The sequence below is a fragment of the Hyla sarda genome, chromosome 2 (genome assembly GCF_029499605.1).
Source record: "Hyla sarda isolate aHylSar1 chromosome 2, aHylSar1.hap1, whole genome shotgun sequence".
Classification (NCBI taxonomy): Eukaryota; Metazoa; Chordata; class Amphibia; order Anura; family Hylidae; genus Hyla; species Hyla sarda.
In genome coordinates, this window is record NC_079190.1 from 181,167,462 (window position 1) to 181,388,736 (window position 221,275).

At 49.3% G+C, this 221,275-nt stretch overlaps 87 non-coding genes across 87 annotated transcripts; all 87 read left to right on the forward strand.

The window, feature by feature from the left end:
- The first annotated feature begins 14,068 nt into the window (after window positions 1-14,068).
- TRNAC-GCA (transfer RNA cysteine (anticodon GCA)) lies at window positions 14,069-14,140 on the forward strand. Its single transcript has one exon. It is a non-coding gene; the product is annotated as a tRNA-Cys (tRNA).
- A 3,748-nt stretch (window positions 14,141-17,888) lies between these two features.
- TRNAC-GCA (transfer RNA cysteine (anticodon GCA)) lies at window positions 17,889-17,960 on the forward strand. Its single transcript has one exon. It is a non-coding gene; the product is annotated as a tRNA-Cys (tRNA).
- Window positions 17,961-21,387: 3,427 nt separating this feature from the next.
- On the forward strand, window positions 21,388-21,459 carry TRNAC-GCA (transfer RNA cysteine (anticodon GCA)). Its single transcript has one exon. It is a non-coding gene; the product is annotated as a tRNA-Cys (tRNA).
- A 6,532-nt stretch (window positions 21,460-27,991) lies between these two features.
- On the forward strand, window positions 27,992-28,063 carry TRNAC-GCA (transfer RNA cysteine (anticodon GCA)). Its single transcript has one exon. It is a non-coding gene; the product is annotated as a tRNA-Cys (tRNA).
- A 9,247-nt stretch (window positions 28,064-37,310) lies between these two features.
- On the forward strand, window positions 37,311-37,382 carry TRNAC-GCA (transfer RNA cysteine (anticodon GCA)). Its single transcript has one exon. It is a non-coding gene; the product is annotated as a tRNA-Cys (tRNA).
- A 6,546-nt stretch (window positions 37,383-43,928) lies between these two features.
- On the forward strand, window positions 43,929-44,000 carry TRNAC-GCA (transfer RNA cysteine (anticodon GCA)). Its single transcript has one exon. It is a non-coding gene; the product is annotated as a tRNA-Cys (tRNA).
- A 2,686-nt stretch (window positions 44,001-46,686) lies between these two features.
- Window positions 46,687-46,758, forward strand: TRNAC-GCA (transfer RNA cysteine (anticodon GCA)). The gene has a single exon. It is a non-coding gene; the product is annotated as a tRNA-Cys (tRNA).
- Window positions 46,759-49,418: 2,660 nt separating this feature from the next.
- Window positions 49,419-49,490, forward strand: TRNAC-GCA (transfer RNA cysteine (anticodon GCA)). The gene has a single exon. It is a non-coding gene; the product is annotated as a tRNA-Cys (tRNA).
- Window positions 49,491-52,172: 2,682 nt separating this feature from the next.
- TRNAC-GCA (transfer RNA cysteine (anticodon GCA)) lies at window positions 52,173-52,244 on the forward strand. The gene has a single exon. It is a non-coding gene; the product is annotated as a tRNA-Cys (tRNA).
- A 3,764-nt stretch (window positions 52,245-56,008) lies between these two features.
- On the forward strand, window positions 56,009-56,080 carry TRNAC-GCA (transfer RNA cysteine (anticodon GCA)). The gene has a single exon. It is a non-coding gene; the product is annotated as a tRNA-Cys (tRNA).
- Window positions 56,081-58,744: 2,664 nt separating this feature from the next.
- On the forward strand, window positions 58,745-58,816 carry TRNAC-GCA (transfer RNA cysteine (anticodon GCA)). Its single transcript has one exon. It is a non-coding gene; the product is annotated as a tRNA-Cys (tRNA).
- A 1,745-nt stretch (window positions 58,817-60,561) lies between these two features.
- On the forward strand, window positions 60,562-60,633 carry TRNAC-GCA (transfer RNA cysteine (anticodon GCA)). The gene has a single exon. It is a non-coding gene; the product is annotated as a tRNA-Cys (tRNA).
- Window positions 60,634-62,726: 2,093 nt separating this feature from the next.
- TRNAC-GCA (transfer RNA cysteine (anticodon GCA)) lies at window positions 62,727-62,798 on the forward strand. The gene has a single exon. It is a non-coding gene; the product is annotated as a tRNA-Cys (tRNA).
- A 2,159-nt stretch (window positions 62,799-64,957) lies between these two features.
- Window positions 64,958-65,029, forward strand: TRNAC-GCA (transfer RNA cysteine (anticodon GCA)). The gene has a single exon. It is a non-coding gene; the product is annotated as a tRNA-Cys (tRNA).
- Window positions 65,030-68,275: 3,246 nt separating this feature from the next.
- On the forward strand, window positions 68,276-68,347 carry TRNAC-GCA (transfer RNA cysteine (anticodon GCA)). The gene has a single exon. It is a non-coding gene; the product is annotated as a tRNA-Cys (tRNA).
- Window positions 68,348-70,497: 2,150 nt separating this feature from the next.
- On the forward strand, window positions 70,498-70,569 carry TRNAC-GCA (transfer RNA cysteine (anticodon GCA)). The gene has a single exon. It is a non-coding gene; the product is annotated as a tRNA-Cys (tRNA).
- Window positions 70,570-72,268: 1,699 nt separating this feature from the next.
- Window positions 72,269-72,340, forward strand: TRNAC-GCA (transfer RNA cysteine (anticodon GCA)). Its single transcript has one exon. It is a non-coding gene; the product is annotated as a tRNA-Cys (tRNA).
- Window positions 72,341-73,988: 1,648 nt separating this feature from the next.
- On the forward strand, window positions 73,989-74,060 carry TRNAC-GCA (transfer RNA cysteine (anticodon GCA)). The gene has a single exon. It is a non-coding gene; the product is annotated as a tRNA-Cys (tRNA).
- A 1,811-nt stretch (window positions 74,061-75,871) lies between these two features.
- On the forward strand, window positions 75,872-75,943 carry TRNAC-GCA (transfer RNA cysteine (anticodon GCA)). Its single transcript has one exon. It is a non-coding gene; the product is annotated as a tRNA-Cys (tRNA).
- Window positions 75,944-79,205: 3,262 nt separating this feature from the next.
- TRNAC-GCA (transfer RNA cysteine (anticodon GCA)) lies at window positions 79,206-79,277 on the forward strand. The gene has a single exon. It is a non-coding gene; the product is annotated as a tRNA-Cys (tRNA).
- A 3,209-nt stretch (window positions 79,278-82,486) lies between these two features.
- Window positions 82,487-82,558, forward strand: TRNAC-GCA (transfer RNA cysteine (anticodon GCA)). The gene has a single exon. It is a non-coding gene; the product is annotated as a tRNA-Cys (tRNA).
- A 3,203-nt stretch (window positions 82,559-85,761) lies between these two features.
- Window positions 85,762-85,833, forward strand: TRNAC-GCA (transfer RNA cysteine (anticodon GCA)). Its single transcript has one exon. It is a non-coding gene; the product is annotated as a tRNA-Cys (tRNA).
- Window positions 85,834-89,081: 3,248 nt separating this feature from the next.
- Window positions 89,082-89,153, forward strand: TRNAC-GCA (transfer RNA cysteine (anticodon GCA)). Its single transcript has one exon. It is a non-coding gene; the product is annotated as a tRNA-Cys (tRNA).
- Window positions 89,154-91,303: 2,150 nt separating this feature from the next.
- Window positions 91,304-91,375, forward strand: TRNAC-GCA (transfer RNA cysteine (anticodon GCA)). Its single transcript has one exon. It is a non-coding gene; the product is annotated as a tRNA-Cys (tRNA).
- Window positions 91,376-96,124: 4,749 nt separating this feature from the next.
- Window positions 96,125-96,196, forward strand: TRNAC-GCA (transfer RNA cysteine (anticodon GCA)). Its single transcript has one exon. It is a non-coding gene; the product is annotated as a tRNA-Cys (tRNA).
- A 1,706-nt stretch (window positions 96,197-97,902) lies between these two features.
- Window positions 97,903-97,974, forward strand: TRNAC-GCA (transfer RNA cysteine (anticodon GCA)). The gene has a single exon. It is a non-coding gene; the product is annotated as a tRNA-Cys (tRNA).
- A 1,675-nt stretch (window positions 97,975-99,649) lies between these two features.
- On the forward strand, window positions 99,650-99,721 carry TRNAC-GCA (transfer RNA cysteine (anticodon GCA)). Its single transcript has one exon. It is a non-coding gene; the product is annotated as a tRNA-Cys (tRNA).
- Window positions 99,722-100,077: 356 nt separating this feature from the next.
- On the forward strand, window positions 100,078-100,149 carry TRNAC-GCA (transfer RNA cysteine (anticodon GCA)). Its single transcript has one exon. It is a non-coding gene; the product is annotated as a tRNA-Cys (tRNA).
- A 1,390-nt stretch (window positions 100,150-101,539) lies between these two features.
- On the forward strand, window positions 101,540-101,611 carry TRNAC-GCA (transfer RNA cysteine (anticodon GCA)). The gene has a single exon. It is a non-coding gene; the product is annotated as a tRNA-Cys (tRNA).
- A 350-nt stretch (window positions 101,612-101,961) lies between these two features.
- On the forward strand, window positions 101,962-102,033 carry TRNAC-GCA (transfer RNA cysteine (anticodon GCA)). Its single transcript has one exon. It is a non-coding gene; the product is annotated as a tRNA-Cys (tRNA).
- Window positions 102,034-105,314: 3,281 nt separating this feature from the next.
- On the forward strand, window positions 105,315-105,386 carry TRNAC-GCA (transfer RNA cysteine (anticodon GCA)). Its single transcript has one exon. It is a non-coding gene; the product is annotated as a tRNA-Cys (tRNA).
- Window positions 105,387-105,742: 356 nt separating this feature from the next.
- Window positions 105,743-105,814, forward strand: TRNAC-GCA (transfer RNA cysteine (anticodon GCA)). The gene has a single exon. It is a non-coding gene; the product is annotated as a tRNA-Cys (tRNA).
- Window positions 105,815-107,229: 1,415 nt separating this feature from the next.
- TRNAC-GCA (transfer RNA cysteine (anticodon GCA)) lies at window positions 107,230-107,301 on the forward strand. The gene has a single exon. It is a non-coding gene; the product is annotated as a tRNA-Cys (tRNA).
- A 350-nt stretch (window positions 107,302-107,651) lies between these two features.
- On the forward strand, window positions 107,652-107,723 carry TRNAC-GCA (transfer RNA cysteine (anticodon GCA)). Its single transcript has one exon. It is a non-coding gene; the product is annotated as a tRNA-Cys (tRNA).
- Window positions 107,724-109,998: 2,275 nt separating this feature from the next.
- Window positions 109,999-110,070, forward strand: TRNAC-GCA (transfer RNA cysteine (anticodon GCA)). The gene has a single exon. It is a non-coding gene; the product is annotated as a tRNA-Cys (tRNA).
- A 356-nt stretch (window positions 110,071-110,426) lies between these two features.
- On the forward strand, window positions 110,427-110,498 carry TRNAC-GCA (transfer RNA cysteine (anticodon GCA)). The gene has a single exon. It is a non-coding gene; the product is annotated as a tRNA-Cys (tRNA).
- A 2,811-nt stretch (window positions 110,499-113,309) lies between these two features.
- Window positions 113,310-113,381, forward strand: TRNAC-GCA (transfer RNA cysteine (anticodon GCA)). The gene has a single exon. It is a non-coding gene; the product is annotated as a tRNA-Cys (tRNA).
- A 356-nt stretch (window positions 113,382-113,737) lies between these two features.
- On the forward strand, window positions 113,738-113,809 carry TRNAC-GCA (transfer RNA cysteine (anticodon GCA)). The gene has a single exon. It is a non-coding gene; the product is annotated as a tRNA-Cys (tRNA).
- A 2,802-nt stretch (window positions 113,810-116,611) lies between these two features.
- TRNAC-GCA (transfer RNA cysteine (anticodon GCA)) lies at window positions 116,612-116,683 on the forward strand. The gene has a single exon. It is a non-coding gene; the product is annotated as a tRNA-Cys (tRNA).
- Window positions 116,684-118,544: 1,861 nt separating this feature from the next.
- TRNAC-GCA (transfer RNA cysteine (anticodon GCA)) lies at window positions 118,545-118,616 on the forward strand. The gene has a single exon. It is a non-coding gene; the product is annotated as a tRNA-Cys (tRNA).
- Window positions 118,617-118,972: 356 nt separating this feature from the next.
- On the forward strand, window positions 118,973-119,044 carry TRNAC-GCA (transfer RNA cysteine (anticodon GCA)). The gene has a single exon. It is a non-coding gene; the product is annotated as a tRNA-Cys (tRNA).
- A 3,263-nt stretch (window positions 119,045-122,307) lies between these two features.
- On the forward strand, window positions 122,308-122,379 carry TRNAC-GCA (transfer RNA cysteine (anticodon GCA)). The gene has a single exon. It is a non-coding gene; the product is annotated as a tRNA-Cys (tRNA).
- Window positions 122,380-124,561: 2,182 nt separating this feature from the next.
- Window positions 124,562-124,633, forward strand: TRNAC-GCA (transfer RNA cysteine (anticodon GCA)). Its single transcript has one exon. It is a non-coding gene; the product is annotated as a tRNA-Cys (tRNA).
- Window positions 124,634-124,989: 356 nt separating this feature from the next.
- Window positions 124,990-125,061, forward strand: TRNAC-GCA (transfer RNA cysteine (anticodon GCA)). Its single transcript has one exon. It is a non-coding gene; the product is annotated as a tRNA-Cys (tRNA).
- A 2,280-nt stretch (window positions 125,062-127,341) lies between these two features.
- Window positions 127,342-127,413, forward strand: TRNAC-GCA (transfer RNA cysteine (anticodon GCA)). The gene has a single exon. It is a non-coding gene; the product is annotated as a tRNA-Cys (tRNA).
- Window positions 127,414-127,769: 356 nt separating this feature from the next.
- TRNAC-GCA (transfer RNA cysteine (anticodon GCA)) lies at window positions 127,770-127,841 on the forward strand. Its single transcript has one exon. It is a non-coding gene; the product is annotated as a tRNA-Cys (tRNA).
- A 3,080-nt stretch (window positions 127,842-130,921) lies between these two features.
- On the forward strand, window positions 130,922-130,993 carry TRNAC-GCA (transfer RNA cysteine (anticodon GCA)). The gene has a single exon. It is a non-coding gene; the product is annotated as a tRNA-Cys (tRNA).
- A 356-nt stretch (window positions 130,994-131,349) lies between these two features.
- Window positions 131,350-131,421, forward strand: TRNAC-GCA (transfer RNA cysteine (anticodon GCA)). The gene has a single exon. It is a non-coding gene; the product is annotated as a tRNA-Cys (tRNA).
- Window positions 131,422-132,074: 653 nt separating this feature from the next.
- On the forward strand, window positions 132,075-132,146 carry TRNAC-GCA (transfer RNA cysteine (anticodon GCA)). Its single transcript has one exon. It is a non-coding gene; the product is annotated as a tRNA-Cys (tRNA).
- Window positions 132,147-134,924: 2,778 nt separating this feature from the next.
- TRNAC-GCA (transfer RNA cysteine (anticodon GCA)) lies at window positions 134,925-134,996 on the forward strand. Its single transcript has one exon. It is a non-coding gene; the product is annotated as a tRNA-Cys (tRNA).
- Window positions 134,997-135,352: 356 nt separating this feature from the next.
- TRNAC-GCA (transfer RNA cysteine (anticodon GCA)) lies at window positions 135,353-135,424 on the forward strand. Its single transcript has one exon. It is a non-coding gene; the product is annotated as a tRNA-Cys (tRNA).
- Window positions 135,425-137,160: 1,736 nt separating this feature from the next.
- On the forward strand, window positions 137,161-137,232 carry TRNAC-GCA (transfer RNA cysteine (anticodon GCA)). Its single transcript has one exon. It is a non-coding gene; the product is annotated as a tRNA-Cys (tRNA).
- A 356-nt stretch (window positions 137,233-137,588) lies between these two features.
- TRNAC-GCA (transfer RNA cysteine (anticodon GCA)) lies at window positions 137,589-137,660 on the forward strand. The gene has a single exon. It is a non-coding gene; the product is annotated as a tRNA-Cys (tRNA).
- Window positions 137,661-140,457: 2,797 nt separating this feature from the next.
- TRNAC-GCA (transfer RNA cysteine (anticodon GCA)) lies at window positions 140,458-140,529 on the forward strand. Its single transcript has one exon. It is a non-coding gene; the product is annotated as a tRNA-Cys (tRNA).
- A 356-nt stretch (window positions 140,530-140,885) lies between these two features.
- On the forward strand, window positions 140,886-140,957 carry TRNAC-GCA (transfer RNA cysteine (anticodon GCA)). Its single transcript has one exon. It is a non-coding gene; the product is annotated as a tRNA-Cys (tRNA).
- A 1,439-nt stretch (window positions 140,958-142,396) lies between these two features.
- On the forward strand, window positions 142,397-142,468 carry TRNAC-GCA (transfer RNA cysteine (anticodon GCA)). Its single transcript has one exon. It is a non-coding gene; the product is annotated as a tRNA-Cys (tRNA).
- Window positions 142,469-142,824: 356 nt separating this feature from the next.
- On the forward strand, window positions 142,825-142,896 carry TRNAC-GCA (transfer RNA cysteine (anticodon GCA)). Its single transcript has one exon. It is a non-coding gene; the product is annotated as a tRNA-Cys (tRNA).
- A 2,260-nt stretch (window positions 142,897-145,156) lies between these two features.
- TRNAC-GCA (transfer RNA cysteine (anticodon GCA)) lies at window positions 145,157-145,228 on the forward strand. Its single transcript has one exon. It is a non-coding gene; the product is annotated as a tRNA-Cys (tRNA).
- A 356-nt stretch (window positions 145,229-145,584) lies between these two features.
- Window positions 145,585-145,656, forward strand: TRNAC-GCA (transfer RNA cysteine (anticodon GCA)). Its single transcript has one exon. It is a non-coding gene; the product is annotated as a tRNA-Cys (tRNA).
- A 2,560-nt stretch (window positions 145,657-148,216) lies between these two features.
- Window positions 148,217-148,288, forward strand: TRNAC-GCA (transfer RNA cysteine (anticodon GCA)). The gene has a single exon. It is a non-coding gene; the product is annotated as a tRNA-Cys (tRNA).
- A 356-nt stretch (window positions 148,289-148,644) lies between these two features.
- TRNAC-GCA (transfer RNA cysteine (anticodon GCA)) lies at window positions 148,645-148,716 on the forward strand. The gene has a single exon. It is a non-coding gene; the product is annotated as a tRNA-Cys (tRNA).
- Window positions 148,717-151,510: 2,794 nt separating this feature from the next.
- TRNAC-GCA (transfer RNA cysteine (anticodon GCA)) lies at window positions 151,511-151,582 on the forward strand. The gene has a single exon. It is a non-coding gene; the product is annotated as a tRNA-Cys (tRNA).
- A 1,874-nt stretch (window positions 151,583-153,456) lies between these two features.
- Window positions 153,457-153,528, forward strand: TRNAC-GCA (transfer RNA cysteine (anticodon GCA)). Its single transcript has one exon. It is a non-coding gene; the product is annotated as a tRNA-Cys (tRNA).
- Window positions 153,529-153,737: 209 nt separating this feature from the next.
- TRNAC-GCA (transfer RNA cysteine (anticodon GCA)) lies at window positions 153,738-153,809 on the forward strand. Its single transcript has one exon. It is a non-coding gene; the product is annotated as a tRNA-Cys (tRNA).
- Window positions 153,810-155,496: 1,687 nt separating this feature from the next.
- TRNAC-GCA (transfer RNA cysteine (anticodon GCA)) lies at window positions 155,497-155,568 on the forward strand. Its single transcript has one exon. It is a non-coding gene; the product is annotated as a tRNA-Cys (tRNA).
- A 356-nt stretch (window positions 155,569-155,924) lies between these two features.
- On the forward strand, window positions 155,925-155,996 carry TRNAC-GCA (transfer RNA cysteine (anticodon GCA)). The gene has a single exon. It is a non-coding gene; the product is annotated as a tRNA-Cys (tRNA).
- Window positions 155,997-158,776: 2,780 nt separating this feature from the next.
- On the forward strand, window positions 158,777-158,848 carry TRNAC-GCA (transfer RNA cysteine (anticodon GCA)). The gene has a single exon. It is a non-coding gene; the product is annotated as a tRNA-Cys (tRNA).
- Window positions 158,849-160,719: 1,871 nt separating this feature from the next.
- TRNAC-GCA (transfer RNA cysteine (anticodon GCA)) lies at window positions 160,720-160,791 on the forward strand. Its single transcript has one exon. It is a non-coding gene; the product is annotated as a tRNA-Cys (tRNA).
- Window positions 160,792-161,148: 357 nt separating this feature from the next.
- Window positions 161,149-161,220, forward strand: TRNAC-GCA (transfer RNA cysteine (anticodon GCA)). Its single transcript has one exon. It is a non-coding gene; the product is annotated as a tRNA-Cys (tRNA).
- Window positions 161,221-163,476: 2,256 nt separating this feature from the next.
- TRNAC-GCA (transfer RNA cysteine (anticodon GCA)) lies at window positions 163,477-163,548 on the forward strand. Its single transcript has one exon. It is a non-coding gene; the product is annotated as a tRNA-Cys (tRNA).
- A 356-nt stretch (window positions 163,549-163,904) lies between these two features.
- TRNAC-GCA (transfer RNA cysteine (anticodon GCA)) lies at window positions 163,905-163,976 on the forward strand. The gene has a single exon. It is a non-coding gene; the product is annotated as a tRNA-Cys (tRNA).
- Window positions 163,977-167,204: 3,228 nt separating this feature from the next.
- TRNAC-GCA (transfer RNA cysteine (anticodon GCA)) lies at window positions 167,205-167,276 on the forward strand. Its single transcript has one exon. It is a non-coding gene; the product is annotated as a tRNA-Cys (tRNA).
- Window positions 167,277-170,413: 3,137 nt separating this feature from the next.
- On the forward strand, window positions 170,414-170,485 carry TRNAC-GCA (transfer RNA cysteine (anticodon GCA)). The gene has a single exon. It is a non-coding gene; the product is annotated as a tRNA-Cys (tRNA).
- A 2,169-nt stretch (window positions 170,486-172,654) lies between these two features.
- On the forward strand, window positions 172,655-172,726 carry TRNAC-GCA (transfer RNA cysteine (anticodon GCA)). The gene has a single exon. It is a non-coding gene; the product is annotated as a tRNA-Cys (tRNA).
- Window positions 172,727-173,082: 356 nt separating this feature from the next.
- On the forward strand, window positions 173,083-173,154 carry TRNAC-GCA (transfer RNA cysteine (anticodon GCA)). Its single transcript has one exon. It is a non-coding gene; the product is annotated as a tRNA-Cys (tRNA).
- Window positions 173,155-173,791: 637 nt separating this feature from the next.
- TRNAC-GCA (transfer RNA cysteine (anticodon GCA)) lies at window positions 173,792-173,863 on the forward strand. The gene has a single exon. It is a non-coding gene; the product is annotated as a tRNA-Cys (tRNA).
- Window positions 173,864-176,657: 2,794 nt separating this feature from the next.
- On the forward strand, window positions 176,658-176,729 carry TRNAC-GCA (transfer RNA cysteine (anticodon GCA)). Its single transcript has one exon. It is a non-coding gene; the product is annotated as a tRNA-Cys (tRNA).
- Window positions 176,730-177,085: 356 nt separating this feature from the next.
- On the forward strand, window positions 177,086-177,157 carry TRNAC-GCA (transfer RNA cysteine (anticodon GCA)). Its single transcript has one exon. It is a non-coding gene; the product is annotated as a tRNA-Cys (tRNA).
- Window positions 177,158-179,983: 2,826 nt separating this feature from the next.
- On the forward strand, window positions 179,984-180,055 carry TRNAC-GCA (transfer RNA cysteine (anticodon GCA)). The gene has a single exon. It is a non-coding gene; the product is annotated as a tRNA-Cys (tRNA).
- A 356-nt stretch (window positions 180,056-180,411) lies between these two features.
- On the forward strand, window positions 180,412-180,483 carry TRNAC-GCA (transfer RNA cysteine (anticodon GCA)). The gene has a single exon. It is a non-coding gene; the product is annotated as a tRNA-Cys (tRNA).
- A 4,281-nt stretch (window positions 180,484-184,764) lies between these two features.
- On the forward strand, window positions 184,765-184,836 carry TRNAC-GCA (transfer RNA cysteine (anticodon GCA)). Its single transcript has one exon. It is a non-coding gene; the product is annotated as a tRNA-Cys (tRNA).
- Window positions 184,837-185,192: 356 nt separating this feature from the next.
- On the forward strand, window positions 185,193-185,264 carry TRNAC-GCA (transfer RNA cysteine (anticodon GCA)). Its single transcript has one exon. It is a non-coding gene; the product is annotated as a tRNA-Cys (tRNA).
- A 2,775-nt stretch (window positions 185,265-188,039) lies between these two features.
- On the forward strand, window positions 188,040-188,111 carry TRNAC-GCA (transfer RNA cysteine (anticodon GCA)). Its single transcript has one exon. It is a non-coding gene; the product is annotated as a tRNA-Cys (tRNA).
- Window positions 188,112-188,467: 356 nt separating this feature from the next.
- On the forward strand, window positions 188,468-188,539 carry TRNAC-GCA (transfer RNA cysteine (anticodon GCA)). Its single transcript has one exon. It is a non-coding gene; the product is annotated as a tRNA-Cys (tRNA).
- Window positions 188,540-193,969: 5,430 nt separating this feature from the next.
- TRNAC-GCA (transfer RNA cysteine (anticodon GCA)) lies at window positions 193,970-194,041 on the forward strand. The gene has a single exon. It is a non-coding gene; the product is annotated as a tRNA-Cys (tRNA).
- Window positions 194,042-195,531: 1,490 nt separating this feature from the next.
- TRNAC-GCA (transfer RNA cysteine (anticodon GCA)) lies at window positions 195,532-195,603 on the forward strand. Its single transcript has one exon. It is a non-coding gene; the product is annotated as a tRNA-Cys (tRNA).
- A 355-nt stretch (window positions 195,604-195,958) lies between these two features.
- On the forward strand, window positions 195,959-196,030 carry TRNAC-GCA (transfer RNA cysteine (anticodon GCA)). Its single transcript has one exon. It is a non-coding gene; the product is annotated as a tRNA-Cys (tRNA).
- Window positions 196,031-221,275: the final 25,245 nt, after the last annotated feature.

Below are 221,275 nucleotides of genomic sequence, written 5' to 3' on the forward strand. Positions count from 1 at the left end.
CGGTGCATGGATGGACTGAGGCGAGGTGGATGTCAGGAAGAGCGGAATGGAGAGCAATGTCCCTGAAGACCCTGGAGCATGTCGCTGGATGGACTGAGGCGAGGAGGATGTCAAGGAGAGCAGTTGTCGAGGTAAGTAAGTGGTTAGAGGGCGTTGCGGAGGAAGGTGTAGTTGTGGGGCATCGTGGAAGGTGGTCCACTGCCTGGAATGGAGGATTCTAGGTTGGGGATCTGCCAAAAGTGGTGTTGTGTCTGTCGAAGCATGTGGGATGTTGAAAATAAAAAGATGGGGGATTTTATTTGCCTTTTTTTTTTTTTTTTTTTTTTATATCAAGAAAACCTCCTCTGCAATCCACCATTGCCTCCAGCCCTTCACACCAACTACCACTACTGCCTCCACACCAACTACCACCACTGCCACCAGCCCTTCACACCAATTACCGGGACCACTCACTTCCACACCAACAACCTTCTTCCTATGGAACCTTCCCACCCACACCACCACCACTCATGGGATTGGAAGATATCGGTGCATGGATGGACTGAGGCGAGGTGGATGTCAGGAAGAGCGGAATGGAGAGCAATGTCCCTGAAGACCCTGGAGCATGTCGCTGGATGGACTGAGGCGAGGAGGATGTCAAGGAGAGCAGTTGTCGAGGTAAGTAAGTGGTTAGAGGGCGTTGCGGAGGAAGGTGTAGTTGTGGGGCATCGTGGAAGGTGGTCCACTGCCTGGAATGGAGGATTCTAGGTTGGGGATCTGCCAAAAGTGGTGTTGTGTCTGTCGAAGCATGTGGGATGTTGAAAATAAAAAGATGGGGGATTTTATTTGCCTTTTTTTTATATCACGAAAACCTCCTCTGCAATCCACCATTGCCTCCAGCCCTTCACACCAACTACCACCACTGCCTCCACACCAGCTACCACCATTGCCACCAGCCCTTCACACCAACTACCACCCAGGAACCGGGACCACTCACTTACACACCAACAACCTTCTTCCTATGGAATCTTCCCACCCACACTCACATACCAGCTACCACAGCCATCCACACCAGAGCTCCTTCTCCAACACCTTATGGGTGCCCGACCATCAACCACTTCACACACACACACACACACACACACTCCTCCGCTTCCACACTATGCTGCCACAATTTCTCCAAACGAGCTTCAGGGTGTTCACAGGACTTGAACTCACAACCTCTCTGCTCCAAGGCAGCAGCTCTAACCACTAGACCATGAGAGCTTCATGGAAACTAGCAAGGATGACTGTGGTCTTGGCCTGTTTTGACAAAATCATTTTTTTCCCCACCGGTTCATATACATTTGACTGGGATAGTACAGGCAAGCCGAGAGCTAGTTCGGACTTAGCTTCGAATCCCCCCTCTGTGCGGTTACCCTGGCAAGCCATGTGTTGCGGGGGTATAGCTCAGTGGTAGAGCATTTGACTGCAGATCAAGAGGTCCTTGGCTCAAATCCGAGTGCCCCCTAACACACATTTTTTTGCTTTACGACTTAACCATATCCTACATATGTAGTGGTGGTGGTGGGGGGGAGGCGCCATAGGAAGAAGGTTGTTGGTGTGGAAGTGAGTGGCCCTGGGTGGTGGGCTGAAGGGCTGGAGGCAGTGGTGGTAGTTGGTGTGAAGGGCTGGAGGCAACGTTGAGGTACAAACAAGCCACATGTTGTGGGGCTGAAGCTCAGTGGTAGAGCATTTGACTGCATGTAAAGAGGTCCGAGTGCCCGTAACACACATTTTTTTTCTTTACAAGCTTAACCGTATCCCACATATGTAGTTTATTGCAGAAAATTAAAAATGTTGAGGTACAGATGAGCTGCATGTTGCGGGGGTATAGCTCAGTGGTAGAGCATTTGACTGCAGATCAAGAGGTCCTTGGTACAAATCCGAGTGCCCCCTAACACATGCATGCTTTTTTTTCCTCTGTGCAGTTGCTCTGTGTGCCAAAACAGGCCAAGACCATGGTCGCCGCATATGCCTGACAAGCAGCTCCCACGGCATAGTGGTTAGAGCAGCCACCTTGGAGCGAAGAGGTTGTGAGTTCGAATCCTGTCAAGACCCTGAAGATGGCAGCTGTTAAAAGAGATGGATCGTGAGAACCTGGGATGTCTGGTGGATTGGAAGATATTGGTGCATGGATGGACTGAGGCGAGGTGGATGTCAAGGAGAGCAGTTGTCGAGGTAAGTGGTTGGAGGAAGGTGTAGTTGTGGGGCATTGTGGAAGGTGGACTGAGGCGAGGAGGATGTCAAGGAGAGCAGTTGTCGAGGTAAGTGGTTGGAGGAAGGTGTAGTTGTGGGGCATCGTGGAAGGTGGACTGAGGCGAGGAGGACGTCAAGGAGAGCAGTTGTCGAGGTGAGTGGTTAGAGGGCGTTGCGGAGGAAGGTGTAGTTGTGGGGCATCGTGGAAGGTGGTCCACTGCCTGGAATGGAGGATTCTAGGTTGGGGATCTGCCAAAAGTGGTGTTGTGTCTGTCGAAGCATGTGGGATGTTGAAAATAAAAAGATGGGGGATTTTATTTGCCTTTTTTTTGTTTTGTTTTTTTTTTTTATCAAGAAAACCTCCTCTGCAATCCACCATTGCCTCCAACCCTTCACACCAACTACCACTACTGCCTCCACACCAACTACCACCACTGCCACCAGCCCTTCACACCAATTACCGGGACCACTCACTTCCACACCAACAACCTTCTTCCTATGGAACCTTCCCACCCACACCACCACCACTCATGGGATTGGAAGATATCGGTGCATGGATGGACTGAGGCGAGGTGGATGTCAGGAAGAGCGGAATGGAGAGCAATGTCCCTGAAGACCCTGGAGCATGTCGCTGGATGGACTGAGGCGAGGAGGATGTCAAGGAGAGCAGTTGTCGAGGTAAGTAAGTGGTTAGAGGGCGTTGCGGAGGAAGGTGTAGTTGTGGGGCATCGTGGAAGGTGGTCCACTGCCTGGAATGGAGGATTCTAGGTTGGGGATCTGCCAAAAGTGGTGTTGTGTCTGTCGAAGCATGTGGGATGTTGAAAATAAAAAGATGGGGGATTTTATTTGCCTTTTTTTTTTTTTTTTTTTTTTATATCAAGAAAACCTCCTCTGCAATCCACCATTGCCTCCAGCCCTTCACACCAACTACCACTACTGCCTCCACACCAACTACCACCACTGCCACCAGCCCTTCACACCAATTACCGGGACCACTCACTTCCACACCAACAACCTTCTTCCTATGGAACCTTCCCACCCACACCACCACCACTCATGGGATTGGAAGATATCGGTGCATGGATGGACTGAGGCGAGGTGGATGTCAGGAAGAGCGGAATGGAGAGCAATGTCCCTGAAGACCCTGGAGCATGTCGCTGGATGGACTGAGGCGAGGAGGATGTCAAGGAGAGCAGTTGTCGAGGTAAGTAAGTGGTTAGAGGGCGTTGCGGAGGAAGGTGTAGTTGTGGGGCATCGTGGAAGGTGGTCCACTGCCTGGAATGGAGGATTCTAGGTTGGGGATCTGCCAAAAGTGGTGTTGTGTCTGTCGAAGCATGTGGGATGTTGAAAATAAAAAGATGGGGGATTTTATTTGCCTTTTTTTTATATCACGAAAACCTCCTCTGCAATCCACCATTGCCTCCAGCCCTTCACACCAACTACCACCACTGCCTCCACACCAGCTACCACCATTGCCACCAGCCCTTCACACCAACTACCACCCAGGAACCGGGACCACTCACTTCCACACCAACAACCTTCTTCCTATGGAATCTTCCCACCCACACTCACATACCAGCTACCACAGCCATCCACACCAGAGCTCCTTCTCCAACACCTTATGGGTGCCCGACCATCAACCACTTCACACACACACACACACACACACACACACACACACACACACACACACACACACTTCCACACTATGCTGCCACAATTTCTCCAAACGAGCTTCAGGGTGTTCACAGGACTTGAACTCACAACCTCTCTGCTCCAAGGCAGCAGCTCTAACCACTAGACCATGAGAGCTTCATGGAAACTAGCAAGGATGACTGTGGTCTTGGCCTGTTTTGACAAAATCATTTTTTTCCCCACCGGTTCATATACATTTGACTGGGATAGTACAGGCAAGCCGAGAGCTAGTTCGGACTTAGCTTCGAATCCCCCCTCTGTGCGGTTACCCTGGCAAGCCATGTGTTGCGGGGGTATAGCTCAGTGGTAGAGCATTTGACTGCAGATCAAGAGGTCCTTGGCTCAAATCCGAGTGCCCCCTAACACACATTTTTTTGCTTTACGACTTAACCATATCCTACATATGTAGTGGTGGTGGTGGGGGGGAGGCGCCATAGGAAGAAGGTTGTTGGTGTGGAAGTGAGTGGCCCTGGGTGGTGGGCTGAAGGGCTGGAGGCAGTGGTGGTAGTTGGTGTGAAGGGCTGGAGGCAACGTTGAGGTACAAACAAGCCACATGTTGTGGGGCTGAAGCTCAGTGGTAGAGCATTTGACTGCATGTAAAGAGGTCCGAGTGCCCGTAACACACATTTTTTTCTTTACAAGCTTAACCGTATCCCACATATGTAGTTTATTGCAGAAAATTAAAAATGTTGAGGTACAGATGAGCTGCATGTTGCGGGGGTATAGCTCAGTGGTAGAGCATTTGACTGCAGATCAAGAGGTCCTTGGTACAAATCCGAGTGCCCCCTAACACATGCATGCTTTTTTTTCCTCTGTGCAGTTGCTCTGTGTGCCAAAACAGGCCAAGACCATGGTCGCCGCATATGCCTGACAAGCAGCTCCCACGGCATAGTGGTTAGAGCAGCCACCTTGGAGCGAAGAGGTTGTGAGTTCGAATCCTGTCAAGACCCTGAAGATGGCAGCTGTTAAAAGAGATGGATCGTGAGAACCTGGGATGTCTGGTGGATTGGAAGATATTGGTGCATGGATGGACTGAGGCGAGGTGGATGTCAAGGAGAGCAGTTGTCGAGGTAAGTGGTTGGAGGAAGGTGTAGTTGTGGGGCATTGTGGAAGGTGGACTGAGGCGAGGAGGATGTCAAGGAGAGCAGTTGTCGAGGTAAGTGGTTGGAGGAAGGTGTAGTTGTGGGGCATCGTGGAAGGTGGACTGAGGCGAGGAGGACGTCAAGGAGAGCAGTTGTCGAGGTGAGTGGTTAGAGGGCGTTGCGGAGGAAGGTGTAGTTGTGGGGCATCGTGGAAGGTGGTCCACTGCCTGGAATGGAGGATTCTAGGTTGGGGATCTGCCAAAAGTGGTGTTGTGTCTGTCGAAGCATGTGGGATGTTGAAAATAAAAAGATGGGGGATTTTATTTGCCTTTTTTTTTTTTTTTTTTTTTTTTTTATCAAGAAAACCTCCTCTGCAATCCACCATTGCCTCCAACCCTTCACACCAACTACCACTACTGCCTCCACACCAACTACCACCACTGCCACCAGCCCTTCACACCAATTACCGGGACCACTCACTTCCACACCAACAACCTTCTTCCTATGGAACCTTCCCACCCACACCACCACCACTCATGGGATTGGAAGATATCGGTGCATGGATGGACTGAGGCGAGGTGGATGTCAGGAAGAGCGGAATGGAGAGCAATGTCCCTGAAGACCCTGGAGCATGTCGCTGGATGGACTGAGGCGAGGAGGATGTCAAGGAGAGCAGTTGTCGAGGTAAGTAAGTGGTTAGAGGGCGTTGCGGAGGAAGGTGTAGTTGTGGGGCATCGTGGAAGGTGGTCCACTGCCTGGAATGGAGGATTCTAGGTTGGGGATCTGCCAAAAGTGGTGTTGTGTCTGTCGAAGCATGTGGGATGTTGAAAATAAAAAGATGGGGGATTTTATTTGCCTTTTTTTTTTTTTTTTTTTTTTATATCAAGAAAACCTCCTCTGCAATCCACCATTGCCTCCAGCCCTTCACACCAACTACCACTACTGCCTCCACACCAACTACCACCACTGCCACCAGCCCTTCACACCAATTACCGGGACCACTCACTTCCACACCAACAACCTTCTTCCTATGGAACCTTCCCACCCACACCACCACCACTCATGGGATTGGAAGATATCGGTGCATGGATGGACTGAGGCGAGGTGGATGTCAGGAAGAGCGGAATGGAGAGCAATGTCCCTGAAGACCCTGGAGCATGTCGCTGGATGGACTGAGGCGAGGAGGATGTCAAGGAGAGCAGTTGTCGAGGTAAGTAAGTGGTTAGAGGGCGTTGCGGAGGAAGGTGTAGTTGTGGGGCATCGTGGAAGGTGGTCCACTGCCTGGAATGGAGGATTCTAGGTTGGGGATCTGCCAAAAGTGGTGTTGTGTCTGTCGAAGCATGTGGGATGTTGAAAATAAAAAGATGGGGGATTTTATTTGCCTTTTTTTTATATCACGAAAACCTCCTCTGCAATCCACCATTGCCTCCAGCCCTTCACACCAACTACCACCACTGCCTCCACACCAGCTACCACCATTGCCACCAGCCCTTCACACCAACTACCACCCAGGAACCGGGACCACTCACTTCCACACCAACAACCTTCTTCCTATGGAATCTTCCCAACCATAGCCAGGAAGCCAACGGGCTTCCCATAGCCAGTTGAGAGCTAGCTCCACCTTAGGTTGGAGTCCCCCCCCCCCCCTTTCCTCTGTGCAGTTGCTCTGTGTGCCAAAACAGGCCAAGACCTTGGTCGCCGCATATGCCTGACAAGCAGCTCCCACGGCATAGTGGTTAGAGCAGCCGCCTTGGAGCGAAGAGGTTGTGAGTTCGAATCCTGTCAAGACCCTGAAGATGGCAGCTGTTAAAAGAGATGGATCGTGAGAACCTGGGATGTCTGGTGGATTGGAAGATATCGGTGCATGGATGGACTGAGGCGAGGTCGATGTCAAGAAGCATGTGGGATGTTGAAAATAAAAAGATGGGGGATTTTATTTGCCTTTTTTTTTATATCAAGAAAACCTCCTCTGCAATCCACCATTGCCTCCAGCCCTTCACACCAACTACCACCACTGCCTCCACACCAGCTACCACCATTGCCACCAGCCCTTCACACCAACTACCACCCAGGAACCGGGACCACTCACTTCCACACCAACAACCTTCTTCCTATGGAATCTTCCCACCCACACTCACATACCAGCTACCACAGCCATCCACACCAGAGCTCCTTCTCCAACACCTTATGGGTGCCCGACCATCAACCACTTCACACACACACACACACACACACACACACACACACACTCCTCCGCTTCCACACTATGCTGCCACAATTTCTCCAAACGAGCTTCAGGGTGTTCACAGGACTTGAACTCACAACCTCTCTGCTCCAAGGCAGCAGCTCTAACCACTAGACCATGAGAGCTTCATGGAAACTAGCAAGGATGACTGTGGTCTTGGCCTGTTTTGACAAAATCATTTTTTTCCCCACCGGTTCATATACATTTGACTGGGATAGTACAGGCAAGCCGAGAGCTAGTTCGGACTTAGCTTCGAATCCCCCCTCTGTGCGGTTACCCTGGCAAGCCATGTGTTGCGGGGGTATAGCTCAGTGGTAGAGCATTTGACTGCAGATCAAGAGGTCCTTGGCTCAAATCCGAGTGCCCCCTAACACACATTTTTTTGCTTTACGACTTAACCATATCCTACATATGTAGTGGTGGTGGTGGGGGGGAGGCGCCATAGGAAGAAGGTTGTTGGTGTGGAAGTGAGTGGCCCTGGGTGGTGGGCTGAAGGGCTGGAGGCAGTGGTGGTAGTTGGTGTGAAGGGCTGGAGGCAACGTTGAGGTACAAACAAGCCACATGTTGTGGGGCTGAAGCTCAGTGGTAGAGCATTTGACTGCATGTAAAGAGGTCCGAGTGCCCGTAACACACATTTTTTTCTTTACAAGCTTAACCGTATCCCACATATGTAGTTTATTGCAGAAAATTAAAAATGTTGAGGTACAGATGAGCTGCATGTTGCGGGGGTATAGCTCAGTGGTAGAGCATTTGACTGCAGATCAAGAGGTCCTTGGTACAAATCCGAGTGCCCCCTAACACATGCATGCTTTTTTTTCCTCTGTGCAGTTGCTCTGTGTGCCAAAACAGGCCAAGACCATGGTCGCCGCATATGCCTGACAAGCAGCTCCCACGGCATAGTGGTTAGAGCAGCCACCTTGGAGCGAAGAGGTTGTGAGTTCGAATCCTGTCAAGACCCTGAAGATGGCAGCTGTTAAAAGAGATGGATCGTGAGAACCTGGGATGTCTGGTGGATTGGAAGATATTGGTGCATGGATGGACTGAGGCGAGGTGGATGTCAAGGAGAGCAGTTGTCGAGGTAAGTGGTTGGAGGAAGGTGTAGTTGTGGGGCATTGTGGAAGGTGGACTGAGGCGAGGAGGATGTCAAGGAGAGCAGTTGTCGAGGTAAGTGGTTGGAGGAAGGTGTAGTTGTGGGGCATCGTGGAAGGTGGACTGAGGCGAGGAGGACGTCAAGGAGAGCAGTTGTCGAGGTGAGTGGTTAGAGGGCGTTGCGGAGGAAGGTGTAGTTGTGGGGCATCGTGGAAGGTGGTCCACTGCCTGGAATGGAGGATTCTAGGTTGGGGATCTGCCAAAAGTGGTGTTGTGTCTGTCGAAGCATGTGGGATGTTGAAAATAAAAAGATGGGGGATTTTATTTGCCTTTTTTTTTTTTTTTTTTTTTTTTTTATCAAGAAAACCTCCTCTGCAATCCACCATTGCCTCCAACCCTTCACACCAACTACCACTACTGCCTCCACACCAACTACCACCACTGCCACCAGCCCTTCACACCAATTACCGGGACCACTCACTTCCACACCAACAACCTTCTTCCTATGGAACCTTCCCACCCACACCACCACCACTCATGGGATTGGAAGATATCGGTGCATGGATGGACTGAGGCGAGGTGGATGTCAGGAAGAGCGGAATGGAGAGCAATGTCCCTGAAGACCCTGGAGCATGTCGCTGGATGGACTGAGGCGAGGAGGATGTCAAGGAGAGCAGTTGTCGAGGTAAGTAAGTGGTTAGAGGGCGTTGCGGAGGAAGGTGTAGTTGTGGGGCATCGTGGAAGGTGGTCCACTGCCTGGAATGGAGGATTCTAGGTTGGGGATCTGCCAAAAGTGGTGTTGTGTCTGTCGAAGCATGTGGGATGTTGAAAATAAAAAGATGGGGGATTTTATTTGCCTTTTTTTTTTTTTTTTTTTTTTATATCAAGAAAACCTCCTCTGCAATCCACCATTGCCTCCAGCCCTTCACACCAACTACCACTACTGCCTCCACACCAACTACCACCACTGCCACCAGCCCTTCACACCAATTACCGGGACCACTCACTTCCACACCAACAACCTTCTTCCTATGGAACCTTCCCACCCACACCACCACCACTCATGGGATTGGAAGATATCGGTGCATGGATGGACTGAGGCGAGGTGGATGTCAGGAAGAGCGGAATGGAGAGCAATGTCCCTGAAGACCCTGGAGCATGTCGCTGGATGGACTGAGGCGAGGAGGATGTCAAGGAGAGCAGTTGTCGAGGTAAGTAAGTGGTTAGAGGGCGTTGCGGAGGAAGGTGTAGTTGTGGGGCATCGTGGAAGGTGGTCCACTGCCTGGAATGGAGGATTCTAGGTTGGGGATCTGCCAAAAGTGGTGTTGTGTCTGTCGAAGCATGTGGGATGTTGAAAATAAAAAGATGGGGGATTTTATTTGCCTTTTTTTTATATCACGAAAACCTCCTCTGCAATCCACCATTGCCTCCAGCCCTTCACACCAACTACCACCACTGCCTCCACACCAGCTACCACCATTGCCACCAGCCCTTCACACCAACTACCACCCAGGAACCGGGACCACTCACTTCCACACCAACAACCTTCTTCCTATGGAATCTTCCCAACCATAGCCAGGAAGCCAACGGGCTTCCCATAGCCAGTTGAGAGCTAGCTCCACCTTAGGTTGGAGTCCCCCCCCCCCCCCTTTCCTCTGTGCAGTTGCTCTGTGTGCCAAAACAGGCCAAGACCTTGGTCGCCGCATATGCCTGACAAGCAGCTCCCACGGCATAGTGGTTAGAGCAGCCGCCTTGGAGCGAAGAGGTTGTGAGTTCGAATCCTGTCAAGACCCTGAAGATGGCAGCTGTTAAAAGAGATGGATCGTGAGAACCTGGGATGTCTGGTGGATTGGAAGATATCGGTGCATGGATGGACTGAGGCGAGGTCGATGTCAAGAAGCATGTGGGATGTTGAAAATAAAAAGATGGGGGATTTTATTTGCCTTTTTTTTTATATCAAGAAAACCTCCTCTGCAATCCACCATTGCCTCCAGCCCTTCACACCAACTACCACCACTGCCTCCACACCAGCTACCACCATTGCCACCAGCCCTTCACACCAACTACCACCCAGGAACCGGGACCACTCACTTCCACACCAACAACCTTCTTCCTATGGAATCTTCCCACCCACACTCACATACCAGCTACCACAGCCATCCACACCAGAGCTCCTTCTCCAACACCTTATGGGTGCCCGACCATCAACCACTTCACACACACACACACACACACACACACACACACACACACACACACTCCTCCGCTTCCACACTATGCTGCCACAATTTCTCCAAACGAGCTTCAGGGTGTTCACAGGACTTGAACTCACAACCTCTCTGCTCCAAGGCAGCAGCTCTAACCACTAGACCATGAGAGCTTCATGGAAACTAGCAAGGATGACTGTGGTCTTGGCCTGTTTTGACAAAATCATTTTTTTCCCCACCGGTTCATATACATTTGACTGGGATAGTACAGGCAAGCCGAGAGCTAGTTCGGACTTAGCTTCGAATCCCCCCTCTGTGCGGTTACCCTGGCAAGCCATGTGTTGCGGGGGTATAGCTCAGTGGTAGAGCATTTGACTGCAGATCAAGAGGTCCTTGGCTCAAATCCGAGTGCCCCCTAACACACATTTTTTTGCTTTACGACTTAACCATATCCTACATATGTAGTGGTGGTGGTGGGGGGGAGGCGCCATAGGAAGAAGGTTGTTGGTGTGGAAGTGAGTGGCCCTGGGTGGTGGGCTGAAGGGCTGGAGGCAGTGGTGGTAGTTGGTGTGAAGGGCTGGAGGCAACGTTGAGGTACAAACAAGCCACATGTTGTGGGGCTGAAGCTCAGTGGTAGAGCATTTGACTGCATGTAAAGAGGTCCGAGTGCCCGTAACACACATTTTTTTTCTTTACAAGCTTAACCGTATCCCACATATGTAGTTTATTGCAGAAAATTAAAAATGTTGAGGTACAGATGAGCTGCATGTTGCGGGGGTATAGCTCAGTGGTAGAGCATTTGACTGCAGATCAAGAGGTCCTTGGTACAAATCCGAGTGCCCCCTAACACATGCATGCTTTTTTTTCCTCTGTGCAGTTGCTCTGTGTGCCAAAACAGGCCAAGACCATGGTCGCCGCATATGCCTGACAAGCAGCTCCCACGGCATAGTGGTTAGAGCAGCCACCTTGGAGCGAAGAGGTTGTGAGTTCGAATCCTGTCAAGACCCTGAAGATGGCAGCTGTTAAAAGAGATGGATCGTGAGAACCTGGGATGTCTGGTGGATTGGAAGATATTGGTGCATGGATGGACTGAGGCGAGGTGGATGTCAAGGAGAGCAGTTGTCGAGGTAAGTGGTTGGAGGAAGGTGTAGTTGTGGGGCATTGTGGAAGGTGGACTGAGGCGAGGAGGATGTCAAGGAGAGCAGTTGTCGAGGTAAGTGGTTGGAGGAAGGTGTAGTTGTGGGGCATCGTGGAAGGTGGACTGAGGCGAGGAGGACGTCAAGGAGAGCAGTTGTCGAGGTGAGTGGTTAGAGGGCGTTGCGGAGGAAGGTGTAGTTGTGGGGCATCGTGGAAGGTGGTCCACTGCCTGGAATGGAGGATTCTAGGTTGGGGATCTGCCAAAAGTGGTGTTGTGTCTGTCGAAGCATGTGGGATGTTGAAAATAAAAAGATGGGGGATTTTATTTGCCTTTTTTTTGTTTTGTTTTTTTTTTTTATCAAGAAAACCTCCTCTGCAATCCACCATTGCCTCCAACCCTTCACACCAACTACCACTACTGCCTCCACACCAACTACCACCACTGCCACCAGCCCTTCACACCAATTACCGGGACCACTCACTTCCACACCAACAACCTTCTTCCTATGGAACCTTCCCACCCACACCACCACCACTCATGGGATTGGAAGATATCGGTGCATGGATGGACTGAGGCGAGGTGGATGTCAGGAAGAGCGGAATGGAGAGCAATGTCCCTGAAGACCCTGGAGCATGTCGCTGGATGGACTGAGGCGAGGAGGATGTCAAGGAGAGCAGTTGTCGAGGTAAGTAAGTGGTTAGAGGGCGTTGCGGAGGAAGGTGTAGTTGTGGGGCATCGTGGAAGGTGGTCCACTGCCTGGAATGGAGGATTCTAGGTTGGGGATCTGCCAAAAGTGGTGTTGTGTCTGTCGAAGCATGTGGGATGTTGAAAATAAAAAGATGGGGGATTTTATTTGCCTTTTTTTTTTTTTTTTTTTTTTATATCACGAAAACCTCCTCTGCAATCCACCATTGCCTCCAGCCCTTCACACCAACTACCACTACTGCCTCCACACCAACTACCACCACTGCCACCAGCCCTTCACACCAATTACCGGGACCACTCACTTCCACACCAACAACCTTCTTCCTATGGAACCTTCCCACCCACACCACCACCACTCATGGGATTGGAAGATATCGGTGCATGGATGGACTGAGGCGAGGTGGATGTCAGGAAGAGCGGAATGGAGAGCAATGTCCCTGAAGACCCTGGAGCATGTCGCTGGATGGACTGAGGCGAGGAGGATGTCAAGGAGAGCAGTTGTCGAGGTAAGTAAGTGGTTAGAGGGCGTTGCGGAGGAAGGTGTAGTTGTGGGGCATCGTGGAAGGTGGTCCACTGCCTGGAATGGAGGATTCTAGGTTGGGGATCTGCCAAAAGTGGTGTTGTGTCTGTCGAAGCATGTGGGATGTTGAAAATAAAAAGATGGGGGATTTTATTTGCCTTTTTTTTATATCACGAAAACCTCCTCTGCAATCCACCATTGCCTCCAGCCCTTCACACCAACTACCACCACTGCCTCCACACCAGCTACCACCATTGCCACCAGCCCTTCACACCAACTACCACCCAGGAACCGGGACCACTCACTTCCACACCAACAACCTTCTTCCTATGGAATCTTCCCACCCACACTCACATACCAGCTACCACAGCCATCCACACCAGAGCTCCTTCTCCAACACCTTATGGGTGCCCGACCATCAACCACTTCACACACACACACACACACACTCCTCCGCTTCCACACTATGCTGCCACAATTTCTCCAAACGAGCTTCAGGGTGTTCACAGGACTTGAACTCACAACCTCTCTGCTCCAAGGCAGCAGCTCTAACCACTAGACCATGAGAGCTTCATGGAAACTAGCAAGGATGACTGTGGTCTTGGCCTGTTTTGACAAAATCATTTTTTTCCCCACCGGTTCATATACATTTGACTGGGATAGTACAGGCAAGCCGAGAGCTAGTTCGGACTTAGCTTCGAATCCCCCCTCTGTGCGGTTACCCTGGCAAGCCATGTGTTGCGGGGGTATAGCTCAGTGGTAGAGCATTTGACTGCAGATCAAGAGGTCCTTGGCTCAAATCCGAGTGCCCCCTAACACACATTTTTTTGCTTTACGACTTAACCATATCCTACATATGTAGTGGTGGTGGTGGGGGGGAGGCGCCATAGGAAGAAGGTTGTTGGTGTGGAAGTGAGTGGCCCTGGGTGGTGGGCTGAAGGGCTGGAGGCAGTGGTGGTAGTTGGTGTGAAGGGCTGGAGGCAACGTTGAGGTACAAACAAGCCACATGTTGTGGGGCTGAAGCTCAGTGGTAGAGCATTTGACTGCATGTAAAGAGGTCCGAGTGCCCGTAACACACATTTTTTTTCTTTACAAGCTTAACCGTATCCCACATATGTAGTTTATTGCAGAAAATTAAAAATGTTGAGGTACAGATGAGCTGCATGTTGCGGGGGTATAGCTCAGTGGTAGAGCATTTGACTGCAGATCAAGAGGTCCTTGGTTCAAATCCGAGTGCCCCCTAACACATGCATGCTTTTTTTTACAGCTTAACCACATCCTACATATGTTGTTTATAGCAGACCCCCACTAGCTTTGCACTGCAAGATTTTGGTCGCCTCATCCAGTTGATGAGCAGCCACCCTGGAGCGCAGAGGTTCAAGAGGTCCTTGGTTCAAATACAAATGCCCGCTAATGCACAATTTTTTCTTGGTGGGGCATTGTGGTCAGACAGAAAAGAACCATACAACTTCCTCTGTAGTATAAAGCAGCTGATAAGAGTAAAGAGCTTTAAATACAAGTCATTTACTAATCTGTCTAACTTTTTGGCACCAGTTAATTTAAAAAAAAAAAATTGACACACGAGTATCCCTTTAAGATCTACGAATGTAACTCTTTGATCTTTTTGTGGTTTGACAAAACTTACATCTAAGTTACATTTATAGATTGAACCCACCACCTTCACACTGTAAGGTGGCAAGGCTAACCACTTAGCATTCAGAGATCTTGACATAGCCAGTTGAGAGCTAGCTCCACCTTAGGTTGGAGTCCCCCCCCCCCCCTTTCCTCTGTGCAGTTGCTCTGTGTGCCAAAACAGGCCAAGACCTTGGTCGCCGCATATGCCAGACAAGCAGCTCCCACGGCATAGTGGTTAGAGCAGCCACCTTGGAGCGAAGAGGTTGTGAGTTCGAATCCTGTCAAGACCCTGAAGATGGCAGCTGTTAAAAGAGATGGATCGTGAGAACCTGGGATGTCTGGTGGATTGGAAGATATCGGTGCATGGATGGACTGAGGCGAGGTGGATGTCAAGGAGAGCAGTTGTCGAGGTAAGTGGTTGGAGGAAGGTGTAGTTGTGGGGCATTGTGGAAGGTGGACTGAGGCGAGGAGGATGTCAAGGAGAGCAGTTGTGGAGGAAGGTGTAGTTGTGGGGCATCGTGGAAGGTGGACTGAGGTGAGGAGGACGTCAAGGAGAGCAGTTGTCGAGGTGAGTGGTTAGAGGGCGTTGCGGAGGAAGGTGTAGTTGTGGGGCATCGTGGAAGGTGGTCCACTGCCTGGAATGGAGGAGTCTAGGTTGGGGATCTGCCAAAAGTGGTGTTGTGTCTGTCGAAGCATGTGGGATGTTGAAAATAAAAAGATGGGGGATTTTATTTGCCTTTTTTTTGTTTTGTTTTTTTTTTTTTTATCAAGAAAACCTCCTCTGCAATCCACCATTGCCTCCAACCCTTCACACCAACTACCACTACTGCCTCCACACCAACTACCACCACTGCCACCAGCCCTTCACACCAATTACCGGGACCACTCACTTCCACACCAACAACCTTCTTCCTATGGAACCTTCCCACCCACACCACCACCACTCATGGGATTGGAAGATATCGGTGCATGGATGGACTGAGGCGAGGTGGATGTCAGGAAGAGCGGAATGGAGAGCAATGTCCCTGAAGACCCTGGAGCATGTCGCTGGATGGACTGAGGCGAGGAGGATGTCAAGGAGAGCAGTTGTCGAGGTAAGTAAGTGGTTAGAGGGCGTTGCGGAGGAAGGTGTAGTTGTGGGGCATCGTGGAAGGTGGTCCACTGCCTGGAATGGAGGATTCTAGGTTGGGGATCTGCCAAAAGTGGTGTTGTGTCTGTCGAAGCATGTGGGATGTTGAAAATAAAAAGATGGGGGATTTTATTTGCCTTTTTTTTTTTTTATATCAAGAAAACCTCCTCTGCAATCCACCATTGCCTCCAGCCCTTCACACCAACTACCACTACTGCCTCCACACCAACTACCACCACTGCCACCAGCCCTTCACACCAATTACCGGGACCACTCACTTCCACACCAACAACCTTCTTCCTATGGAACCTTCCCACCCACACCACCACCACTCATGGGATTGGAAGATATCGGTGCATGGATGGACTGAGGCGAGGTGGATGTCAGGAAGAGCGGAATGGAGAGCAATGTCCCTGAAGACCCTGGAGCATGTCGCTGGATGGACTGAGGCGAGGAGGATGTCAAGGAGAGCAGTTGTCGAGGTAAGTAAGTGGTTAGAGGGCGTTGCGGAGGAAGGTGTAGTTGTGGGGCATCGTGGAAGGTGGTCCACTGCCTGGAATGGAGGATTCTAGGTTGGGGATCTGCCAAAAGTGGTGTTGTGTCTGTCGAAGCATGTGGGATGTTGAAAATAAAAAGATGGGGGATTTTATTTGCCTTTTTTTTATATCACGAAAACCTCCTCTGCAATCCACCATTGCCTCCAGCCCTTCACACCAACTACCACCACTGCCTCCACACCAGCTACCACCATTGCCACCAGCCCTTCACACCAACTACCACCCAGGAACCGGGACCACTCACTTCCACACCAACAACCTTCTTCCTATGGAATCTTCCCAACCATAGCCAGGAAGCCAACGGGCTTCCCATAGCCAGTTGAGAGCTAGCTCCACCTTAGGTTGGAGTCCCCCCCCCCCCCCTTTCCTCTGTGCAGTTGCTCTGTGTGCCAAAACAGGCCAAGACCTTGGTCGCCGCATATGCCTGACAAGCAGCTCCCACGGCATAGTGGTTAGAGCAGCCGCCTTGGAGCGAAGAGGTTGTGAGTTCGAATCCTGTCAAGACCCTGAAGATGGCAGCTGTTAAAAGAGATGGATCGTGAGAACCTGGGATGTCTGGTGGATTGGAAGATATCGGTGCATGGATGGACTGAGGCGAGGTCGATGTCAAGAAGCATGTGGGATGTTGAAAATAAAAAGATGGGGGATTTTATTTGCCTTTTTTTTTTTTTTTTTTTATATCAAGAAAACCTCCTCTGCAATCCACCATTGCCTCCAGCCCTTCACACCAACTACCACCACTGCCTCCACACCAGCTACCACCATTGCCACCAGCCCTTCACACCAACTACCACCCAGGAACCGGGACCACTCACTTCCACACCAACAACCTTCTTCCTATGGAATCTTCCCACCCACACTCACATACCAGCTACCACAGCCATCCACACCAGAGCTCCTTCTCCAACACCTTATGGGTGCCCGACCATCAACCACTTCACACACACACACACACACACACTCCTCCGCTTCCACAATTTCTCCAAACGAGCTTCAGGGTGTTCACAGGACTTGAACTCACAACCTCTCTGCTCCAAGGCAGCAGCTCTAACCACTAGACCATGAGAGCTTCATGGAAACTAGCAAGGATGACTGTGGTCTTGGCCTGTTTTGACAAAATCATTTTTTTCCCCACCGGTTCATATACATTTGACTGGGATAGTACAGGCAAGCCGAGAGCTAGTTCGGACTTAGCTTCGAATCCCCCCTCTGTGCGGTTACCCTGGCAAGCCATGTGTTGCGGGGGTATAGCTCAGTGGTAGAGCATTTGACTGCAGATCAAGAGGTCCTTGGCTCAAATCCGAGTGCCCCCTAACACACATTTTTTTGCTTTACGACTTAACCATATCCTACATATGTAGTGGTGGTGGTGGGGGGGAGGCGCCATAGGAAGAAGGTTGTTGGTGTGGAAGTGAGTGGCCCTGGGTGGTGGGCTGAAGGGCTGGAGGCAGTGGTGGTAGTTGGTGTGAAGGGCTGGAGGCAACGTTGAGGTACAAACAAGCCACATGTTGTGGGGCTGAAGCTCAGTGGTAGAGCATTTGACTGCATGTAAAGAGGTCCGAGTGCCCGTAACACACATTTTTTTTCTTTACAAGCTTAACCGTATCCCACATATGTAGTTTATTGCAGAAAATTAAAAATGTTGAGGTACAGATGAGTTGCATGTTGCGGGGGTATAGCTCAGTGGTAGAGCATTTGACTGCAGATCAAGAGGTCCTTGGTTCAAATCCGAGTGCCCCCTAACACATGCATGCTTTTTTTTACAGCTTAACCACATCCTACATATGTTGTTTATAGCAGACCCCCACTAGCTTTACACTGCAAGATTTTGGTCGCCTCATCCAGTTGATGAGCAGCCACCCTGGAGCGCAGAGGTTCAAGAGGTCCTTGGTTCAAATACAAATGCCCGCTAATGCACAATTTTTTCTTGGTGGGGCATTGTGGTCAGACAGAAAAGAACCATACAACTTCCTCTGTAGTATAAAGCAGCTGATAAGAGTAAAGAGCTTTAAATACAAGTCATTTACTAATCTGTCTAACTTTTTGGCACCAGTTAATTTAAAAAAAAAAAATTGACACACGAGTATCCCTTTAAGATCTACGAATGTAACTCTTTGATCTTTTTGTGGTTTGACAAAACTTACATCTAAGTTACATTTATAGATTGAACCCACCACCTTCACACTGTAAGGTGGCAAGGCTAACCACTTAGCATTCAGAGATCTTGACATAGCCAGTTGAGAGCTAGCTCCACCTTAGGTTGGAGTCCCCCCCCCCCCCCTTTCCTCTGTGCAGTTGCTCTGTGTGCCAAAACAGGCCAAGACCTTGGTCGCCGCATATGCCAGACAAGCAGCTCCCACGGCATAGTGGTTAGAGCAGCCACCTTGGAGCGAAGAGGTTGTGAGTTCGAATCCTGTCAAGACCCTGAAGATGGCAGCTGTTAAAAGAGATGGATCGTGAGAACCTGGGATGTCTGGTGGATTGGAAGATATCGGTGCATGGATGGACTGAGGCGAGGTGGATGTCAAGGAGAGCAGTTGTCGAGGTAAGTGGTTGGAGGAAGGTGTAGTTGTGGGGCATTGTGGAAGGTGGACTGAGGCGAGGAGGATGTCAAGGAGAGCAGTTGTGGAGGAAGGTGTAGTTGTGGGGCATCGTGGAAGGTGGACTGAGGCGAGGAGGACGTCAAGGAGAGCAGTTGTCGAGGTGAGTGGTTAGAGGGCGTTGCGGAGGAAGGTGTAGTTGTGGGGCATCGTGGAAGGTGGTCCACTGCCTGGAATGGAGGAGTCTAGGTTGGGGATCTGCCAAAAGTGGTGTTGTGTCTGTCGAAGCATGTGGGATGTTGAAAATAAAAAGATGGGGGATTTTATTTGCCTTTTTTTTTTTTTTTTTTTTTTTTTTTTATCAAGAAAACCTCCTCTGCAATCCACCATTGCCTCCAACCCTTCACACCAACTACCACTACTGCCTCCACACCAACTACCACCACTGCCACCAGCCCTTCACACCAATTACCGGGACCACTCACTTCCACACCAACAACCTTCTTCCTATGGAACCTTCCCACCCACACCACCACCACTCATGGGATTGGAAGATATCGGTGCATGGATGGACTGAGGCGAGGTGGATGTCAGGAAGAGCGGAATGGAGAGCAATGTCCCTGAAGACCCTGGAGCATGTCGCTGGATGGACTGAGGCGAGGAGGATGTCAAGGAGAGCAGTTGTCGAGGTAAGTAAGTGGTTAGAGGGCGTTGCGGAGGAAGGTGTAGTTGTGGGGCATCGTGGAAGGTGGTCCACTGCCTGGAATGGAGGATTCTAGGTTGGGGATCTGCCAAAAGTGGTGTTGTGTCTGTCGAAGCATGTGGGATGTTGAAAATAAAAAGATGGGGGATTTTATTTGCCTTTTTTTTATATCACGAAAACCTCCTCTGCAATCCACCATTGCCTCCAGCCCTTCACACCAACTACCACCACTGCCTCCACACCAGCTACCACCATTGCCACCAGCCCTTCACACCAACTACCACCCAGGAACCGGGACCACTCACTTCCACACCAACAACCTTCTTCCTATGGAATCTTCCCAACCATAGCCAGGAAGCCAACGGGCTTCCCATAGCCAGTTGAGAGCTAGCTCCACCTTAGGTTGGAGTCCCCCCCCCCCCTTTCCTCTGTGCAGTTGCTCTGTGTGCCAAAACAGGCCAAGACCTTGGTCGCCGCATATGCCTGACAAGCAGCTCCCACGGCATAGTGGTTAGAGCAGCCGCCTTGGAGCGAAGAGGTTGTGAGTTCGAATCCTGTCAAGACCCTGAAGATGGCAGCTGTTAAAAGAGATGGATCGTGAGAACCTGGGATGTCTGGTGGATTGGAAGATATCGGTGCATGGATGGACTGAGGCGAGGTCGATGTCAAGAAGCATGTGGGATGTTGAAAATAAAAAGATGGGGGATTTTATTTGCCTTTTTTTTTTTTTTTTTTATATCAAGAGCTCCACACCAGAGCTCCGTTGCGGAGGAAGGTGTAGTTGTGGGGCATCGTGGAAGGTGGTCCACTGCCTGGAATGGAGGATTCTAGGTTGGGGATCTGCCAAAAGTGGTGTTGTGTCTGTCGAAGCATGTGGGATGTTGAAAATAAAAAGATGGGGGATTTTATTTGCCTTTTTTTTATATCACGAAAACCTCCTCTGCAATCCACCATTGCCTCCAGCCCTTCACACCAACTACCACCACTGCCTCCACACCAGCTACCACCATTGCCACCAGCCCTTCACACCAACTACCACCCAGGAACCGGGACCACTCACTTCCACACCAACAACCTTCTTCCTATGGAATCTTCCCACCCACACTCACATACCAGCTACCACAGCCATCCACACCAGAGCTCCTTCTCCAACACCTTATGGGTGCCCGACCATCAACCACTTCACACACACACACACACACACTCCTCCGCTTCCACACTATGCTGCCACAATTTCTCCAAACGAGCTTCAGGGTGTTCACAGGACTTGAACTCACAACCTCTCTGCTCCAAGGCAGCAGCTCTAACCACTAGACCATGAGAGCTTCATGGAAACTAGCAAGGATGACTGTGGTCTTGGCCTGTTTTGACAAAATCATTTTTTTCCCCACCGGTTCATATACATTTGACTGGGATAGTACAGGCAAGCCGAGAGCTAGTTCGGACTTAGCTTCGAATCCCCCCTCTGTGCGGTTACCCTGGCAAGCCATGTGTTGCGGGGGTATAGCTCAGTGGTAGAGCATTTGACTGCAGATCAAGAGGTCCTTGGCTCAAATCCGAGTGCCCCCTAACACACATTTTTTTGCTTTACGACTTAACCATATCCTACATATGTAGTGGTGGTGGTGGGGGGGAGGCGCCATAGGAAGAAGGTTGTTGGTGTGGAAGTGAGTGGCCCTGGGTGGTGGGCTGAAGGGCTGGAGGCAGTGGTGGTAGTTGGTGTGAAGGGCTGGAGGCAACGTTGAGGTACAAACAAGCCACATGTTGTGGGGCTGAAGCTCAGTGGTAGAGCATTTGACTGCATGTAAAGAGGTCCGAGTGCCCGTAACACACATTTTTTTTCTTTACAAGCTTAACCGTATCCCACATATGTAGTTTATTGCAGAAAATTAAAAATGTTGAGGTACAGATGAGTTGCATGTTGCGGGGGTATAGCTCAGTGGTAGAGCATTTGACTGCAGATCAAGAGGTCCTTGGTTCAAATCCGAGTGCCCCCTAACACATGCATGCTTTTTTTTACAGCTTAACCACATCCTACATATGTTGTTTATAGCAGACCCCCACTAGCTTTACACTGCAAGATTTTGGTCGCCTCATCCAGTTGATGAGCAGCCACCCTGGAGCGCAGAGGTTCAAGAGGTCCTTGGTTCAAATACAAATGCCCGCTAATGCACAATTTTTTCTTGGTGGGGCATTGTGGTCAGACAGAAAAGAACCATACAACTTCCTCTGTAGTATAAAGCAGCTGATAAGAGTAAAGAGCTTTAAATACAAGTCATTTACTAATCTGTCTAACTTTTTGGCACCAGTTAATTTAAAAAAAAAAAATTGACACACGAGTATCCCTTTAAGATCTACGAATGTAACTCTTTGATCTTTTTGTGGTTTGACAAAACTTACATCTAAGTTACATTTATAGATTGAACCCACCACCTTCACACTGTAAGGTGGCAAGGCTAACCACTTAGCATTCAGAGATCTTGACATAGCCAGTTGAGAGCTAGCTCCACCTTAGGTTGGAGTCCCCCCCACCCCCCCCCCCCCTTTCCTCTGTGCAGTTGCTCTGTGTGCCAAAACAGGCCAAGACCTTGGTCGCCGCATATGCCAGACAAGCAGCTCCCACGGCATAGTGGTTAGAGCAGCCACCTTGGAGCGAAGAGGTTGTGAGTTCGAATCCTGTCAAGACCCTGAAGATGGCAGCTGTTAAAAGAGATGGATCGTGAGAACCTGGGATGTCTGGTGGATTGGAAGATATCGGTGCATGGATGGACTGAGGCGAGGTGGATGTCAAGGAGAGCAGTTGTCGAGGTAAGTGGTTGGAGGAAGGTGTAGTTGTGGGGCATTGTGGAAGGTGGACTGAGGCGAGGAGGATGTCAAGGAGAGCAGTTGTGGAGGAAGGTGTAGTTGTGGGGCATCGTGGAAGGTGGACTGAGGCGAGGAGGACGTCAAGGAGAGCAGTTGTCGAGGTGAGTGGTTAGAGGGCGTTGCGGAGGAAGGTGTAGTTGTGGGGCATCGTGGAAGGTGGTCCACTGCCTGGAATGGAGGAGTCTAGGTTGGGGATCTGCCAAAAGTGGTGTTGTGTCTGTCGAAGCATGTGGGATGTTGAAAATAAAAAGATGGGGGATTTTATTTGCCTTTTTTTTGTTTTTTTTTTTTTTTTTTTATCAAGAAAACCTCCTCTGCAATCCACCATTGCCTCCAACCCTTCACACCAACTACCACTACTGCCTCCACACCAACTACCACCACTGCCACCAGCCCTTCACACCAATTACCGGGACCACTCACTTCCACACCAACAACCTTCTTCCTATGGAACCTTCCCACCCACACCACCACCACTCATGGGATTGGAAGATATCGGTGCATGGATGGACTGAGGCGAGGTGGATGTCAGGAAGAGCGGAATGGAGAGCAATGTCCCTGAAGACCCTGGAGCATGTCGCTGGATGGACTGAGGCGAGGAGGATGTCAAGGAGAGCAGTTGTCGAGGTAAGTAAGTGGTTAGAGGGCGTTGCGGAGGAAGGTGTAGTTGTGGGGCATCGTGGAAGGTGGTCCACTGCCTGGAATGGAGGATTCTAGGTTGGGGATCTGCCAAAAGTGGTGTTGTGTCTGTCGAAGCATGTGGGATGTTGAAAATAAAAAGATGGGGGATTTTATTTGCCTTTTTTTTTTTTTATATCAAGAAAACCTCCTCTGCAATCCACCATTGCCTCCAGCCCTTCACACCAACTACCACTACTGCCTCCACACCAACTACCACCACTGCCACCAGCCCTTCACACCAATTACCGGGACCACTCACTTCCACACCAACAACCTTCTTCCTATGGAACCTTCCCACCCACACCACCACCACTCATGGGATTGGAAGATATCGGTGCATGGATGGACTGAGGCGAGGTGGATGTCAGGAAGAGCGGAATGGAGAGCAATGTCCCTGAAGACCCTGGAGCATGTCGCTGGATGGACTGAGGCGAGGAGGATGTCAAGGAGAGCAGTTGTCGAGGTAAGTAAGTGGTTAGAGGGCGTTGCGGAGGAAGGTGTAGTTGTGGGGCATCGTGGAAGGTGGTCCACTGCCTGGAATGGAGGATTCTAGGTTGGGGATCTGCCAAAAGTGGTGTTGTGTCTGTCGAAGCATGTGGGATGTTGAAAATAAAAAGATGGGGGATTTTATTTGCCTTTTTTTTATATCACGAAAACCTCCTCTGCAATCCACCATTGCCTCCAGCCCTTCACACCAACTACCACCACTGCCTCCACACCAGCTACCACCATTGCCACCAGCCCTTCACACCAACTACCACCCAGGAACCGGGACCACTCACTTCCACACCAACAACCTTCTTCCTATGGAATCTTCCCAACCATAGCCAGGAAGCCAACGGGCTTCCCATAGCCAGTTGAGAGCTAGCTCCACCTTAGGTTGGAGTCCCCCCCCCCCCCCCCTTTCCTCTGTGCAGTTGCTCTGTGTGCCAAAACAGGCCAAGACCTTGGTCGCCGCATATGCCTGACAAGCAGCTCCCACGGCATAGTGGTTAGAGCAGCCGCCTTGGAGCGAAGAGGTTGTGAGTTCGAATCCTGTCAAGACCCTGAAGATGGCAGCTGTTAAAAGAGATGGATCGTGAGAACCTGGGATGTCTGGTGGATTGGAAGATATCGGTGCATGGATGGACTGAGGCGAGGTCGATGTCAAGAAGCATGTGGGATGTTGAAAATAAAAAGATGGGGGATTTTATTTGCCTTTTTTTTTTTTTTTTTTATATCAAGAAAACCTCCTCTGCACTCCACCATTGCCTCCAGCCCTTCACACCAACTACCACCACTGCCTCCACACCAGCTACCACCATTGCCACCAGCCCTTCACACCAACTACCACCCAGGAACCGGGACCACTCACTTCCACACCAACAACCTTCTTCCTATGGAATCTTCCCACCCACACTCACATACCAGCTACCACAGCCATCCACACCAGAGCTCCTTCTCCAACACCTTATGGGTGCCCGACCATCAACCACTTCACACACACACACACACACACACACTCCTCCGCTTCCACACTATGCTGCCACAATTTCTCCAAACGAGCTTCAGGGTGTTCACAGGACTTGAACTCACAACCTCTCTGCTCCAAGGCAGCAGCTCTAACCACTAGACCATGAGAGCTTCATGGAAACTAGCAAGGATGACTGTGGTCTTGGCCTGTTTTGACAAAATCATTTTTTTCCCCACCGGTTCATATACATTTGACTGGGATAGTACAGGCAAGCCGAGAGCTAGTTCGGACTTAGCTTCGAATCCCCCCTCTGTGCGGTTACCCTGGCAAGCCATGTGTTGCGGGGGTATAGCTCAGTGGTAGAGCATTTGACTGCAGATCGAGAGGTCCTTGGCTCAAATCCGAGTGCCCCCTAACACACATTTTTTTGCTTTACGACTTAACCATATCCTACATATGTAGTGGTGGTGGTGGGGGGGAGGCGCCATAGGAAGAAGGTTGTTGGTGTGGAAGTGAGTGGCCCTGGGTGGTGGGCTGAAGGGCTGGAGGCAGTGGTGGTAGTTGGTGTGAAGGGCTGGAGGCAACGTTGAGGTACAAACAAGCCACATGTTGTGGGGCTGAAGCTCAGTGGTAGAGCATTTGACTGCATGTAAAGAGGTCCGAGTGCCCGTAACACACATTTTTTTTCTTTACAAGCTTAACCGTATCCCACATATGTAGTTTATTGCAGAAAATTAAAAATGTTGAGGTACAGATGAGCTGCATGTTGCGGGGGTATAGCTCAGTGGTAGAGCATTTGACTGCAGATCAAGAGGTCCTTGGTACAAATCCGAGTGCCCCCTAACACATGCATGCTTTTTTTTCCTCTGTGCAGTTGCTCTGTGTGCCAAAACAGGCCAAGACCATGGTCGCCGCATATGCCTGACAAGCAGCTCCCACGGCATAGTGGTTAGAGCAGCCACCTTGGAGCGAAGAGGTTGTGAGTTCGAATCCTGTCAAGACCCTGAAGATGGCAGCTGTTAAAAGAGATGGATCGTGAGAACCTGGGATGTCTGGTGGATTGGAAGATATTGGTGCATGGATGGACTGAGGCGAGGTGGATGTCAAGGAGAGCAGTTGTCGAGGTAAGTGGTTGGAGGAAGGTGTAGTTGTGGGGCATTGTGGAAGGTGGACTGAGGCGAGGAGGATGTCAAGGAGAGCAGTTGTCGAGGTAAGTGGTTGGAGGAAGGTGTAGTTGTGGGGCATCGTGGAAGGTGGACTGAGGCGAGGAGGACGTCAAGGAGAGCAGTTGTCGAGGTGAGTGGTTAGAGGGCGTTGCGGAGGAAGGTGTAGTTGTGGGGCATCGTGGAAGGTGGTCCACTGCCTGGAATGGAGGATTCTAGGTTGGGGATCTGCCAAAAGTGGTGTTGTGTCTGTCGAAGCATGTGGGATGTTGAAAATAAAAAGATGGGGGATTTTATTTGCCTTTTTTTTGTTTTGTTTTTTTTTTTTTATCAAGAAAACCTCCTCTGCAATCCACCATTGCCTCCAACCCTTCACACCAACTACCACTACTGCCTCCACACCAACTACCACCACTGCCACCAGCCCTTCACACCAATTACCGGGACCACTCACTTCCACACCAACAACCTTCTTCCTATGGAACCTTCCCACCCACACCACCACCACTCATGGGATTGGAAGATATCGGTGCATGGATGGACTGAGGCGAGGTGGATGTCAGGAAGAGCGGAATGGAGAGCAATGTCCCTGAAGACCCTGGAGCATGTCGCTGGATGGACTGAGGCGAGGAGGATGTCAAGGAGAGCAGTTGTCGAGGTAAGTAAGTGGTTAGAGGGCGTTGCGGAGGAAGGTGTAGTTGTGGGGCATCGTGGAAGGTGGTCCACTGCCTGGAATGGAGGATTCTAGGTTGGGGATCTGCCAAAAGTGGTGTTGTGTCTGTCGAAGCATGTGGGATGTTGAAAATAAAAAGATGGGGGATTTTATTTGCCTTTTTTTTTTTTTTTTTTTTTATATCAAGAAAACCTCCTCTGCAATCCACCATTGCCTCCAGCCCTTCACACCAACTACCACTACTGCCTCCACACCAACTACCACCACTGCCACCAGCCCTTCACACCAATTACCGGGACCACTCACTTCCACACCAACAACCTTCTTCCTATGGAACCTTCCCACCCACACCACCACCACTCATGGGATTGGAAGATATCGGTGCATGGATGGACTGAGGCGAGGTGGATGTCAGGAAGAGCGGAATGGAGAGCAATGTCCCTGAAGACCCTGGAGCATGTCGCTGGATGGACTGAGGCGAGGAGGATGTCAAGGAGAGCAGTTGTCGAGGTAAGTAAGTGGTTAGAGGGCGTTGCGGAGGAAGGTGTAGTTGTGGGGCATCGTGGAAGGTGGTCCACTGCCTGGAATGGAGGATTCTAGGTTGGGGATCTGCCAAAAGTGGTGTTGTGTCTGTCGAAGCATGTGGGATGTTGAAAATAAAAAGATGGGGGATTTTATTTGCCTTTTTTTTATATCACGAAAACCTCCTCTGCAATCCACCATTGCCTCCAGCCCTTCACACCAACTACCACCACTGCCTCCACACCAGCTACCACCATTGCCACCAGCCCTTCACACCAACTACCACCCAGGAACCGGGACCACTCACTTCCACACCAACAACCTTCTTCCTATGGAATCTTCCCACCCACACTCACATACCAGCTACCACAGCCATCCACACCAGAGCTCCTTCTCCAACACCTTATGGGTGCCCGACCATCAACCACTTCACACACACACACACACACACTCCTCCGCTTCCACACTATGCTGCCACAATTTCTCCAAACGAGCTTCAGGGTGTTCACAGGACTTGAACTCACAACCTCTCTGCTCCAAGGCAGCAGCTCTAACCACTAGACCATGAGAGCTTCATGGAAACTAGCAAGGATGACTGTGGTCTTGGCCTGTTTTGACAAAATCATTTTTTTCCCCACCGGTTCATATACATTTGACTGGGATAGTACAGGCAAGCCGAGAGCTAGTTCGGACTTAGCTTCGAATCCCCCCTCTGTGCGGTTACCCTGGCAAGCCATGTGTTGCGGGGGTATAGCTCAGTGGTAGAGCATTTGACTGCAGATCAAGAGGTCCTTGGCTCAAATCCGAGTGCCCCCTAACACACATTTTTTTGCTTTACGACTTAACCATATCCTACATATGTAGTGGTGGTGGTGGGGGGGAGGCGCCATAGGAAGAAGGTTGTTGGTGTGGAAGTGAGTGGCCCTGGGTGGTGGGCTGAAGGGCTGGAGGCAGTGGTGGTAGTTGGTGTGAAGGGCTGGAGGCAACGTTGAGGTACAAACAAGCCACGTGTTGTGGGGCTGAAGCTCAGTGGTAGAGCATTTGACTGCATGTAAAGAGGTCCGAGTGCCCGTAACACACATTTTTTTTCTTTACAAGCTTAACCGTATCCCACATATGTAGTTTATTGCAGAAAATTAAAAATGTTGAGGTACAGATGAGCTGCATGTTGCGGGGGTATAGCTCAGTGGTAGAGCATTTGACTGCAGATCAAGAGGTCCTTGGTTCAAATCCGAGTGCCCCCTAACACATGCATGCTTTTTTTTACAGCTTAACCACATCCTACATATGTTGTTTATAGCAGACCCCCACTAGCTTTACACTGCAAGATTTTGGTCGCCTCATCCAGTTGATGAGCAGCCACCCTGGAGCGCAGAGGTTCAAGAGGTCCTTGGTTCAAATACAAATGCCCGCTAATGCACAATTTTTTCTTGGTGGGGCATTGTGGTCAGACAGAAAAGAACCATACAACTTCCTCTGTAGTATAAAGCAGCTGATAAGAGTAAAGAGCTTTAAATACAAGTCATTTACTAATCTGTCTAACTTTTTGGCACCAGTTAATTTAAAAAAAAAAAATTGACACACGAGTATCCCTTTAAGATCTACGAATGTAACTCTTTGATCTTTTTGTGGTTTGACAAAACTTACATCTAAGTTACATTTATAGATTGAACCCACCACCTTCACACTGTAAGGTGGCAAGGCTAACCACTTAGCATTCAGAGATCTTGACATAGCCAGTTGAGAGCTAGCTCCACCTTAGGTTGGAGTCCCCCCCCCCCCCTTTCCTCTGTGCAGTTGCTCTGTGTGCCAAAACAGGCCAAGACCTTGGTCGCAGCATATGCCAGACAAGCAGCTCCCACGGCATAGTGGTTAGAGCAGCCACCTTGGAGCGAAGAGGTTGTGAGTTCGAATCCTGTCAAGACCCTGAAGATGGCAGCTGTTAAAAGAGATGGATCGTGAGAACCTGGGATGTCTGGTGGATTGGAAGATATCGGTGCATGGATGGACTGAGGCGAGGTGGATGTCAAGGAGAGCAGTTGTCGAGGTAAGTGGTTGGAGGAAGGTGTAGTTGTGGGGCATTGTGGAAGGTGGACTGAGGCGAGGAGGATGTCAAGGAGAGCAGTTGTGGAGGAAGGTGTAGTTGTGGGGCATCGTGGAAGGTGGACTGAGGCGAGGAGGACGTCAAGGAGAGCAGTTGTTGAGGTGAGTGGTTAGAGGGCGTTGCGGAGGAAGGTGTAGTTGTGGGGCATCGTGGAAGGTGGTCCACTGCCTGGAATGGAGGAGTCTAGGTTGGGGATCTGCCAAAAGTGGTGTTGTGTCTGTCGAAGCATGTGGGATGTTGAAAATAAAAAGATGGGGGATTTTATTTGCCTTTTTTTTGTTTTGTTTTTTTTTTTTTATCAAGAAAACCTCCTCTGCAATCCACCATTGCCTCCAACCCTTCACACCAACTACCACTACTGCCTCCACACCAACTACCACCACTGCCACCAGCCCTTCACACCAATTACCGGGACCACTCACTTCCACACCAACAACCTTCTTCCTATGGAACCTTCCCACCCACACCACCACCACTCATGGGATTGGAAGATATCGGTGCATGGATGGACTGAGGCGAGGTGGATGTCAGGAAGAGCGGAATGGAGAGCAATGTCCCTGAAGACCCTGGAGCATGTCGCTGGATGGACTGAGGCGAGGAGGATGTCAAGGAGAGCAGTTGTCGAGGTAAGTAAGTGGTTAGAGGGCGTTGCGGAGGAAGGTGTAGTTGTGGGGCATCGTGGAAGGTGGTCCACTGCCTGGAATGGAGGATTCTAGGTTGGGGATCTGCCAAAAGTGGTGTTGTGTCTGTCGAAGCATGTGGGATGTTGAAAATAAAAAGATGGGGGATTTTATTTGCCTTTTTTTTTTTTTATATCAAGAAAACCTCCTCTGCAATCCACCATTGCCTCCAGCCCTTCACACCAACTACCACTACTGCCTCCACACCAACTACCACCACTGCCACCAGCCCTTCACACCAATTACCGGGACCACTCACTTCCACACCAACAACCTTCTTCCTATGGAACCTTCCCACCCACACCACCACCACTCATGGGATTGGAAGATATCGGTGCATGGATGGACTGAGGCGAGGTGGATGTCAGGAAGAGCGGAATGGAGAGCAATGTCCCTGAAGACCCTGGAGCATGTCGCTGGATGGACTGAGGCGAGGAGGATGTCAAGGAGAGCAGTTGTCGAGGTAAGTAAGTGGTTAGAGGGCGTTGCGGAGGAAGGTGTAGTTGTGGGGCATCGTGGAAGGTGGTCCACTGCCTGGAATGGAGGATTCTAGGTTGGGGATCTGCCAAAAGTGGTGTTGTGTCTGTCGAAGCATGTGGGATGTTGAAAATAAAAAGATGGGGGATTTTATTTGCCTTTTTTTTATATCACGAAAACCTCCTCTGCAATCCACCATTGCCACCAGCCCTTCACACCAACTACCACCCAGGAACCGGGACCACTCACTTCCACACCAACAACCTTCTTCCTATGGAATCTTCCCAACCATAGCCAGGAAGCCAACGGGCTTCCCATAGCCAGTTGAGAGCTAGCTCCACCTTAGGTTGGAGTCCCCCCCCCCCCTTTCCTCTGTGCAGTTGCTCTGTGTGCCAAAACAGGCCAAGACCTTGGTCGCCGCATATGCCTGACAAGCAGCTCCCACGGCATAGTGGTTAGAGCAGCCGCCTTGGAGCGAAGAGGTTGTGAGTTCGAATCCTGTCAAGACCCTGAAGATGGCAGCTGTTAAAAGAGATGGATCGTGAGAACCTGGGATGTCTGGTGGATTGGAAGATATCGGTGCATGGATGGACTGAGGCGAGGTCGATGTCAAGAAGCATGTGGGATGTTGAAAATAAAAAGATGGGGGATTTTATTTGCCTTTTTTTTTTTTTTTTTTTATATCAAGAAAACCTCCTCTGCAATCCACCATTGCCTCCAGCCCTTCACACCAACTACCACCACTGCCTCCACACCAGCTACCACCATTGCCACCAGCCCTTCACACCAACTACCACCCAGGAACCGGGACCACTCACTTCCACACCAACAACCTTCTTCCTATGGAATCTTCCCACCCACACTCACATACCAGCTACCACAGCCATCCACACCAGAGCTCCTTCTCCAACACCTTATGGGTGCCCGACCATCAACCACTTCACACACACACACACACACACACACTCCTCCGCTTCCACACTATGCTGCCACAATTTCTCCAAACGAGCTTCAGGGTGTTCACAGGACTTGAACTCACAACCTCTCTGCTCCAAGGCAGCAGCTCTAACCACTAGACCATGAGAGCTTCATGGAAACTAGCAAGGATGACTGTGGTCTTGGCCTGTTTTGACAAAATCATTTTTTTCCCCACCGGTTCATATACATTTGACTGGGATAGTACAGGCAAGCCGAGAGCTAGTTCGGACTTAGCTTCGAATCCCCCCTCTGTGCGGTTACCCTGGCAAGCCATGTGTTGCGGGGGTATAGCTCAGTGGTAGAGCATTTGACTGCAGATCAAGAGGTCCTTGGCTCAAATCCGAGTGCCCCCTAACACACATTTTTTTGCTTTACGACTTAACCATATCCTACATATGTAGTGGTGGTGGTGGGGGGGAGGCGCCATAGGAAGAAGGTTGTTGGTGTGGAAGTGAGTGGCCCTGGGTGGTGGGCTGAAGGGCTGGAGGCAGTGGTGGTAGTTGGTGTGAAGGGCTGGAGGCAACGTTGAGGTACAAACAAGCCACATGTTGTGGGGCTGAAGCTCAGTGGTAGAGCATTTGACTGCATGTAAAGAGGTCCGAGTGCCCGTAACACACATTTTTTTTCTTTACAAGCTTAACCGTATCCCACATATGTAGTTTATTGCAGAAAATTAAAAATGTTGAGGTACAGATGAGCTGCATGTTGCGGGGGTATAGCTCAGTGGTAGAGCATTTGACTGCAGATCAAGAGGTCCTTGGTACAAATCCGAGTGCCCCCTAACACATGCATGCTTTTTTTTCCTCTGTGCAGTTGCTCTGTGTGCCAAAACAGGCCAAGACCATGGTCGCCGCATATGCCTGACAAGCAGCTCCCACGGCATAGTGGTTAGAGCAGCCACCTTGGAGCGAAGAGGTTGTGAGTTCGAATCCTGTCAAGACCCTGAAGATGGCAGCTGTTAAAAGAGATGGATCGTGAGAACCTGGGATGTCTGGTGGATTGGAAGATATTGGTGCATGGATGGACTGAGGCGAGGTGGATGTCAAGGAGAGCAGTTGTCGAGGTAAGTGGTTGGAGGAAGGTGTAGTTGTGGGGCATTGTGGAAGGTGGACTGAGGCGAGGAGGATGTCAAGGAGAGCAGTTGTCGAGGTAAGTGGTTGGAGGAAGGTGTAGTTGTGGGGCATCGTGGAAGGTGGACTGAGGCGAGGAGGACGTCAAGGAGAGCAGTTGTCGAGGTGAGTGGTTAGAGGGCGTTGCGGAGGAAGGTGTAGTTGTGGGGCATCGTGGAAGGTGGTCCACTGCCTGGAATGGAGGATTCTAGGTTGGGGATCTGCCAAAAGTGGTGTTGTGTCTGTCGAAGCATGTGGGATGTTGAAAATAAAAAGATGGGGGATTTTATTTGCCTTTTTTTTGTTTTGTTTTTTTTTTTTATCAAGAAAACCTCCTCTGCAATCCACCATTGCCTCCAACCCTTCACACCAACTACCACTACTGCCTCCACACCAACTACCACCACTGCCACCAGCCCTTCACACCAATTACCGGGACCACTCACTTCCACACCAACAACCTTCTTCCTATGGAACCTTCCCACCCACACCACCACCACTCATGGGATTGGAAGATATCGGTGCATGGATGGACTGAGGCGAGGTGGATGTCAGGAAGAGCGGAATGGAGAGCAATGTCCCTGAAGACCCTGGAGCATGTCGCTGGATGGACTGAGGCGAGGAGGATGTCAAGGAGAGCAGTTGTCGAGGTAAGTAAGTGGTTAGAGGGCGTTGCGGAGGAAGGTGTAGTTGTGGGGCATCGTGGAAGGTGGTCCACTGCCTGGAATGGAGGATTCTAGGTTGGGGATCTGCAAAAAGTGGTGTTGTGTCTGTCGAAGCATGTGGGATGTTGAAAATAAAAAGATGGGGGATTTTATTTGCCTTTTTTTTTTTTTTTTTTTTTTATATCAAGAAAACCTCCTCTGCAATCCACCATTGCCTCCAGCCCTTCACACCAACTACCACTACTGCCTCCACACCAACTACCACCACTGCCACCAGCCCTTCACACCAATTACCGGGACCACTCACTTCCACACCAACAACCTTCTTCCTATGGAACCTTCCCACCCACACCACCACCACTCATGGGATTGGAAGATATCGGTGCATGGATGGACTGAGGCGAGGTGGATGTCAGGAAGAGCAGAATGGAGAGCAATGTCCCTGAAGACCCTGGAGCATGTCGCTGGATGGACTGAGGCGAGGAGGATGTCAAGGAGAGCAGTTGTCGAGGTAAGTAAGTGGTTAGAGGGCGTTGCGGAGGAAGGTGTAGTTGTGGGGCATCGTGGAAGGTGGTCCACTGCCTGGAATGGAGGATTCTAGGTTGGGGATCTGCCAAAAGTGGTGTTGTGTCTGTCGAAGCATGTGGGATGTTGAAAATAAAAAGATGGGGGATTTTATTTGCCTTTTTTTTATATCACGAAAACCTCCTCTGCAATCCACCATTGCCTCCAGCCCTTCACACCAACTACCACCACTGCCTCCACACCAGCTACCACCATTGCCACCAGCCCTTCACACCAACTACCACCCAGGAACCGGGACCACTCACTTCCACACCAACAACCTTCTTCCTATGGAATCTTCCCACCCACACTCACATACCAGCTACCACAGCCATCCACACCAGAGCTCCTTCTCCAACACCTTATGGGTGCCCGACCATCAACCACTTCACACACACACACACACACACACACACACACACACACACACACACACTCCTCCGCTTCCACACTATGCTGCCACAATTTCTCCAAACGAGCTTCAGGGTGTTCACAGGACTTGAACTCACAACCTCTCTGCTCCAAGGCAGCAGCTCTAACCACTAGACCATGAGAGCTTCATGGAAACTAGCAAGGATGACTGTGGTCTTGGCCTGTTTTGACAAAATCATTTTTTTCCCCACCGGTTCATATACATTTGACTGGGATAGTACAGGCAAGCCGAGAGCTAGTTCGGACTTAGCTTCGAATCCCCCCTCTGTGCGGTTACCCTGGCAAGCCATGTGTTGCGGGGGTATAGCTCAGTGGTAGAGCATTTGACTGCAGATCAAGAGGTCCTTGGCTCAAATCCGAGTGCCCCCTAACACACATTTTTTTGCTTTACGACTTAACCATATCCTACATATGTAGTGGTGGTGGTGGGGGGGAGGCGCCATAGGAAGAAGGTTGTTGGTGTGGAAGTGAGTGGCCCTGGGTGGTGGGCTGAAGGGCTGGAGGCAGTGGTGGTAGTTGGTGTGAAGGGCTGGAGGCAACGTTGAGGTACAAACAAGCCACATGTTGTGGGGCTGAAGCTCAGTGGTAGAGCATTTGACTGCATGTAAAGAGGTCCGAGTGCCCGTAACACACATTTTTTTTCTTTACAAGCTTAACCGTATCCCACATATGTAGTTTATTGCAGAAAATTAAAAATGTTGAGGTACAGATGAGCTGCATGTTGCGGGGGTATAGCTCAGTGGTAGAGCATTTGACTGCAGATCAAGAGGTCCTTGGTACAAATCCGAGTGCCCCCTAACACATGCATGCTTTTTTTTCCTCTGTGCAGTTGCTCTGTGTGCCAAAACAGGCCAAGACCATGGTCGCCGCATATGCCTGACAAGCAGCTCCCACGGCATAGTGGTTAGAGCAGCCACCTTGGAGCGAAGAGGTTGTGAGTTCGAATCCTGTCAAGACCCTGAAGATGGCAGCTGTTAAAAGAGATGGATCGTGAGAACCTGGGATGTCTGGTGGATTGGAAGATATTGGTGCATGGATGGACTGAGGCGAGGTGGATGTCAAGGAGAGCAGTTGTCGAGGTAAGTGGTTGGAGGAAGGTGTAGTTGTGGGGCATTGTGGAAGGTGGACTGAGGCGAGGAGGATGTCAAGGAGAGCAGTTGTCGAGGTAAGTGGTTGGAGGAAGGTGTAGTTGTGGGGCATCGTGGAAGGTGGACTGAGGCGAGGAGGACGTCAAGGAGAGCAGTTGTCGAGGTGAGTGGTTAGAGGGCGTTGCGGAGGAAGGTGTAGTTGTGGGGCATCGTGGAAGGTGGTCCACTGCCTGGAATGGAGGATTCTAGGTTGGGGATCTGCCAAAAGTGGTGTTGTGTCTGTCGAAGCATGTGGGATGTTGAAAATAAAAAGATGGGGGATTTTATTTGCCTTTTTTTTGTTTTGTTTTTTTTTTTTATCAAGAAAACCTCCTCTGCAATCCACCATTGCCTCCAACCCTTCACACCAACTACCACTACTGCCTCCACACCAACTACCACCACTGCCACCAGCCCTTCACACCAATTACCGGGACCACTCACTTCCACACCAACAACCTTCTTCCTATGGAACCTTCCCACCCACACCACCACCACTCATGGGATTGGAAGATATCGGTGCATGGATGGACTGAGGCGAGGTGGATGTCAGGAAGAGCGGAATGGAGAGCAATGTCCCTGAAGACCCTGGAGCATGTCGCTGGATGGACTGAGGCGAGGAGGATGTCAAGGAGAGCAGTTGTCGAGGTAAGTAAGTGGTTAGAGGGCGTTGCGGAGGAAGGTGTAGTTGTGGGGCATCGTGGAAGGTGGTCCACTGCCTGGAATGGAGGATTCTAGGTTGGGGATCTGCCAAAAGTGGTGTTGTGTCTGTCGAAGCATGTGGGATGTTGAAAATAAAAAGATGGGGGATTTTATTTGCCTTTTTTTTTTTTTTTTTTTTTATATCAAGAAAACCTCCTCTGCAATCCACCATTGCCTCCAGCCCTTCACACCAACTACCACTACTGCCTCCACACCAACTACCACCACTGCCACCAGCCCTTCACACCAATTACCGGGACCACTCACTTCCACACCAACAACCTTCTTCCTATGGAACCTTCCCACCCACACCACCACCACTCATGGGATTGGAAGATATCGGTGCATGGATGGACTGAGGCGAGGTGGATGTCAGGAAGAGCGGAATGGAGAGCAATGTCCCTGAAGACCCTGGAGCATGTCGCTGGATGGACTGAGGCGAGGAGGATGTCAAGGAGAGCAGTTGTCGAGGTAAGTAAGTGGTTAGAGGGCGTTGCGGAGGAAGGTGTAGTTGTGGGGCATCGTGGAAGGTGGTCCACTGCCTGGAATGGAGGATTCTAGGTTGGGGATCTGCCAAAAGTGGTGTTGTGTCTGTCGAAGCATGTGGGATGTTGAAAATAAAAAGATGGGGGATTTTATTTGCCTTTTTTTTATATCACGAAAACCTCCTCTGCAATCCACCATTGCCTCCAGCCCTTCACACCAACTACCACCACTGCCTCCACACCAGCTACCACCATTGCCACCAGCCCTTCACACCAACTACCACCCAGGAACCGGGACCACTCACTTCCACACCAACAACCTTCTTCCTATGGAATCTTCCCACCCACACTCACATACCAGCTACCACAGCCATCCACACCAGAGCTCCTTCTCCAACACCTTATGGGTGCCCGACCATCAACCACTTCACACACACACACACACACTCCTCCGCTTCCACACTATGCTGCCACAATTTCTCCAAACGAGCTTCAGGGTGTTCACAGGACTTGAACTCACAACCTCTCTGCTCCAAGGCAGCAGCTCTAACCACTAGACCATGAGAGCTTCATGGAAACTAGCAAGGATGACTGTGGTCTTGGCCTGTTTTGACAAAATCATTTTTTTCCCCACCGGTTCATATACATTTGACTGGGATAGTACAGGCAAGCCGAGAGCTAGTTCGGACTTAGCTTCGAATCCCCCCTCTGTGCGGTTACCCTGGCAAGCCATGTGTTGCGGGGGTATAGCTCAGTGGTAGAGCATTTGACTGCAGATCAAGAGGTCCTTGGCTCAAATCCGAGTGCCCCCTAACACACATTTTTTTGCTTTACGACTTAACCATATCCTACATATGTAGTGGTGGTGGTGGGGGGGAGGCGCCATAGGAAGAAGGTTGTTGGTGTGGAAGTGAGTGGCCCTGGGTGGTGGGCTGAAGGGCTGGAGGCAGTGGTGGTAGTTGGTGTGAAGGGCTGGAGGCAACGTTGAGGTACAAACAAGCCACATGTTGTGGGGCTGAAGCTCAGTGGTAGAGCATTTGACTGCATGTAAAGAGGTCCGAGTGCCCGTAACACACATTTTTTTTCTTTACAAGCTTAACCGTATCCCACATATGTAGTTTATTGCAGAAAATTAAAAATGTTGAGGTACAGATGAGTTGCATGTTGCGGGGGTATAGCTCAGTGGTAGAGCATTTGACTGCAGATCAAGAGGTCCTTGGTTCAAATCCGAGTGCCCCCTAACACATGCATGCTTTTTTTTACAGCTTAACCACATCCTACATATGTTGTTTATAGCAGACCCCCACTAGCTTTACACTGCAAGATTTTGGTCGCCTCATCCAGTTGATGAGCAGCCACCCTGGAGCGCAGAGGTTCAAGAGGTCCTTGGTTCAAATACAAATGCCCGCTAATGCACAATTTTTTCTTGGTGGGGCATTGTGGTCAGACAGAAAAGAACCATACAACTTCCTCTGTAGTATAAAGCAGCTGATAAGAGTAAAGAGCTTTAAATACAAGTCATTTACTAATCTGTCTAACTTTTTGGCACCAGTTAATTTAAAAAAAAAAAATTGACACACGAGTATCCCTTTAAGATCTACGAATGTAACTCTTTGATCTTTTTGTGGTTTGACAAAACTTACATCTAAGTTACATTTATAGATTGAACCCACCACCTTCACACTGTAAGGTGGCAAGGCTAACCACTTAGCATTCAGAGATCTTGACATAGCCAGTTGAGAGCTAGCTCCACCTTAGGTTGGAGTCCCCCCCCCCCCCCTTTCCTCTGTGCAGTTGCTCTGTGTGCCAAAACAGGCCAAGACCTTGGTCGCCGCATATGCCAGACAAGCAGCTCCCACGGCATAGTGGTTAGAGCAGCCACCTTGGAGCGAAGAGGTTGTGAGTTCGAATCCTGTCAAGACCCTGAAGATGGCAGCTGTTAAAAGAGATGGATCGTGAGAACCTGGGATGTCTGGTGGATTGGAAGATATCGGTGCATGGATGGACTGAGGCGAGGTGGATGTCAAGGAGAGCAGTTGTCGAGGTAAGTGGTTGGAGGAAGGTGTAGTTGTGGGGCATTGTGGAAGGTGGACTGAGGCGAGGAGGATGTCAAGGAGAGCAGTTGTGGAGGAAGGTGTAGTTGCGGGGCATCGTGGAAGGTGGACTGAGGCGAGGAGGACGTCAAGGAGAGCAGTTGTCGAGGTGAGTGGTTAGAGGGCGTTGCGGAGGAAGGTGTAGTTGTGGGGCATCGTGGAAGGTGGTCCACTGCCTGGAATGGAGGAGTCTAGGTTGGGGATCTGCCAAAAGTGGTGTTGTGTCTGTCGAAGCATGTGGGATGTTGAAAATAAAAAGATGGGGGATTTTATTTGCCTTTTTTTTGTTTTTGTTTTTTTTTTATCAAGAAAACCTCCTCTGCAATCCACCATTGCCTCCAACCCTTCACACCAACTACCACTACTGCCTCCACACCAACTACCACCACTGCCACCAGCCCTTCACACCAATTACCGGGACCACTCACTTCCACACCAACAACCTTCTTCCTATGGAACCTTCCCACCCACACCACCACCACTCATGGGATTGGAAGATATCGGTGCATGGATGGACTGAGGCGAGGTGGATGTCAGGAAGAGCGGAATGGAGAGCAATGTCCCTGAAGACCCTGGAGCATGTCGCTGGATGGACTGAGGCGAGGAGGATGTCAAGGAGAGCAGTTGTCGAGGTAAGTAAGTGGTTAGAGGGCGTTGCGGAGGAAGGTGTAGTTGTGGGGCATCGTGGAAGGTGGTCCACTGCCTGGAATGGAGGATTCTAGGTTGGGGATCTGCCAAAAGTGGTGTTGTGTCTGTCGAAGCATGTGGGATGTTGAAAATAAAAAGATGGGGGATTTTATTTGCCTTTTTTTTTTTTTATATCAAGAAAACCTCCTCTGCAATCCACCATTGCCTCCAGCCCTTCACACCAACTACCACTACTGCCTCCACACCAACTACCACCACTGCCACCAGCCCTTCACACCAATTACCGGGACCACTCACTTCCACACCAACAACCTTCTTCCTATGGAACCTTCCCACCCACACCACCACCACTCATGGGATTGGAAGATATCGGTGCATGGATGGACTGAGGCGAGGTGGATGTCAGGAAGAGCGGAATGGAGAGCAATGTCCCTGAAGACCCTGGAGCATGTCGCTGGATGGACTGAGGCGAGGAGGATGTCAAGGAGAGCAGTTGTCGAGGTAAGTAAGTGGTTAGAGGGCGTTGCGGAGGAAGGTGTAGTTGTGGGGCATCGTGGAAGGTGGTCCACTGCCTGGAATGGAGGATTCTAGGTTGGGGATCTGCCAAAAGTGGTGTTGTGTCTGTCGAAGCATGTGGGATGTTGAAAATAAAAAGATGGGGGATTTTATTTGCCTTTTTTTTATATCACGAAAACCTCCTCTGCAATCCACCATTGCCTCCAGCCCTTCACACCAACTACCACCACTGCCTCCACACCAGCTACCACCATTGCCACCAGCCCTTCACACCAACTACCACCCAGGAACCGGGACCACTCACTTCCACACCAACAACCTTCTTCCTATGGAATCTTCCCAACCATAGCCAGGAAGCCAACGGGCTTCCCATAGCCAGTTGAGAGCTAGCTCCACCTTAGGTTGGAGTCCCCCCCCCCCCCTTTCCTCTGTGCAGTTGCTCTGTGTGCCAAAACAGGCCAAGACCTTGGTCGCCGCATATGCCTGACAAGCAGCTCCCACGGCATAGTGGTTAGAGCAGCCGCCTTGGAGCGAAGAGGTTGTGAGTTCGAATCCTGTCAAGACCCTGAAGATGGCAGCTGTTAAAAGAGATGGATCGTGAGAACCTGGGATGTCTGGTGGATTGGAAGATATCGGTGCATGGATGGACTGAGGCGAGGTCGATGTCAAGAAGCATGTGGGATGTTGAAAATAAAAAGATGGGGGATTTTATTTGCCTTTTTTTTTTTTTTTTTTATATCAAGAAAACCTCCTCTGCAATCCACCATTGCCTCCAGCCCTTCACACCAACTACCACCACTGCCTCCACACCAGCTACCACCATTGCCACCAGCCCTTCACACCAACTACCACCCAGGAACCGGGACCACTCACTTCCACACCAACAACCTTCTTCCTATGGAATCTTCCCACCCACACTCACATACCAGCTACCACAGCCATCCACACCAGAGCTCCTTCTCCAACACCTTATGGGTGCCCGACCATCAACCACTTCACACACACACACACACACACACACACACACACACACACACACACACACTCCTCCGCTTCCACACTATGCTGCCACAATTTCTCCAAACGAGCTTCAGGGTGTTCACAGGACTTGAACTCACAACCTCTCTGCTCCAAGGCAGCAGCTCTAACCACTAGACCATGAGAGCTTCATGGAAACTAGCAAGGATGACTGTGGTCTTGGCCTGTTTTGACAAAATCATTTTTTTCCCCACCGGTTCATATACATTTGACTGGGATAGTACAGGCAAGCCGAGAGCTAGTTCGGACTTAGCTTCGAATCCCCCCTCTGTGCGGTTACCCTGGCAAGCCATGTGTTGCGGGGGTATAGCTCAGTGGTAGAGCATTTGACTGCAGATCAAGAGGTCCTTGGCTCAAATCCGAGTGCCCCCTAACACACATTTTTTTGCTTTACGACTTAACCATATCCTACATATGTAGTGGTGGTGGTGGGGGGGAGGCGCCATAGGAAGAAGGTTGTTGGTGTGGAAGTGAGTGGCCCTGGGTGGTGGGCTGAAGGGCTGGAGGCAGTGGTGGTAGTTGGTGTGAAGGGCTGGAGGCAACGTTGAGGTACAAACAAGCCACATGTTGTGGGGCTGAAGCTCAGTGGTAGAGCATTTGACTGCATGTAAAGAGGTCCGAGTGCCCGTAACACACATTTTTTTTCTTTACAAGCTTAACCGTATCCCACATATGTAGTTTATTGCAGAAAATTAAAAATGTTGAGGTACAGATGAGCTGCATGTTGCGGGGGTATAGCTCAGTGGTAGAGCATTTGACTGCAGATCAAGAGGTCCTTGGTACAAATCCGAGTGCCCCCTAACACATGCATGCTTTTTTTTCCTCTGTGCAGTTGCTCTGTGTGCCAAAACAGGCCAAGACCATGGTCGCCGCATATGCCTGACAAGCAGCTCCCACGGCATAGTGGTTAGAGCAGCCACCTTGGAGCGAAGAGGTTGTGAGTTCGAATCCTGTCAAGACCCTGAAGATGGCAGCTGTTAAAAGAGATGGATCGTGAGAACCTGGGATGTCTGGTGGATTGGAAGATATTGGTGCATGGATGGACTGAGGCGAGGTGGATGTCAAGGAGAGCAGTTGTCGAGGTAAGTGGTTGGAGGAAGGTGTAGTTGTGGGGCATTGTGGAAGGTGGACTGAGGCGAGGAGGATGTCAAGGAGAGCAGTTGTCGAGGTAAGTGGTTGGAGGAAGGTGTAGTTGTGGGGCATCGTGGAAGGTGGACTGAGGCGAGGAGGACGTCAAGGAGAGCAGTTGTCGAGGTGAGTGGTTAGAGGGCGTTGCGGAGGAAGGTGTAGTTGTGGGGCATCGTGGAAGGTGGTCCACTGCCTGGAATGGAGGATTCTAGGTTGGGGATCTGCCAAAAGTGGTGTTGTGTCTGTCGAAGCATGTGGGATGTTGAAAATAAAAAGATGGGGGATTTTATTTGCCTTTTTTTTGTTTTGTTTTTTTTTTTATCAAGAAAACCTCCTCTGCAATCCACCATTGCCTCCAACCCTTCACACCAACTACCACTACTGCCTCCACACCAACTACCACCACTGCCACCAGCCCTTCACACCAATTACCGGGACCACTCACTTCCACACCAACAACCTTCTTCCTATGGAACCTTCCCACCCACACCACCACCACTCATGGGATTGGAAGATATCGGTGCATGGATGGACTGAGGCGAGGTGGATGTCAGGAAGAGCGGAATGGAGAGCAATGTCCCTGAAGACCCTGGAGCATGTCGCTGGATGGACTGAGGCGAGGAGGATGTCAAGGAGAGCAGTTGTCGAGGTAAGTAAGTGGTTAGAGGGCGTTGCGGAGGAAGGTGTAGTTGTGGGGCATCGTGGAAGGTGGTCCACTGCCTGGAATGGAGGATTCTAGGTTGGGGATCTGCCAAAAGTGGTGTTGTGTCTGTCGAAGCATGTGGGATGTTGAAAATAAAAAGATGGGGGATTTTATTTGCCTTTTTTTTTTTTTTTTTTTTTATATCAAGAAAACCTCCTCTGCAATCCACCATTGCCTCCAGCCCTTCACACCAACTACCACTACTGCCTCCACACCAACTACCACCACTGCCACCAGCCCTTCACACCAATTACCGGGACCACTCACTTCCACACCAACAACCTTCTTCCTATGGAACCTTCCCACCCACACCACCACCACTCATGGGATTGGAAGATATCGGTGCATGGATGGACTGAGGCGAGGTGGATGTCAGGAAGAGCGGAATGGAGAGCAATGTCCCTGAAGACCCTGGAGCATGTCGCTGGATGGACTGAGGCGAGGAGGATGTCAAGGAGAGCAGTTGTCGAGGTAAGTAAGTGGTTAGAGGGCGTTGCGGAGGAAGGTGTAGTTGTGGGGCATCGTGGAAGGTGGTCCACTGCCTGGAATGGAGGATTCTAGGTTGGGGATCTGCCAAAAGTGGTGTTGTGTCTGTCGAAGCATGTGGGATGTTGAAAATAAAAAGATGGGGGATTTTATTTGCCTTTTTTTTATATCACGAAAACCTCCTCTGCAATCCACCATTGCCTCCAGCCCTTCACACCAACTACCACCACTGCCTCCACACCAGCTACCACCATTGCCACCAGCCCTTCACACCAACTACCACCCAGGAACCGGGACCACTCACTTCCACACCAACAACCTTCTTCCTATGGAATCTTCCCACCCACACTCACATACCAGCTACCACAGCCATCCACACCAGAGCTCCTTCTCCAACACCTTACGGGTGCCCGACCATCAACCACTTCACACACACACACACACACACACACACTCCTCCGCTTCCACACTATGCTGCCACAATTTCTCCAAACGAGCTTCAGGGTGTTCACAGGACTTGAACTCACAACCTCTCTGCTCCAAGGCAGCAGCTCTAACCACTAGACCATGAGAGCTTCATGGACACTAGCAAGGATGACTGTGGTCTTGGCCTGTTTTGACAAAATCATTTTTTTCCCCACCGGTTCATATACATTTGACTGGGATAGTACAGGCAAGCCGAGAGCTAGTTCGGACTTAGCTTCGAATCCCCCCTCTGTGCGGTTACCCTGGCAAGCCATGTGTTGCGGGGGTATAGCTCAGTGGTAGAGCATTTGACTGCAGATCAAGAGGTCCTTGGCTCAAATCCGAGTGCCCCCTAACACACATTTTTTTGCTTTACGACTTAACCATATCCTACATATGTAGTGGTGGTGGGGGGGGGAGGCGCCATAGGAAGAAGGTTGTTGGTGTGGAAGTGAGTGGCCCTGGGTGGTGGGCTGAAGGGCTGGAGGCAGTGGTGGTAGTTGGTGTGAAGGGCTGGAGGCAACGTTGAGGTACAAACAAGCCACATGTTGTGGGGCTGAAGCTCAGTGGTAGAGCATTTGACTGCATGTAAAGAGGTCCGAGTGCCCGTAACACACATTTTTTTTCTTTACAAGCTTAACCGTATCCCACATATGTAGTTTATTGCAGAAAATTAAAAATGTTGAGGTACAGATGAGCTGCATGTTGCGGGGGTATAGCTCAGTGGTAGAGCATTTGACTGCAGATCAAGAGGTCCTTGGTTCAAATCCGAGTGCCCCCTAACACATGCATGCTTTTTTTTCCTCTGTGCAGTTGCTCTGTGTGCCAAAACAGGCCAAGACCATGGTCGCCGCATATGCCTGACAAGCAGCTCCCACGGCATAGTGGTTAGAGCAGCCACCTTGGAGCGAAGAGGTTGTGAGTTCGAATCCTGTCAAGACCCTGAAGATGGCAGCTGTTAAAAGAGATGGATCGTGAGAACCTGGGATGTCTGGTGGATTGGAAGATATTGGTGCATGGATGGACTGAGGCGAGGTGGATGTCAAGGAGAGCAGTTGTCGAGGTAAGTGGTTGGAGGAAGGTGGACTGAGGCGAGGAGGATGTCAAGGAGAGCAGTTGTCGAGGTAAGTGGTTGGAGGAAGGTGTAGTTGTGGGGCATCGTGGAAGGTGGACTGAGGCGAGGAGGACGTCAAGGAGAGCAGTTGTCGAGGTGAGTGGCTAGAGGGCGTTGCGGAGGAAGGTGTAGTTGTGGGGCATCGTGGAAGGTGGTCCACTGCCTGGAATGGAGGATTCTAGGTTGGGGATCTGCCAAAAGTGGTGTTGTGTCTGTCGAAGCATGTGGGATGTTGAAAATAAAAAGATGGGGGATTTTATTTGCCTTTTTTTTTTTTTTTTTTTTTTTATCAAGAAAACCTCCTCTGCAATCCACCATTGCCTCCAACCCTTCACACCAACTACCACTACTGCCTCCACACCAACTACCACCACTGCCACCAGCCCTTCACACCAATTACCGGGACCACTCACTTCCACACCAACAACCTTCTTCCTATGGAACCTTCCCACCCACACCACCACCACTCATGGGATTGGAAGATATCGGTGCATGGATGGACTGAGGCGAGGTGGATGTCAGGAAGAGCGGAATGGAGAGCAATGTCCCTGAAGACCCTGGAGCATGTCGCTGGATGGACTGAGGCGAGGAGGATGTCAAGGAGAGCAGTTGTCGAGGTAAGTAAGTGGTTAGAGGGCGTTGCGGAGGAAGGTGTAGTTGTGGGGCATCGTGGAAGGTGGTCCACTGCCTGGAATGGAGGATTCTAGGTTGGGGATCTGCCAAAAGTGGTGTTGTGTCTGTCGAAGCATGTGGGATGTTGAAAATAAAAAGATGGGGGATTTTATTTGCCTTTTTTTTTTTTTTTTTTTTTATATCAAGAAAACCTCCTCTGCAATCCACCATTGCCTCCAGCCCTTCACACCAACTACCACTACTGCCTCCACACCAACTACCACCACTGCCACCAGCCCTTCACACCAATTACCGGGACCACTCACTTCCACACCAACAACCTTCTTCCTATGGAACCTTCCCACCCACACCACCACCACTCATGGGATTGGAAGATATCGGTGCATGGATGGACTGAGGCGAGGTGGATGTCAGGAAGAGCGGAATGGAGAGCAATGTCCCTGAAGACCCTGGAGCATGTCGCTGGATGGACTGAGGCGAGGAGGATGTCAAGGAGAGCAGTTGTCGAGGTAAGTAAGTGGTTAGAGGGCGTTGCGGAGGAAGGTGTAGTTGTGGGGCATCGTGGAAGGTGGTCCACTGCCTGGAATGGAGGATTCTAGGTTGGGGATCTGCCAAAAGTGGTGTTGTGTCTGTCGAAGCATGTGGGATGTTGAAAATAAAAAGATGGGGGATTTTATTTGCCTTTTTTTTATATCACGAAAACCTCCTCTGCAATCCACCATTGCCTCCAGCCCTTCACACCAACTACCACCACTGCCTCCACACCAGCTACCACCATTGCCACCAGCCCTTCACACCAACTACCACCCAGGAACCGGGACCACTCACTTCCACACCAACAACCTTCTTCCTATGGAATCTTCCCACCCACACTCACATACCAGCTACCACAGCCATCCACACCAGAGCTCCTTCTCCAACACCTTACGGGTGCCCGACCATCAACCACTTCACACACACACACACACACACACACACACACACACACACACACACACACTCCTCCGCTTCCACACTATGCTGCCACAATTTCTCCAAACGAGCTTCAGGGTGTTCACAGGACTTGAACTCACAACCTCTCTGCTCCAAGGCAGCAGCTCTAACCACTAGACCATGAGAGCTTCATGGACACTAGCAAGGATGACTGTGGTCTTGGCCTGTTTTGACAAAATCATTTTTTTCCCCACCGGTTCATATACATTTGACTGGGATAGTACAGGCAAGCCGAGAGCTAGTTCGGACTTAGCTTCGAATCCCCCCTCTGTGCGGTTACCCTGGCAAGCCATGTGTTGCGGGGGTATAGCTCAGTGGTAGAGCATTTGACTGCAGATCAAGAGGTCCTTGGCTCAAATCCGAGTGCCCCCTAACACACATTTTTTTGCTTTACGACTTAACCATATCCTACATATGTAGTGGTGGTGGGGGGGGGAGGCGCCATAGGAAGAAGGTTGTTGGTGTGGAAGTGAGTGGCCCTGGGTGGTGGGCTGAAGGGCTGGAGGCAGTGGTGGTAGTTGGTGTGAAGGGCTGGAGGCAACGTTGAGGTACAAACAAGCCACATGTTGTGGGGCTGAAGCTCAGTGGTAGAGCATTTGACTGCATGTAAAGAGGTCCGAGTGCCCGTAACACACATTTTTTTTCTTTACAAGCTTAACCGTATCCCACATATGTAGTTTATTGCAGAAAATTAAAAATGTTGAGGTACAGATGAGCTGCATGTTGCGGGGGTATAGCTCAGTGGTAGAGCATTTGACTGCAGATCAAGAGGTCCTTGGTTCAAATCCGAGTGCCCCCTAACACATGCATGCTTTTTTTTCCTCTGTGCAGTTGCTCTGTGTGCCAAAACAGGCCAAGACCATGGTCGCCGCATATGCCTGACAAGCAGCTCCCACGGCATAGTGGTTAGAGCAGCCACCTTGGAGCGAAGAGGTTGTGAGTTCGAATCCTGTCAAGACCCTGAAGATGGCAGCTGTTAAAAGAGATGGATCGTGAGAACCTGGGATGTCTGGTGGATTGGAAGATATTGGTGCATGGATGGACTGAGGCGAGGTGGATGTCAAGGAGAGCAGTTGTCGAGGTAAGTGGTTGGAGGAAGGTGGACTGAGGCGAGGAGGATGTCAAGGAGAGCAGTTGTCGAGGTAAGTGGTTGGAGGAAGGTGTAGTTGTGGGGCATCGTGGAAGGTGGACTGAGGCGAGGAGGACGTCAAGGAGAGCAGTTGTCGAGGTGAGTGGCTAGAGGGCGTTGCGGAGGAAGGTGTAGTTGTGGGGCATCGTGGAAGGTGGTCCACTGCCTGGAATGGAGGATTCTAGGTTGGGGATCTGCCAAAAGTGGTGTTGTGTCTGTCGAAGCATGTGGGATGTTGAAAATAAAAAGATGGGGGATTTTATTTGCCTTTTTTTTTTTTTTTTTTTTTTTTATCAAGAAAACCTCCTCTGCAATCCACCATTGCCTCCAACCCTTCACACCAACTACCACTACTGCCTCCACACCAACTACCACCACTGCCACCAGCCCTTCACACCAATTACCGGGACCACTCACTTCCACACCAACAACCTTCTTCCTATGGAACCTTCCCACCCACACCACCACCACTCATGGGATTGGAAGATATCGGTGCATGGATGGACTGAGGCGAGGTGGATGTCAGGAAGAGCGGAATGGAGAGCAATGTCCCTGAAGACCCTGGAGCATGTCGCTGGATGGACTGAGGCGAGGAGGATGTCAAGGAGAGCAGTTGTCGAGGTAAGTAAGTGGTTAGAGGGCGTTGCGGAGGAAGGTGTAGTTGTGGGGCATCGTGGAAGGTGGTCCACTGCCTGGAATGGAGGATTCTAGGTTGGGGATCTGCCAAAAGTGGTGTTGTGTCTGTCGAAGCATGTGGGATGTTGAAAATAAAAAGATGGGGGATTTTATTTGCCTTTTTTTTTTTTTTTTTTTTTATATCAAGAAAACCTCCTCTGCAATCCACCATTGCCTCCAGCCCTTCACACCAACTACCACTACTGCCTCCACACCAACTACCACCACTGCCACCAGCCCTTCACACCAATTACCGGGACCACTCACTTCCACACCAACAACCTTCTTCCTATGGAACCTTCCCACCCACACCACCACCACTCATGGGATTGGAAGATATCGGTGCATGGATGGACTGAGGCGAGGTGGATGTCAGGAAGAGCGGAATGGAGAGCAATGTCCCTGAAGACCCTGGAGCATGTCGCTGGATGGACTGAGGCGAGGAGGATGTCAAGGAGAGCAGTTGTCGAGGTAAGTAAGTGGTTAGAGGGCGTTGCGGAGAAAGGTGTAGTTGTGGGGCATCGTGGAAGGTGGTCCACTGCCTGGAATGGAGGATTCTAGGTTGGGGATCTGCCAAAAGTGGTGTTGTGTCTGTCGAAGCATGTGGGATGTTGAAAATAAAAAGATGGGGGATTTTATTTGCCTTTTTTTTATATCACGAAAACCTCCTCTGCAATCCACCATTGCCTCCAGCCCTTCACACCAACTACCACCACTGCCTCCACACCAGCTACCACCATTGCCACCAGCCCTTCACACCAACTACCACCCAGGAACCGGGACCACTCACTTCCACACCAACAACCTTCTTCCTATGGAATCTTCCCACCCACACTCACATACCAGCTACCACAGCCATCCACACCAGAGCTCCTTCTCCAACACCTTATGGGTGCCCGACCATCAACCACTTCACACACACACACACACACACTCCTCCGCTTCCACACTATGCTGCCACAATTTCTCCAAACGAGCTTCAGGGTGTTCACAGGACTTGAACTCACAACCTCTCTGCTCCAAGGCAGCAGCTCTAACCACTAGACCATGAGAGCTTCATGGAAACTAGCAAGGATGACTGTGGTCTTGGCCTGTTTTGACAAAATCATTTTTTTCCCCACCGGTTCATATACATTTGACTGGGATAGTACAGGCAAGCCGAGAGCTAGTTCGGACTTAGCTTCGAATCCCCCCTCTGTGCGGTTACCCTGGCAAGCCATGTGTTGCGGGGGTATAGCTCAGTGGTAGAGCATTTGACTGCAGATCAAGAGGTCCTTGGCTCAAATCCGAGTGCCCCCTAACACACATTTTTTTGCTTTACGACTTAACCATATCCTACATATGTAGTGGTGGTGGTGGGGGGGAGGCGCCATAGGAAGAAGGTTGTTGGTGTGGAAGTGAGTGGCCCTGGGTGGTGGGCTGAAGGGCTGGAGGCAGTGGTGGTAGTTGGTGTGAAGGGCTGGAGGCAACGTTGAGGTACAAACAAGCCACATGTTGTGGGGCTGAAGCTCAGTGGTAGAGCATTTGACTGCATGTAAAGAGGTCCGAGTGCCCGTAACACACATTTTTTTTCTTTACAAGCTTAACCGTATCCCACATATGTAGTTTATTGCAGAAAATTAAAAATGTTGAGGTACAGATGAGCTGCATGTTGCGGGGGTATAGCTCAGTGGTAGAGCATTTGACTGCAGATCAAGAGGTCCTTGGTTCAAATCCGAGTGCCCCCTAACACATGCATGCTTTTTTTTCCTCTGTGCAGTTGCTCTGTGTGCCAAAACAGGCCAAGACCATGGTCGCCGCATATGCCTGACAAGCAGCTCCCACGGCATAGTGGTTAGAGCAGCCACCTTGGAGCGAAGAGGTTGTGAGTTCGAATCCTGTCAAGACCCTGAAGATGGCAGCTGTTAAAAGAGATGGATCGTGAGAACCTGGGATGTCTGGTGGATTGGAAGATATTGGTGCATGGATGGACTGAGGCGAGGTGTATGTCAAGGAGAGCAGTTGTCGAGGTAAGTGGTTGGAGGAAGGTGTAGTTGTGGGGCATTGTGGAAGGTGGACTGAGGCGAGGAGGATGTCAAGGAGAGCAGTTGTCGAGGTAAGTGGTTGGAGGAAGGTGTAGTTGTGGGGCATCGTGGAAGGTGGACTGAGGCGAGGAGGACGTCAAGGAGAGCAGTTGTCGAGGTGAGTGGTTAGAGGGCGTTGCGGAGGAAGGTGTAGTTGTGGGGCATCGTGGAAGGTGGTCCACTGCCTGGAATGGAGGATTCTAGGTTGGGGATCTGCCAAAAGTGGTGTTGTGTCTGTCGAAGCATGTGGGATGTTGAAAATAAAAAGATGGGGGATTTTATTTGCCTTTTTTTTTTTTTTTTTTTTTTTTTATCAAGAAAACCTCCTCTGCAATCCACCATTGCCTCCAACCCTTCACACCAACTACCACTACTGCCTCCACACCAACTACCACCACTGCCACCAGCCCTTCACACCAATTACCGGGACCACTCACTTCCACACCAACAACCTTCTTCCTATGGAACCTTCCCACCCACACCACCACCACTCATGGGATTGGAAGATATCGGTGCATGGATGGACTGAGGCGAGGTGGATGTCAGGAAGAGCGGAATGGAGAGCAATGTCCCTGAAGACCCTGGAGCATGTCGCTGGATGGACTGAGGCGAGGAGGATGTCAAGGAGAGCAGTTGTCGAGGTAAGTAAGTGGTTAGAGGGCGTTGCGGAGGAAGGTGTAGTTGTGGGGCATCGTGGAAGGTGGTCCACTGCCTGGAATGGAGGATTCTAGGTTGGGGATCTGCCAAAAGTGGTGTTGTGTCTGTCGAAGCATGTGGGATGTTGAAAATAAAAAGATGGGGGATTTTATTTGCCTTTTTTTTTTTTTTTTTTTTTATATCAAGAAAACCTCCTCTGCAATCCACCATTGCCTCCAGCCCTTCACACCAACTACCACTACTGCCTCCACACCAACTACCACCACTGCCACCAGCCCTTCACACCAATTACCGGGACCACTCACTTCCACACCAACAACCTTCTTCCTATGGAACCTTCCCACCCACACCACCACCACTCATGGGATTGGAAGATATCGGTGCATGGATGGACTGAGGCGAGGTGGATGTCAGGAAGAGCGGAATGGAGAGCAATGTCCCTGAAGACCCTGGAGCATGTCGCTGGATGGACTGAGGCGAGGAGGATGTCAAGGAGAGCAGTTGTCGAGGTAAGTAAGTGGTTAGAGGGCGTTGCGGAGGAAGGTGTAGTTGTGGGGCATCGTGGAAGGTGGTCCACTGCCTGGAATGGAGGATTCTAGGTTGGGGATCTGCCAAAAGTGGTGTTGTGTCTGTCGAAGCATGTGGGATGTTGAAAATAAAAAGATGGGGGATTTTATTTGCCTTTTTTTTATATCACGAAAACCTCCTCTGCAATCCACCATTGCCTCCAGCCCTTCACACCAACTACCACCACTGCCTCCACACCAGCTACCACCATTGCCACCAGCCCTTCACACCAACTACCACCCAGGAACCGGGACCACTCACTTCCACACCAACAACCTTCTTCCTATGGAATCTTCCCACCCACACTCACATACCAGCTACCACAGCCATCCACACCAGAGCTCCTTCTCCAACACCTTATGGGTGCCCAACCATCAACCACTTCACACACACACACACACTCCTCCGCTTCCACACTATGCTGCCACAATTTCTCCAAACGAGCTTCAGGGTGTTCACAGGACTTGAACTCACAACCTCTCTGCTCCAAGGCAGCAGCTCTAACCACTAGACCATGAGAGCTTCATGGAAACTAGCAAGGATGACTGTGGTCTTGGCCTGTTTTGACAAAATCATTTTTTTCCCCACCGGTTCATATACATTTGACTGGGATAGTACAGGCAAGCCGAGAGCTAGTTCGGACTTAGCTTCGAATCCCCCCTCTGTGCGGTTACCCTGGCAAGCCATGTGTTGCGGGGGTATAGCTCAGTGGTAGAGCATTTGACTGCAGATCAAGAGGTCCTTGGCTCAAATCCGAGTGCCCCCTAACACACATTTTTTTGCTTTACGACTTAACCATATCCTACATATGTAGTGGTGGTGGTGGGGGGGAGGCGCCATAGGAAGAAGGTTGTTGGTGTGGAAGTGAGTGGCCCTGGGTGGTGGGCTGAAGGGCTGGAGGCAGTGGTGGTAGTTGGTGTGAAGGGCTGGAGGCAACGTTGAGGTACAAACAAGCCACATGTTGTGGGGCTGAAGCTCAGTGGTAGAGCATTTGACTGCATGTAAAGAGGTCCGAGTGCCCGTAACACACATTTTTTTTCTTTACAAGCTTAACCGTATCCCACATATGTAGTTTATTGCAGAAAATTAAAAATGTTGAGGTACAGATGAGCTGCATGTTGCGGGGGTATAGCTCAGTGGTAGAGCATTTGACTGCAGATCAAGAGGTCCTTGGTTCAAATCCGAGTGCCCCCTAACACATGCATGCTTTTTTTTACAGCTTAACCACATCCTACATATGTTGTTTATAGCAGACCCCCACTAGCTTTACACTGCAAGATTTTGGTCGCCTCATCCAGTTGATGAGCAGCCACCCTGGAGCGCAGAGGTTCAAGAGGTCCTTGGTTCAAATACAAATGCCCGCTAATGCACAATTTTTTCTTGGTGGGGCATTGTGGTCAGACAGAAAAGAACCATACAACTTCCTCTGTAGTATAAAGCAGCTGATAAGAGTAAAGAGCTTTAAATACAAGTCATTTACTAATCTGTCTAACTTTTTGGCACCAGTTAATTTAAAAAAAAAAAATTGACACACGAGTATCCCTTTAAGATCTACGAATGTAACTCTTTGATCTTTTTGTGGTTTGACAAAACTTACATCTAAGTTACATTTATAGATTGAACCCACCACCTTCACACTGTAAGGTGGCAAGGCTAACCACTTAGCATTCAGAGATCTTGACATAGCCAGTTGAGAGCTAGCTCCACCTTAGGTTGGAGTCCCCCCCCCCCCCTTTCCTCTGTGCAGTTGCTCTGTGTGCCAAAACAGGCCAATACCTTGGTCGCCGCATATGCCAGACAAGCAGCTCCCACGGCATAGTGGTTAGAGCAGCCACCTTGGAGCGAAGAGGTTGTGAGTTCGAATCCTGTCAAGACCCTGAAGATGGCAGCTGTTAAAAGAGATGGATCGTGAGAACCTGGGATGTCTGGTGGATTGGAAGATATCGGTGCATGGATGGACTGAGGCGAGGTGGATGTCAAGGAGAGCAGTTGTCGAGGTAAGTGGTTGGAGGAAGGTGTAGTTGTGGGGCATTGTGGAAGGTGGACTGAGGCGAGGAGGATGTCAAGGAGAGCAGTTGTCGAGGTAAGTGGTTGGAGGAAGGTGTAGTTGTGGGGCATCGTGGAAGGTGGACTGAGGCGAGGAGGACGTCAAGGAGAGCAGTTGTCGAGGTGAGTGGTTAGAGGGCGTTGCGGAGGAAGGTGTAGTTGTGGGGCATCGTGGAAGGTGGTCCACTGCCTGGAATGGAGGAGTCTAGGTTGGGGATCTGCCAAAAGTGGTGTTGTGTCTGTCGAAGCATGTGGGATGTTGAAAATAAAAAGATGGGGGATTTTATTTGCCTTTTTTTTGTTTTGTTTTGTTTTTTTTATCAAGAAAACCTCCTCTGCAATCCACCATTGCCTCCAACCCTTCACACCAACTACCACTACTGCCTCCACACCAACTACCACCACTGCCACCAGCCCTTCACACCAATTACCGGGACCACTCACTTCCACACCAACAACCTTCTTCCTATGGAACCTTCCCACCCACACCACCACCACTCATGGGATTGGAAGATATCGGTGCATGGATGGACTGAGGCGAGGTGGATGTCAGGAAGAGCGGAATGGAGAGCAATGTCCCTGAAGACCCTGGAGCATGTCGCTGGATGGACTGAGGCGAGGAGGATGTCAAGGAGAGCAGCTGTCGAGGTAAGTAAGTGGTTAGAGGGCGTTGCGGAGGAAGGTGTAGTTGTGGGGCATCGTGGAAGGTGGTCCACTGCCTGGAATGGAGGATTCTAGGTTGGGGATCTGCCAAAAGTGGTGTTGTGTCTGTCGAAGCATGTGGGATGTTGAAAATAAAAAGATGGGGGATTTTATTTGCCTTTTTTTTTTTTATATCAAGAAAACCTCCTCTGCAATCCACCATTGCCTCCAGCCCTTCACACCAACTACCACTACTGCCTCCACACCAACTACCACCACTGCCACCAGCCCTTCACACCAATTACCGGGACCACTCACTTCCACACCAACAACCTTCTTCCTATGGAACCTTCCCACCCACACCACCACCACTCATGGGATTGGAAGATATCGGTGCATGGATGGACTGAGGCGAGGTGGATGTCAGGAAGAGCGGAATGGAGAGCAATGTCCCTGAAGACCCTGGAGCATGTCGCTGGATGGACTGAGGCGAGGAGGATGTCAAGGAGAGCAGTTGTCGAGGTAAGTAAGTGGTTAGAGGGCGTTGCGGAGGAAGGTGTAGTTGTGGGGCATCGTGGAAGGTGGTCCACTGCCTGGAATGGAGGATTCTAGGTTGGGGATCTGCCAAAAGTGGTGTTGTGTCTGTCGAAGCATGTGGGATGTTGAAAATAAAAAGATGGGGGATTTTATTTGCCTTTTTTTTATATCACGAAAACCTCCTCTGCAATCCACCATTGCCTCCAGCCCTTCACACCAACTACCACCACTGCCTCCACACCAGCTACCACCATTGCCACCAGCCCTTCACACCAACTACCACCCAGGAACCGGGACCACTCACTTCCACACCAACAACCTTCTTCCTATGGAATCTTCCCAACCATAGCCAGGAAGCCAACGGGCTTCCCATAGCCAGTTGAGAGCTAGCTCCACCTTAGGTTGGAGTCCCCCCCCCCCCTTTCCTCTGTGCAGTTGCTCTGTGTGCCAAAACAGGCCAAGACCTTGGTCGCCGCATATGCCTGACAAACAGCTCCCACGGCATAGTGGTTAGAGCAGCCGCCTTGGAGCGAAGAGGTTGTGAGTTCGAATCCTGTCAAGACCCTGAAGATGGCAGCTGTTAAAAGAGATGGATCGTGAGAACCTGGGATGTCTGGTGGATTGGAAGATATCGGTGCATGGATGGACTGAGGCGAGGTCGATGTCAAGAAGCATGTGGGATGTTGAAAATAAAAAGATGGGGGATTTTATTTGCCTTTTTTTTTTTTTTATATCAAGAAAACCTCCTCTGCAATCCACCATTGCCTCCAGCCCTTCACACCAACTACCACCACTGCCTCCACACCAGCTACCACCATTGCCACCAGCCCTTCACACCAACTACCACCCAGGAACCGGGACCACTCACTTCCACACCAACAACCTTCTTCCTATGGAATCTTCCCACCCACACTCACATACCAGCTACCACAGCCATCCACACCAGAGCTCCTTCTCCAACACCTTATGGGTGCCCGACCATCAACCACTTCACACACACACACACACACACTCCTCCGCTTCCACACTATGCTGCCACAATTTCTCCAAACGAGCTTCAGGGTGTTCACAGGACTTGAACTCACAACCTCTCTGCTCCAAGGCAGCAGCTCTAACCACTAGACCATGAGAGCTTCATGGAAACTAGCAAGGATGACTGTGGTCTTGGCCTGTTTTGACAAAATCATTTTTTTCCCCACCGGTTCATATACATTTGACTGGGATAGTACAGGCAAGCCGAGAGCTAGTTCGGACTTAGCTTCGAATCCCCCCTCTGTGCGGTTACCCTGGCAAGCCATGTGTTGCGGGGGTATAGCTCAGTGGTAGAGCATTTGACTGCAGATCAAGAGGTCCTTGGCTCAAATCCGAGTGCCCCCTAACACACATTTTTTTGCTTTACGACTTAACCATATCCTACATATGTAGTGGTGGTGGTGGGGGGGAGGCGCCATAGGAAGAAGGTTGTTGGTGTGGAAGTGAGTGGCCCTGGGTGGTGGGCTGAAGGGCTGGAGGCAGTGGTGGTAGTTGGTGTGAAGGGCTGGAGGCAACGTTGAGGTACAAACAAGCCACATGTTGTGGGGCTGAAGCTCAGTGGTAGAGCATTTGACTGCATGTAAAGAGGTCCGAGTGCCCGTAACACACATTTTTTTTCTTTACAAGCTTAACCGTATCCCACATATGTAGTTTATTGCAGAAAATTAAAAATGTTGAGGTACAGATGAGCTGCATGTTGCGGGGGTATAGCTCAGTGGTAGAGCATTTGACTGCAGATCAAGAGGTCCTTGGTTCAAATCCGAGTGCCCCCTAACACATGCATGCTTTTTTTTCCTCTGTGCAGTTGCTCTGTGTGCCAAAACAGGCCAAGACCATGGTCGCCGCATATGCCTGACAAGCAGCTCCCACGGCATAGTGGTTAGAGCAGCCACCTTGGAGCGAAGAGGTTGTGAGTTCGAATCCTGTCAAGACCCTGAAGATGGCAGCTGTTAAAAGAGATGGATCGTGAGAACCTGGGATGTCTGGTGGATTGGAAGATATTGGTGCATGGATGGACTGAGGCGAGGTGGATGTCAAGGAGAGCAGTTGTCGAGGTAAGTGGTTGGAGGAAGGTGTAGTTGTGGGGCATTGTGGAAGGTGGACTGAGGCGAGGAGGATGTCAAGGAGAGCAGTTGTCGAGGTAAGTGGTTGGAGGAAGGTGTAGTTGTGGGGCATCGTGGAAGGTGGACTGAGGCGAGGAGGACGTCAAGGAGAGCAGTTGTCGAGGTGAGTGGTTAGAGGGTGTTGCGGAGGAAGGTGTAGTTGTGGGGCATCGTGGAAGGTGGTCCACTGCCTGGAATGGAGGATTCTAGGTTGGGGATCTGCCAAAAGTGGTGTTGTGTCTGTCGAAGCATGTGGGATGTTGAAAATAAAAAGATGGGGGATTTTATTTGCCTTTTTTTTTTTTTTTTTATCAAGAAAACCTCCTCTGCAATCCACCATTGCCTCCAACCCTTCACACCAACTACCACTACTGCCTCCACACCAACTACCACCACTGCCACCAGCCCTTCACACCAATTACCGGGACCACTCACTTCCACACCAACAACCTTCTTCCTATGGAACCTTCCCACCCACACCACCACCACTCATGGGATTGGAAGATATCGGTGCATGGATGGACTGAGGCGAGGTGGATGTCAGGAAGAGCGGAATGGAGAGCAATGTCCCTGAAGTCCCTGGAGCATGTCGCTGGATGGACTGAGGCGAGGAGGATGTCAAGGAGAGCAGTTGTCGAGGTAAGTAAGTGGTTAGAGGGCGTTGCGGAGGAAGGTGTAGTTGTGGGGCATCGTGGAAGGTGGTCCACTGCCTGGAATGGAGGATTCTAGGTTGGGGATCTGCCAAAAGTGGTGTTGTGTCTGTCGAAGCATGTGGGATGTTGAAAATAAAAAGATGGGGGATTTTATTTGCCTTTTTTTTTTTTTTTTTTTTTATATCAAGAAAACCTCCTCTGCAATCCACCATTGCCTCCAGCCCTTCACACCAACTACCACTACTGCCTCCACACCAACTACCACCACTGCCACCAGCCCTTCACACCAATTACCGGGACCACTCACTTCCACACCAACAACCTTCTTCCTATGGAACCTTCCCACCCACACCACCACCACTCATGGGATTGGAAGATATCGGTGCATGGATGGACTGAGGCGAGGTGGATGTCAGGAAGAGCGGAATGGAGAGCAATGTCCCTGAAGACCCTGGAGCATGTCGCTGGATGGACTGAGGCGAGGAGGATGTCAAGGAGAGCAGTTGTCGAGGTAAGTAAGTGGTTAGAGGGCGTTGCGGAGGAAGGTGTAGTTGTGGGGCATCGTGGAAGGTGGTCCACTGCCTGGAATGGAGGATTCTAGGTTGGGGATCTGCCAAAAGTGGTGTTGTGTCTGTCGAAGCATGTGGGATGTTGAAAATAAAAAGATGGGGGATTTTATTTGCCTTTTTTTTATATCACGAAAACCTCCTCTGCAATCCACCATTGCCTCCAGCCCTTCACACCAACTACCACCACTGCCTCCACACCAGCTACCACCATTGCCACCAGCCCTTCACACCAACTACCACCCAGGAACCGGGACCACTCACTTCCACACCAACAACCTTCTTCCTATGGAATCTTCCCACCCACACTCACATACCAGCTACCACAGCCATCCACACCAGAGCTCCTTCTCCAACACCTTATGGGTGCCCGACCATCAACCACTTCACACACTCCTCCGCTTCCACACTATGCTGCCATAATTTCTCCAAACGAGCTTCAGGGTGTTCACAGGACTTGAACTCACAACCTCTCTGCTCCAAGGCAGCAGCTCTAACCACTAGACCATGAGAGCTTCATGGAAACTAGCAAGGATGACTGTGGTCTTGGCCTGTTTTGACAAAATCATTTTTTTCCCCACCGGTTCATATACATTTGACTGGGATAGTACAGGCAAGCCGAGAGCTAGTTCGGACTTAGCTTCGAATCCCCCCTCTGTGCGGTTACCCTGGCAAGCCATGTGTTGCGGGGGTATAGCTCAGTGGTAGAGCATTTGACTGCAGATCAAGAGGTCCTTGGCTCAAATCCGAGTGCCCCCTAACACACATTTTTTTGCTTTACGACTTAACCATATCCTACATATGTAGTGGTGGTGGTGGGGGGGAGGCGCCATAGGAAGAAGGTTGTTGGTGTGGAAGTGAGTGGCCCTGGGTGGTGGGCTGAAGGGCTGGAGGCAGTGGTGGTAGTTGGTGTGAAGGGCTGGAGGCAACGTTGAGGTACAAACAAGCCACATGTTGTGGGGCTGAAGCTCAGTGGTAGAGCATTTGACTGCATGTAAAGAGGTCCGAGTGCCCGTAACACACATTTTTTTTCTTTACAAGCTTAACCGTATCCCACATATGTAGTTTATTGCAGAAAATTAAAAATGTTGAGGTACAGATGAGCTGCATGTTGCGGGGGTATAGCTCAGTGGTAGAGCATTTGACTGCAGATCAAGAGGTCCTTGGTTCAAATCCGAGTGCCCCCTAACACATGCATGCTTTTTTTTACAGCTTAACCACATCCTACATATGTTGTTTATAGCAGACCCCCACTAGCTTTGCACTGCAAGATTTTGGTCGCCTCATCCAGTTGATGAGCAGCCACCCTGGAGCGCAGAGGTTCAAGAGGTCCTTGGTTCAAATACAAATGCCCGCTAATGCACAATTTTTTCTTGGTGGGGCATTGTGGTCAGACAGAAAAGAACCATACAACTTCCTCTGTAGTATAAAGCAGCTGATAAGAGTAAAGAGCTTTAAATACAAGCCATTTACTAATCTGTCTAACTTTTTGGCACCAGTTAATTTAAAAAAAAAAAATTGACACACGAGTATCCCTTTAAGATCTACGAATGTAACTCTTTGATCTTTTTGTGGTTTGACAAAACTTACATCTAAGTTACATTTATAGATTGAACCCACCACCTTCACACTGTAAGGTGGCAAGGCTAACCACTTAGCATTCAGAGATCTTGACATAGCCAGTTGAGAGCTAGCTCCACCTTAGGTTGGAGTCCCCCCCCCCCTTTCCTCTGTGCAGTTGCTCTGTGTGCCAAAACAGGCCAAGACCTTGGTCGCCGCATATGCCTGACAAGCAGCTCCCACGGCATAGTGGTTAGAGCAGCCACCTTGGAGCGAAGAGGTTGTGAGTTCGAATCCTGTCAAGACCCTGAAGATGGCAGCTGTTAAAAGAGATGGATCGTGAGAACCTGGGATGTCTGGTGGATTGGAAGATATCGGTGCATGGATGGACTGAGGCGAGGTCGATGTCAAGAAGCATGTGGGATGTTGAAAATAAAAAGATGGGGGATTTTATTTGCCTTTTTTTTTTTTTTTTTATATCAAGAAAACCTCCTCTGCAATCCACCATTGCCTCCAGCCCTTCACACCAACTACCACCACTGCCTCCACACCAGCTACCACACCAGCTACCACCATTGCCACCAGCCCTTCACACCAACTACCACCCAGGAACCGGGACCACTCACTTCCACACCAACAACCTTCTTCCTATGGAATCTTCCCACCCACACTCACATACCAGCTACCACAGCCATCCACACCAGAGCTCCTTCTACAACACCTTATGGGTGCCCGACCATCAACCACTTCACACACACACACACACACACACACACACACACACACACACACACACACACACACACACACACACTATGCTGCCACAATTTCTCCAAACAAGCTTCAGGGTGTTCACAGGACTTGAACTCACAACCTCTCTGCTCCAAGGCAGCAGCTCTAACCACTAGACCATGAGAGCTTCATGGAAACTAGCAAGGATGACTGTGGTCTTGGCCTGTTTTGACAAAATCATTTTTTTCCCCACCGGTTCATATACATTTGACTGGGATAGTACAGGCAAGCCGATAGCTAGTTCGGACTTAGCTTCGAATCCCCCCTCTGTGCGGTTACCCTGGCAAGCCATGTGTTGCGGGGGTATAGCTCAGTGGTAGAGCATTTGACTGCAGATCAAGAGGTCCTTGGCTCAAATCCGAGTGCCCCCTAACACACATTTTTTTGCTTTACGACTTAACCATATCCTACATATGTAGTAGTGGGGCTGAAGCTCAGTGGTAGAGCATTTGACTGCATGTAAAGAGGTCCGAGTGCCCCTAACACACATTTTTTTTCTTTACAAGCTTAACCGTATCCCACATATGTAGTTTATTGCAGAAAATTAAAAATGTTGAGGTACAGATGAGCTGCATGTTGCGGGGGTATAGCTCAGTGGTAGAGCATTTGACTGCAGATCAAGAGGTCCTTGGTTCAAATCCGCGTGCCCCCTAACACATGCATGCTTTTTTTTACAGCTTAACCACATCCTACATATGTTGTTTATAGCAGACCCCCACTAGCTTTGCACTGCAAGATTTTGGTCGCCTCATCCAGTTGATGAGCAGCCACCCTGGAGCGCAGAGGTTCAAGAGGTCCTTGGTTCAAATACAAATGCCCGCTAATGCACAATTTTTTCTTGGTGGGGCATTGTGGTCAGACAGAAAAGAACCATACAACTTCCTCTGTAGTATAAAGCAGCTGATAAGAGTAAAGAGCTTTAAATACAAGTCATTGTATGACCTGGGATGTCTGGTGGATTGGAAGATATCGGTGCATGGATGGACTGAGGCGAGGTGGATGTCAAGGAGAGCAGTTGTCGAGGTAAGTGGTTGGAGGAAGGTGTAGTTGTGGGGCATTGTGGAAGGTGGACTGAGGCATTCAGAGATCTTGACATAGCCAGTTGAGAGCTAGCTCCACCTTAGGTTGGAGTCCCCCCCCCCCTTTCCTCTGTGCAGTTGCTCTGTGTGCCAAAACAGGCCAAGACCTTGGTCGCCGCATATGCCTGACAAGCAGCTCCCACGGCATAGTGGTTAGAGCAGCCGCCTTGGAGCGAAGAGGTTTTGAGTTCGAATCCTGTCAAGACCCTGAAGATGGCAGCTGTTAAAAGAGATGGATCGTGAGAACCTGGGATGTCTGGTGGATTGGAAGATATCGGTCCATGGATGGACTGAGGCGAGGTGGATGTCAAGGAGAGCAGTTGTCGAGGTAAGTGGTTGGAGGAAGGTGTAGTTGTGGGGCATTGTGGAAGGTGGACTGAGGCGAGGAGGATGTCAAGGAGAGCAGTTGTCGAGGTAAGTGGTTGGAGGAAGGTGTAGTTGTGGGGCATCGTGGAAGGTGGACTGAGGCGAGGAGGACGTCAAGGAGAGCAGTTGTCGAGGTGAGTGGTTAGAGGGCGTTGCGGAGGAAGGTGTAGTTGTGGGGCATCGTGGAAGGTGGTCCACTGCCTGGAATGGAGGATTCTAGGTTGGGGATCTGCCAAAAGTGGTGTTGTGTCTGTCGAAGCATGTGGGATGTTGAAAATAAAAAGATGGGGGATTTTATTTGCCTTTTTTTTATATCACGAAAACCTCCTCTGCAATCCACCATTGCCTCCAGCCCTTCACACCAACTACCACCACTGCCTCCACACCAGCTACCACCATTGCCACCAGCCCTTCACACCAACTACCACCCAGGAACCGGGACCACTCACTTCCACACCAACAACCTTCTTCCTATGGAATCTTCCCACCCACACTCACATACCAGCTACCACAGCCATCCACACCAGAGCTCCTTCTCCAACACCTTATGGGTGCCCGACCATCAACCACTTCACACACTCCTCCGCTTCCACACTATGCTGCCATAATTTCTCCAAACGAGCTTCAGGGTGTTCACAGGACTTGAACTCACAACCTCTCTGCTCCAAGGCAGCAGCTCTAACCACTAGACCATGAGAGCTTCATGGAAACTAGCAAGGATGACTGTGGTCTTGGCCTGTTTTGACAAAATCATTTTTTTCCCCACCGGTTCATATACATTTGACTGGGATAGTACAGGCAAGCCGAGAGCTAGTTCGGACTTAGCTTCGAATCCCCCCTCTGTGCGGTTACCCTGGCAAGCCATGTGTTGCGGGGGTATAGCTCAGTGGTAGAGCATTTGACTGCAGATCAAGAGGTCCTTGGCTCAAATCCGAGTGCCCCCTAACACACATTTTTTTGCTTTACGACTTAACCATATCCTACATATGTAGTGGTGGTGGTGGGGGGGAGGCGCCATAGGAAGAAGGTTGTTGGTGTGGAAGTGAGTGGCCCTGGGTGGTGGGCTGAAGGGCTGGAGGCAGTGGTGGTAGTTGGTGTGAAGGGCTGGAGGCAACGTTGAGGTACAAACAAGCCACATGTTGTGGGGCTGAAGCTCAGTGGTAGAGCATTTGACTGCATGTAAAGAGGTCCGAGTGCCCGTAACACACATTTTTTTTCTTTACAAGCTTAACCGTATCCCACATATGTAGTTTATTGCAGAAAATTAAAAATGTTGAGGTACAGATGAGCTGCATGTTGCGGGGGTATAGCTCAGTGGTAGAGCATTTGACTGCAGATCAAGAGGTCCTTGGTTCAAATCCGAGTGCCCCCTAACACATGCATGCTTTTTTTTCCTCTGTGCAGTTGCTCTGTGTGCCAAAACAGGCCAAGACCATGGTCGCCGCATATGCCTGACAAGCAGCTCCCACGGCATAGTGGTTAGAGCAGCCACCTTGGAGCGAAGAGGTTGTGAGTTCGAATCCTGTCAAGACCCTGAAGATGGCAGCTGTTAAAAGAGATGGATCGTGAGAACCTGGGATGTCTGGTGGATTGGAAGATATTGGTGCATGGATGGACTGAGGCGAGGTGGATGTAAAGGAGAGCAGTTGTCGAGGTAAGTGGTTGGAGGAAGGTGTAGTTGTGGGGCATTGTGGAAGGTGGACTGAGGCGAGGAGGATGTCAAGGAGAGCAGTTGTCGAGGTAAGTGGTTGGAGGAAGGTGTAGTTGTGGGGCATCGTGGAAGGTGGACTGAGGCGAGGAGGACGTCAAGGAGAGCAGTTGTCGAGGTGAGTGGTTAGAGGGCGTTGCGGAGGAAGGTGTAGTTGTGGGGCATTGTGGAAGGTGGTCCACTGCCTGGAATGGAGGATTCTAGGTTGGGGATCTGCCAAAAGTGGTGTTGTGTCTGTCGAAGCATGTGGGATGTTGAAAATAAAAAGATGGGGGATTTTATTTGCCTTTTTTTTTTTTTTTTTTTTTTTTTTAATCAAGAAAACCTCCTCTGCAATCCACCATTGCCTCCAACCCTTCACACCAACTACCACTACTGCCTCCACACCAACTACCACCACTGCCACCAGCCCTTCACACCAATTACCGGGACCACTCACTTCCACACCAACAACCTTCTTCCTATGGAACCTTCCCACCCACACCACCACCACTCATGGGATTGGAAGATATCGGTGCATGGATGGACTGAGGCGAGGTGGATGTCAGGAAGAGCGGAATGGAGAGCAATGTCCCTGAAGACCCTGGAGCATGTCGCTGGATGGACTGAGGCGAGGAGGATGTCAAGGAGAGCAGTTGTTGAGGTAAGTAAGTGGTTAGAGGGCGTTGCGGAGGAAGGTGTAGTTGTGGGGCATCGTGGAAGGTGGTCCACTGCCTGGAATGGAGGATTCTAGGTTGGGGATCTGCCAAAAGTGGTGTTGTGTCTGTCGAAGCATGTGGGATGTTGAAAATAAAAAGATGGGGGATTTTATTTGCCTTTTTTTTATATCACGAAAACCTCCTCTGCAATCCACCATTGCCTCCAGCCCTTCACACCAACTACCACCACTGCCTCCACACCAGCTACCACCATTGCCACCAGCCCTTCACACCAACTACCACCCAGGAACCGGGACCACTCACTTCCACACCAACAACCTTCTTCCTATGGAATCTTCCCACCCACACTCACATACCAGCTACCACAGCCATCCACACCAGAGCTCCTTCTCCAACACCTTATGGGTGCCCGACCATCAACCACTTCACACACACACACACACTCCTCCGCTTCCACACTATGCTGCCACAATTTCTCCAAACGAGCTTCAGGGTGTTCACAGGACTTGAACTCACAACCTCTCTGCTCCAAGGCAGCAGCTCTAACCACTAGACCATGAGAGCTTCATGGAAACTAGCAAGGATGACTGTGGTCTTGGCCTGTTTTGACAAAATCATTTTTTTCCCCACCGGTTCATATACATTTGACTGGGATAGTACAGGCAAGCCGAGAGCTAGTTCGGACTTAGCTTCGAATCCCCCCTCTGTGCGGTTACCCTGGCAAGCCATGTGTTGCGGGGGTATAGCTCAGTGGTAGAGCATTTGACTGCAGATCAAGAGGTCCTTGGCTCAAATCCGAGTGCCCCCTAACACACATTTTTTTGCTTTACGACTTAACCATATCCTACATATGTAGTGGTGGTGGTGGGGGGGAGGCGCCATAGGAAGAAGGTTGTTGGTGTGGAAGTGAGTGGCCCTGGGTGGTGGGCTGAAGGGCTGGAGGCAGTGGTGGTAGTTGGTGTGAAGGGCTGGAGGCAACGTTGAGGTACAAACAAGCCACATGTTGTGGGGCTGAAGCTCAGTGGTAGAGCATTTGACTGCATGTAAAGAGGTCCGAGTGCCCGTAACACACATTTTTTTTCTTTACAAGCTTAACCGTATCCCACATATGTAGTTTATTGCAGAAAATTAAAAATGTTGAGGTACAGATGAGCTGCATGTTGCGGGGGTATAGCTCAGTGGTAGAGCATTTGACTGCAGATCAAGAGGTCCTTGGTTCAAATCCGAGTGCCCCCTAACACATGCATGCTTTTTTTTACAGCTTAACCACATCCTACATATGTTGTTTATAGCAGACCCCCACTAGCTTTACACTGCAAGATTTTGGTCGCCTCATCCAGTTGATGAGCAGCCACCCTGGAGCGCAGAGGTTCAAGAGGTCCTTGGTTCAAATACAAATGCCCGCTAATGCACAATTTTTTCTTGGTGGGGCATTGTGGTCAGACAGAAAAGAACCATACAACTTCCTCTGTAGTATAAAGCAGCTGATAAGAGTAAAGAGCTTTAAATACAAGTCATTTACTAATCTGTCTAACTTTTTGGCACCAGTTAATTTAAAAAAAAAAAATTGACACACGAGTATCCCTTTAAGATCTACGAATGTAACTCTTTGATCTTTTTGTGGTTTGACAAAACTTACATCTAAGTTACATTTATAGATTGAACCCACCACCTTCACACTGTAAGGTGGCAAGGCTAACCACTTAGCATTCAGAGATCTTGACATAGCCAATTGAGAGCTAGCTCCACCTTAGGTTGGAGTCCCCCCCCCCCCCTTTCCTCTGTGCAGTTGCTCTGTGTGCCAAAACAGGCCAAGACCTTGGTCGCCGCATATGCCAGACAAGCAGCTCCCACGGCATAGTGGTTAGAGCAGCCACCTTGGAGCGAAGAGGTTGTGAGTTCGAATCCTGTCAAGACCCTGAAGATGGCAGCTGTTAAAAGAGATGGATCGTGAGAACCTGGGATGTCTGGTGGATTGGAAGATATCGGTGCATGGATGGACTGAGGCGAGGTGGATGTCAAGGAGAGCAGTTGTCGAGGTAAGTGGTTGGAGGAAGGTGTAGTTGTGGGGCATTGTGGAAGGTGGACTGAGGCGAGGAGGATGTCAAGGAGAGCAGTTGTCGAGGTAAGTGGTTGGAGGAAGGTGTAGTTGTGGGGCATCGTGGAAGGTGGACTGAGGCGAGGAGGACGTCAAGGAGAGCAGTTGTCGAGGTGAGTGGTTAGAGGGCGTTGCGGAGGAAGGTGTAGTTGTGGGGCATCGTGGAAGGTGGTCCACTGCCTGGAATGGAGGAGTCTAGGTTGGGGATCTGCCAAAAGTGGTGTTGTGTCTGTCGAAGCATGTGGGATGTTGAAAATAAAAAGATGGGGGATTTTATTTGCCTATTTTTTTTTTTTTTTTTTTTTTTTATCAAGAAAACCTCCTCTGCAATCCACCATTGCCTCCAACCCTTCACACCAACTACCACTACTGCCTCCACACCAACTACCACCACTGCCACCAGCCCTTCACACCAATTACCGGGACCACTCACTTCCACACCAACAACCTTCTTCCTATGGAACCTTCCCACCCACACCACCACCACTCATGGGATTGGAAGATATCGGTGCATGGATGGACTGAGGCGAGGTGGATGTCAGGAAGAGCGGAATGGAGAGCAATGTCCCTGAAGACCCTGGAGCATGTCGCTGGATGGACTGAGGTGAGGAGGATGTCAAGGAGAGCAGTTGTCGAGGTAAGTAAGTGGTTAGAGGGCGTTGCGGAGGAAGGTGTAGTTGTGGGGCATCGTGGAAGGTGGTCCACTGCCTGGAATGGAGGATTCTAGGTTGGGGATCTGCCAAAAGTGGTGTTGTGTCTGTCGAAGCATGTGGGATGTTGAAAATAAAAAGATGGGGGATTTTATTTGCCTTTTTTTTTTTTTTTTTTTTTATATCAAGAAAACCTCCTCTGCAATCCACCATTGCCTCCAGCCCTTCACACCAACTACCACTACTGCCTCCACACCAACTACCACCACTGCCACCAGCCCTTCACACCAATTACCGGGACCACTCACTTCCACACCAACAACCTTCTTCCTATGGAACCTTCCCACCCACACCACCACCACTCATGGGATTGGAAGATATCGGTGCATGGATGGACTGAGGCGAGGTGGATGTCAGGAAGAGCGGAATGGAGAGCAATGTCCCTGAAGACCCTGGAGCATGTCGCTGGATGGACTGAGGCGAGGAGGATGTCAAGGAGAGCAGTTGTCGAGGTAAGTAAGTGGTTAGAGGGTGTTGCGGAGGAAGGTGTAGTTGTGGGGCATCGTGGAAGGTGGTCCACTGCCTGGAATGGAGGATTCTAGGTTGGGGATCTGCCAAAAGTGGTGTTGTGTCTGTCGAAGCATGTGGGATGTTGAAAATAAAAAGATGGGGGATTTTATTTGCCTTTTTTTTTTTTTTTTTTTTTATATCACGAAAACCTCCTCTGCAATCCACCATTCACACCAACTACCACCACTGCCTCCACACCAGCTACCACCATTGCCACCAGCCCTTCACACCAACTACCACCCAGGAACCGGGACCACTCACTTACACACCAACAACCTTCTTCCTATGGAATCTTCCCACCCACACTCACATACCAGCTACCACAGCCATCCACACCAGAGCTCCTTCTCCAACACCTTATGGGTGCCCGACCATCAACCACACACACTTCACACACACACACACACACACACACACACACACACACACACACACACACACACTCCTCCGCTTCCACACTCTGCTGCCACAATTTCTCCAAACGAGCTTCAGGGTGTTCACAGGACTTGAACTCACAACCTCTCTGCTCCAAGGCAGCAGCTCTAACCACTAGACCATGAGAGCTTCATGGAAACTAGCAAGGATGACTGTGGTCTTGGCCTGTTTTGACAAAATCATTTTTTTCCCCACTGGTTCATATACATTTGACTGGGATAGTACAGGCAAGCCGAGAGCTAGTTCGGACTTAGCTTCGAATCCCCCCTCTGTGCGGTTACCCTGGCAAGCCATGTGTTGCGGGGGTATAGCTCAGTGGTAGAGCATTTGACTGCAGATCAAGAGGTCCTTGGCTCAAATCCGAGTGCCCCCTAACACACATTTTTTTGCTTTACGACTTAACCATATCCTACATATGTAGTGGTGGTGGTGGGGGGGAGGCGCCATAGGAAGAAGGTTGTTGGTGTGGAAGTGAGTGGCCCTGGGTGGTGGGCTGAAGGGCTGGAGGCAGTGGTGGTAGTTGGTGTGAAGGGCTGGAGGCAACGTTGAGGTACAAACAAGCCACATGTTGTGGGGCTGAAGCTCAGTGGTAGAGCATTTGACTGCATGTAAAGAGGTCCGAGTGCCCGTAACACACATTTTTTTTCTTTACAAGCTTAACCGTATCCCACATATGTAGTTTATTGCAGAAAATTAAAAATGTTGAGGTACAGATGAGCTGCATGTTGCGGGGGTATAGCTCAGTGGTAGAGCATTTGACTGCAGATCAAGAGGTCCTTGGTTCAAATCCGAGTGCCCCCTAACACATGCATGCTTTTTTTTACAGCTTAACCACATCCTACATATGTTGTTTATAGCAGACCCCCACTAGCTTTGCACTGCAAGATTTTGGTCGCCTCATCCAGTTGATGAGCAGCCACCCTGGAGCGCAGAGGTTCAAGAGGTCCTTGGTTCAAATACAAATGCCCGCTAATGCACAATTTTTTCTTGGTGGGGCATTGTGGTCAGACAGAAAAGAACCATACAACTTCCTCTGTAGTATAAAGCAGCTGATAAGAGTAAAGAGCTTTAAATACAAGTCATTTACTAATCTGTCTAACTTTTTGGCACCAGTTAATTTAAAAAAAAAAAATTGACACACGAGTATCCCTTTAAGATCTACGAATGTAACTCTTTGATCTTTTTGTGGTTTGACAAAACTTACATCTAAGTTACATTTATAGATTGAACCCACCACCTTCACACTGTAAGGTGGCAAGGCTAACCACTTAGCATTCAGAGATCTTGACATAGCCAGTTGAGAGCTAGCTCCACCTTAGGTTGGAGTCCCCCCCCCCCCTTTCCTCTGTGCAGTTGCTCTGTGTGCCAAAACAGGCCAAGACCTTGGTCGCCGCATATGCCTGACAAGCAGCTCCCACGGCATAGTGGTTAGAGCAGCCGCCTTGGAGCGAAGAGGTTGTGAGTTCGAATCCTGTCAAGACCCTGAAGATGGCAGCTGTTAAAAGAGATGGATCGTGAGAACCTGGGATGTCTGGTGGATTGGAAGATATCGGTGCATGGATGGACTGAGGCGAGGTGGATGTCAAGGAGAGCAGTTGTCGAGGTAAGTGGTTGGAGGAAGGTGTAGTTGTGGGGCATTGTGGAAGGTGGACTGAGGCGAGGAGGATGTCAAGGAGAGCAGTTGTCGAGGTAAGTGGTTGGAGGAAGGTGTAGTTGTGGGGCATCGTGGAAGGTGGACTGAGGCGAGGAGGACGTCAAGGAGAGCAGTTGTCGAGGTGAGTGGTTAGAGGGCGTTGCGGAGGAAGGTGTAGTTGTGGGGCATCGTGGAAGGTGGTCCACTGCCTGGAATGGAGGATTCTAGGTTGGCGATCTGCCAAAAGTGGTGTTGTGTCTGTCGAAGCATGTGGGATGTTGAAAATAAAAAGATGGGGGATTTTATTTGCCTTTTTTTTATATCACGAAAACCTCCTCTGCAATCCACCATTGCCTCCAGCCCTTCACACCAACTACCACCACTGCCTCCACACCAGCTACCACCATTGCCACCAGCCCTTCACACCAACTACCACCCAGGAACCGGGACCACTCACTTCCACACCAACAACCTTCTTCCTATGGAATCTTCCCACCCACACTCACATACCAGCTACCACAGCCATCCACACCAGAGCTCCTTCTCCAACACCTTATGGGTGCCCGACCATCAACCACTTCACACACACACACACACTCCTCCGCTTCCACACTATGCTGCCATAATTTCTCCAAACGAGCTTCAGGGTGTTCACAGGACTTGAACTCACAACCTCTCTGCTCCAAGGCAGCAGCTCTAACCACTAGACCATGAGAGCTTCATGGAAACTAGCAAGGATGACTGTGGTCTTGGCCTGTTTTGACAAAATCATTTTTTTCCCCACCGGTTCATATACATTTGACTGGGATAGTACAGGCAAGCCGAGAGCTAGTTCGGACTTAGCTTCGAATCCCCCCTCTGTGCGGTTACCCTGGCAAGCCATGTGTTGCGGGGGTATAGCTCAGTGGTAGAGCATTTGACTGCAGATCAAGAGGTCCTTGGCTCAAATCCGAGTGCCCCCTAACACACATTTTTTTGCTTTACGACTTAACCATATCCTACATATGTAGTGGTGGTGGTGGGGGGGAGGCGCCATAGGAAGAAGGTTGTTGGTGTGGAAGTGAGTGGCCCTGGGTGGTGGGCTGAAGGGCTGGAGGCAGTGGTGGTAGTTGGTGTGAAGGGCTGGAGGCAACGTTGAGGTACAAACAAGCCACATGTTGTGGGGCTGAAGCTCAGTGGTAGAGCATTTGACTGCATGTAAAGAGGTCCGAGTGCCCGTAACACACATTTTTTTTCTTTACAAGCTTAACCGTATCCCACATATGTAGTTTATTGCAGAAAATTAAAAATGTTGAGGTACAGATGAGCTGCATGTTGCGGGGGTATAGCTCAGTGGTAGAGCATTTGACTGCAGATCAAGAGGTCCTTGGTTCAAATCCGAGTGCCCCCTAACACATGCATGCTTTTTTTTACAGCTTAACCACATCCTACATATGTTGTTTATAGCAGACCCCCACTAGCTTTGCACTGCAAGATTTTGGTCGCCTCATCCAGTTGATGAGCAGCCACCCTGGAGCGCAGAGGTTCAAGAGGTCCTTGGTTCAAATACAAATGCCCGCTAATGCACAATTTTTTCTTGGTGGGGCATTGTGGTCAGACAGAAAAGAACCATACAACTTCCTCTGTAGTATAAAGCAGCTGATAAGAGTAAAGAGCTTTAAATACAAGTCATTTACTAATCTGTCTAACTTTTTGGCACCAGTTAATTTAAAAAAAAAAAATTGACACACGAGTATCCCTTTAAGATCTACGAATGTAACTCTTTGATCTTTTTGTGGTTTGACAAAACTTACATCTAAGTTACATTTATAGATTGAACCCACCACCTTCACACTGTAAGGTGGCAAGGCTAACCACTTAGCATTCAGAGATCTTGACATAGCCAGTTGAGAGCTAGCTCCACCTTAGGTTGGAGTCCCCCCCCCCCCCCCTTTCCTCTGTGCAGTTGCTCTGTGTGCCAAAACAGGCCAAGACCTTGGTCGCCGCATATGCCTGACAAGCAGCTCCCACGGCATAGTGGTTAGAGCAGACGCCTTGGAGCGAAGAGGTTGTGAGTTCGAATCCTGTCAAGACCCTGAAGATGGCAGCTGTTAAAAGAGATGGATCGTGAGAACCTGGGATGTCTGGTGGATTGGAAGATATCGGTGCATGGATGGACTGAGGCGAGGTCGATGTCAAGAAGCATGTGGGATGTTGAAAATAAAAAGATAGGGGATTTTATTTGCCTTTTTTTTTTTTTTTTTATATCAAGAAAACCTCCTCTGCAATCCACCATTGCCTCCAGCCCTTCACACCAACTACCACCACTGCCTCCACACCAGCTACCACCAGCCCTTCACACCAACTACCACCCAGGAACCGGGACCACTCACTTCCACACCAACAACCTTCTTCCTATGGAATCTTCCCACCCACACTCACATACCAGCTACCACAGCCATCCACACCAGAGCTCCTTCTCCAACACCTTATGGGTGCCCGACCATCAACCACTTCACACACACACACACACACTCCTCCGCTTCCACACTATGCTGCCACAATTTCTCCAAACGAGCTTCAGGGTGTTCACAGGACTTGAACTCACAACCTCTCTGCTCCAAGGCAGCAGCTCTAACCACTAGACCATGAGAGCTTCATGGAAACTAGCAAGGATGACTGTGGTCTTGGCCTGTTTTGACAAAATCATTTTTTTCCCCACCGGTTCATATACATTTGACTGGGATAGTACAGGCAAGCCGAGAGCTAGTTCGGACTTAGCTTCGAATCCCCCCTCTGTGCGGTTACCCTGGCAAGCCATGTGTTGCGGGGGTATAGCTCAGTGGTAGAGCATTTGACTGCAGATCAAGAGGTCCTTGGCTCAAATCCGAGTGCCCCCTAACACACATTTTTTTTGCTTTACGACTTAACCATATCCTACATATGTAGTAGTGGGGCTGAAGCTCAGTGGTAGAGCATTTGACTGCATGTAAAGAGGTCCGAGTGCCCGTAACACACATTTTTTTTCTTTACAAGCTTAACCGTATCCCACATATGTAGTTTATTGCAGAAAATTAAAAATGTTGAGGTACAGATGAGCTGCATGTTGCGGGGGTATAGCTCAGTGGTAGAGCATTTGACTGCAGATCAAGAGGTCCTTGGTTCAAATCCGAGTGCCCCCTAACACATGCATGCTTTTTTTTACAGCTTAACCACATCCTACATATGTTGTTTATAGCAGACCCCCACTAGCTTTGCACTGCAAGATTTTGGTCGCCTCATCCAGTTGATGAGCAGCCACCCTGGAGCGCAGAGGTTCAAGAGGTCCTTGGTTCAAATACAAATGCCCGCTAATGCACAATTTTTTCTTGGTGGGGCATTGTGGTCAGACAGAAAAGAACCATACAACTTCCTCTGTAGTATAAAGCAGCTGATAAGAGTAAAGAGCTTTAAATACAAGTCATTGTATGACCTGGGATGTCTGGTGGATTGGAAGATATCGGTGCATGGATGGACTGAGGCGAGGTGGATGTCAAGGAGAGCAGTTGTCGAGGTAAGTGGTTGGAGGAAGGTGTAGTTGTGGGGCATTGTGGAAGGTGGACTGAGGCATTCAGAGATCTTGACATAGCCAGTTGAGAGCTAGCTCCACCTTAGGTTGGAGTCCCCCCCCCCCTTTCCTCTGTGCAGTTGCTCTGTGTGCCAAAACAGGCCAAGACCTTGGTCGCCGCATATGCCTGACAAGCAGCTCCCACGGCATAGTGGTTAGAGCAGCCGCCTTGGAGCGAAGAGGTTGTGAGTTCGAATCCTGTCAAGACCCTGAAGATGGCAGCTGTTAAAAGAGATGGATCGTGAGAACCTGGGATGTCTGGTGGATTGGAAGATATCGGTGCATGGATGGACTGAGGCGAGGTCGATGTCAAGAAGCATGTGGGATGTTGAAAATAAAAAGATGGGGGATTTTATTTGCCTTTTTTTTTTTTTTTTTTATATCAAGAAAACCTCCTCTGCAATCCACCATTGCCTCCAGCCCTTCACACCAACTACCACCACTGCCTCCACACCAGCTACCACCAGCCCTTCACACCAACTACCACCCAGGAACCGGGACCACTCACTTCCACACCAACAACCTTCTTCCTATGGAATCTTCCCACCCACACTCACATACCAGCTACCACAGCCATCCACACCAGAGCTCCTTCTCCAACACCTTATGGGTGCCCGACCATCAACCACTTCACACACACACACACACTCCTCCGCTTCCACACTATGCTGCCACAATTTCTCCAAACGAGCTTCAGGGTGTTCACAGGACTTGAACTCACAACCTCTCTGCTCCAAGGCAGCAGCTCTAACCACTAGACCATGAGAGCTTCATGGAAACTAGCAAGGATGACTGTGGTCTTGGCCTGTTTTGACAAAATCATTTTTTTCCCCACCGGTTCATATACATTTGACTGGGATAGTACAGGCAAGCCGAGAGCTAGTTCGGACTTAGCTTCGAATCCCCCCTCTGTGCGGTTACCCTGGCAAGCCATGTGTTGCGGGGGTATAGCTCAGTGGTAGAGCATTTGACTGCAGATCAAGAGGTCCTTGGCTCAAATCCGAGTGCCCCCTAACACACATTTTTTTTGCTTTACGACTTAACCATATCCTACATATGTAGTAGTGGGGCTGAAGCTCAGTGGTAGAGCATTTGACTGCATGTAAAGAGGTCCGAGTGCCCGTAACACACATTTTTTTTCTTTACAAGCTTAACCGTATCCCACATATGTAGTTTATTGCAGAAAATTAAAAATGTTGAGGTACAGATGAGCTGCATGTTGCGGGGGTATAGCTCAGTGGTAGAGCATTTGACTGCAGATCAAGAGGTCCTTGGTTCAAATCCGAGTGCCCCCTAACACATGCATGCTTTTTTTTACAGCTTAACCACATCCTACATATGTTGTTTATAGCAGACCCCCACTAGCTTTGCACTGCAAGATTTTGGTCGCCTCATCCAGTTGATGAGCAGCCACCCTGGAGCGCAGAGGTTCAAGAGGTCCTTGGTTCAAATACAAATGCCCGCTAATGCACAATTTTTTCTTGGTGGGGCATTGTGGTCAGACAGAAAAGAACCATACAACTTCCTCTGTAGTATAAAGCAGCTGATAAGAGTAAAGAGCTTTAAATACAAGTCATTGTATGACCTGGGATGTCTGGTGGATTGGAAGATATCGGTGCATGGATGGACTGAGGCGAGGTGGATGTCAAGGAGAGCAGTTGTCGAGGTAAGTGGTTGGAGGAAGGTGTAGTTGTGGGGCATTGTGGAAGGTGGACTGAGGCATTCAGAGATCTTGACATAGCCAGTTGAGAGCTAGCTCCACCTTAGGTTGGAGTCCCCCCCCCCCTTTCCTCTGTGCAGTTGCTCTGTGTGCCAAAACAGGCCAAGACCTTGGTCGCCGCATATGCCTGACAAGCAGCTCCCACGGCATAGTGGTTAGAGCAGCCGCCTTGGAGCGAAGAGGTTGTGAGTTCGAATCCTGTCAAGACCCTGAAGATGGCAGCTGTTAAAAGAGATGGATCGTGAGAACCTGGGATGTCTGGTGGATTGGAAGATATCGGTGCATGGATGGACTGAGGCGAGGTCGATGTCAAGAAGCATGTGGGATGTTGAAAATAAAAAGATGGGGGATTTTATTTGCCTTTTTTTTTTTTTTTTTTATATCAAGAAAACCTCCTCTGCAATCCACCATTGCCTCCAGCCCTTCACACCAACTACCACCACTGCCTCCACACCAGCTACCACCATTGCCACCAGCCCTTCACACCAACTACCACCCAGGAACCGGGACCACTCACTTCCACACCAACAACCTTCTTCCTATGGAATCTTCCCACCCACACTCACATACCAGCTACCACAGCCATCCACACCAGAGCTCCTTCTCCAACACCTTATGGGTGCCCGACCATCAACCACTTCACACACACACACACACACACACACACACACTCCTCCGCTTCCACACTATGCTGCCACAATTTCTCCAAACGAGCTTCAGGGTGTTCACAGGACTTGAACTCACAACCTCTCTGCTCCAAGGCAGCAGCTCTAACCACTAGACCATGAGAGCTTCATGGAAACTAGCAAGGATGACTGTGGTCTTGGCCTGTTTTGACAAAATCATTTTTTTCCCCACCGGTTCATATACATTTGACTGGGATAGTACAGGCAAGCCGAGAGCTAGTTCGGACTTAGCTTCGAATCCCCCCTCTGTGCGGTTACCCTGGCAAGCCATGTGTTGCGGGGGTATAGCTCAGTGGTAGAGCATTTGACTGCAGATCAAGAGGTCCTTGGCTCAAATCCGAGTGCCCCCTAACACACATTTTTTTGCTTTACGACTTAACCATATCCTACATATGTAGTGGTGGTGGTGGGGGGGAGGCGCCATAGGAAGAAGGTTGTTGGTGTGGAAGTGAGTGGCCCTGGGTGGTGGGCTGAAGGGCTGGAGGCAGTGGTGGTAGTTGGTGTGAAGGGCTGGAGGCAACGTTGAGGTACAAACAAGCCACATGTTGTGGGGCTGAAGCTCAGTGGTAGAGCATTTGACTGCATGTAAAGAGGTCCGAGTGCCACACATTTTTTTTCTTTACAAGCTTAACCGTATCCCACATATGTAGTTTATTGCAGAAAATTAAAAATGTTGAGGTACAGATGAGCTGCATGTTGCGGGGGTATAGCTCAGTGGTAGAGCATTTGACTGCAGATCAAGAGGTCCTTGGTTCAAATCCGAGTGCCCCCTAACACATGCATGCTTTTTTTTCCTCTGTGCAGTTGCTCTGTGAGCCAAAACAGGCCAAGACCTTGGTCGCCGCATATGCCAGACAAGCAGCTCCCACGGCATAGTGGTTAGAGCAGCCACCTTGGAGCGAAGAGGTTGTGAGTTCGAATCCTGTCAAGACCCTGAAGATGGCAGCTGTTAAAAGAGATGGATCGTGAGAACCTGGGATGTCTGGTGGATTGGAAGATATCGGTGCATGGATGGACTGAGGCGAGGTGGATGTCAAGGAGAGCAGTTGTCGAGGTAAGTGGTTGGAGGAAGGTGTAGTTGTGGGGCATTGTGGAAGGTGGACTGAGGCGAGGAGGATGTCAAGGAGAGCAGTTGTCGAGGTAAGTGGTTGGAGGAAGGTGTAGTTGTGGGGCATCGTGGAAGGTGGACTGAGGCGAGGAGGACGTCAAGGAGAGCAGTTGTCGAGGTGAGTGGTTAGAGGGCGTTGCGGAGGAAGGTGTAGTTGTGGGGCATCGTGGAAGGTGGTCCACTGCCTGGAATGGAGGAGTCTAGGTTGGGGATCTGCCAAAAGTGGTGTTGTGTCTGTCGAAGCATGTGGGATGTTGAAAATAAAAAGATGGGGGATTTTATTTGCCTTTTTTTTGTTTTGTTTTTTTTTTTTTATCAAGAAAACCTCCTCTGCAATCCACCATTGCCTCCAACCCTTCACACCAACTACCACTACTGCCTCCACACCAACTACCACCACTGCCACCAGCCCTTCACACCAATTACCGGGACCACTCACTTCCACACCAACAACCTTCTTCCTATGGAACCTTCCCACCCACACCACCACCACTCATGGGATTGGAAGATATCGGTGCATGGATGGACTGAGGCGAGGTGGATGTCAGGAAGAGCGGAATGGAGAGCAATGTCCCTGAAGACCCTGGAGCATGTCGCTGGATGGACTGAGGCGAGGAGGATGTCAAGGAGAGCAGTTGTCGAGGTAAGTAAGTGGTTAGAGGGCGTTGCGGAGGAAGGTGTAGTTGTGGGGCATCGTGGAAGGTGGTCCACTGCCTGGAATGGAGGATTCTAGGTTGGGGATCTGCCAAAAGTGGTGTTGTGTCTGTCGAAGCATGTGGGATGTTGAAAATAAAAAGATGGGGGATTTTATTTGCCTTTTTTTTTTTTTATATCAAGAAAACCTCCTCTGCAATCCACCATTGCCTCCAGCCCTTCACACCAACTACCACTACTGCCTCCACACCAACTACCACCACTGCCACCAGCCCTTCACACCAATTACCGGGACCACTCACTTCCACACCAACAACCTTCTTCCTATGGAACCTTCCCACCCACACCACCACCACTCATGGGATTGGAAGATATCGGTGCATGGATGGACTGAGGCGAGGTGGATGTCAGGAAGAGCGGAATGGAGAGCAATGTCCCTGAAGACCCTGGAGCATGTCGCTGGATGGACTGAGGCGAGGAGGATGTCAAGGAGAGCAGTTGTCGAGGTAAGTAAGTGGTTAGAGGGCGTTGCGGAGGAAGGTGTAGTTGTGGGGCATCGTTGAAGGTGGTCCACTGCCTGGAATGGAGGATTCTAGGTTGGGGATCTGCCAAAAGTGGTGTTGTGTCTGTCGAAGCATGTGGGATGTTGAAAATAAAAAGATGGGGGATTTTATTTGGCTTTTTTTTATATCACGAAAACCTCCTCTGCAATCCACCATTGCCTCCAGCCCTTCACACCAACTACCACCACTGCCTCCACACCAGCTACCACCATTGCCACCAGCCCTTCACACCAACTACCACCCAGGAACCGGGACCACTCACTTCCACACCAACAACCTTCTTCCTATGGAATCTTCCCAACCATAGCCAGGAAGCCAACGGGCTTCCCATAGCCAGTTGAGAGCTAGCTCCACCTTAGGTTGGAGTCCCCCCCCCCCCTTTCCTCTGTGCAGTTGCTCTGTGTGCCAAAACAGGCCAAGACCTTGGTCGCCGCATATGCCTGACAAGCAGCTCCCACGGCATAGTGGTTAGAGCAGCCGCCTTGGAGCGAAGAGGTTGTGAGTTCGAATCCTGTCAAGACCCTGAAGATGGCAGCTGTTAAAAGAGATGGATCGTGAGAACCTGGGATGTCTGGTGGATTGGAAGATATCGGTGCATGGATGGACTGAGGCGAGGTCGATGTCAAGAAGCATGTGGGATGTTGAAAATAAAAAGATGGGGGATTTTATTTGCCTTTTTTTTTTTTTTTTTTATATCAAGAAAACCTCCTCTGCAATCCACCATTGCCTCCAGCCCTTCACACCAACTACCACCACTGCCTCCACACCAGCTACCACCATTGCCACCAGCCCTTCACACCAACTACCACCCAGGAACCGGGACCACTCACTTCCACACCAACAACCTTCTTCCTATGGAATCTTCCCACCCACACTCACATACCAGCTACCACAGCCATCCACACCAGAGCTCCTTCTCCAACACCTTATGGGTGCCCGACCATCAACCACTTCACACACACACACACACACACACACACACACACACTCCTCCGCTTCCACACTATGCTGCCACAATTTCTCCAAACGAGCTTCAGGGTGTTCACAGGACTTGAACTCACAACCTCTCTGCTCCAAGGCAGCAGCTCTAACCACTAGACCATGAGAGCTTCATGGAAACTAGCAAGGATGACTGTGGTCTTGGCCTGTTTTGACAAAATCATTTTTTTCCCCACCGGTTCATATACATTTGACTGGGATAGTACAGGCAAGCCGAGAGCTAGTTCGGACTTAGCTTCGAATCCCCCCTCTGTGCGGTTACCCTGGCAAGCCATGTGTTGCGGGGGTATAGCTCAGTGGTAGAGCATTTGACTGCAGATCAAGAGGTCCTTGGCTCAAATCCGAGTGCCCCCTAACACACATTTTTTTGCTTTACGACTTAACCATATCCTACATATGTAGTGGTGGTGGTGGGGGGGAGGCGCCATAGGAAGAAGGTTGTTGGTGTGGAAGTGAGTGGCCCTGGGTGGTGGGCTGAAGGGCTGGAGGCAGTGGTGGTAGTTGGTGTGAAGGGCTGGAGGCAACGTTGAGGTACAAACAAGCCACATGTTGTGGGGCTGAAGCTCAGTGGTAGAGCATTTGACTGCATGTAAAGAGGTCCGAGTGCCCGTAACACACATTTTTTTTCTTTACAAGCTTAACCGTATCCCACATATGTAGTTTATTGCAGAAAATTAAAAATGTTGAGGTACAGATGAGCTGCATGTTGCGGGGGTATAGCTCAGTGGTAGAGCATTTGACTGCAGATCAAGAGGTCCTTGGTTCAAATCCGAGTGCCCCCTAACACATGCATGCTTTTTTTTACAGCTTAACCACATCCTACATATGTTGTTTATAGCAGACCCCCACTAGCTTTACACTGCAAGATTTTGGTCGCCTCATCCAGTTGATGAGCAGCCACCCTGGAGCGCAGAGGTTCAAGAGGTCCTTGGTTCAAATACAAATGCCCGCTAATGCACAATTTTTTCTTGGTGGGGCATTGTGGTCAGACAGAAAAGAACCATACAACTTCCTCTGTAGTATAAAGCAGCTGATAAGAGTAAAGAGCTTTAAATACAAGTCATTTACTAATCTGTCTAACTTTTTGGCACCAGTTAATTTAAAAAAAAAAAATTGACACACGAGTATCCCTTTAAGATCTACGAATGTAACTCTTTGATCTTTTTGTGGTTTGACAAAACTTACATCTAAGTTACATTTATAGATTGAACCCACCACCTTCACACTGTAAGGTGGCAAGGCTAACCACTTAGCATTCAGAGATCTTGACATAGCCAGTTGAGAGCTAGCTCCACCTTAGGTTGGAGTCCCCCCCCCCCCTTTCCTCTGTGCAGTTGCTCTGTGTGCCAAAACAGGCCAAGACCTTGGTCGCCGCATATGCCAGACAAGCAGCTCCCACGGCATAGTGGTTAGAGCAGCCACCTTGGAGCGAAGAGGTTGTGAGTTCGAATCCTGTCAAGACCCTGAAGATGGCAGCTGTTAAAAGAGATGGATCGTGAGAACCTGGGATGTCTGGTGGATTGGAAGATATCGGTGCATGGATGGACTGAGGCGAGGTGGATGTCAAGGAGAGCAGTTGTCGAGGTAAGTGGTTGGAGGAAGGTGTAGTTGTGGGGCATTGTGGAAGGTGGACTGAGGCGAGGAGGATGTCAAGGAGAGCAGTTGTCGAGGTAAGTGGTTGGAGGAAGGTGTAGTTGTGGGGCATCGTGGAAGGTGGACTGAGGTGAGGAGGACGTCAAGGAGAGCAGTTGTCGAGGTGAGTGGTTAGAGGGCGTTGCGGAGGAAGGTGTAGTTGTGGGGCATCGTGGAAGGTGGTCCACTGCCTGGAATGGAGGAGTCTAGGTTGGGGATCTGCCAAAAGTGGTGTTGTGTCTGTCGAAGCATGTGGGATGTTGAAAATAAAAAGATGGGGGATTTTATTTGCCTTTTTTTTGTTTTGTTTTTTTTTTTTTATCAAGAAAACCTCCTCTGCAATCCACCATTGCCTCCAACCCTTCACACCAACTACCACTACTGCCTCCACACCAACTACCACCACTGCCACCAGCCCTTCACACCAATTACCGGGACCACTCACTTCCACACCAACAACCTTCTTCCTATGGAACCTTCCCACCCACACCACCACCACTCATGGGATTGGAAGATATCGGTGCATGGATGGACTGAGGCGAGGTGGATGTCAGGAAGAGCGGAATGGAGAGCAATGTCCCTGAAGACCCTGGAGCATGTCGCTGGATGGACTGAGGCGAGGAGGATGTCAAGGAGAGCAGTTGTCGAGGTAAGTAAGTGGTTAGAGGGCGTTGCGGAGGAAGGTGTAGTTGTGGGGCATCGTGGAAGGTGGTCCACTGCCTGGAATGGAGGATTCTAGGTTGGGGATCTGCCAAAAGTGGTGTTGTGTCTGTCGAAGCATGTGGGATGTTGAAAATAAAAAGATGGGGGATTTTATTTGCCTTTTTTTTTTTTTTTTTTTTATATCAAGAAAACCTCCTCTGCAATCCACCATTGCCTCCAGCCCTTCACACCAACTACCACTACTGCCTCCACACCAACTACCACCACTGCCACCAGCCCTTCACACCAATTACCGGGACCACTCACTTCCACACCAACAACCTTCTTCCTATGGAACCTTCCCACCCACACCACCACCACTCATGGGATTGGAAGATATCGGTGCATGGATGGACTGAGGCGAGGTGGATGTCAGGAAGAGCGGAATGGAGAGCAATGTCCCTGAAGACCCTGGAGCATGTCGCTGGATGGACTGAGGCGAGGAGGATGTCAAGGAGAGCAGTTGTCGAGGTAAGTAAGTGGTTAGAGGGCGTTGCGGAGGAAGGTGTAGTTGTGGGGCATCGTGGAAGGTGGTCCACTGCCTGGAATGGAGGATTCTAGGTTGGGGATCTGCCAAAAGTGGTGTTGTGTCTGTCGAAGCATGTGGGATGTTGAAAATAAAAAGATGGGGGATTTTATTTGCCTTTTTTTTATATCACGAAAAACTCCTCTGCAATCCACCATTGCCTCCAGCCCTTCACACCAACTACCACCACTGCCTCCACACCAGCTACCACCATTGCCACCAGCCCTTCACACCAACTACCACCCAGGAACCGGGACCACTCACTTCCACACCAACAACCTTCTTCCTATGGAATCTTCCCACCCACACTCACATACCAGCTACCACAGCCATCCACACCAGAGCTCCTTCTCCAACACCTTATGGGTGCCCGACCATCAACCACTTCACACACACACACACACACACACTCCTCCGCTTCCACACTATGCTGCCACAATTTCTCCAAACGAGCTTCAGGGTGTTCACAGGACTTGAACTCACAACCTCTCTGCTCCAAGGCAGCAGCTCTAACCACTAGACCATGAGAGCTTCATGGAAACTAGCAAGGATGACTGTGGTCTTGGCCTGTTTTGACAAAATCATTTTTTTCCCCACCGGTTCATATACATTTGACTGGGATAGTACAGGCAAGCCGAGAGCTAGTTCGGACTTAGCTTCGAATCCCCCCTCTGTGCGGTTACCCTGGCAAGCCATGTGTTGCGGGGGTATAGCTCAGTGGTAGAGCATTTGACTGCAGATCAAGAGGTCCTTGGCTCAAATCCGAGTGCCCCCTAACACACATTTTTTTGCTTTACGACTTAACCATATCCTACATATGTAGTGGTGGTGGTGGGGGGGAGGCGCCATAGGAAGAAGGTTGTTGGTGTGGAAGTGAGTGGCCCTGGGTGGTGGGCTGAAGGGCTGGAGGCAGTGGTGGTAGTTGGTGTGAAGGGCTGGAGGCAACGTTGAGGTACAAACAAGCCACATGTTGTGGGGCTGAAGCTCAGTGGTAGAGCATTTGACTGCATGTAAAGAGGTCCGAGTGCCCGTAACACACATTTTTTTTCTTTACAAGCTTAACCGTATCCCACATATGTAGTTTATTGCAGAAAATTAAAAATGTTGAGGTACAGATGAGCTGCATGTTGCGGGGGTATAGCTCAGTGGTAGAGCATTTGACTGCAGATCAAGAGGTCCTTGGTTCAAATCCGAGTGCCCCCTAACACATGCATGCTTTTTTTTACAGCTTAACCACATCCTACATATGTTGTTTATAGCAGACCCCCACTAGCTTTACACTGCAAGATTTTGGTCGCCTCATCCAGTTGATGAGCAGCCACCCTGGAGCGCAGAGGTTCAAGAGGTCCTTGGTTCAAATACAAATGCCCGCTAATGCACAATTTTTTCTTGGTGGGGCATTGTGGTCAGACAGAAAAGAACCATACAACTTCCTCTGTAGTATAAAGCAGCTGATAAGAGTAAAGAGCTTTAAATACAAGTCATTTACTAATCTGTCTAACTTTTTGGCACCAGTTAATTTAAAAAAAAAAAATTGACACACGAGTATCCCTTTAAGATCTACGAATGTAACTCTTTGATCTTTTTGTGGTTTGACAAAACTTACATCTAAGTTACATTTATAGATTGAACCCACCACCTTCACACTGTAAGGTGGCAAGGCTAACCACTTAGCATTCAGAGATCTTGACATAGCCAGTTGAGAGCTAGCTCCACCTTAGGTTGGAGTCCCCCCCCCCCCTTTCCTCTGTGCAGTTGCTCTGTGTGCCAAAACAGGCCAAGACCTTGGTCGCCGCATATGCCAGACAAGCAGCTCCCACGGCATAGTGGTTAGAGCAGCCACCTTGGAGCGAAGAGGTTGTGAGTTCGAATCCTGTCAAGACCCTGAAGATGGCAGCTGTTAAAAGAGATGGATCGTGAGAACCTGGGATGTCTGGTGGATTGGAAGATATCGGTGCATGGATGGACTGAGGCGAGGTGGATGTCAAGGAGAGCAGTTGTCGAGGTAAGTGGTTGGAGGAAGGTGTAGTTGTGGGGCATTGTGGAAGGTGGACTGAGGCGAGGAGGATGTCAAGGAGAGCAGTTGTCGAGGTAAGTGGTTGGAGGAAGGTGTAGTTGTGGGGCATCGTGGAAGGTGGACTGAGGTGAGGAGGACGTCAAGGAGAGCAGTTGTCGAGGTGAGTGGTTAGAGGGCGTTGCGGAGGAAGGTGTAGTTGTGGGGCATCGTGGAAGGTGGTCCACTGCCTGGAATGGAGGAGTCTAGGTTGGGGATCTGCCAAAAGTGGTGTTGTGTCTGTCGAAGCATGTGGGATGTTGAAAATAAAAAGATGGGGGATTTTATTTGCCTTTTTTTTGTTTTGTTTTTTTTTTTTTATCAAGAAAACCTCCTCTGCAATCCACCATTGCCTCCAACCCTTCACACCAACTACCACTACTGCCTCCACACCAACTACCACCACTGCCACCAGCCCTTCACACCAATTACCGGGACCACTCACTTCCACACCAACAACCTTCTTCCTATGGAACCTTCCCACCCACACCACCACCACTCATGGGATTGGAAGATATCGGTGCATGGATGGACTGAGGCGAGGTGGATGTCAGGAAGAGCGGAATGGAGAGCAATGTCCCTGAAGACCCTGGAGCATGTCGCTGGATGGACTGAGGCGAGGAGGATGTCAAGGAGAGCAGTTGTCGAGGTAAGTAAGTGGTTAGAGGGCGTTGCGGAGGAAGGTGTAGTTGTGGGGCATCGTGGAAGGTGGTCCACTGCCTGGAATGGAGGATTCTAGGTTGGGGATCTGCCAAAAGTGGTGTTGTGTCTGTCGAAGCATGTGGGATGTTGAAAATAAAAAGATGGGGGATTTTATTTGCCTTTTTTTTTTTTTTTTTTTTATATCAAGAAAACCTCCTCTGCAATCCACCATTGCCTCCAGCCCTTCACACCAACTACCACTACTGCCTCCACACCAACTACCACCACTGCCACCAGCCCTTCACACCAATTACCGGGACCACTCACTTCCACACCAACAACCTTCTTCCTATGGAACCTTCCCACCCACACCACCACCACTCATGGGATTGGAAGATATCGGTGCATGGATGGACTGAGGCGAGGTGGATGTCAGGAAGAGCGGAATGGAGAGCAATGTCCCTGAAGACCCTGGAGCATGTCGCTGGATGGACTGAGGCGAGGAGGATGTCAAGGAGAGCAGTTGTCGAGGTAAGTAAGTGGTTAGAGGGCGTTGCGGAGGAAGGTGTAGTTGTGGGGCATCGTGGAAGGTGGTCCACTGCCTGGAATGGAGGATTCTAGGTTGGGGATCTGCCAAAAGTGGTGTTGTGTCTGTCGAAGCATGTGGGATGTTGAAAATAAAAAGATGGGGGATTTTATTTGCCTTTTTTTTATATCACGAAAACCTCCTCTGCAATCCACCATTGCCTCCAGCCCTTCACACCAACTACCACCACTGCCTCCACACCAGCTACCACCATTGCCACCAGCCCTTCACACCAACTACCACCCAGGAACCGGGACCACTCACTTCCACACCAACAACCTTCTTCCTATGGAATCTTCCCACCCACACTCACATACCAGCTACCACAGCCATCCACACCAGAGCTCCTTCTCCAACACCTTATGGGTGCCCGACCATCAACCACTTCACACACACACACACACTCCTCCGCTTCCACACTATGCTGCCACAATTTCTCCAAACGAGCTTCAGGGTGTTCACAGGACTTGAACTCACAACCTCTCTGCTCCAAGGCAGCAGCTCTAACCACTAGACCATGAGAGCTTCATGGAAACTAGCAAGGATGACTGTGGTCTTGGCCTGTTTTGACAAAATCATTTTTTTCCCCACCGGTTCATATACATTTGACTGGGATAGTACAGGCAAGCCGAGAGCTAGTTCGGACTTAGCTTCGAATCCCCCCTCTGTGCGGTTACCCTGGCAAGCCATGTGTTGCGGGGGTATAGCTCAGTGGTAGAGCATTTGACTGCAGATCAAGAGGTCCTTGGCTCAAATCCGAGTGCCCCCTAACACACATTTTTTTGCTTTACGACTTAACCATATCCTACATATGTAGTGGTGGTGGTGGGGGGGAGGCGCCATAGGAAGAAGGTTGTTGGTGTGGAAGTGAGTGGCCCTGGGTGGTGGGCTGAAGGGCTGGAGGCAGTGGTGGTAGTTGGTGTGAAGGGCTGGAGGCAACGTTGAGGTACAAACAAGCCACATGTTGTGGGGCTGAAGCTCAGTGGTAGAGCATTTGACTGCATGTAAAGAGGTCCGAGTGCCCGTAACACACATTTTTTTTCTTTACAAGCTTAACCGTATCCCACATATGTAGTTTATTGCAGAAAATTAAAAATGTTGAGGTACAGATGAGCTGCATGTTGCGGGGGTATAGCTCAGTGGTAGAGCATTTGACTGCAGATCAAGAGGTCCTTGGTTCAAATCCGAGTGCCCCCTAACACATGCATGCTTTTTTTTACAGCTTAACCACATCCTACATATGTTGTTTATAGCAGACCCCCACTAGCTTTACACTGCAAGATTTTGGTCGCCTCATCCAGTTGATGAGCAGCCACCCTGGAGCGCAGAGGTTCAAGAGGTCCTTGGTTCAAATACAAATGCCCGCTAATGCACAATTTTTTCTTGGTGGGGCATTGTGGTCAGACAGAAAAGAACCATACAACTTCCTCTGTAGTATAAAGCAGCTGATAAGAGTAAAGAGCTTTAAATACAAGTCATTTACTAATCTGTCTAACTTTTTGGCACCAGTTAATTTAAAAAAAAAAAATTGACACACGAGTATCCCTTTAAGATCTACGAATGTAACTCTTTGATCTTTTTGTGGTTTGACAAAACTTACATCTAAGTTACATTTATAGATTGAACCCACCACCTTCACACTGTAAGGTGGCAAGGCTAACCACTTAGCATTCAGAGATCTTGACATAGCCAGTTGAGAGCTAGCTCCACCTTAGGTTGGAGTCCCCCCCCCCCCCCCTTTCCTCTGTGCAGTTGCTCTGTGTGCCAAAACAGGCCAAGACCTTGGTCGCCGCATATGCCAGACAAGCAGCTCCCACGGCATAGTGGTTAGAGCAGCCACCTTGGAGCGAAGAGGTTGTGAGTTCGAATCCTGTCAAGACCCTGAAGATGGCAGCTGTTAAAAGAGATGGATCGTGAGAACCTGGGATGTCTGGTGGATTGGAAGATATCGGTGCATGGATGGACTGAGGCGAGGTGGATGTCAAGGAGAGCAGTTGTCGAGGTAAGTGGTTGGAGGAAGGTGTAGTTGTGGGGCATTGTGGAAGGTGGACTGAGGCGAGGAGGATGTCAAGGAGAGCAGTTGTCGAGGTAAGTGGTTGGAGGAAGGTGTAGTTGTGGGGCATCGTGGAAGGTGGACTGAGGTGAGGAGGACGTCAAGGAGAGCAGTTGTCGAGGTGAGTGGTTAGAGGGCGTTGCGGAGGAAGGTGTAGTTGTGGGGCATCGTGGAAGGTGGTCCACTGCCTGGAATGGAGGAGTCTAGGTTGGGGATCTGCCAAAAGTGGTGTTGTGTCTGTCGAAGCATGTGGGATGTTGAAAATAAAAAGATGGGGGATTTTATTTGCCTTTTTTTTGTTTTGTTTTTTTTTTTTTATCAAGAAAACCTCCTCTGCAATCCACCATTGCCTCCAACCCTTCACACCAACTACCACTACTGCCTCCACACCAACTACCACCACTGCCACCAGCCCTTCACACCAATTACCGGGACCACTCACTTCCACACCAACAACCTTCTTCCTATGGAACCTTCCCACCCACACCACCACCACTCATGGGATTGGAAGATATCGGTGCATGGATGGACTGAGGCGAGGTGGATGTCAGGAAGAGCGGAATGGAGAGCAATGTCCCTGAAGACCCTGGAGCATGTCGCTGGATGGACTGAGGCGAGGAGGATGTCAAGGAGAGCAGTTGTCGAGGTAAGTAAGTGGTTAGAGGGCGTTGCGGAGGAAGGTGTAGTTGTGGGGCATCGTGGAAGGTGGTCCACTGCCTGGAATGGAGGATTCTAGGTTGGGGATCTGCCAAAAGTGGTGTTGTGTCTGTCGAAGCATGTGGGATGTTGAAAATAAAAAGATGGGGGATTTTATTTGCCTTTTTTTTTTTTTTTTTTTTTATATCAAGAAAACCTCCTCTGCAATCCACCATTGCCTCCAGCCCTTCACACCAACTACCACTACTGCCTCCACACCAACTACCACCACTGCCACCAGCCCTTCACACCAATTACCGGGACCACTCACTTCCACACCAACAACCTTCTTCCTATGGAACCTTCCCACCCACACCACCACCACTCATGGGATTGGAAGATATCGGTGCATGGATGGACTGAGGCGAGGTGGATGTCAGGAAGAGCGGAATGGAGAGCAATGTCCCTGAAGACCCTGGAGCATGTCGCTGGATGGACTGAGGCGAGGAGGATGTCAAGGAGAGCAGTTGTCGAGGTAAGTAAGTGGTTAGAGGGTGTTGCGGAGGAAGGTGTAGTTGTGGGGCATCGTGGAAGGTGGTCCACTGCCTGGAATGGAGGATTCTAGGTTGGGGATCTGCCAAAAGTGGTGTTGTGTCTGTCGAAGCATGTGGGATGTTGAAAATAAAAAGATGGGGGATTTTATTTGCCTTTTTTTTTTTTTTTTTTTTATATCACGAAAACCTCCTCTGCAATCCACCATTCACACCAACTACCACCACTGCCTCCACACCAGCTACCACCATTGCCACCAGCCCTTCACACCAACTACCACCCAGGAACCGGGACCACTCACTTACACACCAACAACCTTCTTCCTATGGAATCTTCCCACCCACACTCACATACCAGCTACCACAGCCATCCACACCAGAGCTCCTTCTCCAACACCTTATGGGTGCCCGACCATCAACCACACACACTTCACACACACACACACACACACACACACACACACACACACACACACACACACACTCCTCCGCTTCCACACTCTGCTGCCACAATTTCTCCAAACGAGCTTCAGGGTGTTCACAGGACTTGAACTCACAACCTCTCTGCTCCAAGGCAGCAGCTCTAACCACTAGACCATGAGAGCTTCATGGAAACTAGCAAGGATGACTGTGGTCTTGGCCTGTTTTGACAAAATCATTTTTTTCCCCACTGGTTCATATACATTTGACTGGGATAGTACAGGCAAGCCGAGAGCTAGTTCGGACTTAGCTTCGAATCCCCCCTCTGTGCGGTTACCCTGGCAAGCCATGTGTTGCGGGGGTATAGCTCAGTGGTAGAGCATTTGACTGCAGATCAAGAGGTCCTTGGCTCAAATCCGAGTGCCCCCTAACACACATTTTTTTGCTTTACGACTTAACCATATCCTACATATGTAGTGGTGGTGGTGGGGGGGAGGCGCCATAGGAAGAAGGTTGTTGGTGTGGAAGTGAGTGGCCCTGGGTGGTGGGCTGAAGGGCTGGAGGCAGTGGTGGTAGTTGGTGTGAAGGGCTGGAGGCAACGTTGAGGTACAAACAAGCCACATGTTGTGGGGCTGAAGCTCAGTGGTAGAGCATTTGACTGCATGTAAAGAGGTCCGAGTGCCCGTAACACACATTTTTTTTCTTTACAAGCTTAACCGTATCCCACATATGTAGTTTATTGCAGAAAATTAAAAATGTTGAGGTACAGATGAGCTGCATGTTGCGGGGGTATAGCTCAGTGGTAGAGCATTTGACTGCAGATCAAGAGGTCCTTGGTTCAAATCCGAGTGCCCCCTAACACATGCATGCTTTTTTTTACAGCTTAACCACATCCTACATATGTTGTTTATAGCAGACCCCCACTAGCTTTGCACTGCAAGATTTTGGTCGCCTCATCCAGTTGATGAGCAGCCACCCTGGAGCGCAGAGGTTCAAGAGGTCCTTGGTTCAAATACAAATGCCCGCTAATGCACAATTTTTTCTTGGTGGGGCATTGTGGTCAGACAGAAAAGAACCATACAACTTCCTCTGTAGTATAAAGCAGCTGATAAGAGTAAAGAGCTTTAAATACAAGTCATTTACTAATCTGTCTAACTTTTTGGCACCAGTTAATTTAAAAAAAAAAAATTGACACACGAGTATCCCTTTAAGATCTACGAATGTAACTCTTTGATCTTTTTGTGGTTTGACAAAACTTACATCTAAGTTACATTTATAGATTGAACCCACCACCTTCACACTGTAAGGTGGCAAGGCTAACCACTTAGCATTCAGAGATCTTGACATAGCCAGTTGAGAGCTAGCTCCACCTTAGGTTGGAGTCCCCCCCCCCCCTTTCCTCTGTGCAGTTGCTCTGTGTGCCAAAACAGGCCAAGACCTTGGTCGCCGCATATGCCTGACAAGCAGCTCCCACGGCATAGTGGTTAGAGCAGCCGCCTTGGAGCGAAGAGGTTGTGAGTTCGAATCCTGTCAAGACCCTGAAGATGGCAGCTGTTAAAAGAGATGGATCGTGAGAACCTGGGATGTCTGGTGGATTGGAAGATATCGGTGCATGGATGGACTGAGGCGAGGTGGATGTCAAGGAGAGCAGTTGTCGAGGTAAGTGGTTGGAGGAAGGTGTAGTTGTGGGGCATTGTGGAAGGTGGACTGAGGCGAGGAGGATGTCAAGGAGAGCAGTTGTCGAGGTAAGTGGTTGGAGGAAGGTGTAGTTGTGGGGCATCGTGGAAGGTGGACTGAGGCGAGGAGGACGTCAAGGAGAGCAGTTGTCGAGGTGAGTGGTTAGAGGGCGTTGCGGAGGAAGGTGTAGTTGTGGGGCATCGTGGAAGGTGGTCCACTGCCTGGAATGGAGGATTCTAGGTTGGGGATCTGCCAAAAGTGGTGTTGTGTCTGTCGAAGCATGTGGGATGTTGAAAATAAAAAGATGGGGGATTTTATTTGCCTTTTTTTTATATCACGAAAACCTCCTCTGCAATCCACCATTGCCTCCAGCCCTTCACACCAACTACCACCACTGCCTCCACACCAGCTACCACCATTGCCACCAGCCCTTCACACCAACTACCACCCAGGAACCGGGACCACTCACTTCCACACCAACAACCTTCTTCCTATGGAATCTTCCCACCCACACTCACATACCAGCTACCACAGCCATCCACACCAGAGCTCCTTCTCCAACACCTTATGGGTGCCCGACCATCAACCACTTCACACACACACACACACTCCTCCGCTTCCACACTATGCTGCCACAATTTCTCCAAACGAGCTTCAGGGTGTTCACAGGACTTGAACTCACAACCTCTCTGCTCCAAGGCAGCAGCTCTAACCACTAGACCATGAGAGCTTCATGGAAACTAGCAAGGATGACTGTGGTCTTGGCCTGTTTTGACAAAATCATTTTTTTCCCCACCGGTTCATATACATTTGACTGGGATAGTACAGGCAAGCCGAGAGCTAGTTCGGACTTAGCTTCGAATCCCCCCTCTGTGCGGTTACCCTGGCAAGCCATGTGTTGCGGGGGTATAGCTCAGTGGTAGAGCATTTGACTGCAGATCAAGAGGTCCTTGGCTCAAATCCGAGTGCCCCCTAACACACATTTTTTTGCTTTACGACTTAACCATATCCTACATATGTAGTGGTGGTGGTGGGGGGGAGGCGCCATAGGAAGAAGGTTGTTGGTGTGGAAGTGAGTGGCCCTGGGTGGTGGGCTGAAGGGCTGGAGGCAGTGGTGGTAGTTGGTGTGAAGGGCTGGAGGCAACGTTGAGGTACAAACAAGCCACATGTTGTGGGGCTGAAGCTCAGTGGTAGAGCATTTGACTGCATGTAAAGAGGTCCGAGTGCCCGTAACACACATTTTTTTTCTTTACAAGCTTAACCGTATCCCACATATGTAGTTTATTGCAGAAAATTAAAAATGTTGAGGTACAGATGAGCTGCATGTTGCGGGGGTATAGCTCAGTGGTAGAGCATTTGACTGCAGATCAAGAGGTCCTTGGTTCAAATCCGAGTGCCCCCTAACACATGCATGCTTTTTTTTACAGCTTAACCACATCCTACATATGTTGTTTATAGCAGACCCCCACTAGCTTTACACTGCAAGATTTTGGTCGCCTCATCCAGTTGATGAGCAGCCACCCTGGAGCGCAGAGGTTCAAGAGGTCCTTGGTTCAAATACAAATGCCCGCTAATGCACAATTTTTTCTTGGTGGGGCATTGTGGTCAGACAGAAAAGAACCATACAACTTCCTCTGTAGTATAAAGCAGCTGATAAGAGTAAAGAGCTTTAAATACAAGTCATTTACTAATCTGTCTAACTTTTTGGCACCAGTTAATTTAAAAAAAAAAAATTGACACACGAGTATCCCTTTAAGATCTACGAATGTAACTCTTTGATCTTTTTGTGGTTTGACAAAACTTACATCTAAGTTACATTTATAGATTGAACCCACCACCTTCACACTGTAAGGTGGCAAGGCTAACCACTTAGCATTCAGAGATCTTGACATAGCCAGTTGAGAGCTAGCTCCACCTTAGGTTGGAGTCCCCCCCCCCCTTTCCTCTGTGCAGTTGCTCTGTGTGCCAAAACAGGCCAAGACCTTGGTCGCAGCATATGCCAGACAAGCAGCTCCCACGGCATAGTGGTTAGAGCAGCCACCTTGGAGCGAAGAGGTTGTGAGTTCGAATCCTGTCAAGACCCTGAAGATGGCAGCTGTTAAAAGAGATGGATCGTGAGAACCTGGGATGTCTGGTGGATTGGAAGATATCGGTGCATGGATGGACTGAGGCGAGGTGGATGTCAAGGAGAGCAGTTGTCGAGGTAAGTGGTTGGAGGAAGGTGTAGTTGTGGGGCATTGTGGAAGGTGGACTGAGGCGAGGAGGATGTCAAGGAGAGCAGTTGTCGAGGTAAGTGGTTGGAGGAAGGTGTAGTTGTGGGGCATCGTGGAAGGCGGACTGAGGTGAGGAGGACGTCAAGGAGAGCAGTTGTCGAGGTGAGTGGTTAGAGGGCGTTGCGGAGGAAGGTGTAGTTGTGGGGCATCGTGGAAGGTGGTCCACTGCCTGGAATGGAGGAGTCTAGGTTGGGGATCTGCCAAAAGTGGTGTTGTGTCTGTCGAAGCATGTGGGATGTTGAAAATAAAAAGATGGGGGATTTTATTTGCCTTTTTTTTGTTTTGTTTTTTTTTTTTTATCAAGAAAACCTCCTCTGCAATCCACCATTGCCTCCAACCCTTCACACCAACTACCACTACTGCCTCCACACCAACTACCACCACTGCCACCAGCCCTTCACACCAATTACCGGGACCACTCACTTCCACACCAACAACCTTCTTCCTATGGAACCTTCCCACCCACACCACCACCACTCATGGGATTGGAAGATATCGGTGCATGGATGGACTGAGGCGAGGTGGATGTCAGGAAGAGCGGAATGGAGAGCAATGTCCCTGAAGACCCTGGAGCATGTCGCTGGATGGACTGAGGCGAGGAGGATGTCAAGGAGAGCAGTTGTCGAGGTAAGTAAGTGGTTAGAGGGCGTTGCGGAGGAAGGTGTAGTTGTGGGGCATCGTGGAAGGTGGTCCACTGCCTGGAATGGAGGATTCTAGGTTGGGGATCTGCCAAAAGTGGTGTTGTGTCTGTCGAAGCATGTGGGATGTTGAAAATAAAAAGATGGGGGATTTTATTTGCCTTTTTTTTTTTTTATATCAAGAAAACCTCCTCTGCAATCCACCATTGCCTCCAGCCCTTCACACCAACTACCACTACTGCCTCCACACCAACTACCACCACTGCCACCAGCCCTTCACACCAATTACCGGGACCACTCACTTCCACACCAACAACCTTCTTCCTATGGAACCTTCCCACCCACACCACCACCACTCATGGGATTGGAAGATATCGGTGCATGGATGGACTGAGGCGAGGTGGATGTCAGGAAGAGCGGAATGGAGAGCAATGTCCCTGAAGACCCTGGAGCATGTCGCTGGATGGACTGAGGCGAGGAGGATGTCAAGGAGAGCAGTTGTCGAGGTAAGTAAGTGGTTAGAGGGCGTTGCGGAGGAAGGTGTAGTTGTGGGGCATCGTGGAAGGTGGTCCACTGCCTGGAATGGAGGATTCTAGGTTGGGGATCTGCCAAAAGTGGTGTTGTGTCTGTCGAAGCATGTGGGATGTTGAAAATAAAAAGATGGGGGATTTTATTTGCCTTTTTTTTTTTTTTTTTTTTTATATCAAGAAAACCTCCTCTGCAATCCACCATTGCCTCCAGCCCTTCACACCAACTACCACTACTGCCTCCACACCAACTACCACCACTGCCACCAGCCCTTCACACCAATTACCGGGACCACTCACTTCCACACCAACAACCTTCTTCCTATGGAACCTTCCCACCCACACCACCACCACTCATGGGATTGGAAGATATCGGTGCATGGATGGACTGAGGCGAGGTGGATGTCAGGAAGAGCGGAATGGAGAGCAATGTCCCTGAAGACCCTGGAGCATGTCGCTGGATGGACTGAGGCGAGGAGGATGTCAAGGAGAGCAGTTGTCGAGGTAAGTAAGTGGTTAGAGGGTGTTGCGGAGGAAGGTGTAGTTGTGGGGCATCGTGGAAGGTGGTCCACTGCCTGGAATGGAGGATTCTAGGTTGGGGATCTGCCAAAAGTGGTGTTGTGTCTGTCGAAGCATGTGGGATGTTGAAAATAAAAAGATGGGGGATTTTATTTGCCTTTTTTTTTTTTTTTTTTTATATCACGAAAACCTCCTCTGCAATCCACCATTCACACCAACTACCACCACTGCCTCCACACCAGCTACCACCATTGCCACCAGCCCTTCACACCAACTACCACCCAGGAACCGGGACCACTCACTTACACACCAACAACCTTCTTCCTATGGAATCTTCCCACCCACACTCACATACCAGCTACCACAGCCATCCACACCAGAGCTCCTTCTCCAACACCTTATGGGTGCCCGACCATCAACCACACACACTTCACACACACACACACACACACACACACACACACACTCCTCCGCTTCCACACTCTGCTGCCACAATTTCTCCAAACGAGCTTCAGGGTGTTCACAGGACTTGAACTCACAACCTCTCTGCTCCAAGGCAGCAGCTCTAACCACTAGACCATGAGAGCTTCATGGAAACTAGCAAGGATGACTGTGGTCTTGGCCTGTTTTGACAAAATCATTTTTTTCCCCACTGGTTCATATACATTTGACTGGGATAGTACAGGCAAGCCGAGAGCTAGTTCGGACTTAGCTTCGAATCCCCCCTCTGTGCGGTTACCCTGGCAAGCCATGTGTTGCGGGGGTATAGCTCAGTGGTAGAGCATTTGACTGCAGATCAAGAGGTCCTTGGCTCAAATCCGAGTGCCCCCTAACACACATTTTTTTGCTTTACGACTTAACCATATCCTACATATGTAGTGGTGGTGGTGGGGGGGAGGCGCCATAGGAAGAAGGTTGTTGGTGTGGAAGTGAGTGGCCCTGGGTGGTGGGCTGAAGGGCTGGAGGCAGTGGTGGTAGTTGGTGTGAAGGGCTGGAGGCAACGTTGAGGTACAAACAAGCCACATGTTGTGGGGCGTTGCGGAGGAAGGTGTAGTTGTGGGGCATCGTGGAAGGTGGTCCACTGCCTGGAATGGAGGATTCTAGGTTGGGGATCTGCCAAAAGTGGTGTTGTGTCTGTCGAAGCATGTGGGATGTTGAAAATAAAAAGATGGGGGATTTTATTTGCCTTTTTTTTATATCACGAAAACCTCCTCTGCAATCCACCATTGCCTCCAGCCCTTCACACCAACTACCACCACTGCCTCCACACCAGCTACCACCATTGCCACCAGCCCTTCACACCAACTACCACCCAGGAACCGGGACCACTCACTTCCACACCAACAACCTTCTTCCTATGGAATCTTCCCACCCACACTCACATACCAGCTACCACAGCCATCCACACCAGAGCTCCTTCTCCAACACCTTATGGGTGCCCGACCATCAACCACTTCACACACACACACACACTCCTCCGCTTCCACACTATGCTGCCATAATTTCTCCAAACGAGCTTCAGGGTGTTCACAGGACTTGAACTCACAACCTCTCTGCTCCAAGGCAGCAGCTCTAACCACTAGACCATGAGAGCTTCATGGAAACTAGCAAGGATGACTGTGGTCTTGGCCTGTTTTGACAAAATCATTTTTTTCCCCACCGGTTCATATACATTTGACTGGGATAGTACAGGCAAGCCGAGAGCTAGTTCGGACTTAGCTTCGAATCCCCCCTCTGTGCGGTTACCCTGGCAAGCCATGTGTTGCGGGGGTATAGCTCAGTGGTAGAGCATTTGACTGCAGATCAAGAGGTCCTTGGCTCAAATCCGAGTGCCCCCTAACACACATTTTTTTGCTTTACGACTTAACCATATCCTACATATGTAGTGGTGGTGGTGGGGGGGAGGCGCCATAGGAAGAAGGTTGTTGGTGTGGAAGTGAGTGGCCCTGGGTGGTGGGCTGAAGGGCTGGAGGCAGTGGTGGTAGTTGGTGTGAAGGGCTGGAGGCAACGTTGAGGTACAAACAAGCCACATGTTGTGGGGCTGAAGCTCAGTGGTAGAGCATTTGACTGCATGTAAAGAGGTCCGAGTGCCCGTAACACACATTTTTTTTCTTTACAAGCTTAACCGTATCCCACATATGTAGTTTATTGCAGAAAATTAAAAATGTTGAGGTACAGATGAGCTGCATGTTGCGGGGGTATAGCTCAGTGGTAGAGCATTTGACTGCAGATCAAGAGGTCCTTGGTTCAAATCCGAGTGCCCCCTAACACATGCATGCTTTTTTTTACAGCTTAACCACATCCTACATATGTTGTTTATAGCAGACCCCCACTAGCTTTGCACTGCAAGATTTTGGTCGCCTCATCCAGTTGATGAGCAGCCACCCTGGAGCGCAGAGGTTCAAGAGGTCCTTGGTTCAAATACAAATGCCCGCTAATGCACAATTTTTTCTTGGTGGGGCATTGTGGTCAGACAGAAAAGAACCATACAACTTCCTCTGTAGTATAAAGCAGCTGATAAGAGTAAAGAGCTTTAAATACAAGTCATTTACTAATCTGTCTAACTTTTTGGCACCAGTTAATTTAAAAAAAAAAATTGACACACGAGTATCCCTTTAAGATCTACGAATGTAACTCTTTGATCTTTTTGTGGTTTGACAAAACTTACATCTAAGTTACATTTATAGATTGAACCCACCACCTTCACACTGTAAGGTGGCAAGGCTAACCACTTAGCATTCAGAGATCTTGACATAGCCAGTTGAGAGCTAGCTCCACCTTAGGTTGGAGTCCCCCCCCCCCCCCCCTTTCCTCTGTGCAGTTGCTCTGTGTGCCAAAACAGGCCAAGACCTTGGTCGCCGCATATGCCTGACAAGCAGCTCCCACGGCATAGTGGTTAGAGCAGACGCCTTGGAGCGAAGAGGTTGTGAGTTCGAATCCTGTCAAGACCCTGAAGATGGCAGCTGTTAAAAGAGATGGATCGTGAGAACCTGGGATGTCTGGTGGATTGGAAGATATCGGTGCATGGATGGACTGAGGCGAGGTCGATGTCAAGAAGCATGTGGGATGTTGAAAATAAAAAGATGGGGGATTTTATTTGCCTTTTTTTTTTTTTTTTTATATCAAGAAAACCTCCTCTGCAATCCACCATTGCCTCCAGCCCTTCACACCAACTACCACCACTGCCTCCACACCAGCTACCACACCAGCTACCACCAGCCCTTCACACCAACTACCACCCAGGAACCGGGACCACTCACTTCCACACCAACAACCTTCTTCCTATGGAATCTTCCCACCCACACTCACATACCAGCTACCACAGCCATCCACACCAGAGCTCCTTCTCCAACACCTTATGGGTGCCCGACCATCAACCACTTCACACACACACACACACACACACACACTCACCCGCTTCCACAATTTCTCCAAACGAGCTTCAGGGTGTTCACAGGACTTGAACTCACAACCTCTCTGCTCCAAGGCAGCAGCTCTAACCACTAGACCATGAGAGCTTCATGGAAACTAGCAAGGATGACTGTGGTCTTGGCCTGTTTTGACAAAATCATTTTTTTCCCCACCGGTTCATATACATTTGACTGGGATAGTACAGGCAAGCCGATAGCTAGTTCGGACTTAGCTTCGAATCCCCCCTCTGTGCGGTTACCCTGGCAAGCCATGTGTTGCGGGGGTATAGCTCAGTGGTAGAGCATTTGACTGCAGATCAAGAGGTCCTTGGCTCAAATCCGAGTGCCCCCTAACACACATTTTTTTTGCTTTACGACTTAACCATATCCTACATATGTAGTAGTGGGGCTGAAGCTCAGTGGTAGAGCATTTGACTGCATGTAAAGAGGTCCGAGTGCCCGTAACACACCTTTTTTTTCTTTACAAGCTTAACCGTATCCCACATATGTAGTTTATTGCAGAAAATTAAAAATGTTGAGGTACAGATGAGCTGCATGTTGCGGGGGTATAGCTCAGTGGTAGAGCATTTGACTGCAGATCAAGAGGTCCTTGGTTCAAATCCGAGTGCCCCCTAACACATGCATGCTTTTTTTTACAGCTTAACCACATCCTACATATGTTGTTTATAGCAGACCCCCACTAGCTTTGCACTGCAAGATTTTGGTCGCCTCATCCAGTTGATGAGCAGCCACCCTGGAGCGCAGAGGTTCAAGAGGTCCTTGGTTCAAATACAAATGCCCGCTAATGCACAATTTTTTCTTGGTGGGGCATTGTGGTCAGACAGAAAAGAACCATACAACTTCCTCTGTAGTATAAAGCAGCTGATAAGAGTAAAGAGCTTTAAATACAAGTCATTGTATGACCTGGGATGTCTGGTGGATTGGAAGATATCGGTGCATGGATGGACTGAGGCGAGGTGGATGTCAAGGAGAGCAGTTGTCGAGGTAAGTGGTTGGAGGAAGGTGTAGTTGTGGGGCATTGTGGAAGGTGGACTGAGGCATTCAGAGATCTTGACATAGCCAGTTGAGAGCTAGCTCCACCTTAGGTTGGAGTCCCCCCCCCCCCTTTCCTCTGTGCAGTTGCTCTGTGTGCCAAAACAGGCCAAGACCTTGGTCGCCGCATATGCCTGACAAGCAGCTCCCACGGCATAGTGGTTAGAGCAGCCGCCTTGGAGCGAAGAGGTTGTGAGTTCGAATCCTGTCAAGACCCTGAAGATGGCAGCTGTTAAAAGAGATGGATCGTGAGAACCTGGGATGTCTGGTGGATTGGAAGATATCGGTGCATGGATGGACTGAGGCGAGGTGGATGTCAAGGAGAGCAGTTGTCGAGGTAAGTGGTTGGAGGAAGGTGTAGTTGTGGGGCATTGTGGAAGGTGGACTGAGGCGAGGAGGATGTCAAGGAGAGCAGTTGTCGAGGTAAGTGGTTGGAGGAAGGTGTAGTTGTGGGGCATCGTGGAAGGTGGACTGAGGCGAGGAGGACGTCAAGGAGAGCAGTTGTCGAGGTGAGTGGTTAGAGGGCGTTGCGGAGGAAGGTGTAGTTGTGGGGCATCGTGGAAGGTGGTCCACTGCCTGGAATGGAGGATTCTAGGTTGGGGATCTGCCAAAAGTGGTGTTGTGTCTGTCGAAGCATGTGGGATGTTGAAAATAAAAAGATGGGGGATTTTATTTGCCTTTTTTTTTATATCACGAAAACCTCCTCTGCAATCCACCATTGCCTCCAGCCCTTCACACCAACTACCACCACTGCCTCCACACCAGCTACCACCATTGCCACCAGCCCTTCACACCAACTACCACCCAGGAACCGGGACCACTCACTTCCACACCAACAACCTTCTTCCTATGGAATCTTCCCACCCACACTCACATACCAGCTACCACAGCCATCCACACCAGAGCTCCTTCTCCAACACCTTATGGGTGCCCGACCATCAACCACTTCACACACACACACACTCCTCCGCTTCCACACTATGCTGCCATAATTTCTCCAAACGAGCTTCAGGGTGTTCACAGGACTTGAACTCACAACCTCTCTGCTCCAAGGCAGCAGCTCTAACCACTAGACCATGAGAGCTTCATGGAAACTAGCAAGGATGACTGTGGTCTTGGCCTGTTTTGACAAAATCATTTTTTTCCCCACCGGTTCATATACATTTGACTGGGATAGTACAGGCAAGCCGAGAGCTAGTTCGGACTTAGCTTCGAATCCCCCCTCTGTGCGGTTACCCTGGCAAGCCATGTGTTGCGGGGGTATAGCTCAGTGGTAGAGCATTTGACTGCAGATCAAGAGGTCCTTGGCTCAAATCCGAGTGCCCCCTAACACACATTTTTTTGCTTTACGACTTAACCATATCCTACATATGTAGTGGTGGTGGTGGGGGGGAGGCGCCATAGGAAGAAGGTTGTTGGTGTGGAAGTGAGTGGCCCTGGGTGGTGGGCTGAAGGGCTGGAGGCAGTGGTGGTAGTTGGTGTGAAGGGCTGGAGGCAACGTTGAGGTACAAACAAGCCACATGTTGTGGGGCTGAAGCTCAGTGGTAGAGCATTTGACTGCATGTAAAGAGGTCCGAGTGCCCGTAACACACATTTTTTTTCTTTACAAGCTTAACCGTATCCCACATATGTAGTTTATTGCAGAAAATTAAAAATGTTGAGGTACAGATGAGCTGCATGTTGCGGGGGTATAGCTCAGTGGTAGAGCATTTGACTGCAGATCAAGAGGTCCTTGGTTCAAATCCGAGTGCCCCCTAACACATGCATGCTTTTTTTTACAGCTTAACCACATCCTACATATGTTGTTTATAGCAGACCCCCACTAGCTTTGCACTGCAAGATTTTGGTCGCCTCATCCAGTTGATGAGCAGCCACCCTGGAGCGCAGAGGTTCAAGAGGTCCTTGGTTCAAATACAAATGCCCGCTAATGCACAATTTTTTCTTGGTGGGGCATTGTGGTCAGACAGAAAAGAACCATACAACTTCCTCTGTAGTATAAATCAGCTGATAAGAGTAAAGAGCTTTAAATACAAGTCATTGTATGACCTGGGATGTCTGGTGGATTGGAAGATATCGGTGCATGGATGGACTGAGGCGAGGTGGATGTCAAGGAGAGCAGTTGTCGAGGTAAGTGGTTGGAGGAAGGTGTAGTTGTGGGGCATTGTGGAAGGTGGACTGAGGCATTCAGAGATCTTGACATAGCCAGTTGAGAGCTAGCTCCACCTTAGGTTGGAGTCCCCCCCCCCCTTTCCTCTGTGCAGTTGCTCTGTGTGCCAAAACAGGCCAAGACCTTGGTCGCCGCATATGCCTGACAAGCAGCTCCCACGGCATAGTGGTTAGAGCAGCCGCCTTGGAGCGAAGAGGTTGTGAGTTCAAATCCTGTCAAGACCCTGAAGATGGCAGCTGTTAAAAGAGATGGATCGTGAGAACCTGGGATGTCTGGTGGATTGGAAGATATCGGTGCATGGATGGACTGAGGCGAGGTCGATGTCAAGAAGCATGTGGGATGTTGAAAATAAAAAGATGGGGGATTTTATTTGCCTTTTTTTTTTTTTTTATATCAAGAAAACCTCCTCTGCAATCCACCATTGCCTCCAGCCCTTCACACCAACTACCACCACTGCCTCCACACCAGCTACCACACCAGCTACCACCATTGCCACCAGCCCTTCACACCAACTACCACCCAGGAACCGGGACCACTCACTTCCACACCAACAACCTTCTTCCTATGGAATCTTCCCACCCACACTCACATACCAGCTACCACAGCCATCCACACCAGAGCTCCTTCTCCAACACCTTATGGGTGCCCGACCATCAACCACTTCACACACACACACACACACACACTCCTCCGCTTCCACACTATGCTGCCACAATTTCTCCAAACGAGCTTCAGGGTGTTCACAGGACTTGAACTCACAACCTCTCTGCTCCAAGGCAGCAGCTCTAACCACTAGACCATGAGAGCTTCATGGAAACTAGCAAGGATGACTGTGGTCTTGGCCTGTTTTGACAAAATCATTTTTTTCCCCACCGGTTCATATACATTTGACTGGGATAGTACAGGCAAGCCGAGAGCTAGTTCGGACTTAGCTTCGAATCCCCCCTCTGTGCGGTTACCCTGGCAAGCCATGTGTTGCGGGGGTATAGCTCAGTGGTAGAGCATTTGACTGCAGATCAAGAGGTCCTTGGCTCAAATCCGAGTGCCCCCTAACACACATTTTTTTGCTTTACGACTTAACCATATCCTACATATGTAGTGGTGGTGGTGGGGGGGAGGCGCCATAGGAAGAAGGTTGTTGGTGTGGAAGTGAGTGGCCCTGGGTGGTGGGCTGAAGGGCTGGAGGCAGTGGTGGTAGTTGGTGTGAAGGGCTGGAGGCAACGTTGAGGTACAAACAAGCCACATGTTGTGGGGCTGAAGCTCAGTGGTAGAGCATTTGACTGCATGTAAAGAGGTCCGAGTGCCACACATTTTTTTTCTTTACAAGCTTAACCGTATCCCACATATGTAGTTTATTGCAGAAAATTAAAAATGTTGAGGTACAGATGAGCTGCATGTTGCGGGGGTATAGCTCAGTGGTAGAGCATTTGACTGCAGATCAAGAGGTCCTTGGTTCAAATCCGAGTGCCCCCTAACACATGCATGCTTTTTTTTCCTCTGTGCAGTTGCTGTGTGCCAAAACAGGCCAAGACCTTGGTCGCCGCATATGCCAGACAAGCAGCTCCCACGGCATAGTGGTTAGAGCAGCCACCTTGGAGCGAAGAGGTTGTGAGTTCGAATCCTGTCAAGACCCTGAAGATGGCAGCTGTTAAAAGAGATGGATCGTGAGAACCTGGGATGTCTGGTGGATTGGAAGATATCGGTGCATGGATGGACTGAGGCGAGGTGGATGTCAAGGAGAGCAGTTGTCGAGGTAAGTGGTTGGAGGAAGGTGTAGTTGTGGGGCATTGTGGAAGGTGGACTGAGGCGAGGAGGATGTCAAGGAGAGCAGTTGTCGAGGTAAGTGGTTGGAGGAAGGTGTAGTTGTGGGGCATCGTGGAAGGTGGACTGAGGCGAGGAGGACGTCGAGGTGAGTGGTTAGAGGGCGTTGCGGAGGAAGGTGTAGTTGTGGGGCATCGTGGAAGGTGGTCCACTGCCTGGAATGGAGGAGTCTAGGTTGGGGATCTGCCAAAAGTGGTGTTGTGTCTGTCGAAGCATGTGGGATGTTGAAAATAAAAAGATGGGGGATTTTATTTGCCTTTTTTTTGTTTTGTTTTTTTTTTTTTATCAAGAAAACCTCCTCTGCAATCCACCATTGCCTCCAACCCTTCACACCAACTACCACTACTGCCTCCACACCAACTACCACCACTGCCACCAGCCCTTCACACCAATTACCGGGACCACTCACTTCCACACCAACAACCTTCTTCCTATGGAACCTTCCCACCCACACCACCACCACTCATGGGATTGGAAGATATCGGTGCATGGATGGACTGAGGCCAGGTGGATGTCAGGAAGAGCGGAATGGAGAGCAATGTCCCTGAAGACCCTGGAGCATGTCGCTGGATGGACTGAGGCGAGGAGGATGTCAAGGAGAGCAGTTGTCGAGGTAAGTAAGTGGTTAGAGGGCGTTGCGGAGGAAGGTGTAGTTGTGGGGCATCGTGGAAGGTGGTCCACTGCCTGGAATGGAGGATTCTAGGTTGGGGATCTGCCAAAAGTGGTGTTGTGTCTGTCGAAGCATGTGGGATGTTGAAAATAAAAAGATGGGGGATTTTATTTGCCTTTTTTTTTTTTTATATCAAGAAAACCTCCTCTGCAATCCACCATTGCCTCCAGCCCTTCACACCAACTACCACTACTGCCTCCACACCAACTACCACCACTGCCACCAGCCCTTCACACCAATTACCGGGACCACTCACTTCCACACCAACAACCTTCTTCCTATGGAACCTTCCCACCCACACCACCACCACTCATGGGATTGGAAGATATCGGTGCATGGATGGACTGAGGCGAGGTGGATGTCAGGAAGAGCGGAATGGAGAGCAATGTCCCTGAAGACCCTGGAGCATGTCGCTGGATGGACTGAGGCGAGGAGGATGTCAAGGAGAGCAGTTGTCGAGGTAAGTAAGTGGTTAGAGGGCGTTGCGGAGGAAGGTGTAGTTGTGGGGCATCGTGGAAGGTGGTCCACTGCCTGGAATGGAGGATTCTAGGTTGGGGATCTGCCAAAAGTGGTGTTGTGTCTGTCGAAGCATGTGGGATGTTGAAAATAAAAAGATGGGGGATTTTATTTGCCTTTTTTTTTTTTTTTTTTTTTATATCAAGAAAACCTCCTCTGCAATCCACCATTGCCTCCAGCCCTTCACACCAACTACCACTACTGCCTCCACACCAACTACCACCACTGCCACCAGCCCTTCACACCAATTACCGGGACCACTCACTTCCACACCAACAACCTTCTTCCTATGGAACCTTCCCACCCACACCACCACCACTCATGGGATTGGAAGATATCGGTGCATGGATGGACTGAGGCGAGGTGGATGTCAGGAAGAGCGGAATGGAGAGCAATGTCCCTGAAGACCCTGGAGCATGTCGCTGGATGGACTGAGGCGAGGAGGATGTCAAGGAGAGCAGTTGTCGAGGTAAGTAAGTGGTTAGAGGGCGTTGCGGAGGAAGGTGTAGTTGTGGGGCATCGTGGAAGGTGGTCCACTGCCTGGAATGGAGGATTCTAGGTTGGGGATCTGCCAAAAGTGGTGTTGTGTCTGTCGAAGCATGTGGGATGTTGAAAATAAAAAGATGGGGGATTTTATTTGCCTTTTTTTTTTTTTTTTTTTTTATATCACGAAAACCTCCTCTGCAATCCACCATTGCCTCCAGCCCTTCACACCAACTACCACTACTGCCTCCACACCAACTACCACCACTGCCACCAGCCCTTCACACCAATTACCGGGACCACTCACTTCCACACCAACAACCTTCTTCCTATGGAACCTTCCCACCCACACCACCACCACTCATGGGATTGGAAGATATCGGTGCATGGATGGACTGAGGCGAGGTGGATGTCAGGAAGAGCGGAATGGAGAGCAATGTCCCTGAAGACCCTGGAGCATGTCGCTGGATGGACTGAGGCGAGGAGGATGTCAAGGAGAGCAGTTGTCGAGGTAAGTAAGTGGTTAGAGGGTGTTGCGGAGGAAGGTGTAGTTGTGGGGCATCGTGGAAGGTGGTCCACTGCCTGGAATGGAGGATTCTAGGTTGGGGATCTGCCAAAAGTGGTGTTGTGTCTGTCGAAGCATGTGGGATGTTGAAAATAAAAAGATGGGGGATTTTATTTGCCTTTTTTTTTTTTTTTTTTTTATATCACGAAAACCTCCTCTGCAATCCACCATTCACACCAACTACCACCACTGCCTCCACACCAGCTACCACCATTGCCACCATCCCTTCACACCAACTACCACCCAGGAACCGGGACCACTCACTTACACACCAACAACCTTCTTCCTATGGAATCTTCCCACCCACACTCACATACCAGCTACCACAGCCATCCACACCAGAGCTCCTTCTCCAACACCTTATGGGTGCCCGACCATCAACCACACACACTTCACACACACACACACCTCCGCTTCCACACTCTGCTGCCACAATTTCTCCAAACGAGCTTCAGGGTGTTCACAGGACTTGAACTCACAACCTCTCTGCTCCAAGGCAGCAGCTCTAACCACTAGACCATGAGAGCTTCATGGAAACTAGCAAGGATGACTGTGGTCTTGGCCTGTTTTGACAAAATCATTTTTTTCCCCACTGGTTCATATACATTTGACTGGGATAGTACAGGCAAGCCGAGAGCTAGTTCGGACTTAGCTTCGAATCCCCCCTCTGTGCGGTTACCCTGGCAAGCCATGTGTTGCGGGGGTATAGCTCAGTGGTAGAGCATTTGACTGCAGATCAAGAGGTCCTTGGCTCAAATCCGAGTGCCCCCTAACACACATTTTTTTGCTTTACGACTTAACCATATCCTACATATGTAGTGGTGGTGGTGGGGGGGAGGCGCCATAGGAAGAAGGTTGTTGGTGTGGAAGTGAGTGGCCCTGGGTGGTGGGCTGAAGGGCTGGAGGCAGTGGTGGTAGTTGGTGTGAAGGGCTGGAGGCAACGTTGAGGTACAAACAAGCCACATGTTGTGGGGCTGAAGCTCAGTGGTAGAGCATTTGACTGCATGTAAAGAGGTCCGAGTGCCCGTAACACACATTTTTTTTCTTTACAAGCTTAACCGTATCCCACATATGTAGTTTATTGCAGAAAATTAAAAATGTTGAGGTACAGATGAGCTGCATGTTGCGGGGGTATAGCTCAGTGGTAGAGCATTTGACTGCAGATCAAGAGGTCCTTGGTTCAAATCCGAGTGCCCCCTAACACATGCATGCTTTTTTTTACAGCTTAACCACATCCTACATATGTTGTTTATAGCAGACCCCCACTAGCTTTGCACTGCAAGATTTTGGTCGCCTCATCCAGTTGATGAGCAGCCACCCTGGAGCGCAGAGGTTCAAGAGGTCCTTGGTTCAAATACAAATGCCCGCTAATGCACAATTTTTTCTTGGTGGGGCATTGTGGTCAGACAGAAAAGAACCATACAACTTCCTCTGTAGTATAAAGCAGCTGATAAGAGTAAAGAGCTTTAAATACAAGTCATTGTATGACCTGGGATGTCTGGTGGATTGGAAGATATCGGTGCATGGATGGACTGAGGCGAGGTGGATGTCAAGGAGAGCAGTTGTCGAGGTAAGTGGTTGGAGGAAGGTGTAGTTGTGGGGCATTGTGGAAGGTGGACTGAGGCATTCAGAGATCTTGACATAGCCAGTTGAGAGCTAGCTCCACCTTAGGTTGGAGTCCCCCCCCCCCCTTTCCTCTGTGCAGTTGCTCTGTGTGCCAAAACAGGCCAAGACCTTGGTCGCCGCATATGCCTGACAAGCAGCTCCCACGGCATAGTGGTTAGAGCAGCCGCCTTGGAGCGAAGAGGTTGTGAGTTCGAATCCTGTCAAGACCCTGAAGATGGCAGCTGTTAAAAGAGATGGATCGTGAGAACCTGGGATGTCTGGTGGATTGGAAGATATCGGTGCATGGATGGACTGAGGCGAGGTCGATGTCAAGAAGCATGTGGGATGTTGAAAATAAAAAGATGGGGGATTTTATTTGCCTTTTTTTTTTTTTTTTTTTATATCAAGAAAACCTCCTCTGCAATCCACCATTGCCTCCAGCCCTTCACACCAACTACCACCACTGCCTCCACACCAGCTACCACACCAGCTACCACCATTGCCACCAGCCCTTCACACCAACTACCACCCAGGAACCGGGACCACTCACTTCCACACCAACAACCTTCTTCCTATGGAATCTTCCCACCCACACTCACATACCAGCTACCACAGCCATCCACACCAGAGCTCCTTCTCCAACACCTTATGGGTGCCCGACCATCAACCACTTCACACACACACACACACACACACACACACACACACACACACACACCTCCGCTTCCACACTATGCTGCCACAATTTCTCCAAACGAGCTTCAGGTTGTTCACAGGACTTGAACTCACAACCTCTCTGCTCCAAGGCAGCAGCTCTAACCACTAGACCATGAGAGCTTCATGGAAACTAGCAAGGATGACTGTGGTCTTGGCCTGTTTTGACAAAATCATTTTTTTCCCCACCGGTTCATATACATTTGACTGGGATAGTACAGGCAAGCCGAGAGCTAGTTCGGACTTAGCTTCGAATCCCCCCTCTGTGCGGTTACCCTGGCAAGCCATGTGTTGCGGGGGTATAGCTCAGTGGTAGAGCATTTGACTGCAGATCAAGAGGTCCTTGGCTCAAATCCGAGTGCCCCCTAACACACATTTTTTTGCTTTACGACTTAACCATATCCTACATATGTAGTGGTGGTGGTGGGGGGGAGGCGCCATAGGAAGAAGGTTGTTGGTGTGGAAGTGAGTGGCCCTGGGTGGTGGGCTGAAGGGCTGGAGGCAGTGGTGGTAGTTGGTGTGAAGGGCTGGAGGCAACGTTGAGGTACAAACAAGCCACATGTTGTGGGGCTGAAGCTCAGTGGTAGAGCATTTGACTGCATGTAAAGAGGTCCGAGTGCCACACATTTTTTTTCTTTACAAGCTTAACCGTATCCCACATATGTAGTTTATTGCAGAAAATTAAAAATGTTGAGGTACAGATGAGCTGCACGTTGCGGGGGTATAGCTCAGTGGTAGAGCATTTGACTGCAGATCAAGAGGTCCTTGGTTCAAATCCGAGTGCCCCCTAACACATGCATGCTTTTTTTTCCTCTGTGCAGTTGCTCTGTGTGCCAAAACAGGCCAAGACCTTGGTCGCCGCATATGCCTGACAAGCAGCTCCCACGGCATAGTGGTTAGAGCAGCCACCTTGGAGCGAAGAGGTTGTGAGTTCGAATCCTGTCAAGACCCTGAAGATGGCAGCTGTTAAAAGAGATGGATCGTGAGAACCTGGGATGTCTGGTGGATTGGAAGATATCGGTGCATGGATGGACTGAGGCGAGGTGGATGTCAAGGAGAGCAGTTGTCGAGGTAAGTGGTTGGAGGAAGGTGTAGTTGTGGGGCATTGTGGAAGGTGGACTGAGGCGAGGAGGATGTCAAGGAGAGCAGTTGTCGAGGTAAGTGGTTGGAGGAAGGTGTAGTTGTGGGGCATCGTGGAAGGTGGACTGAGGCGAGGAGGACGTCAAGGAGAGCAGTTGTCGAGGTGAGTGGTTAGAGGGCGTTGCGGAGGAAGGTGTAGTTGTAGGGCATCGTGGAAGGTGGTCCACTGCCTGGAATGGAGGATTCTAGGTTGGGGATCTGCCAAAAGTGGTGTTGTGTCTGTCGAAGCATGTGGGATGTTGAAAATAAAAAGATGGGGGATTTTATTTGCCTTTTTTTTGTTTTGTTTTTTTTTTTTTATCAAGAAAACCTCCTCTGCAATCCACCATTGCCTCCAACCCTTCACACCAACTACCACTACTGCCTCCACACCAACTACCACCACTGCCACCAGCCCTTCACACCAATTACCGGGACCACTCACTTCCACACCAACAACCTTCTTCCTATGGAACCTTCCCACCCACACCACCACCACTCATGGGATTGGAAGATATCGGTGCATGGATGGACTGAGGCGAGGTGGATGTCAGGAAGAGCGGAATGGAGAGCAATGTCCCTGAAGACCCTGGAGCATGTCGCTGGATGGACTGAGGCGAGGAGGATGTCAAGGAGAGCAGTTGTCGAGGTAAGTAAGTGGTTAGAGGGCGTTGCGGAGGAAGGTGTAGTTGTGGGGCATCGTGGAAGGTGGTCCACTGCCTGGAATGGAGGATTCTAGGTTGGGGATCTGCCAAAAGTGGTGTTGTGTCTGTCGAAGCATGTGGGATGTTGAAAATAAAAAGATGGGGGATTTTATTTGCCTTTTTTTTTTTTTTTTTTTTTTATATCAAGAAAACCTCCTCTGCAATCCACCATTGCCTCCAGCCCTTCACACCAACTACCACTACTGCCTCCACACCAACTACCACCACTGCCACCAGCCCTTCACACCAATTACCGGGACCACTCACTTCCACACCAACAACCTTCTTCCTATGGAACCTTCCCACCCACACCACCACCACTCATGGGATTGGAAGATATCGGTGCATGGATGGACTGAGGCGAGGTGGATGTCAGGAAGAGCGGAATGGAGAGCAATGTCCCTGAAGACCCTGGAGCATGTCGCTGGATGGACTGAGGCGAGGAGGATGTCAAGGAGAGCAGTTGTCGAGGTAAGTAAGTGGTTAGAGGGCGTTGCGGAGGAAGGTGTAGTTGTGGGGCATCGTGGAAGGTGGTCCACTGCCTGGAATGGAGGATTCTAGGTTGGGGATCTGCCAAAAGTGGTGTTGTGTCTGTCGAAGCATGTGGGATGTTGAAAATAAAAAGATGGGGGATTTTTTTTTTTTTTTTTTTATATCACGAAAACCTCCTCTGCAATCCACCATTGCCTCCAGCCCTTCACACCAACTACCACCACTGCCTCCACACCAGCTACCACCATTGCCACCAGCCCTTCACACCAACTACCACCCAGGAACCGGGACCACTCACTTACACACCAACAACCTTCTTCCTATGGAATCTTCCCACCCACACTCACATACCAGCTACCACAGCCATCCACACCAGAGCTCCTTCTCCAACACCTTATGGGTGCCCGACCATCAACCACACACACTTCACACACACACACACACACACACACACACACCTCCGCTTCCACACTATGCTGCCACAATTTCTCCAAACGAGCTTCAGGGTGTTCACAGGACTTGAACTCACAACCTCTCTGCTCCAAGGCAGCAGCTCTAACCACTAGACCATGAGAGCTTCATGGAAACTAGCAAGGATGACTGTGGTCTTGGCCTGTTTTGACAAAATCATTTTTTTCCCCACCGGTTCATATACATTTGACTGGGATAGTACAGGCAAGCCGAGAGCTAGTTCGGACTTAGCTTCGAATCCCCCCTCTGTGCGGTTACCCTGGCAAGCCATGTGTTGCGGGGGTATAGCTCAGTGGTAGAGCATTTGACTGCAGATCAAGAGGTCCTTGGCTCAAATCCGAGTGCCCCCTAACACACATTTTTTTGCTTTACGACTTAACCATATCCTACATATGTAGTGGTGGTGGTGGGGGGGAGGCGCCATAGGAAGAAGGTTGTTGGTGTGGAAGTGAGTGGCCCTGGGTGGTGGGCTGAAGGGCTGGAGGCAGTGGTGGTAGTTGGTGTGAAGGGCTGGAGGCAACGTTGAGGTACAAACAAGCCACATGTTGTGGGGCTGAAGCTCAGTGGTAGAGCATTTGACTGCATGTAAAGAGGTCCGAGTGCCCGTAACACACATTTTTTTTCTTTACAAGCTTAACCGTATCCCACATATGTAGTTTATTGCAGAAAATTAAAAATGTTGAGGTACAGATGAGCTGCATGTTGCGGGGGTATAGCTCAGTGGTAGAGCATTTGACTGCAGATCAAGAGGTCCTTGGTTCAAATCCGAGTGCCCCCTAACACATGCATGCTTTTTTTTACAGCTTAACCACATCCTACATATGTTGTTTATAGCAGACCCCCACTAGCTTTACACTGCAAGATTTTGGTCGCCTCATCCAGTTGATGAGCAGCCACCCTGGAGCGCAGAGGTTCAAGAGGTCCTTGGTTCAAATACAAATGCCCGCTAATGCACAATTTTTTCTTGGTGGGGCATTGTGGTCAGACAGAAAAGAACCATACAACTTCCTCTGTAGTATAAAGCAGCTGATAAGAGTAAAGAGCTTTAAATACAAGTCATTTACTAATCTGTCTAACTTTTTGGCACCAGTTAATTTAAAAAAAAAAAATTGACACACGAGTATCCCTTTAAGATCTACGAATGTAACTCTTTGATCTTTTTGTGGTTTGACAAAACTTACATCTAAGTTACATTTATAGATTGAACCCACCACCTTCACACTGTAAGGTGGCAAGGCTAACCACTTAGCATTCAGAGATCTTGACATAGCCAGTTGAGAGCTAGCTCCACCTTAGGTTGGAGTCCCCCCCCCCCCCCCTTTCCTCTGTGCAGTTGCTCTGTGTGCCAAAACAGGCCAAGACCTTGGTCGCCGCATATGCCAGACAAGCAGCTCCCACGGCATAGTGGTTAGAGCAGCCACCTTGGAGCGAAGAGGTTGTGAGTTCGAATCCTGTCAAGACCCTGAAGATGGCAGCTGTTAAAAGAGATGGATCGTGAGAACCTGGGATGTCTGGTGGATTGGAAGATATCGGTGCATGGATGGACTGAGGCGAGGTGGATGTCAAGGAGAGCAGTTGTCGAGGTAAGTGGTTGGAGGAAGGTGTAGTTGTGGGGCATTGTGGAAGGTGGACTGAGGCGAGGAGGATGTCAAGGAGAGCAGTTGTCGAGGTAAGTGGTTGGAGGAAGGTGTAGTTGTGGGGCATCGTGGAAGGTGGACTGAGGCGAGGAGGACGTCAAGGAGAGCAGTTGTCGAGGTGAGTGGTTAGAGGGCGTTGCGGAGGAAGGTGTAGTTGTGGGGCATCGTGGAAGGTGGTCCACTGCCTGGAATGGAGGAGTCTAGGTTGGGGATCTGCCAAAAGTGGTGTTGTGTCTGTCGAAGCATGTGGGATGTTGAAAATAAAAAGATGGGGGATTTTATTTGCCTTTTTTTTTGTTTTGTTTTTTTTTTTTTATCAAGAAAACCTCCTCTGCAATCCACCATTGCCTCCAACCCTTCACACCAACTACCACTACTGCCTCCACACCAACTACCACCACTGCCACCAGCCCTTCACACCAATTACCGGGACCACTCACTTCCACACCAACAACCTTCTTCCTATGGAACCTTCCCACCCACACCACCACCACTCATGGGATTGGAAGATATCGGTGCATGGATGGACTGAGGCGAGGTGGATGTCAGGAAGAGCGGAATGGAGAGCAATGTCCCTGAAGACCCTGGAGCATGTCGCTGGATGGACTGAGGCGAGGAGGATGTCAAGGAGAGCAGTTGTCGAGGTAAGTAAGTGGTTAGAGGGCGTTGCGGAGGAAGGTGTAGTTGTGGGGCATCGTGGAAGGTGGTCCACTGCCTGGAATGGAGGATTCTAGGTTGGGGATCTGCCAAAAGTGGTGTTGTGTCTGTCGAAGCATGTGGGATGTTGAAAATAAAAAGATGGGGGATTTTATTTGCCTTTTTTTTTTTTATATCAAGAAAACCTCCTCTGCAATCCACCATTGCCTCCAGCCCTTCACACCAACTACCACTACTGCCTCCACACCAACTACCACCACTGCCACCAGCCCTTCACACCAATTACCGGGACCACTCACTTCCACACCAACAACCTTCTTCCTATGGAACCTTCCCACCCACACCACCACCACTCATGGGATTGGAAGATATCGGTGCATGGATGGACTGAGGCGAGGTGGATGTCAGGAAGAGCGGAATGGAGAGCAATGTCCCTGAAGACCCTGGAGCATGTCGCTGGATGGACTGAGGCGAGGAGGATGTCAAGGAGAGCAGTTGTCGAGGTAAGTAAGTGGTTAGAGGGCGTTGCGGAGGAAGGTGTAGTTGTGGGGCATCGTGGAAGGTGGTCCACTGCCTGGAATGGAGGATTCTAGGTTGGGGATCTGCCAAAAGTGGTGTTGTGTCTGTCGAAGCATGTGGGATGTTGAAAATAAAAAGATGGGGGATTTTATTTGCCTTTTTTTTTTTTTTTTTTATATCACGAAAACCTCCTCTGCAATCCACCATTGCCTCCAGCCCTTCACACCAACTACCACCACTGCCTCCACACCAGCTACCACCATTGCCACCAGCCCTTCACACCAACTACCACCCAGGAACCGGGACCACTCACTTACACACCAACAACCTTCTTCCTATGGAATCTTCCCACCCACACTCACATACCAGCTACCACAGCCATCCACACCAGAGCTCCTTCTCCAACACCTTATGGGTGCCCGACCATCAACCACACACACTTCACACACACACACACACACACACACACACACTCACACACACTCCTCCGCTTCCACACTCTGCTGCCACAATTTCTCCAAACGAGCTTCAGGGTGTTCACAGGACTTGAACTCACAACCTCTCTGCTCCAAGGCAGCAGCTCTAACCACTAGACCATGAGAGCTTCATGGAAACTAGCAAGGATGACTGTGGTCTTGGCCTGTTTTGACAAAATCATTTTTTTCCCCACCGGTTCATATACATTTGACTGGGATAGTACAGGCAAGCCGAGAGCTAGTTCGGACTTAGCTTCGAATCCCCCCTCTGTGCGGTTACCCTGGCAAGCCATGTGTTGCGGGGGTATAGCTCAGTGGTAGAGCATTTGACTGCAGATCAAGAGGTCCTTGGCTCAAATCCGAGTGCCCCCTAACACACATTTTTTTGCTTTACGACTTAACCATATCCTACATATGTAGTGGTGGTGGTGGGGGGGAGGCGCCATAGGAAGAAGGTTGTTGGTGTGGAAGTGAGTGGCCCTGGGTGGTGGGCTGAAGGGCTGGAGGCAGTGGTGGTAGTTGGTGTGAAGGGCTGGAGGCAACGTTGAGGTACAAACAAGCCACATGTTGTGGGGCTGAAGCTCAGTGGTAGAGCATTTGACTGCATGTAAAGAGGTCCGAGTGCCCGTAACACACATTTTTTTTCTTTACAAGCTTAACCGTATCCCACATATGTAGTTTATTGCAGAAAATTAAAAATGTTGAGGTACAGATGAGCTGCATGTTGCGGGGGTATAGCTCAGTGGTAGAGCATTTGACTGCAGATCAAGAGGTCCTTGGTTCAAATCCGAGTGCCCCCTAACACATGCATGCTTTTTTTTACAGCTTAACCACATCCTACATATGTTGTTTATAGCAGACCCCCACTAGCTTTACACTGCAAGATTTTGGTCGCCTCATCCAGTTGATGAGCAGCCACCCTGGAGCGCAGAGGTTCAAGAGGTCCTTGGTTCAAATACAAATGCCCGCTAATGCACAATTTTTTCTTGGTGGGGCATTGTGGTCAGACAGAAAAGAACCATACAACTTCCTCTGTAGTATAAAGCAGCTGATAAGAGTAAAGAGCTTTAAATACAAGTCATTTACTAATCTGTCTAACTTTTTGGCACCAGTTAATTTAAAAAAAAAAAATTGACACACGAGTATCCCTTTAAGATCTACGAATGTAACTCTTTGATCTTTTTGTGGTTTGACAAAACTTACATCTAAGTTACATTTATAGATTGAACCCACCACCTTCACACTGTAAGGTGGCAAGGCTAACCACTTAGCATTCAGAGATCTTGACATAGCCAGTTGAGAGCTAGCTCCACCTTAGGTTGGAGTCCCCCCCCCCCCCTTTCCTCTGTGCAGTTGCTCTGTGTGCCAAAACAGGCCAAGACCTTGGTCGCCGCATATGCCAGACAAGCAGCTCCCACGGCATAGTGGTTAGAGCAGCCACCTTGGAGCGAAGAGGTTGTGAGTTCGAATCCTGTCAAGACCCTGAAGATGGCAGCTGTTAAAAGAGATGGATCGTGAGAACCTGGGATGTCTGGTGGATTGGAAGATATCGGTGCATGGATGGACTGAGGCGAGGTGGATGTCAAGGAGAGCAGTTGTCGAGGTAAGTGGTTGGAGGAAGGTGTAGTTGTGGGGCATTGTGGAAGGTGGACTGAGGCGAGGAGGATGTCAAGGAGAGCAGTTGTCGAGGTAAGTGGTTGGAGGAAGGTGTAGTTGTGGGGCATCGTGGAAGGTGGACTGAGGCGAGGAGGACGTCAAGGAGAGCAGTTGTCGAGGTGAGTGGTTAGAGGGCGTTGCGGAGGAAGGTGTAGTTGTGGGGCATCGTGGAAGGTGGTCCACTGCCTGGAATGGAGGAGTCTAGGTTGGGGATCTGCCAAAAGTGGTGTTGTGTCTGTCGAAGCATGTGGGATGTTGAAAATAAAAAGATGGGGGATTTTATTTGCCTTTTTTTTTTTTTGTTTTGTTTTTTTTTTTTTATCAAGAAAACCTCCTCTGCAATCCACCATTGCCTCCAACCCTTCACACCAACTACCACTACTGCCTCCACACCAACTACCACCACTGCCACCAGCCCTTCACACCAATTACCGGGACCACTCACTTCCACACCAACAACCTTCTTCCTATGGAACCTTCCCACCCACACCACCACCACTCATGGGATTGGAAGATATCGGTGCATGGATGGACTGAGGCGAGGTGGATGTCAGGAAGAGCGGAATGGAGAGCAATGTCCCTGAAGACCCTGGAGCATGTCGCTGGATGGACTGAGGCGAGGAGGATGTCAAGGAGAGCAGTTGTCGAGGTAAGTAAGTGGTTAGAGGGCGTTGCGGAGGAAGGTGTAGTTGTGGGGCATCGTGGAAGGTGGTCCACTGCCTGGAATGGAGGATTCTAGGTTGGGGATCTGCCAAAAGTGGTGTTGTGTCTGTCGAAGCATGTGGGATGTTGAAAATAAAAAGATGGGGGATTTTATTTGCCTTTTTTTTTTTTTATATCAAGAAAACCTCCTCTGCAATCCACCATTGCCTCCAGCCCTTCACACCAACTACCACTACTGCCTCCACACCAACTACCACCACTGCCACCAGCCCTTCACACCAATTACCGGGACCACTCACTTCCACACCAACAACCTTCTTCCTATGGAACCTTCCCACCCACACCACCACCACTCATGGGATTGGAAGATATCGGTGCATGGATGGACTGAGGCGAGGTGGATGTCAGGAAGAGCGGAATGGAGAGCAATGTCCCTGAAGACCCTGGAGCATGTCGCTGGATGGACTGAGGCGAGGAGGATGTCAAGGAGAGCAGTTGTCGAGGTAAGTAAGTGGTTAGAGGGCGTTGCGGAGGAAGGTGTAGTTGTGGGGCATCGTGGAAGGTGGTCCACTGCCTGGAATGGAGGATTCTAGGTTGGGGATCTGCCAAAAGTGGTGTTGTGTCTGTCGAAGCATGTGGGATGTTGAAAATAAAAAGATGGGGGATTTTATTTGCCTTTTTTTTTTTTTTTTTTATATCACGAAAACCTCCTCTGCAATCCACCATTGCCTCCAGCCCTTCACACCAACTACCACCACTGCCTCCACACCAGCTACCACCATTGCCACCAGCCCTTCACACCAACTACCACCCAGGAACCGGGACCACTCACTTACACACCAACAACCTTCTTCCTATGGAATCTTCCCACCCACACTCACATACCAGCTACCACAGCCATCCACACCAGAGCTCCTTCTCCAACACCTTATGGGTGCCCGACCATCAACCACACACACTTCACACACACACACACACACTCACACACACTCCTCCGCTTCCACACTCTGCTGCCACAATTTCTCCAAACGAGCTTCAGGGTGTTCACAGGACTTGAACTCACAACCTCTCTGCTCCAAGGCAGCAGCTCTAACCACTAGACCATGAGAGCTTCATGGAAACTAGCAAGGATGACTGTGGTCTTGGCCTGTTTTGACAAAATCATTTTTTTCCCCACCGGTTCATATACATTTGACTGGGATAGTACAGGCAAGCCGAGAGCTAGTTCGGACTTAGCTTCGAATCCCCCCTCTGTGCGGTTACCCTGGCAAGCCATGTGTTGCGGGGGTATAGCTCAGTGGTAGAGCATTTGACTGCAGATCAAGAGGTCCTTGGCTCAAATCCGAGTGCCCCCTAACACACATTTTTTTGCTTTACGACTTAACCATATCCTACATATGTAGTGGTGGTGGTGGGGGGGAGGCGCCATAGGAAGAAGGTTGTTGGTGTGGAAGTGAGTGGCCCTGGGTGGTGGGCTGAAGGGCTGGAGGCAGTGGTGGTAGTTGGTGTGAAGGGCTGGAGGCAACGTTGAGGTACAAACAAGCCACATGTTGTGGGGCTGAAGCTCAGTGGTAGAGCATTTGACTGCATGTAAAGAGGTCCGAGTGCCCGTAACACACATTTTTTTTCTTTACAAGCTTAACCGTATCCCACATATGTAGTTTATTGCAGAAAATTAAAAATGTTGAGGTACAGATGAGCTGCATGTTGCGGGGGTATAGCTCAGTGGTAGAGCATTTGACTGCAGATCAAGAGGTCCTTGGTACAAATCCGAGTGCCCCCTAACACATGCATGCTTTTTTTTACAGCTTAACCACATCCTACATATGTTGTTTATAGCAGACCCCCACTAGCTTTGCACTGCAAGATTTTGGTCGCCTCATCCAGTTGATGAGCAGCCACCCTGGAGCGCAGAGGTTCAAGAGGTCCTTGGTTCAAATACAAATGCCCGCTAATGCACAATTTTTTCTTGGTGGGGCATTGTGGTCAGACAGAAAAGAACCATACAACTTCCTCTGTAGTATAAAGCAGCTGATAAGAGTAAAGAGCTTTAAATACAAGTCATTTACTAATCTGTCTAACTTTTTGGCACCAGTTAATTTAAAAAAAAAAATTGACACACGAGTATCCCTTTAAGATCTACGAATGTAACTCTTTGATCTTTTTGTGGTTTGACAAAACTTACATCTAAGTTACATTTATAGATTGAACCCACCACCTTCACACTGTAAGGTGGCAAGGCTAACCACTTAGCATTCAGAGATCTTGACATAGCCAGTTGAGAGCTAGCTCCACCTTAGGTTGGAGTCCCCCCCCCCCCCTTTCCTCTGTGCAGTTGCTCTGTGTGCCAAAACAGGCCAAGACCTTGGTCGCCGCATATGCCTGACAAGCAGCTCCCATGGCATAGTGGTTAGAGCAGCCGCCTTGGAGTGAAGAGGTTGTGAGTTCGAATCCTGTCAAGACCCTGAAGATGGCAGCTGTTAAAAGAGATGGATCGTGAGAACCTGGGATGTCTGGTGGATTGGAAGATATCGGTGCATGGATGGACTGAGGCGAGGTCGATGTCAAGAAGCATGTGGGATGTTGAAAATAAAAAGATGGGGGATTTTATTTGCCTTTTTTTTTTTTTTTTTTTTTCTATATCAAGAAAACCTCCTCTGCAATCCACCATTGCCTCCAGCCCTTCACACCAACTACCACCACTGCCTCCACACCAGCTACCACCATTGCCACCAGCCCTTCACACCAACTACCACCCAGGAACCGGGACCACTCACTTCCACACCAACAACCTTCTTCCTATGGAATCTTCCCACCCACACTCACATACCAGCTACCACAGCCATCCACACCAGAGCTCCTTCTCCAACACCTTATGGGTGCCCGACCATCAACCACTTCACACACACACACACACACACACACACACACACACACACTATGCTGCCACAATTTCTCCAAACGAGCTTCAGGGTGTTCACAGGACTTGAACTCACAACCTCTCTGCTCCAAGGCAGCAGCTCTAACCACTAGACCATGAGAGCTTCATGGAAACTAGCAAGGATGACTGTGGTCTTGGCCTGTTTTGACAAAATCATTTTTTTCCCCACCGGTTCATATACATTTGACTGGGATAGTACAGGCAAGCCGAGAGCTAGTTCGGACTTAGCTTCGAATCCCCCCTCTGTGCGGTTACCCTGGCAAGCCATGTGTTGCGGGGGTATAGCTCAGTGGTAGAGCATTTGACTGCAGATCAAGAGGTCCTTGGCTCAAATCCGAGTGCCCCCTAACACACATTTTTTTGCTTTACGACTTAACCATATCCTACATATGTAGTGGTGGTGGTGGGGGGGAGGCGCCATAGGAAGAAGGTTGTTGGTGTGGAAGTGAGTGGCCCTGGGTGGTGGGCTGAAGGGCTGGAGGCAGTGGTGGTAGTTGGTGTGAAGGGCTGGAGGCAACGTTGAGGTACAAACAAGCCACATGTTGTGGGGCTGAAGCTCAGTGGTAGAGCATTTGACTGCATGTAAAGAGGTCCGAGTGCCCGTAACACACATTTTTTTTCTTTACAAGCTTAACCGTATCCCACATATGTAGTTTATTGCAGAAAATTAAAAATGTTGAGGTACAGATGAGCTGCATGTTGCGGGGGTATAGCTCAGTGGTAGAGCATTTGACTGCAGATCAAGAGGTCCTTGGTTCAAATCCGAGTGCCCCCTAACACATGCATGCTTTTTTTTCCTCTGTGCAGTTGCTCTGTGTGCCAAAACAGGCCAAGACCATGGTCGCCGCATATGCCTGACAAGCAGCTCCCACGGCATAGTGGTTAGAGCAGCCACCTTGGAGCGAAGAGGTTGTGAGTTCGAATCCTGTCAAGACCCTGAAGATGGCAGCTGTTAAAAGAGATGGATCGTGAGAACCTGGGATGGCTGGTGGATTGGAAGATATTGGTGCATGGATGGACTGAGGCGAGGTGGATGTCAAGGAGAGCAGTTGTCGAGGTAAGTGGTTGGAGGAAGGTGTAGTTGTGGGGCATTGTGGAAGGTGGACTGAGGCAAGGAGGATGTCAAGGAGAGCAGTTGTCGAGGTAAGTGGTTGGAGGAAGGTGTAGTTGTGGGGCATCGTGGAAGGTGGACTGAGGCGAGGAGGACGTCAAGGAGAGCAGTTGTCGAGGTGAGTGGTTAGAGGGCGTTGCGGAGGAAGGTGTAGTTGTGGGGCATCGTGGAAGGTGGTCCACTGCCTGGAATGGAGGATTCTAGGTTGGGGATCTGCCAAAAGTGGTGTTGTGTCTGTCAAAGCATGTGGGATGTTGAAAATAAAAAGATGGGGGATTTTATTTGCCTTTTTTTTGTTTTGTTTTTTTTTTTTATCAAGAAAACCTCCTCTGCAATCCACCATTGCCTCCAACCCTTCACACCAACTACCACTACTGCCTCCACACCAACTACCACCACTGCCACCAGCCCTTCACACCAATTACCGGGACCACTCACTTCCACACCAACAACCTTCTTCCTATGGAACCTTCCCACCCACACCACCACCACTCATGGGATTGGAAGATATCGGTGCATGGATGGACTGAGGCGAGGTGGATGTCAGGAAGAGCGGAATGGAGAGCAATGTCCCTGAAGACCCTGGAGCATGTCGCTGGATGGACTGAGGCGAGGAGGATGTCAAGGAGAGCAGTTGTCGAGGTAAGTAAGTGGTTAGAGGGCGTTGCGGAGGAAGGTGTAGTTGTGGGGCATCGTGGAAGGTGGTCCACTGCCTGGAATGGAGGATTCTAGGTTGGGGATCTGCCAAAAGTGGTGTTGTGTCTGTCGAAGCATGTGGGATGTTGAAAATAAAAAGATGGGGGATTTTATTTGCCTTTTTTTTTTTTTTTTTTTTTTATATCAAGAAAACCTCCTCTGCAATCCACCATTGCCTCCAGCCCTTCACACCAACTACCACTACTGCCTCCACACCAACTACCACCACTGCCACCAGCCCTTCACACCAATTACCGGGACCACTCACTTCCACACCAACAACCTTCTTCCTATGGAACCTTCCCACCCACACCACCACCACTCATGGGATTGGAAGATATCGGTGCATGGATGGACTGAGGCGAGGTGGATGTCAGGAAGAGCGGAATGGAGAGCAATGTCCCTGAAGACCCTGGAGCATGTCGCTGGATGGACTGAGGCGAGGAGGATGTCAAGGAGAGCAGTTGTCGAGGTAAGTAAGTGGTTAGAGGGCGTTGCGGAGGAAGGTGTAGTTGTGGGGCATCGTGGAAGGTGGTCCACTGCCTGGAATGGAGGATTCTAGGTTGGGGATCTGCCAAAAGTGGTGTTGTGTCTGTCGAAGCATGTGGGATGTTGAAAATAAAAAGATGGGGGATTTTATTTGCCTTTTTTTTATATCACGAAAACCTCCTCTGCAATCCACCATTGCCTCCAGCCCTTCACACCAACTACCACCACTGCCTCCACACCAGCTACCACCATTGCCACCAGCCCTTCACACCAACTACCACCCAGGAACCGGGACCACTCACTTCCACACCAACAACCTTCTTCCTATGGAATCTTCCCAACCATAGCCAGGAAGCCAACGGGCTTCCCATAGCCAGTTGAGAGCTAGCTCCACCTTAGGTTGGAGTCCCCCCCCCCCCTTTCCTCTGTGCAGTTGCTCTGTGTGCCAAAACAGGCCAAGACCTTGGTCGCCGCATATGCCTGACAAGCAGCTCCCACGGCATAGTGGTTAGAGCAGCCGCCTTGGAGCGAAGAGGTTGTGAGTTCGAATCCTGTCAAGACCCTGAAGATGGCAGCTGTTAAAAGAGATGGATCGTGAGAACCTGGGATGTCTGGTGGATTGGAAGATATCGGTGCATGGATGGACTGAGGCGAGGTCGATGTCAAGAAGCATGTGGGATGTTGAAAATAAAAAGATGGGGGATTTTATTTGCCTTTTTTTTTTTTTTTTATATCAAGAAAACCTCCTCTGCAATCCACCATTGCCTCCAGCCCTTCACACCAACTACCACCACACCAGCTACCACCATTGCCACCAGCCCTTCACACCAACTACCACCCAGCAACCGGGACCACTCACTTCCACACCAACAACCTTCTTCCTATGGAATCTTCCCACCCACACTCACATACCAGCTACCACAGCCATCCACACCAGAGCTCCTTCTCCAACACCTTATGGGTGCCCGACCATCAACCACTTCACACACACACACACACACACACACACACACACACACACTCCTCCGCTTCCACACTATGCTGCCACAATTTCTCCAAACGAGCTTCAGGGTGTTCACAGGACTTGAACTCACAACCTCTCTGCTCCAAGGCAGCAGCTCTAACCACTAGACCATGAGAGCTTCATGGAAACTAGCAAGGATGACTGTGGTCTTGGCCTGTTTTGACAAAATCATTTTTTTCCCCACCGGTTCATATACATTTGACTGGGATAGTACAGGCAAGCCGAGAGCTAGTTCGGACTTAGCTTCGAATCCCCCCTCTGTGCGGTTACCCTGGCAAGCCATGTGTTGCGGGGGTATAGCTCAGTGGTAGAGCATTTGATTGCAGATCAAGAGGTCCTTGGCTCAAATCCGAGTGCCCCCTAACACACATTTTTTTGCTTTACGACTTAACCATATCCTACATATGTAGTGGTGGTGGTGGGGGGGAGGCGCCATAGGAAGAAGGTTGTTGGTGTGGAAGTGAGTGGCCCTGGGTGGTGGGCTGAAGGGCTGGAGGCAGTGGTGGTAGTTGGTGTGAAGGGCTGGAGGCAACGTTGAGGTACAAACAAGCCACATGTTGTGGGGCTGAAGCTCAGTGGTAGAGCATTTGACTGCATGTAAAGAGGTCCGAGTGCCCGTAACACACATTTTTTTTCTTTACAAGCTTAACCGTATCCCACATATGTAGTTTATTGCAGAAAATTAAAAATGTTGAGGTACAGATGAGCTGCATGTTGCGGGGGTATAGCTCAGTGGTAGAGCATTTGACTGCAGATCAAGAGGTCCTTGGTTCAAATCCGAGTGCCCCCTAACACATGCATGCTTTTTTTTCCTCTGTGCAGTTGCTCTGTGTGCCAAAACAGGCCAAGACCATGGTCGCCGCATATGCCTGACAAGCAGCTCCCACGGCATAGTGGTTAGAGCAGCCACCTTGGAGCGAAGAGGTTGTGAGTTCGAATCCTGTCAAGACCCTGAAGATGGCAGCTGTTAAAAGAGATGGATCGTGAGAACCTGGGATGTCTGGTGGATTGGAAGATATTGGTGCATGGATGGACTGAGGCGAGGTGGATGTCAAGGAGAGCAGTTGTCGAGGTAAGTGGTTGGAGGAAGGTGTAGTTGTGGGGCATCGTGGAAGGTGGACTGAGGCGAGGAGGACGTCAAGGAGAGCAGTTGTCGAGGTGAGTGGTTAGAGGGCGTTGCGGAGGAAGGTGTAGTTGTGGGGCATCGTGGAAGGTGGTCCACTGCCTGGAATGGAGGATTCTAGGTTGGGGATCTGCCAAAAGTGGTGTTGTGTCTGTCGAAGCATGTGGGATGTTGAAAATAAAAAGATGGGGGATTTTATTTGCCTTTTTTTTGTTTTGTTTTTTTTTTTTATCAAGAAAACCTCCTCTGCAATCCACCATTGCCTCCAACCCTTCACACCAACTACCACTACTGCCTCCACACCAACTACCACCACTGCCACCAGCCCTTCACACCAATTACCGGGACCACTCACTTCCACACCAACAACCTTCTTCCTATGGAACCTTCCCACCCACACCACCACCACTCATGGGATTGGAAGATATCGGTGCATGGATGGACTGAGGCGAGGTGGATGTCAGGAAGAGCGGAATGGAGAGCAATGTCCCTGAAGACCCTGGAGCATGTCGCTGGATGGACTGAGGCGAGGAGGATGTCAAGGAGAGCAGTTGTCGAGGTAAGTAAGTGGTTAGAGGGCGTTGCGGAGGAAGGTGTAGTTGTGGGGCATCGTGGAAGGTGGTCCACTGCCTGGAATGGAGGATTCTAGGTTGGGGATCTGCCAAAAGTGGTGTTGTGTCTGTCGAAGCATGTGGGATGTTGAAAATAAAAAGATGGGGGATTTTATTTGCCTTTTTTTTTTTTTTTTTTTTTTATATCAAGAAAACCTCCTCTGCAATCCACCATTGCCTCCAGCCCTTCACACCAACTACCACTACTGCCTCCACACCAACTACCACCACTGCCACCAGCCCTTCACACCAATTACCGGGACCACTCACTTCCACACCAACAACCTTCTTCCTATGGAACCTTCCCACCCACACCACCACCACTCATGGGATTGGAAGATATCGGTGCATGGATGGACTGAGGCGAGGTGGATGTCAGGAAGAGCGGAATGGAGAGCAATGTCCCTGAAGACCCTGGAGCATGTCGCTGGATGGACTGAGGCGAGGAGGATGTCAAGGAGAGCAGTTGTCGAGGTAAGTAAGTGGTTAGAGGGCGTTGCGGAGGAAGGTGTAGTTGTGGGGCATCGTGGAAGGTGGTCCACTGCCTGGAATGGAGGATTCTAGGTTGGGGATCTGCCAAAAGTGGTGTTGTGTCTGTCGAAGCATGTGGGATGTTGAAAATAAAAAGATGGGGGATTTTATTTGCCTTTTTTTTATATCACGAAAACCTCCTCTGCAATCCACCATTGCCTCCAGCCCTTCACACCAACTACCACCACTGCCTCCACACCAGCTACCACCATTGCCACCAGCCCTTCACACCAACTACCACCCAGGAACCGGGACCACTCACTTCCACACCAACAACCTTCTTCCTATGGAATCTTCCCACCCACACTCACATACCAGCTACCACAGCCATCCACACCAGAGCTCCTTCTCCAACACCTTATGGGTGCCCGACCATCAACCACTTCACACACACACACACACACACACACACACACCTCCGCTTCCACACTATGCTGCCACAATTTCTCCAAACGAGCTTCAGGGTGTTCACAGGACTTGAACTCACAACCTCTCTGCTCCAAGGCAGCAGCTCTAACCACTAGACCATGAGAGCTTCATGGAAACTAGCAAGGATGACTGTGGTCTTGGCCTGTTTTGACAAAATCATTTTTTTCCCCACCGGTTCATATACATTTGACTGGGATAGTACAGGCAAGCCGAGAGCTAGTTCGGACTTAGCTTCGAATCCCCCCTCTGTGCGGTTACCCTGGCAAGCCATGTGTTGCGGGGGTATAGCTCAGTGGTAGAGCATTTGACTGCAGATCAAGAGGTCCTTGGCTCAAATCCGAGTGCCCCCTAACACACATTTTTTTGCTTTACGACTTAACCATATCCTACATATGTAGTGGTGGTGGTGGGGGGGAGGCGCCATAGGAAGAAGGTTGTTGGTGTGGAAGTGAGTGGCCCTGGGTGGTGGGCTGAAGGGCTGGAGGCAGTGGTGGTAGTTGGTGTGAAGGGCTGGAGGCAACGTTGAGGTACAAACAAGCCACATGTTGTGGGGCTGAAGCTCAGTGGTAGAGCATTTGACTGCATGTAAAGAGGTCCGAGTGCCCGTAACACACATTTTTTTTCTTTACAAGCTTAACCGTATCCCACATATGTAGTTTATTGCAGAAAATTAAAAATGTTGAGGTACAGATGAGCTGCATGTTGCGGGGGTATAGCTCAGTGGTAGAGCATTTGACTGCAGATCAAGAGGTCCTTGGTTCAAATCCGAGTGCCCCCTAACACATGCATGCTTTTTTTTACAGCTTAACCACATCCTACATATGTTGTTTATAGCAGACCCCCACTAGCTTTGCACTGCAAGATTTTGGTCGCCTCATCCAGTTGATGAGCAGCCACCCTGGAGCGCAGAGGTTCAAGAGGTCCTTGGTTCAAATACAAATGCCCGCTAATGCACAATTTTTTCTTGGTGGGGCATTGTGGTCAGACAGAAAAGAACCATACAACTTCCTCTGTAGTATAAAGCAGCTGATAAGAGTAAAGAGCTTTAAATACAAGTCATTTACTAATCTGTCTAACTTTTTGGCACCAGTTAATTTAAAAAAAAAAAATTGACACACGAGTATCCCTTTAAGATCTACGAATGTAACTCTTTGATCTTTTTGTGGTTTGACAAAACTTACATCTAAGTTACATTTATAGATTGAACCCACCACCTTCACACTGTAAGGTGGCAAGGCTAACCACTTAGCATTCAGAGATCTTGACATAGCCAGTTGAGAGCTAGCTCCACCTTAGGTTGGAGTCCCCCCCCCCCCTTTCCTCTGTGCAGTTGCTCTGTGTGCCAAAACAGGCCAAGACCTTGGTCGCCGCATATGCCTGACAAGCACCTCCCACGGCATAGTGGTTAGAGCAGACGCCTTGGAGCGAAGAGGTTGTGAGTTCGAATCCTGTCAAGACCCTGAAGATGGCAGCTGTTAAAAGAGATGGATCGTGAGAACCTGGGATGTCTGGTGGATTGGAAGATATCGGTGCATGGATGGACTGAGGCGAGATGGATGTCAAGGAGAGCAGTTGTCGAGGTAAGTGGTTGGAGGAAGGTGTAGTTGTGGGGCATTGTGGAAGGTGGACTGAGGCGAGGAGGATGTCAAGGAGAGCAGTTGTCGAGGTAAGTGGTTGGAGGAAGGTGTAGTTGTGGGGCATCGTGGAAGGTGGACTGAGGCGAGGAGGACGTCAAGGAGAGCAGTTGTCGAGGTGAGTGGTTAGAGGGCATTGCGGAGGAAGGTGTAGTTGTGGGGCATCGTGGAAGGTGGTCCACTGCCTGGAATGGAGGATTCTAGGTTGGGGATCTGCCAAAAGTGGTGTTGTGTCTGTCGAAGCATGTGGGATGTTGAAAATAAAAAGATGGGGGATTTTATTTGCCTTTTTTTTGTTTTTGTTTTTTTTTTTTATCAAGAAAACCTCCTCTGCAATCCACCATTGCCTCCAACCCTTCACACCAACTACCACTACTGCCTCCACACCAACTACCACCACTGCCACCAGCCCTTCACACCAATTACCGGGACCACTCACTTCCACACCAACAACCTTCTTCCTATGGAACCTTCCCACCCACACCACCACCACTCATGGGATTGGAAGATATCGGTGCATGGATGGACTGAGGCGAGGTGGATGTCAGGAAGAGCGGAATGGAGAGCAATGTCCCTGAAGACCCTGGAGCATGTCGCTGGATGGACTGAGGCGAGGAGGATGTCAAGGAGAGCAGTTGTCGAGGTAAGTAAGTGGTTAGAGGGCGTTGCGGAGGAAGGTGTAGTTGTGGGGCATCGTGGAAGGTGGTCCACTGCCTGGAATGGAGGATTCTAGGTTGGGGATCTGCCAAAAGTGGTGTTGTGTCTGTCGAAGCATGTGGGATGTTGAAAATAAAAAGATGGGGGATTTTATTTGCCTTTTTTTTTTTTTTTTTTTTTTTTTTTTTATATCACGAAAACCTCCTCTGCAATCCACCATTGCCTCCAGCCCTTCACACCAACTACCACCACTGCCTCCACACCAGCTACCACCATTGCCACCAGCCCTTCACACCAACTACCACCCAGGAACCGGGACCACTCACTTCCACACCAACAACCTTCTTCCTATGGAATCTTCCCACCCACACTCACATACCAGCTACCACAGCCATCCACACCAGAGCTCCTTCTCCAACACCTTATGGGTGCCCGACCATCAACCACTTCACACACACACACACACACACACACACACCCGCTTCCACACTATGCTGCCACAATTTCTCCAAACGAGCTTCAGGGTGTTCACAGGACTTGAACTCACAACCTCTCTGCTCCAAGGCAGCAGCTCTAACCACTAGACCATGAGAGCTTCATGGAAACTAGCAAGGATGACTGTGGTCTTGGCCTGTTTTGACAAAATCATTTTTTTCCCCACCGGTTCATATACATTTGACTGGGATAGTACAGGCAAGCCGAGAGCTAGTTCGGACTTAGCTTCGAATCCCCCCTCTGTGCGGTTACCCTGGCAAGCCATGTGTTGCGGGGGTATAGCTCAGTGGTAGAGCATTTGACTGCAGATCAAGAGGTCCTTGGCTCAAATCCGAGTGCCCCCTAACACACATTTTTTTGCTTTACGACTTAACCATATCCTACATATGTAGTGGTGGTGGTGGGGGGGAGGCGCCATAGGAAGAAGGTTGTTGGTGTGGAAGTGAGTGGCCCTGGGTGGTGGGCTGAAGGGCTGGAGGCAGTGGTGGTAGTTGGTGTGAAGGGCTGGAGGCAACGTTGAGGTACAAACAAGCCACATGTTGTGGGGCTGAAGCTCAGTGGTAGAGCATTTGACTGCATGTAAAGAGGTCCGAGTGCCCGTAACACACATTTTTTTTCTTTACAAGCTTAACCGTATCCCACATATGTAGTTTATTGCAGAAAATTAAAAATGTTGAGGTACAGATGAGCTGCATGTTGCGGGGGTATAGCTCAGTGGTAGAGCATTTGACTGCAGATCAAGAGGTCCTTGGTTCAAATCCGAGTGCCCCCTAACACATGCATGCTTTTTTTTCCTCTGTGCAGTTGCTCTGTGTGCCAAAACAGGCCAAGACCTTGGTCGCCGCATATGCCTGACAAGCAGCTCCCACGGCATAGTGGTTAGAGCAGCCACCTTGGAGCGAAGAGGTTGTGGTTGGAGGAAGGTGTAGTTGTGGGGCATCGTGGAAGGTGGACTGAGGCGAGGAGGACGTCAAGGAGAGCAGTTGTCGAGGTGAGTGGTTAGAGGGCGTTGCGGAGGAAGGTGTAGTTGTGGGGCATCGTGGAAGGTGGTCCACTGCCTGGAATGGAGGATTCTAGGTTGGGGATCTGCCAAAAGTGGTGTTGTGTCTGTCGAAGCATGTGGGATGTTGAAAATAAAAAGATGGGGGATTTTATTTGCCTTTTTTTTTTTTTTTTTTTTTTTTTATCAAGAAAACCTCCTCTGCAATCCACCATTGCCTCCAACCCTTCACACCAACTACCACTACTGCCTCCACACCAACTACCACCACTGCCACCAGCCCTTCACACCAATTACCGGGACCACTCACTTCCACACCAACAACCTTCTTCCTATGGAACCTTCCCACCCACACCACCACCACTCATGGGATTGGAAGATATCGGTGCATGGATGGACTGAGGCGAGGTGGATGTCAGGAAGAGCGGAATGGAGAGCAATGTCCCTGAAGACCCTGGAGCATGTCGCTGGATGGACTGAGGCAAGGAGGATGTCAAGGAGAGCAGTTGTCGAGGTAAGTAAGTGGTTAGAGGGCGTTGCGGAGGAAGGTGTAGTTGTGGGGCATCGTGGAAGGTGGTCCACTGCCTGGAATGGAGGATTCTAGGTTGGGGATCTGCCAAAAGTGGTGTTGTGTCTGTCGAAGCATGTGGGATGTTGAAAATAAAAAGATGGGGGATTTTATTTGCCTTTTTTTTTTTTTTTTTTTTTATATCAAGAAAACCTCCTCTGCAATCCACCATTGCCTCCAGCCCTTCACACCAACTACCACTACTGCCTCCACACCAACTACCACCACTGCCACCAGCCCTTCACACCAATTACCGGGACCACTCACTTCCACACCAACAACCTTCTTCCTATGGAACCTTCCCACCCACACCACCACCACTCATGGGATTGGAAGATATCGGTGCATGGATGGACTGAGGCGAGGTGGATGTCAGGAAGAGCGGAATGGAGAGCAATGTCCCTGAAGACCCTGGAGCATGTCGCTGGATGGACTGAGGCGAGGAGGATGTCAAGGAGAGCAGTTGTCGAGGTAAGTAAGTGGTTAGAGGGCGTTGCGGAGGAAGGTGTAGTTGTGGGGCATCGTGGAAGGTGGTCCACTGCCTGGAATGGAGGATTCTAGGTTGGGGATCTGCCAAAAGTGGTGTTGTGTCTGTCGAAGCATGTGGGATGTTGAAAATAAAAAGATGGGGGGTTTTATTTGCCTTTTTTTTTTTTTTTTTTTTATATCAAGAAAACCTCCTCTGCAATCCACCATTGCCTCCAGCCCTTCACACCAACTACCACTACTGCCTCCACACCAACTACCACCACTGCCACCAGCCCTTCACACCAATTACCGGGACCACTCACTTCCACACCAACAACCTTCTTCCTATGGAACCTTCCCACCCACACCACCACCACTCATGGGATTGGAAGATATCGGTGCATGGATGGACTGAGGCGAGGTGGATGTCAGGAAGAGCGGAATGGAGAGCAATGTCCCTGAAGACCCTGGAGCATGTCGCTGGATGGACTGAGGCGAGGAGGATGTCAAGGAGAGCAGTTGTCGAGGTAAGTAAGTGGTTAGAGGGCGTTGCGGAGGAAGGTGTAGTTGTGGGGCATCGTGGAAGGTGGTCCACTGCCTGGAATGGAGGATTCTAGGTTGGGGATCTGCCAAAAGTGGTGTTGTGTCTGTCGAAGCATGTGGGATGTTGAAAATAAAAAGATGGGGGATTTTATTTGCCTTTTTTTTTTTTTTTTATATCAAGAAAACCTCCTCTGCAATCCACCATTGCCTCCAGCCCTTCACACCAACTACCACCACTGCCTCCACACCAGCTACCACCATTGCCACCAGCCCTTCACACCAATTACCGGGACCACTCACTTCCACACCAACAACCTTCTTCCTATGGAACCTTCCCACCCACACCACCACCACTCATGGGATTGGAAGATATCGGTGCATGGATGGACTGAGGCGAGGTGGATGTCAGGAAGAGCGGAATGGAGAGCAATGTCCCTGAAGACCCTGGAGCATGTCGCTGGATGGACTGAGGCGAGGAGGATGTCAAGGAGAGCAGTTGTCGAGGTAAGTAAGTGGTTAGAGGGCGTTGCGGAGGAAGGTGTAGTTGTGGGGCATCGTGGAAGGTGGTCCACTGCCTGGAATGGAGGATTCTAGGTTGGGGATCTGCCAAAAGTGGTGTTGTGTCTGTCGAAGCATGTGGGATGTTGAAAATAAAAAGATGGGGGATTTTATTTGCCTTTTTTTTTTTTTTTTATATCAAGAAAACCTCCTCTGCAATCCACCATTGCCTCCAGCCCTTCACACCAACTACCACCACTGCCTCCACACCAGCTACCACCATTGCCACCAGCCCTTCACACCAACTACCACCCAGGAACCGGGACCACTCACTTCCACACCAACAACCTTCTTCCTATGGAATCTTCCCACCCACACTCACATACCAGCTACCACAGCCATCCACACCAGAGCTCCTTCTCCAACACCTTATGGGTGCCCGACCATCAACCACTTCACACACACACACACACACACACACACACACACACACACACACACACTCCCACAATTTCTCCAAACGAGCTTCAGGGTGTTCACAGGACTTGAACTCACAACCTCTCTGCTCCAAGGCAGCAGCTCTAACCACTAGACCATGAGAGCTTCATGGAAACTAGCAAGGATGACTGTGGTCTTGGCCTGTTTTGACAAAATCATTTTTTTCCCCACCGGTTCATATACATTTGACTGGGATAGTACAGGCAAGCCGAGAGCTAGTTCGGACTTAGCTTCGAATCCCCCCTCTGTGCGGTTACCCTGGCAAGCCATGTGTTGCGGGGGTATAGCTCAGTGGTAGAGCATTTGACTGCAGATCAAGAGGTCCTTGGCTCAAATCCGAGTGCCCCCTAACACACATTTTTTTGCTTTACGACTTAACCATATCCTACATATGTAGTGGTGGTGGTGGGGGGGAGGCGCCATAGGAAGAAGGTTGTTGGTGTGGAAGTGAGTGGCCCTGGGTGGTGGGCTGAAGGGCTGGAGGCAGTGGTGGTAGTTGGTGTGAAGGGCTGGAGGCAACGTTGAGGTACAAACAAGCCACATGTTGTGGGGCTGAAGCTCAGTGGTAGAGCATTTGACTGCATGTAAAGAGGTCCGAGTGCCCGTAACACACATTTTTTTTCTTTACAAGCTTAACCGTATCCCACATATGTAGTTTATTGCAGAAAATTAAAAATGTTGAGGTACAGATGAGCTGCATGTTGCGGGGGTATAGCTCAGTGGTAGAGCATTTGACTGCAGATCAAGAGGTCCTTGGTTCAAATCCGAGTGCCCCCTAACACATGCATGCTTTTTTTTCCTCTGTGCAGTTGCTCTGTGTGCCAAAACAGGCCAAGACCATGGTCGCCGCATATGCCTGACAAGCAGCTCCCACGGCATAGTGGTTAGAGCAGCCACCTTGGAGCGAAGAGGTTGTGAGTTCGAATCCTGTCAAGACCCTGAAGATGGCAGCTGTTAAAAGAGATGGATCGTGAGAACCTGGGATGTCTGGTGGATTGGAAGATATTGGTGCATGGATGGACTGAGGCGAGGTGGATGTCAAGGAGAGCAGTTGTCGAGGTAAGTGGTTGGAGGAAGGTGTAGTTGTGGGGCATTGTGGAAGGTGGACTGAGGCGAGGAGGATGTCAAGGAGAGCAGTTGTCGAGGTAAGTGGTTGGAGGAAGGTGTAGTTGTGGGGCATCGTGGAAGGTGGACTGAGGCGAGGAGGACGTCAAGGAGAGCAGTTGTCGAGGTGAGTGGCTAGAGGGCGTTGCGGAGGAAGGTGTAGTTGTGGGGCATCGTGGAAGGTCTTGGCCTGTTTTGACAAAATCATTTTTTTCCCCACCGGTTCATATACATTTGACTGGGATAGTACAGGCAAGCCGAGAGCTAGTTCGGACTTAGCTTCGAATCCCCCCTCTGTGCGGTTACCCTGGCAAGCCATGTGTTGCGGGGGTATAGCTCAGTGGTAGAGCATTTGACTGCAGATCAAGAGGTCCTTGGTTCAAATCCGAGTGCCCCCTAACACATGCATGCTTTTTTTTACAGCTTAACCACATCCTACATATGTTGTTTATAGCAGACCCCCACTAGCTTTGCACTGCAAGATTTTGGTCGCCTCATCCAGTTGATGAGCAGCCACCCTGGAGCGCAGAGGTTCAAGAGGTCCTTGGTTCAAATACAAATGCCCGCTAATGCACAATTTTTTCTTGGTGGGGCATTGTGGTCAGACAGAAAAGAACCATACAACTTCCTCTGTAGTATAAAGCAGCTGATAAGAGTAAAGAGCTTTAAATACAAGTCATTTACTAATCTGTCTAACTTTTTGGCACCAGTTAATTTAAAAAAAAAAAAATTGACACACGAGTATCCCTTTAAGATCTACGAATGTAACTCTTTGATCTTTTTGTGGTTTGACAAAACTTACATCTAAGTTACATTTATAGATTGAACCCACCACCTTCACACTGTAAGGTGGCAAGGCTAACCACTTAGCATTCAGAGATCTTGACATAGCCAGTTGAGAGCTAGCTCCACCTTAGGTTGGAGTCCCCCCCCCCCCCTTTCCTCTGTGCAGTTGCTCTGTGTGCCAAAACAGGCCAAGACCTTGGTCGCCGCATATGCCTGACAAGCAGCTCCCACGGCATAGTGGTTAGAGCAGCCACCTTGGAGCGAAGAGGTTGTGAGTTCGAATCCTGTCAAGACCCTGAAGATGGCAGCTGTTAAAAGAGATGGATCGTGAGAACCTGGGATGTCTGGTGGATTGGAAGATATCGGTGCATGGATGGACTGAGGCGAGGTGGATGTCAAGGAGAGCAGTTGTCGAGGTAAGTGGTTGGAGGAAGGTGTAGTTGTGGGGCATTGTGGAAGGTGGACTGAGGCGAGGAGGATGTCAAGGAGAGCAGTTGTCGAGGTAAGTGGTTGGAGGAAGGTGTAGTTGTGGGGCATCGTGGAAGGTGGACTGAGGCGAGGAGGACGTCAAGGAGAGCAGTTGTCGAGGTGAGTGGTTAGAGGGCGTTGCGGAGGAAGGTGTAGTTGTGGGGCATCGTGGAAGGTGGTCCACTGCCTGGAATGGAGGATTCTAGGTTGGGGATCTGCCAAAAGTGGTGTTGTGTCTGTCGAAGCATGTGGGATGTTGAAAATAAAAAGATGGGGGATTTTATTTGCCTTTGTTTTGTTTTGTTTTTTTTATCAAGAAAACCTCCTCTGCAATCCACCATTGCCTCCAACCCTTCACACCAACTACCACTACTGCCTCCACACCAACTACCACCACTGCCACCAGCCCTTCACACCAATTACCGGGACCACTCACTTCCACACCAACAACCTTCTTCCTATGGAACCTTCCCACCCACACCACCACCACTCATGGGATTGGAAGATATCGGTGCATGGATGGACTGAGGCGAGGTGGATGTCAGGAAGAGCGGAATGGAGAGCAATGTCCCTGAAGACCCTGGAGCATGTCGCTGGATGGACTGAGGCGAGGAGGATGTCAAGGAGAGCAGTTGTCGAGGTAAGTAAGTGGTTAGAGGGCGTTGCGGAGGAAGGTGTAGTTGTGGGGCATCGTGGAAGGTGGTCCACTGCCTGGAATGGAGGATTCTAGGTTGGGGATCTGCCAAAAGTGGTGTTGTGTCTGTCGAAGCATGTGGGATGTTGAAAATAAAAAGATGGGGGATTTTATTTGCCTTTTTTTTTTTTTTTTTTTTTATATCAAGAAAACCTCCTCTGCAATCCACCATTGCCTCCAGCCCTTCACACCAACTACCACTACTGCCTCCACACCAACTACCACCACTGCCACCAGCCCTTCACACCAATTACCGGGACCACTCACTTCCACACCAACAACCTTCTTCCTATGGAACCTTCCCACCCACACCACCACCACTCATGGGATTGGAAGATATCGGTGCATGGATGGACTGAGGCGAGGTGGATGTCAGGAAGAGCGGAATGGAGAGCAATGTCCCTGAAGACCCTGGAGCATGTCGCTGGATGGACTGAGGCGAGGAGGATGTCAAGGAGAGCAGTTGTCGAGGTAAGTAAGTGGTTAGAGGGCGTTGCGGAGGAAGGTGTAGTTGTGGGGCATCGTGGAAGGTGGTCCACTGCCTGGAATGGAGGATTCTAGGTTGGGGATCTGCCAAAAGTGGTGTTGTGTCTGTCGAAGCATGTGGGATGTTGAAAATAAAAAGATGGGGGATTTTTTTTTTTTTTTTTTATATCACGAAAACCTCCTCTGCAATCCACCATTGCCTCCAGCCCTTCACACCAACTACCACCACTGCCTCCACACCAGCTACCACCATTGCCACCAGCCCTTCACACCAACTACCACCCAGGAACCGGGACCACTCACTTACACACCAACAACCTTCTTCCTATGGAATCTTCCCACCCACACTCACATACCAGCTACCACAGCCATCCACACCAGAGCTCCTTCTCCAACACCTTATGGGTGCCCGACCATCAACCACACACACTTCACACACACACACACACTCCTCCGCTTCCACACTCTGCTGCCACAATTTCTCCAAACGAGCTTCAGGGTGTTCACAGGACTTGAACTCACAACCTCTCTGCTCCAAGGCAGCAGCTCTAACCACTAGACCATGAGAGCTTCATGGAAACTAGCAAGGATGACTGTGGTCTTGGCCTGTTTTGACAAAATCATTTTTTTCCCCACCGGTTCATATACATTTGACTGGGATAGTACAGGCAAGCCGAGAGCTAGTTCGGACTTAGCTTCGAATCCCCCCTCTGTGCGGTTACCCTGGCAAGCCATGTGTTGCGGGGGTATAGCTCAGTGGTAGAGCATTTGACTGCAGATCAAGAGGTCCTTGGCTCAAATCCGAGTGCCCCCTAACACACATTTTTTTGCTTTACGACTTAACCATATCCTACATATGTAGTGGTGGTGGTGGGGGGGAGGCGCCATAGGAAGAAGGTTGTTGGTGTGGAAGTGAGTGGCCCTGGGTGGTGGGCTGAAGGGCTGGAGGCAGTGGTGGTAGTTGGTGTGAAGGGCTGGAGGCAACGTTGAGGTACAAACAAGCCACATGTTGTGGGGCTGAAGCTCAGTGGTAGAGCATTTGACTGCATGTAAAGAGGTCCGAGTGCCCGTAACACACATTTTTTTTCTTTACAAGCTTAACCGTATCCCACATATGTAGTTTATTGCAGAAAATTAAAAATGTTGAGGTACAGATGAGCTGCATGTTGCGGGGGTATAGCTCAGTGGTAGAGCATTTGACTGCAGATCAAGAGGTCCTTGGTTCAAATCCGAGTGCCCCCTAACACATGCATGCTTTTTTTTACAGCTTAACCACATCCTACATATGTTGTTTATAGCAGACCCCCACTAGCTTTGCACTGCAAGATTTTGGTCGCCTCATCCAGTTGATGAGCAGCCACCCTGGAGCGCAGAGGTTCAAGAGGTCCTTGGTTCAAATACAAATGCCCGCTAATGCACAATTTTTTCTAGGTGGGGCATTGTGGTCAGACAGAAAAGAACCATACAACTTCCTCTGTAGTATAAAGCAGCTGATAAGAGTAAAGAGCTTTAAATACAAGTCATTTACTAATCTGTCTAACTTTTTGGCACCAGTTAATTTAAAAAAAAAAAATTGACACACGAGTATCCCTTTAAGATCTACGAATGTAACTCTTTGATCTTTTTGTGGTTTGACAAAACTTACATCTAAGTTACATTTATAGATTGAACCCACCACCTTCACACTGTAAGGTGGCAAGGCTAACCACTTAGCATTCAGAGATCTTGACATAGCCAGTTGAGAGCTAGCTCCACCTTAGGTTGGAGTCCCCCCCCCCCCCTTTCCTCTGTGCAGTTGCTCTGTGTGCCAAAACAGGCCAAGACCTTGGTCGCCGCATATGCCTGACAAGCAGCTCCCACGGCATAGTGGTTAGAGCAGCCGCCTTGGAGCGAAGAGGTTGTGAGTTCGAATCCTGTCAAGACCCTGAAGATGGCAGCTGTTAAAAGAGATGGATCGTGAGAACCTGGGATGTCTGGTGGATTGGAAGATATCGGTGCATGGATGGACTGAGGCGAGGTGGATGTCAAGGAGAGCAGTTGTCGAGGTAAGTGGTTGGAGGAAGGTGTAGTTGTGGGGCATTGTGGAAGGTGGACTGAGGCGAGGAGGATGTCAAGGAGAGCAGTTGTCGAGGTAAGTGGTTGGAGGAAGGTGTAGTTGTGGGGCATCGTGGAAGGTGGACTGAGGCGAGGAGGACGTCAAGGAGAGCAGTTGTCGAGGTGAGTGGTTAGAGGGCGTTGCGGAGGAAGGTGTAGTTGTGGGGCATCGTGGAAGGTGGTCCACTGCCTGGAATGGAGGATTCTAGGTTGGAAATCTGCCAAAAGTGGTGTTGTGTCTGTCGAAGCATGTGGGATGTTGAAAATAAAAAGATGGGGGATTTTATTTGCCTTTTTTTTTTTTTTTTTCTATATCAAGAAAACCTCCTCTGCAATCCACCATTGCCTCCAGCCCTTCACACCAACTACCACCACTGCCTCCACACCAGCTACCACCATTGCCACCAGCCCTTCACACCAACTACCACCCAGGAACCGGGACCACTCACTTCCACACCAACAACCTTCTTCCTATGGAATCTTCCCACCCACACTCACATACCAGCTACCACAGCCATCCACACCAGAGCTCCTTCTCCAACACCTTATGGGTGCCCGACCATCAACCACTTCACACACACACACACACACTCCTCCGCTTCCACACTATGCTGCCACAATTTCTCCAAACGAGCTTCAGGGTGTTCACAGGACTTGAACTCACAACCTCTCTGCTCCAAGGCAGCAGCTCTAACCACTAGACCATGAGAGCTTCCTGGAAACTAGCAAGGATGACTGTGGTCTTGGCCTGTTTTGACAAAATCATTTTTTTCCCCACCGGTTCATATACATTTGACTGGGATAGTACAGGCAAGCCGAGAGCTAGTTCGGACTTAGCTTCGAATCCCCCCTCTGTGCGGTTACCCTGGCAAGCCATGTGTTGCGGGGGTATAGCTCAGTGGTAGAGCATTTGACTGCAGATCAAGAGGTCCTTGGCTCAAATCCGAGTGCCCCCTAACACACATTTTTTTGCTTTACGACTTAACCATATCCTACATATGTAGTGGTGGTGGTGGGGGGGAGGCGCCATAGGAAGAAGGTTGTTGGTGTGGAAGTGAGTGGCCCTGGGTGGTGGGCTGAAGGGCTGGAGGCAGTGGTGGTAGTTGGTGTGAAGGGCTGGAGGCAACGTTGAGGTACAAACAAGCCACATGTTGTGGGGCTGAAGCTCAGTGGTAGAGCATTTGACTGCATGTAAAGAGGTCCGAGTGCCCGTAACACACATTTTTTTTCTTTACAAGCTTAACCGTATCCCACATATGTAGTTTATTGCAGAAAATTAAAAATGTTGAGGTACAGATGAGCTGCATGTTGCGGGGGTATAGCTCAGTGGTAGAGCATTTGACTGCAGATCAAGAGGTCCTTGGTTCAAATCCGAGTGCCCCCTAACACATGCATGCTTTTTTTTCCTCTGTGCAGTTGCTCTGTGTGCCAAAACAGGCCAAGAACATGGTCGCCGCATATGCCTGACAAGCAGCTCCCACGGCATAGTGGTTAGAGCAGCCACCTTGGAGCGAAGAGGTTGTGAGTTCGAATCCTGTCAAGACCCTGAAGATGGCAGCTGTTAAAAGAGATGGATCGTGAGAACCTGGGATGTCTGGTGGATTGGAAGATATTGGTGCATGGATGGACTGAGGCGAGGTGGATGTCAAGGAGAGCAGTTGTCGAGGTAAGTGGTTGGAGGAAGGTGTAGTTGTGGGGCATTGTGGAAGGTGGACTGAGGCGAGGAGGATGTCAAGGAGAGCAGTTGTCGAGGTAAGTGGTTGGAGGAAGGTGTAGTTGTGGGGCATCGTGGAAGGTGGACTGAGGCGAGGAGGACGTCAAGGAGAGCAGTTGTCGAGGTGAGTGGTTAGAGGGCGTTGCGGAGGAAGGTGTAGTTGTGGGGCATCGTGGAAGGTGGTCCACTGCCTGGAATGGAGGATTCTAGGTTGGGGATCTGCCAAAAGTGGTGTTGTGTCTGTCGAAGCATGTGGGATGTTGAAAATAAAAAGATGGGGGATTTTATTTGCCTTTTTTTTTTTTTTTTTTTTTTTTTTTATCAAGAAAACCTCCTCTGCAATCCACCATTGCCTCCAACCCTTCACACCAACTACCACTACTGCCTCCACACCAACTACCACCACTGCCACCAGCCCTTCACACCAATTACCGGGACCACTCACTTCCACACCAACAACCTTCTTCCTATGGAACCTTCCCACCCACACCACCACCACTCATGGGATTGGAAGATATCGGTGCATGGATGGACTGAGGCGAGGTGGATGTCAGGAAGAGCGGAATGGAGAGCAATGTCCCTGAAGACCCTGGAGCATGTCGCTGGATGGACTGAGGCGAGGAGGATGTCAAGGAGAGCAGTTGTCGAGGTAAGTAAGTGGTTAGAGGGCGTTGCGGAGGAAGGTGTAGTTGTGGGGCATCGTGGAAGGTGGTCCACTGCCTGGAATGGAGGATTCTAGGTTGGGGATCTGCCAAAAGTGGTGTTGTGTCTGTCGAAGCATGTGGGATGTTGAAAATAAAAAGATGGGGGATTTTATTTGCCTTTTTTTTTTTTTTTTTTTTTTTTTTTATCAAGAAAACCTCCTCTGCAATCCACCATTGCCTCCAACCCTTCACACCAACTACCACTACTGCCTCCACACCAACTACCACCACTGCCACCAGCCCTTCACACCAATTACCGGGACCACTCACTTCCACACCAACAACCTTCTTCCTATGGAACCTTCCCACCCACACCACCACCACTCATGGGATTGGAAGATATCGGTGCATGGATGGACTGAGGCGAGGTGGATGTCAGGAAGAGCGGAATGGAGAGCAATGTCCCTGAAGACCCTGGAGCATGTCGCTGGATGGACTGAGGCGAGGAGGATGTCAAGGAGAGCAGTTGTCGAGGTAAGTAAGTGGTTAGAGGGCGTTGCGGAGGAAGGTGTAGTTGTGGGGCATCGTGGAAGGTGGTCCACTGCCTGGAATGGAGGATTCTAGGTTGGGGATCTGCCAAAAGTGGTGTTGTGTCTGTCGAAGCATGTGGGATGTTGAAAATAAAAAGATGGGGGATTTTATTTGCCTTTTTTTTTTTTTTTTTTTTTTATATCAAGAAAACCTCCTCTGCAATCCACCATTGCCTCCAGCCCTTCACACCAACTACCACTACTGCCTCCACACCAACTACCACCACTGCAACCAGCCCTTCACACCAATTACCGGGACCACTCACTTCCACACCAACAACCTTCTTCCTATGGAACCTTCCCACCCACACCACCACCACTCATGGGATTGGAAGATATCGGTGCATGGATGGACTGAGGCGAGGTGGATGTCAGGAAGAGCGGAATGGAGAGCAATGTCCCTGAAGACCCTGGAGCATGTCGCTGGATGGACTGAGGCGAGGAGGATGTCAAGGAGAGCAGTTGTCGAGGTAAGTAAGTGGTTAGAGGGCGTTGCGGAGGAAGGTGTAGTTGTGGGGCATCGTGGAAGGTGGTCCACTGCCTGGAATGGAGGATTCTAGGTTGGGGATCTGCCAAAAGTGGTGTTGTGTCTGTCGAAGCATGTGGGATGTTGAAAATAAAAAGATGGGGGATTTTTTTTTTTTTTTTTTATATCACGAAAACCTCCTCTGCAATCCACCATTGCCTCCAGCCCTTCACACCAACTACCACCACTGCCTCCACACCAGCTACCACCATTGCCACCAGCCCTTCACACCAACTACCACCCAGGAACCGGGACCACTCACTTCCACACCAACAACCTTCTTCCTATGGAATCTTCCCACCCACACTCACATACCAGCTACCACAGCCATCCACACCAGAGCTCCTTCTCCAACACCTTATGGGTGCCCGACCATCAACCACACACACTTCACACACACACACACACACACACTCCTCCGCTTCCACACTCTGCTGCCACAATTTCTCCAAACGAGCTTCAGGGTGTTCACAGGACTTGAACTCACAACCTCTCTGCTCCAAGGCAGCAGCTCTAACCACTAGACCATGAGAGCTTCATGGAAACTAGCAAGGATGACTGTGGTCTTGGCCTGTTTTGACAAAATCATTTTTTTCCCCACCGGTTCATATACATTTGACTGGGATAGTACAGGCAAGCCGAGAGCTAGTTCGGACTTAGCTTCGAATCCCCCCTCTGTGCGGTTACCCTGGCAAGCCATGTGTTGCGGGGGTATAGCTCAGTGGTAGAGCATTTGACTGCAGATCAAGAGGTCCTTGGCTCAAATCCGAGTGCCCCCTAACACACATTTTTTTGCTTTACGACTTAACCATATCCTACATATGTAGTGGTGGTGGTGGGGGGGAGGCGCCATAGGAAGAAGGTTGTTGGTGTGGAAGTGAGTGGCCCTGGGTGGTGGGCTGAAGGGCTGGAGGCAGTGGTGGTAGTTGGTGTGAAGGGCTGGAGGCAACGTTGAGGTACAAACAAGCCACATGTTGTGGGGCTGAAGCTCAGTGGTAGAGCATTTGACTGCATGTAAAGAGGTCCGAGTGCCCGTAACACACATTTTTTTTCTTTACAAGCTTAACCGTATCCCACATATGTAGTTTATTGCAGAAAATTAAAAATGTTGAGGTACAGATGAGCTGCATGTTGCGGGGGTATAGCTCAGTGGTAGAGCATTTGACTGCAGATCAAGAGGTCCTTGGTTCAAATCCGAGTGCCCCCTAACACATGCATGCTTTTTTTTACAGCTTAACCACATCCTACATATGTTGTTTATAGCAGACCCCCACTAGCTTTGCACTGCAAGATTTTGGTCGCCTCATCCAGTTGATGAGCAGCCACCCTGGAGCGCAGAGGTTCAAGAGGTCCTTGGTTCAAATACAAATGCCCGCTAATGCACAATTTTTTCTAGGTGGGGCATTGTGGTCAGACAGAAAAGAACCATACAATTTCCTCTGTAGTATAAAGCAGCTGATAAGAGTAAAGAGCTTTAAATACAAGTCATTTACTAATCTGTCTAACTTTTTGGCACCAGTTAATTTAAAAAAAAAAAATTGACACACGAGTATCCCTTTAAGATCTACGAATGTAACTCTTTGATCTTTTTGTGGTTTGACAAAACTTACATCTAAGTTACATTTATAGATTGAACCCACCACCTTCACACTGTAAGGTGGCAAGGCTAACCACTTAGCATTCAGAGATCTTGACATAGCCAGTTGAGAGCTAGCTCCACCTTAGGTTGGAGTCCCCCCCCCCCCCCCCTTTCCTCTGTGCAGTTGCTCTGTGTGCCAAAACAGGCCAAGACCTTGGTCGCCGCATATGCCTGACAAGCAGCTCCCACGGCATAGTGGTTAGAGCAGCCGCCTTGGAGCGAAGAGGTTGTGAGTTCGAATCCTGTCAAGACCCTGAAGATGGCAGCTGTTAAAAGAGATGGATCGTGAGAACCTGGGATGTCTGGTGGATTGGAAGATATCGGTGCATGGATGGACTGAGGCGAGGTCGATGTCAAGAAGCATGTGGGATGTTGAAAATAAAAAGATGGGGGATTTTATTTGCCTTTTTTTTTTTTTTTTTCTATATCAAGAAAACCTCCTCTGCAATCCACCATTGCCTCCAGCCCTTCACACCAACTACCACCACTGCCTCCACACCAGCTACCACCATTGCCACCAGCCCTTCACACCAACTACCACCCAGGAACCGGGACCACTCACTTCCACACCAACAACCTTCTTCCTATGGAATCTTCCCACCCACACTCACATACCAGCTACCACAGCCATCCACACCAGAGCTCCTTCTCCAACACCTTATGGGTGCCCGACCATCAACCACTTCACACACACACACACACACACACACACACTCCTCCGCTTCCACACTATGCTGCCACAATTTCTCCAAACGAGCTTCTGGGTGTTCACAGGACTTGAACTCACAACCTCTCTGCTCCAAGGCAGCAGCTCTAACCACTAGACCATGAGAGCTTCATGGAAACTAGCAAGGATGACTGTGGTCTTGGCCTGTTTTGACAAAATCATTTTTTTCCCCACCGGTTCATATACATTTGACTGGGATAGTACAGGCAAGCCGAGAGCTAGTTCGGACTTAGCTTCGAATCCCCCCTCTGTGCGGTTACCCTGGCAAGCCATGTGTTGCGGGGGTATAGCTCAGTGGTAGAGCATTTGACTGCAGATCAAGAGGTCCTTGGCTCAAATCCGAGTGCCCCCTAACACACATTTTTTTGCTTTACGACTTAACCATATCCTACATATGTAGTGGTGGTGGTGGGGGGGAGGCGCCATAGGAAGAAGGTTGTTGGTGTGGAAGTGAGTGGCCCTGGGTGGTGGGCTGAAGGGCTGGAGGCAGTGGTGGTAGTTGGTGTGAAGGGCTGGAGGCAACGTTGAGGTACAAACAAGCCACATGTTGTGGGGCTGAAGCTCAGTGGTAGAGCATTTGACTGCATGTAAAGAGGTCCGAGTGCCCGTAACACACATTTTTTTTCTTTACAAGCTTAACCGTATCCCACATATGTAGTTTATTGCAGAAAATTAAAAATGTTGAGGTACAGATGAGCTGCATGTTGCGGGGGTATAGCTCAGTGGTAGAGCATTTGACTGCAGATCAAGAGGTCCTTGGTTCAAATCCGAGTGCCCCCTAACACATGCATGCTTTTTTTTCCTCTGTGCAGTTGCTCTGTGTGCCAAAACAGGCCAAGAACATGGTCGCCGCATATGCCTGACAAGCAGCTCCCACGGCATAGTGGTTAGAGCAGCCACCTTGGAGCGAAGAGGTTGTGAGTTCGAATCCTGTCAAGACCCTGAAGATGGCAGCTGTTAAAAGAGATGGATCGTGAGAACCTGGGATGTCTGGTGGATTGGAAGATATTGGTGCATGGATGGACTGAGGCGAGGTGGATGTCAAGGAGAGCAGTTGTCGAGGTAAGTGGTTGGAGGAAGGTGTAGTTGTGGGGCATTGTGGAAGGTGGACTGAGGCGAGGAGGATGTCAAGGAGAGCAGTTGTCGAGGTAAGTGGTTGGAGGAAGGTGTAGTTGTGGGGCATCGTGGAAGGTGGACTGAGGCGAGGAGGACGTCAAGGAGAGCAGTTGTCGAGGTGAGTGGTTAGAGGGCGTTGCGGAGGAAGGTGTAGTTGTGGGGCATCGTGGAAGGTGGTCCACTGCCTGGAATGGAGGATTCTAGGTTGGGGATCTGCCAAAAGTGGTGTTGTGTCTGTCGAAGCATGTGGGATGTTGAAAATAAAAAGATGGGGGATTTTATTTGCCTTTTTTTTGTTTTGTTTTTTTTTTTTATCAAGAAAACCTCCTCTGCAATCCACCATTGCCTCCAACCCTTCACACCAACTACCACTACTGCCTCCACACCAACTACCACCACTGCCACCAGCCCTTCACACCAATTACCGGGACCACTCACTTCCACACCAACAACCTTCTTCCTATGGAACCTTCCCACCCACACCACCACCACTCATGGGATTGGAAGATATCGGTGCATGGATGGACTGAGGCGAGGTGGATGTCAGGAAGAGCGGAATGGAGAGCAATGTCCCTGAAGACCCTGGAGCATGTCGCTGGATGGACTGAGGCGAGGAGGATGTCAAGGAGAGCAGTTGTCGAGGTAAGTAAGTGGTTAGAGGGCGTTGCGGAGGAAGGTGTAGTTGTGGGGCATCGTGGAAGGTGGTCCACTGCCTGGAATGGAGGATTCTAGGTTGGGGATCTGCCAAAAGTGGTGTTGTGTCTGTCGAAGCATGTGGGATGTTGAAAATAAAAAGATGGGGGATTTTATTTGCCTTTTTTTTTTTTTTTTTTTTTTATATCAAGAAAACCTCCTCTGCAATCCACCATTGCCTCCAGCCCTTCACACCAACTACCACTACTGCCTCCACACCAACTACCACCACTGCAACCAGCCCTTCACACCAATTACCGGGACCACTCACTTCCACACCAACAACCTTCTTCCTATGGAACCTTCCCACCCACACCACCACCACTCATGGGATTGGAAGATATCGGTGCATGGATGGACTGAGGCGAGGTGGATGTCAGGAAGAGCGGAATGGAGAGCAATGTCCCTGAAGACCCTGGAGCATGTCGCTGGATGGACTGAGGCGAGGAGGATGTCAAGGAGAGCAGTTGTCGAGGTAAGTAAGTGGTTAGAGGGCGTTGCGGAGGAAGGTGTAGTTGTGGGGCATCGTGGAAGGTGGTCCACTGCCTGGAATGGAGGATTCTAGGTTGGGGATCTGCCAAAAGTGGTGTTGTGTCTGTCGAAGCATGTGGGATGTTGAAAATAAAAAGATGGGGGATTTTTTTTTTTTTTTTTTATATCACGAAAACCTCCTCTGCAATCCACCATTGCCTCCAGCCCTTCACACCAACTACCACCACTGCCTCCACACCAGCTACCACCATTGCCACCAGCCCTTCACACCAACTACCACCCAGGAACCGGGACCACTCACTTCCACACCAACAACCTTCTTCCTATGGAATCTTCCCACCCACACTCACATACCAGCTACCACAGCCATCCACACCAGAGCTCCTTCTCCAACACCTTATGGGTGCCCGACCATCAACCACACACACTTCACACACACACACACACACACACACACACTCCTATGCTGCCACAATTTCTCCAAACGAGCTTCAGGGTGTTCACAGGACTTGAACTCACAACCTCTCTGCTCCAAGGCAGCAGCTCTAACCACTAGACCATGAGAGCTTCATGGAAACTAGCAAGGATGACTGTGGTCTTGGCCTGTTTTGACAAAATCAATTTTTTCCCCACCGGTTCATATACATTTGACTGGGATAGTACAGGCAAGCCGAGAGCTAGTTCGGACTTAGCTTCGAATCCCCCCTCTGTGCGGTTACCCTGGCAAGCCATGTGTTGCGGGGGTATAGCTCAGTGGTAGAGCATTTGACTGCAGATCAAGAGGTCCTTGGCTCAAATCCGAGTGCCCCCTAACACACATTTTTTTGCTTTACGACTTAACCATATCCTACATATGTAGTGGTGGTGGTGGGGGGGAGGCGCCATAGGAAGAAGGTTGTTGGTGTGGAAGTGAGTGGCCCTGGGTGGTGGGCTGAAGGGCTGGAGGCAGTGGTGGTAGTTGGTGTGAAGGGCTGGAGGCAACGTTGAGGTACAAACAAGCCACATGTTGTGGGGCTGAAGCTCAGTGGTAGAGCATTTGACTGCATGTAAAGAGGTCCGAGTGCCCGTAACACACATTTTTTTTCTTTACAAGCTTAACCGTATCCCACATATGTAGTTTATTGCAGAAAATTAAAAATGTTGAGGTACAGATGAGCTGCATGTTGCGGGGGTATAGCTCAGTGGTAGAGCATTTGACTGCAGATCAAGAGGTCCTTGGTTCAAATCCGAGTGCCCCCTAACACATGCATGCTTTTTTTTACAGCTTAACCACATCCTACATATGTTGTTTATAGCAGACCCCCACTAGCTTTGCACTGCAAGATTTTGGTCGCCTCATCCAGTTGATGAGCAGCCACCCTGGAGCGCAGAGGTTCAAGAGGTCCTTGGTTCAAATACAAATGCCCGCTAATGCACAATTTTTTCTTGGTGGGGCATTGTGGTCAGACAGAAAAGAACCATACAACTTCCTCTGTAGTATAAAGCAGCTGATAAGAGTAAAGAGCTTTAAATACAAGTCATTTACTAATCTGTCTAACTTTTTGGCACCAGTTAATTTAAAAAAAAAAAATTGACACACGAGTATCCCTTTAAGATCTACGAATGTAACTCTTTGATCTTTTTGTGGTTTGACAAAACTTACATCTAAGTTACATTTATAGATTGAACCCACCACCTTCACACTGTAAGGTGGCAAGGCTAACCACTTAGCATTCAGAGATCTTGACATAGCCAGTTGAGAGCTAGCTCCACCTTAGGTTGGAGTCCCCCCCCCCCTTTCCTCTGTGCAGTTGCTCTGTGTGCCAAAACAGGCCAAGACCTTGGTCGCCGCATATGCCTGACAAGCAGCTCCCACGGCATAGTGGTTAGAGCAGCCGCCTTGGAGCGAAGAGGTTGTGAGTTCGAATCCTGTCAAGACCCTGAAGATGGCAGCTGTTAAAAGAGATGGATCGTGAGGTGAGGTGTAGTTGTGGGGCATCGTGGAAGGTGGACTGAGGCGAGGAGGACGTCAAGGAGAGCAGTTGTCGAGGTGAGTGGTTAGAGGGCGTTGCGGAGGAAGGTGTAGTTGTGGGGCATCGTGGAAGGTGGTCCACTGCCTGGAATGGAGGATTCTAGGTTGGGGATCTGCCAAAAGTGGTGTTGTGTCTGTCGAAGCATGTGGGATGTTGAAAATAAAAAGATGGGGGATTTTATTTGCCTTTGTTTTGTTTTTGTTTTTTTATCAAGAAAATCTCCTCTGCAATCCACCATTGCCTCCAACCCTTCACATCAACTACCACTACTGCCTCCACACCAACTACCACCACTGCCACCAGCCCTTCACACCAATTACCGGGACCACTCACTTCCACACCAACAACCTTCTTCCTATGGAACCTTCCCACCCACACCACCACCACTCATGGGATTGGAAGATATCGGTGCATGGATGGACTGAGGCGAGGTGGATGTCAGGAAGAGCGGAATGGAGAGCAATGTCCCTGAAGACCCTGGAGCATGTCGCTGGATGGACTGAGGCGAGGAGGATGTCAAGGAGAGCAGTTGTCGAGGTAAGTAAGTGGTTAGAGGGCGTTGCGGAGGAAGGTGTAGTTGTGGGGCATCGTGGAAGGTGGTCCACTGCCTGGAATGGAGGATTCTAGGTTGGGGATCTGCCAAAAGTGGTGTTGTGTCTGTCGAAGCATGTGGGATGTTGAAAATAAAAAGATGGGGGATTTTATTTGCCTTTTTTTTTTTTTTTTTTTTTTATATCAAGAAAACCTCCTCTGCAATCCACCATTGCCTCCAGCCCTTCACACCAACTACCACTACTGCCTCCACACCAACTACCACCACTGCCACCAGCCCTTCACACCAATTACCGGGACCACTCACTTCCACACCAACAACCTTCTTCCTATGGAACCTTCCCACCCACACCACCACCACTCATGGGATTGGAAGATATCGGTGCATGGATGGACTGAGGCGAGGTGGATGTCAGGAAGAGCGGAATGGAGAGCAATGTCCCTGAAGACCCTGGAGCATGTCGCTGGATGGACTGAGGCGAGGAGGATGTCAAGGAGAGCAGTTGTCGAGGTAAGTAAGTGGTTAGAGGGCGTTGCGGAGGAAGGTGTAGTTGTGGGGCATCGTGGAAGGTGGTCCACTGCCTGGAATGGAGGATTCTAGGTTGGGGATCTGCCAAAAGTGGTGTTGTGTCTGTCGAAGCATGTGGGATGTTGAAAATAAAAAGATGGGGGATTTTATTTGCCTTTTTTTTTTTTTTATATCACGAAAACCTCCTCTGCAATCCACCATTGCCTCCAGCCCTTCACACCAACTACCACCCAGGAACCGGGACCACTCACTTCCACACCAACAACCTTCTTCCTATGGAATCTTCCCACCCACACTCACATACCAGCTACCACAGCCATCCACACCAGAGCTCCTTCTCCAACACCTTATGGGTGCCCGACCATCAACCACTTCACACACACACACACACACACACACACACACACACACACTCCTCCGCTTCCACACTATGCTGCCACAATTTCTCCAAACGAGCTTCAGGGTGTTCACAGGACTTGAACTCACAACCTCTCTGCTCCAAGGCAGCAGCTCTAACCACTAGACCATGAGAGCTTCATGGAAACTAGCAAGGATGACTGTGGTCTTGGCCTGTTTTGACAAAATCATTTTTTTCCCCACCGGTTCATATACATTTGACTGGGATAGTACAGGCAAGCCGAGAGCTAGTTCGGACTTAGCTTCGAATCCCCCCTCTGTGCGGTTACCCTGGTGAGCCATGTGTTGCGGGGGTATAGCTCAGTGGTAGAGCATTTGACTGCAGATCAAGAGGTCCTTGGCTCAAATCCGAGTGCCCCCTAACACACATTTTTTTGCTTTACGACTTAACCATATCCTACATATCTAGTGGTGGTGGTGGGGGGGAGGCGCCATAGGAAGAAGGTTGTTGGTGTGGAAGTGAGTGGCCCTGGGTGGTGGGCTGAAGGGCTGGAGGCAGTGGTGGTAGTTGGTGTGAAGGGCTGGAGGCAACGTTGAGGTACAAACAAGCCACATGTTGTGGGGCTGAAGCTCAGTGGTAGAGCATTTGACTGCATGTAAAGAGGTCCGAGTGCCCGTAACACACATTTTTTTTCTTTACAAGCTTAACCGTATCCCACATATGTAGTTTATTGCAGAAAATTAAAAATGTTGAGGTACAGATGAGCTGCACGTTGCGGGGGTATAGCTCAGTGGTAGAGCATTTGACTGCAGATCAAGAGGTCCTTGGTTCAAATCCGAGTGCCCCCTAACACATGCATGCTTTTTTTTCCTCTGTGCAGTTGCTCTGTGTGCCAAAACAGGCCAAGACCTTGGTCGCCGCATATGCCTGACAAGCAGCTCCCACGGCATAGTGGTTAGAGCAGCCACCTTGGAGCGAAGAGGTTGTGAGTTCGAATCCTGTCAAGACCCTGAAGATGGCAGCTGTTAAAAGAGATGGATCGTGAGAACCTGGGATGTCTGGTGGATTGGAAGATATCGGTGCATGGATGGACTGAGGCGAGGTGGATGTCAAGGAGAGCAGTTGTCGAGGTAAGTGGTTGGAGGAAGGTGTAGTTGTGGGGCATTGTGGAAGGTGGACTGAGGCGAGGAGGATGTCAAGGAGAGCAGTTGTCGAGGTAAGTGGTTGGAGGAAGGTGTAGTTGTGGGGCATCGTGGAAGGTGGACTGAGGCGAGGAGGACGTCAAGGAGAGCAGTTGTCGAGGTGAGTGGTTAGAGGGCGTTGCGGAGGAAGGTGTAGTTGTGGGGCATCGTGGAAGGTGGTCCACTGCCTGGAATGGAGGATTCTAGGTTGGGGATCTGCCAAAAGTGGTGTTGTGTCTGTCGAAGCATGTGGGATGTTGAAAATAAAAAGATGGGGGATTTTATTTGCCTTTTTTTTGTTTTGTTTTTTTTTTTTATCAAGAAAACCTCCTCTGCAATCCACCATTGCCTCCAACCCTTCACACCAACTACCACTACTGCCTCCACACCAACTACCACCACTGCCACCAGCCCTTCACACCAATTACCGGGACCACTCACTTCCACACCAACAACCTTCTTCCTATGGAACCTTCCCACCCACACCACCACCACTCATGGGATTGGAAGATATCGGTGCATGGATGGACTGAGGCGAGGTGGATGTCAGGAAGAGCGGAATGGAGAGCAATGTCCCTGAAGACCCTGGAGCATGTCGCTGGATGGACTGAGGCGAGGAGGATGTCAAGGAGAGCAGTTGTCGAGGTAAGTAAGTGGTTAGAGGGCGTTGCGGAGGAAGGTGTAGTTGTGGGGCATCGTGGAAGGTGGTCCACTGCCTGGAATGGAGGATTCTAGGTTGGGGATCTGCCAAAAGTGGTGTTGTGTCTGTCGAAGCATGTGGGATGTTGAAAATAAAAAGATGGGGGATTTTATTTGCCTTTTTTTTTTTTTTTTTTTTTTATATCAAGAAAACCTCCTCTGCAATCCACCATTGCCTCCAGCCCTTCACACCAACTACCACTACTGCCTCCACACCAACTACCACCACTGCCACCAGCCCTTCACACCAATTACCGGGACCACTCACTTCCACACCAACAACCTTCTTCCTATGGAACCTTCCCACCCACACCACCACCACTCATGGGATTGGAAGATATCGGTGCATGGATGGACTGAGGCGAGGTGGATGTCAGGAAGAGCGGAATGGAGAGCAATGTCCCTGAAGACCCTGGAGCATGTCGCTGGATGGACTGAGGCGAGGAGGATGTCAAGGAGAGCAGTTGTCGAGGTAAGTAAGTGGTTAGAGGGCGTTGCGGAGGAAGGTGTAGTTGTGGGGCATCGTGGAAGGTGGTCCACTGCCTGGAATGGAGGATTCTAGGTTGGGGATCTGCCAAAAGTGGTGTTGTGTCTGTCGAAGCATGTGGGATGTTGAAAATAAAAAGATGGGGGATTTTATTTGCCTTTTTTTTTTTTTTTTTTTTTATATCAAGAAAACCTCCTCTGCAATCCACCATTGCCTCCAGCCCTTCACACCAACTACCACTACTGCCTCCACACCAACTACCACCACTGCCACCAGCCCTTCACACCAATTACCGGGACCACTCACTTCCACACCAACAACCTTCTTCCTATGGAACCTTCCCACCCACACCACCACCACTCATGGGATTGGAAGATATCGGTGCATGGATGGACTGAGGCGAGGTGGATGTCAGGAAGAGCGGAATGGAGAGCAATGTCCCTGAAGACCCTGGAGCATGTCGCTGGATGGACTGAGGCGAGGAGGATGTCAAGGAGAGCAGTTGTCGAGGTAAGTAAGTGGTTAGAGGGTGTTGCGGAGGAAGGTGTAGTTGTGGGGCATCGTGGAAGGTGGTCCACTGCCTGGAATGGAGGATTCTAGGTTGGGGATCTGCCAAAAGTGGTGTTGTGTCTGTCGAAGCATGTGGGATGTTGAAAATAAAAAGATGGGGGATTTTATTTGCCTTTTTTTTTTTTTTTTTTTATATCACGAAAACCTCCTCTGCAATCCACCATTCACACCAACTACCACCACTGCCTCCACACCAGCTACCACCATTGCCACCAGCCCTTCACACCAACTACCACCCAGGTACCACCGGGACCACTCACTTACACACCAACAACCTTCTTCCTATGGAATCTTCCCACCCACACTCACATACCAGCTACCACAGCCATCCACACCAGAGCTCCTTCTCCAACACCTTATGGGTGCCCGACCATCAACCACACACACTTCACACACACACACACACACACACTCCTCCGCTTCCACACTCTGCTGCCACAATTTCTCCAAACGAGCTTCAGGGTGTTCACAGGACTTGAACTCACAACCTCTCTGCTCCAAGGCAGCAGCTCTAACCACTAGACCATGAGAGCTTCATGGAAACTAGCAAGGATGACTGTGGTCTTGGCCTGTTTTGACAAAATCATTTTTTTCCCCACCGGTTCATATACATTTGACTGGGATAGTACAGGCAAGCCGAGAGCTAGTTCGGACTTAGCTTCGAATCCCCCCTCTGTGCGGTTACCCTGGCAAGCCATGTGTTGCGGGGGTATAGCTCAGTGGTAGAGCATTTGACTGCAGATCAAGAGGTCCTTGGCTCAAATCCGAGTGCCCCCTAACACACATTTTTTTGCTTTACGACTTAACCATATCCTACATATGTAGTGGTGGTGGTGGGGGGGAGGCGCCATAGGAAGAAGGTTGTTGGTGTGGAAGTGAGTGGCCCTGGGTGGTGGGCTGAAGGGCTGGAGGCAGTGGTGGTAGTTGGTGTGAAGGGCTGGAGGCAACGTTGAGGTACAAACAAGCCACATGTTGTGGGGCTGAAGCTCAGTGGTAGAGCATTTGACTGCATGTAAAGAGGTCCGAGTGCCCGTAACACACATTTTTTTTCTTTACAAGCTTAACCGTATCCCACATATGTAGTTTATTGCAGAAAATTAAAAATGTTGAGGTACAGATGAGCTGCATGTTGCGGGGGTATAGCTCAGTGGTAGAGCATTTGACTGCAGATCAAGAGGTCCTTGGTACAAATCCGAGTGCCCCCTAACACATGCATGCTTTTTTTTACAGCTTAACCACATCCTACATATGTTGTTTATAGCAGACCCCCACTAGCTTTGCACTGCAAGATTTTGGTCGCCTCATCCAGTTGATGAGCAGCCACCCTGGAGCGCAGAGGTTCAAGAGGTCCTTGGTTCAAATACAAATGCCCGCTAATGCACAATTTTTTCTTGGTGGGGCATTGTGGTCAGACAGAAAAGAACCATACAACTTCCTCTGTAGTATAAAGCAGCTGATAAGAGTAAAGAGCTTTAAATACAAGTCATTTACTAATCTGTCTAACTTTTTGGCACCAGTTAATTTAAAAAAAAAAAATTGACACACGAGTATCCCTTTAAGATCTACGAATGTAACTCTTTGATCTTTTTGTGGTTTGACAAAACTTACATCTAAGTTACATTTATAGATTGAACCCACCACCTTCACACTGTAAGGTGGCAAGGCTAACCACTTAGCATTCAGAGATCTTGACATAGCCAGTTGAGAGCTAGCTCCACCTTAGGTTGGAGTCCCCCCCCCCCCCTTTCCTCTGTGCAGTTGCTCTGTGTGCCAAAACAGGCCAAGACCTTGGTCGCCGCATATGCCTGACAAGCAGCTCCCACGGCATAGTGGTTAGAGCAGCCGCCTTGGAGCGAAGAGGTTGTGAGTTCGAATCCTGTCAAGACCCTGAAGATGGCAGCTGTTAAAAGAGATGGATCGTGAGAACCTGGGATGTCTGGTGGATTGGAAGATATCGGTGCATGGATGGACTGAGGCGAGGTCGATGTCAAGAAGCATGTGGGATGTTGAAAATAAAAAGATGGGGGATTTTATTTGCCTTTTTTTTTTTTTTTTCTATATCAAGAAAACCTCCCCTGCAATCCACCATTGCCTCCAGCCCTTCACACCAACTACCACCACTGCCTCCACACCAGCTACCACCATTGCCACCAGCCCTTCACACCAACTACCACCCAGGAACCGGGACCACTCACTTCCACACCAACAACCTTCTTCCTATGGAATCTTCCCACCCACACTCACATACCAGCTACCACAGCCATCCACACCAGAGCTCCTTCTCCAACACCTTATGGGTGCCCGACCATCAACCACTTCACACACACACACACACACACACACACACACACACACACACACACACACACACTCCTCCGCTTCCACAATTTCTCCAAACGAGCTTCAGGGTGTTCACAGGACTTGAACTCACAACCTCTCTGCTCCAAGGCAGCAGCTCTAACCACTAGACCATGAGAGCTTCATGGAAACTAGCAGGGATGACTGTGGTCTTGGCCTGTTTTGACAAAATCATTTTTTTCCCCACCGGTTCATATACATTTGACTGGGATAGTACAGGCAAGCCGATAGCTAGTTCGGACTTAGCTTCGAATCCCCCCTCTGTGCGGTTACCCTGGCAAGCCATGTGTTGCGGGGGTATAGCTCAGTGGTAGAGCATTTGACTGCAGATCAAGAGGTCCTTGGCTCAAATCCGAGTGCCCCCTAACACACATTTTTTTGCTTTACGACTTAACCATATCCTACATATGTAGTAGTGGGGCTGAAGCTCAGTGGTAGAGCATTTGACTGCATGTAAAGAGGTCCGAGTGCCCGTAACACACATTTTTTTTCTTTACAAGCTTAACCGTATCCCACATATGTAGTTTATTGCAGAAAATTAAAAATGTTGAGGTACAGATGAGCTGCATGTTGCGGGGGTATAGCTCAGTGGTAGAGCATTTGACTGCAGATCAAGAGGTCCTTGGTTCAAATCCGCGTGCCCCCTAACACATGCATGCTTTTTTTTACAGCTTAACCACATCCTACATATGTTGTTTATAGCAGACCCCCACTAGCTTTGCACTGCAAGATTTTGGTCGCCTCATCCAGTTGATGAGCAGCCACCCTGGAGCGCAGAGGTTCAAGAGGTCCTTGGTTCAAATACAAATGCCCGCTAATGCACAATTTTTTCTTGGTGGGGCATTGTGGTCAGACAGAAAAGAACCATACAACTTCCTCTGTAGTATAAAGCAGCTGATAAGAGTAAAGAGCTTTAAATACAAGTCATTGTATGACCTGGGATGTCTGGTGGATTGGAAGATATCGGTGCATGGATGGACTGAGGCGAGGTGGATGTCAAGGAGAGCAGTTGTCGAGGTAAGTGGTTGGAGGAAGGTGTAGTTGTGGGGCATTGTGGAAGGTGGACTGAGGCATTCAGAGATCTTGACATAGCCAGTTGAGAGCTAGCTCCACCTTAGGTTGGAGTCCCCCCCCCCCCCTTTCCTCTGTGCAGTTGCTCTGTGTGCCAAAACAGGCCAAGACCTTGGTCGCCGCATATGCCTGACAAGCAGCTCCCACGGCATAGTGGTTAGAGCAGCCGCCTTGGAGCGAAGAGGTTGTGAGTTCGAATCCTGTCAAGACCCTGAAGATGGCAGCTGTTAAAAGAGATGGATCGTGAGAACCTGGGATGTCTGGTGGATTGGAAGATATCGGTGCATGGATGGACTGAGGCGAGGTGGATGTCAAGGAGAGCAGTTGTCGAGGTAAGTGGTTGGAGGAAGGTGTAGTTGTGGGGCATTGTGGAAGGTGGACTGAGGCGAGGAGGATGTCAAGGAGAGCAGTTGTCGAGGTAAGTGGTTGGAGGAAGGTGTAGTTGTGGGGCATCGTGGAAGGTGGACTGAGGCGAGGAGGACGTCAAGGAGAGCAGTTGTCGAGGTGAGTGGTTAGAGGGCGTTGCGGAGGAAGGTGTAGTTGTGGGGCATTGTGGAAGGTGGTCCACTGCCTGGAATGGAGGATTCTAGGTTGGGGATCTGCCAAAAGTGGTGTTGTGTCTGTCGAAGCATGTGGGATGTTGAAAATAAAAAGATGGGGGATTTTATTTGCCTTTTTTTTTTTTTTTATATCAAGAAAACCTCCTCTGCAATCCACCATTGCCTCCAGCCCTTCACACCAACTACCACCACTGCCTCCACACCAGCTACCACCATTGCCACCAGCCCTTCACACCAACTACCACCCAGGAACCGGGACCACTCACTTCCACACCAACAACCTTCTTCCTATGGAATCTTCCCACCCACACTCACATACCAGCTACCACAGCCATCCACACCAGAGCTCCTTCTCCAACACCTTATGGGTGCCCGACCATCAACCACTTCACACACACACACACACACACACACACACACACCTCCGCTTCCACACTATGCTGCCACAATTTCTCCAAACAAGCTTCAGGGTGTTCACAGGACTTGAACTCACAACCTCTCTGCTCCAAGGCAGCAGCTCTAACCACTAGACCATGAGAGCTTCATGGAAACTAGCAAGGATGACTGTGGTCTTGGCCTGTTTTGACAAAATCAATTTTTTCATATACATTTGACTGGGATAGTACAGGCAAGCCGAGAGCTAGTTCGGACTTAGCTTCGAATCCCCCCTCTGTGCGGTTACCCTGGCAAGCCATGTGTTGCGGGGGTATAGCTCAGTGGTAGAGCATTTGACTGCAGATCAAGAGGTCCTTGGCTCAAATCCGAGTGCCCCCTAACACACATTTTTTTGCTTTACGACTTAACCATATCCTACATATGTAGTGGTGGTGGTGGGGGGGAGGCGCCATAGGAAGAAGGTTGTTGGTGTGGAAGTGAGTGGCCCTGGGTGGTGGGCTGAAGGGCTGGAGGCAGTGGTGGTAGTTGGTGTGAAGGGCTGGAGGCAACGTTGAGGTACAAACAAGCCACATGTTGTGGGGCTGAAGCTCAGTGGTAGAGCATTTGACTGCATGTAAAGAGGTCCGAGTGCCCGTAACACACATTTTTTTTCTTTACAAGCTTAACCGTATCCCACATATGTAGTTTATTGCAGAAAATTAAAAATGTTGAGGTACAGACGAGCTGCATGTTGCGGGGGTATAGCTCAGTGGTAGAGCATTTGACTGCAGATCAAGAGGTCCTTGGTTCAAATCCGAGTGCCCCCTAACACATGCATGCTTTTTTTTACAGCTTAACCACATCCTACATATGTTGTTTATAGCAGACCCCCACTAGCTTTGCACTGCAAGATTTTGGTCGCCTCATCCAGTTGATGAGCAGCCACCCTGGAGCGCAGAGGTTCAAGAGGTCCTTGGTTCAAATACAAATGCCCGCTAATGCACAATTTTTTCTTGGTGGGGCATTGTGGTCAGACAGAAAAGAACCATACAACTTCCTCTGTAGTATAAAGCAGCTGATAAGAGTAAAGAGCTTTAAATACAAGTCATTTACTAATCTGTCTAACTTTTTGGCACCAGTTAATTTAAAAAAAAAAATTGACACACGAGTATCCCTTTAAGATCTACGAATGTAACTCTTTGATCTTTTTGTGGTTTGACAAAACTTACATCTAAGTTACATTTATAGATTGAACCTACCACCTTCACACTGTAAGGTGGCAAGGCTAACCACTTAGCATTCAGAGATCTTGACATAGCCAGTTGAGAGCTAGCTCCACCTTAGGTTGGAGTCCCCCCCCCCCCCTTTCCTCTGTGCAGTTGCTCTGTGTGCCAAAACAGGCCAAGACCTTGGTCGCCGCATATGCCTGACAAGCAGCTCCCACGGCATAGTGGTTAGAGCAGCCGCCTTGGAGCGAAGAGGTTGTGAGTTCGAATCCTGTCAAGACCCTGAAGATGGCAGCTGTTAAAAGAGATGGATCGTGAGAACCTGGGATGTCTGGTGGATTGGAAGATATCGGTGCATGGATGGACTGAGGCGAGGTGGATGTCAAGGAGAGCAGTTGTCTAGGTAAGTGGTTGGAGGAAGGTGTAGTTGTGGGGCATTGTGGAAGGTGGACTGAGGCGAGGAGGATGTCAAGGAGAGCAGTTGTCGAGGTAAGTGGTTGGAGGAAGGTGTAGTTGTGGGGCATCGTGGAAGGTGGACTGAGGCGAGGAGGACGTCAAGGAGAGCAGTTGTCGAGGTGAGTGGTTAGAGGGCGTTGCGGAGGAAGGTGTAGTTGTGGGGCATCGTGGAAGGTGGTCCACTGCCTGGAATGGAGGATTCTAGGTTGGGGATCTGCCAAAAGTGGTGTTGTGTCTGTCGAAGCATGTGGGATGTTGAAAATAAAAAGATGGGGGATTTTATTTGCCTTTGTTTTTTTTTTTTTTTTTTTATCAAGAAAACCTCCTCTGCAATCCACCATTGCCTCCAACCCTTCACACCAACTACCACTACTGCCTCCACACCAACTACCACCACTGCCACCAGCCCTTCACACCAATTACCGGGACCACTCACTTCCACACCAACAACCTTCTTCCTATGGAACCTTCCCACCCACACCACCACCACTCATGGGATTGGAAGATATCGGTGCATGGATGGACTGAGGCGAGGTGGATGTCAGGAAGAGCGGAATGGAGAGCAATGTCCCTGAAGACCCTGGAGCATGTCGCTGGATGGACTGAGGCGAGGAGGATGTCAAGGAGAGCAGTTGTCGAGGTAAGTAAGTGGTTAGAGGGCGTTGCGGAGGAAGGTGTAGTTGTGGGGCATCGTGGAAGGTGGTCCACTGCCTGGAATGGAGGATTCTAGGTTGGGGATCTGCCAAAAGTGGTGTTGTGTCTGTCGAAGCATGTGGGATGTTGAAAATAAAAAGATGGGGGATTTTATTTGCCTTTTTTTTTTTTTTTTTTTATATCAAGAAAACCTCCTCTGCAATCCACCATTGCCTCCAGCCCTTCACACCAACTACCACTACTGCCTCCACACCAACTACCACCACTGCCACCAGCCCTTCACACCAATTACCGGGACCACTCACTTCCACACCAACAACCTTCTTCCTATGGAACCTTCCCACCCACACCACCACCACTCATGGGATTGGAAGATATCGGTGCATGGATGGACTGAGGCGAGGTGGATGTCAGGAAGAGCGGAATGGAGAGCAATGTCCCTGAAGACCCTGGAGCATGTCGCTGGATGGACTGAGGCGAGGAGGATGTCAAGGAGAGCAGTTGTCGAGGTAAGTAAGTGGTTAGAGGGCGTTGCGGAGGAAGGTGTAGTTGTGGGGCATCGTGGAAGGTGGTCCACTGCCTGGAATGGAGGATTCTAGGTTGGGGATCTGCCAAAAGTGGTGTTGTGTCTGTCGAAGCATGTGGGATGTTGAAAATAAAAAGATGGGGGATTTTATTTGCCTTTTTTTTATATCACGAAAACCTCCTCTGCAATCCACCATTGCCTCCAGCCCTTCACACCAACTACCACCACTGCCTCCACACCAGCTACCACCATTGCCACCAGCCCTTCACACCAACTACCACCCAGGAACCGGGACCACTCACTTACACACCAACAACCTTCTTCCTATGGAATCTTCCCACCCACACTCACATACCAGCTACCACAGCCATCCACACCAGAGCTCCTTCTCCAACACCTTATGGGTGCCCGACCATCAACCACACACACTTCACACACACACACACACACACTCCTCCGCTTCCACACTCTGCTGCCACAATTTCTCCAAACGAGCTTCAGGGTGTTCACAGGACTTGAACTCACAACCTCTCTGCTCCAAGGCAGCAGCTCTAACCACTAGACCATGAGAGCTTCATGGAAACTAGCAAGGATGACTGTGGTCTTGGCCTGTTTTGACAAAATCATTTTTTTCCCCACCGGTTCATATACATTTGACTGGGATAGTACAGGCAAGCCGAGAGCTAGTTCGGACTTAGCTTCGAATCCCCCCTCTGTGCGGTTACCCTGGCAAGCCATGTGTTGCGGGGGTATAGCTCAGTGGTAGAGCATTTGACTGCAGATCAAGAGGTCCTTGGCTCAAATCCGAGTGCCCCCTAACACACATTTTTTTGCTTTACGACTTAACCATATCCTACATATGTAGTGGTGGTGGTGGGGGGGAGGCGCCATAGGAAGAAGGTTGTTGGTGTGGAAGTGAGTGGCCCTGGGTGGTGGGCTGAAGGGCTGGAGGCAGTGGTGGTAGTTGGTGTGAAGGGCTGGAGGCAACGTTGAGGTACAAACAAGCCACATGTTGTGGGGCTGAAGCTCAGTGGTAGAGCATTTGACTGCATGTAAAGAGGTCCGAGTGCCCGTAACACACATTTTTTTTCTTTACAAGCTTAACCGTATCCCACATATGTAGTTTATTGCAGAAAATTAAAAATGTTGAGGTACAGATGAGCTGCATGTTGCGGGGGTATAGCTCAGTGGTAGAGCATTTGACTGCAGATCAAGAGGTCCTTGGTACAAATCCGAGTGCCCCCTAACACATGCATGCTTTTTTTTACAGCTTAACCACATCCTACATATGTTGTTTATAGCAGACCCCCACTAGCTTTGCACTGCAAGATTTTGGTCGACTCATCCAGTTGATGAGCAGCCACCGTGGAGCGCAGAGGTTCAAGAGGTCCTTGGTTCAAATACAAATGCCCGCTAATGCACAATTTTTTCTTGGTGGGGCATTGTGGTCAGACAGAAAAGAACCATACAACTTCCTCTGTAGTATAAAGCAGCTGATAAGAGTAAAGAGCTTTAAATACAAGTCATTTACTAATCTGTCTAACTTTTTGGCACCAGTTAATTTAAAAAAAAAAAATTGACACACGAGTATCCCTTTAAGATCTACGAATGTAACTCTTTGATCTTTTTGTGGTTTGACAAAACTTACATCTAAGTTACATTTATAGATTGAACCCACCACCTTCACACTGTAAGGTGGCAAGGCTAACCACTTAGCATTCAGAGATCTTGACATAGCCAGTTGAGAGCTAGCTCCACCTTAGGTTGGAGTCCCCCCCCCCCCCCTTTCCTCTGTGCAGTTGCTCTGTGTGCCAAAACAGGCCAAGACCTTGGTCGCCGCATATGCCTGACAAGCAGCTCCCACGGCATAGTGGTTAGAGCAGCCGCCTTGGAGCGAAGAGGTTGTGAGTTCGAATCCTGTCAAGACCCTGAAGATGGCAGCTGTTAAAAGAGATGGATCGTGAGAACCTGGGATGTCTGGTGGATTGGAAGATATCGGTGCATGGATGGACTGAGGCGAGGTCGATGTCAAGAAGCATGTGGGATGTTGAAAATAAAAAGATGGGGGATTTTATTTGCCTTTTTTTTTTTTTTTTTCTATATCAAGAAAACCTCCTCTGCAATCCACCATTGCCTCCAGCCCTTCACACCAACTACCACCACTGCCTCCACACCAGCTACCACCATTGCCACCAGCCCTTCACACCAACTACCACCCAGGAACCGGGACCACTCACTTCCACACCAACAACCTTCTTCCTATGGAATCTTCCCACCCACACTCACATACCAGCTACCACAGCCATCCACACCAGAGCTCCTTCTCCAACACCTTATGGGTGCCCGACCATCAACCACTTCACACACACACACACACACACACACACACACACACTCCTCCGCTTCCACACTATGCTGCCACAATTTCTCCAAACGAGCTTCAGGGTGTTCACAGGACTTGAACTCACAACCTCTCTGCTCCAAGGCAGCAGCTCTAACCACTAGACCATGAGAGCTTCATGGAAACTAGCAAGGATGACTGTGGTCTTGGCCTGTTTTGACAAAATCATTTTTTTCCCCACCGGTTCATATACATTTGACTGGGATAGTACAGGCAAGCCGAGAGCTAGTTCGGACTTAGCTTCGAATCCCCCCTCTGTGCGGTTACCCTGGCAAGCCATGTGTTGCGGGGGTATAGCTCAGTGGTAGAGCATTTGACTGCAGATCAAGAGGTCCTTGGCTCAAATCCGAGTGCCCCCTAACACACATTTTTTTGCTTTACGACTTAACCATATCCTACATATGTAGTGGTGGTGGTGGGGGGGGAGGCGCCATAGGAAGAAGGTTGTTGGTGTGGAAGTGAGTGGCCCTGGGTGGTGGGCTGAAGGGCTGGAGGCATTGGTGGTAGTTGGTGTGAAGGGCTGGAGGCAACGTTGAGGTACAAACAAGCCACATGTTGTGGGGCTGAAGCTCAGTGGTAGAGCATTTGACTGCATGTAAAGAGGTCCGAGTGCCCGTAACACACATTTTTTTTCTTTACAAGCTTAACCGTATCCCACATATGTAGTTTATTGCAGAAAATTAAAAATGTTGAGGTACAGATGAGCTGCATGTTGCGGGGGTATAGCTCAGTGGTAGAGCATTTGACTGCAGATCAAGAGGTCCTTGGTTCAAATCCGAGTGCCCCCTAACACATGCATGCTTTTTTTTCCTCTGTGCAGTTGCTCTGTGTGCCAAAACAGGCCAAGACCATGGTCGCCGCATATGCCTGACAAGCAGCTCCCACGGCATAGTGGTTAGAGCAGCCACCTTGGAGCGAAGAGGTTGTGAGTTCGAATCCTGTCAAGACCCTGAAGATGGCAGCTGTTAAAAGAGATGGATCGTGAGAACCTGGGATGTCTGGTGGATTGGAAGATATCGGTGCATGGATGGACTGAGGCAAGGTGGATGTCAAGGAGAGCAGTTGTCGAGGTAAGTGGTTGGAGGAAGGTGTAGTTGTGGGGCATTGTGGAAGGTGGACTGAGGCGAGGAGGATGTCAAGGAGAGCAGTTGTCGAGGTAAGTGGTTGGAGGAAGGTGTAGTTGTGGGGCATCGTGGAAGGTGGACTGAGGCGAGGAGGACGTCAAGGAGAGCAGTTGTCGAGGTGAGTGGTTAGAGGGCGTTGCGGAGGAAGGTGTAGTTGTGGGGCATCGTGGAAGGTGGTCCACTGCCTGGAATGGAGGATTCTAGGTTGGGGATCTGCCAAAAGTGGTGTTGTGTCTGTCGAAGCATGTGGGATGTTGAAAATAAAAAGATGGGGGATTTTATTTGCCTTTTTTTTTTTTTTTTTTTTTTATCAAGAAAACCTCCTCTGCAATCCACCATTGCCTCCAACCCTTCACACCAACTACCACTACTGCCTCCACACCAACTACCACCACTGCCACCAGCCCTTCACACCAATTGCCGGGACCACTCACTTCCACACCAACAACCTTCTTCCTATGGAACCTTCCCACCCACACCACCACCACTCATGGGATTGGAAGATATCGGTGCATGGATGGACTGAGGCGAGGTGGATGTCAGGAAGAGCGGAATGGAGAGCAATGTCCCTGAAGACCCTGGAGCATGTCGCTGGATGGACTGAGGCGAGGAGGATGTCAAGGAGAGCAGTTGTCGAGGTAAGTAAGTGGTTAGAGGGCGTTGCGGAGGAAGGTGTAGTTGTGGGGCATCGTGGAAGGTGGTCCACTGCCTGGAATGGAGGATTCTAGGTTGGGGATCTGCCAAAAGTGGTGTTGTGTCTGTCGAAGCATGTGGGATGTTGAAAATAAAAAGATGGGGGATTTTATTTGCCTTTTTTTTTTTTTTTTTTTTTTATATCAAGAAAACCTCCTCTGCAATCCACCATTGCCTCCAGCCCTTCACACCAACTACCACTACTGCCTCCACACCAACTACCACCACTGCCACCAGCCCTTCACACCAATTACCGGGACCACTCACTTCCACACCAACAACCTTCTTCCTATGGAACCTTCCCACCCACACCACCACCACTCATGGGATTGGAAGATATCGGTGCATGGATGGACTGAGGCGAGGTGGATGTCAGGAAGAGCGGAATGGAGAGCAATGTCCCTGAAGACCCTGGAGCATGTCGCTGGATGGACTGAGGCGAGGAGGATGTCAAGGAGAGCAGTTGTCGAGGTAAGTAAGTGGTTAGAGGGCGTTGCGGAGGAAGGTGTAGTTGTGGGGCATCGTGGAAGGTGGTCCACTGCCTGGAATGGAGGATTCTAGGTTGGGGATCTGCCAAAAGTGGTGTTGTGTCTGTCGAAGCATGTGGGATGTTGAAAATAAAAAGATGGGGGATTTTATTTGCCTTTTTTTTATATCACGAAAACCTCCTCTGCAATCCACCATTGCCTCCAGCCCTTCACACCAACTACCACCACTGCCTCCACACCAGCTACCACCATTGCCACCAGCCCTTCACACCAACTACCACCCAGGAACCGGGACCACTCACTTCCACACCAACAACCTTCTTCCTATGGAATCTTCCCACCCACACTCACATACCAGCTACCACAGCCATCCACACCAGAGCTCCTTCTCCAACACCTTATGGGTGCCCGACCATCAACCACTTCACACACACACACACACACACTCCTCCGCTTCCACACTATGCTGCCACAATTTCTCCAAACGAGCTTCAGGGTGTTCACAGGACTTGAACTCACAACCTCTCTGCTCCAAGGCAGCAGCTCTAACCACTAGACCATGAGAGCTTCATGGAAACTAGCAAGGATGACTGTGGTCTTGGCCTGTTTTGACAAAATCATTTTTTTCCCCACCGGTTCATATACATTTGACTGGGATAGTACAGGCAAGCCGATAGCTAGTTCGGACTTAGCTTCGAATCCCCCCTCTGTGCGGTTACCCTGGCAAGCCATGTGTTGCGGGGGTATAGCTCAGTGGTAGAGCATTTGACTGCAGATCAAGAGGTCCTTGGCTCAAATCCGAGTGCCCCCTAACACACATTTTTTTGCTTTACGACTTAACCATATCCTACATATGTAGTGGTGGTGGTGGGGGGGAGGCGCCATAGGAAGAAGGTTGTTGGTGTGGAAGTGAGTGGCCCTGGGTGGTGGGCTGAAGGGCTGGAGGCAGTGGTGGTAGTTGGTGTGAAGGGCTGGAGGCAACGTTGAGGTACAAACAAGCCACATGTTGTGGGGCTGAAGCTCAGTGGTAGAGCATTTGACTGCATGTAAAGAGGTCCGAGTGCCCGTAACACACATTTTTTTTCTTTACAAGCTTAACCGTATCCCACATATGTAGTTTATTGCAGAAAATTAAAAATGTTGAGGTACAGATGAGCTGCATGTTGCGGGGGTATAGCTCAGTGGTAGAGCATTTGACTGCAGATCAAGAGGTCCTTGGTTCAAATCCGAGTGCCCCCTAACACATGCATGCTTTTTTTTACAGCTTAACCACATCCTACATATGTTGTTTATAGCAGACCCCCACTAGCTTTGCACTGCAAGATTTTGGTCGCCTCATCCAGTTGATGAGCAGCCACCCTGGAGCGCAGAGGTTCAAGAGGTCCTTGGTTCAAATACAAATGCCCGCTAATGCACAATTTTTTCTTGGTGGGGCATTGTGGTCAGACAGAAAAGAACCATACAACTTCCTCTGTAGTATAAATCAGCTGATAAGAGTAAAGAGCTTTAAATACAAGTCATTTACTAATCTGTCTAACTTTTTGGCACCAGTTAATTTAAAAAAAAAAATTGACACACGAGTATCCCTTTAAGATCTACGAATGTAACTCTTTGATCTTTTTGTGGTTTGACAAAACTTACATCTAAGTTACATTTATAGATTGAACCCACCACCTTCACACTGTAAGGTGGCAAGGCTAACCACTTAGCATTCAGAGATCTTGACATAGCCAGTTGAGAGCTAGCTCCACCTTAGGTTGGAGTCCCCCCCCCCCCCCTTTCCTCTGTGCAGTTGCTCTGTGTGCCAAAACAGGCCAAGACCTTGGTCGCCGCATATGCCTGACAAGCAGCTCCCACGGCATAGTGGTTAGAGCAGCCACCTTGGAGCGAAGAGGTTGTGAGTTCGAATCCTGTCAAGACCCTGAAGATGGCAGCTGTTAAAAGAGATGGATCGTGAGAACCTGGGATGTCTGGTGGATTGGAAGATATCGGTGCATGGATGGACTGAGGCGAGGTGGATGTCAAGGAGAGCAGTTGTCGAGGTAAGTGGTTGGAGGAAGGTGTAGTTGTGGGGCATTGTGGAAGGTGGACTGAGGCGAGGAGGATGTCAAGGAGAGCAGTTGTCGAGGTAAGTGGTTGGAGGAAGGTGTAGTTGTGGGGCATCGTGGAAGGTGGACTGAGGCGAGGAGGACGTCAAGGAGAGCAGTTGTCGAGGTGAGTGGTTAGAGGGCGTTGCGGAGGAAGGTGCAGTTGTGGGGCATCGTGGAAGGTGGTCCACTGCCTGGAATGGAGGATTCTAGGTTGGGGATCTGCCAAAAGTGGTGTTGTGTCTGTCGAAGCATGTGGGATGTTGAAAATAAAAAGATGGGGGATTTTATTTGCCTTTGTTTTGTTTTGTTTTTTTTATCAAGAAAACCTCCTCTGCAATCCACCATTGCCTCCAACCCTTCACACCAACTACCACTACTGCCTCCACACCAACTACCACCACTGCCACCAGCCCTTCACACCAATTACCGGGACCACTCACTTCCACACCAACAACCTTCTTCCTATGGAACCTTCCCACCCACACCACCACCACTCATGGGATTGGAAGATATCGGTGCATGGATGGACTGAGGCGAGGTGGATGTCAGGAAGAGCGGAATGGAGAGCAATGTCCCTGAAGACCCTGGAGCATGTCGCTGGATGGACTGAGGCGAGGAGGATGTCAAGGAGAGCAGTTGTCGAGGTAAGTAAGTGGTTAGAGGGCGTTGCGGAGGAAGGTGTAGTTGTGGGGCATCGTGGAAGGTGGTCCACTGCCTGGAATGGAGGATTCTAGGTTGGGGATCTGCCAAAAGTGGTGTTGTGTCTGTCGAAGCATGTGGGATGTTGAAAATAAAAAGATGGGGGATTTTATTTGCCTTTTTTTTTTTTTTTTTTTTTTTATATCAAGAAAACCTCCTCTGCAATCCACCATTGCCTCCAGCCCTTCACACCAACTACCACTACTGCCTCCACACCAACTACCACCACTGCCACCAGCCCTTCACACCAATTACCGGGACCACTCACTTCCACACCAACAACCTTCTTCCTATGGAACCTTCCCACCCACACCACCACCACTCATGGGATTGGAAGATATCGGTGCATGGATGGACTGAGGCGAGGTGGATGTCAGGAAGAGCGGAATGGAGAGCAATGTCCCTGAAGACCCTGGAGCATGTCGCTGGATGGACTGAGGCGAGGAGGATGTCAAGGAGAGCAGTTGTCGAGGTAAGTAAGTGGTTAGAGGGCGTTGCGGAGGAAGGTGTAGTTGTGGGGCATCGTGGAAGGTGGTCCACTGCCTGGAATGGAGGATTCTAGGTTGGGGATCTGCCAAAAGTGGTGTTGTGTCTGTCGAAGCATGTGGGATGTTGAAAATAAAAAGATGGGGGATTTTATTTGCCTTTTTTTTTTTTTTTTTTTATATCACGAAAACCTCCTCTGCAATCCACCATTGCCTCCAGCCCTTCACACCAACTACCACCACTGCCTCCACACCAGCTACCACCATTGCCACCAGCCCTTCACACCAACTACCACCCAGGAACCGGGACCACTCACTTCCACACCAACAACCTTCTTCCTATGGAATCTTCCCACCCACACTCACATACCAGCTACCACAGCCATCCACACCAGAGCTCCTTCTCCAACACCTTATGGGTGCCCGACCATCAACCACACACACACACACACACACACCTCCGCTTCCACACTCCTCCGCTTCCACACTCTGCTGCCACAATTTCTCCAAACGAGCTTCAGGGTGTTCACAGGACTTGAACTCACAACCTCTCTGCTCCAAGGCAGCAGCTCTAACCACTAGACCATGAGAGCTTCATGGAAACTAGCAAGGATGACTGTGGTCTTGGCCTGTTTTGACAAAATCATTTTTTTCCCCACCGGTTCATATACATTTGACTGGGATAGTACAGGCAAGCCGAGAGCTAGTTCGGACTTAGCTTCGAATCCCCCCTCTGTGCGGTTACCCTGGCAAGCCATGTGTTGCGGGGGTATAGCTCAGTGGTAGAGCATTTGACTGCAGATCAAGAGGTCCTTGGCTCAAATCTGAGTGCCCCCTAACACATATTTTTTTGCTTTACGACTTAACCATATCCTACATATGTAGTGGTGGTGGTGGGGGGGAGGCGCCATAGGAAGAAGGTTGTTGGTGTGGAAGTGAGTGGCCCTGGGTGGTGGGCTGAAGGGCTGGAGGCAGTGGTGGTAGTTGGTGTGAAGGGCTGGAGGCAACGTTGAGGTACAAACAAGCCACATGTTGTGGGGCTGAAGCTCAGTGGTAGAGCATTTGACTGCATGTAAAGAGGTCCGAGTGCCCGTAACACACATTTTTTTTCTTTACAAGCTTAACCGTATCCCACATATGTAGTTTATTGCAGAAAATTAAAAATGTTGAGGTACAGATGAGCTGCATGTTGCGGGGGTATAGCTCAGTGGTAGAGCATTTGACTGCAGATCAAGAGGTCCTTGGTTCAAATCCGAGTGCCCCCTAACACATGCATGCTTTTTTTTACAGCTTAACCACATCCTACATATGTTGTTTATAGCAGACCCCCACTAGCTTTGCACTGCAAGATTTTGGTCGCCTCATCCAGTTGATGAGCAGCCACCCTGGAGCGCAGAGGTTCAAGAGGTCCTTGGTTCAAATACAAATGCCCGCTAATGCACAATTTTTTCTTGGTGGGGCATTGTGGTCAGACAGAAAAGAACCATACAACTTCCTCTGTAGTATAAAGCAGCTGATAAGAGTAAAGAGCTTTAAATACAAGTCATTTACTAATCTGTCTAACTTTTTGGCACCAGTTAATTTTAAAAAAAAAATTGACACACGAGTATCCCTTTAAGATCTACGAATGTAACTCTTTGATCTTTTTGTGGTTTGACAAAACTTACATCTAAGTTACATTTATAGATTGAACCCACCACCTTCACACTGTAAGGTGGCAAGGCTAACCACTTAGCATTCAGAGATCTTGACATAGCCAGTTGAGAGCTAGCTCCACCTTAGGTTGGAGTCCCCCCCCCCCCCTTTCCTCTGTGCAGTTGCTCTGTGTGCCAAAACAGGCCAAGACCTTGGTCGCCGCATATGCCTGACAAGCAGCTCCCACGGCATAGTGGTTAGAGCAGCCGCCTTGGAGCTTAGAGGTTGTGAGTTCGAATCCTGTCAAGACCCTGAAGATGGCAGCTGTTAAAAGAGATGGATCGTGAGAACCTGGGATGTCTGGTGGATTGGAAGATATCGGTGCATGGATGGACTGAGGCGAGATGGATGTCAAGGAGAGCAGTTGTCGAGGTAAGTGGTTGGAGGAAGGTGTAGTTGTGGGGCATTGTGGAAGGTGGACTGAGGCGAGGAGGACGTCAAGGAGAGCAGTTGTCGAGGTGAGTGGTTAGAGGGCATTGCGGAGGAAGGTGTAGTTGTGGGGCATCGTGGAAGGTGGTCCACTGCCTGGAATGGAGGATTCTAGGTTGGGGATCTGCCAAAAGTGGTGTTGTGTCTGTCGAAGCATGTGGGATGTTGAAAATAAAAAGATGGGGGATTTTATTTGCCTTTTTTTTGTTTTTGTTTTTTTTTTTTATCAAGAAAACCTCCTCTGCAATCCACCATTGCCTCCAACCCTTCACACCAACTACCACTACTGCCTCCACACCAACTACCACCACTGCCACCAGCCCTTCACACCAATTACCGGGACCACTCACTTCCACACCAACAACCTTCTTCCTATGGAACCTTCCCACCCACACCACCACCACTCATGGGATTGGAAGATATCGGTGCATGGATGGACTGAGGCGAGGTGGATGTCAGGAAGAGCGGAATGGAGAGCAATGTCCCTGAAGACCCTGGAGCATGTCGCTGGATGGACTGAGGCGAGGAGGATGTCAAGGAGAGCAGTTGTCGAGGTAAGTAAGTGGTTAGAGGGCGTTGCGGAGGAAGGTGTAGTTGTGGGGCATCGTGGAAGGTGGTCCACTGCCTGGAATGGAGGATTCTAGGTTGGGGATCTGCCAAAAGTGGTGTTGTGTCTGTCGAAGCATGTGGGATGTTGAAAATAAAAAGATGGGGGATTTTATTTGCCTTTTTTTTTTTTTTATATCACGAAAACCTCCTCTGCAATCCACCATTGCCTCCAGCCCTTCACACCAACTACCACTACTGCCTCCACACCAACTACCACCACTGCCACCAGCCCTTCACACCAATTACCGGGACCACTCACTTCCACACCAACAACCTTCTTCCTATGGAACCTTCCCACCCACACCACCACCACTCATGGGATTGGAAGATATCGGTGCATGGATGGACTGAGGCGAGGTGGATGTCAGGAAGAGCGGAATGGAGAGCAATGTCCCTGAAGACCCTGGAGCATGTCGCTGGATGGACTGAGGCGAGGAGGATGTCAAGGAGAGCAGTTGTCGAGGTAAGTAAGTGGTTAGAGGGCGTTGCGGAGGAAGGTGTAGTTGTGGGGCATCGTGGAAGGTGGTCCACTGCCTGGAATGGAGGATTCTAGGTTGGGGATCTGCCAAAAGTGGTGTTGTGTCTGTCGAAGCATGTGGGATGTTGAAAATAAAAAGATGGGGGATTTTATTTGCCTTTTTTTTTTTTTTTTTTTATATCACGAAAACCTCCTCTGCAATCCACCATTGCCTCCAGCCCTTCACACCAACTACCACCACTGCCTCCACACCAGCTACCACCATTGCCACCAGCCCTTCACACCAACTACCACCCAGGAACCGGGACCACTCACTTCCACACCAACAACCTTCTTCCTATGGAATCTTCCCACCCACACTCACATACCAGCTACCACAGCCATCCACACCAGAGCTCCTTCTCCAACACCTTATGGGTGCCCGACCATCAACCACACACACACACACACACACACCTCCGCTTCCACACTCCTCCGCTTCCACACTCTGCTGCCACAATTTCTCCAAACGAGCTTCAGGGTGTTCACAGGACTTGAACTCACAACCTCTCTGCTCCAAGGCAGCAGCTCTAACCACTAGACCATGAGAGCTTCATGGAAACTAGCAAGGATGACTGTGGTCTTGGCCTGTTTTGACAAAATCATTTTTTTCCCCACCGGTTCATATACATTTGACTGGGATAGTACAGGCAAGCCGAGAGCTAGTTCGGACTTAGCTTCGAATCCCCCCTCTGTGCGGTTACCCTGGCAAGCCATGTGTTGCGGGGGTATAGCTCAGTGGTAGAGCATTTGACTGCAGATCAAGAGGTCCTTGGCTCAAATCTGAGTGCCCCCTAACACATATTTTTTTGCTTTACGACTTAACCATATCCTACATATGTAGTGGTGGTGGTGGGGGGGAGGCGCCATAGGAAGAAGGTTGTTGGTGTGGAAGTGAGTGGCCCTGGGTGGTGGGCTGAAGGGCTGGAGGCAGTGGTGGTAGTTGGTGTGAAGGGCTGGAGGCAACGTTGAGGTACAAACAAGCCACATGTTGTGGGGCTGAAGCTCAGTGGTAGAGCATTTGACTGCATGTAAAGAGGTCCGAGTGCCCGTAACACACATTTTTTTTCTTTACAAGCTTAACCGTATCCCACATATGTAGTTTATTGCAGAAAATTAAAAATGTTGAGGTACAGATGAGCTGCATGTTGCGGGGGTATAGCTCAGTGGTAGAGCATTTGACTGCAGATCAAGAGGTCCTTGGTTCAAATCCGAGTGCCCCCTAACACATGCATGCTTTTTTTTACAGCTTAACCACATCCTACATATGTTGTTTATAGCAGACCCCCACTAGCTTTGCACTGCAAGATTTTGGTCGCCTCATCCAGTTGATGAGCAGCCACCCTGGAGCGCAGAGGTTCAAGAGGTCCTTGGTTCAAATACAAATGCCCGCTAATGCACAATTTTTTCTTGGTGGGGCATTGTGGTCAGACAGAAAAGAACCATACAACTTCCTCTGTAGTATAAAGCAGCTGATAAGAGTAAAGAGCTTTAAATACAAGTCATTTACTAATCTGTCTAACTTTTTGGCACCAGTTAATTTTAAAAAAAAAATTGACACACGAGTATCCCTTTAAGATCTACGAATGTAACTCTTTGATCTTTTTGTGGTTTGACAAAACTTACATCTAAGTTACATTTATAGATTGAACCCACCACCTTCACACTGTAAGGTGGCAAGGCTAACCACTTAGCATTCAGAGATCTTGACATAGCCAGTTGAGAGCTAGCTCCACCTTAGGTTGGAGTCCCCCCCCCCCCCTTTCCTCTGTGCAGTTGCTCTGTGTGCCAAAACAGGCCAAGACCTTGGTCGCCGCATATGCCTGACAAGCAGCTCCCACGGCATAGTGGTTAGAGCAGCCGCCTTGGAGCTTAGAGGTTGTGAGTTCGAATCCTGTCAAGACCCTGAAGATGGCAGCTGTTAAAAGAGATGGATCGTGAGAACCTGGGATGTCTGGTGGATTGGAAGATATCGGTGCATGGATGGACTGAGGCGAGATGGATGTCAAGGAGAGCAGTTGTCGAGGTAAGTGGTTGGAGGAAGGTGTAGTTGTGGGGCATTGTGGAAGGTGGACTGAGGCGAGGAGGACGTCAAGGAGAGCAGTTGTCGAGGTGAGTGGTTAGAGGGCATTGCGGAGGAAGGTGTAGTTGTGGGGCATCGTGGAAGGTGGTCCACTGCCTGGAATGGAGGATTCTAGGTTGGGGATCTGCCAAAAGTGGTGTTGTGTCTGTCGAAGCATGTGGGATGTTGAAAATAAAAAGATGGGGGATTTTATTTGCCTTTTTTTTGTTTTTGTTTTTTTTTTTTATCAAGAAAACCTCCTCTGCAATCCACCATTGCCTCCAACCCTTCACACCAACTACCACTACTGCCTCCACACCAACTACCACCACTGCCACCAGCCCTTCACACCAATTACCGGGACCACTCACTTCCACACCAACAACCTTCTTCCTATGGAACCTTCCCACCCACACCACCACCACTCATGGGATTGGAAGATATCGGTGCATGGATGGACTGAGGCGAGGTGGATGTCAGGAAGAGCGGAATGGAGAGCAATGTCCCTGAAGACCCTGGAGCATGTCGCTGGATGGACTGAGGCGAGGAGGATGTCAAGGAGAGCAGTTGTCGAGGTAAGTAAGTGGTTAGAGGGCGTTGCGGAGGAAGGTGTAGTTGTGGGGCATCGTGGAAGGTGGTCCACTGCCTGGAATGGAGGATTCTAGGTTGGGGATCTGCCAAAAGTGGTGTTGTGTCTGTCGAAGCATGTGGGATGTTGAAAATAAAAAGATGGGGGATTTTATTTGCCTTTTTTTTTTTTTTATATCACGAAAACCTCCTCTGCAATCCACCATTGCCTCCAGCCCTTCACACCAACTACCACCACTGCCTCCACACCAGCTACCACCATTGCCAAAAGCCCTTCACACCAACTACCACCCAGGAACCGGGACCACTCACTTCCACACCAACAACCTTCTTCCTATGGAATCTTCCCACCCACACTCACATACCAGCTACCACAGCCATCCACACCAGAGCTCCTTCTCCAACACCTTATGGGTGCCCGACCATCAACCACTTCACACACACACACACACCTCCGCTTCCACACTATGCTGCCACAATTTCTCCAAACGAGCTTCAGGGTGTTCACAGGACTTGAACTCACAACCTCTCTGCTCCAAGGCAGCAGCTCTAACCACTAGACCATGAGAGCTTCATGGAAACTAGCAAGGATGACTGTGGTCTTGGCCTGTTTTGACAAAATCATTTTTTTCCCCACCGGTTCATATACATTTGACTGGGATAGTACAGGCAAGCCGATAGCTAGTTCGGACTTAGCTTCGAATCCCCCCTCTGTGCGGTTACCCTGGCAAGCCATGTGTTGCGGGGGTATAGCTCAGTGGTAGAGCATTTGACTGCAGATCAAGAGGTCCTTGGCTCAAATCCGAGTGCCCCCTAACACACATTTTTTTGCTTTACGACTTAACCATATCCTACATATCTAGTGGTGGTGGTGGGGGGGAGGCGCCATAGGAAGAAGGTTGTTGGTGTGGAAGTGAGTGGCCCTGGGTGGTGGGCTGAAGGGCTGGAGGCAGTGGTGGTAGTTGGTGTGAAGGGCTGGAGGCAACGTTGAGGTACAAACAAGCCACATGTTGTGGGGCTGAAGCTCAGTGGTAGAGCATTTGACTGCATGTAAAGAGGTCCGAGTGCCCGTTACACACATTTTTTTTCTTTACAAGCTTAACCGTATCCCACATATGTAGTTTATTGCAGAAAATTAAAAATGTTGAGGTACAGATGAGCTGCATGTTGCGGGGGTATAGCTCAGTGGTAGAGCATTTGACTGCAGATCAAGAGGTCCTTGGTTCAAATCCGAGTGCCCCCTAACACATGCATGCTTTTTTTTCCTCTGTGCAGTTGCTCTGTGTGCCAAAACAGGCCAAGACCTTGGTCGCCGCATATGCCTGACAAGCAGCTCCCACGGCATAGTGGTTAGAGCAGCCACCTTGGAGCGAAGAGGTTGTGAGTTCGAATCCTGTCAAGACCCTGAAGATGGCAGCTGTTAAAAGAGATGGATCGTGAGAACCTGGGATGTCTGGTGGATTGGAAGATATCGGTGCATGGATGGACTGAGGCGAGGTGGATGTCAAGGAGAGCAGTTGTCGAGGTAAGTGGTTGGAGGAAGGTGTAGTTGTGGGGCATTGTAGAAGGTGGACTGAGGCGAGGAGGATGTCAAGGAGAGCAGTTGTCGAGGTAAGTGGTTGGAGGAAGGTGTAGTTGTGGGGCATCGTGGAAGGTGGACTGAGGCGAGGAGGACGTCAAGGAGAGTGGTTAGAGGGCGTTGCGGAGGAAGGTGTAGTTGTGGGGCATCGTGGAAGGTCTTGGCCTGTTTTGACAAAATCATTTTTTTCCCCACCGGTTCATATACATTTGACTGGGATAGTACAGGCAAGCCGAGAGCTAGTTCGGACTTAGCTTCGAATCCCCCCTCTGTGCGGTTACCCTGGCAAGCCATGTGTTGCGGGGGTATAGCTCAGTGGTAGAGCATTTGACTGCAGATCAAGAGGTCCTTGGTTCAAATCCGAGTGCCCCCTAACACATGCATGCTTTTTTTTACAGCTTAACCACATCCTACATATGTTGTTTATAGCAGACCCCCACTAGCTTTGCACTGCAAGATTTTGGTCGCCTCATCCAGTTGATGAGCAGCCACCCTGGAGCGCAGAGGTTCAAGAGGTCCTTGGTTCAAATACAAATGCCCGCTAATGCACAATTTTTTCTTGGTGGGGCATTGTGGTCAGACAGAAAAGAACCATACAACTTCCTCTGTAGTATAAAGCAGCTGATAAGAGTAAAGAGCTTTAAATACAAGTCATTTACTAATCTGTCTAACTTTTTGGCACCAGTTAATTTAAAAAAAAAAAATTGACACACGAGTATCCCTTTAAGATCTACGAATGTAACTCTTTGATTTTTTTGTGGTTTGACAAAACTTACATCTAAGTTACATTTATAGATTGAACCCACCACCTTCACACTGTAAGGTGGCAAGGCTAACCACTTAGCATTCAGAGATCTTGACATAGCCAGTTGAGAGCTAGCTCCACCTTAGGTTGGAGTCCCCCCCCCCCTTTCCTCTGTGCAGTTGCTCTGTGTGCCAAAACAGGCCAAGACCTTGGTCGCCGCATATGCCTGACAAGCAGCTCCCACGGCATAGTGGTTAGAGCAGCCACCTTGGAGCGAAGAGGTTGTGAGTTCGAATCCTGTCAAGACCCTGAAGATGGCAGCTGTTAAAAGAGATGGATCGTGAGAACCTGGGATGTCTGGTGGATTGGAAGATATCGGTGCATGGATGGACTGAGGCGAGGTGGATGTCAAGGAGAGCAGTTGTCGAGGTAAGTGGTTGGAGGAAGGTGTAGTTGTGGGGCATTGTGGAAGGTGGACTGAGGCGAGGAGGATGTCAAGGAGAGCAGTTGTCGAGGTAAGTGGTTGGAGGAAGGTGTAGTTGTGGGGCATCGTGGAAGGTGGACTGAGGCGAGGAGGACGTCAAGGAGAGCAGTTGTCGAGGTGAGTGGTTAGAGGGCGTTGCGGAGGAAGGTGTAGTTGTGGGGCATCGCGGAAGGTGGTCCACTGCCTGGAATGGAGGATTCTAGGTTGGGGATCTGCCAAAAGTGGTGTTGTGTCTGTCGAAGCATGTGGGATGTTGAAAATAAAAAGATGGGGGATTTTATTTGCCTTTGTTTTGTTTTTTTTTTTTTATCAAGAAAACCTCCTCTGCAATCCACCATTGCCTCCAACCCTTCACACCAACTACCACTACTGCCTCCACACCAACTACCACCACTGCCACCAGCCCTTCACACCAATTACCGGGACCACTCACTTCCACACCAACAACCTTCTTCCTATGGAACCTTCCCACCCACACCACCACCACCACTCATGGGATTGGAAGATATCGGTGCATGGATGGACTGAGGCGAGGTGGATGTCAGGAAGAGCGGAATGGAGAGCAATGTCCCTGAAGACCCTGGAGCATGTCGCTGGATGGACTGAGGCGAGGAGGATGTCAAGGAGAGCAGTTGTCGAGGTAAGTAAGTGGTTAGAGGGCGTTGCGGAGGAAGGTGTAGTTGTGGGGCATCGTGGAAGGTGGTCCACTGCCTGGAATGGAGGATTCTAGGTTGGGGATCTGCCAAAAGTGGTGTTGTGTCTGTCGAAGCATGTGGGATGTTGAAAATAAAAAGATGGGGGATTTTATTTGCCTTTTTTTTTTTTTTTTTTTTTTATATCAAGAAAACCTCCTCTGCAATCCACCATTGCCTCCAGCCCTTCACACCAACTACCACTACTGCCTCCACACCAACTACCACCACTGCCACCAGCCCTTCACACCAATTACCGGGACCACTCACTTCCACACCAACAACCTTCTTCCTATGGAACCTTCCCACCCACACCACCACCACTCATGGGATTGGAAGATATCGGTGCATGGATGGACTGAGGCGAGGTGGATGTCAGGAAGAGCGGAATGGAGAGCAATGTCCCTGAAGACCCTGGAGCATGTCGCTGGATGGACTGAGGCGAGGAGGATGTCAAGGAGAGCAGTTGTCGAGGTAAGTAAGTGGTTAGAGGGCGTTGCGGAGGAAGGTGTAGTTGTGGGGCATCGTGGAAGGTGGTCCACTGCCTGGAATGGAGGATTCTAGGTTGGGGATCTGCCAAAAGTGGTGTTGTGTCTGTCGAAGCATGTGGGATGTTGAAAATAAAAAGATGGGGGATTTTATTTGCCTTTTTTTTTTTTTTTTTTATATCACGAAAACCTCCTCTGCAATCCACCATTGCCTCCAGCCCTTCACACCAACTACCACCACTGCCTCCACACCAGCTACCACCATTGCCACCAGCCCTTCACACCAACTACCACCCAGGAACCGGGACCACTCACTTCCACACCAACAACCTTCTTCCTATGGAATCTTCCCACCCACACTCACATACCAGCTACCACAGCCATCCACACCAGAGCTCCTTCTCCAACACCTTATGGGTGCCCGACCATCAACCACACACACTTCACACACACACACACACACACTCCTCCGCTTCCACACTCTGCTGCCACAATTTCTCCAAACAAGCTTCAGGGTGTTCACAGGACTTGAACTCACAACCTCTCTGCTCCAAGGCAGCAGCTCTAACCACTAGACCATGAGAGCTTCATGGAAACTAGCAAGGATGACTGTGGTCTTGGCCTGTTTTGACAAAATCATTTTTTTCCCCACCGGTTCATATACATTTGACTGGGATAGTACAGGCAAGCCGAGAGCTAGTTCGGACTTAGCTTCGAATCCCCCCTCTGTGCGGTTACCCTGGCAAGCCATGTGTTGCGGGGGTATAGCTCAGTGGTAGAGCATTTGACTGCAGATCAAGAGGTCCTTGGCTCAAATCCGAGTGCCCCCTAACACACATTTTTTTGCTTTACGACTTAACCATATCCTACATATCTAGTGGTGGTGGTGGGGGGGAGGCGCCATAGGAAGAAGGTTGTTGGTGTGGAAGTGAGTGGCCCTGGGTGGTGGGCTGAAGGGCTGGAGGCAGTGGTGGTAGTTGGTGTGAAGGGCTGGAGGCAACGTTGAGGTACAAACAAGCCACATGTTGTGGGGCTGAAGCTCAGTGGTAGAGCATTTGACTGCATGTAAAGAGGTCCGAGTGCCCGTAACACACATTTTTTTTCTTTACAAGCTTAACCGTATCCCACATATGTAGTTTATTGCAGAAAATTAAAAATGTTGAGGTACAGATGAGCTGCATGTTGCGGGGGTATAGCTCAGTGGTAGAGCATTTGACTGCAGATCAAGAGGTCCTTGGTTCAAATCCGAGTGCCCCCTAACACATGCATGCTTTTTTTTCCTCTGTGCAGTTGCTCTGTGTGCCAAAACAGGCCAAGACCTTGATCGCCGCATATGCCTGACAAGCAGCTCCCACGGCATAGTGGTTAGAGCAGCCACCTTGGAGCGAAGAGGTTGTGAGTTCGAATCCTGTCAAGACCCTGAAGATGGCAGCTGTTAAAAGAGATGGATCGTGAGAACCTGGGATGTCTGGTGGATTGGAAGATATCGGTGCATGGATGGACTGAGGCGAGGTGGATGTCAAGGAGAGCAGTTGTCGAGGTAAGTGGTTGGAGGAAGGTGTAGTTGTGGGGCATTGTGGAAGGTGGACTGAGGCGAGGAGGATGTCAAGGAGAGCAGTTGTCGAGGTAAGTGGTTGGAGGAAGGTGTAGTTGTGGGGCATCGTGGAAGGTGGACTGAGGCGAGGAGGACGTCAAGGAGAGCAGTTGTCGAGGTGAGTGGTTAGAGGGCGTTGCGGAGGAAGGTGTAGTTGTGGGGCATCGTGGAAGGTGGTCCACTGCCTGGAATGGAGGATTCTAGGTTGGGGATCTGCCAAAAGTGGTGTTGTGTCTGTCGAAGCATGTGGGATGTTGAAAATAAAAAGATGGGGGATTTTATTTGCCTTTTTTTTGTTTTTTGTTTTTTTTTTTATCAAGAAAACCTCCTCTGCAATCCACCATTGCCTCCAACCCTTCACACCAACTACCACTACTGCCTCCACACCAACTACCACCACTGCCACCAGCCCTTCACACCAATTACCGGGACCACTCACTTCCACACCAACAACCTTCTTCCTATGGAACCTTCCCACCCACACCACCACCACTCATGGGATTGGAAGATATCGGTGCATGGATGGACTGAGGCGAGGTGGATGTCAGGAAGAGCGGAATGGAGAGCAATGTCCCTGAAGACCCTGGAGCATGTCGCTGGATGGACTGAGGCGAGGAGGATGTCAAGGAGAGCAGTTGTCGAGGTAAGTAAGTGGTTAGAGGGCGTTGCGGAGGAAGGTGTAGTTGTGGGGCATCGTGGAAGGTGGTCCACTGCCTGGAATGGAGGATTCTAGGTTGGGGATCTGCCAAAAGTGGTGTTGTGTCTGTCGAAGCATGTGGGATGTTGAAAATAAAAAGATGGGGGATTTTATTTGCCTTTTTTTTTTTTTTTTTTTTTTATATCAAGAAAACCTCCTCTGCAATCCACCATTGCCTCCAGCCCTTCACACCAACTACCACTACTGCCTCCACACCAACTACCACCACTGCCACCAGCCCTTCACACCAATTACCGGGACCACTCACTTCCACACCAACAACCTTCTTCCTATGGAACCTTCCCACCCACACCACCACCACTCATGGGATTGGAAGATATCGGTGCATGGATGGACTGAGGCGAGGTGGATGTCAGGAAGAGCGGAATGGAGAGCAATGTCCCTGAAGACCCTGGAGCATGTCGCTGGATGGACTGAGGCGAGGAGGATGTCAAGGAGAGCAGTTGTCGAGGTAAGTAAGTGGTTAGAGGGAGTTGCGGAGGAAGGTGTAGTTGTGGGGCATCGTGGAAGGTGGTCCACTGCCTGGAATGGAGGATTCTAGGTTGGGGATCTGCCAAAAGTGGTGTTGTGTCTGTCGAAGCATGTGGGATGTTGAAAATAAAAAGATGGGGGATTTTATTTGCCTTTTTTTTTTTTTTATATCAAGAAAACCTCCTCTGCAATCCACCATTGCCTCCAGCCCTTCACACCAACTACCACTACTGCCTCCACACCAACTACCACCACTGCCACCAGCCCTTCACACCAATTACCGGGACCACTCACTTCCACACCAACAACCTTCTTCCTATGGAACCTTCCCACCCACACCACCACTCATGGGATTGGAAGATATCGGTGCATGGATGGACTGAGGCGAGGTGGATGTCAGGAAGAGCGGAATGGAGAGCAATGTCCCTGAAGACCCTGGAGCATGTCGCTGGATGGACTGAGGCGAGGAGGATGTCAAGGAGAGCAGTTGTCGAGGTAAGTGGTTAGAGGGCGTTGCGGAGGAAGGTGTAGTTGTGGGGCATCGTGGAAGGTGGTCCACTGCCTGGAATGGAGGATTCTAGGTTGGGGATCTGCCAAAAGTGGTGTTGTGTCTGTCGAAGCATGTGGGATGTTGAAAATAAAAAGATGGGGGATTTTATTTGCCTTTTTTTTGTTTTTTGTTTTTTTTTTTATCAAGAAAACCTCCTCTGCAATCCACCATTGCCTCCAACCCTTCACACCAACTACCACCACTGCCACCACACCAGCTACCACCATTGCCACCAGCCCTTCACACCAACTACCACCCAGGAACCGGGACCACTCACTTACACACCAACAACCTTCTTCCTATGGAATCTTCCCACCCACACTCACATACCAGCTACCACAGCCATCCACACCAGAGCTCCTTCTCCAACACCTTATGGGTGCCCGACCATCAACCACACACACTTCACACACACACACACACACACACACACACACACACACACACACACACACACACACACACACACACTCCTCCGCTTCCACAATTTCTCCAAACGAGCTTCAGGGTGTTCACAGGACTTGAACTCACAACCTCTCTGCTCCAAGGCAGCAGCTCTAACCACTAGACCATGAGAGCTTCATGGAAACTAGCAAGGATGACTGTGGTCTTGGCCTGTTTTGACAAAATCATTTTTTTCCCCACCCGTTCATATACATTTGACTGGGATAGTACAGGCAAGCCGAGAGCTAGTTCGGACTTAGCTTCGAATCCCCCCTCTGTGCGGTTACCCTGGCAAGCCATGTGTTGCGGGGGTATAGCTCAGTGGTAGAGCATTTGACTGCAGATCAAGAGGTCCTTGGCTCAAATCCGAGTGCCCCCTAACACACATTTTTTTGCTTTACGACTTAACCATATCCTACATATGTAGTGGTGGTGGTGGGGGGGAGGCGCCATAGGAAGAAGGTTGTTGGTGTGGAAGTGAGTGGCCCTGGGTGGTGGGCTGAAGGGCTGGAGGCAGTGGTGGTAGTTGGTGTGAAGGGCTGGAGGCAACGTTGAGGTACAAACAAGCCACATGTTGTGGGGCTGAAGCTCAGTGGTAGAGCATTTGACTGCATGTAAAGAGGTCCGAGTGCCCGTAACACACATTTTTTTTCTTTACAAGCTTAACCGTATCCCACATATGTAGTTTATTGCAGAAAATTAAAAATGTTGAGGTACAGATGAGCTGCATGTTGCGGGGGTATAGCTCAGTGGTAGAGCATTTGACTGCAGATCAAGAGGTCCTTGGTTCAAATCCGAGTGCCCCCTAACACATGCATGCTTTTTTTTACAGCTTAACCACATCCTACATATGTTGTTTATAGCAGACCCCCACTAGCTTTGCACTGCAAGATTTTGGTCGCCTCATCCAGTTGATGAGCAGCCACCCTGGAGCGCAGAGGTTCAAGAGGTCCTTGGTTCAAATACAAATGCCCGCTAATGCACAATTTTTTCTTGGTGGGGCATTGTGGACAGACAGAAAAGAACCATACAACTTCCTCTGTAGTATAAAGCAGCTGATAAGAGTAAAGAGCTTTAAATACAAGTCATTTACTAATCTGTCTAACTTTTTGGCACCAGTTAATTTAAAAAAAAAAAATTGACACACGAGTATCCCTTTAAGATCTACGAATGTAACTCTTTGATCTTTTTGTGGTTTGACAAAACTTACATCTAAGTTACATTTATAGATTGAACCCACCACCTTCACACTGTAAGGTGGCAAGGCTAACCACTTAGCATTCAGAGATCTTGACATAGCCAGTTGAGAGCTAGCTCCACCTTAGGTTGGAGTCCCCCCCCCCCCCTTCCTCTGTGCAGTTGCTCTGTGTGCCAAAACAGGCCAAGACCTTGGTCGCCGCATATGCCTGACAAGCAGCTCCCACGGCATAGTGGTTAGAGCAGCCGCCTTGGAGCGAAGAGGTTGTGAGTTCGAATCCTGTCAAGACCCTGAAGATGGCAGCTGTTAAAAGAGATGGATCGTGAGAACCTGGGATGTCTGGTGGATTGGAAGATATCGGTGCATGGATGGACTGAGGCGAGGTGGATGTCAAGGAGAGCAGTTGTCGAGGTAAGTGGTTGGAGGAAGGTGTAGTTGTGGGGCATCGTGAAAGGTGGACTGAGGCGAGGAGGACGTCAAGGAGAGCAGTTGTCGAGGTGAGTGGTTAGAGGGCGTTGCGGAGGAAGGAGTAGTTGTGGGGCATCGTGGAAGGTGGTCCACTGCCTGGAATGGAGGATTCTAGGTTGGGGATCTGCCAAAAGTGGTGTTGTGTCTGTCGAAGCATGTGGGATGTTGAAAATAAAAAGATGGGGGATTTTATTTGCCTTTTTTTTTTTTTTTTTTTTTTTTATCAAGAAAACCTCCTCTGCAATCCACCATTGCCTCCAACCCTTCACACCAACTACCACTACTGCCTCCACACCAACTACCACCACTGCCACCAGCCCTTCACACCAATTACCGGGACCACTCACTTCCACACCAACAACCTTCTTCCTATGGAACCTTCCCACCCACACCACCACCACTCATGGGATTGGAAGATATCGGTGCATGGATGGACTGAGGCGAGGTGGATGTCAGGAAGAGCGGAATGGAGAGCAATGTCCCTGAAGACCCTGGAGCATGTCGCTGGATGGACTGAGGCGAGGAGGATGTCAAGGAGAGCAGTTGTCGAGGTAAGTAAGTGGTTAGAGGGCGTTGCGGAGGAAGGAGTAGTTGTGGGGCATCGTGGAAGGTGGTCCACTGCCTGGAATGGAGGATTCTAGGTTGGGGATCTGCCAAAAGTGGTGTTGTGTCTGTCGAAGCATGTGGGATGTTGAAAATAAAAAGATGGGGGATTTTATTTGCCTTTTTTTTTTTTTTTTTTTTTTTATATCAAGAAAACCTCCTCTGCAATCCACCATTGCCTCCAACCCTTCACACCAACTACCACTACTGCCTCCACACCAACTACCACCACTGCCACCAGCCCTTCACACCAATTACCGGGACCACTCACTTCCACACCAACAACCTTCTTCCTATGGAACCTTCCCACCCACACCACCACCACTCATGGGATTGGAAGATATCGGTGCATGGATGGACTGAGGCGAGGTGGATGTCAGGAAGAGCGGAATGGAGAGCAATGTCCCTGAAGACCCTGGAGCATGTCGCTGGATGGACTGAGGCGAGGAGGATGTCAAGGAGAGCAGTTGTCGAGGTAAGTAAGTGGTTAGAGGGCGTTGCGGAGGAAGGTGTAGTTGTGGGGCATCGTGGAAGGTGGTCCACTGCCTGGAATGGAGGATTCTAGGTTGGGGATCTGCCAAAAGTGGTGTTGTGTCTGTCGAAGCATGTGGGATGTTGAAAATAAAAAGATGGGGGATTTTATTTGCCTTTTTTTTTTTTTTTTTTTTATCAAGAAAACCTCCTCTGCAATCCACCATTGCCTCCAACCCTTCACACCAACTACCACTACTGCCTCCACACCAACTACCACCACTGCCACCAGCCCTTCACACCAATTACCGGGACCACTCACTTCCACACCAACAACCTTCTTCCTATGGAACCTTCCCACCCACACCACCACCACTCATGGGATTGGAAGATATCGGTGCATGGATGGACTGAGGCGAGGTGGATGTCAGGAAGAGCGGAATGGAGAGCAATGTCCCTGAAGACCCTGGAGCATGTCGCTGGATGGACTGAGGCGAGGAGGATGTCAAGGAGAGCAGTTGTCGAGGTAAGTAAGTGGTTAGAGGGCGTTGCGGAGGAAGGTGTAGTTGTGGGGCATCGTGGAAGGTGGTCCACTGCCTGGAATGGAGGATTCTAGGTTGGGGATCTGCCAAAAGTGGTGTTGTGTCTGTCGAAGCATGTGGGATGTTGAAAATAAAAAGATGGGGGATTTTATTTGCCTTTTTTTTTTTTTTTTTTTTTTATATCAAGAAAACCTCCTCTGCAATCCACCATTGCCTCCAGCCCTTCACACCAACTACCACTACTGCCTCCACACCAACTACCACCACTGCCACCAGCCCTTCACACCAATTACCGGGACCACTCACTTCCACACCAACAACCTTCTTCCTATGGAACCTTCCCACCCACACCACCACCACTCATGGGATTGGAAGATATCGGTGCATGGATGGACTGAGGCGAGGTGGATGTCAGGAAGAGCGGAATGGAGAGCAATGTCCCTGAAGACCCTGGAGCATGTCGCTGGATGGACTGAGGCGAGGAGGATGTCAAGGAGAGCAGTTGTCGAGGTAAGTAAGTGGTTAGAGGGCGTTGCGGAGGAAGGTGTAGTTGTGGGGCATCGTGGAAGGTGGTCCACTGCCTGGAATGGAGGATTCTAGGTTGGGGATCTGCCAAAAGTGGTGTTGTGTCTGTCGAAGCATGTGGGATGTTGAAAATAAAAAGATGGGGGATTTTATTTGCCTTTTTTTTTTTTTTTTTTTTTTTCATATCAAGAAAACCTCCTCTGCAATCCACCATTGCCTCCAGCCCTTCACACCAACTACCACTACTGCCTCCACACCAACTACCACCACTGCCACCAGCCCTTCACACCAATTACCGGGACCACTCACTTCCACACCAACAACCTTCTTCCTATGGAACCTTCCCACCCACACCACCACCACTCATGGGATTGGAAGATATCGGTGCATGGATGGACTGAGGCGAGGTGGATGTCAGGAAGAGCGGAATGGAGAGCAATGTCCCTGAAGACCCTGGAGCATGTCGCTGGATGGACTGAGGCGAGGAGGATGTCAAGGAGAGCAGTTGTCGAGGTAAGTAAGTGGTTAGAGGGCGTTGCGGAGGAAGGTGTAGTTGTGGGGCATCGTGGAAGGTGGTCCACTGCCTGGAATGGAGGATTCTAGGTTGGGGATCTGCCAAAAGTGGTGTTGTGTCTGTCGAAGCATGTGGGATGTTGAAAATAAAAAGATGGGGGATTTTATTTGCCTTTTTTTTTTTTTTTTTTATATCACGAAAACCTCCTCTGCAATCCACCATTGCCTCCAGCCCTTCACACCAACTACCACCACTGCCTCCACACCAGCTACCACCATTGCCACCAGCCCTTCACACCAACTACCACCCAGGAACCGGGACCACTCACTTCCACACCAACAACCTTCTTCCTATGGAATCTTCCCACCCACACTCACATACCAGCTACCACAGCCATCCACACCAGAGCTCCTTCTCCAACACCTTATGGGTGCCCGACCATCAACCACACACACTTCACACACACACACACACTCCTCCGCTTCCACACTCTGCTGCCACAATTTCTCCAAACGAGCTTCAGGGTGTTCACAGGACTTGAACTCACAACCTCTCTGCTCCAAGGCAGCAGCTCTAACCACTAGACCATGAGAGCTTCATGGAAACTAGCAAGGATGACTGTGGTCTTGGCCTGTTTTGACAAAATCATTTTTTTCCCCACCGGTTCATATACATTTGACTGGGATAGTACAGGCAAGCCGAGAGCTAGTTCGGACTTAGCTTCGAATCCCCCCTCTGTGCGGTTACCCTGGCAAGCCATGTGTTGCGGGGGTATAGCTCAGTGGTAGAGCATTTGACTGCAGATCAAGAGGTCCTTGGCTCAAATCCGAGTGCCCCCTAACACACATTTTTTTGCTTTACGACTTAACCATATCCTACATATGTAGTGGTGGTGGTGGGGGGGAGGCGCCATAGGAAGAAGGTTGTTGGTGTGGAAGTGAGTGGCACTGGGTGGTGGGCTGAAGGGCTGGAGGCAGTGGTGGTAGTTGGTGTGAAGGGCTGGAGGCAACGTTGAGGTACAAACAAGCCACATGTTGTGGGGCTGAAGCTCAGTGGTAGAGCATTTGACTGCATGTAAAGAGGTCCGAGTGCCCGTAACACACATTTTTTTTTTTTACAAGCTTAACCGTATCCCACATATGTAGTTTATTGCAGAAAATTAAAAATGTTGAGGTACAGATGAGCTGCATGTTGCGGGGGTATAGCTCAGTGGTAGAGCATTTGACTGCAGATCAAGAGGTCCTTGGTTCAAATCCGAGTGCCCCCTAACACATGCGTGCTTTTTTTTACAGCTTAACCACATCCTACATATGTTGTTTATAGCAGACCCCCACTAGCTTTGCACTGCAAGATTTTGGTCGCCTCATCCAGTTGATGAGCAGCCACCCTGGAGCGCAGAGGTTCAAGAGGTCCTTGGTTCAAATACAAATGCCCGCTAATGCACAATTTTTTCTTGGTGGGGCATTGTGGTCAGACAGAAAAGAACCATACAACTTCCTCTGTAGTATAAAGCAGCTGATAAGAGTAAAGAGCTTTAAATACAAGTCATTTACTAATCTGTCTAACTTTTTGGCACCAGTTAATTTAAAAAAAAAAAATTGACACACGAGTATCCCTTTAAGATCTACGAATGTAACTCTTTGATCTTTTTGTGGTTTGACAAAACTTACATCTAAGTTACATTTATAGATTGAACCCACCACCTTCACACTGTAAGGTGGCAAGGCTAACCACTTAGCATTCAGAGATCTTGACATAGCCAGTTGAGAGCTAGCTCCACCTTAGGTTGGAGTCCCCCCCCCCCCTTTCCTCTGTGCAGTTGCTCTGTGTGCCAAAACAGGCCAAGACCTTGGTCGCCGCATATGCCTGACAAGCAGCTCCCACGGCATAGTGGTTAGAGCAGCCGCCTTGGAGCGAAGAGGTTGTGAGTTCGAATCCTGTCAAGACCCTGAAGATGGCAGCTGTTAAAAGAGATGGATCGTGAGAACCTGGGATGTCTGGTGGATTGGAAGATATCGGTGCATGGATGGACTGAGGCGAGGTGGATGTCAAGGAGAGCAGTTGTCGAGGTAAGTGGTTGGAGGAAGGTGTAGTTGTGGGGCATTGTGGAAGGTGGACTGAGGCGAGGAGGATGTCAAGGAGAGCAGTTGTCGAGGTAAGTGGTTGGAGGAAGGTGTAGTTGTGGGGCATCGTGGAAGGTGGACTGAGGCGAGGAGGACGTCAAGGAGAGCAGTTGTCGAGGTGAGTGGTTAGAGGGCGTTGCGGAGGAAGGTGTAGTTGTGGGGCATCGTGGAAGGTGGTCCACTGCCTGGAATGGAGGATTCTAGGTTGGGGATCTGCCAAAAGTGGTGTTGTGTCTGTCGAAGCATGTGGGATGTTGAAAATAAAAAGATGGGGGATTTTATTTGCCTTTTTTTTTTTTTTTTTTTTTTTTTTTTTTATCAAGAAAACCTCCTCTGCAATCCACCATTGCCTCCAACCCTTCACACCAACTACCACTACTGCCTCCACACCAACTACCACCACTGCCACCAGCCCTTCACACCAATTACCGGGACCACTCACTTCCACACCAACAACCTTCTTCCTATGGAACCTTCCCACCCACACCACCACCACTCATGGGATTGGAAGATATCGGTGCATGGATGGACTGAGGCGAGGTGGATGTCAGGAAGAGCGGAATGGAGAGCAATGTCCCTGAAGACCCTGGAGCATGTCGCTGGATGGACTGAGGCGAGGAGGATGTCAAGGAGAGCAGTTGTCGAGGTAAGTAAGTGGTTAGAGGGCGTTGCGGAGGAAGGTGTAGTTGTGGGGCATCGTGGAAGGTGGTCCACTGCCTGGAATGGAGGATTCTAGGTTGGGGATCTGCCAAAAGTGGTGTTGTGTCTGTCGAAGCATGTGGGATGTTGAAAATAAAAAGATGGGGGATTTTATTTGCCTTTTTTTTTTTTTTTTTTTTTTTTATATCAAGAAAACCTCCTCTGCAATCCACCATTGCCTCCAGCCCTTCACACCAACTACCACTACTGCCTCCACACCAACTACCACCACTGCCACCAGCCCTTCACACCAATTACCGGGACCACTCACTTCCACACCAACAACCTTCTTCCTATGGAACCTTCCCACCCACACCACCACCACTCATGGGATTGGAAGATATCGGTGCATGGATGGACTGAGGCGAGGTGGATGTCAGGAAGAGCGGAATGGAGAGCAATGTCCCTGAAGACCCTGGAGCATGTCGCTGGATGGACTGAGGCGAGGAGGATGTCAAGGAGAGCAGTTGTCGAGGTAAGTAAGTGGTTAGAGGGCGTTGCGGAGGAAGGTGTAGTTGTGGGGCATCGTGGAAGGTGGTCCACTGCCTGGAATGGAGGATTCTAGGTTGGGGATCTGCCAAAAGTGGTGTTGTGTCTGTCGAAGCATGTGGGATGTTGAAAATAAAAAGATGGGGGATTTTATTTGCCTTTTTTTTATATCACGAAAACCTCCTCTGCAATCCACCATTGCCTCCAGCCCTTCACACCAACTACCACCACTGCCTCCACACCAGCTACCACCATTGCCACCAGCCCTTCACACCAACTACCACCCAGGAACCGGGACCACTCACTTCCACACCAACAACCTTCTTCCTATGGAATCTTCCCACCCACACTCACATACCAGCTACCACAGCCATCCACACCAGAGCTCCTTCTCCAACACCTTATGGGTGCCCGACCATCAACCACACACACACACACTCCTCCGCTTCCACACTCTGCTGCCACAATTTCTCCAAACGAGCTTCAGGGTGTTCACAGGACTTGAACTCACAACCTCTCTGCTCCAAGGCAGCAGCTCTAACCACTAGACCATGAGAGCTTCATGGAAACTAGCAAGGATGACTGTGGTCTTGGCCTGTTTTGACAAAATCATTTTTTTCCCCACCGGTTCATATACATTTGACTGGGATAGTACAGGCAAGCCGAGAGCTAGTTCGGACTTAGCTTCGAATCCCCCCTCTGTGCGGTTACCCTGGCAAGCCATGTGTTGCGGGGGTATAGCTCAGTGGTAGAGCATTTGACTGCAGATCAAGAGGTCCTTGGCTCAAATCCGAGTGCCCCCTAACACACATTTTTTTGCTTTACGACTTAACCATATCCTACATATGTAGTGGTGGTGGTGGGGGGGAGGCGCCATAGGAAGAAGGTTGTTGGTGTGGAAGTGAGTGGCCCTGGGTGGTGGGCTGAAGGGCTGGAGGCAGTGGTGGTAGTTGGTGTGAAGGGCTGGAGGCAACGTTGAGGTACAAACAAGCCACATGTTGTGGGGCTGAAGCTCAGTGGTAGAGCATTTGACTGCATGTAAAGAGGTCCGAGTGCCCGTAACACACATTTTTTTTCTTTACAAGCTTAACCGTATCCCACATATGTAGTTTATTGCAGAAAATTAAAAATGTTGAGGTACAGATGAGCTGCATGTTGCGGGGGTATAGCTCAGTGGTAGAGCATTTGACTGCAGATCAAGAGGTCCTTGGTTCAAATCCGAGTGCCCCCTAACACATGCATGCTTTTTTTTACAGCTTAACCACATCCTACATATGTTGTTTATAGCAGACCCCCACTAGCTTTGCACTGCAAGATTTTGGTCGCCTCATCCAGTTGATGAGCAGCCACCCTGGAGCGCAGAGGTTCAAGAGGTCCTTGGTTCAAATACAAATGCCCGCTAATGCACAATTTTTTCTTGGTGGGGCATTGTGGTCAGACAGAAAAGAACCATACAACTTCCTCTGTAGTATAAAGCAGCTGATAAGAGTAAAGAGCTTTAAATACAAGTCATTTACTAATCTGTCTAACTTTTTGGCACCAGTTAATTTAAAAAAAAAAAATTGACACACGAGTATCCCTTTAAGATCTACGAATGTAACTCTTTGATCTTTTTGTGGTTTGACAAAACTTACATCTAAGTTACATTTATAGATTGAACCCACCACCTTCACACTGTAAGGTGGCAAGGCTAACCACTTAGCATTCAGAGATCTTGACATAGCCAGTTGAGAGCTAGCTCCACCTTAGGTTGGAGTCCCCCCCCCCCCCCCTTTCCTCTGTGCAGTTGCTCTGTGTGCCAAAACAGGCCAAGACCTTGGTCGCCGCATATGCCTGACAAGCAGCTCCCACGGCATAGTGGTTAGAGCAGCCGCCTTGGAGCGAAGAGGTTGTGAGTTCGAATCCTGTCAAGACCCTGAAGATGGCAGCTGTTAAAAGAGATGGATCGTGAGAACCTGGGATGTCTGGTGGATTGGAAGATATCGGTGCATGGATGGACTGAGGCGAGGTGGATGTCAAGGAGAGCAGTTGTCGAGGTAAGTGGTTGGAGGAAGGTGTAGTTGTGGGGCATTGTGGAAGGTGGACTGAGGCGAGGAAGATGTCAAGGAGAGCAGTTGTCGAGGTAAGTGGTTGGAGGAAGGTGTAGTTGTGGGGCATCGTGGAAGGTGGACTGAGGCGAGGAGGACGTCAAGGAGAGCAGTTGTCGAGGTGAGTGGTTAGAGGGCGTTGCGGAGGAAGGTGTAGTTGTGGGGCATCGTGGAAGGTGGTCCACTGCCTGGAATGGAGGATTCTAGGTTGGGGATCTGCCAAAAGTGGTGTTGTGTCTGTCGAAGCATGTGGGATGTTGAAAATAAAAAGATGGGGGATTTTATTTGCCTTTTTTTTGTTTTGTTTTTTTTTTTTATCAAGACAACCTCCTCTGCAATCCACCATTGCCTCCAACCCTTCACACCAACTACCACTACTGCCTCCACACCAACTACCACCACTGCCACCAGCCCTTCACACCAATTACCGGGACCACTCACTTCCACACCAACAACCTTCTTCCTATGGAACCTTCCCACCCACACCACCACCACTCATGGGATTGGAAGATATCGGTGCATGGATGGACTGAGGCGAGGTGGATGTCAGGAAGAGCGGAATGGAGAGCAATGTCCCTGAAGACCCTGGAGCATGTCGCTGGATGGACTGAGGCGAGGAGGATGTCAAGGAGAGCAGTTGTCGAGGTAAGTAAGTGGTTAGAGGGCGTTGCGGAGGAAGGTGTAGTTGTGGGGCATCGTGGAAGGTGGTCCACTGCCTGGAATGGAGGATTCTAGGTTGGGGATCTGCCAAAAGTGGTGTTGTGTCTGTCGAAGCATGTGGGATGTTGAAAATAAAAAGATGGGGGATTTTATTTGCCTTTTTTTTTTTTTTTTTTTTTATATCAAGAAAACCTCCTCTGCAATCCACCATTGCCTCCAGCCCTTCACACCAACTACCACTACTGCCTCCACACCAACTACCACCACTGCCACCAGCCCTTCACACCAATTACCGGGACCACTCACTTCCACACCAACAACCTTCTTCCTATGGAACCTTCCCACCCACACCACCACCACTCATGGGATTGGAAGATATCGGTGCATGGATGGACTGAGGCGAGGTGGATGTCAGGAAGAGCGGAATGGAGAGCAATGTCCCTGAAGACCCTGGAGCATGTCGCTGGATGGACTGAGGCGAGGAGGATGTCAAGGAGAGCAGTTGTCGAGGTAAGTAAGTGGTTAGAGGGCGTTGCGGAGGAAGGTGTAGTTGTGGGGCATCGTGGAAGGTGGTCCACTGCCTGGAATGGAGGATTCTAGGTTGGGGATCTGCCAAAAGTGGTGTTGTGTCTGTCGAAGCATGTGGGATGTTGAAAATAAAAAGATGGGGGATTTTATTTGCCTTTTTTTTTTATATCAAGAAAACCTCCTCTGCAATCCACCATTGCCTCCAGCCCTTCACACCAACTACCACCACTGCCTCCACACCAGCTACCACCATTGCCACCAGCCCTTCACACCAACTACCACCCAGGAACCGGGACCACTCACTTCCACACCAACAACCTTCTTCCTATGGAATCTTCCCACCCACACTCACATACCAGCTATCACAGCCATCCACACCAGAGCTCCTTCTCCAACACCTTATGGGTGCCCGACCATCAACCACTTCACACACACACACACACACACACACACACACACACACACACACACACACACACACTCTCTGCTGCCACAATTTCTCCAAACGAGCTTCAGGGTGTTCACAGGACTTGAACTCACAACCTCTCTGCTTTAAGGCAGCAGCTCTAACCACTAGACCATGAGAGCTTCATGGAAACTAGCAAGGATGACTGTGGTCTTGGCCTGTTTTGACAAAATCATTTTTTTCCCCACCGGTTCATATACATTTGACTGGGATAGTACAGGCAAGCCGAGAGCTAGTTCGGACTTAGCTTCGAATCCCCCCTCTGTGCGGTTACCCTGGCAAGCCATGTGTTGCGGGGGTATAGCTCCGTGGTAGAGCATTTGACTGCAGATCAAGAGGTCCTTGGCTCAAATCCGAGTGCCCCCTAACACACATTTTTTTGCTTTACGACTTAACCATATCCTACATATGTAGTGGTGGTGGTGGGGGGAGGCGCCATAGGAAGAAGGTTGTTGGTGTGGAAGGGAGTGGCCCTGGGTGGTGGGGTGAAGGGCTGGAGGCAGTGGTGGTAGTTGGTGTGAAGGGCTGGAGGCAACGTTGAGGTACAAACAAGCCACATGTTGTGGGGCTGAAGCTCAGTGGTAGAGCATTTGACTGCATGTAAAGAGGTCCGAGTACCCGTAACACACATTTTTTTTCTTTACAAGCTTAACCGTATCCCACATATGTAGTTTATTGCAGAAAATTAAAAATGTTGAGGTACAGATGAGCTGCATGTTGCGGGGGTATAGCTCCATTCCAGGCAGTGGACCACCTTCTACCACCACTGCCTCCACACCAGCTACCACCATTGCCACCAGCCCTTCACACCAACTACCACCCAGGAACCGGGACCACTCACTTCCACACCAACAACCTTCTTCCTATGGAATCTTCTCACCCACACTCACATACCAGCTACCACAGCCATCCACACCAGAGCTCCTTCTCCAACACCTTATGGGTGCCCGACCATCAACCACTTCACACACACACACACACACACACACAGTTGTCGAGGTAAGTGGTTGGAGGAAGGTGTAGTTGTGGGGCATCGTGGAAGGTGGACTGAGGCGAGGAGGATGTCAAGGAGAGCAGTTGTCGAGGTGAGTGGTTAGAGGGTGTTGCGGAGGAAGGTGTAGTTGTGGGGCATCGTGGAAGGTGGTCCACTGCCTGGAATGGAGGATTCTAGGTTGGGGATCTGCCAAAAGTGGTGTTGTGTCTGTCGAAGCATGTGGGATGTTGAAAATAAAAAGATGGGGGATTTTATTTGCCTTTTTTTTTTTTTGTTTTGTTTTTTTATCAAGAAAACCTCCTCTGCAATCCACCATTGCCTCCAACCCTTCACACCAACTACCACTACTGCCTCCACACCAACTACCACCACTGCCACAAGCCCTTCACACCAATTACCGGGACCACTCACTTCCACACCAACAACCTTCTTCCTATGGAACCTTCCCACCCACACCACCACCACTCATGGGATTGGAAGATATCGGTGCATGGATGGACTGAGGCGAGGTGGATGTCAGGAAGAGCGGAATGGAGAGCAATGTCCCTGAAGACCCTGGAGCATGTCGCTGGATGGACTGAGGCGAGGAGGATGTCAAGGAGAGCAGTTGTCGAGGTAAGTAAGTGGTTAGAGGGCGTTGCGGAGGAAGGTGTAGTTGTGGGGCATCGTAAGAAGGTGGTCCACTGCCTGGAAAGGAGGATTCTAGGTTGGGGATCTGCCAAAAGTGGTGTTGTGTCTGTCGAAGCATGTGGGATGTTGAAAATAAAAAGATGGGGGATTTTATTTGCCTTTTTTTTTTTTTTTTATATCAAGAAAACCTCCTCTGCAATCCACCATTGCCTCCAGCCCTTCACACCAACTACCACTACTGCCTCCACACCAACTACCACCACTGCCACCAGCCCTTCACACCAATTACCGGGACCACTCACTTCCACACCAACAACCTTCTTCCTATGGAACCTTCCCACCCACACCACCACCACTCATGGGATTGGAAGATATCGGTGCATGGATGGACTGAGGCGAGGTGGATGTCAGGAAGAGCGGAATGGAGAGCAATGTCCCTGAAGACCCTGGAGCATGTCGCTGGATGGACTGAGGCGAGGAGGATGTCAAGGAGAGCAGTTGTCGAGGTAAGTAAGTGGTTAGAGGGCGTTGCGGAGGAAGGTGTAGTTGTGGGGCATCGTGGAAGGTGGTCCACTGCCTGGAATGGAGGATTCTAGGTTGGGGATCTGCCAAAAGTGGTGTTGTGTCTGTCGAAGCATGTGGGATGTTGAAAATAAAAAGATGGGGGATTTTATTTGCCTTTTTTTTTTTTTTTTTATATCAAGAAAACCTCCTCTGCAATCCACCATTGCCTCCAGCCCTTCACACCAACTACCACCACTGCCTCCACTGCCTCCACACCAGCTACCACCATTGCCACCAGCCCTTCACACCAACTACCACCCAGGAACCGGGATCACTAACTTCCACACCAACAACCTTCTTCCTATGGAATCTTCCCACCCACACTCACATACCAGCTACCACAGCCATCCACACCAGAGCTCCTTCTCCAACACCTTATGGGTGCCCGACCATCAACCACTTCACACACACACACACACACACACACACACACACACACACACACACACACACTCTCTGCTGCCACAATTTCTCCAAACGAGCTTCAGGGTGTTCACAGGACTTGAACTCACAACCTCTCTGCTCCAAGGCAGCAGCTCTAACCACTAGACCATGAGAGCTTCATGGAAACTAGCAAGGATGACTGTGGTCTTGGCCTGTTTTGACAAAATCATTTTTTTCCCCACCGGTTCATATACATTTGACTGGGATAGTACAGGCAAGCCGAGAGCTAGTTCGGACTTAGCTTCGAATCCCCCCTCTGTGCGGTTACCCTGGCAAGCCATGTGTTGCGGGGGTATAGCTCAGTGGTAGAGCATTTGACTGCAGATCAAGAGGTCCTTGGCTCAAATCCGAGTGCCCCCTAACACACATTTTTTTGCTTTACGACTTAACCATATCCTACATATGTAGTGGTGGTGGTGGGGGGAGGCGCCATAGGAAGAAGGTTGTTGGTGTGGAAGGGAGTGGCCCTGGGTGGTGGGGTGAAGGGCTGGAGGCAGTGGTGGTAGTTGGTGTGAAGGGCTGGAGGCAACGTTGAGGTACAAACAAGCCACATGTTGTGGGGCTGAAGCTCAGTGGTAGAGCATTTGACTGCATGTAAAGAGGTCCGAGTACCCGTAACACACATTTTTTTTCTTTACAAGCTTAACCGTATCCCACATATGTAGTTTATTGCAGAAAATTAAAAATGTTGAGGTACAGATGAGCTGCATGTTGCGGGGGTATAGCTCCATTCCAGGCAGTGGACCACCTTCTACCACCACTGCCTCCACACCAGCTACCACCATTGCCACCAGCCCTTCACACCAACTACCACCCAGGAACCGGGACCACTCACTTCCACACCAACAACCTTCTTCCTATGGAATCTTCTCACCCACACTCACATACCAGCTACCACAGCCATCCACACCAGAGCTCCTTCTCCAACACCTTATGGGTGCCCGACCATCAACCACTTCACACACACACACACACACACACACACACAGTTGTCGAGGTAAGTGGTTGGAGGAAGGTGTAGTTGTGGGGCATCGTGGAAGGTGGACTGAGGCGAGGAGGATGTCAAGGAGAGCAGTTGTCGAGGTGAGTGGTTAGAGGGCGTTGCGGAGGAAGGTGTAGTTGTGGGGCATCGTGGAAGGTGGTCCACTGCCTGGAATGGAGGATTCTAGGTTGGGGATCTGCCAAAAGTGGTGTTGTGTCTGTCGAAGCATGTGGGATGTTGAAAATAAAAAGATGGGGGATTTTATTTGCCTTTTTTTTTTTATATCAAGAAAACCTCCTCTGCAATCCACCATTGCCTCCAGCCCTTCACACCAACTACCACCACTGCCTCCACACCAGCTACCACCATTGCCACCAGCCCTTCACACCAACTACCACCCAGGAACCGGGATCACTAACTTCCACACCAACAACCTTCTTCCTATGGAATCTTCCCACCCACACTCACATACCAGCTACCACAGCCATCCACACCAGAGCTCCTTCTCCAACACCTTATGGGTGCCCGACCATCAACCACTTCACACACACACACACACACACACACACACACACACACACACACACACTCTCTGCTGCCACAATTTCTCCAAACGAGCTTCAGGGTGTTCACAGGACTTGAACTCACAACCTCTCTGCTTTAAGGCAGCAGCTCTAACCACTAGACCATGAGAGCTTCATGGAAACTAGCAAGGATGACTGTGGTCTTGGCCTGTTTTGACAAAATCATTTTTTTCCCCACCGGTTCATATACATTTGACTGGGATAGTACAGGCAAGCCGAGAGCTAGTTCGGACTTAGCTTCGAATCCCCCCTCTGTGCGGTTACCCTGGCAAGCCATGTGTTGCGGGGGTATAGCTCAGTGGTAGAGCATTTGACTGCAGATCAAGAGGTCCTTGGCTCAAATCCGAGTGCCCCCTAACACACATTTTTTTGCTTTACGACTTAACCATATCCTACATATGTAGTGGTGGTGGTGGGGGGAGGCGCCATAGGAAGAAGGTTGTTGGTGTGGAAGGGAGTGGCCCTGGGTGGTGGGGTGAAGGGCTGGAGGCAGTGGTGGTAGTTGGTGTGAAGGGCTGGAGGCAACGTTGAGGTACAAACAAGCCACATGTTGTGGGGCTGAAGCTCAGTGGTAGAGCATTTGACTGCATGTAAAGAGGTCCGAGTGCCCGTAACACACATTTTTTTTCTTTACAAGCTTAACCGTATCCCACATATGTCGTTTATTGCAGAAAATTAAAAATGTTGAGGTACAGATGAGCTGCATGTTGCGGGGGTATAGCTCAGTGGTAGAGCATTTGACTGCAGATCAAGAGGTCCTTGGTTCAAATCCGAGTGCCCCCTAACACATGCATGCTTTTTTTTACAGCTTAACCACATCCTACATATGTTGTTTATAGCAGACCCCCACTAGCTTTGCACTGCAAGATTTTGGTCGCCTCATCCAGTTGATGAGCAGCCACCCTGGAGCGCAGAGGTTCAAGAGGTCCTTGGTTCAAATACAAATGCCCGCTAATGCACAATTTTTTCTTGGTGGGGCATTGTGGTCAGACAGAAAAGAACCATAGAACTTCCTCTGTAGTATAAAGCAGCTGATAAGAGTAAAGAGCTTTAAATACAAGTCATTTACTAATCTGTCTAACTTTTTGGCACCAGTTAATTTAAAAAAAAAAAATTGACACACGAGTATCACTTTAAGATCTACGAATGTAACTCTTTGATCTTTTTGTGGTTTGACAAAACTTACATCTAAGTTACATTTATAGATTGAACCCACCACCTTCACACTGTAAGGTGGCAAGGCTAACCACTTAGCATTCAGAGATCTTGACATAGCCAGTTGAGAGCTAGCTCCACCTTAGGTTGGAGTCCCCCCCCCCCCCCCCTTTCCTCTGTGCAGTTGCTCTGTGTGCCAAAACAGGCCAAGACCTTGGTCGCCGCATATGCCTGACAAGCAGCTCCCACGGCATAGTGGTTAGAGCAGCCGCCTTGGAGCGAAGAGGTTGTGAGTTCGAATCCTGTCAAGATCCTGAAGATGGCAACTGTTAAAAGAGATGGATCGTGAGAACCTGGGATGTCTGGTGGATTGGAAGATATCGGTGCATGGATGGACTGAGGCGAGGTGGATGTCAAGGAGAGCAGTTGTCGAGGTAAGTGGTTGGAGGAAGGTGTAGTTGTGGGGCATTGTGGAAGGTGGACTGAGGCGAGGAGGATGTCAAGGAGAGCAGTTGTCGAGGTAAGTGGTTGGAGGAAGGTGTAGTTGTGGGGCATCGTGGAAGGTGGACTGAGGCGAGGAGGATGTCAAGGAGAGCAGTTGTCGAGGTGAGTGGTTAGAGGGCGTTGCGGAGGAAGGTGTAGTTGTGGGGCATCGTGGAAGGTGGTCCACTGCCTGGAATGGAGGATTCTAGGTTGGGGATCTGCCAAAAGTGGTGTTGTGTCTGTTGAAGCATGTGGGATGTTGAAAATAAAAAGATGGGGATTTTATTTGCCTTTTTTTTGTTTTTTGTTTTTTTTTTATATCAAGAAAACCTCCTCTGCAATCCACCATTGCCTCCAACCCTTCACACCAACTACCACCACTGCCTCCACACCAACTACCACCACTGCCACCAGCCCTTCACACCAATTACCGGGACCACTCACTTCCACACCAACAACCTTCTTCCTATGGAACCTTCCCACCCACACCACCACCACTCATGGGATTGGAAGATATCGGTGCATGGATGGACTGAGGCGAGGTGGATGTCAGGAAGAGCGGAATGGAGAGCAATGTCCCTGAAGACCCTGGAGCATGTCGCTGGATGGACTGAGGCGAGGAGGATGTCAAGGAGAGCAGTTGTCGAGGTAAGTGGTTAGAGGGCGTTGCGGAGGAAGGTGTAGTTGTGGGGCATCGTGGAAGGTGGTCCACTGCCTGGAATGGAGGATTCTAGGTTGGGGATCTGCCAAAAGTGGTGTTGTGTCTGTTGAAGCATGTGGGATGTTGAAAATAAAAAGATGGGGGATTTTATTTGCCTTTTTTTTTTTTTTTTTTTTTTTTTATATCAAGAAAACCTCCTCTGCAATCCACCATTGCCTCCAGCCCTTCACACCAACTACCACCACTGCCTCCACACCAGCTACCACCATTGACACCAGCCCTTCACACCAACTACCACCCAACCTTCTTCCTATGGAATCTTCCCACCCACACTCACATACCAGCTACCACAGCCATCCACACCAGAGCTCCTTCTCCAACACCTTATGGGTGCCCGACCATCAACCACTACACACACACACACACACACACACACACACACACACACACCTCCGCTTCCACACTCTGCTGCCACAATTTCTCCAAACGAGCTTCAGGGTGTTCACAGGACTTGAACTCACAACCTCTCTGCTCCAAGGCAGCAGCTCTAACCACTAGACCATGAGAGCTTCATGGAAACTGGCAAGGATGACTGTGGTCTTGGCCTGTTTTGACAAAATCATTTTTTTCCCCACCGGTTCATATACATTTGACTGGGACAGTACAGCCAAGCCGAGAGCTAGTTCGGACTTAGCTTCGAATCCCCCCTCTGTGCGGTTACCCTGGCAAGCCATGTGTTGCGGGGGTATAGCTCAGTGGTAGAGCATTTGACTGCAGATCAAGAGGTCCTTGGCTCAAATTCGAGTGCCCCCTAACACACATTTTTTTGCTTTACGACTTAACCATATCCCACATATGTAGTGGTGGTGGGGGGGGGAGGCGCCATAGGAAGAAGGTTGTTGGTGTGGAAGTGAGTGGCCCTGGGTGGTGGGGTGAAGGGCTGGAGGCAGTGGTGGTAGTTGGTGTGAAGGGCTGGAGGGAACGTTGAGGTACAAACAAGCCACATGTTGTGGGGCTGAAGCTCAGTGGTAGAGCATTTGACTGCATGTAAAGAGGTCCGAGTGCCCGTAACACACATTTTTTTTCTTTACAAGCTTAACCGTATCCCACATATGTAGTTTATTGCAGAAAATTAAAAATGTTGAGGTACAGATGAGCTGCATGTTGCGGGGGTATAGCTCAGTGGTAGAGCATTTAACTGCAGATCAAGAGGTCCTTGGTTCAAATCTTGACATAGCCAGTTGAGAGCTAGTTCCACCTTAGGTTGGAGTCCCCCCCCCCTTTCCTCTGTGCAGTTGCTCTGTGTGCCAAAACAGGCCAAGACCTTGGTCGCCGCATATGCCTGACAAGCGGCTCCCACGGCATAGTGATTAGAGCAGCCGCCTTGGAGCAAAGAGGTTGTGAGTTTGAATCCTGTCAAGACCCTGAAGATGGCAGCTGTTAAAAGAGATGGATCGTGAGAACCTGAGATGTCTGGTGGATTGGAGAGTGGTGGCTCGTGGGATTGGAAGATATCGGTGCATGGATGGACTGAGGCGAGGTTGATGTCAAGGAGAGCAGTTGTCGAGGTAAGTGGTTGGAGGAAGGTGTAGTTGTGGGGCATCGTGGAAGGTGGACTGAGGCGAGGAGGATGTCAAGGAGAGCAGTTGTCGAGGTAAGTGGTTGGAGGAAGGTGTAGTTGTGGGGCATGGTGGACTGAGGCGAGGAGGATGTCAAGGAGAGCAGTTGTCGAGGTAAGTGGTTAGAGGGCGTTGCGGAGGAAGGTGTAGCTGTGGGGCATCATGGAAGGTGGTCCACTGCCTGGAATGGAGGATTCTAGGTTGGGTATCTGCCAAAAGTGTTGTTGTGTCTGTTGAAGCATGTGGGATGTTGAAAATAAAAAGATGGGGGATTTTATTTGCCGTTTTGGTTTTTTTTATATCAAGAAAACCTCCTCTGCAATCCACCATTGCCTCCAACCCTTCACACCAACTACCACCACTGCCTCCACACCAACTACCACCACTGCCACCAGCCCTTCACACCAATTACCACCCAGGAACCGGGACCACTCACTTCCACACCAACAACCTTCTTCCTATGGAACCTTCCCACCCACACCACCACCACTCATGGGATTGGAAGATATCGTTGCATGGATGGACTGAGGCGAGGTGGATGTCAGGGAGAGCGGAATGGAGAGCAATGTCCCTGAAGACCCTGGAGCATGTCGCTGGATGGACTGAGGCGAGGAGGATGTCAAGGAGAGCAGCTGTCGAGGTAAGTGGTTAGAGGGCGTTGCGGTGGAAGGTGTAGTTGTGGGGCATCGTGGAAGGTGGTCCACTGCCTGGAATGGAGGATTCTAGGTTGGGTATCTGCCAAAAGTGGTGTTGTGTCTGTCGAAGCATGTGGGATGTTGAAAATAAAAAGATGGGGGATTTTATTTGCCTTTTTTATATCAAGAAAACCTCCTCTGCAATCCACCATTGCCTACAGCCCTTCACACCTACTACCACCACTGCCTCCACACCAACTACGACCCAGGAACCGGGACCACTCGGCGGTCTCGCGGGACCTTTGCAGCATTCCAGACCGCCGTAAAGCGATCTGGACTGCTCCATCTGGTCCCCTTACACTACCACTCCCAGCATGCCCAGACAGCCCTTGGCATCTGGGCATGCTGGGAGTTGCAGTTTTGCAACATCTGGAGGTCCACAGTTTGGAGACCACTGTGCCCTTCCAGATGTTGCAAAACTACACATCCTCAGCATGCCCTTACTGTCCAGGTATGCTGGGAGTTGTAGTTCTGTAACATCTGGCCCTTCAGATGTTGCAGAACTACAACTCCCAGCATGCCTGGACAGTTTTGGCATGCTGGGAGTTGTAATTTTGCAACATCTGGAAGGGCACAGATTGGAAACCACTGTATTAGTGGTCTGCAAACTGTAGTCCTCCAGATGTTGCAAAACTACAACTCCCAGCATGCCTGGACAGTTTTGGCATGCTGGGAGTTGTAGTTTTGCAACATCTGGAAGGGCACAGATTGGAAACCACTGTATTAGTGGTCTGCAAACTGTAGTCCTCCAGATTTTGCAAAACTACAACTCCAAGCATGCTGGGAGTTGTAGTTTGGCAACATCTGACTCTAAAGATGTTGCCGAACTACTACTTCCAGCATGCTTGAGAATGTTTGGGAGTAGTAGCTTTGCAACAACTGGAGGCACACTGATTGGGAGACATTGTCTGTTTCCTAACTCAGTGTTTCCCAACCCGTGTGCCTCCAGCTGTTGCAAAACTATAACTACCAGCATGCACTGAGACTGTGCATGCTGGGAGTTGTAGTTTTGCAACAGCTGGAGAATCTGAGTATCAGGCTGCAAGTTTGCGAAGCAGCAAATTTTGCGCGGCAGCTCAAACTCGCAATGGGAAACTCGCTGTAATCCCCCGCCCGTGTGACTGTACCCTAAAAACACCACACTACACTACACAAAATAAAATAAGTAAAAAACACTACATATACACATACCCCTACACAGCTCCCTTCTCCTCTCCAATAAAAATGAAAAACGTCTGGTACGCCACTGTTTCCAAAATGGAGCCTCCAGCTGTTGCAAAACAACAACTCCCAGTATTGCCGGACAGCCGTTGACAGTCCAAGCATGCTGGGAGTTTTGCAACAGCTGGAGGCCCCCTGTTTGGGAATCACTAGCGTAGAATACCCCTATGTCCACCCCTATGCAAATCCCTAATTCAGGCCTCAAATGCACATGGCGCTCTCGTTTCGGAGCCCTGTCGCATTTCAAGGCAACAGTTTAAGGCCACATATGGGGTATCACCGTACTCGGGAGAAATTGCATAACAAATTTTGGGGGGCTTTTTCTCCTTTCACCCCTTATGAAAAGGTGAAGTTGGGGTCTACACCAGCATGTTAGTGTAAAAAAAAAAAAATACTTTTCATTTTGACAAGAGGTAAAAGGGAAAAAAAGCCCCCCAAAATTTGTAATGCAGTTTCTCCCGACTACGGAGATACCCCATATGTGGGCGCAAAGTGCTCTGGGGGCGCACAACAAGGCCCAGAAAAGAGAGTGCACCATGTACATTTGAGGTGATTTGCACAGGGGTGGCTGATTGTTACAGCGGTTTTGACAAACGCAAAAAAAAAAAAAAACCACATGTGACCCCATTTCGGAAACTACTCCCCTCACGGAATGTAATGAGGGGTGCAGTGAGAATTTACACCCCACTGGTGTCTGACAGATCTTTGGAACAGTGGGCTGTGCAAATTAAAAATTTTGTACAGCCCACTGTTCCAAAGATCTGACAGACACCAGTGGGGGTAAATGCTCACTGTACCCATTGTTACGTTCCTCAAGGGGTCTAGTTTCCAAAATGGTATGCCATGTGGGGGTTATTTTGCTGTCCTGGCACCATAGGGGCTTCCTAAATGTGACATGCCCCCCGAGAAAAATTTGCTCTCAAAAAGCCAAATATGACTCTTTCTCTTCTGAGCATTGTAGTTCGCCCGTAGTGCACTTCAGGTCAACTTATAGGGGTTCCTCCATACTCAGATGAGATGGGGTTACAAATTTGGGGGGTATTTCCTGCTATTAACCCTTGCAAAAATGTGAAATTTGGGGGGAAACACATTTTAGTGAAAAAAATGATTCTTTTTTTTTTTACATATGCAAAAGTCGTGAAACACCTGTGGGGTATTAAGGCTCACCTAATTCCTTGTTACGTTCCTCAAGGGGTCTAGTTTCCAAAATGGTATGCCATGTGTTTTTTTTGCTGTCCTGGCACCATAGGGGCTTCCTAAATGAGACATGCCCCCGAGCAAAATTTGCTCTCAAAAAGCCAAATATGACTCCTTCTATTCTGAGCATTGTAGTTTGCCTGTAGTGCACTTCAGGTAAACTTATGGGGTACCTCCATACTCAGATGAGATGGGGTTACAAATTTTGGGGGGTATTTCCTGCTATTAACCCTTGCAAAAATGTGAAATTTGGGGGGAAACACATTTTAGTGAAAAAAATGATTCTTTTTTTTTTTACATATGCAAAAGTCGTGAAACACCTGTGGGGTATTAAGGCTCACCTAATTCCTTGTTACGTTCCTCAAGGGGTCTAGTTTCCAAAATGGTATGGCATGTTTTTTTTTTTTTTTTTTTTGCTGTTCTGGCACCATAGGGGCTTCCTAAATGCAACATGCCCCCCAAAAACCATTTCAGAAAAACGCTCTACTGCGCCCGCCGAACACTTTACATAGACATATGAGGTATGTCCTTACTCAAGAGAAATTGGGCTACAAATATAAGTATAAATTTTTTCCCTTCACTTTGCTGCTATTCCTGTGAAACACCTAAAGGGTTAAAATGCTGACTGAATGTCATTTTGAATACTTTGGGGGGTGCAGTTTTTATAATTGGGTCATTTGTGGGGTATTTCTAAGATGAAGACCCTTCAAATCCACTTCAAACCTGAACTGGTCCCTGAAAAATAGTGGCTCTCATTTACTATCGCCAAACCAACAGCATTTGTCGGGTTTATGTTGTCGCACATTGTCTGCGCCATGGCGCAGACAATGTGCGACATGTTGCAAAACTAATTCCCGAACCACCCAACTCGGCTTGCTGAAAAGCCTAAAAAGGGGCGTGCTCCGACAAAAACCTTACTTTCACACACATTTACCAATTTTCCCGACCACATTACTCGGGTATTGTGTTGTTTTTTAACCGACAGCTGCAAGCTGTTGCAAAAAACGTGTTCAAGTTTGTGCAAACTATTTCCCAACCAGGGTGCCTCCGGTTATTGCAAAACTACACCTCTCAGCATGCCCGAACCGGCAAAGGCTGTCCGGGCATGCTGGGAGTAGTAGTTTCAAAACAGCTGGAGGCACCCTGCTTGAAAACACCGAGCAAAGTGTGCAGGGAGAAAAATAAAACATTAAAATTTTGCTCACCTAGTCCCGGCCCCTGCAGATTCGTCTCCGTGTGTTCTGGAGTTTCCTCTCTTCTTGGTACAGTAGGACCTTTCCCTTTTCAGCCAATCACTGGCCGCAGTGGTGTCACGTGTCAAGCCAGTGATTGGCTGATGGAGAGAGGTCTTGTTCTGCAGTAATACACTAGGTTTCCCAGGTCCCGTGGAAGATTTGAAATCAGCCCGGGAAACCCAGTGTATTACTGCAGTACAAGAATGTGACGGGGGGGGGGGGGGAGAGAGAGGAATGTGACAAGGGGGGGAATGTGGAGGTACATATGAAAGAGAACAAAGAAGGAGAGAGGGGGAAGGCGCTCTCTAAGTGTAGATGTTCCCAAATATTAAAAGATATATGATATATACTGGAAGTGATAAGAGGTGTCTGGCAGATGGTGAGGTGATACACTCACATTGCTGTGTTGTGCTGCAGGCACAACACTGCGATGCGCATGTAGAGGAGAATTTTCCTCACTAAGAAGTCCTGCGGCAGCCTGGCGTCCCGATCCCGGTCATCAAAAGATGATGGTCTGGCAGTAGGAAGATGGGAGAGGTGTAAGCCCCTCACTGGTGAGGATCACGGTTCGGCGCTGGAGGAAAGCAGTCTGATGCAGATTAACAACAGATGGCCAAGCTGGTTTATTGTTTAAAATGGCACAGAGATGACGCGTTTCGCAAGGCACCCCTTGCTTCGTTCAGGGGGGAATGTGACAGGAGGGGGTTTGGGAATGTGCTTTCTGTTTGCTGGAGCCATAATCTCCAGCAAACAGAAAGCAGTTCTTTTCTCACACTCCCGCACTTCTGAGTGGAATGAATTCTGACAGGTACCTTGTCAGAATCCGAGAGGGATTCTGCTGGGACACTATAACTCCCATGCGACATTGTGCGGCACTCACATGCGACACATTAGTAAATATGTGTGAAAAGCCCTAGCTATCAGTGGGAAAAAAGAAAAAATACAACCCGGAAAACTTAGTAAATGAGGGCCAGTGAGTTTGAAAATTTTGTGAAAAATTGGAAAATTGCTGCTGAACTTTGAAGCCCTCTGGTGTCTTCCAAAAGTAAAAACATGTCAACTTTATGATGCAAACATAAAGTAGACATATTGTATATGTGAATAAAAAAAAATTATTTGGAATATCCATTTTCCTTACAAGCAGAGAGCTTCAAAGTTAGAAAAAGGCAAAATTTTCAAATTTTTCATCAAATTTTGGGATTTTTCACCAAGAAAGGATGCAAGTTATCACAAAATTTTACCACTATGTTAAAGTAGAATATGTCATGAAAAAACTATCTCGGAATCAGAATGATAACTAAAAGCATTCCAGAGTTATTAATGTTTAAAGTGACAGTGGTCAGATGTTCAAAAAACGCTCTGGTCCTAAGGTGTAAAATGGCATGGTCCTTAAGGGGTTAAAGACTCCCACAGCCGCTACTACTACTACTACAATCATGAAAAAGACTTGTTTCCATGATGGAAGTAGTAGTTCCCCGGCTGCGGGAGTCTGCAGACAGCTGGGGAGGCTACATTAGTGTTTGTTCTACAACCCCCATCATGGATCAGACTCTGTTCCATGATGGGGGTTGTAGTACAGGGGCTGTGGGATTGATCGCACCGGGTCTCACTTCTGAGACCTGATCTGATCAGAAGTTATTAAGCAGGGGAGCGGGCGGCATGCTCCACACAACCCTGCGATCACGATGTATTTTTTCCTTTCATTTTCAAATTCCCCGCTGGGAGCCCTGAATGGCCAGTACTGAGGAGCCAATCAGGGATCCCAGCAGGGAATTTAAAAATGAACGATGTGACAGGACATGATATGCGTATATTAAAAGTGTCGTGGGGGCAAGATATATAGCGCTATATATCTAGCCCCCAGCGCATTATAAAAATATACCCCCACTACGCATTAATAAAGTAATGACCCCCGCCGGCGCTTTTAGATATATATATATATATATATACACACACCCTCATCGGCCGGCGGCTGCTGGATGCGCTGCTGACAGATATACATGTCGCACAGCGCATTTGTCTTAATTATCCATTGCAGCGCTATATGTGACAAGTATATCTGTCAGCAGCGCATCCAGCAGCCGCCGGCCAGATGATGCTGATAGATATACTATTCATTCATAGCGCTGGCGGCTGCATATGTATATAGATGTGCTGAGGGGACAGACCTATAGCGTTATCTGCCCCCCCCACAGCGCTTTTATATACATATGCAGCCGCCGTGCTATGAATGAATAGTATATCTGTCAGCATCACTTGTCACATATAGCGCATTAGTGCAGCCGATGATGCCGACAGATATACTATTCATTCATAGCGCAGCGGCTGCATATGTACATAGAAGCACTGTGGGGGGCAGATAATGCTATATGTCTGCCCCCCCAGCACATCTATATAACATATGCAGCCGCCGGCGCTATGAATGAATATTATATCTATCAGCATCATCAGTCCGGCAGCTGCTGGATGCCTTCTGATAGATATACCATTCACATATAGCGCTGCAATGGAAAATTAAGACAAATGCGCCAGCGGGGGTCGCATTAGGCGCTGGCGGGGGGGTATAGATGTATACATATAAATGCGCTGGCGGGGTCATATTTTTAGTAAAGCGCTGGCGGGGTCATATTTTTATTAATGAGCAGGGAGGGGGTATATATATATATATATATATATATATATATATATGTGTGCGCGCCAGTATATATCTACACACACATTATATATATATATATATATATATATATATATATATATATATAAGTGTGAAAATTGTTACTTACCGTAATTTTGCTTTCTTCGAGACAGAAGGTAGCACAGAAGGGATATTCCCGGCCTCTTTTATTCTCAGTAGGACCGCCAATCTACAAAAAAAACTCAAACATGAATCAGCCAATGGCAGACGGACATACCTCATAAATACTTAGCACACCTGCACGCAATTGTGTTAATAACTAGACTCTTTTCTGATTTGCAACAAAATGAATGTTATTGGGTGGGTTATATGTGCTGCCTTCTGTCTCGAAGAAAGTAACAATTTTCACTTTCTTCTACGACATCCGGCAGCACAGTAGGGATGCTCGCTAGCAGCTAACAAAGGGAGGGTTTAATCTTGAAAAGCAGCAGACGAAACCCCGGTACTGAAGGCTGGACCTCTTGCCTGGATGTCGAGTCGATAGTGTTTGATGAATGTTGAAGAAGTCATCCACAATGCTGCATTACAGATGTCACTTAAGGGCACTTGTGCTCTTTCAGCCCAGGAGGTTGCTGTAGCACGTGTCGAATGGGCTCTTAAAGGGAAAGGAGGATCCATTACTTCCAGTCTGTAGGCTTCCATGATGGTAGTCTTGATCCACCTTACCAGCGTATCTTTTGCTGCCTTCTTCCCTTTCCTTGGTCCCGCAAACTACACAAAGAGATTTTCATCTATCCGGAAATTCTCCACTCTTGCCAGATAACTTAACAGAACTTTTTTCACATCCAGTGATTGAAGATTGGTTCCTTCATCTTCATAGGGGCAAAAATTAGGCAAAAAAAATTCTTTATTGACATTCACGTCGGATGCCACCTTGGGAACAAAGGAAGGGACAGTTCTGAGTAGGACTCCGTCCTGCGTGAATTTTGTATATGGGGATCTAGACGACAGCACCTGCAATTCTCCCAGGCGTTTCGCAGAGGTGACCGCTACAAGGAACAAGGCTTTACATGAGACCCACTTGATATCAACTTCTGAGATTGGTTCAAATGGAGGCTGTGTAAGATTCTTCTGGACCAAAGTCAGATGCCAGGAGGCAACTGGAGGCTTGATAGTTGGTCTCAGATTTTAAGAGCCTTGAAGAATCTGGTAATTAATGGCGGACCAGCAAATCTTCCATCTGTAAATGAATTAATGGCTGTGACATGCACTCTAAGCGTGTTCAGCTTTAACCCCTTCAAGTAGCCATCCTGCAGAAATTGGAGCACCACCGGCAAAGATCTCTGGATCACCTTTCTTCTTCTTCCAGGACATAAATTTCCTCCACAACTTGGAATAGAGTATGTGGTGTCCCGGCACCAGATTGCCTCCGTTGCCTTGTGGTGGGGTCCCCAAAGTCAGAGTCCCTAGGTTTAGGTGGGGTCCTCATCCTTAGTTAGCCCCTTGTCACCCCTTTTGTAATTAAAATGAAAATTTTATGTATATATTTATATAGTAAGTGTACTTACCTAGTTAGCGTCGCAGGACCTGCGGGTCGCATGATGCGTTCCAAAGACTCTATGGTTTGTAGTTCAAGGACCTTTGGAGGAAGTCAGGTGTTTACCCATCAGGCTATGTAACGGTGAGTGACAGCTGACTTGGACCAATCCAAAACGGCCCTGCCCCTGCCCATATAGGGGCGCAGCGGCCATTACTCTCTCTCTCTCTTTCCTCGTGGGCTATTGACAGGGAAGGATCTGCGCTGCTGTCATTAGTGAGTTTAGGCACGAGCCTTGCAGCGACGGCTGATCGCTACAAAACTGTGAGTGTAATCACTCACTAAGCACTCTGCAAGATCACCGGACCGTATCTAACCCCTAAATCCGGACAGATCTTTGCAAATAACCCTAAATACAGAGAGTTATATCAAAAGTCAAGGTCCGCAACAACTGTCAGTCACTGAAGTGTATGAATACTGTATTAATGAGACTGTTACTGTTCATTGGATGTTCCGCAAGTCTTTAAGTAAAGTTTATCCAAGTTCAAGTTCAACTACCTTGTGGACCTTCAGTCATTTTATGCATGCACCTATAGTTACAGGCAAGGGCGGCGATAGGCCGGAGAATTACCTCAGCATACTAGCCCTCAGCCTGGCGTCACGAACAATAGGGTTATCCTTAACCCCTGATATACTGAAGCAAAACCCTGACTACACTACCCCTACCCCAGAGGCCTACCACAAGTAGATTTGTGGATGGTTTACCGGCAGACAACAAGGTGTCTATGACTTCTTCAGACAATCCCTTGGCTCTGAACTTGGCCCTCTCAAAATCCACAGCGTTAAATGCAGTCGATCAAGATGTTAATGGTAGAGACTAGAGATGAGCGAACTTACAGTAAATTTGATTCGTCACAAACTTCTCGGCTCGGCAGTTGATGACTTTTCCTGCATAAATTAGTTCAGCTTTCAGGTGCTCCGGTGGGCTGTAAAAGGTGGATACAGTCCTAGGAGACTCATTCCTAGGAATGTATCAACTGCCGAGCCGAGAAGTTCGTGACGAATCGAGTTTACTGTAAGTTCGCTCATCTCTAGTAGAGACCTCTCTGGAGAAGAAGATCTTCGTGCTGTGGCAATTTCCAAAAATTTCCGTTGGACAGGCGAAACAGAAGTGGAAACCAGTCTCTGTGTGGCCAAAACAGGGCTTTTAACAAGACAGATGGCTTGTCCAGAATTATCTTGTTCAGAATCTGACTCATAAGAGGAATTGGCGGAAACAGGTAGATGAAAAGACCTCTCCAACTCATGGTGAGGGCATCCAGATGATCGGGTTGATCCTTGCTGTAAAGGGAACAAAACTTCTTAAGCTTTGTTTTCTTCCTGGTGGCCATCATGTCCCACTGGGGACAACCCCACCTGTTCACGATCTGAGTGAAGTATTTTGGATTTAACTCCCACTCGTTGGGGTTTAGAACTTGCCTGCTCAAGAAGTCCGCTTGATAATTCAACTCCCCTTTTATGTGGACTGCGGAGAGAGACAACAGGTGACATTCGGCCCAAGACATCAACTTGCTGCATTAGCTTTAAAGCACTGGAGATCTTGTACCGCCTTGCTTTTGCAGATAATACACTGACACAGAGTTGTCTGACTGGACTAGTACTGGACTGTTCTTGACAAGAGGTGAGAAATGCATGACTGCCAATCTTATGGCTCTCAATTCCTTCAGATTGGAAGAAAACAGCAGTTCTCTTGGAGACCAACGCTTCTGAACCCAGCGACCATTGCAGTGGGTTCCCCATCCCCACTTTGATGCGTCTGTTGTGATGACACATGGTTCTAGCAACTTGAAGCTGTTGCCTCGAGACAAGTTGTCCTTGTTCAACCACCAGCGAAGTGTTAAGCGTGTACGTTCTGACAGGCACAAGGGAGCTGCAAGGTTGTCTGGACAGCGATCCCACTTTGATAGTATTTCTGATTGAAGGTCTCTGATGTGAGCTTTCACCCATGGCACGGCTTCTATGGCAGCTGTCATAAGACCCAGCACCTTCATAGCTGTTCTGATGGTCACCACTGGTGTCTGGATCAAGTGAGTCACTCGCTGGATAATACAGGATTGCTTCTCCAGGTGAAGATAAACCTTCTCGGCCAAAGAATCTAGAATCATCCCTAAGAAATTCTTCTGTCTTGAAGGGGTCAGGTCTGACTTTGCTGCGTTGAGGATGAAGCCGCACTCTTCCAAAAGATTTAAGGTGGTCTGCAGCTGCTGTTCTAGAAGTTCCTGAGAATCTGTGATCAGCAACCAATCGTCTAGATAGGGTATAATTTGAATTCCCTGAAGCCTCAGGGCTGCCACAATCGCCACTGCTACTTTTGTAAACACCCTTGGAGATGATGAAAGGCCAAATAGAGCGCGAAACTGGAAATGCTCTATTCTTCCTTGATGGACGACTGCAAGTCTTAGGTATTTTGTTGATCCCAGATTTATAGGAATGTGCAGATTTGCATCCATCAGGTCCAGAGAGATCATCCAGTCGTCCTTCTGGATCATGTTTGTGGCAGACTTTAGGTTGTACATGCAGAATTTTTCTCTTTTTAAAAAGCGATTTAGGTATCTTAAATCGATTATCAGTCTCCACTTGCCGCCTGGTTTGGGAACTAGGAAGATTGGTGAATACACACCCTGACCGAGCTGCTCCCCCGGAACCGGCTCCAAGGCATCCCTTTTCACAAAATCTTGAAGAAGACACTGCACCACCTTGTCGGCTTTGTTCAAGAGAAATTTCTCTGCAGGAAGACTGAGGAAATTTAAACTGTACCCTTACGAAATGATCTCTAGGACCCAGCTGTCTGTAGTGATCCTCTGCCAAGCTGCTTGATACCTGAGCAACCTGCCTCCCACTGTGTCGCCCGACCTGGCGTCAGAACTCAGACTTGGGCTGCTTGGTCTCTGGCTGACTTCTCTTGTTACCTTCTTGGTAACGCCGATTTGATCTTCTATACTGAAAAGGTCTTCTTCTGAAGAACGGCTTCTTAAACTTGAAGGGACGAAAAGGCTTCTTCCACTCAGCTACAGGAAACACCAATTCCTTTGTCTCCTTGCCTGGAGCGAGGATATCTTCCAACTGAGAGCCAATTAGAAGCCCTGGCTCAAATGGGAGCGCACAAAAATTTACTTTAGATGCTGTCTCTCCTGGCAAAGGTTTCAAGAAAATAACTCTTCTGCCAGAATTAATTACCGCCAGATACTTGGCACAGATTCGTGTGACATCCAGCGGAAAATCACAATAGAATTCCGCAGCAGTCTTTAGAGTAGCTACCTCTTCCAGAAGTTCACTTCTAGGGACCCCATCTTCCATGTCACTACTGAGTTGACTCAACCATACTCTTAAGTCGCGAGCCACCAGCACTGCGGATAGAGCCGTCTTAGCCAGAGCAGACGTATTGGAGTAGGTGCCCTTCAGGAGGATATCTATCTTCTTGTCTAAAGGGTCTTTAAGAATGGAAGAATCGTCTGCTGGAAGGAGAGTCTTCTTAGACAATTTTGCCACTGGAGGATCTACCTTTGCTGGATTTTCCCAAGCTTCAGATTCTGCAGGATCTAGCTTGTATACAGCCCGAAATCTGTATCCCAGCTCCAGTCTATGGTCTGGTTTCCTCCACTCTTTCTCCATAATTGTTTTAAGGACCGGATGACCTGCAAACACATTGGATACCTTCTTTGGAAAATAGCACAGGCTGTCTTTATCTTGAGAAGCAGCCCTGTTCTTAGATGACTCTATAATATGCTTCACCGCCACAATAAGCTTGTCCGCATACTCCTTCTTAAAAAGAAAGTAATCCTCTGAGACTGACTCTTCAGTTTCAGACTCTGAAGCCTGGGAGGTACAATCAGCTGAAGAAGAGGAAGAATCAGACGGCTCAACTCTAATTTACGCTTCTTTGCAGAATGCCCAGAAGTGGAACCAAAATTTTCAATTACAAATCAGCATTGGGCAGCAATTGTTGTAAGCAACTTACGCACAGGGCTCTGCGTTCACTGGTTCTAGGCTCCAAATATTCACTGCAGACATCACATAAATCACCTCTCTGATTATCAGGCAACAGCTGCGCACAAGATTTGCATAATCTGTGCTTAGCCTTAAATTTCCTTTTACGAGACGCAGAAGGGCTCGACATCTGGAAAACAGCAATAATAGACAGGGGACCAGCTAAATACCAGCACAATCCTGCAGTATTTGTACTAGGGATAGTCAACCCTGTCACCACAGTATAAGGAGCATCCGCACCCCAAAAAAAAACAAAAAAAAACTAGTGCACAACATTAAATTATGAAGATCCACAGTGCATTTTAAAGATTTATACCCCGCAGTTCATCCACATAAGGTAAGCTACCTTACCTTCACAAAGAGTCCGGCTGCCTCCGATCCAAGGAGACAGGCACAGGCATTTGCCTGACATAATATATGGCTGAATGGCTGCAGAATGGAAGTCCAGTAGAACTTAACGGGACTGGAGAAGAGAAGAGGAAAGACATACTTATCGGCCGTCCGGTGCCCTCAGGTAGGATACACTGCGGCGTACCAATAAGGGGAACCGTCACCCCGAAGTACTGGCACTGCAGGGACTAATTAGGCCACTATCCACTGCGCCGTTAGGTCCAGCTGCCTTCAGGGGGAACCGTCACCCCAAGATACTGGAAACTGCAGGGATCCACGATAGCCTCAGAGTCCCTGCACAGTAAAGTTGCGCTGCCATAAGGGGGAACCGTCACCCCAGGCTAAGCCCATCCAGCAGACTCATTTAAGGGGGCAACAACCACCACTGCCTTATAGCCCACAAAAGGCACTCTTGCTATAGCCCAGGTCACCCATGTGGGCCAACAAGGATGGCAGGGCACCAGGTGGACCCGGGTTTCCCAAATGGGTCCTCAGCACACAGCTGAAACACTGGTGTAAAATACTGAACTTCTCTCCATTTTTTCCTGAAAGAAAAAGAAGAGAAAAGAAGATGTAAGAGGTGGGCAGAAGGTGTGGAACACCACTTACCAAGAAGAAAAGAGGACAGAAAAAAAAATACAATTGCGTGCAGGTGTGCTGAGTATGTATGAGGTATGTCCGTCTGCCATTGGCTGATTCATGTTTGAGTTTTTTTTGTAGGTGGGCGGTCCTACTAGGAATAAAAGAGGCCAGGAATATCCCTTCTGTGCTGCCGGATATCGTAGAAGAAATATATATAAGCGCCAATGGGGGGGTATATATAAGTGCCAGCAGGTTCATAACTTTATTAATGTGCTGCTTTACAGTTACTAAAAATTTTTCCATCTTTTTACCAAATTAAATGTAAAAAATCTTGTCTCTTTATAATTTATAAGTCCGCATTTTTGTTAAAGAACAGTTTTGCTATAATATCTCCACCTGGCCGCAGCTTTTTGAATTGAGTCTAATTTTCCATATGAAAAGCCAAACCCTTTTTTGTTGTTTTTTATTACTTCCAAGTTTTCATTTTTTTTTTTTTTTTTTTTAAAGGTCCTATAAATAGCAATATGTGGCTGAATTGTCTAACCCTTTGACAAGGAAAAATTGCTGTGTTGCCCATAGTGTTTCTTGATTTTAGATTGTGGTGTCCTTTTAAAAAATGCTCTGTGGAAAATGTCTGTGATTTTGGCGTCTCCAAGCACTTTCTTAGGTAATAAAAAAAATATGCAATATTTATCAAGTCTGTGCAACTTTTTTGTAAAAAAAAAGTGCACAGCCGTCGAAAAGAATGCAAAAAAAAAATGCATAAAAAGCTGCTTCTCACAGACAAAGTTTATAAATCTCCCCCTTTAACTGCAGATCAAGAGGTCCTTGGTTCAAATCCGAGTGCCCCTAACACTCACGTTTTTCTTTAAAGCTTAACCACATCCCACATATGTAGTTTATTGCAGAAAATTTGCATACCACATATGTTTATTTTTATTATGTTTATGTATTTTTTATATGGAATTTAGGAAAAGGGGGTGATTTAAACTTTTTATAAGGAAGGGGTTAATGTGTGTTTTTTTAAACTTTTATTAAACTTTTTTTACTTATTTTATTTTTTTTACACTTTACTAGTCCCCTTAGGGGACTTTTAGGAGGAATCATTAGACTCCTCATACAGATCAATATAGTTCCATAGAACTACATTGATCTGTGTGCTCTACACTCGATTGATAAAGCCTGACCCTGCCAAGCTTTATCAATCCGAGAGCCGGGACCAGCACAGAAGGAGAGGTAAGCCCTCCGGCTACCTCAGCAGTGGATCCAGGCAGCTCCCACAGCCTAGTGATTAGAACTCCCACCTTGGAGCACGGAGGTTATGAGTTGAAGACCCTGAAGCTGATTTGGGCAGATGGTGAGAGAGGAGAACGCCTGAAGGATGGCATGGCGATGGAGTGTGGAAACAGAGGATCTTGTGGAAAGCAGATGACAGTTATGGATCCAGATGGTGTTGGAGATGCAAATATGGTGCGGGAGTGTTGGTGATGCCGATGGCTGCGGTAGGTGGATGGCTGTGGCAGCTGGAGCAGAAGTGGGCGGGCCAGGGTGATGGAGGTGTGGGTGGGCTGAAAGGTGGCAAAAGAGGAAGATGGTTGGTAGAGAAGAGGCCCTTTTGTTGATATTTTTTCTTCTTCAAATTTTATATAAGAAAAGCCCTTAACCCCTTAAAGACCGGGGTTTTTTCCGTTTTTGCACTTTCGTTTTTTGCTCCTTGCCTTTAAAAAAATCATAACTCCTTCAATTTTGCACCTAAAAATCCATATGCTTGTTTTTTTTTTCCACCACCAATTCTACTTTGTAATGACGTCAGTCATTTTGCCCAAAAATCTACGGTGAAACGGAAAAAAAAAATCATTGTGAGACAAAATTGAAAAGAAAAAAAACGCCGTTTTGTAACTTTTGGGGGCTTCCGTTCCTAAGTAGTACATTTTTCGGTAAAAATGACACCTTATCTTTATTGTGTAGGTTCATACGATTAAAATGATACCCTACTTATATAGGTTTGATTTTGTTGTACTTCTGGAAAAAATCATAACTTCATGCAGGAAAATTAATTAAAATTGTCATTTCTGACCCCTATAACTTTTTCATTTTTCTGCGTATGGGGCGGTATGAGGGCTCATTTTTTGCGCCGTGGTCTGAAGTTTTTAACGGTACCATTTTTGCATTGATAGGACTTATTGAATTTTTTTTTGCGCGTACGCCATTGACCGTGCGGTTTAATTAACAATATATTTTTATAATTCGGACATTTCTGCATGCGGCGATACCATATATGTTTATTTTTATTTACACTGTGTTTTTTTTATGGGAAAAGGGGGGTGATTCAAACTTTTAATAGGGGAGGGGTTAAATGATCTTTATTCACTTTTTTTTTGTACTTTTTTTTTGCCGTGTTATAGCTCCCATAGGGACCTATAACACTGCACAAACTGATCTTTTACATTGATCACTGGTTTCTCATAGGAAACCAGTGATCGATGATTCTGCCGCTTGACTGCTCATGCCTGGATCTCAGGCACTGAGCAGTCATTCGGCGCTCGGACAGCGAGGAGGCAGGTAGGGACCCTCCGGCTGTCCTGTAAGCTGTTTGGGATGCCGCGATTTCGCCATGGCTATCCCGAACAGCCCACTAAGCTAACCGGCACTTTTTACTTTCACTTTTAGCCACGTGGCTCAGCTTTGAGCGCGCGGCTAAAGGGTTAATAGCTCGTGGCACCGCGATCAGTGCCGCGCGCTATTAGCGGCGGGTCCCGTCTTCACTATGACGCCGGGCCCGCCGTGATATGATGCGGGGTCACCGTGGGACCCCGCGTTATATCACGGGAGTGGGACCAAGGACGTACTCATACGTCCTTGGTCCTTAACCCCTTAAGGACGCAGGACGTAAATGTACGTCCTGGTGTGGTGGTACTTAACGCACCAGGACGTACATTTACGTCCTAAGCATAACCGCGGGCATCGGAGCGATGCCCATGTCATGCGCGGCTGATCCCGGCCAGGGACCCGCCGGCAATGGCCGACGCCCGCGATCTCGCGGGCGTCCGCCATTAACCCCTCAGGTGCCGGGATCAATACAGATCCCGGCATCTGCGGCAGTGCGCGATTTGAATGAATGATCGGATCGCCCGCAGCGCTGCTGCGGGGATCCGATCATTCATAACGCCGCACGGAGGTCCCCTCTCCTTCCTCCGTGCGGCTCCCGGCGTCTCCTGCTCTGGTCTGTGATCGAGCAGACCAGAGCAGAAGATGACCGATAATACTGATCTGTTCTATGTCCTATACATAGAACAGATCAGTATTAGCAATCATGGTATTGCTATGAATAGTCCCCTATGGGGACTATTCAAGTGTAAAAAAAAAATGTAAAAAAATTTAAAAGTAAAAAAAAAGTGAAAAATCCCCTCCCCCAATAAAAAAGTAAAACGTCCGTTTTTTCCTATTTTACCGCCAAAAAGCGTAAAAATTTTTTTTTATAGACATATTTGGTATCGCCGCGTGCGTAAATGTCCGAACTATTAAAATAAAATGTTAATGATCCCGTACGGTTAACGGCGTGAACGAAAAAAAAAAAGTCAAAAATTCCTACTTTTTTAATACATTTTATTAAAAAAAATTATAAAAAATGTATTAAAAGTTTTTTATATGCAAATGTGGTATCAAAAAAAGTACAGATCATGGCGCAAAAAATGAACCCCCATACCGCCGATTATACGGAAAAATAAAAAAGTTATAGGTCATCAAAATAAAGGGATTATAAACGTACTAATTTGGTTAAAAAGTTTGTGATTTTTTTTAAGCGCAACAATAATCTAAAAGTATGTAATAATGGGTATCATTTTAATCGTATTGACCCTCAGAATAAAGAACACATGTCATATTTACCATAAATTGTACGGCGTGAAAACAAAACCTTCCAAAATTAGCAAAATTGCGTTTTTCGTTTTAATTTCCCCACAAAAATAGTGTTTTTCGGTTGCGCCATACATTTTATGATATAATGAGTTATGTCATTACAAAGGACAACTGGTCGCGCAAAAAACAAGCCCTCATACTAGTCTGTGGATGAAAATATAAAAGAGTTATGATTTTTAGAAGGCGAGGAGGAAAAAATGAAAACGTAAAAATTAAATTGTCTGAGTCCTTAAGGCCAAAATGGGCTTAAGGGGTTAAGAGGTTAAAGGGGTACTTCGGTAGAAAACATTTTTATTTATTTTTTTCAAATCAACTGGTGCCAGAAAGTTAAACAGATTTGTAAATTACTGCTATTAAAAAATCTTCACCCTTCCAGTATTTATTAGCAGCTGTATGCTACAGAGGAAATTCTTTTCTTTTTTTTGTCATGTCCACAGTGCACTCTGCTGACACCTGATGCCCGTATCAGGAACTGTCCAGAGCAGGAGAAAATCCCCAGCAAACCTATGCTGCTCTGGACAGTTCCTGACATGGATAGAGATGTCAGCAGAGAGCACTGTGGACAAGACAAAAAAGAAATTCAAAAAGAAAATAATTTCCTCTGTAGCATACAGCTGCTAATAAGTACTGAAAGGATTAAGATTTTTAAATAGAAGTAATTTACAAATCTGTTTAACTTTCTGGCACCAAAAAAGTTTTCCACCGGAGTACCCCTTTAACCTTTTGCCAAATCCCACTGATCTACTTGCGTCAGCAGATGCAACACCACTTTTGAAAGATCTACAGTCTAGGATCCGGTTAAATGCAGGTATCAGTGGTTCAAACCCCACGGTAAGAGACTGAGGAAATGGCATTGCCTGTACTGTGACCTATGACCGAGCTAGCTCTTGGCTTTGCCATATCACACAGAGGGGGGAATCGAACCTATGACTGAGCTAGCTCTCGGAGGGAAGAGGTTGTGGGTTCAAGTCCCGTGAAGACCCTGAAGTTGACTCGGAGAGATGGTGGGAGCAGAGCACGCCCCAAGGATGGCATGGCGATGGAGTGTGGAAATGGAGTATGTAGAGGATGACAGTTGATGGTTATGGATCCGGATGTGTTGAAGAAGCAAATATGGTGCAGGAGTGCCAGTGATGCAGACGGCTGTGGTAGTCATGTGATCGGGATGGCAGTGGCAGCCGATGCAGAAGTAGGCAGGCCAGGGTGATGGGTGGGCAGAAAGGCGTAGAGCTGTGCAATGCAGCTAAACATTACAGTGCTATAACTCTACAAATACAAAACAGATTTAAGTAAGTGACCCCTCTTTATAAAGCGGTTTATTATAACCAAGTATATTGGGTTTGGTGCGGGTGAACAGGGTGTCAGATACTCATTAATTAGTTTAACCCCTTAAGGACTTGGGACATACCTGTACGTCAGTGGCGTAGCTATAGTGGTCGCAAGGGTCGCCATTGCGACTGGGCCCGTAGCCCGGGGGGCCCGCGCGCCCCCCCCCCCCTACCACTTCACTATACTGTGCTATGCTATGCTACAGCAACAGGTCCCGGGCCGCTGCCAGCAAGTCGCCCGGCCCGTCGCTGCAAGCCGCTCTGCCTCCGGCTTTTATTCATTGTGCCGACCTGGCGTCCTCAGATGAAATACCTTTCACTGCTGCGCAGAGGCTCCTCCCACAGCTTACGAGCGGTGAGCGGCCGTACAGAGACGGTGGCTGCGTAATGACGTTCCCAAAATCACAGCAAGGGGGCGTCACTAAGCTCTACGTCATTACGCGGCCGCTGTTTCTGTATGGCCGCGCACCGCTAGTAATCTGGTGGAGCTGCGCGGTTTCTTTTGCCTCCGACTCCTACAGCAGCAGCATCGTCGATGAAATGTGGTGTACTGCTGGATGCAGCCACCTGGTAAGTGAATGGGACTGTCCACTGCAGTGTTTCCCAACCAGGGTGCCTCCAGCTGTTGCAAAACTACAACTCCCAGCAGTTGTAGTTTTGCAACAGCTGGAGGCACCCTGGTTGGGAAACAATGGTCTACTGGAGGGGAGGGGAGGGCGGGGGTTGGGCGTCCTAATATAAAAATCTGAGGAGACTACCTGACTACTGGGGGGGGGGGGATGATATGAGATATGGGGTCCAGAGGAGGGGGGGGGGTGATATGAGATATGGGGTCCAGAGGAGGGGGGGGGTGATATGAGATATGGGGTCCAGAGGAGGGGGGGATGATATGAGATTTGGGGTACAGAGGAGGGGGGGTATTTGGGGTCTGGAGGCAGCGTGTGTATGAATATACTGTATTTATGTTGTATGAATGATAAATGTTGTGTGTAAGCTAGAAGGATATATGTATGATGTGTGGACATGTATTTTGTTGGGGGATCTGGGGGCGGCAGGTGTATGTATTATGCATGTGTGGGGGTCCAGAGGCGGCGTGTGTATGAATGATGTATGTGTACTGTATGTATGATGTGTGTGTATAAATGATAGATGTGTGTAAGCAAGATATATATGTATGATGTGTGGACATGTATTATGTTGGGGGGATCTGGAGGCGTATGTATGTATTGTGTATGAGTGGGGGGGTCCAGAGGCAGCGTGTGTATAAATGATGTATGTACTGTATGTATGATGTATGAATGATGTGTGTGTATAAATGATAGATGTGTGTAAGCAAGATGTATATGTATGATGTGTGGAGATGTGTGTAAGCTAGAAGGATGTACGTATGATGTGTGGAGATTAATTATGCAGAGGGATCTGCAGGCGGCGGGTGTATGTATGATGTATGTGTATGTAAGATGTGTGTGTATGTATGTATTATGCATGTGTTGGGGGGGTTCGGAGGTGGCATGTGTATGAATGATGCATTTATGTACTGTATGTACGATGTGTGTATGAATGATGTGTGTGTATGAAAGATAGATGTGTGTAAGCAAGATATATGTATGTATGATGTGTGGGAGGGTACAGTGTATAGCATGGTTATTTTTGAGGGTTTATATTCAGGGGCACAGTGTGTGGCAGTCAGGGGCGTAGCTAGAAACCACAGGGCCCCGATGCTAAAAATTGTCCTGGGCCATATACTGCCATATACTGTATCCCTGAATATAATACTGCCACACACTGTACCCTCTAAATATATTATTGCCACACACTGTACCCCCTGAATATAATACAGGTACACATTTTACCACCTGAGTAAAATACTGCCACACACTGTAGCTTCTAAATATAACCCTGCTATATGCTGTACATTGAATATAATATAAATTTTCCTCCCGATTCCTTTGTTTCCCCCTCTTTCCCCCTAGACTTGTAAGTCCTCTTCATGCTCCCCTGAACTCCCCCCTACATTCCTAAGTCCTTTCTCATGTAAATAACATCACTCCCCTACCACCAAAATACAGTCCCATGTAAATAACATCCCTTCCCTATCACCACCATACAGTCCCATGTAAATAACATCACTCCCCTACCACCACCATACAGTCCCATGTAAATAACATCACTATTATACCCCCAACATACAGTCCCATGTAAACAACATCACTATTATACCCCCCAACATACAGTCCCATGTAAATAACATCACTCCCCTACCACCAACATACAGTCCCATGTAAATTACATCACTCCTATACCACCAATATACAGTTCCATGTAAATAACATCACTCCCCTATACCACCAAGATACAGTCCCATGTAAATATCATCACTCCTATACCACCAATATACAGTTCCATGTAAATAACATCACTCCCATACCACCAATATACAGTTCCATGTAAATAACATCACTCCTATACCACCAATATACAGTCCCATGTAAATAACATCACTCCCCTACACCAATATACAGTCCCATGTAAATAACATCACACCAATGCTTGTTTCCATTCCTGTTGCTTTTTCATGGCAAGAATAATGGGGGAGATTTATCCAACCTTGTGCAGAGGAACAATAGAGCAGTCGCCCATAGCAACCAATCAAATTTCAGCTTTCATTTTTTTTTTTTTTAATGAAAGCTGGAATCTGATTAGTTGCTATGGGCAACTGCTCCAGTGTTCCTCCAGCATGCCCAGACAGCCCTTCAGCTGTTGCAAAAATACAACTCTCAGCATGCCCAAGCAGCCATTGGCTGTCTGGGCTTGCTGGGAGTTGTAGTTTTGCAACATCTGGATATCTGGTGTACTAGTTTGCCTCAGTATTAGAGGAAGGCATTTTGTATAGTAAAAGCCCCCCACACACTCCATCCTCAGTCTCCTCATTATCACCGATCCCCCCCCCCTCATCAATACACACACACATACACACACACCTGTCCTCGGTCTCCTACTCCTAATTAACATTACTCCACATCCCAACCCCCACCCCGTCCTTCTCATCAACATTACATCCCCCACCAATCCCGGCTCGGCTCTACTCACCTTCCTGAAGCTGAGCGGTGCGAGGCTGGAGAGTCTGCTTCTCCTGTCACTGCCGGCTGCCTGGGATAGATCTCGCGGGGTCAGAGGCTGTGACAGGTCACGTGCATGCCTGCGCTGCTCTCCCACCAGCCCTCTGCCTGTCTGTTGACCCTGCTGCAGCAACAGGGCCCGGACAGTTTTAAGAAAGTGCTGGCAGCGGCGGACCCGGGACCTGTTGCTGCAATATATAGTTTAG